Below are 288,358 nucleotides of genomic sequence, written 5' to 3'. Positions count from 1 at the left end.
GACCAGGGGCCTCCGGAACGACCGAAGCTCCCTCGCATCCTCCCGCCCAAGGGCCTGGCGGCGCGGGCACGGCCGCCGGCCGGGACCGGATCCGTGCTCTGGCGAGCACACACGGGCGGGGCGCGGCGTGGGCACCGGCGCTCCTCCTCATCCACCACGGAAGGACGTCGGCAGACTGCGGCGACGGGCAAAGGAGCGGGACCGCGGCGGGCCAGGGGTGCAAGACGTACCAGGACTCGGCCCGGGGATCAATAGACAGGACGGACGAGGCTGACGGGCGGACGGAGAGGGGCACCGACGGGGTGCGGCCACGTTGGCCGACGTTGCCAAGACGTGGCAGCAGCAAAGAACCGGCCGTGGAGGTGGGGTGGCCTCGCGCCATCGCGAGGGTCCCCAGGGCCGTTCGAAAAGACCCGAAAGCAAGTCGGCCGCCGGGGCATGCCGCGGGATCTCACGGCCGGAGGCCTCCAGCACAGGGGCGGTCCCGCGGCACCCAGGACGCCGAATGGCCTCCCGGGCTCCCGCGGGGCCATCCTGGCGGGGCTCACGCCCGCCACCGGTAAAACCCAGAACCACAGCCGGCCTGGGAGAACGCTCTCCCGCCGCGTACCGCGCCCCACGGCTCTCACTCACTACTCCTCCCTGGAGGCCACCCACTTGAGACGAGGCAGGTTCGGCCTCAGACATGCGAAGCGGCGCGGGCAGCCACCCGTCTAGGACCGGGTGGGGGGTGCGGGGTTGGGGGGCGGAGGGAAGGCCAGCAGCGACGGGGAGGGGCTGCAACCACGCAGGGCGAGGGCCCCGGGACAGGGACCAGAAAGACCCAGATGCGAACGGGCCACCAGGAAAACAAGCGCAGCGTTCCACCGCCACACACACAACGGCGGTCCCCTGACGCCTGGGACGCCGGACTGCCCACCCCTCCCCACCGCCCACCCCGACCCCCACCCCCGCCTCCCACAATCCAGCCCCGCCGCCGCCGGGGAGACCCGCGTGCCACAGCTCTAACGCATGCTGCGGGAAGGTCCTGGTCACCCATCTCATCTGTCTGTCTGTTGCAGAAAGGGGGATCCCTTCCAGAGCCCGAAACTGGGCTCTTATCTGACACTGGGACATGAATTGTCTGAGGAGACACATGTGCTGACAAAGCAAGAGATTTTATTGGGAAATGTCGCCGGGGGCGGAGAGTAGTAGGGTAAGAAAACCCAGGAGAACTGCTCTGCCTCGTGGTTCGCAGTCTTGTCTTCTCTAGTGATGGGTTAGTTGCCGGGTTGTCTTTAGCCATTCATTCTAACTCAAGTGTCCTTCCTGGTTGTGCTCACCTCCTTCAGCAAAGATGGATGCCAGTGAGGATTCTGGGAGGTGTTCAGACATGTGGTGTCTCTTTTTAACCTTTTGCGAACTCTTCTGGCTGGTGGTGGCTTATTAGATCCATGTTCCTTACCAGGACCTCCGGTCATAAAACAACTGGTGGAAATGGTTACTATGGAGCCTGGCCAGGGTGGGCGGTTTCAGTCAGTGTGCTTCCCCTAACAACTCCCCTCTGGAGACTTTATACTCAAGAAATTTAAACTCAAGAGTTGAGGGTGATGACAGCCTCTCATTGGATGAATAATTGAAGCAGTTGATTTATTGTAGGAGATCCGTACATTTTTTCCTATGTGACCTATAATGGATCATTCTTTCGTGATGAAGAATCTCTTGCTGTGGTGTGTAAATAAATTGACAATTCCTGTAACTGATAAGGCGAGGACATGGGTTAGAAGTTCTCTGATTAACAAATTGAAGAATAAAAACCACAACATATCAATAGATGTAGGACTGATTTAGAAAAAGATGTAGGACAAGATTTAGAAAAATTTCAGCATCTGGGTTCCCTGCTGGTCCAGTGGTTAAGAGTCCACCTTGCAATATAGGGAACACTGGTTTCATCCATGATCTGGGAAGATCCCACATCCCACAGAACAACTAATAAGCCCATGTGCCAAAAATACTGAGCCTGTGCTTTAGACCCCTTAACAAGAAAACCCACCAAATGAGAAGTCCATGCATGGCAACTAGAGTAGCCCCCACTTCAGCAACTAAAGAAAGCCAAGTGTAGCAACAAAGACCCAGCATAGCCAAAACAACTAAAAACTATTAAAAACATTTTCAACATTCATCTATGATAAAAACCCCCAAAAGTGTGCACTGGAAACATCAATGTAATGATAGCCATACATGACAAACCCACAGCTAATATATGCTCAGTCACTAAGTCGTGTCTGACTCTGACCCCATGGACTGTAGCCCGCCAGGATCCTCTGTCTATGGGATTTCCCAGGCAAGAATATTGAAGTGGGTTGCCATTTTCTTCTCCAGGGGATTTTCTCAACCCAGGGATCAAACTTGAGTCTTCTGCTTTTGCAGGTGATTCTTTACCATTTTGGCACTAGGGTTTCCTTTTACTCCCCTAAAACAAGGCAATTCCAGCCTCATATACACCTTTACCTAAAGACACAGCTTCCAGGCAACGTACATACCAGCTGAGGACCACCTTAACAAAAGGCCTAAGAAAAGAGAAGAAATTACCAAAACTTCCAACTCTATTATTTTTCACAGTGCTGAATCTTAGTTGCTTGTGCATGGGCTTTCTCTAGCTTTGGTGAGCGGCTGCACCACCAGGGAAGTCCCCAAGTTCTGGGGACTTTATAAGACCAGAAGTGTGGCTCCAAAAAAATAAAAATAAAAATAATCCAAAGCCCCCATTCCTTTTACCACTACCAAAACTTCCCCTATTGTTCTGAAGAGGCTTATAAGTATTAAAGAGGAAACAGCCATCCTAGGAAGGATGTTTGAGATGCAAATGTCCTAACTGATCTTCTCCTGAATCCTTATCTTTGCCTTTGTTTTAAAATGAAAGTTGTAAAATGCAAATGAGATAAGAACTTTGGGTGAACATTTAGAAATAATTATGTTTTGAAAAAAAAATTATGTTTTGGAGTCTCTCCAGATATTGAACAACTTGAAACTTAAAATTGTGCTAAAATTAGTGATGAAAATTTTGTGGAAAATACACCCAAATAGTTTTGTACACGATCAGCCAGAATTGAGTAAGTTTAAATAGGTTTAACTGAGTAAAATGAATTTTTAAAAGGAAGCCAGCAAAACCTTAATTTGGCTTTTCTCTTTTAAAGACAAGCCTTCTAAGTATGTTGAACTGCCTTTGGTAACATTTTAAATTTCTTTACCTTTTAATTTTGTGTATTTGCCTTTGAAACTGTTTTTAAAAGATTTATTTATTTTTGGCTCTGCTGGGTTTCTGTTGCTGCACTCAAACTTCTAGTTGTGGCAAGCAGGGGCTACTCTTCCTTGCGGTGTGTAGGCTTCTCACTGGTGTGACTTGTTTTGTCGCAGAGCACTGGTTCTAGGTATGCAGGCTTCAGTAGTTGCGGCTCATGGGCTCAGTAGGTGTGGTGCATGGGCTTAGTTCCACTGTGGCAAGTGGGATCTTCCTGGATCAGGGTTGGAACTCGTGTCCCACGTATTGCAAGGCAGATTCTTAACCACTGGACCAGCAGGGAAGCCCTGCCTTTGAAATCTTATTCTTACTTTGGCTAAGTGAATAACTTCTTTTATGGAGACCTGTGATCCTATTGTGTCTTAAAACCCTTTTGAAATCAAATTATAATGAAGTTTCTTTGACCTCTGGCTAACTTTGGGATACTTCAAAGGGCCCTTGAAACAACTCAGACAGAGATACTAAACTAATAGGTTCATTTGGTATGTTAAATTACATGGGAAGTATTATCAGTTCAGTTCAGTTCAGTTCAGTCGCTCAGTCGTGTCTGACTCTTTGTGACCCCATGAATCGCAGCACGCCAGGCCTCCCTGTCCATCACCAACTCTCGGAGTTCACTCAGACTCATGTCCATCGAGTCAGTGATGCCATCCAGCCATCTCATCCTCTGTCGTCCTCTTCTCCTCCTGCCCCCAATCCCTCCCAGCATCAGAGTCTTTTCCAATGAGTCAACTCTTCGCGTGAGGGGGCCAAAGTACTGGAGTTTCAGCTTTAGCATCATTCCTTCCAAAGAAATCCCAGGGCTGATCTCCTTCAGAATGGACTGGTTGGATCTCCTTGCAGTCCAAGGGACTCTCAAGAGTCTTCTCCAACACCACAGTTCAAAAGCATCAATTCTTCGGCGCTCAGCCTTCTTCACAGTCCAACTCTCACATCCATACATGACCACTGGAAAAACCATAGCCTTGACTAGATGGACCTTTGTTGGTAACGTAATGTCTCTGCTTTTCAATATGCTATCTAGGTTGGTCATAATTTTTCTACCAAGAAGTAAGTGTCTTTTAATTTCATGGCTGCAATCACCATCTGCAGTGATTTTGGAGCCCCCCAAAATAAAGTCTTACACTGTTTCCACTGTTTCCCCATTTATTTCCCATGAAGTGATGGGACCAGATGCCATGATGTTCATTTTCTGAATATTGAGCTTTAAGCCAACTTTTTCACTCTCCTCTTTCACCTTCATCAAGAGGCTTTTTAGTTCCTCTTCACTTTCTGCCATAAGGGTGGTGTCATCTGTATATCTGAGGTTATTGATATTTCTCCCGGCAATCTTGATTCCAGCTTGTGTTTCTTCCAGTCCAGCGTTTCTCATGATGTACTCTGCATAGAAGTTAAATAAGCAGGGTGACAATATACAGCCTTGATGTACTCCTTTTCCTATTTGGAACCAGTCTGTTGTTCCATGTCCAGTTCTAGCTGTTGCTTCCTGACCTGCATATAGGTTTCTCAAGAGGCAGGTCAGGTGGTCTGGTATTCCCATCTCTTTCAGAATTTTCCACAGTTTATTGTGATCCACACAGTCAAAGGCTTTGGCATAGTCAATAAAGCAGAAATAGATGTTTTTCTGGAACTCTCTTGCTTTTTCCATGATCCAGCAGATGTTGGCAATTTGATCTCTGGTTCCTCTGCCTTTTCTAAAACACCTGGAAGTTCACGGTTCGCGTATTGCTGAAGCCTGGCTTGGAGAATTTTGAGCATTACTTTACTAGCGTGTGAGATGAGTGCAAAATATCAGTCATAATTCTAGTTATTATCTGAAAGTATTGTATGTCACAGCAGTAAGAAAGTTACCTTGTCAGTTTTCTTTGTAATCAGATTTAAATGTGCCTTTTTAAGTCTTTTGTCATTATAGATAACTATGGTTTCACTCTGATGACTTTTCAAAAATGTCTCCTTTTCAGGAAGATTTATAAAAAGGACCTTTGGATAAATACAAGTTTCCGATTTCCACACCATACTGTTAAACTAGGTAAGTAATCAAAGAATTCTAATGGTAAACCTGATGGCTTCATAAAGCTGTTAAATGAAGAGGATTAATTATATAGGGCTAAGTGAACTGGGAAATAATTTTATAATTTTTATGACTTCTATCTAAAAAAATTACTGGCTTATATCTGTTACCCAGGGGTAAGGAAAATCTTCCCCTTAACCTAATTATGATTTAGAAATGTAGTAAATTAAACCTTTTTAAGAAGAATTGAAAGATGTACTTATTTATGTCTACCTGGTTGATTGTACCAGTAACATATGCTTGTCTCAAAGATTAAGCTATGCATATCTGGATGTGCACAGCTGGTACAGTGTAACTGTAGATAGCTTATTAAATCATTTGTGGCCCCTTTGGCTGCCTAGTTATTGCAACTGGATTACAACCAGTTATGCTAATCATTGTTTTCATTTAATGTTTATTTTCAAATTGTGCTTTGTGTCTCCTTGTTGCCATATGTCTTTTTCGATGTTACTAGCTACATTACTTATATCTTGGTTAATTTCTAAGATTGTTGTCTCTCTATTTAAAAACAAAAACAAAAACATTTATTTGGCTGCTCTGGGTCTTAGTTGCAGCATGCAGGATCTTTTAGTTGTGGCTTCTGGGATCTATTTTTCCAACCAGGGATTGAACCCAGACCCCTCTGCATTGAGAGCTTGAAGTCTTAGCCACTGGGCTACCTGGGAAGTCCCCATAAGACTTACAGCATTATGTAAGACATAAGTCTCTTAACAGTACCTAGTGCATAGCCAGGTCTCCAACAAAAAACTTACATGGGTAAACATCTTGAGGAAATACAAAATAATTGCAATAGTATGACTCTAGGTATGGGAAGAGGCAACAAGAGAAAAATGTCTCCTGGATCATAGTTAGGCCCATGATCCAGAGAATCTTTAATTATTGATGGGAATCTAATCCAAAATTTTTAACACCTGGAGTGGCACATCAAACGTTTTCAACCGACCTGGGATGAACCTCCCAGGGTAATGGAATAAAATTTGATTATGAAATGTCTCCCAAATATTGGTCAAATTCCTGACCAAGAGCAGAGGATCTGAGAAATGCTGCCATATCAGTCATCAGTGATTGCAGCCCTTCAACACAAGTTGGTGAGCAATGAGGAAATTCGGGATATGGGACACAGGCCTCTAGATCAAGGAAATTATTTCAGTGAGCCCAAACTGTTGCATCTTCCCATACATAGAAAAGTCCTACATACCTTAATTTGAAATTTAGGTTGTCAATATTTCTAAGTCTACAGGTATAAAATAGACACTTTCCAAAGAAGAACAAGGAAGACAAATCTCAACATTTGGAATCCTGGCAATGATGGTAGACACTCCCAGAAGATCCAAGTGAGAAGCAGTTAGAATGATCACCACCCTATTTCCCACAAGATTGTGTAATGGACATTGACTGGGGACACTGACAGTCTGGCATCTTCTCAGTCTGCCAGTTTTCCGAATAAAGTCATATTCCTTGCCTCAACACCTTGTCTCTCGCTTAATTGGTCTGTCATGCAGCGAACAGAGTGAGCTTGGACTGGGTCACAGATCCACTCTCTTAGCAAATTTCAGTTGTACAATACAATGTGAAATATCAGATTGAAACAGGAGGGCAGAGGGGAGGGGCACAATCTTTAAAGAATTGCATAGCCATGAATAGAACCAAGTAGGTCCAAGGTGGTAGAAGATTTGGCTTCTAGTGAAATTTGAGCCTCATTTTATGCTTATTATAATATATTAGCATCTGAATGACACACTCACCAGCACCATGACACTTCCAAGACTGACCATAAAAGGTCAAAAAATTGGGTAATGGCCCATGAAAGAAGAATCAAACGCTTCCACCCCCTGTGAAATTACCCAGCTGATATAAAGTAACCACTGCATATTTCCGGCCTGTTGCCCAAGCCATATGCTCTGAGATTCTTTAGCTTAAGATACCTAATGAGTATCTAAGGGGATGGTGTAGGGATGGGTGGAAAGCTCAGAACTTTCAAGGACCAAAGATGAAAATGAAGCCAGCCTCTTTATGTTTATGAGTCTGTGGACAATTTCTAAAGTCTTTATTGCATTTGTTACAGTATTACTGGGACCTTAGCTCCCTTGCCAGGGATCAAAGCCAGACCCCCTGCAATGGAAGGCCAAATCTTAACCACTGAATGGCCAGGTAAGTCCCCCCAGACATCCTCTTATCTATAATTGTTGATGTTCAGTCACTCAGTTGTATCCAATTCTTTGTGACCCCATGTACTGTGGAATTCCAGCCTTCCCTGCTCTTCATTATCTCCCAGAGTTTGATCAAACTCATGTCCATTGAATTGGTAATGCCATCCAACCATCTTGTCCTCTGTCGCCCCTTTCTCCTCCTGCCCTCAGTCTTTCCTAGCATCACGGTCTCTTCCAGTGAGTCGGTTCTTTGCATCAGATGGCCAAAGTATTGGAGCTTTAGCTTCAGCATCAGTCCTTCCAATGAATAGTCAGGGTTGATTTCCTTTAGAATAGACTGATCTCTTTGTTATACATGATGGCAGAGTAGAAGGATATGTGCTCATTTTCTCCTGTAAGAACTCCAAAATTGCAACTTGGTGTTGAGCAACCATTGACAGGAGAACATTGGATCCCACCAAAAAAAGATACCCCACCTCCAAGGGCAAAGGAGAAGCCCCAACAAGATGGTTGGAGGAGTGAAATTGCACTTAGAATCAAACCCCATACCCACCAGAGACTCTCAGAAGGCTCAAACAAAACCTTGTGTGCACCAGGACTCAAGAGACCCCACAGAGACTGAGCTGGACCTCCTTTTGAGTGTTTTGAGTGTCTCCTGCAGAGGCATGGGTCACTAGTGGCCTGCCGCAGGGACAAGGGCTCTGGCTGCAGCAGACCTGGGACATGTGGTATGTGCATAAGCCCTCTTGGAAGAGGTCACCATTAGCTCCACTATAAAGCTACCAAGCAGATGACCCACAAACTGCAGAACACTGTTAAGAAAGGTCTAGGACTCACAACAGATTTTTCAATCTGGGGATCCAGCAAGGGGACAGAGAACCGCAGGGAATTTGACTTTGGAGGCCAGTGGGATTTGATTACAGAACTTCCATAGGACTGGGGAAACAGACTCTTGGAGGGCACAAGCAAAACCTTGTGCACACCAGGACCCAGGAGAAAGGTGCAGTGTCCCCACAAGAGACTGAGTCAGACTAGCCTGTGAGTGTCTAGGAGTCTTCAGTGGGTGTGTGAGTTGACAGTGGTCTGCCATAGGGCCAGGGGCACTGAATACAAGTGTGGGCATAAGTCCTTTTGAAGGAGTTTGCCATTACTGCCATTACCCCTACCATAGTATGGCCTCAGGCCAAACAACAGGGAGGGAAGACAGCCCCGCCCATCAACAGGTAATTGGATTAAAGATTTACTGAGCATGAAAAGAAAGTGAAGTGACTCAGTCATGTCCGACTCTTTGCAACCCCATGGACTGTAGCCAACTACGCTCCTCCGTCCATGGGATTCTCCAGGCAAGAGTACTGGAGTGGGTTGCCATTTCCTTCTCCAGAAGATCTGCCTGACCCAGGGATTGAACCCAGGTCTCATGCATTGTAGGCAGAACGCTTTACAGTCTGAGCCACCAGGAAAGTCCTACTGAGCATGGACCCACCCATCAGAACAAGACCCAGATTCCCCCATTAGTCAGTCTCCCATTAGGATGCTTCCACAAGCCTCTTATCCTTATCCATCAGAGGGCAGACAGAATGAAAACCACAATCACAGAAAACTAACCAAACTGATCACATGGATCACAGTCTTGTCTAACTCAATGAAACTATGAGCCATGCCACGTAGGGCCACCCAAGACCAACGGGTTATAGTGGAGAGTTCTGACAAAACGTGGTCAACAAAAACAGACTCCAAATTGGGAAACAAGTATATCAAGGCTGTTTATTGTCACCCTGCTTACTTAACTTACATGCAGGGTACATCATGAGAAATGCCAGGCTGGATGAAGCACAAACTGGAATCAAAATTGCTGGGAGAATGATCAATAACCTCAGATATGCAGATGACATCACCCTTATGGTAGAAAGCGAAGAGGAACTAAAGAGCCTCTTGTTGAAAGTGAAAGGAGAGTGAAAAAGCTGGCTTAAAACTCAACATTCAGAAAACTAAGATAATGGCATCTGGTCTCATCACTTTGTGGCAAATAGATGGGGAAACAATAGAAACAGTGACAGACTTTATTTTCTTGGGCTCCAAAATCACTGCAGATGGTGATTCCAGCCATGAAATTAATAGACGCTCCTTGGAAGAAAAGCTACGACCAACCTAGACAGCATATTCAAAAGCACAGACATTACTTTGCCAGAAAGGGTCCATCTAGTCAAAGCTATGGTTTTTTCCAGTGGTCATGTATGGATGTGAGAGTTAGACCAAAAAGAAACCTGAGTGCTGAAGAATTGATGCTTTTGGACTGTGGCGTTGGAGAAGACTCTTGAGCGTCCCTTGGACTGCCAGGAGATCAAACCAGTCTATCCTAAAGGAAATCAGTCCTGAATATTCACTGGAAGGACTGTTGCTGAAGCTGAAACTCCAGTACTTTGGCCACCTGATGAGAAGTGACTCATTGGAAAAGACCCTGATGCTGGGAAAGATCGAAGGTAGGAGAAGGGGACGACAGAGGATGAGATGGTTGGATGGTATCAAGGACTTGATGGACATGAATTTGAGCAAGCTCTGGGAGTTGGTGATAAACAGGGAAGCCTGGCATGCTGGTGTCCATGGGGTTGCAAAGAGCCAGACACGACTGAGCAATTGAATTGAACTGAACTGATCTCCTTGATGTCCAAGGGACTCGCAAGAGTCTTCTCCAGCACCACAGCCTGAAAGCATCAATTTTTGTCCATTTATCTGTCTATGAACATGTAGGTTGTTTCCATTTCCTGCTGGTATATATCGTGCTGCTATGAATATTGGGATGCCTAAGCATTTCTAATCCATGCCTAACATTCCAGAAAACTTTCAGCATGAAAGAGCTGTTTTAAAAGTTTACAATTATGTAGTGCTTACTAAAGATCTTTCTTCAAGTGTAACCTTGAATGCTGGAATTCTACTATTTTGGAAATGAATACTAATATGAGCTAATGCTGTAAGTTGTCATTCAACACTAGTGTGTGTGTGCATGTGTGTGCGTGTGTGTGTGTGTCTGTGCACTCAGTTGCTCAGTTGTATCTGACTCTTTGTGACCCCATGGACTGTAGCCTGCCAGGCTCTTCTGTCCATGGGGTATCCCAGGCAAGAATACAGGAGTGGGTTGCCATTTCCTACTCCAGGAGATCTTCCCTACCCAGGAGTTGAACTCATGTCTCTTTCAGCTTCTGCATTGGCAGGTGGATTCTTTACTGCTGCCACCTGGGAAGCCCTTCAACACTAGTACATAAGGTTTCAGTTCAGTTCAGTTGCTCAGTCATGTCTGACTCCTTGCAATCCCATGGACTGCAGCATGCCAGGCTTCACTGTCCATCACCAGCTCCCAGAATTTACTGAAACTCATATCCATTGCATTGGTGATGCCATCCAACCATCTCATCCTCTGTTGTCCCCTTGTCCTGCTTTCAATCTTTCCCAGCATCAGGGTTTTTTCCAGTGAGTCAGTTCTTTGCATTAGGTGGCCAAAGGATTAGAGTTTCAGCTTCAGTGTCAGTTCTTCCAATGAATATTCAGGGTTGATTTCCTTTAGGATTGACTGGTTTCCTTTAGTATAGATCTCCATGCAGTCCAAGGGACTCTCATAAGTTTCAAAGGTAGTGATTTTTTCCTTTAATCAGATAATGAGTTTTTTATTTTCCCATTTGAAGCCTTTTGGATCCAGGGGTGCATTTAACTGTATTTGTAGTATGCAATTAGATTTAAATGTTTATGATGTTCTATTCATTCTCTGTTTATGGGCCATTGAAAAAATGACAGTTTGGTATTTTATTTAAATATTTATTTCTGTTTATTTGGCTGTGGCACTTGGGATCTTTGATCTTTTTTGGGGGGGTGGGGGCAGTATTTTTGTTGCAGAATGCAAACTGTCAGTTGTGCCATGTGGGATCTAATTCCCTGACCAAGGATAGAATCAGGGGCCTCTGCACTGGGAGCACCAAGTCTTAGCCACTGGATCACCAGGACAGTCTTGGCAGTTTGATATTTGATGGGATTTTCCTAGTAGCCTTGTGTGGTAGTTCCTGGATAGTCATAACCCATTATACATATTGTACCCTTTTCGGTGAGAAAGATACATTTTGTTTGTGTTGCGAATGGGAGCCTTTTAAAATTTTCCATTCTATTAAATACTTGGAATACATTTTATGTTTGACAAGGATATCAGTGTATACTGTTATATAAAGTATGATTTGTCTTTCCTTTTGACTGGTGTTTGTTGAAAAGACTATGAGATAATACAAAATATGTGATAATACAAAAAAAATCTAGAGTTGGAGAGGTCCTGTCTGAAAATAGAAAGATTTTCTAGAATCTATCCCTTTTCCGCTTCCATTTTAGCTTTCACAGATAGCTCACCTGTACATGATTTAAAAGCAAAATGCAAAGAAAACATACATTTCTCAGATTTTAGAGCCCCAACACCATACTTGAGACCACTCTATCTTCTGTAACACAATCTGAGTCCTAATTTTTTAAATTTAACAGGAGGATAATTGCTTTGCAATGTTGTGCTGGTTTCTGTCATACACCAACATGAATCAGCCACAGGTATACAAGTCCCTCTTCAACCTCCTTCCCACTCCCTTGTACCCCAGAATCCAATTTTTTTTTTTTTTTTTTGGCATTACCATGCAGCACGTGGATCTTCCCTGACCAGGGGTAGAACTCATGCCCCTGGTGGCTCAGACAGTAAAGAATCTGCCTGCATTACAGGAGACCCAGGTTCGATTCCTGGGTCAGGATTATCCCCTGGAGTAGAGACTGGCTACCCACTCAAGTATTCTTGCCTGGAGAATTCCATTGACAGAGGAGCCTGGTGGACTACAGTCCATGGGGTCACAAAGAGTCGGACATGAGTGAACGACTTTCACTTTTGTTCTTGCACACTAAACCACCAGGGAAATCTCAGTCTAATCTAATCTAATCCATTTCAAACTTTCATGTTTCCCAGCACTGAGCCTTCCCTCCTCCCTTTCGAGCCCCCACTCATTTGGTACTTAAGGTAAATAATCCCAGAACAGATGGCCCTACTGAGAAGTTTGAACCCTGTAACCCTAGCTGAGTGCAAGGGTTCTGCTCAGTTTAACAACAGGGTGTGAGAAGTTTCATTAAGTTCTCCCATGTACATTTCATATAGGAAGGAAATTTATTTTCAGTCAGTTATTGCTGCAAATCCTACTGAACATTTAAATGTAAATGACTATAGTGTCCATAGGGAGAAGGAAATGGCAACCTACTCCAGTATTCTTGCTTGGAGAATCCTGTGGACAGAGAAGCCTGGAGGGCTGCTGTCCATAGGGTCACACAGAGTCAGACACGACCGAAGCGACTTAGCATGCATGCATGCATAGTGTCCATAAGACAATTGGTTCTTTTTTTTTTTCTGGTAGAAGAAACACATTAACTCTTCTCCCTTCTCCCATCCCCCCTTTTGAGGTATCATTCACTAAAATCTTTCTCCTTCTGTTAGGACCACAATGTCTTAATTAACTTTTCTTAGAAGACAGTTTTGAAATCAAGTTATGTTAGTCTTGCTACTTTATTTTTTTCTTTAAGAATGATTTGTCCATCTGCCTTCCTTGTATTTCCTGATAAATTTATGAAAAAGATTGTGTATTACACTTACTGTTGTGACTGTGAGAGATATTACATTGTCTCTTAGATCATTACGTATAGTAGTGCCGCATCAGCAACATAAGCACCTATCTGTGAAACTGGCATGTTTTCTTATTGGTTTACATGCTTAATTTTTTGAACATGTTTATAGTTTTCTGAGTATTCAGTTTATATTTCTTTTGTTACATATGTTTCTCTTTGTTTTCTTGCATTTATTCTATTGTAAATACATTTCTTAATTTCATTATCAGAATGTTTATTATAAGTGTATAGAAACAATTATTTTTGTCTTGATCTTGTATCTTACAAACCTGTTGAATTCAAATGATCAGTTCCTTTAGGTTTTCTAGTGGGCCCTAGATTTTCTCTATATAAGATACTGGATTGAAAGTAGAGATGGTTTTAAAGCTCCCTAACCAATCTGCATACATTTTATTCCTTTTCTTGCTGAGTGGGTTCTTGGCCTAAATCTCTAATAAACTGTTAAATATAAGGAAGAGATATAGTTTATTAGTTATGGCTTGGGAAAACATTCACTCTTTCACCTTTAAACATAGTATTTGGTGTTTTCCATAGCTGTTCAATATGAGGTTAGAAAATTTCAGTCTGCTTTTGGTATGTTGAGTGTTTTAATCATGCAGGACTATTGGATACTGTTAATTATTTCTTTGAGTCTGTTGCCACTTTTTTATTTTTATTTTTCCTGAATGAAGGCCTTAGAGAACTTTTTTTTCATAGGTTTTTTAGTAATTTATTTATTTTTGGCTGTACTGGGTCTTTGTTGCTGTGCGGGCTTTTCTCTAGTTGCAGTGAGCAGGGGCTACTCTTTGTTACAGCGCATTTCATTGCAGTGGCATCTCTTGTTGCAGAGCACAGGCTCGAGGGCACACAGACTTCAGTAGTTGCAGCACATCCTTACCCACCATGCCTAAAGTGTCTATAAACAAATACACCTGTCCTAGCCAAGGAGTCAAGAAAGCCCACCTCCCCCATTTTATTTTTCACTTTTCCCCCAAACTGTAAACTTTTAATTTTGTATTGGGGTATAGCTGATTCTCCCCCATTTTTTTTTTAAAGGGATCTAGTTCCTTGACCAGGGAATGAACTCAGGCCCCCTGCATTGGGAACATGGAGTCTTAACCCCTGGACAACTAGGGAAGTCCCTCTCCCCAAATTTTTAAAAAACTATTTGCCTGCACCTTGCATGAGGGATCTTAGTTTCCCAATGAGAAATGAAGATCATTCTTTAAAAAAAATTTTTATTGAAATATAGTTGATTTATAATATTGTATTAATTTTGCTGTACAGTGATTCAGTTATGCATTGTATACATACTTTAAAAATATTTTCTCCACTATAATTTATTACACGATATTTAACAGTTTCCTGTGCTATATGGTAGGACCTTATTTACCTGCAATCATTCTTAATGGAATTGGTTTCATCCCAGTAGTTGACTAGAGATGTGATCTTATGGATCACTGGTAAGACAACACTGATAATACCTATGATTTAACTGTTGCAGATAAGAATGAGTAAGAAAATTTTTTTTTTGACAAAAACTGTGACTAAATTTTTAAGAAATTGGTCTAAGGATAATGCAGCTGACATCCTATTTACAGGATATAACTGACTGATATTGTATAATAATTAAATGAAGAAAATTGCATGGATTTCAGAATATTCATAAACAAAATGGGTACTTCATTCTTTGAGGTAGTGAGAAACAAAATGTGTCACCTAACAAATGCTTCAAAAAATAGTTGGTAAAGTATTCAAAATGAGTACAAAAATGACTGCTTCAGAAAAAATTCAATTTTCGTCATAGAAAATAAAATACAATTAAAAAACACATTGAAGGATTATGTTCAACTACAAGTAATCGGAAACAGCCACAGCCTTCCTGACAGAAGGAAGGTGCTTCTCACAAGGAAACACTGGGTCAAGGATGGCACTGCACAATGCACTGGAGAAGCAAATTGATACGCAGGAGAGAAACAAAGACATAATCCAGAGAAGAGTAGTATCAGAGAATATTCCCAACCATAGAGCACTGAAATATTGTCATAGTAGACACAAGAGGCCTTACAGGAATTCAAACTCTGCTGGATCTTTGATGTGGAAGCTGTGAAGACATCAGGGGAAACTATACTTCTTTATGAATGGAAATCAAACATTGGTTGCTGGTGTTGAGGCTACTCTTGACTGCTGTTGCTGCTAAGTCACTTCAGTCATGTCTGACTCTGTGCGACCCCATAGACGGCAGCCCACCAGGCTCCTCTGTCCCTGGGATTCTCCAGGCAAGAGTACTGGAGTGGGTTGCCATTTCCTTCTCCAACGCATGCACGCATGCTATGTCGCTTCAGTCGTGTCCAACTCTATGTGACTCTATGGACAGCAGCCCACCAGGCTCCTCTGGCCACGGGACTCTCTAGGCAAGAGTGCTGGAGGGGGTTACCATTTCCTTCTCCAACTCTTGACTATAAGAACATATAATCTTGATGGAAAATGGTGTCCTTGAAGCTCTTATGTATCTGTCTCTCTCCCAGTGTGGGAGCTCCAATATCTGAAGAATGTCTTCTTTGCATCTGGTTTTAAATCACACACAAGTGAGCTACTGGTGAATACTGATATGGAACCACAAAGGGGATGGATTCTGGAAAGTCCAGGTCCTAATATTACTCAGAGGCAATATATCTCCAACTCTAGATTTTTTTTATTATCACAAGTCCCATAGCCTATTCAACAAATACCAGTCAGAGGTAAACACAAAAGGAAATAGGAAAAATCATAATTTACATAACAGTATACTCTCTGACCAGAGAAGGCAATGGCACCCCACTCCAGTACTCTTGCCTGGAAAATCCATGGACAGAGGAGCTTGGTAGGCTGTAGTCCATGGAGTCGCTAAGAGTCGGACCCGACTGAGCGACTTCACTTTCACTTTTTACTTTCATGCATTGGAGAAGGAAATGGCAACCCACTTCAGTGTTCTTGCCTGGAGAATCCCAGGGACGGGGGAGCCTGGTGGGCTGCCATCTATGGGGTCACACAGAGTCGGACACGACTGAAGTGACTTAGCAGCAGCAGCATACTCTTTGACACCTAGTCATACATAAAATTTATTCCAAGTAATTAATAGAATGGAAAATGACAAAAGGCTCCTATATGCACCACCACCAAAAGGGATCTTTCTCAGAAAAAGCATATATGTAATTATAAATATCTAGGAACTGCCACATATACTACTAGGAAAAGCCCTACAAATATCAAACTGCCATGTTTCAATGGCCCATTAACAGAGAATGAATAGAACATTATGAAAATTTAAGCCTCACTGCATACTAGAAATACATTTAAATTCATCCATGACTCCAACAGGGTTCAAACGTGAGAGAAAAAATCACTAACTGATTAAAGGACAAATTACTACCTTTAAACCTTATGTACTATTGCTGAAAGACAGCTTACAGAATTACCTAACAATAATACTTGTTTCTGAAACCAGTAGGAATCTATAATTTAAAGACATACTTGAAGAAAGATCTTAGGAATCACAATATAGTAATAAAATTTTTACCTCCACTGAGCTGTGTCTTAGTTGCAACACTCACAATTTTCATTGCAGCATACAGGGTTTATTTTTTATTTTTGGCATGTAGTGTCTACTTCCCTGACCAGGTATCAAACTCAGTTTCCCTGTGTTGTGGAGTTTAAACTGCTGGACCACCAGGGAAGCTCCTGTAAACTTCTTTAACATTGACTCCAGAGCACATCAACTCAGTAGCTGTAGCACAGGGGCTGGTTGCCCGGGGACATGTGGCATCTTAGTATCCCAAATAAAGACCAAACCCACGACACCCGCCCCTACCATTAGAAGGTGGATTCTTAACCACAGGCTGCTGCTGCTTCTTGATTGGTCAGTCGTGTCTGATTCTGTGCAACCCAATGGGGTGTAGCCCACCAGTCTCCTCTGTACATAGGAATTCTCCAGGCAAGAATACTGGAGTTGGTTGCCTTGCCCTCCTCCAGGGAATCTTCCTAATCCATGGGTCAAACCTGGGTCTCCTGCATTGTAGGCAAATTCTTTCCCTGAGCCACCAGGGAAGCGCTTAACCACTGCACCACCAGGGAAGTCTCAGTCCCAGTCCCAGTCCCTATAAACTTTAAAAACAACTCAGGACTATCTTTGTTAACCAGTGGTTTAAACTCCAAGCTTCCACTGCAGTAGGCATGGGTTTAATCCCTGCTCAGGGAATTAAGATCCCACATGCCACACAGCATGGCCAATAAATAAATAATTATTATTATAAATAAGAACAAAACTTTTCATGTTGAAGGTTTTCTGCAACATTATGCATGGATTGCTTTCCATCAGGTTTCTCATGTTACTTACATTTCCTCTCCATGGGGGTTTTCACATGTGTTAATGGCCAACTGAATTGCTTCCCTGGCTGTTTACAAAGATTTTCTAGTAAATCCTTTTATGTTTTCATACACTACTAAGATCAGAAAAGCACTTTCCACATTTTTCACACTTTATATGATTTCTGTCTGGTGAGTACTCTGTCTGAATGACAGAGAAAAAGAAAATTTTCCATATTCCTGTCATTCATAGGGTTTCTGTCCGGTATGAATTCTTTCATCTACTTGAACGTAAGTGGAAGGTTTTCCCACATATTTTACATTCTTAAGGTTTTTCTCTACTATGGATTCTTTCATGAATTTTCAAAACATTTGGAGTTCTAAAAGTTTTACCATATTGGTGCTATTCATACGGTTTCTCTACAGTGTGAGTAGTTTCATGTATTTTAAGAGAACTGGGATTAATGATGTTCTCACATTCTTTACATTTATAAGGTCCATCTCTAGTGTGTGTTATCTCTAGTGTGTGTTATATCTAGTGTGTGTTATCTCTAGTGTGTGTTGTATCTAGTGTGTGTTATCTCTAGTATGTGTTATTTCATGTATTTTAAGAGAACTGGGATTAATGATGTTCTCTCACATTCTTTACATTTATAAGGTCCATCTCTAGTGTGTGTTATCATGTGTTGCTGAAGGGTTATATTCACTGTAAAGGATTTCTCACGTTTCTTACATTTATAGAGCTTTTCTCCAGTGTGGATTCTTTTATGGTTTTTAAGAGAACAGGCACTACTCAATACTTTATTATTTTTTATATAAAATACATTACTCAATACTTTAGAACATGTTTTACATACATATTGTGTCTCTCCTGTGTGATGACTTTTGTGGACCTGGAAGTCATTGAAATAATTGAAGGCTTTACCACATCGCTTACATTCATAGCATGTATCAGCTCTGTGAATTGTTTCATGTATTTGGACACTTTTAGGACATTTAAAGGTTTTTCCACATTGTTTACATTGATAGGGCTTCTCTCCATTGTGAATGCTTTCATGCATTCAAAGATGACTGGGATAAAAAAAATGCTTTCTCACATTTCTGACATTTATACGGTAAATCTCCAGAGTGTGTTACCATGTTTTCAAAAACCTAAATTCCACAGGAAGGTTTTCCCACATTTTTTACATTCATACGGTTTCTCTCCAGTGTAACTCCTTTCACATATTCAAAGAAAACTGGGATAAAGGAATGCTTTCTCACATTTCTGACATTTATGAGGTAAATCTCCAGTGTGCGTTACCATGTACTTTTGAAGGTATATGTCAAGTGAAGGTTTTCCCACATTCTTTACATTCATAGGGTTTCTCACCTATGTGCATTCTTTTGTGTTGTTGGAAGGATTTTTGATATCAAAAGACTTTTCCACACTGTTCACATTCATAGGGTTTCTCTCTGGTGTGACTCTTTCATGTATTTTAAGAAAACTGCGATCAATGAAAACTCTCTTACATTCTTTACATTTATAAGGTCCATCTCCAGTGTGTGTTATCATGTGTTGCTTACGGGTTTGTTTCAGTGTGAAGGCTTTCCCACATTCCTACACTTGCAGGGTTTTTCTCCAGTGTGAATTCTTTCATGATCTCTAAGAGACCAGGCATTACTGAATACTTTAGAACATGTTTTACATACATACGCTGTCTCTCCTGTGTGATGTCTTTTCTGTCCCTGGAAGGACCTGAAATGTTTGAAAGCTTTACCACACTGTTTACATTCATAGGGTTTCTCTCCTCTGTGAATTCTTTCGGGTATTTCAACGGTTTCAAGACTTTCAAAGCTTTTTCTATTTTGTTTACATTGATAGGGTTTATGTCCCTTATGAGTGCTTTCATGCATCTGAAGATGACTGGAATAAATGAATACTTTCTCACATTTCTGACATTCATAGGTTTTCTCCCCTGCATGTCTCATTTCATGTGTTTTAAGAGAACTAGGATGAATGAATGCTAACCCACATTCTTGACATTTATATACCTTCTCATGGTACTTTTGATGCTCTCCTGGTCTGTTTGCAGCATGATATTTCATGTGTCTAGTAAGAGATGAATAATACATGAAGACTTTCCCACATGCTCTTCATTCCCATGGTTTCAAATCAAGAGTTGTCTTTACATTGGGAATTAGAATAAGTTTGAAGCTTTCTCCACAGGAATTAATCTTTCTTTTCAGAGACTTTTTTCTATCAAAGGACTTCTGCAAATCAAGAGAAAACATTGTTAATGATTTCTTTATTATTTTCCATTTACTGAATTTATAGGAACAGTGAAATTTTCTATCTTGTGTGAATTGGTTCAAGTTGAATATACTGAATGCTGTACAAAGGAATTTCAACCAACCTTTCAATTAAAAAGTGATATTCAAATATAGGCTTTATGAATATTGATTGCACATGAACTATATTGCAAACAATGAATATTACTATTACTTTTAAGAGAATATTTTTGGTAGATACTTAAAAAAAAACAACGTATATTTGAAAATGGGGCTATTTGTTTTGTTTGCTTCTTTTAAAAATTTCACAGTAGACCACAATTCTTATTTGAGAAATGCTTTTACTTTTGAGCATGGCTCACTTTAATTTACTCCCCTGGTTTCTGGACTGACTTTCAATGTCTTGATGTTCCCATTCTGCTTCTGAAATGCAAACCCAGAATAATGATCCTAAAGTATTAGAAATTACAGAAAAACTATTGAATTTTAGGTCCATGATGAGCTCTGACACAGCCCAATTTCTGTTTCTTTCTTGTTTTTTTTTTATTTTCCTCCATGCCGTGCCATTTGTTGGCTATTAATTCCCTGACCAGGTACTGAAGCTGAGGAATGGCTCTGAAAGCTCCGAGTCCTAACCACTGAACCACCGGAGAGTGCTCTTCCCCCACCCCCACATTCTTAACCAGTGTCCTTCCTTTCCACATTCTACATCTTTGAACAGTACAGACAGGTAAAAAACACTTGTTCTCTAGCTGACAAATGGAGGGAATTTCTTCGTTCTTACCTACTGAGACAATGTTTCTGAAGTTTTCCAACATCACATCTCTGTAGAGTTTCCTCTGTGAGGAATCCAGTGAAACCTACTCCTCCCAGGTGAAGTTCACAGCCACATCCTCAAAGACCAGTGAGTCCTAAAACACCCAAAATGTGTGCACAATAAGATGTCTGAGACTGACAGCACAGGCAAACACATCACTAGTAGGAATATTATATATGATTCTGTTGGCAATTTGGGACCTAATGTGACCAGGTGGCTCACTGGTAAAGAATTTGCCTGCCAATGCAGGAGACAGGGGTTCAATCCCTGGATCAGGAAAATCCCCTGGAGGAAGAAATGGCAATCTACTCCAGTGTTCTTGCCTGAAAAAAATCCCATGGACAGAGGAGTCTGGTGGGGTATAGTCCATGGGGTTGCAAAGAGCAGATACGACTGAGCACACACATTTTATGACTTGATCATGAGAATCTTACTCTCCACACTTCCTCTCTAAGGTAATAGTATCATGAAGAAACAAAAATTATTTATACATAATTTCTGTGGTCACAGTATCACTTATACCACAATCATGGCAGAGCCCCAAGAACCTAGGGAAATAACAAAAATGTTTTACAAACGAAACAAATACCATTTGAGGAAAATTAAGTTCTTGTGAAAAAAGTTCTTTCATCTTCTTCCTTATGATTCACAATTTGCAGTATACTATAAGGCAGAAAATTGAGATTGCATGAGGTTTCAATGAACGGACGCACAGTGAAGAACTGGAAACTTTCTCCTACTGCTATCATCAAACATCAGAGGCCGGGTGACCTGTAGAAATCAAACTTTTAACAAAAACCCAGAGAGCCCCACAGTCCCAAGGTCCTTCAGTCTTCTAGAAGAAATCACATGCAGTTCCCTGAATATACATATTCTTCTTCAAGAGCACTGCCTTTCAGTTGTGTAATAATTACCACAGATTCTGCTTTTTTTTTCCCTCTGCTGCTGCTGCTGCTAAGTCACTTCAGTTGTGTCTGATTCTGTGCGACCCCATAGACGGCAGCCCACCAGTCTCCGCCATCCCTAGGATTCTCCAGGCAAGAACACTGGAGTGGGTTGCCATTTCCTTCTAGGTATATATAATTAGATGCAGTTAGAAAGTTAACTCAAACTTAGACCTTAGACTGAGGAAGAGGCAATGATATCTTAGACCACAAAACTCCTATACTCGGGTGACTCGGGGCTGCTTTCAGCCAAATTTTAGAAGACACTGTACAATTATGTGCCAGACAAGCTCTTTCTCATCACACCCTAACAATACACCCTGGGCCTTACTGCCCTAAGGGACAGGTTAAGAGCACAGTTTACAAGAAAGTTCACCAGCGTCCATAAAACTCTGATGGTGATTCCTCCCAGATTATGAAATAAGTAAGGGTTTCATCACTGGCTTCCTCCAAAAAAACATAAAGTCTCCATCCTGCAATTTCAGGAGTAAGTCTTCCAAGTAACCACTACGGCTACTGACAGGCAAAAACTTAGTCTGTGATTTATGAATCTAGAACTTGTGATTCTTGATCTCACAAGAACAAAAATACTCAAAATAAACAAATTTCCAAAACCATCAGAGCAGAACTTCAAAGGGCAAACTGGTGTCTTAAAACTGGGAAAGAGAAAAGAGAGATGTTTTAAAAACATGCCTGACTAACAAACACATGAAAAGATTCTCAACATCACTCATTATCAGAGAAATGCAAATAAAAAAAGCACAATGGGGTACTATCTCATGCCAGTCAGAAAGGCTGCTATCAAAAAGTCTACAAACAGTATATGCTGGAGAGGGTGCAGAGAAAAAGGATCCCTCTTACACTGTTGGTGGGAATGCAAACTAGTACAGCCACTATGGAGAACAGTGTGGAGATTCCTTAAAAAACTGGAAAAAGAACTGCCATATGACCCAGCAATCCCACTGCTGGGCATACACACTGAGGAAACCAGAATTGAAAGAGACACATGTACCCCAATGTTCATCGCAGCACTGTTTACAGTAGCCAGGACATGGAAGCAACCTAGATGTCCATCAGCAGATGAATGGATAAGAAAGCTGTGGTACATATACACAATGGAATATTACTAAGCTATTAAAAAGAATGCATTTGAATCAGTTCTAATGAGGTGGATGAAACTGGAGCCTATTATACAGAGCAAAGTAAGTCAGAAAGAAAAACACCAATACAGTATATTAATACATATATATGGAATTTAGAAAGATGGTGACAATGACCCTATATGCAAGACAGTAAAAGAGCCACAGATGTAAAGAACAGACCTTTGGACTCTGTAGGAGAAGGCGAGGGTGGGATGAATTGAGAGAATAGCATTGAAACATGTATATTATCATATGTGAAATAGATCGCCAGTCCAGGTTTGATACATGAGACAGGGTGCCCAGGGCTGGTGCACTGGGATGACCCTGAGGGATGGGATGGGGAGGGAGGTAGGAGGGAGGTTCAGGATGGGGAACACATGTACATCCATGGCTGATTCGTGTGAATGTATGGCAAAAACCACCACAATATTGTAAAGTAATTAGCCTCCAATTAAAATAAAAAAAATAAAAACAAGCCTGAAATATGATGTCTTAAGTCCTGTACCAAAAACACTCTGTTTCACCAGAGTCTAACATGACAAAAAGAAATAAAAAAACAGAACAAAATCTGTGAACCCTAGCATGACCTTCTTTAACAGGAAATTTCAAGTATATACAATGAAAATAAATGGCAGAAAACAGAGATAGAAATACCAAATAGTCTAAAATACTTAAAGTTTTGAAATTAAAAAGAAACAACTTTCCTAGAACTTTATTATTAATAGCAAGCATGTGTGCTTAATCGCTCAGTTCTATCCGACTCTTTGCAACCCTATGGACTGTAGCCTGCCAGGCTCCTCTGTCCAAGGGGATTCTCCAGGCAAGAATACTGGAGTGGGTTGCCCTGCCCTCCTCAAGGAGATCTTCCCAACCCAGGGATTGAACCCATGTCTCCTGCATTGCAGGCAAATTCTTTACCATCTGAGCCACCAGGGAAGCCCAAGAATACTGGAGTGTGTAGCCTATTCCTTCTCCAGGGATCTGAGGATTCTTTACCTGCTGAGCTACCAAGGAAGCCCTAATAGCAGGCATATAAATTCCTTCCATTTTTGTCTCAGAATGGCCTTATTTTTTCTTAATTTTTAATAGCAAGTGTAATGATCCTTAAAACTTAAGAAAAAATAAGGTCATTCTGCCATCTATGGGGTCGCACAGAGTCGGACACGACTGAAGCGATGTAGCAGCTGAGACAAAAATGAAAGGAATTTGTCACTAGCATACCAACTTTGAAAGACCCGTTAAAAAATTCACCAGTAAGTAGTGACCTACATGAGAAAAGAACCTAAAGAGAAATGTACATGTATAACTTATTCACTTTACTGCGTACACTTGACACTAACGTAACACTGTAAATCAACTGTACTCCAATTGTTTTTGTTATTTTTGTTGTTCGGTCACCAAGATGTGTCCGGCTCTTTGCAACCCCATGAACTGAAGCACGCCAGACTTCTCTTGACAGTACAGTCTTGACATACTCCTTTCCCAGTTTTGAACCAGTCCGTTGCTCCATGTCTGGTTCTAATTGTGGCTTCTTGTCCTGCATACGGGTTTCTCACAAGATAGGTAAGGCGGTCTGGTATTCCTATCTCTGTAAGAATTTTTCAGTTTGTTATGATCTACACAGTCAAATGCTTTCATGCAGTTAATGAAGTAGATTTTTTTTTAAATTTCCCATGCTTTTTCTATGATCCAATGCATGTTGTCAGTTTGATCTCTGGTTCAAAAATCCTCCTTGTACATCTGGAAGAGTTCTTGGTTCAGGTACTGTTGAAGCCTAGCTTGAAGGATTTGGAGCAAGACCTTGCTAGCGTATGAAATGAGTGAAACTATACAGTAGTTTGAACATTCTTTGGCATTGCTTTTCTTTAGGATTGGAATGAAAACTGACCTTTTCCAGTCCTGTGGCCCCTGCTGAGTTTTCCAAATTTGCAGGCATACTGAGTGCAGCACTTTAACAGCATCATCTTTTAGGATTTGAAATAGTTCAGCTGGAATTCCATTACCTCCACTAGCTTTGTAGGAATGAAAAGTGGTGTGTCCACTTTAGAAAGCAGTGTGAATATTCCCCAACCAACTAGACTTGCCATATGATCCAGCAATCTTACTCCCGGGCATGTACCCAGAGAGAACTCTAATTTGAAATGATACAGACACCCAGTGTTCATAGTAGCGCTGTTTACAAGAGCCAAGACATGGAAACAACCTACACGTCCATCAACAAATGAATGGAAATAGAAGATGTGGTACAGATATACAATAGAATATTACTCAGCCATAAAAATTGAAATAATGCCATTTGCAGCAAAATAGATAGACCTACAACTATTCATACTAAGTGAGGTAAGTTACACTGAGAAAGACAAATACTGTATGGTCACCGGCTTACATGTGGTATCTCAAATATATCACAAATAAACTTATTTTCAAAACAGAAACAGATTCACAGACAAAGATATGAATAAATGACTGGTATTCAAAATAGCCAAGAACTATTAAAACCCAACAGTAGGAAGACAATCCAATTAACAATGGACAAAAGATCTCAAAGAACCATTGACCAAAAACAATATACAGAGGGAAACTGGAAATATGAAAACGTGCTGAATATCAAATGTCAATGGGAAATTGCAAAGAAAACAAAGAGTTAACACACTACACAATTATTTAAAGACTACAAAGCAAAACACTCAGAACACCAAATAGAGGTGAAGGTTATCTTCATTCACTGCTGTTGCTGTTGTTGTTCGGTCACTAGGTCCTGTCTGACTCTTTGCAACACCATGGACTGTAGCCCACCAAGCTATAGTCCCCCAGGTTGGTAGGTGTCCATCCAATATGCTCTTAGGGAAAAGCAGAGAAATAGGCCCAGAAAGAATGAAGAGGCTGGGCCAGAGCAGAAATGATGCTCAACTGTGGATGTATCTGGTGGTAAATGTTAAGTCCGATGCTGTAAAGAACAATGTTGCATGGGAACCTACATTGTTAGGTAAATTGGACAAGGTCAGGTAGGAGATGGCAAGAGTCAACATCAATGTTTTAGGAATGAGCGAACTAAAATGGATGGGAATGGATACATTTAATTCAGATAACCATTATATGTACTACTGTGGGCAAGAATCTCTTAGAAGAAATGGATTGGCCCTTATAGTCAACAAAAGAGTCTGAAATGCAGTACTTGGGTGCAGACCCAAAAATGGCAGAATAATCTCAGTTCGTTTCCAAGGCAAAATGTTCAACATCAGAGTAATTCAAGTCTGTGCTCTAACTACTAACACTGAAGAAGCTGAAGTTGAGCAGTTCTATAAAGACCTACAAGACTTTCTGGAACTAACACCGAAAAAAGATGTCCTTTCATCAGAGAGGACTGGAATATGAAAGTAGGAAGTCAAGAGATACCTGGAGCAAGTTTGGCCTTGGAGTACAAAGTGAAGCAGGGCAAAGGCTAACAGAGTTTTGCCAAGAGAATGCACTGGTCATAGCAAACACCCTCTTCCAACAACGCAAGAGACAACTCTACACATGACATCACTGGGTGATCAATACTGAAATCAGCTTGATTATATTCTTTGCAGCCAAAGATGGAGAAGCTCTATACAGTCAGCAAAAACAAGACCTGGAGCTTACTGTGGCTCAGATCATGAACTCCTCATTGCCAAATTCAGGCTTAAATTCAAGAAAGTAGAGAAAACCACTAGAGTTTATTCCACCATCTAGTGGAGGTGACCAACAGATTCAAGAGATTAGATCTGGTAGACAGAGTGTCTGAAGAACTATGGACAGAGGTTCGTAACACTGTACAGGAGGTGGTGACCAAAAGTAACCCCAGTAAAGAGAAATGCAAGAAGGCAAAATGGTCATCTGAGGAGGCCTTACAAATAGCTAAGAATAGAAAAGTGAAAGGCAAAGGAGAAAAGGAAAGATGTACCCAACTGAATGCAGAGTTTCAGAGAATAGCAAGGAGAGATAAGAAAGCCTTCTTAAGTGAACAATGCAAAGAAATAGAGGAAAACAATAGAATGGGAAAGACTAGAGGTTTCTTCAATGATATTGGAGATACCAAAGAAACATTTTATGCAAAGATGGGCACAATAAAGGACAGAAATGGCATGGACCTAATAGAAGCTGAAGATATTAAGAAGAGGTAGCAATAATACACAGAACTATACAGAAAAGGTCTTAATGACTGGAATAACCACAATGGTGTGGTCACTCACTTAGAGCCAGACACACTGGAGTATAAAGTCAAGTGGACCTTAGGAAGTATCACTACGAACAAAGCTAGTGGAGGTGATGGAATTCCAGTTGAGTTATTTCAAATCCTAAAAGATGATGCTGTTAAAGTGCTGCAATCAAAAGGTCAGCAAATTTGGAAAACTCAGCAGGGACCACAGGACTGGAAAAGGGTTGGTTTTCATTCCAATCCGAAAGAAAGGCAATGCCAAAGGATGTTGAAACTACCATACGATTGCCCTCATTTCATGTGCTAGCAAGTTTATGTTCAAAATCCTTCAAGCTAGGCTTCAGCAGTAGGTGAACCAAGAACTTTCAGATGTTCAAGCTGGATTTAGAAAAAGCAGAGTAACCAAAGATCAAACTGCCAACATCTGTTGGATCATAGAAAAAGCAAGGGAATTCTAGAAAAACATCTACTTCTGCTTCATTGACTATGCTAGAACCTTTGACTGTGTGGATCACAACAAAATGTGGAAAATTCTTCAAGAGATGGGAATACCAGAGCACCTACCAATCTCCTGAGAAACCTGTATGCAGTTCAAAAAGCAACAGTTAGAACTGGATATGGAATAAGGACTGGTTCGAAATTAGGAAAGGAGTACATCAAGGCTGTATATTGTCACCTGCTCATTTAAATCATATGCAGATCATGCAAAAATGTTGGACTGGATGAATTATAAACTGGAATCAAGACTGCTGGGAGAAATATTTTATCAACAACCTCAGATATGCAGATGATACCACACTAATGGCAGAAAGTGAAGAGGAACTAAAGAGCTTCTTGATGAGGCTGAAAGAGGAGGGTGAAAAAGCTGGATTAAAATTCAACATTCAAAAAAATAAGATCATGGTGTCTGGTCCCATCCCTTCAGGGCAAATATAAGGGGAAAAAGTGGAAGCAGTAACAGACTTTATTTTCTTGGACTCCAAAATCACTGCAGATGGTGACTGCAGTCATGAAATTAAAAGATGCTTGCTCCTTGGAAGGAAAGTTATGACAAACCTAGACAGCATACTAAAAAGAAGAGACATTACTTTGCTGACAAAGGTCCATATAGTCAAAGCTGTGGTTTTTCCAGTAGTCATGTTCGGATGTGAGAGCTGGACATAAAGAAGGCTGAGCACCAAAGAATTGATGCTTTCGAATTCTGCTGGAGAAACTCCTGAGAGTCCCTTGGATGGCAAGAAAATCAAACCAGTCAATCCTAAAGGAAATCAACCCTGAATAATCATTGGATGGATTGATGCTAAAGCTGAAGCTCCAGTACTCTGGCCACCTGATGGGAAGATCAGACTCACTGGAAAAGACCCTGATGTTGCGAAACATTGAGGGCAGGAGGAAATGGGGGCAACAGAGGATGAGATGGTTGGATGGCATCACCGACTCAACAGATATGAGTTTGAGACTACTCTGGGAAATAGTAAAGGACAGGGAAGTCTGGCAAGCTGCAATCCAAGGGGTCACAAAGAGTTGAACACGACTTAGCGACTGAATAACAACAACAAATGTATATTAAGACCCAGCAATACCACTCTGTGTTATTTGTCCAAATGAGGGCAACTCTTATAGTCACGCAAAAACTCATACACATACTTGTATGGATTTAATTCACAACTAACATAAGTTAACAGGTAAGCAACAAACCTGACTTAAACAATCAGTGTTAAGTCCATCCATAAGATCAAATACTGTTCACAGTAAAAAGAAATTAAGTATCAAGCTATGAAAACACATGACTGAGAGCATAAAAGTGTACTGCTACCTGAAAGAAACCAATCTGACAAAGCTATAAACCATATGATTTCAAGTACATGAGGGCCTTCAAGTACTTCTCCTCCCTTCCCCTAAGCTCCGAGGCAGCCTTAGCCTGAAGACACTGAAGGTGCTCTCGACCATCACTGAAATTTTAAACACACAAACCCTGTCTGACCAATTCAGGAAAATCACTCCAATCCAGTGTTTCTGTGGAAATGAAAGAAGAAAATTATAAGCCACTTCTACTAGTTTTCCCAGAAAACCCCTCATATCTATTCCTTTCAGAAAAAATGTCAATCATTATTTCCAAGGCAGGTTTATTACTACACAATTAATCATACTCGAATACTTCTTGCCTGCAAGTCTAAATCCTGGAGTACCAAAACAAGTGTCCAAAAGAACTCATCATATTTACTCGGGGAATGAAAAGAGGTGAAACAAAAATTCTTCACAGCGCAAAAATGTAATACTTCATATTTTTTTTTCCTATGAAACTCACTTCTCTTACCTCTTGGCAAATATTGTATACGGTGTTTCAAACTCTAGTAATTAAATACATCTTACAGTGTTGAATAAACTTAAATAAGTGAGTAAATCTTTTGAAGGGGACTAACGTAGGGACGGGTAGGGTAGATCGTCAAGAGAAGTTTAAAAAAAACCTCCACAAAAAGATTTCCTATGGAATATCTGTTCCCAGTAAAATATCAAGTGGAGAGACGATTTCATACAACGTACTTCCAAGGGGTTATTCCCGGCTTTCAGGACAGGTAAGGTATCTACGGTTGCCCATCCCCACCCCCCCACCCCACCCCCGCAACCTGCGCCCCGGAAAAATGCCATCCAGGACTCCGTGCAAATAGGATAAAAAATTAAAATATTGAGTTTCTTTGAAAAGCACCGCAGAGATGAACAGTTGATAGATAATTTGAATCAGAGAGGCGAAATGAGGAGAGTGAGGGCAATGAGGGGAGAAATCTGGAAATTTAATTATTTATGGCCAGTCCTACAAAGGGCTTCTAGGTGGCTAAGCGGTAAAGAATCCGCTTGGCAATGCAGGCGCTGCGGGTTCGATTCCAATCTCGGAATATCCCCTGGTGAAGGAAATGGCATCCCACTCCAGTATACCTGCCTAGGAAACCCCATGGACAGAGGCGCCTGGCGGGCTGTCCATGGGGTCGCAAAGACTCAGACACGACTGAGTGACGAAATAACTGGAGTGGAAACCCCCAACTAGAATACCAACCCTCATTTAGAATAACAACTTTCTGCCTTCTGCCTCTGTTATCTTGCTTAAACAGCTTTTGCTCACCACCTCCACTTCTGTACTTTTGCTTGCTCATGGCATCGGCGGGAATCTAAGTTGCCTGAGGAGGGGGAATCTGAGTTGCTTGAAAGAGAAAGTCCTGAAGACCCGGAGGTCTGTGCTGTATAAAAGATACCCAGAACAAAGTCCGGGCGCTCAGCCTCTGGAGGCGACTCCGCTGAGCCTGCACCGGTGCTGAATAAACCCTGTTGTTCTGCATCTTCCAGTGCCGCTGGTCTCTTTCTGCCGCCACTGTTTCTATAACACAACGACCCACAAAGAGCTACTAATGGGGGCTAAGGTCTTCGATTTGAGATTCCGTTTCCCCAAATCTTTGGAAAAAGAAGAAACCAGGTGCCCACGGCATAGAAAAGACAGCCTGGGACCCCTCAACCGACACCTAATCTCACTGCTGGACCCTCTGGAAGAAGTCTCGATTGTCTACCGAAAACTGGGAACGTGGTCAGGGGACAATCTCGGGGAGAAGAGGGGCTGTGGGCGCAGAGCCGCCGGGAGAGGCTCTGGGGCGGAGGTTCCTGCGCGAAGTGACCAGACCGGACGCCCGGGGTCCCGGCTGCCCGGCCAACGCCCCTGCTGCGAGCCAGCCGGGACTGAGGTCCTAGCAGCGCCGGAGACCCTGGGTTTCCCAGACTCCGGGGATGACCGCAGTGCTGGATCAAAAAGTGGCCGGTTTCCGCTAGTTCCGATCGGTCCCTCTCCGGCGTCCATAACCTGGGTCAGCACATTCACCATTTCGAGTTCCTGCCCAAGAACTCCAACGACCAGTGCAGATCACAGGGCTACTGAACGTGAGAGTAACCAGGCTAAGGAATCCGGAAAGACACTAGACCTGCTCAGTCGGGAAAAAGGAAGTCCAAACCAGGGGTTGTTGCCTCGCCTACATACCTCAGAGGACTCCTGGTTGGACAAATTCCAATGCCCCGCCCCTCGCGCCTGAGTGACAACCTGTGGTAGGTGGGATGGGTCTTGTCCCTGTTTGGCACTTTCGCTTCTGCTGCTGCTAAGTCCCCTTCAGTCGTGTTCGACTCTGCGACGCTGTAGACGGCAGCCCACCAGGCTCCCCCGTCCCTGGGATTCTCCAGGCAAGAACACTGGAGTGGGTTGCCATTTCCTTCTCCAGTGCATGAAAGTGAAAAGTGAAAGTGAAGTCGCTCAGTCGTGTCCGACCCTTAGCGACCCCATGGACTGCAGCCTACCAGGCTCCTCCGCCCATAGGATTTTCCAGGCAAGAGTACTGGAGTGGGGTGCCATCGCCTTCTCTTGGCACTTTTGCAATTGTTTCCTGGCCTGAGATCGACTCTGCAGCTCTGCAGTAGTTTGTTTCTTTACAGCACTGAACTTTACTTCCATCACCAGCCACATCCACGACTGGGCATTGTTTTCGCTTGTTATTTCTCTACTCTTCTCCAGTAGCATACTGGGCACCTACCAACCTGGGGAGTTCATCTTTCAGTGTTGTATCTTTTTGCCTTTTCATACTGTTTATGGGGTTCTCAAGGCAAAAATACTTAAGTGGTTTGCCATTCCCTTCTCCAGTGGACCACGTTTTGCTTATTTAAGTCATATGCAGAGTATATCATGCGAAATACCAGGCTGGATGAAGCACGAGCTGGAATCAAGATAGCCAGTAGACATATCAATAACCTCAGATATGTAGATGACACCACCCTTATGGCAGAAAGTGAAGAAGAACTAAAGAGACTCTTGATGAAAGTGAAAGAGGAGAGTGAAAAAGCTGGCTTAAAACTTAACCTTCATAAAACTAAGATAATGGCATCCAGTCCCATCACTTCATGGCAAATAGATGGGGAAACAATGGAAAAAGTGACAGACTTTATTTTTTGGGGCGCTTAAAACCACTGCAGATGGTGACTGCAGCCATGAAATTAAAACGTGCTTGCTCCTTGGAAGAAAAGCTATACCAACCTAGACAGAATACTAAAAAGCAGAGACATTACTTTGCCAACAAAGTTCCAATCAAAGCTATGGTTTTTCCAGTAATCATGTATGGATGTGAAAGTTGGGCTATAAAGAAAGCTGAGCACCAAATAATTGATGCTTTTGAACTGTGGTGTTGGAGAAGACTCTTGAGGGTCCCTTGGACAGCAAGATCCAACCAGTGCATCCTAAAGGAAATCAGTCCTGAATATTCATTGTAAGGACTGATGCTGAAGCTGAAACTCCAATACTTTGGCCACCTGATGCGAAGAACTGACTCATTAGAAAGACCCTGCTACTGGGAAAAATTGAAGGCAGAAGGGGACAATAGAGGATGAGATGGTTGGATGGCATCACCAACTCGATGGACAATGAGTTTGATGAGCAAGCTCTGGGAGTTGGTGATGGACAGGAAAGTCTGGCATGCTGCAGTCCATGCAGTTGCAAAGAATTGGACAAGATTGAACGACTGAATTGAGTTTGTTTCTTCTAAGGAATTTATGCATTTCCTCTAACTTATCTTTTTAAATATAATTTATTTATTTATATCTGGCTGTGCTGGGTCCTTGTTGCTGCACAGGCTTTTTTCTAGTTGTGGGCAGCAGGGGCAACTCTCTAGTTGTGGTGTGCAGGCTCTCCTTGCGGTGGCTTCTCTCATTGCTGAGCAGGGGCTCTAGGGTACTTGGTCTTGGTAGTTGTGGCCCATGGGCTCAGTTGCTCCAAGGCATGTGGGATTTTTCCCGACCAGGGATTGAACCCGTGTCTCCTGTACTGGCAGGTGACTTCTTTACCACTGAGCCACCAGGTAAGTCCTGTAATCACTTTTTTTTTTAACCCTATAATTCTACTTTTTAAAAACATTTAATTGAAGGATAATTGCTTTACAGAATTTTGTTGTTTTCTGTCAAACCTCAACATGAATCAGCCATAGGTATACATATATCCCTACCCTCTTGAACCTGCCTCTCATCTTCCTCCCCATCCCACCCCTCCAGGCTGATACAGACCTCCTGTCTGAGTTTCCTGAGACATAAAGCAATTCCCACTGTCTATCTATTTTACATATGGTAACCGCACAACTGCACTCACCTCACACACTAGTAAAGTAATGCTCAAAATTCTCCAAGCCAGGCTTCAGCAATACACGAACTGTGAACTTCCAGATGTTCAAGCTGGTTTTAGAAAAGGCAGAGGAACCAGAGATCAAATTGCCAACATCCACTGGATCATCGAAAAAGCAAGAGAGTTGCAGAAAAAAACATCTATTTCTGCTTTGTTGACTATGCCAAAGCCTTTGACTGTGTGGATCACAATAAACTATGGAAAATTCTGAAAGAGATGGGAATACCAGACCACCTGACCTGCCTCTTGAGAAACCTATATGAAGGTCAGGAAGCAACAGCTAGAACTGGACATGGAACAACAGACTGGTTCCAAATAGGAAAAGGAGTATGTCAAGGCTGTATATTGTCACCCTGCTTATTTAACTTCTATGCAGAGTACATCATGAGAAATGCTGGGCTGGGAGAAGCACAAGCTGGAATCAAGACTGCAGAGAGAAATATCAATAACCTCAGATATGCAGAGGACACCACCCTTAGGGCAGAAAGTGAAGAGGAACTAAAAAGCCTCTTGATGAAAGTGAAAGAGGAGAGTGAAAAAGTTGGCTTAAAGCTCAACATTCAGAAAACGAAGATCATGGCATCTGGTCCCATCACTTCATGGGAAATAGATGGGGAAACAGTGGAAACAGTGGCTGACTTTATTTTGGGGGGTTCCAAAATCACTGCAGATGGTGATTGCAGCCATGAAATTAAAAGACCCTTACTCCTTAGAAGGAAAGTTATGACCAACTTAGATAGCATATTCAAAAGCAGAGACATTACTTTGCCAACAAAGGTCCATCTAGTCAAGGCTATGGTTTTTCCAGTGGTCATGTATGGATGTGAGAGTTGGACTGTGAAGAAAGCTGAGCACCAAAGAATTGATGCTTTTGAACTGTGGTGTTGGAGAAGACTCTTGAGAGGCCCTTGGACTGCAAGGAGATCCAAGCAGTCCATTCTAAAGGAGATCAGTCCTGGGTGTTCATTGGAAGGACTGATGCTGAAGCTGAAACTCCAACACTTTGGCCACCTCATGCGAAGAGTTGACTCATTGGAAAAGACTCTGATGCTGGGAGGGATTGGGGGCAGGAGAAGGGGATGAGAGGCTGAGATGGCTGGATGGCATCACCGACTCAATGGACATGAGTTTGAGTGAACTCTGGGAGCTGGTAACGGACAGGGAGGCCTGGCATGCTGCGATTCATGGGGTTGCAGAGAGTCAGACATGACTGAGTGACTGAACTGAACTGAATATAAGTTTCCATGTTACTCTTAGTAGAATTTATTATTAATAGAATTTACTTCATCCTAGAATCTGACTAGAGCTATGATCTTAGAGGTCACTGTCAAGATGGCACTGAAACAATCTTTTTAACTTCTGTAGATAAGAAGAAATGAGGGACTTTCTTGGTGGTCCAGTGGTTGGGAATCTGCCTGCCAATGCAGAGGACACAGGTTCTGTCCCTGGTTGGGTAGGATTCCACATGCCACAGGGCAACTGGGCCCATGTGTCACAAATACGGAAGCCCATGCACCCTAGAGCCTGTGCTCCACAAGAGAAACCACCACAATGAGATGTGCGCACACCACAACTAGAGAGTAGCCCCAGCTCGCCGCAACTAGAGAAAGCCCAGGAGCAACAACAAAGGCCCAGCACAGCCCCCCCAAAAAGAGTAAGAAATTAGTTTCATGACGAAAACTGTAACTAAAAGCAAGAAAATGCCCCAAAGATAAAGCAGCTGACCTTGTACTCACTCACAGGATAAAACTGACAAGACTGTATCAATGATTAAATGAGGAATAACACATGGTTTTTCTGAATGGGTACTTTATTCTCTGAGGACATGAAAAACAAACTTGTTGGCTAATGAACAGTTCAGAATATCGGTAAAATATTTGAAACGACAAAACCGGTTTCACAAAAAATTCAAACAGAAAATACAATAAAAAAAACATTGAAGGTTTATGTTCAGCTACAAGTAACAGGAAACACCCACAGCCTTCCTGACAGAAGGAAGGTGATTCTTCTCACAGGGAAACAATGGATCAAGAATGGCACCGCACAATGCACTAAAGAAGCAAACTGATGTGTAGGACAGAAACAAAAATACAATCCAGAGAAGGGTGGAATCAGAGGACATTCCCAACCAGAAAACTCTGAAATACTTTCCTTGTGGACACAGGAAGCCTAACAGAAAAAATTCAAACTCTGCTGGATCTTTCATGTGGAAGCTATGAAGACATTGGGGGAAACTATACATCTGTAAAAATGGAAATCAAACACTGGTTGCTGGTGTTGATGATACTCTTCACTAAAAGTTCACGGAGTTTGGAAAATAAGCTGGAAGATGCTGCCCTTGAACCTCCTGTGTAACTGTCTGTCTCCCAGGGTGGGGGCTCTAATATCTGAACAATGTCTTTTTTACTTTTGCTTTTAAATCACACACAGGTGAGCTACTGGTGAATGTTAACAAGGAACCACAAAGAGGATGGATTTTAGAAAGTCTAGGTTCTAATATTCGGAGAAGGCAATGGCACCCCACTCCAGTACTCTTACCTGGAAAATCCCATGGATGGAGGAGCCTGGTGGGCTGCAGTCCATGGGGTTGCTAAGAGTCGGATATGACTGAGCGACTTCACTTTCACTTTTCACTTTCATGCATTGGAGAAGGAAATGGCAACCCACTCCAGTGTTCTTGCCTGGAGAATCCCAGGGACGGGGGAGCCTGGTGGGCTGCCGTCTATGCGGTCACACAGAGTCGGACACGACTGAAGTGACTTAGCATAGCATAGCATAGGTTCTAATATTACTCACAGGCAAGGTATCTCTAACTTGACATTTTTAGGATTAAAACAAGTCTCATAGTCTATTCAGGCTTCCCGGGTGGTGCAGTGGTACAGTCCACCTGCCAATGTAGGAGATGCGTGAGACATGGGTTCAGTCTCTGGTTCGGAAAGATCCCCTGGAATAGGAAATAGCAATCCACTCCAGTATTCTTGCCTGGAAAAAGTCCATGGACAGAGGAACCTGGTGGGCTGCAATCCAAAGGGTCACAAAGAGTCAGATATGACTGAGCATCCACACACCCACGCACACAAGCAGTCTGTTCAATTATTAGTTAGAAATAGAAAAAACAAATAGGAAAAATCATAATTTACCTAGTAGTATTACCTCTCACTCTTCACTTTCATGCATTGGAGAAGGAAATGGCAACCCACTCCAGTGTTCTTGCCTGGAGAATTCCAGGGATGGGGGAGCCTGGTGGGCTGCCGTCTATGGGGTCACACAGAGTCAAAACGAGTGAAGTGACTTAGCGACAATACTCTTTGACATCCTAGCCATACATAATATTAATTCCAAGTGATTAATAGAATGGAAATGGAAAAAGGCTCCTATACTCACCACCACCAATTGGAGTGGGTTGCCATGTCCTCCTCCAGGGGATCATCCCAACCCAGGGATCGAACCCAGGTCTCCTGCATTGCAGGTGGATTCTTCACTGTCTGAGCCACCAGGGAAGCCCAAGAATACTGGAGTGGATAGCCTATCCCTTCTCCAGGGGATCTTCCTGACCCAGGAATTGAACAGGGGTCTCCTGCATTGCAGGCAGATTCTTTACAAGTTGAGCTACCAGGGAAGCCCATAAAAAGGGGTACCCCTTTTTGTATATTGTATTTTGTATATTGTATTTTGTATATTGTATTTTGTATATTGTACCCCCATAAAAAGGGGTACAATATATATAATAGGTTATATATCTAGGAACTGCCACACTGATACTGAGCCGGACCCTGTGGGGCTCCTGGGGACAAGGCCTTTCTGTGTCCATCTCTTTGATTACAGGAAACAGCCTTCACTCAGCTTCCATGAGCTTCCCTGAGTTCCAGTGGGCTGAGGCAAGCAGCTGTTAATCAGGGAAGGGAGGGGGTGCAAGACCAGGGATAAAGAGTCAAGAGCAGCCTTGGGGCAAGGTCCTGATTCCCCATCAATGAACACACACAACAGTATCTCTGAGCTATTTTGCAGAAACTGAAACTCCCTCAGGTGGGAGAAGTTAATGATTAAGGAGGGCATGCTGCCCACAAACAGGTAGACCCCAGACCAGTTGGACCTCAGGTTGATGATGCTGATTCCAACTTGCCTCACCACCCACCCGTCAGAAGAATGTCCATGAAGTGAACCTCTTTGAACAATTACTATAAAACTTTCTCAGTCTCTTCCCCAAGTGGGAACACATGGTTTTGAGGGCATTAGCCCGCTGTGGCCCCCTTTGCCTAGCAAAGAAACAAAGTTATCCTTTTCTATTACACCCAAAGAGGAAAAAAAAATCACTATCTGAGTAAAGGAAAAATTACTACCTTTAAACCTTATGTACTGTGGTTGAAAGATAACTTACAGAAATAACTGACATTAATATTCCTTTCTGAAATGAGTAGAAATCCACCATTTAAGGTTAAACTTGAAGAAAGATCTTTAGTAAACACAACACATTTATAAATTTTAAAAACAATTCCTTTGGGACTTCCCCAGCAGTCCAGTGGTTAAGACAACGTGCCTCCACGGCAGGGGCATAGCTTCCAACACTGGTTGGGGAACTAAGATCCTACATGTCCCAAGATGAGGTCAAAAGAAAATACTAATAAATAAAAATAAAACAACTCTTTCATGCTGAAGGTTTTCTGGTACATTAAGCATAGATTACTTTATCAATTTATCTCATGTTATTTACATTTACACATCTTCTCCATGGGAGTTTTTCCATATAATGATATCAGCCAATTTAAGGATTTCTGAGGCTGTTTACAAACAAGGTTTTACCTAGTAAATCCTTTTATGGATCCAGAAACTAAGATCGGGAAAAGCCTTTTCCACATTCTTCACATTTTATGATTTCCATCCAGTGTGTAGTCTCGTGGGTTTTTGAATGACTGAGACACAAATGGGATTTCTGACATTTCCATCAAATTGATAGGTTTCTGTCCAGTGTGAATTCTTTCATGCACATCAACATAAGGGGAACAGAAGGTTTCCCTTTTATTTCCCATTCCCAAACATTCAAAGTGTCCCCTCTGTCAACTATGGGTCCTTCGATGTATTTTTAAAAATGATGGATACCGGTACCATTTACCACACTGGTCACATTGATATGGTTTCTCTCCAGTGTGACTCCTTTCATGTACTTTAAAAGAACTGGGATGAATGAATACTCTCTCACATTCTTTACATTTATAAGGTCCATCCCCAGTATGTGTTATCATGTGTTTCTGAAGGGTTACATTCAATAAGAAGGCTTTGCCACATTCCTTACACTTATATGGTTTTTCTCCAGTGTGGATTCTTTCATGATTTCGAAGCGACCAGGCAGTATTCAATACTTTGGAGCATGTTTTACATACAAACGGTGTCTCTCCTGTGTGATGTCTTTTGTGTGCCTGGAAGGACCTCAAACGTTTGAAAGCTTTACCACACTGCTTACATTCATAAGGTTTTTCTCCCCTGTGAATCCTTTCATGTATTTCAATAGTTTCAGGACTTTCAAAGGTTTTTCCACATTCTGTACATTTATAGGGCTTATGTCCTTTATGAGTGCTTTCATGCATTCGTAGGTGACTGGGATAAATGAATGCTTTCTCACATTTCTGACACTTGTAAGGTAAATCTCCAGTGTGTGTTCCCATGTGTTTTCGAAAAGTTGTGTGCCACGCAAAGGCTTTGCCACATTCCTTACATTCATAGGGTTTCTCCCCCGTGTGACTCCTCTCATGGGTTTTCAGAGCACTAGGAAAAATGAATGCTATTCCACATTCTTTACATTTATATACCTTCTCACGGTACTTTCGGCGATCTCCTGATCTGTTTTCAATGTGACATTTCATGTGTCTAGTAAGGGATGAATGATACATGAAGACTTTCCCACATGCTCTGCATTCCCATGGTTTTATATCACGAGTTCTCTTCACATTGGGAGTTGGAATAAGGTTGAAGCTTTCTTCAGAGGAATTAATGTCTTTCTTTTCAGAGTGTCTCTCTGCCTTGGGATTTCTGTAAATCATGAGAATACTATTAATGATTTTTTTCCTTAATTACATTATATTTATTGTCTTTATTATGATTTATAGGAATAGTGAGGTTTTCTATCTTGTGTGACTTGGTAGAAGTCAAATAAACTGAATGCTGTTAACAGGACTTTCCCTTTTTTATTAAAAAGTAATATTCAAATATAGGCTTTATGAATACTGACTGCACACAAACTATATTTCAAACACAGAACATTTATATCACATTAAAGAAAATTTGAGGCAGACATTCTCTAAAAACAACTAAATTTGAAGATGGAGCTATTTATTTTGTTTGCTTCCTTTTAGGTTTTCATAAGATTCTCACATGAGACATGCTTTGTACTATACATATGGCTCACCGTAATTTTCTCTCCTGGTTTTTGTCCTGATCGTCAATGTCCTGATCTTCCTGTTTTGCTTCTGAAATGCAGACCCAGAAAAAAGATCCCAAAGTATTAGACATTATAGAACGTTATGTCCATAATGAACTCTGACACCGCCCAGTTTCTTTTTTTTCTTTTCACCTTCCTGTACATCTTGTGGGATCTTAGTTTCTTGACCAGGGATTGAACCAGGGCCATGGCAGTGAAAGTGCTGATACTTAACCTCTGGACTCCCAGGGAATTCCTTTTCTTCCCCCTGCTTTCTTTACCAGTGTCCTCTCTTTCCATATTCCATATCTCTGAACAGTACAGACGGATAAGAAACACTTGCTGTCTAATTGACAAAGCGAAGGAATTCTTCATTCTTACCTACTGAGACTACATTCCTGAAGTTTTCCCGCATCACATCTCTGTAGAGTTTCCTCTGTGAGGAATCCAGTAAAACCCACTCATCCAGGGTAAAGTTTACAGCCACATCCTCAAAGGCCAATGAGTCCTAAAACACCCAAAATATGTAACAGTAAGATGCATGAGACAGCACTAGATACCCACACTCCATTTATAGGAGGGTGATGTACTATTTTATTGTTTATAAAGAGTCATTCTATGACTTGATCATGAAAAACTTACTCTCCACATTTCCTCAATAATTTGACAGGATCATCAAGAAATGAAACCATTTACACATCATTTCTGTGGTCACAGTGTCACTCCTATCACGATCATAGCAGAGCCAGAGAATGTAGGGAAACATTAGAAATCCTATGCAGATGGAATAAATACCATTTTAGGAATCATTTAGTTCTTGTGAAAAAATTCTTTCATATTCTTCCTTATGGTCTACAATTTACAGTACCCCATGGGGCAGAGGATCCAGACTGCATGAGTTTCAATGAATAAAAAGGCAGCGAAAAACTGGATGGTGTTTTCTAGTCCTATCACCTAACATCAGTGCCCAGGTGGCCTGCAGAACTCAAAACTTTTAACAAAGCCCAGCTGGCCATACTGTCCCAAGGTCCTCCAAGTATTTAGAAGAAATCACATGCAGTTGCCTGAATGTAAGTACTCTTCTGTAAGTACACTGCCTTTAAGTTGTGTAATAACTATCACAGAGTCTGTTTTTCCTTTTTTTCTATAAAAAAAACTTGATGTAGGTAGGAAGCGATTTCAAACTTAGACCTCAGTTATGGGGAAGAAGCAATAATACATTAGGGACATTCCTGGTTCCTAAATTATATATTTTTAAAAAAGTGATATTCCAGTACACGGTTTATGAATACTGGTGGTTCAGTATTTAGGAATCTGCCTGCCAATGCAGGAGTGCTATTCGCTCAGTCGTGTCTGACTCTTTGCGATCCCTTGGACTGTAGCCCACCACAATCCTCTGTCCATGGAATTCTCCAGGCAAGAATACTGGGGTGGGTTGCCACTTCTGTCTCCGGGGTCCTTCCTGACACAGGGATTGAACCCTCATCTCCTGCATTGCAGGCAGACTCTTTAGTGTCTGAGCCACCAGGGAAGCTCCCAAAACAGGAGACAAAAATTCAATCCTTGGTCAGAGAAGATCTCACATGCCCCGGGGCAACTAAGCCTGTGGGCGACAACTACTGAGCCTGTATTCTAGAGCCCCGTGCTCTCTGCAACAAGAGAACTAACCACCACAAGAAGCCATAGAGAAAATCTGTGCACGGAGCGAAAATCCAGTAAGTTAAAAAAATAAAAAATCTAGACCACAAAATTCCTATACTCAGGTGCCTCAGGGCGGCTTCCAGCCAAATTTTAGAACATATAGGGCAATTATGTGCTGGAAAATCTCTTTTTCATCACACCCTTAACAGTACACCCTGAGCCTTACTGCCCTTAAGTCATAGGTTAAGAGCTACAGTTTATAACAGAGTTCACCAATGTCCATAATATCCTGATGGTGAATTTTCTCATAATTATAAAAGATGTAAGACTTTCATCATTGGCTTCCTTCAAAAGGACATGAAGTCTCCATCCTTCAATTTCAGGAACAAGTGTTTCCCAGGCTGCCACTACAGCCACTGCCAGATGACAATGTAGTCTGGGATTTGTGAATTTGGAAGTCATGATTCTCCATGTCACAAGAGGAGAATAAGAAACTTGAAATGAACAAGTCCCCCCAGAGTCATGAGAACACTGATTCAAAGGGCAAACTGGTGTCCTGAAAATGGAAAAGAGAAAAGAAACGACTTTTTAAAAATGCCCCAAATATTCTGTTCTTAGAGCCTGTTACCAAAAAACTGTTTCACCAGAGTCTCACATAAAGACACACACAAAAAATATATATAGAACACAATATCCATGACCCTCACGTGACCTTCTAACAGAAGACTTAGATACATAGGATGAAAATAACTGAAGGAGAAGAGATACAAGAATAAGTAACAACCGGTAAGATTTTGCTAATACTAATGATGAATTTCAGTTGAACAATAAAAATGAAAACACCTAAAATGGAGATGAAAGTGTATTATAATCAAATAGAGAGAAAAAAAAAAAAGGCAAAGAGACTATACTGTCAGAAGGTATAAATACACTTTTGATATAGAGAAACAAAGACTAGAATCAACTTGGAGTTCTTTTCAGGAAAACAAAAAATATAAGCAAGAACCAAATGGACTGAAGTATTTAAAGACCAACACACACACAGAGATTAGAAGGAACCTGACAAAATGATAAAAAGGTCCATTCTCCAAAAAAGTGTCTTTCACATGTACATACATAGCAACAAAGCGGCAAACTATATATAAGGCAAGACAGGAAAAATGCAGGGAGGACTCCTGGGCAATTATCTGGAGAAAAAACATGATTAGAAAAGATACATGTGCCCCAGTGTTCATTGCAGCACTGTTTAACAATAGCCAAGACATGGAAGCAACCTAAATGTTCATTGACAGAAGAATAGATAAAGAAGATGTGGTACATATATACAATGGAATATTACTCCGCCATTAAAAATAAGGCCATCTGCAGCAACATGGATGGACCTAGAGAGTGTCATCTTGCCTGGAGAATCCCAGGGATGGGGGAGCCTGGTGGGCTGCCGTCTATGCGGTCACACAGAGTCGGACATGGCTGAAGCGACTTAGCAGCAGCAGCAGCAGCAGCAGAGAGTATCATACTGAGTGAAGTCAGACAGAGGAGAAATATCTTATGATACCCCTTACATGCGTAATCTAAAAAGAAATGATACAAATGAACTTACTTATAGAACAGAAACAGACTCTCAGAATGAGTTTATGGTTGAGGGTGAGGGGAGGAGACAGAGAGTCAGGGATGGACATATACACACTGTTATATTTAAAACGGATAACCAACCAAGACCTACTGTATAGCACATAAAACTTTGCTCAATGTTATGTAGCAGCCTGGATGGGAGGGGAGTTTAGAAGAGAATAGGTACATGTATATGTATGACTCAGTCCCTTCCCTGTTCACCTGAAACTATCACAACATTGTTAATTGGCTATATCCCAGCACAAAACAAAAAACTAAAAAAAAAAAATTGAACTGAACAGCACCACGAAACAATTCAGTTTAATTGTAATCTAAGAAATGATCAATGCGACGAAAGCAAAATTGACATTCTTTTCAAACACACATGGAACATTCAACAAGACAGAAAACTTTCTGAAACATAAAATTAACTTAAGGGGCTTCCCTGATGGTCTAGTGGTTGAGAAACCACCTGCCAATGAAGAGGATGCAGGTCTGATCCCTGGTACAGGAAGATCCCACATGATGACGGGGCAACCAAGCCTGTGCGCCACCACAACTACGAAAACTCGCCCACACCCACAGCCTGAGCTCCACAAGAGAAGACACCGCAATGAGAAGCCTGCACGCCGCAACTAGAGAGTAGCCCCTGCTCACCACAAGTAGAGAAAGCCCGTGCTGCAAGGAAGACCCAGCACAGCAATGGCACCCCACTCCAGTACTCTTGCCTGGAAAATCCCATGGATGGAGGAGCCTGGTGGGCTGCAGTCCATGGGGTCGCTAATAGTTGGACACAACTGAGCGACTACACTTTCACTTTTCACTTTCATGCATTGGAGAAGGAAATGGCAACCCACTCCAGTGTTCCTGCCTGGAGAATCCCAGGGACGGGGGAGCCTGGTGGGCTGCCGTCTATGGGGTTGCACAGAGTCGGACACGACTGAAGTGACTTAGCAGCAGCAGCAGCAGCAGCAGCAGCAGTATTAAACAAAAAAAAAAAAAACCTTAAGAAATCTGAAAGAACAAAAATCATATAAACTATGTTCTTAGAACTCAGAAGCATTCCTCTAGCAATCAATACAAGCAAGAGTTGGAAAATCCCCTAACACACAGAGGTTCAACAGCATATCTCTAAACAATAAATGGGATGAAAGAAGTCTCAAGAGAAATTAAAATTTACGTAGAGCTAAACTGTGGGATCGGAGAAGGCAATGGCACCCTACTCCAGTACTCTTGCCTGGAAAATCCCAGGGATGGAGGAGCCTGGTGGGCTGCAGTCCATGGGGTCGCTAAGAGTCAGACACGACTGAGTGACTTCACTTTCACTTTTCACTTTCATGCATTGGAGAAGGAAATGGCAACCCACTCCAGTGTTCTTGCCTTGAGAATCCCAGGGACGGGGGAGCCTGGCGTGCTGCTGTCAATGGGGTCGCACAGAGTCGGACATGACTGAAGTGACTTAGCAGCAGTAGCAGCAAACTGTGGGATGATGCAAAAGCAGTATCTACAGAGAAAATTATGCCATCATCAAATACACTCAGAAAAAACAAAGATCTGTAAACAATAATGCAAGCATTTATCTTAGGAAACAACAAAGAGAAGAGCATAAAACCACAAAGAAAGTGGAATAAATTATAAAAATCAGAAAGGAAATTAATATAATTGAAGGAGAAAAAAATTTAAGCCAGATCTTTGATGAGATTAATAACACCGATAAACATCTAGTCAATAGACTACAAGGGTAGATAGAAATTATTAGTATCAGAAAGGAACAGAGAGGGAAATGAAAATTTAAAAGGATTTTGTAAAATCCAGCACCCACTTATAACCACAAATAAGTAACAGAGGGAATATCTATTCCTGGTGAAAGAAGATATTCATGAATCCTGTAGGTAAAAGCAAATATGTATTCTCTAGGGCATAATTAGGCTTCCCAGGTGGCTCACATGGTAAAAAAATCAGCCAGCCAATGCAGGAGATGTGGGTTCAATCCCGGGTTTGGGAAGATTCCCCTGAAAAAGGAAATAGCTACCCACTCCAATATTCTTGCCTGGGGAATCCCATGGACAAAGGAGCCTGGCGGGCTACAGTCCATGGGGTCCCAAACAGCTGGACACGACTGAGTGACTAACACTTACTTTCTACACTTCACTTATCTCTGTGAAACATCTGAAAGTTTCTCCAACAATAGATAACTGGAGTTGCCGAGACTGAAAGAAAATCAATTGTTCTCCTATAGATCCACAGTGAACTTGGACAACGAAGGAAAGGCAATTCAAACAAAATCTTTTAAACAAACATGGCTGGAAATAATGGATATTCACAAAAACACACACACAAACAAAACAAATGTAGACACAGGATTTATACATCTCACCCAAAAACCCTGAAAACGTATCACAGATCTAAACGTAAAATGCATAAGTGGGACTTCCCTGGTGGTCCAGTGGCTAAGACTTCATGTTCCCAAATGCAGGGGGTTCAAATTCAATTCCTGGTCAGGGAACAAGATTCCACATGTCAAAACTAAGACCTGGCACAGCTAAATAATACGTAAATAAATGAGAAAATGTTTTTTAAGATTCAAAAGTAACAAACTTCTGGAACATATCATAGGATGACATCTAGGTCACCTTAGGTTTGGTGATGAATTTTCAAATATAACAACAAACACAAGGTCTGTAAAAGAAAAAAGAGTAAAATTTCACACCATTAAAATAAAAAAAAAGTCTCTTCTATGGAGGTGATATATGTGTACATATAGCTGATTCATGTTGTTGTACAGCAGAATTGTAACATTGTAAAGCAATTATAAAAGTGAAAGTGTAGTCACTCAAATGAGTCCGACTCTTTGTGACCCCATGGACTGTAGCCCACCAGGCTCCTCTGTCCATGGAATTCTCTAGGCAAGAATACTGGAGTGTACTGACATTTCCTACTCCAAGGGATCTTCCCAACCCAGGGATTGAACCTGGGTCCCCTGCATTGGCAGGTGGGTTCTTTACCACTGAGCCACCAGGGATGCCCTAACATGGGGGGAATGGAATTTGGTACCCTTACCATGGAAGACAGGAGCTTTCTTTCAAAACAAAATATACTCAATATGTAAATTAAGGCCCACAATCACACTGTTATTTGTCCAAATAAGGTTGACTCATATTCACACAGAACCCGCACATAAATACCTGTAGAGCTTTATTCACAACTGTTGTGAGTTGAAAGGTAAGCAAGATATCTTGCAAGAGTCAAATAATCAGCAGTATATCCACATGATGAAATTGTTGTTCAGCTGCTCAGTCGTGTCAGACTCTTGGTGACCCCATGGACTGCAGCACACCAGGCTTCCCTCTCCTTCACCATCTCCTCCTCAGTCATCCCCTTCTCCTCCCGCCTTCAATCTTTGGCAGGTGGATTCTTTACTACTGAGCCACCAGGGAAGAAATCAAGCTATGAAAACACACCAGGAAAGCTCAAAAGTATATTGCTAACTGAAAGAAGTCAATCTGACAAAGCTATAAACGGTATGATTCCAAATATATGAGTACCTTCAAGTACTTCCCCTTGAAGGCTCCAAGGGGGCCTTAGCCTGAAAACACTGACCTCAGGCTCTGCTCTTCATTTAAAGGGCTCTCTACCACCACAGAAATTTTAAATATACAAACCCTGTCTGACTAATTCAGGAAAATCACTCAAATCCAATGTTTATGTGGAAATGAGAGAAGAAAACTACAAGTCACTTTTACTACTCCACCCAGAAAACCCCAAGTATCTATTCCTTTCAGAAAATATATATCAATTAATATTTCCAGGGCAAGTTTATTTTCTACATAATTAATCATACTTGAATACTTTTAGTCTGCAAGTCTAAATCCTATAATGCCATTTGAAATCAACCAACAGCACAGTCCAAAATAAATCACCAGACTCATTCAGGGAATAAAAAATAGTCAAACAAAAATTGTTCACAAGTGGAATGTAATACTAGAATTTATTCCCCCCTGAAATTAACCTCTCTTAGCTCTTACCAGGTTCTATTAATTAAATACATTTTACACTATTGAAAAAAAAAAAAGAAATTCAAATTAAGGACTAAATCTTTTGAACGGGAGTTAACATAGTGACTGACAGGGTAGATCCAGAAAAGTTTTCAAAAAATCCTCTAGGTGGGCTCCCCGGTGGCTCAGAGGTAAAGACAGGAGACATGGGTTCCATTCCTATTCTGGGACGATCCCACATGTGGAGGAGCTACTAAGACAGTGCTCTAGAGACCGGAGCCAACTACCTGGCTCACCTGCCCTGAGACACCTGCTCCGAGGCGGCAGGGGTGACCACTGCAATGAGAAGCTCAAGCAATGCAGCCAAGAAAGGCCCCCACTTTCCGCTACTGGAGAAGGGCCCGCGCAGAGGCAAAGGCCCAGCACAGCCAAAAATGAATAGATGAATTAAAAAAAAAAAAAATCCTCCACGAAAGGACTTCTTCTAGGATATATGTTCTCAATAAAAAAAAAAAAAAAAAAAATCGGGAACGGAAAGGATTTCATACAACCTACTTTCCAGTGGTTATTTTCGCGGCTTGCCACTCAGGTAAAATATCTACAGACCGCCCCCGCCCCGCCCCTTGCAAACATGCCATCCACGACTCCGCAAACAGGATCAACAGTTAGAACATTGCTTGTGTTTAAATGCAACGCAGAGACAAACAGCTGATAAGTAATTTGAATCGGAGAGGCGAAATCGACTTTGAGAATGAAGGGAGCGATCTGGAAATTTAATGATTCATTGCCAGTCCTACAAAGCTGCTCTAGAGGGCTAAGGTGTTCAATTTTAAGAGTCCACTTCCCAAATACTCGGAAAACTCAAAGGAAACCCAGCGCTCCCCCTCTCCTTCCTGCAGAAGAGATGGTCTGGAACCCCTCAGACAACAGCTAATCCCACGACAGAACCCTGGACATGTCCCGATTGTCCCCTGAAGACTGTGCACGTGGTCAGCGCACAATCTAGGGGAGAAGAGGGTCTGCAGGCGCAGAGCCAGCGGGCAGAGGCTTCGGGGCGGAAGTTTCTTCCGGAAGTGACAAGATTGGACGCCCGGGGACCCGGCTGCCGGCCAGCAACCCCGCTGAGAACCCGAGGGGACTGAGATCCGAGCGGAGCCCCAGACAACGCGTATCTGCACACTCCAGGGGTGAACACGAGGGGCCAGGTCAAAATGGCGGGTTTCCGCCGATTCCCACTAGTCCTACCGCGGCGTGCGATGCCCTGGTTAGCACACTCACCATTTCCAGGTCTCCTGGGACTGTCTGAGTCCCTCCCAGAGACAACCACCAGAGCGACAGAAGATGCAGGAGAATGACCAGGGGAGTGAACCAGACAGAACACGAAACCTGCGCAATGCGAAAAAGAAAGGAAGTCCACGTAGCGGGACATCGCCCCGCCCATCTGCCTCAGCGTCCTCCTGGTTGGACAGATCCCAAAGCCCCGCCCCTTGTGCCTAAGTGACAACTTGCGGGAGGTGAGGTGAGGCCAGACCCCCGTGCCTGTCACTTTTGCTGCGTTGTTGTTATTGTTGTTGTGCTTAGTCACTCAGTCGTGTCCGACTGTTTGCGACCCCATGATAGAAGACTTTTTCCTGGATAAGATTGCTTTTAGTGTCTTCTGCAGCTCCTCCTGCACTGGGATTCCTGATTCAGTTTGAAGAAGGAGCAAGTACAGATAAGAGGATGGCCCAGGCCAGACCTGCCAGGAACAAGGTTTTTGAGTCCACCAGGGGTCAAGGGCTTGGTCTAAGGTTGTGTGGCTAGGCATGGAATGTGCTTCCTTTTAAGAAAAGCAGACACTTAAATGTGAACTCTCCTCTGCAGGAAAGGGGTCTGGTGCATTTTCATCTTTGGTCCTTGACTGCTCTGAGCCTTCTACCCATCCCTGCACCACCCCCACTCATTAGGTACTTAAGCTGAAGAATCCTAGAGCACTTGGATCTCTGTTAGGAGGTCCGAATCACTCAACCTTTGCTGGTGCCAATGTTGCAGGAGAAGCCAATTTTGACTCCATGTTAAAACTGTTTCTTTGACTTGCTTTTGTTATTATAGTCATACCTAACGACAAGCCCTTGACCCCTGGAGGACTCAAAAACCTTGTTCCTGACAGGTCTGGCCTGAGCCATCTTCTTATCTGTATTTGCTCTTTCTTCAAATTGATACATAAGCTTCCCTGATGGCTCAGTTGGTGAAGAGTCTGCCTGCAATGTCAGAGACCCAGGTTCGATCCTTGGGTGGGGAGGACCCGCTGGAGAAGGAAATGGCAATCTACTCCAGTATTCTTGCCTGGAGAATTCCATGGACAGAGGAGCCTGGTTGGCTGCAGTCCACTGGGTCACAAAGAGTCGGACACTGAGTGACTAACACTTTCACTTTAAATGGCCTGCCTCAGACAACCCTGCCAAAGGACATTTGTTCAGATCACAGGGAGATAATCTGACTCTGTTGCCTGTGAAAAGAAGAGATTGACGCATTGCTTCCAAAGGCTAGCCATTCCCTGAGATGTTTTGCAAGACTGATGGCCCTTTTTGCTTTACTTCCTCATTGCCTCTCCCTCTCTATTCTGGCCTTTTGTTGTTTTTTAAAATTTTAATTGGAGGATAATTGCTTTACAATATTGTGCTGGTTTCTGCCATACATCAACATGAATCAGCCACAGGTATACATATGTGCCCTCCCTCTTGAACCTTCCTCCCATCTCTCACCCCCATCTCACCCCTCTAGGTTGTCACAGAACACTGGATTGAGCTCCCTGTATCACACAGCAAATTCCCACTGGCTATCTATTTTACATATTGTTGTTGTTCAGTTACTAAGTCGTGTCCCACTCTTTGCAAACCCACTGGTTGCCGCACAGCCAGGCTTCCCTGTCCTTCACTATCTCCAGCAGAGTTTGCTCATACTCATGTTCATTGAGTCAGTGATGCATTCCAACCATCTCATCCTTTGTCAACCCCTTCCCCTCTTGCCCTCACTCTTTCCCAGCATCAGGGTCTTTTCCAATGAGTCTGCGCTTTGCATCGTGACCAAAGTATTGGAGCTTCAGCTTCAGCATCAGTCCTTCCAATGAATATTCAGGGTTGATTTCCTTTAGGATTGACTGGTTTGATCTCTTTGCTGTCCAAAGGACTCTCAAGAGTCTTCTTCAGCCGGCCGGGTTGTGGGCTGTCTTGGGGTGAGAGGATCGTGGGCTGGTGGCCCGGCCTGGGCGCATCCCGGCGGTGGCAGCGGCGGTGCCTGGATGGCCGAGCGCCTGAGCCTTCCTCGCCTGCCGGAGCCTGCCCTTGACCCGCCTCTCCCCTTGTCCCTTCCTTCCCCCGCCCTGTCCCCTTCTCCGCCCCCCGCAACGGAGGGCGGGGCATCCGTGTTCCCGTCCCGCCTCCTGGGTTTGTTCCTCTCCCCCGGACCCGCCGGTGACATTTCGCAAGGGTGCGTGGAGGACGCGCTTGTGACTGGGGAGGGGGCGGCGGCGGGAGGAGGCGCTGGAAGGGGAGAGGGGGCACCCACTTCCTCCTGCTCGCAGGCTCCCTGGCCTGGGACCGCTTCTTGGTGTACTCGCACCCGCCCCCCCGCGCGGCCACCCTCCCTCTCCTCTCCCCAGCACCCCCGCCCGACTCCGCCGGCGCCCGCCCTCGCCCGGCACCGCCGGTCCGCTCGGCCCTCCGGGCCCACTCTCTAGCCGGCACCCCCGCCTCTCCCCCTACCCCGGGGCCAGGCTGGTTTCGGAAACTCCCTTACAGCAGCAGGCTGAAGCTAGGAGAAAGCCGTCAGTACTCTCACGGGGTTTTAAAACCCCCAAGGGCAAAGGAAGAGCTGCACTCCGAAGTCCAGATAGCCCCCAAACTCCAAAATCTCCCTTAGAAAAAACACGGTATGATACATCCCTTGGTCTGCTTACCAAGAAGTTCATTCAACTACTGAGCCAATCACCTGATGGGGGTCTCAGATCTGAACTAGGCAGGAGAGGTGCTGAAGGTGCAAGGGAAGGATTTATGACATCACCAAAGTCCTGGAAGGCATCCACCTCATTAAGAAGTCTGAAAACAAAGTGCAGTGGATGGGCTGCAGTCTATCTGAGGACAGGGGCATACTGGCCCAGTGTCAAGGCCTGTCAAAAGTGACCGAGCTCAGTCAGGAAGAGAAGAAATTAGATGAACTGATCCAAAGCTGCACCCTGGACCTCAAACTGTTAACGGAGGATTCAGAGAATCAAAGGTTAGCTTATGTTACATATCAGGATATTCAAAAAATTAGTGGCCTTAAAGACCAAACTGTTAATAGTTGTGAAAGCCCCTCCAGAAACATGACTTGAAGTGCCTGACCCAATAGAGAACCTATAAATACATTTGGCAAGTACCCAAGGACCCATTGAGGTTTATTTGTGTCCAGAAGAGACTGAAACACACAGTCCAATGAAAGCAAACAACCAGGACCACAAAGGGAATATCCCTAAGCCCACTTCCAAAGACTTGGCTTCAACCAACTCAGGACATAGTGATTGCTTGATTTCTATGACAAACCTTTCTCCTCTGGCCTCCCCTGCCAACCTTTTACAGCAGACTGAGGACCAAATTCCTTCCAATCTAGAAGGACCATTTGTGAACTTACTGTCTCCCTTGCTCCAAGAGGACTATCTCCTAAGCCTCAAGGAGGAAGAAAACATCAACGATCTCTTTGATGCTTACGATTTGAAAAGCGTCTGCTGGTGGAAGACTTTATGTGTAGTTGATTATCCTTTGAGTGAACTCCTTTTATAAACCAATACCTTTTTATTATGAAACCAGAACATGTGTCATGCCGTGTTGTCCCTTCCTCCTTTCTTCTTCCAAGATAGTATCTTGAAGTAAACTACAGATTTCAGAATGAAGCTGACATTTTAATGAATTAAAAAACAAACAAACAACTGCCTATGAATGCACAGTTACAGGCTCCCTTGGGAAAGCCCTGCCTTGCCCCAGGTTCCAAAATCTCCTGGATGAGTCAACAAGTGAGAAAATGTGCAATCAGGTGTCTCTCACCCGTCCTCTGCCTTCCCCTCCTGGATTGGCTTGCTGTGACTGAGGGATGATGGGCTGTAGAATGGGGTCTGGCCACCTGGCCCATTCAAAAGCAGCAATTTTCCTTAATAGCATTTCAAGTCGTGCCTTCCTCGCAGAATGCATGTCTTTGGGGTCTGCTAATTTGGGATGGAAACTGTAGGCACTGTAAACTTGAAGTCATGCAAAAGTATGAAATGGATTTCTTCAGCTCTTCTTAGGAATATTTAAATTACTCTCATACTCAGTTTAAGCCATGGACTGTGTGTACCACTCCGACGCCAAGAGATCTTCCACATCCTTTCAGATGAAGAAACTGTTCTCAAATATTCGTCCAGATACAGAGTTCTGCCCCTCTAAGCTGTTATGGAATTTCCTGTCTCCATAAACCCCTCCCAGTCTCTTGCCCCTGTCCGGGGAGTTTGTTATTTCCTCGGGTCTGTCTTGTTGCAACAAAAATTTGAAGCAACAGAAGGACCAGTGTTACAGCTCCATGTTACAACTCAGTTTTGTTTAGAAAGTAAAGGAAAATACATCCTCCAGTTGTGAGGCATGCCAACCCAAAAGACCCGAAGAGAAGAGAGGCCCCCCGGCCCAATTTTGGCTCCCCTTTTTATATGTTTTTTTCTTCTCCCCCTGAGCCTGCCCTACGTAAATTGGTCTAGCATGGAGGGCTGTTTGTTTTACTTGAGGTTCTCTCTCCCATCTTCCAACCTTCCTCTGTTCTATTTTAGTGGCCTTTTCCCTTCCTTGTCTTTTAGCCACCTCCATTCTGGACTCCTTTTTCCTATTTTGACTACCGAACACCCCCAATGTATTTGTAAGTTTGAAGTTTGTAGCAAGTGCCTACTTAGGAGTTCTTTGTGGATTGTTTTAATTTTTTTTTCTTTTTCTTTTTTTTAGCTGCCATTTAAGCATTCCTGTGGCACCCATCAACCATTTCAATATAATTGTTTACTTGGCAGAGGCTTCTCCTAATTCAAATTGTTTTAAGCAGAGGTAGAGAACCTCTACTGATCAGAGCATTTGTGATTTAAGGCTTAACAGCCTTGGGGAGAATCTTCACCCCATCTCACTTTCTTCCCCAGGAGGGGGTGCTCGGAGCGAGTGGAGCTCGCTGACAGGTGGGCAGCCCATTGGAGAGAACCAGGTCAGATGACGTCACAGCCCCAAGGAGCAGCAGGTGTGGATGGATCCCTTTGTCCCTTGGGCTTCCCAGCCCCCCTGTGACTGGGGAAAGGGCTCTTATACTGCACTCAGGGAGACCACTTCTTAGGATGGGGTCGGATGGAGAGGTCTTTGGGGAGAAGGACATCCCCTGTTGTAAGTAGCATGCTATCAGTGACTCTTAGCTTCAGCCCTTGAGAGGAGGGAGCTCCCACTGTGTTGGGGGCTACAGGAGTCCTGGCCAGAACTCCCTGTTTCCCCTTCCACTGTGAAGGAGCAGGTTGGACCAAGGAAAGCTGGGGCTGTAGAAAAAAATGTAGGGCAGGATGCCAGGGCATCTCCCACTTAACTCTTCAGGAATGGCATCCCAAGTTGGAGGCTTCCTGACAGTGGCAAAATCGTACCAGTTGAGTCCAAGAATGGCTTTCCCATTGGCCAGGGGGGAGATGGCCATCTCCCGTTGGGAATGTGGCAGAGCACCTCACATCCATTCCTTGGATGCTAACGACTGTGGGAATGAGGGAGTCATCTAAAAAATAAATAAATAAACCTCATCACAAAGAACAGTTGAGTTGAATCACTATTGTGCCTGACACAGTGGGAGGCACATGGCAGGCACTCAGTTCAACAGGATGGGGGAAAAAAATATACTGGGTTGGCCAAAATGTTCATTTGGGCTTTTCCATACCATCTTACGGAATATCCCTTACTTATATCCCTTAGAAAAGTACAAAACAAACCCATGAAAGCCCAAGCTGATGACAGGCACTCCCCTCAGTGCCATCAGATCCTGAGTCACAGTAGAGGCTTCAGGGACCTCCGCTCCTGCCTCTGGATTTTCCCGTCAGGCCCTGTACTGTATGCCACTCCAGCCGCAATTATGCCTCCTGACAAAGCTGTGCTGAAAACAGATAGCCCTGAATATAGGACCCCCTCATTCAGATTCCCGTTATGAATTGGAGCCTGTAAGCAGCACTCCAAGAGCTCAGCACAGCTGTGGAGAGCCCCCTGAGACAAGATACAGCTGATTCTGGGACCCCCACCATAACCTACTTGCAGGAGGAGGGGGCCTCCCCTCTCCTAGGTCCCTAGCCAGGTGCCAGGTGATGAAGGAGGTCACCCCTTCCCAGACCCCTAGGTTCCCTGTGGGCTCCTTAGGATTCCCTGAGTGAAGAGCAAGGAGAGTTCATAGACTTCAGAATGATTATCTCCACATTCATACGTGATCCAACTCTTCACGCCTTAGTTGGGATATTCTGCTGAAGGAGGGGACTCAAGGGTTCACAACAGACCCAACGTCAGCCTGTCGTCTTAGCCCTGACCAGCAGTTGGCTTGGACAGCATGTGTGTATAAACCCATGGGCAATCAATCGTCTAAGAGTTGATGATAAAAGAATTCTGGGAATTTCTTCCCTACCAGATACCCACGATGTACATCAAGGTAACACTTGTCTGTATATATACTGAGGCCTCGCCAGGACACTCGTATCCACATCAGAGCCCCAGGTACTGCTGATAGTAACCAAGGCACTCATTTCACTTCTCAGGACATCTGGTGGAACATGGCATTCAGTAGAGTTTTAACCTCTCTTCCAAGTCTCAGGGTTCAGGCCTCATAAGAGCACCATAATGGCTCATTGAAATAAATTTAAAACAGTTGAATGAAAGATAACCTTTTCCAGTTATCAGTCATCATCTGAGATGAATATTAATGCATCTGTCTTTATCTTTTTTTTTTTTCCTAATAGACTTATTTATGGCAGTTTTAAGTTTACAGAAAACTTGATGAGAAATTAAACAGAATTCCCACATAATCCCTGTGCCTCTGGATAGTTTGCCCTATTTTTAGTAATTTGTATGACTGTGGTATGTTTGTTACATTCAATGAGCTAATATTGATGCATTAAAATCTACATGTAAAATTGCTTTGATTCTGTGTGTTATGGGGTTGGCCAAAAAGTTCCTTTGGGTTTTTCCATAAGATGTTATCAAAAATCCAGATGAACTTTTGACCTACCCAATAAATGGTCTGGACTTTGATGTTAGGAAATAACATATCTTTCATTTCTGTATCTTGTACTTTCGCTCCTCTAAAAATCCCTTGTGCTCCACCTCTTATTTTCTCCCTCCCACCCCAAATCATTGGCAACCAAAGACCTTTCACTTTCTCATAGTGTTGTCATTTCCAGAAAGATATAATCACTTAGCAACCTTATTTTAAGGCTTCTCCATGTCTTTTTAGCTTGATACCTCATATCCTTTTATCACTGAACAATATTTCATTGAGTGGATGTTCTCATGATTATTTTCTCTATTGTTTATTGGAGGATATCTTGGTTACTTGTAAGGCTTGGCAATCATGAATAAAACTCTTATAAAAATTCATAATTAGGTCTTTTATGAACCTAAGTTTCAGCTCATTTGGGGAAATAGAAAGGGACATGCTGGAGTGGGTGGAAAGAATGGGTTTAGTTTTAAGGAACTGCCTGTTTTCCAAACTAGGCATCAGTTCAGTTCAGTCACTCAGTCGTGTCCAACTCTTTGCAACCCCATGGACTGCAGCATGCCAGGCCTCCCTGTCCATCCCAACTCCCAGAGTTTACTCAAACTCATGTCCATTGAGTTGGTAATGCCATCCAACCTTCTCATCCTCTGTCATCCCCTTCTCCTCCCACCTTCAATCTTTCCTAATCAGGGTCTTTTCAAATGAGTCAGCTCTTCGAATCAGGTGGCCAAAGTATTGAAGTTTCAGCTTCAACATCAGCCCCTCCAACGAACACCCAGGACTGATCTCCTTTAGGATGGACTGATTGGATCTCCTTGCAGTCCAAGGGACCCTCAAGAGTCTTCTCCAACACCACAGTTCAAAAGCATCAATTCTTCAGTGCTCAGCTTTCTTCACAGTCCAACTCTCACATCCATACATGACCACTGGAAAAACCATAGCCTTGACTAGATGGACATTTGTTGGCAAAGTAATGTCTCTGCTTTTGAATATGCTGTCTAGGTTGGTCATAACTTTTCTTCCAAGGAGTAAGCATCTTTTAATTTCATGGCTGAAACTAGGCATATCATTTTACATTTCCACCAATAGTGAGTGAGGGTTCCTGTTACTGCACATTTTCCCTACTGTTCGGGGTTTGTTCTTGATGATTTGATTTGAGCCATAATAGTAAGTATCTAGTCATATCTCCGGAGAAAGCAATGGCACCCCACTCCAGTACTCTTGCCTGGAAAATCCCATGGATGGAGGAGCCTGGTAGGCTGCAGTCCATGGGGTCGCTAAGAGTCGGACACGACTGAGCGACTTCACTTTCACTTTTCACTTCCATGCATTGGAGAAGGAAATGGCAACCCACTCCAGTGTTCTTGCCTGGAGAATCCCAGGGACGGGGGAGCTTGGTGAGCTGCCGTCTATGGGGTCACACAGAGTCGGACACGACTGAAGCGATTTAGCAGCAGCAGCAGCAGTCATATCTCATTCTTCTTTTATTTGCAGAGACATTACTCGGAATGTCTGAAAGAAAAGGTGTGGCCTTGGGAGTTTTGACACAACCCCAAGGGCCTCGCCAGCAACCTATTGCTTATCTAAGCAGAGAATTAGATGTAATTTCATGCAAGTTGCCCCACTGCCTAAGAGTAATTGGGGCAGCGGCTTTATTAACACCTGAAGCTTTAAAAATAATTAATGGATGAAACCTTACTGTACTGACTTCTCATGATGTGACTGGAATCTTAAATTCTAAGGTTAATATTTGGATGACAGACAGTAGGCATCTTAAATATCAGTCACTGTTGTTAAAAGGACCACTAACTAAGCTTAAAGTTTGTGGAAATTTAAATCCTGCCACTTTCCTTTCTGAGAAGGAAAATGAAACACCTGATCACGATTGTTCCCAATTCCCAACTTTAAACTATGCAGCTCAGAAAGATCTAATGGACACCCCATTAGACAATCCTGACATGGAAATATTTACAGATGGCAGTTCTTTGTTTGGGATGGAGAGCGTAAAGCAGGTTACATCGTGGTGACTGCTGAACAGGTTTTAGAAGCAAAACCTCTCCCCCAGGGAACCAGTGCTCAGTTAGCGGAGCTTGTGGCTCTGACCCGAGCTCTAGAGTTAAGCAAAGGGCAGCGGGTAAATATCTACACAGATTCTAAGTGTGCTTATTTGACTTTACATGCTCATGCTGCAATATGGAAAGAAAGACAGTTTAAAACAGCAACAGGAGAACCTATTAAGCATTTCAGAGAGATTGAGAGACTTTTAACAGCTATATATTGTCCTAAAGAAGTAGCTGTTATGCATTGCAAAGGACACAACAGAGATGGGAGTAAAGTAGCTGAAGGTAATCAGCTGGCTGACTGTCAAGCCAGAAAAGCAGCACTTTACGAAACCCCTTCACTGCAGATGCTTTTGATCTGGACAGGTCCTGTGGAACAGGAAAAACCACAATATACTGAGGAAGAATTAGAAAGGTATGAGAAAAGAGGAGCAAAGATTACTGATAAAGGATGGTTACAGTCCGAGGATGGATGATTAATAATTCCTGAAAATGCTCAATGGAAAATTCTTAAGGGTTTACACCAGAGTTTTCATTTGGGTGCAGAGAGTACTTACCAGATGGCTTCTCGTTTGTTTGAAGGTAAAAATGTAATGAAAACTTTAAAGAACATTATCAAAAGGTGTGAGGTTTGTCAGAAAAATAACCCAAAGACTGAAAAGCTAGCAAAGTCTGGATTACAACGAAGTGGGAAGTATCCTGGAGAGGACTGGGAAATTGATTTTAATCATATGCCAAAAGCTAATGGATATTCTTGCTTACAAGTTTGGGTGGACACTCTTACTGGATGGATTGAGGCTTTTCCCTGTAGTAGTGAACAGGCTAAGGGGGTTATAAAGATTTTAATCCATGAAATTATCCCCAGGTTTGGGCTGCCATGGAGCCTTCAGAGTGACAATGGCTCCGCCTTTAAAGCTGCTGTAACTCAGGGGGTGTCTAAGGCTCTAGGAATAGAATATCACTTACACTGTTCCTGGAGACCCCAATCCTCAGGGAAGGTTGAAAAAGCTAATGACATTATCAAAAGACATCTGCTCAAATTAACCCAAGAGACGCAGGACAACTGGATTATAGTCCTACCCATAGCTTTGATGAGGGCTCGAACTGCCCCCCAAAAGGAGGGACTGTCCCCCTTTGAATGTATTTATGGAAGGCTTTTCTTATGCACAGACATTGTTATAGACCCTGAAGGCTTGGAATTAACTAGTTATGTAATTTAGCTCTCAGCTTTTCAACAGACGTTAACAGAACTCTGGGAGACGACTCCTGACCCAGCCTCTGAGTCAAGCAAGCCCCTATTTGAGCCAGGAACCAAGGTCCTCATAAATACATTGGGGTCTGGGGGCCCATCCCTTGAGCCCCTCTGGGAAGGCCCTTACTAGGTTATTCTTTCTTTTCCCACAGCTGTCAAAGTGCCAGGAATTGATTCGTGGGTACATCACACTCGAGTTAAGAGGTGGCACCCTGACCAGAACTAAGTGACTTTGTTTTATGTCTTTACTTTCTATGCTCTGACTTTATACTTTTCAGATGGGCCTGATAATCTGTGTGAGCCTACTTCTGCTGACTCCAAAAATCCTGAGTCTGCCATTTGATCCTCAAGACAATGCCTTCCTGTCCTGGGCTCACTCCTATGCTGCATTCCACAGTCAGTCTAACTGCTGGGTCTGTGGAGCGCTCCCCTCATCATCAGTGGAAGGCTTCCTGTGGTGGACATCTCCACTTCAAGAAAAAGACTTTCTCCAAGTCTGCGAATACCTTCAACGACAATCGCATGTGATGCCTCTTCTTAAACTGATGACATCTAACAATCCTAAGATGGACTGATCTAACTATGGACATGACTTTTAATTTTGATTTTAACTTGTTTTAATGACTATTTTGCCTTGCACCTGTAACTGTGTAATTGGATTTGTTTCTAGTTGCATAAAGGCTTTTAAGTTACAAATGGTTGTCCAAGCTCCTATGAGTGCCAGAGCCTCTTCCAAATATTACTTGGGGCCCCTGGGTCAGAGACCCTCAATATGAGGGTTAGGAGAATATGTTGCCTCGCCCATTTAGGGACAATGCCCCTTATCAGCTTGGAAGCAGTTATGGAAAGAAAACGACACCCCTTTCCCCTAGCAACATAATTCTCCCAAAAGAAAAGGGGGGAATGAGAGAGTAATTTCCTAGGCAGGTTGATAAGAAGTCTAGGGGTCCCCAAGGAGAGAGGGGTCTGGAATTCTCAAGGAGGAAGAAAAGACAAACTTTTTTTCCCTCTACATTCCTTAGGATTATATAATAATAATGCATCCTGCTTGAAGACAGTCTCTGGAAAAAAACCTTCTGGCTAATCCTGTTATCTTAAGGTGTAAATTATGGGAGTAGGTCTAGTGAGGTCTTTACAACCTCTAGACATTCTTTTGATTCACTGTAATGACTAATTAGAGAGTATATAACTCCATGGCTAACATTAGCAAGGGGGTACTGTTTCTGCCCCCTTCTGATGCCTATGTCAGAAGCTTTCTCTATCTTCTTTATACTTTAATAAAACTTTATTACACAAAAGCTCTGAGTGATCAAGCCTCGTCTCTGGCCCTGGATTGAATTCTTCTCCTCCGGAGGCCAAGAATCCCAGCGTCTTTGCGTGGTTCAACAACAACTTTTCACAGTAGTAAAGAATCCACCTGCCAATGCAGGAGATTCGGGTTCGATCCCTGGCTGGAAATACCCCCTGGAGGAGGAAACCCACTGCAATATTCTTGCCTGGGAAATCCTATGGACAGAGCCTGGCAGGCTATACACGTCATGCAGAGTGTCAGACACAACTGAGCAACGGAGTACGCATCATAAAACATATTGTTCTCCTGGGAAAAGATCAAAATTCAAACTTCAAAGTATGATTTCTATTTAATTCATATTGCTTTCATACCATTGTAAAGTTGAAAAATTATAAGTTAAAGCATCATAAGTTGGGGGCAGTTGATAGATAGCCTTTTTTTGTTTGTTTGTTTCCCCCTTGTTGTTTTTGTTAGAAAGGAATTTGTAAAATTTTTTATGGTCTGTGGTTTTATATCTGTTAAATATTTAAAGGATTAAATCTTGAAGTGATTTCCTATGTAGAAAAGTAATTTCAAAAAGCAAAAACTAGGGACTTCCTTAGTAATCCAGGGGCTAAGACTTTGAGTTTCCAATGTAGGGGGCCTGGGTTCGAGCCCAGGTCAGGGAACTAGATCACACATGCATAACTAAGACACAGTGCAGCCAAATAAATAAATATTAAAAAAATTAAAATAAAAAGCAAAAGCTAATTAAAAATAATGATTAATCATAAGAAAATACAGCACATGTAAATTTCTTTTCTTATTTTCACTAAGTAATGCATGGGAAGGTTGAATCAAAAAACAATTTTTTAAAAAATTCCCAATATAGGAAACTTGTGGTGTTGGAGAAGACTCTTGATGATCCCTTGGGCTGCAAGGAGATTCAACCAGTCCATCCTAGAGGAAATCAGTCCTGAATATTCATTGGAAGGACTGATACTGAAACTGAAACTCCAGTACTTTGGCTACCTGATGCGAAGAACTGACTCATTTGAAAAGAGCCTGATGCTGGGAAAGATTGAAGGCGGGAGGAGAAGAGGATGACAGAGGATGATATGGTTGGATGGCATCACCGACTCAATGCACATAAGTAAACTCCAGGAGTTGGTGATGGACAGGGAGGCCTGGTGTGCTGCAGTCCATGGGGATGCAAAGAGTCAGACACGACTCAGTGACTGAACTGAAGATAGGAAACTAACCTACATATCCTGCTCTATTTTGCTCTTATTTCAGCCACCCTAGAGTAGGAAATGGCAACCCACTCCCAGTATTCTTGCCTGGAGAATTCCATGGACAGAGGATCCTGGTGGGCTACAGTCCACGGGGTCGCAAAGAGTTGGAGACAACTGAGTGAATAACCCTTTGAAATAAGCAGTTTGATTACTTCCCGATTTCATTTTGTTAGTGTTTCCTTGTATAAAAACAAACCAATGCAAATGCTTACTGGGTTTGTTCTCATAATGAGCTGTCAGGGGTTCACATATTTGATGTTTGCCTAGTATTCTTGCCTGGAAAATCAAATGGATGGAGGAGCCTGGTAGGCTACAGTCCATGGGGTTGCAAAGAGTCGGACACGACTGAGTGACTTCACTTTCTTTCTTTCTAGTACTAAAAGTTAAGCCTCACCCCTCCCTTTTATCCTAGTGCTTCTTACCCGGACAGGCTGATAAGAAAGCCTGGAGGCTCTTGCTTTGTGAGCTGCTGTTTGCTGGGGAGCTTTTCCTATGCCCTGTGCTGGCTGCCCCTGTATAGCATGGTTGACCCCACCAAGCCTGAGTTCTACATACAGAGGACACCGAGTTGGAAGTTTTGGTAATTCCTTATCTTTTTTGAGTAGGAGTATGGGAATTAGGTCTTTGTTAAAATAGTGCTCAGTCGATGTGTTGGCTGGAACCTGCCTGTGTCTTTAAGTAAAAATGTAATTGAGGCTGGGATTGCCTGCTCTTAGGAGAGGAAAAGCCTGATTACACCCTGTGAAGGAGGTGAGCCCTTCAGATGGTCACTGCTTAAAGAACAGTTATTTCAGAGAAAAAGCATTTGGAAAAGGTGGCCACTAGGTGGCAGGCTGAGGCCACGCCTAATAGCAGAGGGCTCAGTCAGTCAAGTCAGGCACAGTCACTGTCCTGTCTGATTCTTTGTGACCTTATGGACTGTAGCCCGTTAGGCTCCTCTGTCCATGAGATTCTCCAGACAAGAATACTGGAGTGGGTTGCCATTTCCTCCTCCAGGGAATCTTCCTGAGCCAGGAATCGTACCTGCATCTCCCATGTCTCCTGCTTTGCAGGCAGATTCTTTACCTGTGAGCCACTGGGAAAGCCCTTCACTAGGACCTTTAGGTATCTCTGCTGCTGCCCCGGCCTCTACTGCAACAAAGCTCCTGACCCTCTGAGTTAGGGGGACAAAACACATATCCGGCAAAGGGATTAGTTCAAACCAGTTTAAGCCTGGGGTGCTTAAACTCTATAAAATAACCAGTCATCATGGAGGAGGTCTCTGATCCCAATGACACTAGTTTGCACCTCTAACATTTATGAATGCCAGGGGAGAGAGGACACACTCTTTTCTAAGTATATCTTGGGACTTAACACATTATTGGGGCTTCCCTGGTACCTCAGCTGGTAAAGAATCTGCCTGCAATGCGGGAGACCTGGGTTTGATCCCTGGGTTGGGAAGATCCCCTGGAGGAGGGCATGGGAACCCACTCTAGTATTCTTGCTTGGAGAATCCCCATGGACAGGGGAGCCCAGCAGGCTGTAGTCCATTGGGTCGCAAAGTGTCAGACACGACTGAGCAACTAAGTACAGCACACACACAGCACAACACATTATTGACCAGGGTATTCTTGCAGAAACTAACACGTGTGGCATTAATACTTCTCGAGTCAATAGTGTGTTAAATTTTAATCTAGGGAAGAACAGGAGAGAAGGAACAAAAGGAAAAAGATACTGGAAAAGGTCCACAATTTTCCAGTTGGAAATACAAAACGCACTAAAAGAAGTTACAGGAGTTTCCCTGGTGGCACAGTGGTTAAGACTGCGCTCCCAATATGTGTGTGTGTGTGTGTGTGTGTGTGTTTGTGTGTGTGTATGTGTGTATTGGGGAGGGTAGGCTGGGTTAGACCCCTGGTCAGAGAACTAGATCCTGCATGCCACAACTAAGACCCTGCATAGCCAAACAGATTTCTTTTTTTAAAAATAAGAATTTACATAGCTTTTAGAAAGGACAGTCCTTACCTTTTGGATCTCAGGATGTAGGTTTTTTTGTTTGTTTGTTTGTTTCCTTTGTTTGGTTTTATTATGTTTTTTAGCTGCAGCCTGCAGGATCTTAGTTCCCCAACCAGGGATCAAACCCATACCCCTGCATTGGGATCGCAGTCTTAACCACTGGACCACCAGGCAAGTCCCTAACAACTTAGGTTTGGAATCGGTGTTACTGTCTCCTATAATGAAAGAATTTACAAACCTTCCTACAGTTACTCACTGCAAAGTCTTGTATTTGTTCTACTTAAATTTATACTGCATGATCTTAGAGGAATTGCTGAATATAATATAGAGGACATATTGGTATACTTTAGAACTCTGCCTGTCCTTATGATCACAGTGCCCATTGTTGTAAAATATCCAGTAGTGAGCAGGAAAGCTCTGAACCAGTAAATCATACAAATTAAGTTCTTGCTACTTCCAAATTGCCTTCACAAAATGAAATTCCATGGTCCTTATGCCTTAGTTAAATTAGTGGTATGGTCCAGTACAAGTTAAAAAGGGCCTTTGAGGATTGAAAACTGTTGTGAGAAACCTTTAATTTCGGGATTATATAAATTTGCAATTATCCCCAGTGCTTCTACTTTGAACAGCCTCATTTGACCTGTTCTTAAGCCTAGAAAGAGTTACAGACACCTCACAGCGGAATGCCACGGTCTTGAGGCTGTTGTCCTACCAAGTAAACCCCTTATTCCCAGTCTCCAACGTTGTGGAAATGACTGACTCCATCCACTCAGCAGCTGCTGAACATTCTGCTTTCACAGGTTTGGCTAAGTCTGTTCTGTTCAGTGTCTATTTCAGCAGCCCTCATCTGCATTTGGCCTTCTCCTCTGAAGGGACATGGATAGCTTTACCTGGTTACCCTGGGGGAACCTCAGCACCGTTGCCACTGCACGCAGCCTCAGCGGGCAGGGTCTGTGCTGCATCCACTTTGTGCCATGAGCAGAGGGGTGCCGTGCCATTAATGACATCTCTTCTGAGGAAGTTCATTTGACATTTAGGACATATGATATTGAAAAAGGAGGGTTTTTAAAAAGTGGATGGGCATTGCTTTGAACATATGAGGCCTTTCCTCAAGGAACTTCACTTATATTGATATTTTTTATTTTCTTATAACCAGCAGTGCCAGATAATCAGACAGGTTTCTGACCATAGGTAATATTTATGGGCTCCTTCCTCCAGAAAAACAAACGAACAAACAGACAAACATATGAGGCCTGCTGCTGCTGCTAAGTCGCTTCAGTCATGTCTGACTCTGTGTGACCCCATAGACGGCAGCCCACCAGGCTCCCCTGTCCCTGGGATTCTCCAGGCGAGAACACTGGAGTGGGTTGCCATTTCCTTCTCCAATGCATGAAAGTGAAAAGTGAAAGTGAAGTTGCTCAGTCGTGTCTGACCCTCAACAACCCCATGGACTGCAGCCTACCAGGCTCCTCCATCCATGGGATTTTCCAGGCCAGAGGACTGGAGTGGGGTGCCATTGGACATCCTTTAATGGATGCATTAAAAAAAATAAATAAACAGAAGGCCTTCCCCTTCCTGATACCATGAAGAAATAGCAGTAGTCCCTCTCAGCACACACAACACTGTCTAGATTTCTTCAGTGTTTTGGAGGCAACAAATCCCTTGTTTACAAGTTTATTGGAGTGCATATGCTGTTACTTGCAAATTGGGCCACCTTGAACCGAAATCCCCTACTACAGAAGGCTCTAGACTGTTTAATTTGCCTTACAAAAGGTACACCACAGGGCCTTCAGTACCTACCTCATATACCTCCTGGTTACCCATGATGCCTTACATTATAATTTCTGTCTCTCTTTTTTAAATTTTATGTATTTATTTTTGGCTGCACTGGGTCTTCATTGCTGCATAAGTGGTTGTGGCAAATGGGGGTTACTCTCTAGCTGCAGTGGTCAGGCTTCTCACTGCAGTGCCTTCTCTTGTTGTGGAGCACAGGCTCTAGGGTGCGTAGGCTTCAGAAATTGTGGTGCAGGGGCTTAGTTACTCTGTGGCATGTGGAATCTTCACAGACCAGGGATCAAACCTGTGTCCCTTGCATTGGCAGGCAGATTCTTAACCTACTGGACCACCTGAGAAGTCCTCTCTCTTATCTTAGTAATGATCACAAGATATTTATCAGTTTCATTAATCATGCCAGAGAACTGGAGAACCAACTCTCTAATTGCAGTGCACAGGCTTCTCACTGTGGTGGCTTCTCTCGTTGCGGAGCATGGGATCTAGGTGCATGGGCTTCGGTAGTTGTGGCTCACGGGCTTAGTTACTCCATAGTATGTGGAGATTCCTGTTTTGGAGGAGTAAACCTTTTCATAGTCTATTGGGAGCATGTGATATCATCAGCTGAGGAATTCCTGTGCTTGGGGATTTAGCTGCTGTGTTGCATTTAGTCGCTCAGTTGTGTCCAACTCTTTGTGACCCGGTGGACTGTAGCCTGCCAGGCTCCTCTGTCCATGGGATTTCCAGGCAAGAATACTGGAGTGGGTTGCCATTTCCTTCTCCAGGGGATGTTCCTGACCCAGGGTTTGAATCCAAGTCTCCTATGTCTCCTGCATTGCAGGTGGATTCTTTACCACTGAGCCATCAGGGAAGCCCAGGGATTGAGCTGTCATGCTTCTTTACTCCCTAGGGGAGTTTGGATGTAACTGTATGTAGGAGGGTAGCCTCTAGAGTGGCTACTCAGGAAACAACTTCCTCCTGAATGAAAAATGATTTTTTGTTCTTTTGGAGGAAAGTACTGCTGACACCTTTATATGATGTATCATGGACAAATCCACCATCTGACCATTATGGACTAGAAGAAGCTCCCTTGCAATCTTCAGCTTAACTTAAAAAAAATTTGACTGTATCGGGCCTCAGATGCAGCATGAGAGGCCCTCGTTGAGTCATGTGGTACACTTCGTTGCCATGAATGGGCTCTCTTGTGGTGTTTGGGCTCCAGAGTACACAGGCTCAGTAGTCACGGTGTGAGCCCAGTTGCTTTGCAGCATGTGGGATCCTAGTTCCCTGACCAGGGATTGAACCTGCATCCCTTGCATTGGAAGACAGACTTTCAACCACTGGACCACCAGGGGAGTCTCATTAACTTTTGAAAAAGTGTCAGCAGGCCCCAGGAGAGATTGTTGTGGTTCTGTAGGAAAACACTTTTTTGGTATGTTGTTATCTCTGTGTGTGTACCAAAAATTGGCTGCAAACATTCTTGATGTACACAAACATAGGGAGTTTATAATCTTAAGTTTTTATGCCTTCTTCCTCATGTCTGAGCTTGAAGTTACAAATAACTTTCTAACCTGTCAACTTGAACAGAGAGAAAAAGAAAGATCTGGGTTTGTGATAAATATTACACAAAGTAGAAGCTGTGCTTTTCTGCAAGAATATTTTCATTTTAAGTTGGCAGCATCTGATTACTTCTAAGGGCTTGGAATACTTTAGGACAAAATGGCCAGCTGGATCTTGTTAAAAGTTGGATGCCACAGGCCTCCTGAACTCTCATATTTGGAGATGGGAATAGAACGCTATGTTTTTATTCATTTGTTGATAATATTTATTTCATTTGTATAGCATTTCTGCCATTTCTCAACATACTGTGGACCCTGCCACTAGATAGCAATAGATTTGTAATGCGGGGCTTCCCTGGTGGCTCAGCGGTAAAGAATCCGGCTGCCAAAGCAGGAGACACAAGTTTGATCTCTGATGCGGGAAGATCCCACATGCCTCCGAGCAGCTAAGCCCATGTGCCACCACTGCTGAGCCCATGTGCAGCAACTACTGAAGCCCACGGCCCTAGAACTGGTGCTCCACAAGAGAAGCCACTGTGGTAAGAAGCCCGAGCACTGCAGCTAGAGAGCAGCCCCCACTTGCCACAGCTAGAGAAAAGCCCACACAGCAACGAAGACTTAGTGTAGGCAAAAATAAATAAAACAGACTTGTAATGCGATCACAGTAAAACTATGTAAGTAGTTTTCACATGTTTATGATGCTGTTAAACTTATGAAGAAGCAAGCGTGGACAGAGAGTTTCTGATGAACAAGTCAAAAAATAAATGGGAAATAACAGAGTCATAAGTAACCCTCCTGTAAGTGGAGTATGGATGTACAGGGCTGTCAGTCTCACTCATCCTACTGTACACATATTTGGGATGTTTTAGGACTCAGTGGTCTTTGAGGATGTGACTGTGAACTTCACCCTGGAAGAGAGGGCTTTACTGGATTTTTCACAGAAGAAACTCTACAGAGATGTGATGGGGGAAACCTTTAGGAACCTGGCCTCAGTAGGTAAGGATGACAACTGACCTTCACCTTGTCAAAGGACAAGTTTTTCTGCCCATCAGTATTTTTCTAAGAGGTGGAACGTGTAAAGGGAGGACATTGGTAAATAAACAAATTAGGTATTGTCACAGTTCATTGTAGAACTAGAGTATACTGATTTTTCTATAACTTCTAATACTTTGGAATAATTTTTATGTGTGTTTTAGGAACAACATGGGAAGATCATGACATTGAAGATCGGTACAGAAATCAGGGGAGAAAACTAAGGTGAGTGGCATTCACAGTAGAAAGCAGTATTTCACATGAGAATTATGTTATTGTACCAGATTTTAAAAAGAAACAAGGTAACCCATGCTTCAAATGTATTGCTCCGAAAAATTTTCACCAAATTACTTTCTTATATATGATATAATGTTCAGTGTTTGCAAAATAGTTCACTTGGAAACAGTATTAATAAGCCCTATATATAAATATCACCATTTTGGTGAGTCCTCTTGTAGAGTACTCGGTATATTCAATTTTGAACAATTCACACGTGATAGAAAAAAAACCTATGCTTTTGCTATAAATTGTAAAAGTGTAGCTGAAGCATTTTTAATAAATATGAAATCATTAACAAAGAGATAATTATTACTTCCTTCTTGTTTTTTTTTGCAGAAGTCAGAAGGCAGAGAGAATCTGTGAAGGTAAAGAGGATATAGTCCCTGTGGAGAAAATGTCAACCCTATTCCAAATCGCAATCCGAACAAGAAAACTCATATCAGAGTAAGACCACGGGGACACAAAGTATGTGGAAAAGACCTCATGCATCATTCCTCCCATAACAGGTCCACCAGAAGTCACATTGGACACAAGCCATATGAGTATCAGGAAAATGGAGAGAATAAATGCAATGTATGTGGGAAAGCCTTTAGTTACCTGCAGTGTTTTGAAAAACATAAAATAAGTTACAGTGGAGAAAAAAACCTATAAATGTAACAAATGTAGGAAAGTCTATGGCTCAGAACTTTGCAAAGACACATGGTAACACATAGTAGGGGTGCCTCTTATAAGTGTAAAGGCTGTGGGAAAACTTATAGTTCTTCAGCTTCACTTCAGATACATGAAAGAACCCACACTGGGGAGAAATCTTATGAATGTAAACATTGTGGAAAAGCCTATAGATATTATCAACCTTTCCGAACACAAAAGAGGACTCACACAGGAGAAAAATCCTATGAATGTAGAAAATGCAGTAAAGCATTCAGTTGTCTCAGTTCACTCTGAATACATGAAAAGACTCATACCAGAAAGAAACCTTATAACTGTGAACAATGTGGTAGAACCTTCAGATATTACCCCTCCTTCAAAACACTAAAGAGTTCACACAGGAGAGAAATCCTATGAATGTAAGTCATGTGGTAAGACTCAGTTCTAACATAGGTTTCCAAATACATAAAAGAAATCACAATGGAGAAAAGCCCTACCAATGCAAAACATGTGGTAATGCCTTCAGTTGTCCCAGTTCTTTTCGGAAACATCAAAGAATTCGTACTGGGGAAAAACCTTATGAAAGTAAGGAATGTGGAAAAGCCTTTAGAGCTCTTGCAAGCCTTCATGTGCACTTGATCACTCATACTGGAGTTGGACCTTATAAGTGTAAGCCGTGTGGGAAAGCGTTAATGAGAGGGTAACAGGCAGGAAGGCCAGGGGTCTCCAAAGGGAGGAAATAGCCTGCAAGTGTCAGACATTTTTATCTCTCTTAAGTGGCAGGAGGAAACAAACTAGCGATATTTTTTTCCTTTTCTATACACATTTAAAAGGAGGTTTCTCTTAAAATACTGTGTTGCCATAATGACACCTGGTTTCACCTGAAGTTAACTATTCTCAAACCTTGAGATAACCAATGCATTTTTTATGGAAATGTTTGTCTTAAGCTATGCTAATGTACTATGCATTTACCCCAAACTCTTGCCTTCAAGTCGATCCTGCCTAATGGGTCAGAACCTACTTGACAAACCAGTATGTTATACTCAGATATTGTTGCCCTAATCTATGTAAATGAAACTATTTGTATGGTAATCTGTCCTTCTACAAGATTCAAGTTAATCATTTTATGGCCCAGGATGAACCATTTGGTGCCAAGATTATCCCCAAATGCATCTTATGGGTGAGGGGCCTGGTGCCATTCTGAGTTTTAAGACATTCCTTTCTTTCATTAACAGACTGCTGCTGCTGTTGCTGCTGCTAAGTCGCTTCAGTCATGTTCGACTCTGTGCGACCCCATAGACAGCAGCCCACCAGGCTCCCCCATCCCTGGGATTCTCCAGGCAAGAACACTGGAGTGGGTTGCCATTTCCTTCTCCAGTGTATGAAAGTGAAAAGTGAAAGTGAAGTCGCTCAGTTGTGTCTGACTCTTAGCAACCCCATGGACTGCAGCCTACCAGGCTCCTCCATCCATGGGATTTTCCAGGCAAGAGTACTGGAGTGGGGTGCATTGCCTTCTCCGAACAGACTGCTAGTGACTATATAACATCCAGCTGAAGACTAACAGGGGGGTACTCCCCTTCTGATGCGTATGTCAGAAGCTTTCTCTATCTCCTTTATACTTTAATAAAACTTTATTACACAAAGCTCTGAATGATCAAGCCTCGTCTCTGGCCCCGGATTAAATTCTTCTCTGGGGGCCAAAAATCCCGGTGTCTTTTTTTGTTCAACAACAGCCTTTCATCTATTTCCCCCAGTTACTTTCAAATACACCAAAGGAGTCACACTGGAGAGAGACCTATGAATGTAAACAGTGTGGCAAAACCTTCAAGTATTACCCCTCCTTTCAAAAACATGAAAACCCACACTGGAGAGAAACCCTATGAATATAGGGAGTGTGGAGGAGCTTTTAGCTGTTCAACCTCACTTTGAATACATGAAAGAACACACACTGGAGAGAAACTCTGTGAATGTAACCAGTGTGGAAAAACCTGCAGAGGTTATACTTCCTTAGAAACACACAGAAGAATTCATATTCTACGAATGTAAACAATGGAAAAGCCCTCGGATGTTGTCAAAGTTTTCAAAGACATGAGAGCAATCACACTGGAGAAAAACCCTACGAATATAAAAAATGTCATAAAGTGTTCAGGTGTCCCAGTTATCTTTGAACATGTGAAAGAACTCACACTAGAGAAAAACCCTATGGATGTAAACAATGAGGTAAAGCCTACAGAGGATACAGTTCCTTACAAAACCATGAAAGGACTCACACAGGAGAGAAACCCTATGCATGTACAGAATGTGGAAAAACTTTCAGGTGGTATCAGAGTTTTTGAAGACATGAGAGAACTCACACTGGAGAGAAACCCTATGAATGCAAAGAATGCGGGAAAACCTTCAATCATCCCACTTCCTTCTGAAGGCATGAAAGAACTCACCTCATGGGGTAAAACCTTTTGACTGTAAAGAGTGTGGGAAAGACTTTAGTTGGTCTTCATAGTTAAATGTTAAAACTCCCACCAGAAATAATTACAAATGTGAGTAACATGAGAACTCATAGCTTGATGAAAATTAATCTGGGTATAATGTTCCAGAGTGCCAAAGAATTGATGCTTTTGAACTGTGATGTTGGAGAAGACTCTCAGGAGTCCCTTGGACTGCAAGGAGATCCAACCAGTCCATCCTAAAGGAGATCAGTCCTGGGTGTTCATTGGAAGGACTGATGTTGAAACTGAAACTCCAATACTTTGGCCACCTGATGTGAAGAGCTGACTCATTGGAAAAGACCCTGATGCTGGGAAAGATTGAGGGCAGGAGGAGAAGGGGACGACAGGGGAAGAGATGGTTGGATGGCATCACTGACTCAATGGACATGGATTTGGGTGAACTCCAGGAGTTGGTGATGGACAGGGAGGCCTGGCGTGCTGCGGTTCATGGGGTCGCAGAGTCGGACACTACTGAGCAACTGAATTGAACTGAACTGAATGTTCCAGAAAACTTTCAACCACGAAAGACTTGTTTTTAACAGCTTGTAAATATATTGGGTTTATCAAGCCTCTTTCTTAAACTACATCACTGGAGTGTGAGTTTCTACTAGTTAGTTTTACACATGAGTATTGGGGTGACATTATTCTGCAAGTCATCTTTCAACAGTAGTTGTTCAGTTCCTCATTCATGTCCAATTCTTTGCGACTGTAGCCCACTAGCCTCTTCTGTCCTTGGAATTCCTAGGCAAGAATACTGGAGTGTGTTGCTCCAGGGGATCTCTTCCCGACCCAGCAATCAAACCTGTGTCTCCTGTGTCTCCTGCATTGGCAGGTGCATTCTTTACCACTGGGCCTCCCTGGAAGCCAGCCAACAGTAGTACATGAGATTAAAAGGTAGTGCTTTTCCTTTGAATCAGTTAATATTTTCTCTCTCCATTTGAAAGTCTACTGGATCCATGGGTGAATTGAGATGCATATCTGATGTGTGTGTAGTCAGGTTTCATTTTTTATAATTTTACTCTGTATTAAGAAGCAATTGGAAAATGTGGTCACTTGTTGGGATTTTTCTACAGGATATCTGGATTCTGGACAATTCCTGGATGTCTTTATAGTCTGTTTTCTGTGTGTTATCTTTAACAACAAAGCTCCTTTTTTGAGACTTTCATGTGAATAATTTTTTTATATTTGGACCTTTGTTTGTTGTCCTTCCTCTGACTGGTATTTGGTGAATAGATTTTGAGAAGAGAGACCTGTGATGGGACAGATATCTGATTCTCCGTGTAATGTTAGAAACAAAATTTTCTAGCATCCATCCTATATTTATGGTTCTATGTTAGAATTCACTGATAGCCTTACTTGCCTGGGATTTGGAAAGCAGAAGCAAACAAAGCATTAGTCAGAGTTTGGAGGCACCATAGGTGGAGAGAGACGCCCATATACAGGTTTCCCTTGTGGCTCAGCCGATAAAGAGTCCACCCGCAATGTGGGAGACCTGGGTTCAATCCCTGGGTTGGGAAGATCCCCTAGAGAAGGGAACAGCTACCCACTCCAGTATTCTGGCCTGGAGAATTCCATGGACTTTATAGTCCATGGGGTCACAAAGAGTCGGACACAACTGAGTGACTTGCACTTAAGGATACTATCTTTAGCCCATCATTTTGGATTCTTTGACCTTCCAATCAAGAGTACCTCAAAACCACCACCAGTGTTTGGTTTCCATTTTTGTAGAGCTGTAGGTTTCCATGATGTCTTCCCGAGATCCACATCAAAGATCCATCGGAGTTGGGATTTTTCTGTCAGGCCTCTTGTGTCCACCAACAAGCTACACTGGATTTTACTGTTTTGGAGTATTGTCTGATTCCCCTTTTCTCTAGATTATATCCATTTAAAGTCTAACGTGTTTAACAAACACCTTATGCTGTTAATGGTGCTAGTGAGTGTGTTTTCCTGACTCCCCACGACATCTACAGTGGCGCAGTAAAAAAACAAGGGAGTTTGTTTCTTTCCTGCATTGTACTGGCTGCCTTCACCTGATCTTTTATTTATTTCTGAAAATAAACTCCTTCCTTGTGTTGGTGTGTCCTGTTCCTGTAGTTGACTATATATCATCTCTCAATATGTTTTAAATTACGTTTGTATGTAAGAAGTATGTGAGTTTTTTTGCCACAGGAATGCTTTGGTAGTTGTTTCATAGAAACATTTTATTAACTGTTCTCTAAACCATCACATGCTAACAAACACTGTGTTTTTAATTTCTTGAGAGGATATATGAAAATGACCCATTATAATTATCAATTTTCAGGTAAACTTTGTAATTTTCTTCCTTTGTTCATTATATTTTATGAGTCAAGATTATGTATGTATGAATCCAGGTGTTTTTTTCTGCCAGGAAATTTTTCTTTTTATTTTCAGTTTTAATTTTGGTCATGTAGCTAATTTCTTAATTGTTCTTAATACCCAGAGGTTAAATCATGTGGGGTTTTTTTTGTTTGTTTTTTGGCTGTGCTATATAGCATGCAGGATCTTAGTTCCTGGACCAGGGATTGAACCTGGGCCTTCTGCACTGAGAGCATGTAGTCCTAGTCACTGGACCACCATGCAAGTCTGGGATTTACAGTTTCTGAGAGTGAGATATTAAACAGTAACAGAGCATCTACAGTATTAGCATCATGCCTGGGATGCTTTGAGCTGCGTGTTGGGGAGTCTCTGCTTTAACCGTTCAGTTAGATTCAGTGCAGAAAAAAATGAAAAAAGGGACTGTCTTTATTTTTTCTCTCAGATCTTTCCCCTGAGTTTTATTCATCTTTAAATTCGAAGTAGACTCTATCTCTCTAGAGTTTGCTGCCACTCTGGGATTCAGTCTTCCCAGATACCAAGTCCCAGGGCTGACTGCAGAATCATGGCTGACCCACTCATTCCTCTTAGTCTATTTCTTACCTTGGAGGACCTGTGATGAAGGAGAGGAGTCAGTGAACATCCTGGGGAATCTGAACATCAGAGAATCAAGTAGTTCACACGGAACTTGAGACTGCCAGGGCTTCGGGGAAGGGGGTGCAGAACATGGAGGAATAGAGATGGGGTGATGGCTGCCCAGGAGTCAAGGAGAGAGGTGTTCAGGGGGTGACTAGGAAGGTGAACCTCACTTAAGTGGGATGTCAATTTTGTTCTTTAGCCACGTCTGTGCCTATTTCACCAATCCTGGTGTCCCTGAGGGTGTGAACCCATCAGACAGAAGTTGCAGTTGTCTTCAGCGCAATGAAGGGGAGACCCTTTCTCTCAGTCCACTGTGAACCAGGTGGGGGCCAAGCCAAGAAAGGCCTGGAGGTTGTGTCCGACCAACGTGGTTTACTTCTGTTCCAGCCAACCTCCTCTGGAACCTGTCTGGGAAAAGGGGACCTCCGCAGGTCTCACTGCAGCTTCCTCAGGTCCGGGTGTGGCAGGTAATAGCCCATGCTATTGGGCTGTAGCTGCTGAACCTCATAGTCTGCCTCCTTCTTCCGCTGATGAACTCTGACCTGCGAGGGTGAACAGAGGGCTCAGAATGGACCAGTCATCTAGCCAACTGTGGGAGGCTACAGGTGAAGGACATGGCCGCAACCACAGACACCTGCTATTGCTGTGTGTCTCTCTCCTCGTTTTCTCTTAATTTTCTCTCAGCCTCTCCTTTTCCCCTCTTTCACCTCTTTTTCTTCGTTCTTCCCTTGAACTCTCCATTTTTTTCCTACCATTTTCTCTCTGATAGCCCCTTCATTTTTTTATCTTTTAAAAAAATTTGGTTTTTTGTTTCTTTTTTCTGATATCCCCTTCATATCTTGTCTCCTTCCCCTAACCCCAGCTTAACTGATATACAGTAAACTGCACATATTTTTAAAAAATGTTTAAAGTTTATTAGAATTAGACATCTTTCAAAGAATGAGAGTATGTAGTGGTTTTTTTTTTTTTTTTTGCTATTTACTTGAAATGTGATCAGTAGTGTGCATGGTGGGTTCATTAGCTTTCAGCATCTGCTTGTAAACTTGGAATCAAATAACAGAAGGAATATATATTCCAAGTTATATATATATATTTTAAATTATTGGATCATGTTGGTCTAGCTGCTAAGTTGTGTCCAACTCTTGCGACCCCATGGACTGTAGCCTGCCAGACTGCTCAGTCCGTGGTATTCTCCAGGCAAGAATACTGGAGTGGGTTGCCATTTCCTTCTCCAGGGGACCTTCCTGACCCAGGGATCGAACCTCAGTCTCCTGCATTGCGGGCAGATTCTTTACTGACTGAGCTACAAGGGAAGCCCCTATTGGACCATAATTATTAACAAATACTGGTTGTCTATATATTAGTTATTTTATCAATCAGTTTTAGTAATATTAATACTGTCTTTAAAAATTTCCTGTACCTTTTTTCATACTCTGATCATTTAGTAATATGTGACAGTACTTTGAAAAATTATTTATTTATGGCTGTGCTTTGTTACTGTGGTCTTTGTTACTGTGCATGGGATTTCTCTAGTTGCGGTGAGTGGGAGTTAGGGCTGCTCTCTAATTGCAGTGCATGGGCTTCTCATTGCGGTGGCTTCTCGTTGAAGCTCTTGAGCTCTAGAGCGCAGACTGAGTAGTTGTGGTACATGGGCTTAGTTGCTCTGCGGCATGTGGGATCTTCCCTGACCAGGGGTTGGACCCATGTCCCCTGCATTGGCAGGCGGATTCTTAACCACTGGACCACCAGGAAAAGTCCCGCAGCATTACTTTTTTAATCAACTCACTTTACTAAAGAAAATAAAAATGCTGAATATTTTAGCTTTTGAACAAAATCATGTAAGCTTTTACATTATTATGAAAAATTGTATTATCCAATATTGTCTATTATTGTAAAGACTATATAGACTCCAGCTTCTAGTAATACATCATTGAGTAATTTGGACTAAATTTCTTATAAAGATAGGTAGAAAACTTAGATAGAATGAAAAAATGCCTATTTGAAACCTTTGGAGAACAAATAATGTTACTAGACTGGGATATATAAGACAATGGAGGCCCTGAGAAAGATCCTATTTGTAGGTAAACTGCATACATTTAAAGTGAATGATTTGATAAGTTTGGATTATAAACTTATTGAACCATCCCCTGTAATCAAAATAAGGAATGCTCATTATTCCCCCATTTTCCCTCATGTTCTTTTGTAATTCTTCCTCCCCTGCTGTTTACAAACACATTCTTATTCCCAGACAACCACTGATCTGATTTCTATCCTCAGAGATTAATTAGTATTCTTCAGAGTTTGTTTATAAATGGAATCCTACAATAAGTATTCTTTTTCATCTAACTTCTTTCATTCAGCATATTCAAATTCAAATTATTTTGAGATTTATCATTGTATATGTTAATAATCCAGTATTATTGCTAAATAGTATTGAATTGTGTGAATATACCACACTTTGTTTACCCATTCACCTACTGATGGACTTTTTGGTTTGTTTTTTAGTTTTTGGCTAGCACCCCACTCCAGTACTCTTGCCTGGAAAATCGCATGGACGGAGGAGCCTGGTAGGCTGCAGTCCATGGGGCCGCTAAGAGTCGGACACAACTGAGCGACTTCACTTTCACTTTTCACTTTCATGCACTGGAGAAGGAAATAGCAACCCACTCCAGTGTTCTTGCCTGGAGAATCCCAGGGACGGGGCAGCCTGGTGGGCTGCCGTCTATGGGGTCACACAGAGTTGGACACGACTGAAGTGACTTAGCAGCAGCAGCAGTGCAAATATTATTATGAACATTTGTGTACAAGTTTTTGTATAGATATGCATTTTAATTTCTCTTAGACAAATTCCTAGGAGGGAATGGTTGCACAGATATATGCAACTTTGAAAATTTATTTTTAATTGAAGTATAGTTGATTTACAATGTTGTGTTTGTTTCTGCTGTAGCAAAGTGACTTAGTTATACACATATATATGTACTTTAAAAATATTCTTTTTTATATTATGGTTTATCCCAGGATCCTGGATATAGTTCCTTGTGTTAAACAGTAGGATTTTGTTGTTTATCCATTCTATATGTAATACTGTGTGACTACTAACCCCAATGTGACATTTACTTATTTTTATTGTAATTGCTCTACAGTGCTATGTTACTTTCAGGCATGAGCAAAGTGAATCAACTACATGTATACATATATCCACTCTTTTTAGATTTCTTTCCCATTTAGTGGAGAAGGGAATGGCAACCCACTCCAGTATTCTTGCCTGGAGAATTCCATGGACAGAGGAGCTTGGCGGGGCTACAGTCCATGGGGTCACAAAGAGTGGGACACGACTGAAGCAACTAACACTTTCACTTTCCCATTTAGGTCACCACAGAGCACCCAATGTAACTTTTAAAGATGCAGCCAAGCTATTTTCCACCAGCACTATAGGAGAGTTCCAGTTGCTTCATATCTTCACCGACAACTTGTTAATGTCATTTTGATTTTAACCCTTCTCATGCACAATGGTATCTCATTATAACTTTCATTTGCATTTCCCCAATGACAAATGTTGTTAAGAAAAGGAAAAGGTAAACCCCTCACAGACTAAGAGAAAATATCTGCAAAACACATCCCTGCAGAGGACATATCCTTATAATATATAAAAAGCTCTTACAACCTGATAGTAAGAGAACAACACCTCCTTGCTTACCAGGAAAAAGCTGATCAGGCCCATGATGAGCACCAGGAGTCCTGCCAGGCAGATGAGGATGATGGCCCAGAAGGGGAGGTCTGGGGAGACAAGTCCTGGTGTGAGACACCATCTATCATTCCTCCAGGGCCCCTGCTTCCTCCTGCTGCCTACCGACCCTGACTGTGCCTCAGAAATCCCAGTCTTGGGTTGACCAACTTTCATCATCATCCAATACCCTGGGTATGTGACTCTTTGCAATGAGGCAGAGAACCAGAATATTCCCTCTCCACCCTGGGCTAGAGCATCTTTGAGGCTTACCAGAATTCTCAGTCACAACATCATTTCTGTTGGGAGAATACCCTGAAAGTGAATGAAATGGAGAATACATGTGAGTGTGTTTTGCTTTTTTAAATAAAACCTTTCAAATATACAGACAAATAGAAACCACGTCATAAACATCCATCATCTAGAAGTAACAATATTTATTTCACCCAGTTAAAACAACATTATTTGTTGTTTAGTCACTAAGTCGTGTCTGACTCTTTGTGACACCATGGACTGTAGCCCGCCAGGCTCCTATGGACAGAGAAGCCTGGTGGACTACAGTCTGTGGGATTTTCTAGGCAAGAATACTGGAGTGGGTTGCCATTTCCTTCTCCAGGGGATCTTCCCCACCCAGGGATTGAACCTAAGTCTCTTCCATTGGCAGACAGATTCTTTACCACTAAGCTACCAAACAATATCATACCTAGCGTATAACTATTTGGCTTCCCAGTGACGCTAGTGTAAAGAACCTGCCTGCCAATGCAGGAGATGGAGAGGGGTATGACAACCCACTCCAGTATTCTTGGCTGGAGAATCCCACTGACAGAGGAGCCTGGTGGGCTATAATCCACAGAGTCACAGAGTCGGACATGACTGACATGACTTAATAAGCACGCACGTATGTATAACTTATTAACACTTGCCACACTTGTTTCATCCCATAATTTCATTGAAATATTAAAGTCATGTAGACATAATGTTTCACCCCATTTTAGTTTGCATCACTGGAAAATGAGGATACTTTACTACATAATAACAAAGCCACAATCACACTACAAGAGTGTGATATTTCAAATCATACCTCTGGGAATGGATGGATGACTGGTGATGGACTGAACTATCTTATGCTAGTGGAGGGGAGAATGGGTCATAGGAGTTGACAAGATCATGGGCTCTCTCTAAATTTATAAATTCCTGCTCAAAAGCCCTCTGCCTATGAACACATTCACTCCCTTTTCCCTTTACTGAGTTTTTTTTCATACTTATTTTCCAGGATTCACCTAGACTGTAATTTCTTCCAGGAAGCCTTCTGATTACCACTCCTAAGTGTGGATTGGTTCACATCAAATAATTCATTGTTTTCAACTGCCTATTCTTATTATTTTCAACTGTAACATAAACTATATGAGAAAGGATTGGCACAGACTGGGGGAGGGTTGTAGGCCCCCCTTGCTGTACAACCTCTCCCTAGCCAAAATCTTTTTTATTTTTAATTTTATTTATTTCTGATTTTAATTGAAGTATTCTTTTTAACTGGAGTAAAATTGCTTTACAATGTTGTATCAGTTTCTGCTTCACAATGAAATGAATCAACCATAAATATATGTATATGGCCCCCTCCCTCTTGGACCTTCCTTCCCATCTCTCCACCCCAGGCAAATTCTTAAAATGTGCTATGTGATAGAAGCAGCGACAAGTGCCATTTTAATTTAAAATTAATTTTAATGAAGTAAAGTTTAAAAAAATCTGGTACTCTGTACTATTAAAATTCAGTAACCATAAAAGCCAGGCACAATAAGTGAAAGTGAAAGTCGCTCAGTTGTGTCTGACTCTGTGACTCCATGGCCTATACAGTCCATGGAATTCTCCAGGGCAGAATACGGGAGTGGGTAGCCTTTTCCTTCTCCAAGGGATCTTCCCAACCCAGGGATTGAACCCAGGTCTCCTGAATTGTGGGTGGATTCTTTACCAGCTGAGCCACCAGGGAAGTTCAAGAATACTGGAGTAGGTAGTCTACCCTACCCCTTCTCCAGCAGATCTTCCCGACCCGGGAATCAAACCAGGGCCTTGCAGATTCTTTACCAACTGAGCTATCAGGGAAGTCCTCAGTCACAATAATCATACTTCAAATATACTCAGGAGTCGTATGTGATATATGCTCTGGGCAGCACAGATATAGGACATTTCCATCATTAAGAAACTTCTACTGCGTTATGCTGTCTAGGAGAGATGGCAAGTGTCTCCTGCGTCCCACTGGGTATCATTTCTTCTCCCTCAGTGATGGGTAAAGTCTGGAAGACTGTGCCACCTCTGCCAGCCTGGGAAAGTTCAATGCTGACTCATCCTCAGGTCTCCAGACTCCCAGGAAAGCCCCCATGTGAGGAAGTTGGAAGCCCTCACTCCTGCCCCAGTGATCAGGGAGTCTTACCATCCACAAGGAGACTGTTCCTGTCCAGGGTGAAATTCTGCAGCTGAGTACCATTCTTGGTCAGACGCAGGAATTCCTCATAGATGACAACTTGGTATGGACTCCGAGCCAAAAATGCGAAGTTACACTGAGCGTTTACCCCAGTGTGGTTGCTTGGAGGGACAGACCTGGAAGGACATAGTATATGGAGTTCTATCCTGATTCTAGGTTCTCTGCTGGCCTTGTCTAAGACAACTTTCTGCAATGATGTAAATAAACATTTGTGTCTGCAGTATCCAGTGCAGTCATTATCTGCCCCTTGTTACCGAGCACTTAAAATATGGCTACTGTGGGACTTCCCTGGTGGTCCAGTGGCTAAGACTCTGTGCTCCCAATGCAGGGGGCCTGAGTTCAATCCCGGGTCAGGGAATCAGATCCCATATGCCACAACTCAGAGTCTGCATGCCACAACTAAAACAGATTCCGCATGCTGCAATTAAGACACGGCAGTGGCTCAGACGGTAAAGAATCTGCCTGCAATGTGGGAGACCCAGGTTCAGCCCCTGGGTCAGGAAGATCCCCTGAAGAAGGGAATGGCAACCCACTCCAGTATTCTTGCCCAGAGAATTCCATGGACAGTCAAATAATAAATATTAAAAAAAAAAAAAAGGGTGAATCTGCACATTATGAAAGCAAACCAGAAAGAAAGAAATCAAATTTGCCTCAAAAAGAAACATGACTAATGTTAAGTGAGAAACTAAATGTCTCATTTTATTTAATTGGATTAATTTATAAATAAATAAGCACAACAAGAACATTTTGAAATGCTGGAGTAAGGATTTCCGAAAATCTGTAAAAACAATGAGAACACTGGTAAACATGGCCAAAATCAACTTTTTCAGAAGTCTAGAAATTTACCAAAGGCTGGCAACAAGCCAAGCAGCATTCAGGTAAGAAAAAAATGTTTGTATCTTGATAAATGGAGTCAATGTTATGGCATTATAGCTTGCACAGTTCTCATTCCACTCTCACAAGGGACTCAGGAACTGTGAAAACCGGAAGGTTAGAACCAGTTGACTCATTAGCATGGATCTTCCTCATTCTTCCCTCACCCCCATCCCCTAGCAAACAATTTCCTTTCTCCCTCTGGGGATTTACTCTTCCGGACAATAGGCATTCCATTTATATGAAGTGTATGTAAATAGAATCACACACTGTGAGGTCTTTTGTGACTGATCTCTTTCTTTAGAATAGTGCTCTTAAGAGGGAGGTGAATATAGGTATAATTATGACTGATTTGCATTGTTATACGGCAGAAAACTGAAAGCATTAGTCACTCAGTCGTGTCCAACTCTGCAACACCTTGGACTGTAGCCCGCCAGGCTCCTCTGCCCATGGGATTTCCCAGGCAAGAATACTGGAGTGGGTTGTCATTTCCTCCTCCAGAGATCGAACGGGTGTCTCCTACAGCTCCTGCATTGCTAGGCAGATTCTTGACCACTGAGCCACCAGGGAAGCCCCAGTGTTTAGGTATCAGCTCTATATTCCTAGGGCTCTCTTCCATAACAGCTAGGAACTGAAAGACTGCAGCAGTGAGGACACTTCTAAAGGACAGTGCGAGTCTCCAAAGTGATCGGGTCCTGAGCTGGAACTCACCTGAATGCTGAGACTTCACAGTCAGAAAAATGAGTCTTGATGCTGCTGTTTCGGAAGAGCTGGTTGAGCTGAAAGATAGGGCAAAATTTCCTAGGTCAGAATCCATGACTCTGGCACTGGAGAATGCCAATTAGTCAATGAGTACACTGCCCCATTTATTTATTTTTCTGTTGGTCAAATGGTAAAGAATCTCCGCTCCCACTGCAGAGGGCATGGGTTCAATCCCTGGTCAGGGAACAGAGATCCTGCATGAGGCACAGTGCAACCAAGAAAACAAAAAATAAAAGAAAAACCAGCCCAGGTATGTACACCAAAGCATGTTCTGTTCCAGGATATTACTTGGGCTAGTAACTGAACTCTTCTATGGCTGTCTCTTCATTTGTCAAATGCGAATAAGAACCTATCTTTATGAACTATTAAAAAAAGAAGTCACCTTCTGGATAACCAACAAGGATCTACTGCACAGCACAGAGAACTACACATAATATTTTATAATAACCTACAATTGAAGATAATCTGAAGAAGGATATATAAATAAATATATATATATATGAATTGCTATGCTGTATATCTGGAACTAACCCAATATTGTAAATCAACTATACTTCAATTAAAAAAAATGTCCAGGGGACTTCCCCTGGTGGTCCAGTGGTTAAGAACTGCCTTCCAATGCAGGGGATACAGTTTGATCCCTGGATGGGGAACTAAGATCCCATATGCTGCAGGGCAACAAAGCCCACAGGCTGCAAGCGCTGAGCCCATGCACTCTGGAGCCCATGTACCACAACTACAGACGTCTGTGTGCTACAACGAAGACCCAGCACCACCAAAATAAAATAATAAAGAATAAATAAAATTTAGAAACGTCTAGACGCTAAACTGAAAAAAAAAAAGGTAAATGTGCACGCTAAAATAAAAGGTCACCCTCTGAGTCCTCAGTGTCCATAGGTCAGTCTCTGCAGAGGAACAGAGTGGGCACAGAAGCCCATTCTTACCGCATCCTCAATATTTCTCTTGTTTCTCTGGTATTTGGGAGTGTCTGGCTGCTTCATGTCTTGAGAATAGAATAGGTTGGTGACAGTGAAATGTAGCTGGACTTTCCGGAAACTGGGAGTGATCGTTGGTTGGTCTGTGGGTAGGTGAATTGATGGCTCTGCTTCTAGAATAAAAGGAAAGTGAAAGTTCCCATCAGGGGAAGTTTTCAACAAAGAAGTCATTAGAGTCAGTCTACTTATTCCTGTGGACTGAGCTGGGTTTTTAAAAGTGAGTTACAGGAACTTCTCTGGTCCCCCAGTGGTTAAAGATCTGCCTTGCAATGCAGGGGACGGGGATTTGACCCCTGGTCTGGGAACTAAGATCTCACATACCGTGGGCAACTGAGCCCACCTGATGCAAAAGAGAAGCCAGTATGCTGCAACTAGAGAAAGCCTGAGTGTGCAGTGAAGACGACCCAGGGCAGCTCTGCCCCCGCTGCCAAAAAGAGTAGGCTACAATAAAAAAGAATGAAATAATACTATTTGCAGCAACATGGATGGCATAGAGATGATCATACTAAGTGAAGTAAGTCAAAAAAAGAAAGACAAATGCCATATGATATTACTTATATGTGGAATCTAAAATATGATATAACTCAACATATCTATTAAACAAAACCAGACTCACAGACATAGAAAACAGACTAGTAACTGCCAAGGGGGGAAGGAGATAGAGGAGGGAGGGAATGGGAGTTTGGGATTAGCAGAGGCAAGGTATTATATATAAAATGAATAAACCGCAGGTCCTACTGTATAACAGGGAACTATTAATATATTCAATTGTCTGTGACAGACTCTAATGGAAAAGAATATGAAAAAGGAAAATACATATGTGTGCATGTTCTTGTTGCTTAATCACTATGTCATGTCTGATTCGTTTGCGACACCATGGACTGCAGCCTTTCCAGGCTCCTCTGTCCATGGGATATCCCAGGCAGGATACTGGAGTGGGTTTTCATTTTCTTCTCCAGGGTCTTCCTAACCTGGGGATCAAACCCATGTCTCCTGCATTGGCAGGCAGATTCTTTATCACTGAGCCACCTGGAAAGCCCATATATAACTGAATCGTTTTACTGTATTGAAGAGGGTAACACAGCATTGTAAATCAACTGCACTTCAGGGAAATTTTTTTAAAAATTGGCTACTGAAGACCATCTGTCCACCTTGAATCCATTCATCTGTCTGCCTGTCCAGCTGTCCACTAAGCATTGTGAGAGTTCACAAGGTTGGGGGGAAGAGGAGATTTCTCTGGAGTAGTTGGCAGGTGCTGACCATTCCAGTGGGCATCCATCATCTTTGCTGATCTAGGTCCCTAATATGTCTTTCTCCCCCTCCCCAGTCATTGTCCTGGTAGAGGACAATTACCAGAGGACGAGCTTTCTAAAGTAGAACTCTGAGTGTGCCATGTTCCTCCCCAAACCATTCCAGTGCCCAGGAAAGTCTCTGCCCACATCTTTAGCCACAGTTGCCACCCATCTTATGTCAAGGTGTATGCTCCAGCCACACCAAACTCCTTATAGCCTCCTTCAATGACATGCTCTATCTTCTAGGTTACAGACACATGTGGCTCAACTCCCTATCTCTTCCCTTCAGCTAAGTCCTATTCTCCTTCAGATCTGTTTCTTCATCACTTCCTCTAGAAAACTCTCCGAGAGAGAGCGGTGTAATCCTTCCTTGGATCCCACAGACTTTCAAAATTCCTCTGTCATAGCAGCAATCACAAGGTATCATCAGTGCCTATTTATTTTCATGGCATATACATTTAATGAATAAATGAATGAATCAACCAATGTATGACTCATAACTGCAGCCTAACAAGGAAACCCAGGATCTTTCCCATTTTGGGTTAGAAAAACTGACATGTAAAATAATCATTCTGTTGGTTGCAATTGCTGGATTTTCTCTTCCTGTCTCCTGTTGGATGACATTGCCATGAATCATCAGCATGGGCTTCCAGAAAGCCTCTCCTTTTTCCTCTGTAGCCTCTATCCATGTCGCTCATACCCAGAAGCCCTATCCTTCTTTATAAAACCATCTTTTGGACTTCCCTTATGGTCCAGTGGGTAAGATTCAGCCTGCCAATGCAGGGACCCCTTGGTCTGGGAAGATCCCACATGCCATGGGGCAACTAAGCCCACGCACACATCACAACTACTGAGCCCATGCTCTGGAGCCTGACAGCTACAACTACTGAAGTCCAGGTGCCTAGAGCATGTGCTTCATAACAAGAGAAGCCTCCACAATGAAAAGCCTGCACATTTCCACTAGAGAGTAGGCCCGCTCACTGCAACTAGAGAAAACCCACTCAGCAATGAAGACCCAGTACAGCCAAAAATAAATAAAAATTTTAAAAAGACTAAGAATATACAGTAGTCATGTACAGATGGAAGAACTGGACCATAAAGAATGCTGAGCACCAAAGAATTGATGCTTTCGAACTGTGGTGCTGGAGAAGACTCTTGAGAGTCCTCTGGACAGCAAGGAAATCAAACCAGTCAACCCTACAGGAAATCAACCCTGAATATTCATTGGAAGAACTGATGCTGAAGCTGAAGCTCCAATACTTTGGCCACCTGATGCGAAGAGCCGACTCATTGGAAGAGATCCTGATGGTGGGAAAGATTGAGGGCAAGAGGAGAAGGGGGCAACAGAGGATGAGATGGTTGGATGGCATCACTGACTCAATGGACATGAGTTTGAGCAAACTCTGGGAGATGGTGAAGGATAGGGAAGACTGGGGTCATAAACAATCAGTTGGACATGATTTAGCGACTGAACAACAACAAAAGAATTTTTAAAAACACCTTTTCCAGCCACGACATATCCCCCACTCTATGTCCCACCTGTCACGTGCACATCTGTCAGCTGGTAGGTGGCACTCAGCCAGTGGGATGAGGCGTTCAGGGTCTTGTCTAGAAATACTTGCTTCACCATGCTGGAGTCCACTATGGAGGAGAACTGGGCCTTGATGGTGACCGATATGGGATCCAACCTGGGAACAGAGACCATGGGATCTCAGCCAGCACCCAACACCAGCAGTGTGTCCTGAGTTCCTGCTTTGTAGACTAAAAGACCTAAGGGTAAGCACCGCAGTATCTGACTGCCTTCTTGCTCCAGGCAAGGGAAGAGACCCTGACCAAAGAGGGAAACGCTTCTAGGAGTTAGGAAGAGAAGCAATAACAGTAACAATAATGAATGTCTATTGTGGACCTCTAAGAAGTGACTTCCACAGTCCTTCCCTGTCACTCTGGTAGAAGCTATAATTACAATCTGTTGTTTAGTCCTGTCCAACTCTTTGTGACCCCATGAACTGCAGCCCAGTAGGCTCCTCTGTGGGATATTCCAAGCAAGAATACTGGAGTGGGTTGCCATGTCCTTCTCCAGGGGCTCTTCCTGACCCAGAGATTGAACCCAAGTCTCCTGCATTGGCAGGTGGATTCTTTACCACTGAGCCCCCAGGGAAGCCTATTTTTATCATTATCCCCATGTTAAAGACAAAGGAACTGAAATTACTAACTTTCAAAGTCAGCAGCATGTCCCATGATCCTCCCTCTCTCTAGTATAGATGTCCTAGGCCTCTTCTCATCCTTCAGAGATGTGGGTTCAAACCCAACTTCTGTGCCTCAGTTTTCCCATGAGAACATGGGGGATGCACATATTGCATCTCTCATGCGAGAATGTTAAGAAAATGAAATGAGATGATCATGCATGAAAGTACTCAACAGGAAGCCTGGCTATGGTAAATATTATTAGATTACTATTAGCTGAAAGTTGAAGGAGGTGGGTGCAGGGAGATGGTGGGTCCATGAGGGTAAGCCTTTTCCTGTACCCCAAAGACCTATGGAAGGAGATGGAAGGAGATGGTAAGCTGTCAGGGATGTGGAGAAGAATGGGCACCATGTCAATGACTTCCAGTCCAAGGATGTGCCAGCCAGTGCTCAGAGCCTTGAGCTGCCATCTCAGCCAATGCTTCCAGCCTCCTCAACTTACGTCAAGTTGGTGACCAGGCAGGAGAGGAATACGTCTTGTAGCTGGCTGCTTCTGTAGAGTTTGGTGACCTAGAATAAAGGGGAGGGAGGCTGGATGAGATGGAGGTCTCTTGGGGCTGGAGGGGGCCACTGGAGCTAGAGAGGAACAAACACAGGTCTTGAAGCAAGGGAGACCTGAGTTCTGATCCTGGTTCTGCCCTTAACTCCATTGTGTGCCCTTACACACAATGTTCCCTTTTCTGAGCCTCAATTTTCCCATCTGAAAAGCGGGGAGGCAGCTAGGGTACCAACTCTGGAATCTGAAATAACCTAGAACATGTAGGTAAAGGGAAGAGTTGAAACAATCACTTAATAGATGCAGGGCAGGACTTCTCTGGTGGTACAGTGGATAAGAATTCACCTGCCAATGCAAGGGATATGGATTTGATCCCCAGTTAGGGAAGATTCCACATGCTGCAGAGCAGCTAAGACTACACCACAACTACTGAACCCGTGCTCTGGAGCCCAGGAGCCACAACTACCGAAGCCTGTACACCAAGAGCCTGTGCTCCACAACAAGAGAAGCCACCGCAATGAAAAGCCCGTGCACCATGACAAGGAGTAACCCCCGCCTGCCGCAACTAGAGAAAGCCCGAGTGCAGCAATGAAGACCTAGCACAATGAAAAATAAAATATAATAATAATAAAAATGGAAGGGGAAAAGCTTAGAAAAATAGATGCATGTCAGACTGAGGAATGAGAGGGGCACTCAGGGTAAGGAGAGATGGGAGGGGCGAGAAAGACCCCCACCTTGTCACTGATGTCCCACAGCAGGGCGATGTACTCTGATGATGTGGGGTCTGGGTTGCTGAGATTCCAGTTGATGATGTGGAAATTTAGCTGGTATTCCCTCTGGATAGATAAACTCTGGGGTGCATAGCCTGGAGCCACAGAGAGGGAGAAAAGACAGACAAAGACTCAGGTTTTAGCATAGAGACATGTTGGCCCAGGGGACACCCTACCTACCATCATAATCAAAATCAGGTCCATGTGTTGGAGACTGTAGGGGTTCTTGAATGGAAAGTCACCCGATAGAGGAGGAAGCTTTTCTGCTTGAGCTTATGCAGTTCCTGCTTCCTGGAATGCTCTTCCACCCTCCTCTTTTCCAGGAAAACTCCTATTCCTACTTCAGGAGCCCATTGAGATGGAGCTCAATAAGAGCAGGCACTCATCTGTCTTGTTCTTGTCATGTCCAGTGCCTAGTATAGTTTCAGGCACATAATATCCTCCTCCAGGAAGCACTCCTTGACTTGCCCTGCCTCTGCACTCCCATGGCACCCTGTTAATAATAGTGTCTCTGCCTTTTCTGTGTCCCCAAGTAGTATTTTAAGTTTATTTTATTGAAGTGTAGTTGATTTAAAATAGTGTTAACTTCTACTGTGCATGCGTGCGTGCTCAGTCGCCTCAGTTGTGTCTGACTTTTTGCGACCCTGTGAACTGTAGCCCACCAGGCTCCTCTGGCCATGGGATTCTCCAGGCAAGAATACTGGGTTGCCATGCCCTCCTCCAGAGGATCTTCCTGACCCAGGCATTAAACCCAGGTCTCCCTCATTGCAGGCAGATTCTTTACTGCTGAGCCACCAGGGAAGCCCAGTTTCTACTGTACAGCACAGTAATTCAGTTATATATATATATCTTTCACATTCTTTTCCATTATGGTTTGTCCCAGGATATTGAATATAGTTCCCTGTGGTATAAACTAGGACCTTGTCGTTTACCCATTCTATATATGATAGTTTGCATCTGCGAACCAAACTCCCACTGGATCTCTCCCCCATTCCCCTCCCCTTAGCAACCATAAGTCTGTTCTCTGCGAGTCGGTTTCTGTTTCATACATAGTTTCATTTGTGTCCTATTTTAGATTTCACATATAAGTTATATCATATGGTATTTGCCTTTGTCTTTCTGACTTACCTTACTTGTGTCCCTAAGTAATCTTTAATTCCCTTGATTATAACTTTTTCAGGATTAGAACTTGTGTATTCTATCTCCATGCCCAGAATATGGCTTGGTACAGAATGGTCACGCATATGAGTTTGTTGAATGAATGAATGTGAATTGCAATGGATCCCCAAATATTAGGACTGAGATACTCAACTTGCATTTGTTCACTCATTCATTGGGTATTACAAGGTACCAACATATTAAGAACAGGATCCAGTGCCATGTTAAACAAACACTAATTCTGTAGAGTTTGAACCATTAAATAATTGCTGCGAAGTGTGATAAGTGTTGGGCTTCCCAGGTGGTGCTAGTCAAAGAACCCGCCTGCCAATGCATAAGAGCCCTGGGTTCAATCCCTGAAATGGGAAGATCCCCTGGAGGAGGGCATGGCAACCCACTCCAGTATTCTTGCCAGGAGAATCCCATGGACAGAAGAGCCTGGCGGGCTGCAGTCTATGGGGTCACAAGGAGTCAGACATGACTGAAGCAACTGAGCACACATGCATGTGATAAGTGTTGGTCTGGTGCTCAGCTAGGAACAATGGGACCATGTCCAGCAGGGTTTCTCATCCTCAGAACCACTGAAATTTGAGGCTATATAATTCTTGGTGGTGAGGGTCTTCTGTGCATTGAAGCATATTGGTTACATTCTTGGCCTTTATCCACTAGATGCCAGGAGCACCCTCCCCTACTGTGGTAATCAAAAATGTCTCCAGACACTGCTGAGTATCTCTCATTGGGGCAGAAATCACCCCCAGGTACGAACCACTGCCATGGAAGAACCTTGCATTGAACTTCAGTCCCAAGAGATCCCATGGGTTAGACATTTTGGTTTTGAATGAAAATTCATTGACATTCATTTGGTTAAAGAATTTCATGCTATTTTCCTGAATTGACAAGGAAGACCAATCCCATGGAGGTTTGGAAGGTGCTCCCCAGATAGAACTTGGGCTGACTTGTTCAAGAGGAAATAAAATAGAACAGGGACAAGTAGTGATCGCTGTTAATCCAAGTTCAGCATAAACACTCACCATTGATGAAGAGGCTGTCCTTGACCAAAGTGTAGAAGAAGCCCAGCTGGGTGACACCATGGGTCAGTTGGCTCAGCTCCCAGTAAAGCTGCTCTATGTCCAGCCTGTGGCCCATGGGGTCAGGGTGGTAGGTGCAGATGACATACACGCTGGTGGCCGCACTATCCTTCTCAGGTCTAGGGAGAGGGAGGTGGGAACTCAAGAGAGAAGTCTTGAAATCTCTGGGTGTGGGGCCCAGAAGAGGGAGAAGCAAATGAGAGGTCAGTGGGAAGACTGAGAGAGGGGTGGACACCAAAAGTGGTCTTTACTGGCAAATACTCAGGAAAAGGAATTACTTGAGGGAGATCAGTCTGCAACTTGAGTAGAAGGGGCCCAGGCTGCTCTTCTGGAACAAGGATCCAAGCTGGGGAGATAGGAGAAAGATGATGAGCAGAAAGGACAGGCACTGGGGCAGAGGATACATGGGAGTGATCCCACCAGTGGTTGCTGGGACCAGCATCTCACCAGGCGATGCAGGATCATCTTGGTGGAGTTGAACATGGTGGAGCCATTGCTCATGTCTGATGAGTATGGAAGGTTGGTGATGGTGAAATTAAGTGTGAGGGTCTTCAGGTTGTATCCCATAGCTGCAATAAGAGAGGGGGATAGATGGTTATCACTGAGAGCTGACCTGGAACCACATCAGAGTTCCATATTCATTGTAATTGGTTGTCTTCCAGTAGCACTACCACCCACTGAGTCAAAACCAGTGTTATCTGTTCAGCTCCTCCTCCCTCATCTCCAGTTAATACCAGTTGTACTTGCAGAACAGTTCCTGCAAACATCCCCTCTCTCCATCCCTGTCGCAGCTCAGGTCTTATCTTCTCTGACCTGAACTGACACCCCAGCAGCCTCACTGGATACCCTTACTAAAGGATGTTGTCTACACTGAACACTAGAAGAAATTTTCTTAAATAAAAACCTGACTATTGTCACCACTGTTCTAGGACCACTTGTGGCTCCCTATGGCCTTCAGCACTAAGTTCAACTTTTTTGACCTGGCACTCAAAGTCCTTCTTAATCTGGTTCTTGCCAACCTTTTAGCTTAATGTGTCCATTTACTTCATCTATACCAGGGCTTCCCTGGTGGCTCAGACAGTAAAGAATCTGCCTGAAATGCAGGAAACCCAGGTTCAGTCCTTGAGTCTGGAATAACCCCTGGAGAAGGGATAGCTACCCACTCCAGTATTCTTGCCTGGAGAATTCCATGGACAGAGGAGCCTGGTGGGCTACAGTCCATGGGGTCACAAAGAGTCAGACATGACTGAGCAACTAAAGGATCCATCTACTCCAGCTTAAGCTTTAAACTTTATGCAAACCAAATTCCTCTCAGTTCTCCCCATACGCTATGCTGTTTTTGACCACTGACATTTTTGCTCATGGAATCCCACCAGCCAGGAAAACTTCTCATTCCCTATTTGCCTGGATGGCTCTTACTTTTACTTAAAGACTTGGGTCATATGAAAGTTTCTCCAGAAAGCCTTTCCCTTCTAAATGGTGCCAGGGGCCTTTCCCCAAGACATACATTATAATAGTCTGTTAGTCACAAGAGTGGGGGCTCCATGAGGGCCAGCATCAGACTGAATTGTTGGTATAATCTTTGAGATAAAAGCATGATTGCCCTAAAGCCAGAACTGCACACCCTGGCCTCCCAGCTCCTATGTTACAATTGGCCGGTGGATATGTGGGGCTGGAGAGCTTCTCTTGGGAAGGAAAAGGGGCCTCCGATACCTGTGGTGGATTCTGGTTGCACAGGTGATGGTGAAGTAGGAAGGAACATGGTAGCTGGTGCGGGAGCTGTGGAAAGGGGAGGTATTAGGGAGGAACAGAGCCCACCCCCAGACTTGGAGAAGCCCCCCAGGCTCACCTGGGCTGTATAAGTGGTTGTCCAAGCACAACCATTCATAGGTTTACCATTAATGAGTGAGAGCAAAGGAATCATTGGGTAAGTAGAGGGATGAACAAACCTGTGAATGAAATGAACCCCAGAGAGTGGGTAAACAAGAGAGAGACTGAACAAAGAGGACAGACAGATGGAAGGGCAGAAATATGGACAGATGGATGGGATACCTGGATGGATCAGAAGAAGAATGGACAAAAGGAGGATCAAAGAGAAGGAAGGAAGGATAAACGCAAGGAAGAAAAGTTGAGAGATAGATGGAAGTGCAGAAGGAAAGAAGGAAAAACAGGGGTATAGGCAGAAGGATGTTTGGATGGATGAATGGATAGATGGATGGATGGATGGAAGGAAGAAAGGGAGGGAAGGGGGAAGGGAGGAAGAGGTCTGAGAGCAGGTATAACTGGGAGGATGGAAGAAAGGATTGGTGAAAAGATAGGTAAAGTGATCACTACAAGCGTGAATGGACCGATATGGCCAAACCACTGAGTAGCAACTAGAGCTTGCACCTTGACACTATGACCCCTTCTGCCTCTCCTATAAAAGATTTTGTTATTAGGAGGCAGAGACTACAAGGTCATTATATGACTTCAACCTTTATTACTGTAGGGAATGCTCGTTCAATTTCTTCCTCCAACCCAGAAGGGTGTGGAAAATTCAGAAAGCCAATACCATGGCTGTGGGTCCCAAAAAGAGACCAAGGACTCATCATCCTTTCTCCCACTGACACTTTGTCCGCACTCAGGAGATGCAACCTGAGTTTGAGGCAAGCGCCCTTTGTCAGTGAGAAGAAAAGTTAGGCTCAAGACCACTGGAGGCTGAAATGGACAGTGGATGAAAAGATACCTACTTGTAGGAGGCTCATCTGGACCACGTTCATTATAACCTGGAAGCAAAAAAGCCACACGTTAAGGGGAGGTGGAGGAACAAGCCCAGGTATCCCTGCCTTTGTCCACGTGGGGTTCCTTACTGGATGCCATTCCTTCTGTACCAGCTGAGTATCTATGCATCTTCTAGGATCAGACTGAAATGTCATCTCCACGATTAAGGCTTTCCTGACCTTTGGATTAGAAATTAATTGTGGGACTTCCCTGGTGGTCCAATGATTAAGACTCCATGCTTCCAATGCAGGGGGTGCTGGTTTGATTCCTGGTTGGGGAACCAAGATTCCACATATTGCACAGTATGGCCAAAAAGAAAAGAATAAAATGAGCATCATAAAGGACCAGGATGTCTCCCTGCCTACCTGATGGGGCAATGGTGAAAAGAAAGTGTGAGTTGTCAAACTCTATTCCCAGGCCAGGGACAGACAGGGGAACCAGAGTATAATTTCAGTCAACTTCATCACAGCTGTGCACTGACCATCAGGGACCCCTTAAGGGTCACCCTTTCAAATGCTGTTTCTTTCTGGATTTGAGGCTCATTCCCAGTGTGTCTGAAGCTTGGACCTCCTAGATGTTCAGAGTTCCTGCCTTCCTTCCTGGCTAGAGGCCCCATCCAAGAGAGAGGCCCATCTTGGTCAAAAGTGAGGAGTGGGACACAGGAAACTCTACTCAATACTCTGGAATGGTCTATATGGGAAAATAATTTTTTAAAAAGTGGACATATGTATATATATATAAATAAGCAAAATTTTTAATCATTCCAGTTGCATGTTTAAATAAAATGATGGTGTTTTAAATCACTAAATAAAAGGAAGAAATAAAGGAGGTCAATGACTTAAAAAAAATTACCCCAAACTGATGTAGAATTTAGAATTAGATGCTATGTCATTTGTGAGTAGTGATTGTTTTGCTTCTTCCTTGCTGGTTTGTGTGTCTTTTGTTTCTTTTTCTTGTCTGATTGCTATGGCCAGGAATTCCAAAGCTATGTTGGGTACAGGTGGTGAGAGTGGGCATCCTTGCATTGTTTCTGGTATTGGGGGAAGGGCTTTCATATTTTCACCATTGAGTGTGATGTTGGCTATAGGTTAGTCATAGATGGGTTTGTTGTATTGGGATGTGTTCCCTCTGTACCCTTTGATGGGGGGGCTTCAGTTGTGAATGGGCATTGAATTTTGTTGAGTGCCTTCTTTGCATTTATGATCATGAATTGATCATGTGATTTTTATCCTTCCTTTGTTGGTATGTTATATTACATTGATTGACTTGTATATGTTGGACCATCTTTGTATTCCTGGAATTGACCTTATTTAAGCATGGTGTATTAAAAAAGAGAGAAGTGGGGAAAGGAGACAGATATGAGCTATTCTTTCTCTAAGTCTCCCCTAGAAAGATTTTTTTTTGTGGCCATGCCCCTCAGCATGTAGGATCTTAGTTCCCTGACCAGGGAAGGAACCCATGACCCCTGCATTGGAAGCATGGAGCCTTAACCACTGGACCACCAGGGAAGTCCCTAGAAGGATTCTTCTATGAGTTAAATGCATAGAATGGAGCACAATTTTGGATCCTGAAAATAGTCTTGTACCCTGACTCTGCCACTCTCAAGCCACACCCACTTGGAAATTACATAATCTTTCAGAACCTCAGTTTCTTTGTCTCTAAAATGAGTTTGATCAAGGACCAGGTTTGCAGGGTGGCTGTGTGAGTTCAGTGTGGAGTCAAGATTCACACCAGAGTCTGTCTCAAGGTTTCCCCTGGAGAACTGACTAGCTAATAGAGACTCTTCTGGAGTTAGGGTGTGGACCCAGTGAAGTGGGCTGAGAACCACTCACCATTGAGGTAGAGACTGTCCTTGTCCAGAGAATAGGGACCCAGCCGGGTGATGCCGTGGGTCTGTCTGCTCAGCTCATGGAACACCTGCTTGGCCAGCAGACCGGGGCTGCTGGGGGACTGCCGGTAGGTGCAGAGGATGTTCACACCTGTCTTGGCACCATTCTTCACAGACCTGTGGAAGGAGAGGTTGACCTTTGGGAGATGTAGTCCACTTGGCACTTCTTTACCTGTGGTCACCACATATACCTCACTTCCTGTGTTCCAGCCTTATTGAACCATTCTTAGTTTCTTCACCTAGTCATACTCTGTCACCCTAGGATCTTTGCACATGCAGTCCCTTCTGCCTATAAGTTTCTCCCCTTTATTTTTTACTTATGTAATTTCCTGATCATCCTTCAGGTCGCCACTTACATACTTCATCCTCCTCCAAGAAGTCTCCCAGTCTGGGTCAGCTTCCATTCAGGTTCCCACAATATCCCATGCTTGTCAAATCACAACCCTGGTTATCTTCTATGTGAGCATATGTTATTTGTCCCTATTCCCTCCAGATGGTGACCTCCATGAGGTCAGGGAATAGGACAGTCTAGTTCACTGTTGTCATGTGGAACGCCCCCATACCCAGCACACTGCCTGCTCTGTGTGAAAACCCAAGTCCTGCGAACGGATTTTAAAGTATGGTTCATCCATACAGTGGGATGTTATTTGGCCTTAAAAAAGAAGGAAATTATGGCAAAGGCTGAAGCACAGATGGACCTTGAGAACATTATGTTAATTGAATTAAGCCAGTCACACACACAAAAATACTGTATAATGTACACTTCTATGAGGTACCCAGAGTCGTCAAGTTCATAGAGACAAAATAGAATGGTGGTTGTCAACATTTCGGGGTAGATGGAAATGAAGAGCTGTTGTTTAATGTTTAATGGGGATAATTTCAGTTTTGTGAGTTCTGGAGCCTGTTTGCACAGCAATATGAATGTATGTAACACCACTGAGCTATATGGGCTTCCCTGGTGGCTGAGGAGTTAAGAATCCACCTGCCAATGCAGGAGATGCAGGTTCAACCCCTGGTTTGGGAAGATCCCCTGGAGAAGAAAATGGCAACCTACTCCAGTATTCTTGCCTAGGAAATCCCATGGGCAAAGGAACCTGGTAGGCTGCAGTCCATGGGGTCGCAAAAGAGTCGGACATGACTTATCAACTAAACAACAACGACTGAACTATACACTTAAAAATGGTTCAGATGTAAGTTTCATGTGATGTGTATTTTACAATTAAAAGAAATCAATTTGACATATGGTATCCCAGGGACAGGGGAGCCTGGTGGACTGCCGTCTATGGGGTCACACAGAGTTGGACATGACTGAAGTGACTTAGTAGTAGTAGTAGATATTCATTTAATAGGAACTTGGAGAAGGAAATGGCAACCCACTCCAGTGTTCTTGCCTGGAGAATCCCAGGGATGGGGGAGGCCTGGTGGGCTGCTGTCTATGGGGTCGCACAGAGTCGGGCACGACTGAAGCGACTTAGCAGCAACAGCTATGGTAGGGAGAGATTAGAAGGGTTTAGAGTTGTTTAGCCCCTGAATCCCTTGATCCTTGATGAGACCATTCCTACAAAATGTGATACAATAGACCCTAAAAAAGGTTCTTGCAAAACCAGCACTTCAAAAATGCATGCATGTATATGTGGAATCGAGAGAGATGGTACTGATGAACCTACTTGCAGGGCAGCAATGGAGATGCAGACATAGACAACAGACTGGTGGACATAGGGTGGGAAGGAGAGGGTGGGATGACTGGAAAGAGTAGCGTGGAAACATACACATTACAATATGCAAAACAGATAGCCAGTGGAAATTTGCTGCATGACTCAGGGAGCTCAAACCAGTGCTCTGTGACTACCTAGAAGGGACATATGTATACCTATATACATATGTATACCTATACCTATGCATGTAGACATATGTATACCTATACCTATGTACATATACATAGGTATATGTATACCTATGTATGGCTGATTCATGTTGATGTATGGCAGAAACCAATGCAATATTGTAAAGCAATTACCCTTCAATTAAAAACCAACTTTTTAAAAAAAATGTATGCCTGCAGTGGCATTTACACCTCATAAATGCTGAGAACTAGGTGTCTAGTGCTAAAGAAAGACATGCTAAAAAAATGTTCTTGTGACAAGAAAAAAAATGTAATTATGTCTTGATGGGTGTTAACTAAATGTATTGTGGTAATAATTATTTTACAGTATACAAATAAATCATTATATTGTACACTTTAAACTATTAATAATACAATGCTATATATCAATTACAACTCAATAAAGCTAGAAAAGATGAAAATAAAATGACACACAATAGGAAAAAAGGAAAGAAAACATTCATCTTCCTTAAAAGGACAGTATAAATTCATGTGTGTGTGTGTGCTAAGTCGCTTTAGTCATGTCCGACTCTTTGAGACCCTATGGATCGCAGCCTGCCAGACTCCTCTGTCCATGGGATTTTCCAGGCAAGAATATTGGAGTGGGTTACCATTTCCTGCTCCAGGGGATCTTCCCAACCCAGGGATTGAGCCTGTGTCTCCTGCTTGGCAGGAGGACTCTTTACCACTGAGCCACCTGGAAAACTGCTCTCCCATTTCTCTTTCTTTATGCTCTCACTGCCTTTGAAATCACTTTACTTAGATATTTATTCTGCTACTAGGTATCAGTTTTATTGACTAGATGTGGGCAGGTCTACTGCCTGCCACCCAGAGTACCACTTGCCTCAGAGGCTGTACCATCAATGTCAGTTGAATGAAAATATGAATGAAAAGTGCTTCACCCACACCAACAGGTCACAGACCGACCAGGAGAAGTGAGATTAACTGCTCAGTGGACACGGAGCTTCTGCTCAGGGTGATGAGAAGTTTTGGGCGTAGACAGGATGATGTTAGCACACCATTGTGCATGTAATCAGTATCACTGAATTGTACACTTAAAGATGGCTAAAAGGCTAATTTTACATCTGTACTACTTATGTTATTGGGCTTCCCTGGTGGCTCAGTGGCTAAGAACCTGCCTGCCAAAGCACGAGACATGGGTTCCATCCCTGGGTTGGGAGGATCCCCTGGAGACGGAAATGGCAACCCACTCTAGTAGTCTTGCCTGGAGAATCCCATGGACAAAGGAGCCTGGAGGGCTATGGTCCATGAGGTCACAAAAGAGTTGGACATGACTTAGGGACTAAAACAATGATAACAACAACAAACAAAATTGTTATCACAATTTTTAAAAATTAATAATGTAATGTGAAAAAAATGGATGTAGAATAGGACCCTCCAAGGATAGCCTGCTGCCTCTGGGGGCAGCTCCCACAGCCAGGAATCTACATCCTTAGGTGGCGTGCCAGTGGTGGGGGTGGTGGGGGTGTTCTCACCTTAGGGAGATGACTCTGCAGCCCGCATACCGGGCACCCAGGCTGCTGCTCTGGAACAACGGGCTGAGCTGGAGAGAAAGGAGAGAGCCATTGGTGGTCACATGTGGGCATCGGTCCACAGGAGGGGCACGATGGGGTGAATGGGAAAGCAGGCATCTCACCAGGTGCTGCATGAGGGTGTCTGTGATGTTGAACTTGTGGGAGCCTGGGTGACCCATGTCTGCAGAGTAGCGCAGGTTGTCGATGGTGAAGTTCAGCGTGAAGGGCTCCTCACTGACCTCCCCAGCTACAGTAGGTAGAGAGAGAGTCCAGGCTCACTAGGAGCTTGGGTCCCAGTGTCCACCCAGGTGGGGCTTCCAAGGGCCCTGTATTTTCTTCCCGATCAACCTGAAGGTCACTTGCTGATGTGACGGCTCCAGCAACCAGTGAGGGTTGGCTTAATGATTTGGGGACTCATTTTTTGCGCCCTGATGTAGGCGTGGAGGGCTCTGTGAAAACACTGGTGGCCTTGTCCTTTCCCAGCAGAAAAGGGCACTGATGATCCCAGACATCTGTCGTAGTCTCTCTGCTCTCCAGCTCTCTGTCTCTGTCTCTCTCTATGCACATATATTTATATTTAAATATAAATTTATAAGTGAATGTATACTATGTAAACATGTAGTTAATATATTATGTATTATGTAATATATAAATAAATATACATATCTTCCCATATATATATGTGTGTGTTTGTGTGTGTGTGTGTATATATATTTCTTTCTCTTTCTCCTCCCCTTTCAGTCAGGTGTGCCAATCTTTTATGCATTGGTTAAAAAAACCCAACAGTCTAGCAGCTATAACCAACCTTTCAGCAGCTCAGTGGACTGATGTGTAAGATAATATAATAATGACTCCTGCTTTAAAGGTTGTTATGAAGTTTCAACAAGTTAATTTTTTAAGACATTTAAGCACAGTGCCTGGAACAGATGGATCAATAGTTGGGGTGACTTGTCTAGACCCCAAGAGAAGTCGAATAAATGAATGTATGATGCAAGTGAGACCAGAGACCCCTTGACTTGACTCTAGACTAGATAAGCACAGCAGGAGCTAAGTGATTAAGCGAAAACTTTTCTCTGGGATAAAAGTTTACTTCTCTCTCCTCCTTTCCCTCCACTCCTTTCTATGTATCACTACTTCCAGCTTTCCTTCTGCTCACCTTTCCCTTCCATATTTCTTCCCAAACATTTGTCCTTTCTTCTTCTATCCTTTCTTCCTTTTTTCCACCCACCTATCCATACATCTGTCCTTTTATCCTTTCTTTCTTCTATCCATCCACTTATCCATCCATCCACTCATCCATCCTTCTTTCCTAGCTCACTCTTTCCCTTCCTTCTTCCCCTTCTTCTCTCCTTCTATGATCCTTCTGTCCCTCTTTCCTTCATTCCCTGCTTTCTTCCATCCATCTTTCCTTGCTCCCTCCCTCCTTCCATCATGTCCTTTCTTCCATCCATCCATCTTCCTTTCATTCCATTCATTCCTATTTCCCTCCTCACATCTGTTAATACATCCTCCCTCCTTCCCTTTACTTTCCCTTCTTCCATTCATCTTTCTGTGTCTCATCAGCTCATCCATCTTCTCTCTCTCTCTCCTTCCACCCATCACTTCTTTGGTCAGTGACGGACCCAAGGATAGTTTCAGAGTGTTGAGATAATACACTCCTAAGGCAAGGGTGAGTTTCCCTGATGTGTTAATGGTAAAGAATCTGCCTGCCATGCAGGAGATGCAGGATACACGGATTTGATCCCTGGCTTGGGAAGATCCCCTGGAGGAGAAAATGACAATCCCCTCTGGTATTCTTGCCTGGAAAGTCTCATGGACAGAGGAGGCTGGCAGGCTACAGTCCATGGGGCACAAAAAGTTGGACATGACTTAGTGACTGAGAAAGACAAGGATGGTAGATTCTTGAAAACCTACAAGGTTCTCATTACAGGATTTGCTGGGAATGCATTTTGGTGAACACCTATTATGTCTGGTCCATGAACTAGAACATAATAGGTGTGCACCAAAAATCAGCATGTCTTTTGAGATAAACTCAGTATAAATAGCAAGAAGTGACAACATGAGTTTTGGAATTGCATGAACTCTTGGTTTTCTTATTTATCTGCTGTGTAGCTTGGTATTCTGAGTCTGAGTTTCCTCAACTGTAAAATGGAGCAAAATCACATGACTGTATGGAGAATTAAGGTATAGAGTGTATATACTTTAATGAATTGTCCCCCCATTCATATGTTGAAGCCGCAGTCTAGTTCCTCAGAAGGTGACTGGAGACCTCCCTGGTGGTCCCGTGGCTAAGATTCCCAACGCATGGGACCTGGGTTCGAGCCCTTGTTAGGGAACTAAGATCTCACATGCCGAAACTAGGAGTCTGCATACCGCAACTAAAAAACGATCCTGTATATGCAACTTAAAAAAAGGTCCTGAATGCCACAACTAAAGATCCTGCATGCCATAACCAGCACCCGAAGCAGTCAAATAAATAAATAAAATATTAAAAAAAGAGTACTAAGGAGATGGTTTTAGGAGAATTAAAATGCAAGCCATATGAAGGTCAGAATATAGTGGGATAACGTTGTTGTTGTTTTTCAGTCACTTAATCATGTCTGACTCTTAGTGATCCCATGGACTGTAACCCACCAGGCTCCTCTGTCCACGGAATTCTCCAGGAAAGAACACTGGAGTGGGTTGCCATTTCCTTCTCCTGGGGATATTTCTGACCCAGGGATTGACTTCACGAGTCCTGCATTGTGGGCAGATTCTTTGTTGCTGAGCCGCCAGGGAAGCCGGGTGGGAGAACATAAATGTGTCTAAAACCTCCCAGGAGGGAACTTCCCACCAGGATCCAGGAGAGAGAGAAGGGATAAGGTAGGGACCTTCCAGAAGCTTCCCTCATGTAGGACAGAGGGTGAAGGAGAAAAACTGCTTTCCAACCCCAAAGTGGAGGGGGCCAGGAAATCCAGGCCAGGCATACTCACTGGTGGTAGTGGGGGCCAGGGCTGCATAGGTGTAACCTGCACAGAGAAGATGAGAGAAGCTGAATCAGCATTGGGGTGAACATAAAAGATTAAGGGATGTACAGTATTTGTTCTTCTCTTTCAGACTGTCATACAGAATTAAGTAAGTCAAAAAGAGAAAACAAATATTGTATATAAACGCATATATGGGGAGTCTAGCAAATGGCCCTGATAAACCTATTTGCAGGGCAGGAATAGAGACAGAGACATAGAGAAAGGACACGTGGGCACAGCGGGGAAGGACAGGGTGGGGTGAATTGGGAGATTAGCATCGATGTCTATACACTGTGTGTGTGTACTGAGTTGCTTCAGTCACATCTGACTCTGTGTGAGCCTATGGACTGTAGCTTGCCAGGTTCCTCTGCCCATGGGATTCTCCAGCCAAGAATATTGGAGTGGGATGCCATGCCCTCCTCCAGGAGATCTTCCTGACTCAGGGATCGAACCCACATCTCATGTCTTCTGCATTGGCAGGCAGGTTCTTTACCACTAGTGCCACCTGAGAAGCCCTTATATACTCTGCTATGTGTGAAATAGTTAGCTAGCAAGCTCCGAGAGTTGGTGATGGATAGGGAAGCCTGGAATGCTGCAGTCCACGGGGTTGCAAAGAGTCGGACACGACTGAGCAACTGAATCGAACTGGGAAGCTACTGTATAGCACAGGGAGTTCAACTCAGTGCTCTGTGATGACCTAGATGGGTGGGATGGGGGGAAGGCTCAGGAAGGAGGAGGGGTATGTATACTTATAGCTGATTCACATTGTTGTACAGCAGAAACTAACACAGCATTGTAAAGCAATTATGTGCACGCATGCTCAGTTAAGTCTGACTCTTTGTGACCCCACGGACTGTAGCCTGCCAGGCTCCTTCAGGATTTTACAGCCTTCCAGGCCCCTCTGGGATTTGCCAGGTCTCTATGGGATTTTACAGGCGAGAATACTGAAGTCGGTTGCCATTCCCTTCTCCAGGGAATCTTCCTGACCCAGGGATCGAACCCTCTCTCCTGTATCTCCTGCATTGGCAGGCAGATTCTTTATCACTGAACCACCAGGGAAACCCCAATTTAAAAAAAAAATGAAGGAAGTTATTTCAAGGAAAAATTGAAAACATGTTATTGAGAATTTGAAGCATTTTAATGGATTAATGTCATTATTGCTATTAGAACAATAAAATTAAGCAAAAGTCGTGGCTCAGATGGTAAAGAATCTGCCTGCAATGCAGGAGATCTGGGTTCGGTCCCTAGGTTGGGAAGATCCCCTGAAGAAGAGAATGGCAACCCACTCCAGTATTCTTGCTTGGAGAATTCCATGGACAGAGGAGCCTGGCAGGCTACAGTCCATGGAGTTGCAAAGAATCAGACATGACTGAATGATAGACACTTTCACTTTCATACAAAAAATAAAATAAAAAATATTATACATTAAAAAAAAAGATTAAAGAAGAGGGTGGATTTAGGGACCTATGTGGGGAAAGCAGAGAAGAAGAGGTGGTGGAGGGATGTTCAAGAAGAAGCAAGCAGGCAACAAGATTGGGCAGAACCAAGTTATTACTTCATCATAATGAAGACAACCCAGACCAGAAGGAGAAAAAGACAGATCAGAGCTCCCTTTAGAAGAATGAAAACAATGGCAATTCAAGTCCCCCTCCTCTTGATAGACCATGGCTATAACATAGTCCCTCACCATTTACGTAGAGGCTATTTCTGTCCAAACTGAAGGAGCCCAGTTGGGTGATGCCATCTGTCTCACGGCTCAGTTCCCAGTACAGCTGCTGTTTGTTCAGCGCGGGTCTTGCGGGGTCAGAGTGGAGGCTGCAGACTACATTCACTCCAGTGGCTGCTCCCCTCTTTTCAGGCCTAGAGAAGAAAAGATGTAGGAACGTGGAGTACTACGGAGGAGGCCGTCTAGGTGTGAAAGGGAGGAGGCTAAGGGAAATGCTGAAGGCATTAGCTTGGTAGGCTGCAGGGTCTTTCATCTGAGACCAGCCCCTAGCAACTCAGGACAGAAAACGTTTTAATTAGAAATTTGCAGGGGTGTTCCCTGGTGGTCCAGGGTTAGGACTTGGTGCTTTCACTGCCCTGCTTGGGTTCAATTCCTGGTGGAGGAACTAAAATTATGCATGCGATGTGACCAAAAAAAAAAAAAAAAAAAAAAAAAAAAGAGGGACTTCTCTGGTGATCCAGTGGTTAAGAATCTGCCTGCCAGTGCAGGGGACATGGGTTTGATCCATGGTCTCGGAAGATCTCACATGCTGCAGAGCAACAAAGCCTGTGTGCCACAACTGCTGAAGCCAGCGCACCCTAGAGCCCGAGTTCCACAGCCAGAGAAGCCACCACAGAGAGAAGCCCATGCACCACAACTAGAGAGTAGCTAGCCACAACGAGAGAAAGCCCGCGCAGCAACAAAGACCCAGCACCACCAAAAATCAATGAAAGCATAAATAAATAAATCGATTTCTTTAAAAAAAGGAATTTGCAGATAGGAATTTGCACTGATTATCCCACTTCTTCGCAGAGGAGAGCTTTCATTTGAAACAAAATATCATATAGATTCTGTAAATAACAATGATGCCTTGTTTCCAAGCATGGAGCATAGCACCATCTGGGCATGAAGAAGGCATGAGGGGTTATGGTGGGCACTGGAGCTCAGTACTTCCAGGGACATGCCTAGCCACTGAGTCCAGCGCCCAGTGCAAGAGGGTCCACTGACCGGATGAATCACTCCATCTGAGGGAGTCTCACCTGAGCAACTCCAGCCTGCAGCCAGCATAGAGGGGGCCGACACTGGTCTTATTGAGCAAGACCCTGAGCTGGTGGGGAAAGAGAGGGAGGTGAGCCGAAGGGACGAGAGGATACACAGGGGCAAGGTGGACCTAACAGAGGCTGTCCAAGGGCTCTCACTCGGTGCTGTAAGATCCTTTCCGTGGTGTTGAACTTCAGAGAAGATGGGCGCCCCATGTCCTCCGAGTAGTGCATGTTGGTGATGGTGAAGTTCAGGGTGAAGGACACCAGGTGAAGGTCAGTGGCTGCAGTGTGGGAGGAAGAGAAGGATGTCCAGTTGGGGCCACAGTCATGGCCAAGGTTTCCTGGGAGACTGGGACTGACATATACACGATGTGTGTGCTAAGTTGCTTCAGTCGTATCTAATTCTTTGAGACCCTATGGGCCGCAGCCCACCAGAATCCTCTGTTCATGGGATTCTCCACGTAAGAATACTGGAGTGGGTTGCCATGCCCTCCTCCAGGAGTTCTTCCTGACGCAGGGATCAAACCCACACGTCTCACATCTCCCTCATTGGCAGGCGGGTTCTTTACCACTAGTGCCACCTGGGAAGCCCATATATACACAACTGCGTATAAAATAGATAATTAACGAGAACCAACTGTACAGCAGAGGGAACTCTACTCAAGGCACCAGAAGCAGATTAAGGAAAGCTGTGGGCTTCTCAAGCTGAAGGAGAGAACATTCTGGAATTGCCAAGACATCAGGAACCTTCGTTCATTCCTTCTGTGAGCACTTATTGAATACCCAGTGTGTGTGAGGTTCTGTGTTGGACTCTGCACGCCCAAAGATGAATAGGGCATGGGACTTCCCTAGTGGTCTAGTCGTTGAGATTCCACACTACCGATGCAGGGGGACCGGGTTCAATCCCTGGTCAGGAAACTAGATCTGGTGTGCCACAACTGGGAGTTCACATGCTACAACTAAGACTTGATGCAGCCAAATAAATAAAATATTAAAAAAAAAGATGAGTAGGGCAAAGTCTCTCAACATGGCCAGTGGAGTGAGCAGGTCATTATGCTGCAGGGGAAGCTGGGGGTGGGGAATGGTGTGCAATTCCAGGATGGTCACCCAGCCAATGACTGGGAAAGATTCTTAGAGGAAAGATTCTTAGAGGAAGCATTATTTTAAGCGTAACCAAACCTATGAGTAAGAGTTAGGTGAATAGGAACGGAGCAAATGTTAAGCAGAGGGAGCAGCATGGCTATAGTCCTGGCAGGAAGGTAGAACAATTACACTCAGAATGAAGTGCATTGGCCATGGGGGAGTGTAGGTGTGAGACTGGAGGGATCCTCTGAGCCCAGAAAACTGAGGCAGTGGCTATGCAGGACAAGGGTCTGGACTTGACCAGTTGGGGTCATCCAAAGATTGTCCACTAGAGAGGAATTAGGGCTCCCCTGGTGGTCCAGTGGTTAAAAGTCTGCCTGCCAATGCAGGGGACAGGAGTTTGATCCCTTGCCCAGGAAGACTCCACATGCCACAGAGCAAATAAGCCCATGCGCCTCCATACTGAGCCTGTGTGCGGCAACTACGGAAGCCCGAGCACCTGAAGTCCGTGTTCCACAGCCACGGAAGCCACTACAATGAGAAGCCTGTGCACCGCAACTAGAGAAGAGCCCCTGCTCGCTGCAACTAGATCCAGCCTGCAAGTGGCAGGGAAGGCCCAGCACAGCCAAAAAAAGTAAATAAAAGAGAGGAATTATATGGACAGAGGCTCATTGGGAGGGACACTGCAGCTGCTGCGGGGAAAACTGTAGGAAGCCAGTGTGGAAACGACTGCAGTATCCAAATGCTGGTGGCCCAAAGAAAGATTAAGCAATGCAGATGCAGGGAAAGGAAAGACTCAAGACATTCCGAAAGGAGATGATTTTGTGATGGACAGATGTGGGTGGTGAGCAAGACAGAGGGTCTAAGCTGGCACTCATGTCCCTGCCTTTGGTGATGGGGAGAAGGAAAAAGTGTGGGAGAGGATGATGATGTTAAGGGTCAGAGACCAAGAGGCTGTGTGATGTCTGGCAGCCGGGCGGACCCAGGGTCAGGAGCTGCTGTGTGGTTGGGGCTGGACTCAGGGTTTAGATTCTGAACAACTGGACCCTAAGCAGCCAGATGGCCCTTAAGATCCATGGAAATGGATGTGTTCACTCAGGGAAGGTGAGTAAGCAATGAAGGAAGAAGTGATCTTGTGGGAATGATTTTGTAAAAATGGCTTGGGTACCAGTAAGAGCCTTTCTACCTGTAGGCTTGGAGGATGGAGCCAGAGAAGACACTGGGAAGAATGTGGAGGTCCAAGCAGAGGAAAAAGACACCAGAAATGAAACTGAGAGTGGTACATCTGTAAAGAAATAGTGGCAGTGGTGGTGATTCTAGTTATTAAAATGTGCTTCTTTTCAGTTCAGTTCAGTTGCTCAGTCGTGTCCGACTCTTTGTGACCCCATGAACCGCAGCACGCCAGGCCTCCCTGTCCATCACCAACTCCCGGAGTCCATCCAAACCCATGTCCATTGAGTCAGTGATGCCATCCAACCATCTCATCCTCTGTTGTCCCCTTCTCCTCCTGCCCTCAATCTTTCCCAGCATCGGGGTCTTTTCAAATGAGTCAGCTCTTTGCATCAGGTGGCCAAAGTATTGGAGTTTCAGCTTCAACATAAGTCCTTCCAATGAACACCCAGGACTGATCTCCTTTAGGATGGACTGGTTGGATCTCCTTGCAGTCCAAGGGACTCTCAAGAGTCTTCTCCAACACCACAGTTCAAAAGCATCAATTCTTTGGTGCTCAGCCTTTTTCACAGTCCACTCTCACATCCATACATGACCACTGGAAAAACCATAGCCTTGACTAGATGGACCTTTGTTGACAAAGTAATGTCTCTGCTTTTCAATATGCTGTCTAGGTTGGTCATAACTTTCCTTCCTCTTTTAGCAGTGGATAAAGAAGATGTGTGTACACACACACACACACACACAGGAATATTACTCATCCATGAAAAAGAATGAAACAATGCCATTTGCAGTAATATGGATGGACATAGAGATTGTCATACAGAATGAAGTAAGTCAGACAGAGGAGAAATATCATGACATTGATTACACAAAGAATCTAAAAAGACATGATACAAAGGAACTAACTTACAAAACAGAAAAAGACTCACAGACTTAGAGGACAAACTTAATGGTTGCAGGGATGAGGGGGAAGGATGGGGGAAGGGATAGTCAGGGAGTTTGGGATGGACATGTACACTCTGCTATATTTAAAATGGATAACCAACAGGGACCTACTTATATAGCACAGGGAACTCTGCTCAATGTTATGGGGCAGCCTGGATGGGAAGGGAGTTTGGGAGAGAATGTATATATGTGTATGTATGGCTGAGTCCCTTTGCTGTCCACCTGAAACTATCACAACATTGTTAATTGGCTATACTACAATATAAAATAAAAAGTTAAAAAAATAAAAACAAAGAAACAAAAAATGTGTCCTTCTCTGCCCCGTTTAGCCTGCAGTCAGGACACCATCCTCAGTTGTGTGTATCGGGGAGGGGAGGAGAGGTGACTCTTGCCACCTGCAATTCAGTCCACATTTGCTATGCATGTCCTCTGGGCCCCTACCATCCAGAGGGGTGTAACAGGAGGGAAGGGTTGGCTGGTTAAACAACTCCTGTTTTTCAGGGGAAGGGAGGTGGTTATAGGCACATAGAAATACTCACTGTTGGCAGTGGTGGCTGAGGTCCGATGGGAGTAACCTGTAAAGAGGGGGTGAGACGGTGAGGAAGGGGATGGAGAGATGTTTAATGAAGAGACAGCTTGGCCGTTGGAGAGATAGCAGCTGGACCGATATGGCTCTGAGTCGTTAAAAGGAAGACCGAGTGCTCACCGGGAAGGGATCAAAGTCTACTACTGCTTTCGGTCTCCAGAGAGACAAAGGTGTGCTCTGCTGTTGTTTAGTCAGTAAGTCATGTTGGATTCTTTGTGATCCTACAGACTGTAGCCACCAGGCTCCTCTGTCTGTAGGATTTCCCAGTCAAGAATACTGGAGAGGGTTGCCATTTCCTCCTCCAGGGGGCCTTCCTGACCCAGGGATTGAAACCAAGTCTCCTGAATTGCAGATGGATTCTTTACCACTGAGCCACCTGGGAAGACCAAGGTGAGCCCTAAGCACTTTGAAATATGAGTCCGCAGTGGAAGTGCAGAACCCTTCTGCAGCAGAGCCCACCCAGTGGGGATGAAGAGACCCACCCCCAACACAGCCCCTCACCACGGATGGAGGCACTGTCATTACAGAAGCTGGGAGAAAACATCCCAAGTGCTTGGGTTGGGGACCTCATCATCTTGGGGAATCCAGGAAGGAAGGGGCTACGCCTGGGACTTTGGTGGGTATTGGTCTCTGTTTTCCCAGGGTTGGAGGGAAATGGGGGTAGGGAGAGGAGGAAATGGGCTCCTGGACTCTTCTGTTCCCAAGGGCTGGGATTCAGACAGAGGGTTATAGAGACTTCTGAGGTCTCTTCATACTCACTGCTAGGGGTGGTGGGCTGAGTTTGGTGGTTGTATCCTACACATGTAAGGGGAAGAAGGGAGAAGAGGGGGAAGATGAGTCAAAGTGAAGAAAGGATAGGGAGAATGTGGGGCCTCATGAAATGCAAACATTAGAAAAATGATGGTGGTCTTCCCTGGTGGTCCAGTGGTTAAGAATTTGCCTGCCAATGCAGGGGTCATGGGTTCAATCCCTGGTCCAGGAAAATTCCACATGCTGAGGAGCAACTAAGTCCACGCACCACAACTACTGAAATCCACGTGCTCTAGAACCCATGCTCCGCAAAAAGAGAAGCCGGCACAATGAGAAGCCTACACCCCACAACTAGAGAGTAGCCCCCCTCACTGCAACTAGAGATTGCACGGCAACAAAACCCAGCAGAAACAAAATAAATAAAAAGGATGGCCGACCCTCACCATTGACGTAGAGACTGTCCTGGTCCAGGGTGTAGGGGCCCAGCTGGGTGACACCGTGTGTCAGCTGACTCAGCTCCCAATACAGCTGCTCTCTGTCCAGCCCAGGGCCCACTGGATCAGGGCGGTGGGTGCAGACAGCATCCACTCCAGTGGCCGCTCCATTCTTTTCAGGCCTGGGAAGAGCAGCAGGAGAGGAGGATGACAATAAATGGAAACTCTAGGGGTAAGGGAGGGTATCGAGATCTCTGGGGATAGGACAGGAAGGGGCCAGGGGAAATGGGAAGGCTGGTAGAGAGGTGAGAAGTCAGACTTAGATTTTCTGAGAGCACAGATTTCCAGCCAACCTGGGACTGTGAGCAGAGTTGGTGGTGGGGGGAGGAAGTATTTCAATTAAATGGCAAATCTGAAGCCTGCTTCTTTCTGGAATGGGGACAAGAGAGCTCACCCTGGAGACAGATGAAGTGCTGGATAGGGGAACAGCTGGAATTTGGGATTAAAGCAGGTGAAGAAGGCATGCTTCTCTTGAGAGAAATCATCAGGATAGAATTGAAAACCTAAAGGAAATGCCCTCATTGGTCAAGGGGAGGGGAGCGGAGGGAATTCAGAAGGATGACCAGGCTAGGGGCTCAATCCTGCTGATAGTCTGTCGAATCTGGGGACTGTTGGGGGAAGTCCTTGGTCTTTAAGTCGGTGACTCCTGAATACCACCTCAGCTGAGGATACAGGGAAGACAGGAAGGAGGAAGGTCAAAATCCTTGGGTCTGGGAGCACTTGAGGCAGCTCTGGCCGCAGACGCCAAGGTCTTACCTGAGCGATGTCAGTTGGCAGCCTGAGTACAGGTGGCCCACACGGGTGTTCTTGAACAAGAGTCTGAGCTATAGAGGAGGGAGAGGGAGAATAGGAAGTGTGAGGGTTGGGAGAAGGGCAGATGTGATATGGGTGTGGCTGGCATCCTGGGAGCAAGGGTGAGGTAGGTGGGGCTTGTGTTTGGTGGGCAGGGCAGAAGTGAAGTGGGCGGGGCTCTCACCAGATCCTGCAGGATTCTCTCTGTATTGTTGAACTTCCAGGAACCAGGGCGATGCATGTCCTCCACATAGTGCAAGTTATTGATGGTGAAGTTGAGGGTGAATGGCACCAGGGCAGGGCTGGCTACTGTAGTAGGAGTTTGTGAGAGATATCCACGGAGTTTACCCTATGCTCAATAAGCTGGGGCATAGGTCATCCCACCTGCATGTCCTCAAAATTGGGGAGGGTCTTCCTCCAGCATGGGTAGTTTCCATAGGGAGGAGATCCCAGACATTACCCTCACTGGAAGCATTGGGGATAGTTATGAAAAAGTGCACTAAAGAGTAAATATTGGGTTGGCCCAAAAGTTCCTTCGGGTCTGTCCATGTGCTATAACAGAAGAACCCAAACAATTTTTGGGCCAACTCAATATATCCACAGGCAGGAGGCAAGCATATCTGACTCTTCAGTTAGCTAAAATTCCAGATAGATATCCTGTTTTTTTTTTTTTTTTTTGAGATTTAAAAAAAAAACAACAATTATTTTTCTGAGATTCATCTACTTATTGTTTTTAAAATTTTGTTTGAAGAAATGCTTGCATTGCGTTTTTATGGGTAAGACTCTGTTGTAAGTACCTTCCTTCCATTTTAACTCATTTACTTCTTGAGGCAAAACCTTTGGAGGGAGATAGTATTCTTATCCCCATTTTACAGATGTAAAAACTCAAGGGAGGTTAAGTAATTTGCCCCAAGCCATTTAATCTATAAATGGCAGAGCATAGAATGAATCCAGGTGTGTGGTCCAGGAGTCTGTGCTCCTAACCCCTCCACTTAGGACCACTGGCAAGTCCCACCTGCAGTGACCACTCACTCTGGCCTGAGTGGTCAGTGGTGAGAACTCCTTCGGAGGCCCTAGCTGATGAGTATCTAGAGATTTAAGCAAGCCAGAGATAATGATATCTCAGACTCTCAGTCGAGTCAATGGGTGGTATTGAAATCTACTCTGGGCCAGTTGGAGGCCAGGAATGGGAAGCTGGCCTCTGATCGAGCCAGTCTGCCTAAGTCCCTGGCCAGGACCTGTGAGACAGCTATATTTGTAGCTCATGCCATTCCTTTCTTTTCTGGAAATAAAAACTAAATTCCCTGAAAGAACCAACTCTTCTCACCACCAAATCTCACCTGTGATAATGCTAATTATAATTCAATATTTACTTGCACATTCACATCTTTAGTCTCTGTCTTTCATGTTGGAAGCCCATCTAAGACTAGCCCTTTCTATTCTCTTTGCTGCTGTATCACCGGGGCCTTTTACATAGTAAGTGCTAAATAAATACTTATCAAATGAATGAATGAATGAATGAGTATGATGATCTCCAATGACCAAGTGGCCAAGATCTTTGCAGGGAAAAAGTGCAGAGAGGAAGCTCCTACCTGTAGAGACTGAGACGGGGGCCATAGAAGTCGCTGGGAAGATGGTAGAGGTCGTGGCAACTGAGAAGAAAACACAGCAAGGCAAATATAGCAGAAGAGAGGGCTTCTCTAATCAAGGAGGGCCCATCATGGAACCTTAAGATCCTTTTCCTGTTCAGCCTAAGGGCTGTGCCAGGCTTGTCTTTTCCCAGCTGGAGAGTGAAAGTAGGGAAAATCCAGAGATTTCCTGGTTCCTTCCACCTCTGGGTACATGGACTAAGGATAACAGGGAGGAAGGATGGGCCCCAAAGCAATAGGACAGTAGGGCCCACAAATTACTACTCACTGCTGGGGGTGGAGTTCGGGGCCTGATGGGTATAGCCTGTAGAAAGAGAAGGAGACAAAAGGTGAAGGTATAAAGATGGGGGGTGGGAGTGGCAAGAATCTGGGGCAAGAATTTGAGTTTCTATGAATCTATTTATTTAATAGATTTAATTTATTTAATACCCACTGGTAAAGAATCTGCCTGCCAAGCAGGAGACACAGGTTCAATCCCTGGGTCAGGAGGATCCCCTGGAGAAGAAAATGGCAACCCATTCCAGTATTCTTGCTTGGGAAATCCCATGGACAGAGGAGCCTGGAAGGCTACAGTCCATGGGGTTGCAAAAAAAGGTGGACATGACTTAGTGACCGAGTCACTATAATAGCGATTTATTTAAGCAGTGTTCATGGTGCACCCTCAAAGTGCAGACCGTATAGACAAACCTTAGAGAATGCAATGAAAACAGAGAGATTTTTTAATAGATTTTTTTTAATGTGGACCACTTTTAAAGTCTTTTATTGAATTTGTTACAATATTGTTTCTGTCTTATGTTTTGGCTTTTTGGCCACAAGGCATGCAGGATCTTAGCTCCCTGACCAGGGGCCGAACCCTCACCCCCTGCATTAGAAGCTGAAGTCTTAACCATTGGAACAGCAGGACAGTCCCAGGGAGGACTCTCTGAATCAGGTCATCTGTTGTCTATCCCTCTGCCATCTCTCCCCCTCACCCTCTCTGAGTGTCTGATCCCTCAATGTATCTCCAGAAATGCTGTGAATGAGGGAACAAACCAAAGGTGCAGGCTAGTTTGAGACAAGCTCAAACCCTCCCCATACTGGATAGGAGGACAGGTGATCCGAAATGTATGTCACGAGCCCAGGGCACATGATCTGCAGTGAGCCCTGCGAGGAATCAGGAGGAGGTCCTGAGTGTAGCTCATGGTATAGTGAAACATGGGGAGGGGCAGTTAGTGCATCAGGGTTAAGGGAGATGTGGGGACCCAATATGAGTCAAGGATACTCTGGTGCAATAAAAGGGGTTTCAGGGGGTAGAGGCCATCAAGGATTCCCCATCAGCATCCTCTCATCAGGATAGAAGGCCTTGAGGGTGGATTCAAGATTAAAAAAACCATGAGGGGCTTCCCTGGTGTCTCAGTGATACAGAATCCACCTGCCAGTGCAGGGGACATGGGTTCGACCCCTGGTCCGGGAAGATCCCACATGTTTTGGAGAAACTAAACCTGTGCACCACAGCTATTGAGCATGTGCTCTAAAGCCTGGGAGCCACAACTATTGAGCCTAAGTGCCGCAACTACTGAAGCCCGTGTGCCCTAGAGCCTGTTCTCTACAACAAGAGAAGCCACTGCAATGAGAAGCCTCAACTAGAGAGTAGCCCCGGCTCGGCTCAACTCGAGAAAGCCCACACAGCAAAGACCCAGCATAGGCAATAGATAAATATATTTTCTTTTTAAAAAAGAAGAAACCATGAAGCCAAGATCTGAATCAACACACCCAGAGCACACAGCCAAGCCTCTAAGGGCAAGACAGGGAGCATGATCTCAAGTCTGAGGGGCTCACCATTGACGTAGAGACTGTCCCTGTCCAGGGTGTAGGGGCCCAGCAGGGTGACGCCATGGGTCAGGTGGCTCAACTCCCAGTACAGCTGCTCTCTGTCCAATCCAGGGCCTTTGGGGTCAGGGCGATGCATGCAGATGGCGTCCACTCTGGTGGCTGTGCCATTCTTCTGAGGCCTGTGTAAAAACCTCCATATGGTTGGTCCAACTAGCTCTCCATCTGTCCATCCTGCCCTCCCTCTCTTTGCCACTCCTAAGGCAGAAACCTCAGAAGCCTGAATTAACAAGAAAGCTGCTGGGATCATCCTCTGTGTTTTTTCAGTCTTCTAATTTTATTGAGACTTTCAATGGCTAAGTCAAAGATCTCTCTTGGTAAATGTCACATTGCACTTGAAAATATTTGGGTTATTTTCAAATATCTTTGGATATTGATTTCTAACATAATTCCACAGTGATAAGAGAACAGACTGTATGATTTCAATACCTTTAGGCTATGAAATTTTTGCACCTTGTTTTATGTCCCTGGATATGTTCCAGTGTCTCCCAGTATATAGTCTATGGGAATTTGAATAGAATTTGTATCCTACTGTTGTGTGAAAACTGTATAAATCTTAATATCACATTCCTATAGGTAATTATTTCCTGGAGAAGGGCATGTCAACCCACTCCAGTATTCTTGCCTGGAGAATCCCATGGACAGAGGAGCCTGGTGGGCTACAGTCTATGGGGTTGCAAAGAGTCAGATACAACTGAAGTGACTTAGCACATACGCACGCACATGTAATTACTATACCCACACCATATATAATATAATATATACTGGGCTTCTCAGGTGGCACTAGTGATAAAGAAGGTTCTTTATTATGTCTCCTGCCAGTGCAGTAGACATAAGAGGTGCAGGTTCAATCCCTGGGTGGGGAAGATCCCCTGGAGTAGAAAGTGGCAACCCTTCCAATATTCTTGCCTGAAAAATCCCATGGACAGAGAGCCTGGCAGGCTATAGTCCATGGGGTCGCAGAGGGTCAGACACGACTGAGGGACCGAGCACACACCTTGCAAGGCAGGCAATGGAGGCAGTGCTGTTTAAGGGCTGGGAGCTTGGCTCTAGAACCTGAAATGCTGGGGTTGTTCTGTGTGACCTTCACAAATTACTTAATCCCTCTGAGCCTCAGTTTCTCCTTTTGTTCTTGCTTCCTGAGTCTGTGGAGAAGACTGATGATTAAATATAAAGTAACGGCACACTGCCTTGGGTCTTAGCACTTGTTAGTTGCTGGTGTTGTTGTTGTTAATACTTAGTATCCATGAACAGTAGTCATTCTAAGCGTGAGTGAAGTCAGGGAGCTGGTAGATTATGGTCCCATTAACCTGTTGGCTGTGTTGTTGGGGAGGGTCTTACCTGAGCAAGGCTAGTCTGCAGCCTGAATAGAGGGATCCCAGACTGCTGCTATTCTTGAAGATGTGTTTGAGCTATTAAAAAGGAGAGGGGAGTTGAGAAGGAACCACTGAGAGGGGCCAGGAGGAGCTGGGACATAGGTGGACTAATAGGTCAGGTGGGTGGGGCTGGCACTAGTGGGTGGAGCTGGGGCAAAGTGGGTGGGACTAGTGTTAGTGGGTGAGGCTGGCATTGATGGGCAGGGCTCTCACCAGACCCTGCAGGATCAACTCGGTGGCATTGAATTTCCAGGAGCCAGGGCTCTGCATGTCCTCCTCGAAGGTTAGGTTGGTGATGGTGAAGTTGAGGGTGAAAGGCATCAGAAGAGGGACTCCTGCTGCAGCAGGGGAAGGAAAAAGACCACTCCTGAGTCAGACCTGGGCTGAGCTCTAAGATAACTTCCAGGGACAGAAATGGAGGGCCCAGATCTGAGGAAGCAAAGATTCCTAGCTGGCAGGCCACCGTAGGACCAGAGACAGAAGGCTAAATAAGGGGCAAAGCAAAATGCTGTTACATGCAGTAGGGTGCACATTCCTTAGGATGGCTATTATTTTTTTAAAAAAGAAAGAAAAAGAAGTTTTGGGGATTCCCTGGCAGTCCAGTGGTTAGGACTCCACCTAGTCTTTCACTGCTGAGGGCCCAGGTTCAATTCCTGGTTAGGGAACTAAGATTCGGCAAGCCATGCCATGTTAAAAGATACTGTTGGTGAGGATATGGAGAAATTGAATCCTCATGCATTGTTGGTGAAAACGCTGGTGGAGTTGCTATAGAGAACAGTTTGGTGGTTCCTCATAAAGTTAATTCACTCCTAGGTATGTACACCCAAAGAACTGAAAACAGGGACTTGGAGACTTGAAAACAAATGTTCACAGCAGCAGCATTTACAGTAGCCAAAAAGTGGAAGAAACCTAAGTATCCATTAACAGATGAATGGATAAAGAAAACGTGGTATATACAATGGAATAGTATTCAGCTATAAAAGGAATTTAGGATGTCAAGAGATATCTGGAGTAACAGGCAAATTTGGCCTTGAAGTACAAAACGAAGCAGGGCAAAGGCTAACAGAGCTTTGTCAAGAGAACGCACTGGTCATAGCAAACACCCTCTTCCAACAACACAAGAGAAGACTCTACACATGGACATCACTAGATGGTCAATACCGAAATCAGATTGATTATATCCTTTGCAGCCAAAGATGGAGAAGCTCTATATAGTCAGCAAAAACAAGATCAGGAGCTGACATGGCTCAGACCATGAACTCTTTATTGTCAAATTCAGACTTAAATTTAAGAAAATAGGGAAAAACCACTAGACCATTCAAGTATAACCTAAATCAAATCCCTTACAATTATACAGTGGGAGTGACAAATAGATTCAAGGGATTAGATCTGATAGACAGAGTTCCGGAAGAACTATGGATGGAGGTTCATGACATTGTACAAGAGGCAGTGATCAAGACCATCCCCAAGAAAAAGAAATGCAAAAAGGCAAAATGGTTGTCTGAGGAGGCCTTACAAATAGCTGAGGAAAGAAGAGAAGCCAAAGGCAAAGGAGAAAAGGAAAGATATACCCATTTGAATGCAAAGTTCCAAAGAATAGCACAGAGAGATAAGAAAGCCTTTCTCAGTGATCAATGCAAAGAGATAGAGGGAAACAATAGAATGGGAAACGAGATCTCTTCAAGAAATTTAGAGATACCAAGGGAACATTTCATGCAAAGATGGGCACAATAAAGGACAGAAATGGTATGGACCTAAAAGAAGCAGAAGATATTAAGAAAAGGTGGCAAGAATACATAGAAGAACTATACAAAAAATATCATCATGACCCAGATAACTACGATGGTGTGATCACTCACCTAGAGCCAGACATCCTGGAATGTGAAGGCAAGTGGGCCTTAGGAAGAATCATTATGACCAAAGCTAGTGGAAGTGATGGAATTCCAGTTGAGCTATTTCAAATCCTAAAAGATGACGCTGTTACAGTACTGCACTCAATATGCCAGCAAATTTGGGAAACTCAGCAGTGGTCACAGGAATGGAAAAGGTCAGTTTTCATTCCAATCCCAAAGAAAGGCAATGCCAAAGAATGCTCAAACTACCGCACAATTACACTCATCTCACACACTAGTAAAGTAATGCTCAAAATTCTCCAAGCCAGGCTTCAGCAGTATGTGAACCGTGAACTTCCAGATATTCAAGCTGGATTTAGAAAAGACAGAGGAAGCAAAGATCAAATTGCCAACATCTGTTGGATTGTTGAAAAGGCAAGAGAGTTTCAGAAAAACATCCACTTCTCCTTTATTGACTATGCCAAAGCCTTTGACTGTGTGGATCACAACAAACTGTGGAAAATTCTTAAAGAGATGGGAGTACCAGACCACCTTACCTGCCTTCTGAGAAATCTGTATGCAGGTCAAGAAGCAACAGTTAGAACAGGACATGGAATAACAGATTGGTTCCAAATAGGAAAAGGAGTACGTCAAGGCTGTATATCGTCACCCTGCTTATTTAACTTATATGCAGAATTTATCATGTGAAATGCTGGGCTGGATGAAGCACAAGCTGGAATCAAGACTGCTGGGAGAAATATCAATAACCTCAGATATGCAGATGACACCACCCTTATGGAAGAAAGCTAAGAACTAAAGAGCCTCTTGATGAAAGTGAAAGAAGAGAATGAAAAAGCTGGTTTCAAACTCAACATTTAGATAACTAAGATCATGGCATCCAGTCCCATCACTTCATGGCAAATAAATGGGGAAACAATGGAAACAGTGACAGACTTGATTGTTTTGGGCTCCAAAATTACTGCAGATGGTGACTGCAGCCATGAAATTAAAAGACGCTTGCTCCTTGGAAGGAAAGCTATGACCAACCTAGATAGCATATTAAAAAGCAGAGACATTATTTTGCCAACAAAGGTCTGTCTAGTCAAAGCTATAGTTTTTCCTGTGGTCATGTATGGATGTGAGAGTTGGGCTATAAAGAAAGCTGAGCACCAAAGAATTGATGTCTTTGAGCTGTGGTGTTGGAGAAAACTCTTGTGAGTTCCTTGGACTGAAAGGAGATCCAATCAGCCCATCCTAAAGGAAATCAGTCCTGAATATTCATTGGAAGGACTGATACTGAAGCTGAAGCTCCAATACTTTGGCCATCTGATACAAAGAACTGACTCATTGGAAAAGACCCTGATGCTGGGAAAGATTGAAGGTGGGAGGAGAAGGGGATGACAGAGGATGAGATGGCTGGATGGCATCACCGACTCGATGGACGAGTTTGAATAAGATCTGGGAGTTGGTGATAGACAGGGGGGGCCTGGCATGCCGCAGTCCATGGAGCTGCAAAGAGTCAGACATGATGGAGTGACTGAACTGAACTGAACTGATAAAAGGAATGAACTTGTTATACTTCTACAACATGGATGAATCTTAAAAACATTATGCTAAGTGAAATAAATCACACATGAAAAGACAAATACTGTATGATTCCCCTCACATAAAGTTACCTAGATTAAGTAAATTCACAGAGGCAGAAGAGAGAATAGAGGTTACCAGGGCTGGGCATGGGGGTTAAGAGGATTTAATGTTTAATGGGCTTGGAGTTTCTGTTTGGGATGCTGCAAATTTTCTGGAAATGGATGGTGGTGATGACTGTACAATATTGTGAATAAACACTTAAAAATGGTAAATTAAAAACATTTTAAATAGTAAATTCTATTGGTTCTATAGTAAATTCCCTCAGCCCCTCACCAGTCATGTGACCAGGGGCACGTTACTTAACTTGTCTGCCTATCTCCATTTCTTTATCTGTAAAATGGGGAGAATTATGCATTGCAGAGAAAGTATGAAGGTTAAGTGACTGTTAAAAAGTCAGCACATTTCAAGGATATTATGCTGAATGAAAGGAGCCAATCCTCAAAGGTTCCATGTACTTATATAACATTCTTGAAATGACAGAATTATAGAGATGGAAAACAGATTAGTAGTTGCCAAGGGTTCGAGTGGGAAAGATTGTTGTTTGTTGGGTCTGACAGTTTGAGACCCCAAGGACTGTAGTCCTCCAGGCTACTCTGTCCTTGGGATTCTCCAGGCAAGAATACTAGAGCGGGTGGCCATTTCCTTCTCCAGGGGAGCCTCCTGACCCCAGCATCAAACCCAGGTTTCCTGAATTGCAGGCAGATTCTTTACCGTCACAAGGGAAGCCCTTAGTGGAGGGGGTGGGGGACTAAAATCTTAGTCCCTCTGCCTAGCTAGCACAGAACACATATCCAATAAATATCTGTCACACTAAATCCTTGGTACTCCCTGTGGTAGGTGTTTTATGCACATTTTCTTTCTTTTTACATTAAATTTTTAATTGGCATATAGTTGATTTACTCACATTTTTATTTCACTTTCACAACGACTACCAAGTATTATTATTCATACTTGGCGGGTGAGGAAACTGAGGCACTGAGAGGATAAGTAAATTACGCATGGTCATCAGAGCTGGATGGATGAAGAATTCATATTCCATGCCCTTGAGGAATTTAGAGCAGTGCAGGGGCAGCCCATGGTAGTTCTCATTGTTTCACGGCAGCTTGTCTCTGAAACCCATGGGTCCTAGCTTTGAGGCTTCCTAGAAGGATCTGGGGGCTTTCCTGGTGGCTCACACAGTAAAGAATTCACCTGCAGTGCAGGAGACCTGGGTTCGATCCCTGGGGTGGGAAAATCCCTGGAGGAAGGCATGGTCACCCACTCCATTCTTGCCTGGAGAATCCCATGGACAGAGGAGCCTGGTGGGCTACAGTCCGTGGGGTCGCAAACAGTCGGACATGACTGAGTGACTAAGCACACACAGCAACAGAAAGATCTGGAGAAAGAAGTCACCTACCTGTGGAGCTAGGGAAGTGGGTTGGCACCATGGAGGTCCCTGGGAAGGGTGGGGAGGTCCCAGCAGCTGAGGAGAAATGGTCTGGAGTGAGAATAGGGATTTCAAGTTGGGCATGGATGCCACCACATGCATCTTTCCGGTCCAATTGGAGCCACTGTACGTAGCGGGCATTGGATGAGACACCCAGGTCCTCCCATATCTCTACTCCCTGAGGCTCTGGACGGAGGGGATCAGTGTTTGTCCACCAGGGGCCTGGAGCACAGGGTTATCAAGGTCTTGAGTACTCACCACTGGTGGTAGAGGCTGAGGTCCATTGGGTGTAACCTGCAATGAGAAACGGAGACAGGATTGGGATGCAAGCAGGAAAGAGATGGCCAAGATAGAGCTCAAGGACCAACACCCCCCACCCTCGACTGAGACTTCAAGTTGCAAAGCAACAGTTATGATGGAGGAACAACTGTATCTTGTTCTTAAAAGGCTTGTGACCCCATGGACTATAGACCACCAGGCTGAGAAATCAAAGATCCAATATATGTCTTCATGGGTTCACAATTTACTGTTGTTTTTTAGTCACTAAGTCATGTCCAACTCTTTGCAACCCCGTGGACTGTAGTCCACCAAGCTCCTCTGTCCATGGGATTTCCCAGGCTAGAATATGAGAGTGAGTTGCCATTTCCTGCTCCAAGGGCTCTTCCTGATAGAGATGAAACCTGTGTCTCCTGCCTTGGCAGGTGGATTCTTTACCACTCAGCCACAAGGGGAGCCCTTGCAATTTATTTGGGAAGATAAATACACTGACATTTCTAGAACATGGGCTCTAAATTCATGCTTTTCTAGAGGAGATTTTGAGATATTGCCAGGGGGAAGATGAATGGCCAGACTCTTGGGTCCCCATTGGCTACAGGCAGATTGATAGTATCTTTCATCTTCTTTTTTTAAAATTTATTTATTTGGTTACACCAGGTCTTAGTTGTAGCATGTGGGATGAAGTTCCCTGTTAGGAGCAGAGTTAGTTGCTCTGTTGTGTCCAACTATTTGCAATTCCCATGGACTGTAGTCAGCCAGGCTCTGCTGTCCATGGGATTCTCCAAGCAAGAATACTGGTTGCCATTTCCTTCTCCAGGGGGATCTTCCCAATCCAGAGATGGAAGCTGGGTCTCCTGCATTGCAGGCAGTTTCTTTAGCATCTGAGCCACCAGGAAAGTTTCCTGACCAGGGATCAAACCTGGGACCCTTGCATTGGGAATGGAAGTTCTAAGTCTCTTTCATCTTCTGGAGAAAGGCTCTGTGCCTCAGAGAAGTTTATAAATCAAAGTCCTGGAATGCAGGAATAGCCCATGGGCTTTCTTGAGTCATCAAGAGAGATTGCTCAAGTGGGAAATGATACACAGGATGGGTCCTATGGCAAACTGGAGAATCCCATCCCTTCTGGGAGGGCAGAATATCAGCTTCAACATGTGGTTACAAAAAGGACACTCAGATTTTGCCCATCTCTGACAGTGAAAGTATTTGATGAATGTCTGTCCTCTATTATGTCTAAGATGGAGAAAATGATTCTTTCTAGAGTTTTGATCATTAAATGGCAGGACTCATGGCATACAGTTAGAATGCAAAGGCAATCCATAAGTGATCTATGTGTATGTATAATGCATTTTAAAATTTTTATTTTATATTGGTGTGAAAATGTGAAGTCACTCAGTCATGTCTGACTCTTTGTGACCCCTATACAGTCCATGAAATTCTCCAGGCCAGAATACTGGAGTGGATAGCCTTTCCCTTCTCCAGGGGATCTTCCCAACCCAGGAATCGAACCCAGGTCTCCCACATTGCAGGCGGATTCTTTACCAACTGAGCCACCAGGGAAACCCATATGAGTGTAGTTGATTTGCAATGTTGTGTTGGTTTTGGGTGTGCAGTGGGGGTGATTCAGTTACACACACACACACACACACACACACATATATATATATATCTCCACTCTTTTTTAGATTCTTTTCCCATGTGGGTCATTACAGAGTATTGAGTGGAGTTCACTGGGCTGTACAGTGGGTCCTTGTTGACTTTCTATTTTTTATATAGTAGTATGTGTATGTTAACTCCAGACTTCTAATTTATCTATCATCCCCCTTTTTTTGCATAAGTGTTTAACTGGAAATTTTCTGTGTGCAAAATTTAATCCCTCTATATGAAACTTTTATATCAATTTTACTGACAAAGAAACTGAGGCTTAGAGGGATTAAATAAATTATCCTAAGTCACAAGACTGATTTTATCCCAAATCTGTGGAGTTCCAGTCCTTCTTTCACACCATCCTTTACCTTAGAACTACTCAGTCGTGTCCGACTCTTTTCAACCCCATGGACTATATAGTCAATGGAACTCTCCAGGCCAGAATACTGGAAGGGGTAGCCTTTTGCTTCTCCAGGGGATCTTCCCAACCCAGGGATCGAACCCAGGTCTCCCACATTGCAGACGGATTCTTTACCAGCTGAACCACCAGGGAACCCCAAGAATACTGGAGTGGGTCCTCTCCAGTTGATCTTCCCGACCCAGGAATTGAACCAGGGTCTCCTGCATTGCAGGAAGATTCTTTACCAGCTGAGCTACCAGGGAAACTCACTTACAACTATTCATAAAAACCTAAGTAGGGCTTCCCAGGTGACTCAGTGGTAAAGAATCCTCCTGCCAATGCAGGAGATGAGGGTTTGATCCCTGGGTTGGGAAGATTCCTGGAGAAGGAAATGGAAACCCACTCCAATATTCTTGCCTGGGAAATCCTATGGATAGAGGAGCCTGGCAGGCTACATATAGTCCATGGGGTTGCAAAGAGTCTGACACAACTTAGCAACTAAAATAGCAATAATGACCTAAGAAAGATAACACTGTTGGAAATAGCTGATATGCATTAAAACAAAAAACATTTAAAATATGTTAACATTATTTAGATGGAATATTACATTGGTTTGTCTTCTGAACAACAACAACAACAAAAAGATGCTCACCATTGACATAGAGGCTGTCCTTGTCCAAAGTGAAGGATCCCAGCTGGGTGACACCATGAGTCTCATGGCTCAGTTCCCGGTACAGCCTCTCTCGGTCTAGTTTAAGGCCCATGGGGTTAGGTCGGTGAGTACAGACAGCATCAACTCCAGTGGCTCTTCTGTTTTTTTCAGGCCTGGTTAGGGTAGGACACAGGCATAGGGAGGTGGGAATTCCAGAAAAGGGCTCTGGAAAGCCTCACTGAGGGAAGGAACTGAGAAGGGAAAACTGGAATGGTTTTGGTGTTGAGGGAGAATTGGAAATGACTATGCCAGCCAAGGTCCCTGAACACAGAGGATGTAGCATCTAGAAATGCTGATATTTGTGCTAAGCTGGCACTCATAACAAGGCATCACACACCGTAACAACAAAAGCAGGACAGAGGGGTTGGAAGGAAGGAATCTGAGGGTTCAACAAGGTTAAAAAAGGCGATGTCAAATTCCTTAAATTCCAGCCTTGCCACTGAACTGCTGAATGACTCTGGCTAAGTCTCTCAACCTCTCTGTGGCTCAATTTTTTTCATTCATTAAATGAGGTAATAGTATAGACCTCACAGTACTTAGCACTCAGCTCAATAAAGGCAGCCAAGTTTACTACATATTAATAGGGCCAGTGTTCTTGGTGAATGGACCCTGTGATGAGAGAGACTGAGTTTTTTGAAAGAAACAGTGAGGTCAAGCTGCCAGTCTAGGGTGGACGTGGGATGGGGGATGGTATCGCAGAGCCAAGAATATCTCAGTGGATCAATGGAATCAGTGGAAATGGGAAGACCTAGAATCATGTCTGGAGGGCAAGAGTGACTATCTTCGGAGCTGGGGGCATTGCATTCTCTGACAAAAGGTCAGTGACCAGGAGATGTCACCCAAGGGAGTAGGGTACCCTGAGTATACATATGGGGTTTTCCACATGCTGAATTTACTCTCAGTACTTGAATATATAAAACATTGTAGGGCTTCCCTGGTGGCTCAGGGGTAAGGCATCCGCCTGCTAATGCAGGAGACAAGGTTCGTTTGATCCCTGATACAGTAAGAGTCCACATGCCGTGAAGCATCTAAGTCCGTGTTCCACAACTACTGAGGCTGTGCTCCAGAGAGTAGCCCCCACTTGCCACAACCAGAGAAAGCCCTTACACAGCAACAAAGATCCAGCATAGCCAAAAATAAATAAATATGATTATTAAAAAAGATTGTGAATAATTTATTGCATGCATAGATATAATGACGCACCCTCTACAGCAAGCTTTCTTAACCTCGGCACCATGAGCTTTTCAGGTCAGGTAATTCTTTGCCTTCGGAGACTGTCCTCTGCATTGTAGGATATTTAGCAGCATCCCTGGCCTCATTCACTAGATGCCCTCACTAGTAACCTCCACTCTTGAATTGTGACAACCAAAAAAATTTATGTCTTGGATTTCCCTGGTGGTGCAGTGGATAGGAATCTGCCTGCCAATACAGGGGATATGAGTTTGATCCCTGGTTTGGAAAGATTTCACCTATTGCAGGGCACCTAAACCTGTGGATTACAACTGCTGAGCCCATGCTCTAGAGCCCAAGAGCCATTAACTACTGAGCCTGAGTGCTGCAACTGCTGAAGCCCTTGCACGTAGAGCCTGTGCTCCACAACAAGAGGAGCCACTTCAATGAGATGCCTTTGCACCACCATTAGCGAGTAGCCCCCACTCACCGCAACTAGAGAAAAGCCTGCACAGAACAACGAAGACCCAGCACAGCCAAAAAGAAATAAATAAGTAAAATGATTTTTAAAATGTCTCTAGATATTGCCAGATATCCCCTGGGAGTGAAATCACTCTTGGTTGAAAACTACTGCTCTCTAGTGGTGAAGCTGACGTGATTATTTGGTTCCTTGATGAGTTCCAGAAGAAAGGTCTTTCTGAAAATTTCTACCTTCTCTTTCTGGGAAGGAGAATATAAGGACTTTGCATTTTCTGGTCAGAAACACAGTGTGAGGCAGGGTGAGAGCTGGTGGTCTGCTGTCCCTGGGATAGTGGGTATAAGTTGTGAGGGTCTAGGTCTTGGTCATCACCCCACCCTCTTCCCCACATTACCCAGGTGTCTACTCCGGCGTTCTCACCTGAGCAAGGTCAGTCGGCAGCCAGAATACAGGAGTTCAATACTGCTATTCCAGAACAAGGGTTTGAGCTGGGGATGAAAGAAAGGGAAGTGAGCATATGATGCTCAAGGGTCTGGTCAGGACGCGGGTAGGCACTGGAGGGGTTCTCACCAGGCGATTCAAGATCCTTTCCATGGTGTTGAATAGCTCAGATCCTGGGGGACTCATGTCGTCTGTGTAGTTTAGGTTGGTGATGGTGAAGTTGAGGGTGAAAGGCACCAGAGAAGGGCTCATGCCTGCCGTGGGAAGGGAGAGAGAGGTTCATTATGACCTCTGGCTGGGATGGCTGTAAACGGTGGGTCCAGAGTTGCCACCTTAGCCTCAGCGTCCAGTGAGTAAGGCTTGAGATATCCAACCCGTGTCACCCTTGCCTCCAGCCAGACTTAGAGAAGGCGCGGGGCCTCCATACCGGAAGGACAATTTTAGCTGGAAAAAGAACCTCAACTCTTTTCAGCCTGATATGTTTAAAGATAAACAGCTATTAGATATTTCTGTGGGAGGAAGAGAAGCAAAGTCACTCGATCACCCCCAGCGGCAGAGACCTCCCATAGTCTCTGACTTCATCAGGAGAGACTGTGCAGCTACTGAGTGGTCAAGACTGTCCCCCTGATGAAAGTGACCCCTCCTTCTTTGTCAATAACCGTTGTTGAAGAGTGCATTTTATTTTATTTTTTAGTAAACAGTTTCAAGCTGAAGTATAGTTATTTACAATGTTGTGTGAATTTCTGCTGTACAGCAAAGTGAAAAAGTTGAAGCCATGGTGGCTGAAACTTTCTCAAACTTCTTTAAAACATGCATTTTCAGATTCAGGAAATTTTATAAAATCCCAAAGAGGAGAAACTCAAAGAAAACCATGCTCAGATTCATCATGATCAAACTGTTGAACACCAAAGATGAAGAACAAATTGTGGATACATCTAGAGACAAATGACAGCTTCAGTCACGGAGTGCCTTGATTTATAGCACATGTCACATTTTAGACATGTTATATAAACAGTTAAGTTGATCAGGGTGGAGCAGTGAGGAAGCAGAAAGCATGCATCCTGCCTATAACGTGTAAAAAGTTTGCAGTGTCTTGACTTGCAAAACACAGCATTCCTGAAGGCAGAATTCAAATTATGAACCATAGTCTGTATCTCATAACTCTGGATTCACATGGTAGGATTAAGGTTCAAGGATGCTTACCCTCCACCATGACCTGTATAGTCAAAGCTATGGTTTTGTCATGTATAGATGTGAGAGTTGGACCATAAAGAAGGCTGAGCACCAAAGAATTGATATTTTCAAACTGTGGTGCTAGATAAAACTCTTGAGTCCCTTGGACAGCAAGGAGATGCTTGCGAAAACTCAAAACAGTCAATACTAAAGGAAATCAGTCCTGAATATTCATTGGAAGGACTGATACTGAAACTGAAGCTCCAGTACTTTGGCCACCTGATGAGAAGTGCTGACTCTTTGGAAAAGACCTTGATGCTGGGAAAGATCGAAGGCAGGAGGAGAAGCGGGCAACAGACGATGAGGTGGTTGGATGGCATTACTGATTCAATGGACATGAGTTTGAGTAAACTCTGCGAGATGGTAAAAGACAGGGAAGCCAGGCGTGCTGCAATCCATGGGGTTGCAAAGAGTCAGATGCCACTTAGCGACTGAACAGCAATGCTCACTCTGGGCATGATAAAGACCCAAAGACTCAAATAAAAAAAAAAAATCTTGGGCCTTTCCTGGTTTAAGAATCCACCTGTCAGTGTAGGGGACACAGGTTGGATCCCTGGTCTGCGAAGATTCCACATGCCTTGGAGCAACTAAGCCTGTGGGCCACAACTACTGAGCCCATGCACCTAGAGCTTTTACTTTGCAACAAGAGAAGCCACTGCAATGAGAAGCCATTCCACTGCAACACAAGAAAGCCCACGTGCAGCAACGAAGATCCAGGGCAGTGAAAAAAAAAACAAAACCAAAAACTTAAGGGCTGGGGTAAGACAGGTTTTATGGTATAAACCAAGTCCCTGTACCAGGTACCTGGAGATTCAGGAGCCCTCAGACGAGAAAATGGAGCAAGAATCAACTCAAGACTAAGATCCTATTTTCTGGATGTTCAAAATACAATCCACAAATTCTAACCTATACTGAGATTGTTACATTCATCCAATCAATAAATATAAGGTGAATGCTGATCAGGTGTTAAGCTTCAGGGTGATAAATACACAAAGACTGAATAAAGCAAACTGGAGTAAATTCCATGCAAGAAATACTCAAGGTGATATGATAGAGAAAAACCTGTGAGCCAGGTATGGATTCAGGAGAAATGCTGTATCATTTAAGTGATTTTGGAAGGTCTTTCAGTGAAGGTGGTGATCAAGCTGAAATGTGAAAGTTAAATAAGTTGCTAGGCATACCTCATCTCCAGAAAGGGCTACTAAAAAGGCAAGACAGAGGTTAGGACAGTAGAAGAACAGACAAGCCTCTGATGTGGCCAAAGCTTAGAAAGTGTGAGAGAAAATGTGGGACAGGATGAGGCTGGGTGGCCAATAGGGACCAGACAGTGCAGAGTTGAAGTTTCCTAGGTCCCAGAGAGCAGGTCCTACCTGTAGAGCTGAGGATGGGGGACAGAGATGTGGAGGATTCCAGAGAGAATGTAGAAGTCACTGGAGCTGAGGAAAAAAAATGGGGAAAATGATTGAGTTCCATCTGGAAGAGATTGTAGAAGCAGAAATTTTTCATTGGAATTTGTATTTCTATCTTAATTTTTTTTTTTTTTTGATGTGGACCATTTTTGAAGTCTTTATTGAATTTGTTATAATATTGCTTCTGCTTTAGTATTTTGGTCATGAGGCATATGGAATCTTCTACAGGTGGCTCAGTGATAAAGAATCCACTTGCTAGTGCTGGAAACGCAGGAGATGCAGGTTCAGTCCTTGGGTTGGGAAGATCCTCCAGAGAAGGGCATGGCAACCTGCTCCAGTATCCCTGCCTGGAGAATCCCATGGACAGAGGTGTCTGTTGGGCTGTAGTCCATGGGGTCACAAAGAGTTGGACACAACTGAGCAAGCATGCAGGCTCCCCGACCAGGGATCAAACCCACACCCTCTGCACTGGAGGCGAAGTCTTAACCACTGGACCAAGAGGGAAGTCCCTGTGTTTCTATCTCGACTCAGAACAAGAACTTGGGTAGGTTAGGAGCTGCTCTGAGGGTACGGCTGGGCATTTAGGGAGGAGGCATTGGGAATTTCTCTCTTGAAAGATGTGCTCTGGGGAATAAGGGTCCAGCGGGCATTGAAGAGGCACAGTTTGAAATACTCACTGCTCGTGGTGGGCATCCAGTACTGATGGTTATAACCTGCAGAAATGGAGAAAAGAGTACAGAAGGACTGTTATGATGTTAAGGAGTTGGATGGCAGACCTAGAAATGAAATTAACAAATTTTATGAGATCCACGTGAATAATGGTTACATCTTATTCTGTGCTCTTGTGTGCCTTGTCCTTTGAAAATAACAACGAACATCATCACCATTTTTATTGCTAAAGTGTTTTAAATTAATTTTTTTATCAGAATATAGTCACTTTACAATGTTGTGTTAGCTTCGACTGCATACAGATACAGAAAACAAACGTATAGATGTTGTTGTTCAGTCACTAAGTTGTGTCTGACTCTCTGCAGCAGCATGGACTGGAGCACATTAGGCTTTCCTGTCCTTCACTATCTCCCAGAGTTTGCTCAGACACATGTCCATTAAGTCAGTAATGCCATCCAACCAATGTATGAACACCAAGGGGGAAAAGCAAAATGGGAGGAATTGGGAGATAGGGGATTGACCTGTATACACTATTGATACTATGTATAAAATAGATAACTAATAAGAACCTACTTTATAGCACAGAGAACTCTACTCAAGGTGCTTTCGTGACTTGAATGGGAAGGAAGTCCAAAAAGGAGGGGATATATGAATATGTATGGCTGATTCATTTAGCAGTACAGTAGAAATTATTGCCAAAATTAAAATTCATTAATAATATCTGGCTCTATTTATTGGGAATGCATCAGAAATAATGCTAAACACTATAAAGATAATGGGGCAAATTTATGAATGAGTGTGTGTTCCAAGCCTTTGCTCTCTCAATCTCTAAAGACAATTTTGTCCTTGCTCTTTCACCTTCTCTGCCACCACAAAATTTTTATGATAGTGTTGTCTTTTCTGGCTTAGTTTCTGGTTTTTTCTTTGAGTGTATGTGTGTGTGTGTGATGTAGAATTGACAAAATTATGGCAGGTGGGGAGAGTGGTATGTGGAGTTAAAGGTACAATAAGATGGAAGAAAGGGGATGCATGCGGTTCAAAATTGAGAAAATTTGGATCTGGGGTTGGGTAGTGAGAAAGAGGGAGAAGGCAATGGCATCCCACTGCAGTACTCTTGCCTGGAAAATCCCAGGGACAGAGGAGCCTGGTAGGCTGCAGTCCATGGGGTCGCTAAGAGTTGGACACGACTGAGTGACTTCACTTTCACTTTTCACTTTCATGCATTGGAGAAGGAAATAGCAATCCACTCCAGTGTTCTTGCCTGGAGAATCCCAGGGATGGGGGAGCCTGGTGGGCTGCCGTCTATGGGGTCGCACAGAGTCGGATACGACTGAAGCGACTTAGCAGCAGCAGAGGCAGCAGTGAGAAAGAGAATAGACTCAAAAGTCAGATGAATGGTAAAAAAATTGGAGCCTGAAATAAACTGGGGAAAAGAATTTCTTTTTTTTTTTTCAATGATGATGCATTTTATTTTTTTAACTTTTTATTTTGTATTGGTGTATATTGGATTAACAATGTTATGATAGTTTCAGACAAACAGTGAAGGGACTCAGCCATACATATACATGTATCCATTCTCCCCCCAACCCCCTCCCATCTAGCCTGCTACATAACATTGAGCAGAGTTCCCTGTGCTATACAGTAGGTCCCTGTTGGTTATCCATTTTAAATACAGCAGTGTGTACATGTCCATCCCAAACTCCCTAGCTGTCCCTTTCACCCATCCTCTGACCCCACCCAGGCAACCATAAGTTCATTCTCTAAGTCTGTGAGTCGAGAAGAGAATTTTTTTTATGATGTTCCCTCCATCATGGAATGCACGTCTTTGATACTCTCTGGGAGATGGGAATGAAGGCTGGACTAAAGGGAGCTCCGTGATTTACTTGGATTGTTGCTAGATCATCTCATTTGATTGTCAGGACAATCCTGTGTGGTATGTGTGTTTAGTCCATTGTATAGATGGGGCCTTAGAGCCTGGAGAGGTCACATGGCTTGTCCAGCATCACATAAAACAGAGGTCTGTCACTCATCAATCTCCATGCTATTAATATGCTTTCAGTTAGTCCCAATCCTGGAGTTAAACCTTCTATAGACACCACGCAGGATGTGCTATTGTCAATTCAGTAAAATATATATTCCAAACCATATAGAAAGGACATTTCCAAGCTGACATAGAAGGGAAATAACTAATCAAGCATCAGGTTGGATTGCTGGCTAGAGATCATCAAAGCCTCTCTTCCTGTGCTGACAGGCTTGCACCGGATGGTCTACAGTGTTGCCTTGTGGTTCAGAACTTGGAATTTAGACTTAACTTTCCATTTGAGTCTTGACTCTCCCTTGCATTATGGATGGGTTATCTGGGGCAAATGATTTCCTGCCTGAATGCATGATGGCTGTCTGTAAAAATGAGTGGAATAAGTCACAGAGTTTGGGATAAAATTAATATGAGATCGCAGAAATAAAGTCCTTATCATAATTCCTGGCACGGAAGAAACTTTTGGTACGAATTAGCTACGGTGGCAGGTATTAGTCTTGGGGCACCGTGGCCACTGCTGCTGTGGTGTGTTGTGTGCGTGCATCCATCATGTTCTACTCTTTGCGATCCCATGGACTGTAGCCCACCAGGCTCCTCTGTCCATGGAATTTTCCAGGCAAGAATACTGGAATGGGTTGTCATTTCCTCCTCCAGGGGACCTTCCCAACCCAGGAATCAAACTCGAATCTCCTGCATTGGCAGGCAGCGTCTTTACCACTGAGCTACCTGGGAAGCTCAGGTATATATTTCATTACATATCACAATGAATAAAGTGTGCAATAAGTGTAATGTGCTTGAATCAAACCATCCCCCCTCCACCTCCACTCTGGTTCGTGGGAAAATTTTCTTCCACAAAACCAGTCCCAGGTGTCAAAAAGGCTGAGGACCACTGGTCTAGAGAGTTCTTCATGGTGGGGAGGCTGCCTTTTGCATTGTGGGATGTTTAGTAAGACCCTGATGCTGGGAAAGATTGAAGGCAGAAGGAGAAGAGGGCGACAGAGAATGAGATGGTTGGATGGCATCATCGATTCAATGGACATGAACTTGGGCAAACTCCAGAAGATGGTGGCAGACAGGAAAGCCTGGCCTGCGGCAGTCCATGGGGTCGCGAAGAGTCAGAGACGACTTGGCGACTGAACAAGAAATGTTTAGTAGCACTTCTGGCCTCTAACCACTAGATGTCACTAGCACCCCTCCAGTGATGACTTGAAAAATGTCTCCAGACTTGGTCAAATATCCCCTGGGATGCAGAATCTTCCCAGGTTGCGAACTATTGGTATAGAGAGACATGGGACTGTAGGAAACCCTGGCTGCAACACGGACACTCACCATTGACATAGAGGCTGTTACTGTCCAGAGTGTAGTTGCCTATCCTGGTGACACCATGAGTCAGCTGACTCAGCTCCTGGTACAACTTTTCTCTGTCCAGCCCAGGACGTGTGGGGTCAGGATAGTAGGTGCAGATGGCATCCACTCCCGTTGCTGCTCCATCCTTTTCAGTCCTAGGATGGCAGGAACAGAGGAATAGGGACATTCAGAGATGTGGGTGAGTTACATACTTTGTTCATCTTGAAATAGGCTGGGACCTGGGATGTAAGACTCTTTGATGCAGGGCTTCCACTTGGACAAATGTCTCCTCCAGCAATAAAATATGAAGAAAATATAATGGGCTAAAAATAACTGAGTGTATGTGTGCCTGTGCTCAGTTGCTCAGTTGTGTCTTTTTGTGACCCCGTGGATTGTAGCCTACCAGGCACCTCTGTCCATGGGATTTCCCAGGCAAGAATACTGGAGTGGGTTGTCATTTCCTTCTTCAGGGGATCTTCTCCACCCAGGGATTGAACCCATGTTTCCTGCATCTCTTACATTGGCAGGCAGATTCTTTACCACTGCCCCAGCTGTTGGGGCAAATTATGGACAACAAAATACAAAGAGAACAAACAAAAAAAAACCCAACCCAACTGCCACTTAACAAAAACAGGGGTTTGGGAGCAAAAATAGGATACTACGCACGCACCTTGCACACAGCACCACCAAATCGGTGGGCAGACCACCCAAGTCACCGCTCTGACCCCCTGGAAGCACCCCTATCCTCAGCTCATATAAGGGACCAGTTTGCTCCACCCCTCGGGGAGCAAAAAAACAAAAGAACTGTTGCTTGCTCTCACCCCCCCACCCCGCCACTGCTTCAGCGGGAACTCCAATAAAGCCTTGCCTGAATTTCCTGTCTGGCATCTGATCAATTTCTATTAAGAAGGACAAGAACCCTGGTTGGTAACAGTCTCTCTCTTAATGAATCCTCCTGCCAATGCAGGAGACAGAGGAGGTGCAGATGCAATCCCTTGGTTGGGAAAATCCCCTGGAGGAGGAAATGGCAACCCGTTTCAGTATTCTTGCCTGGAGACTCCCATGGACAGAGGGGCCTGGCGGGTTACTGTCCATGGGGTCTCAAAGAGTCGGATACGACTGAGCGACTAAACAACAGCTGCCCCACCACATCGTAAACCACAGGTCTTCCCCTCCAGGTGAGCTGGCCTGTAACAGTGCAGCCCTCAGGTTGCGTGTGTGTGTGGAGATGGGGGAGCCTTGCCTTACCTGAGCAGGGTCAGTCTGCAGTTAGAGTAGAGTGGGCCGACACTGGAGTTCTTGAGCAGAGGACCAAGCTGAGGGGGAGGTGAGAGGGAGATAAGTGGGAGGAGCCAAGGTGCCAGGTGGGGTGAGGATGAGGCAGGCTAGCTCAGGACTGAAGGGCTCTTACCAGGTGATTCAGAACCCTCTCAGTGAAGTTGAACTTCTCGGATCCTTGGTGCCCCATGTCTGGGGTATAGAACAGGTTGGTGATGGTGAAATTAAGGGTGAACGGCACCAGGGCTGGGCCCGTGTCTGCAACTGGAGGGAGAAAGAGAGAGAGGAGACCTGTCAGTCTTAGGTCCGAGCTGTTCAGGGCAGGGGCGTGGGAGGGACCAGTGGCATCTCTCTGGGCATCACTGTTCAGTAGGTGAATCAGACTGAGATGGCCCACTGGGATAAACACCCCCCCCCCCCTCAGTCAGCTAGAGGAGGAGAAGGGACCTTTGTCTTAGTTAGAAGTGTGACATCAACTTGAAAGGGAACCTCAACTCTCTTATCTCAGAGTGTCCAAAAGGTTGACATGTTGTGGGTTATTTTGTAGGAAGGAACAGGAGGTACCAAGACCTTTTGAGCTCAAGCTTTAGGCCACAAATACTTGAAAAAAGTCAAGAAATCAAAATAGCAGTAACTTTTTAAAATGTGCATTTTATATATTCTATTAATCCTAACTTATGGTTACCAGAGGGGGAAGGAGGGAGGGAAGAATAAACTGGAAGATTGAAATTGACATATAAGATTGAGTGGGCATCAGGGTCCAGACCATGCTAAGTTGCTTCAGTCATGTCCAACTCTGTGCGACCCCATAGACAGAAGCCCACCAGGCTCCTCTGTCCCTGGGATTCTCCAGGCAAGGACACTGGAGTGGGTTGCCATCTCCTTATTCAATATATACACTACTATATATAAAATAGATCACTAATAAGGACCTACTGTATATCACAGGGAACTCAACACTCTGTAATGACCTATATGGGTCATTATATGGTCTACATGGGAAAAGAATCTAAAAAAAGAGTGGATATAGATATATGTAGAACTTTGTTGTACACCTGAAACTAATACAACATATCCTAATAAAAATGGAAAAAAAAGTGCATCTTATATATTTCATGGACAAGTCTACATTTATTAAAATTTTTTTGAATGATTTGAAAAATTTTACACAGTTTTAAATTTGCAACTATTTCCATTTACAGGTATTACAAAATATTGGCTACATTCCCTGTGCTGTACATCCTTGACTCTATCTTACACCCAATAGTTTGTATCTCCCCCTCCCCACCTCTGTATCGCCCTTCCCCAATTCCTACTGATAACCACTACTTTCTTCTCTATACCTGTGAGTCAGCTTCTTTTTTGTTATATTAACTAGTTTGTTGTATTTTTTTTAGATTCCACATATAAGTGATATCATACAGTACTTGTCTTTCTCTGTCTGATTTATTTTACTAAGCATAATGCCCTTCAAGTCCATCCAGGTTGCTCACAAATGGCAAAATTTCATTCTTGTTTAAGAGGAGTAGTATTCCATGCTGTGTGTGTGTGTGAGATCTTTATTGATTCATCTGTTGATGGACACTTAGGTTGCCTTCATAACTTGACAATTACAAACAGTGCTGTTCTGAACATTGGGAGTACAGTGTCTTTTCGAATCAGTGTTTTTGTTTTCTTTGGCTATATATATACCCGAGTTAAACTGCTGGATCATATAGTGCTTCTACTTCTAGTTTTTTGAGAAACCTCTGTACTGTTTTGCTCAGTGGCTACATCAATTTAGATCCCCACTAACAGTGTACAAGGGTTCCCTTTCCTCCACATTCCTGGTAACAGAATAGCAGTAATATCTAGGAAGGAACTGTTCATAGAAATAGAATAGAGATCAGCTAGGGAAAAGCTATTTTCTAGGAGGTGGTGTCTGAGCAAGAACATGCTGAGATGAGATCTGGAGAACAAGGAAGAACCAAGCACAGCTGAGTTCCTAGAACAGTAAGGATGGACGGATGTTTGGGCCCTGCAGGAACAGAAATGAGGCTGGACTAGGGAGCAGGGTAGACAGTGGGATGGGCTGAGGCTGTGTGGGCATCATGCTCCAGACCATGCCAGAATCCATCAGCCATTGAATGGAAGTTGAAGTTTCATGAGATCCAAAGATTAGATTCTTACCTGTAGAGCTAGGGATGAAAGTTGGAGATGCTGGAGGTCCTGGAGAGAAGGTGGAGGTCACTGGAGCTGAAAGAATAAAACTGTTGGGGCCTTTCATAAAGCTATGAGAGGTAACAGTGGTTGATGGAAACTTACATCTGTTCCTTGGCTTAACATGAGACTTCTGCTGGTCTGAGGCTATTGTGGGGCTGAGGATTTGGGGAATGGGGCATGTGTTCCTCCCTGGGAGCAGGTTTAGGGTGGAAGGGTCCCAGGGTCATGGAAACATTTGAGCCCTCATTACTCACTGCTGGTGGTGGGGATCCAGTACCGATGGTTGTAACCTGCAAGGAGAGGCAGAAAGAAAGCATAAAATGATGGGAGAACATTAAGAAAGGAGTGAAGTGTAGAACTAGAAACACAAACTTACAGACCTTCCTGAGTATTTTCTTTGAGATTCACCAATAAATAATGATGGTTCTTCATTTTTTAAAATTTGTTGGCCACACAGTGCAGCATGTGGGATCTTAGGTCCCTGACTAGAGATCGAACCTGTGCCCCCTGCATTGGGAGGGCAGAGTCTTAATCACTTGACCACTGGGGAGGTCCTGATGGTTACTCTTTGTGAGTGAACTGCCTCTTACTCTGGTCCTTCTGATTAATTTCATCCTCATAACCATTAACCTCAAAGAAGACAATGATCAAACCACTCTCAGTTTTTTTTTGGGAATTTACCAGCTGCCTGGAATATTATCAACCTCACCAAATGAATGTGTTAGTCTCTCAGTCATGTCCAACTCTTTGCAACCCCATGGACCTGTCTATGGAATTTTCTAGGCAAGAATATTGGAGTGGGTTGCCATTCCCTTCTCCAAGAGATCTTCCCAACCTAGGGATTGAACCCATGTCTCCTGCATAGGTAGATGGGTTCTTTACCACTGAACCACCCAAGAGGACCCTATCCATGATCCAGAACCATACTTATTCAAATCCTCTTTCCCCCCATTTTCTCTTATTCTCCAACTTTATGCTCTCTGGCTGACCCCCAAGTCTCTCTTTCTCTCCCTTTCCATCACTATCTCAGTGGAGTGGGTTGCCATTCCCTTCTCCAGGGGGTCTTCCTGACCCAGGGGCTGAATCCGGGTCTCCCACATTGCAGGCATCTTCTTTACCATCTGAGCCACTGGGGCTTTATCAAATGAACAAGGACAACAATTTCTTGTGAGTGTTTTCAGCCTTATTTGTGTTTCTTCATCCATGATATATAATTTTGTCCTTGCTCTTTGAGTTTCTCCCACTCCCCAACTCTCCAAAGACAAAGCTTGAGCTTTGACAGCATAGTTCTTGGACTTCTGTGATGTTGGGATTGAGATAGTGAGAGAGAGGAAGAGAGAGAGAGAGAGAGACTTGGGGGTCAGCCAGAGAGTATAAAGTTGGAGAATAAGAGAAAATGAGGGAAAGAGGGTTTGAATAAGCATGGTTCTGGATCATGGCTAGGATCCTCTTTGGTGACTCAATGGTTAAGAACCTGTCTACCTATGCAGGAGACATGGGTTTGATCCCTGGGTAGGAAAGATCCCCAGGAGAAGGAAATGGCAATCCACTCCAGTATTCTTGCCTGGGAAATCCCATGGACAGAGGAACCTGGTAGGCTACAGTCCATGAAGTTGCAAATGAGTCGGAAATGACTTAGAGAATAAATAATAACAACAAAGAAATGTAACTGAAATTTATTTTGTATTTGATGGTTCGAATGGGTTTATTGAAATAAAACTCCTCTCTGAGACTGGGCCACATGGTGCCCAGTTAACTTGAATTATTCAGGTTTATCTCATTTGACCCTCACACTAATCTTAGATGACTTTAAAAAAGAACTTCACTCTAAAAAATGGACAAAAGTCTAGAGAGGTCATGACTTGCCCAGGGCCACAGAGTAAGTAAAAGGCAGGACCAGGGCTTAACTGAAGCAAGACCTGTAATTCACCAAAACCCACAGTAGTTAATTACTGCTTTTAGGTAATTCTTAAGGACTACCGAAATACAAAACAGATTTTAATCCAAGAAGAAAGACATTGTCCAAGTTGATATAATGAGGACATAATTAATTAGTTTAAATTGTCATATTAGAGGTCCTTTATTTTTTGAATATTTGTTTCTATTTACTTGTTTATTTGGCTGTGTTGGGGCTTAGTTGTGTCACATGGGGTCTTTACTTGCGGCATGTGAACTCTTAACTGCAGCATGTGGGATACAGTTTCCTGACCAGGGATCGAACCTGGGTCCCCTGCATTGGGAGTGTGGAGTCTTAGCCACTGGATCACCAGGGAAGTCCCTAGAAGTCCTTTAATATTCTTTTCCATCCCAATATTTGAGCTTGGTATTTAGCTGGGTTAGTCTGGGGTGTAGCCTAGTAATTAGGCGGGCTTAGATTTTAGAGTCAATTTAGGTTTGAGTCCCAAGTCTACCAATTGTATTAGTTTGTCTGGTCTTGGAAAAATGGATTTCTCTTCCTGAGCCTTGTTTGTTCCTCTGTAAAATATACATAAAACTCCAAAAATATACATAAAACTCCAAAATATACATAAAAGTCCAATTATACATAAAACTCCATGTTGGGCAGGATTACCAAGGCATAATACATATAACGCTCTAGAACATGGGTCCTTCAATATAAACTAGCCTTTAGTACAGGTGTTATTGTAGGTATTGTTGCTAAGACCATTATTGCAAAGGAATTTGTTGCTAAAAAACATTACTAACAGCTTTGTTGTTTATTTCTTGGGTGGGGTTTAGCTCCAGCAGGGCCTTGGAGAGTGAGTAAAGGACCACAAGCTGTTATTGGGGAAATAAAGACGTGAGGATTAGTCAGTGCATTGCAAACCCATTGTTTCTTGGGGAAGAGTTAATCCCAGTGACTGCCGTGGGCTTGCTTTCTTCCTAGATGTCTGCATGTTTCATTTGGGCTTCTGTGAAAGGTCATTGGAATGAAGAAGACTTTGGAGGGAATCTTTATTTCCAGATCTGAAAAGTTCCTTTTAAGTTGTTCTGAGGGGAGAGAACTGAGTCCCTATGGAAATTCTAGGTTGTTCCAGAACTATGAAAGTGGGTACAGAGAAATCACACTGCAAGGAGACCCCATCTGGGGAGAGGGAGGAGACCCCAGCTAGCATAGAGCTACTCACCATTGACATAGAGACTGTTCCTCTCCAGGGTGTAGTGGTCCAGCCGAGTAACACCCTGGGTCTGCTGGCTTAGTTCCCAATACAGACGTTCTGTGTCCAGCCTGAAGCCCGTGGGATCTGAGCGGTAGGTGCACACCGCATCCATCCTGGTGCTTGTTTCATCCTTATCAGCCCTGGGGAAGAAGGGACACAGAAACAGGAACATGAAGGATGCTTAAAGGTTGGATGCTCTTGACATTGCTTCCCCTTCAATTGCACTCTTTGGTTTTATTTTTTAAAAATTCTTTTTGGAGGATAGTTGACTTACAATTTTGTGTTAGTTTCTGCTGTACAGCAAAGTGAATTAGTTAGACATGTATCCACTCCTTTTAAGATTCTTTTCCCATATAGACCTAGGCCATTAAAGAGTATTGAGCAGAGTTCCATGTGGTATAGAGTAGGTCCTTGCTAAGTTGCTAAGTCGCTTCAGTCGTGTCCTACTCTGTGTGACCCCCACAGACGGCAGCCCACCAGGCTCCCCCATCCCTGGGATTCTCCAGGCAAGAACACTGGAGTGGGTTGCTATTTCCTTCTCCAATGCATGAAAGTGAAAAGTGAAAAGTGAAAGTGAAGTCGCTTCAATAGTGTCCGACTCCTAGCGACCCCATGGACTGCAGCCTTCCAGGCTCCTCCGTCCATGGGATTTTCCAGGCAAGAGTACTGGAGTGGGGTGCCATTCCTTTCTCTGAGAGTAGGTCCTTAGTTGTTTATAAAAATGAGTTATCTGTTTTGTATAGAGTAGTGTGTATATATCAATCCTTATCTTCCAATTTATCCCTCCCTACACCTTACTTGCTGGTAACCATAAGTTTGTTCTCTACATCTGTAACTCTATTTGCATTTTGTAGATGTTTATTTTTACCCTTTTTAAGATCACTTCCCTGTTTTTTAAAAAAAATATTTATTTGTTTTATTTTATTGTTTTGGCTGTGCCAGGTCTTCATTGCGACATGTGTGGGCTTCTAGTTCCCTGACCAGGGATGGAACCCAGCCCCCCTTCATTGGGAGTGTGGAGTCTTAGCCACTGGACCACCAGAAAAGTCCCTAGGTCAGCACTCTTCCCTGGATTTCACCTGCTTTTTCAAACACATCTTTTTCCATCTTACCTGGGGCTCCAGATCCCTCCAGCTCCTAAGTGCAATACTCTGCAGGGCTACTCCTTAGCTCAATTTCTTCTTTTCATCCCCATTCTTTTTTTTAAGTTTTAATTTTTTTAAATTAATTTTTATTGGAGTATAGCTGCTTTACAATGTTTGTTAGTTTCTACCATAGAGAAAAGTGAATTAGCCATATGTTTACATATGCACCCTCCCTTTTGGACTTCCATCTCATTCAGGTCACCAGAGCGCATTAAGTAGAGCTCCCTGTGCTATACAGCATGTTCCCATCAGTTGTCTATTTATATATAGTAGATCAGTAGTGTACATAAGTCAATCATAATCTTCCAATTCCTTCCATCCCCCCTTCTGTCTTGGTATCCATTTATTTGTTCTTTACATCTGTGTCTCTATTTCTGTTTTGCCAATAAAATCATCTATACCATTTTTCTAGATTATACATGTGTTAATTTATGATATTTGCTTTTCTGACTTATTCACTCTGTATGATGCTCTCAAGGTCCATCCACATGTCTGCAAATGACCCAATTTTGTCCCTTTTTATGGCTCAGTAATATTATCCTCATTCTTTTTATTAATTGATTCAAGCTCATTGTTTCACCTACCAGCCCTTAGTACACTCCCTGTCTACTCATGAAGGTAAATACAGATAGTGACCACTCCAGTAACCAGAGTCCTGCTTGGGCTCTGGGGTTGGGGATGTAAAAATCTTAGGGAGGACAACAGAGATTTCTAGGATAGGGAGCGTGTGGAATTGTGGTGCTGAAAAAAACTCCTGAGAGTCCCTTGAACTTCAAGGTGATCAAACCAGTTAATTCTAAAGGAAATCAACCCTGAATATTCATTGGAAGGACAGATACCAAAGTTCCAATACTTTGGCCACCTCATGTGAAGAACAGACTCTTTGGAAAAAGACCCTGATGCTGGGAAAGTTGAAGGCAGGAGGAGAAGGGGGCAGCAGAGTATGAGATGGTTAGATAGCATCACTGACTCAATGGACATAAATTTGAGCAAACTCCAGGAGATACTGAAGGACAGAGGAGCCTGGCATACTGCAGTCCATGGGGTCCCAAAGAGTTGGACATGACTTAGCAACTGAACAGCAACAGCATGTGGAAGGGAAACCCAAGAGCTTCATAGACCTTGGAAACTGTGAATGAATCACCCCATGGCTGGCTGTGACATGGTGTAACAACCTTCATGGAGCCTGAAAGGGGGGGATTTTATTTTAACATGGGCAAATCCAAAGGCTGAGGTCAACTCTTTGGGAACACATGTTGGGCGGGCAACCAAGTTTGGAGAAAAACAGAAAATGAGTTAAGAAGAAATAAAGGGAAAGATGGTTCAAAAAATCTTTGTCTTGTGGAAGCAACCTAGATGTCCATCGACAGATGAATGGATAATGAAGATGTGGTACATACAAACAATGAAATATTACTCAGCCATAAAAAGGAACAAAATTGGATCATTTGTAGTCATGTGGATGGACCTAGAGTCTGTCATACAGAGTGAAGTAAGTCAGAAAGAGAAAAACAAATTATATTAATGCATATATATGGAATCTAGAAAAATGGCACAGATGAACCTATTTGCAGGGGAGGAATAGAGATGAAGATGTAGAGAAAGGACATGCGGACACAGGGGAGAAAGAGGACGGTAGGATGAATGGAGAGCATAGCACTGGCGTGTATACACTACCATGTGTGAAACAGATAGCTAGTGGGAAGCTACTGCATACCACAGGGAGCTCAGCTTGGTGTTCTTTGACAACCTAGAGGGGTGGGATGGGGGTTGGGGTGGGAGGGAGGCTCTAGAGGGAAGGGATAGATGTATACATATAGCTGATTCACTTTGTTGTACAGCAGAAACTAACACAATATTGTAAAGCAATTGTGTGTTGAGTTGCTCGTGCATGTGTGTGTGCTAAATCGTTTCAGTTGTGTCTGACTCTTTGAGAACCTGCCAGGCCCCTCTGTCCATGGAATTTTCTAGGCAAGAATACTGGAGTGGGTTGCCATTTCCTACTCCAAAAGCAATTATACTCCAATTTAAAAATGTTATATAAAAAAATGTTATATATAAAAAGAACTAGTTCCATGAAAACATATTTTAAATAAATAAATAAAGGAAAAAAAATCTTTGTCTTGAATTTGAGCTGACCCTACAGTGATTCACCCAAAGCAGTGGCTTTTTCAGGAAGGAAGACAGATCCCATTCCTCTCTTGTCTGGGAATTCTGCTTGGTATTATTCATGCACTTCAAAGTATTCCCATAACATGTCCCTATAGCATAGTACAGCAGTTCTCAAAGTGCAGCCCAGACACCCCTAGAGTTCCTCAACCTTACAGGGCATCCACCAAGTGAAAAATATTTTCATAGTTATACTAAGATATTATTTTCACTTTTACTCTTTCAAGAGTATACAATGATTTTTTTCTCCAGAGGCCACAAGGTGAAATATTGTAAATATGGAATGCAGAAGCATATAGTCTGCTGTGTCTTCCACTAAAGCCAGATGATAATATTGTGAAAAAATAGAAACCATGACCCCCTTCCTCATTATGCTTTTCTTTTGGCGGGGGGCGGGGGTAGGTGAAATACGGCTATTATTCACTCATTCTTCTTCTTTTTTAATCTTTTGGCCATGCCACGAAGCATGTGAGATCTTAGTTCCCTGGGAGACGTCTCACCTGAGCAAGGTCAGTCTACAGCCGGCGTACCGGGAACCAATGCTGCTGTTTCTGAACAAAGGCCTGAGCTGGAAAGAATGAGAGGGAGATGAGTGAGAGGGACAAGACAGCAGGCTGTTGGGAGGTCGAGGCAAGGTGGGCGTTGGTGTGGGTCTCTCACCTGCAGCTGCAGGTCTCTCTCAGTGTCTTTGAATATCTTAGAGTCCGAGTGTCCCAGGTCTTCTGTGTAGTGCAGGTTGGTGATGGTGAAGTTGACAGTAAAAGGCATCAAGAAAGGAATTGCAGCTGAAATGGCTGGGAAAGTAAAATGAGGCCAGTCCTGAGTCAAGCCTGGGCTGAGGGCGGGAGCTAAGGCTCTAAGGGCACATCTTTACCCCACTGCCCACATCGGGGTCTGGCATAGGCTGTCCCACCTGGGACACCCCATGCAGCAGTCCTTGTCCAAGCTCCTCCCATATCAGCTGACTAGCCATCCCAGTTTGCTTGGGATTACATGGATTCTTAGGGCATCCCTGGTGGCTCAGTGGCAAAGAACCTGCCTGCCAATGCAGGAGACACAGGTTCAAATCCTGGGGTGGGAAGATTCCCTGGAGGAGGATATGGCAACCCACTCCAGTATTCTTGCTTGGGAAATCTCATGGACAGAGGAGACTGGTGGGCTATAGTCCATGGGGTTGCGAAGAGTCAGACATGACTTAGTGACTACAAAAACAACAACAATATGTAGGTTCTTAGGATGCAGAATCAATCACCTTGTTCCCACTTCCCCTTTGCTCTTACCATTTCAGCACATACCAGCTCCTGCATGTCTTTGTCTTAGGGGACTTAGGCCCAGGGAGCATCCCTGTAGCAGTGATTCCTGGGAGTTGGTGGATAAATATCCTAGCTCCCTCCCCACCCAAGATAGGTTAATTCCACAGTTCATGTTCTGTGCATTCTCCCAGGGTCCCCCTCCAGCCTCCAGAACTGTGAGACAATAAATTTCTGTTGCTTAAGCCACTTAGTTTGTTGCACTTTGTGAAGGCAGCCCTAACAAGTAATTCACCAAATGACTTAACAATTTCTATTCTAGGTATATACCCAAAGGGAATGGGGAGAGGGACTCAGAGAGATCAGTGCACACCCAAGTTCATAGCAGCATTATTCATCATAGCCAGAAGATGGACACAGCTTGAGTGTCCACCAGGTGACCGGACAAAATGTGGTCCATCTATACAAATGGAATATTATTCATCTGGTGGCTCAGTGGTAAAGAATCTGCCTGCCACTGCAGAAGATGCGAGTTCAATCCTTGGGTCAAGAAGATCCCTGGAGAAGGAAATGGCAACCCACTCCAGTATTCTTGCCTGGAAAATCCCATGGACAGAGGAGCCTGGAGTGCTACAGTCCATGGGGTCTCAAAAGAATCTGACACGACTTAGTGACTAAATAGCAACAATCAACAGGTATGAAGTTCTGATAAACACTACAACATGGATGAACCTCCTTGAAGATACCATGCTAAACAAAATAAGCCAGACACAAAAGGAAACATACATTGTATGATCCCTCTTATATGAAATACCTATAATAGGCAAATTCATATAGACCATGAATAGATTAGATGTTACCATGGGCTGGAAGGAGTGGGAAAGGGGGAATTTTTGCCTAATGAGTTCACAGACCCTGTTCAGGGTGATAAAAAATTTTGGAAACAGGTAGTGGAGATGTTTGCACAACAGTAAATCATGCTGCTGAACTACCCATTTACATATGATTGGTAAATGTATATACTATTTCATATATGCCCAGTTGCTTAGTCGTGTCCAACTCTTTGTAACTCTATGGACTATAGTCTGCCAGGCTCCTCTGCCTATGGGATTTTCCAGGCAAGAATACTGGAGTGGGCAATAATACTCCAATTATTTTATATATATATATATTTTATCACAATAAAAACATTATTCTTACTTGTTCCTGAAGTCACAATCACAGAGGCCAAGGTGGATGTTCCAGGTGTGGTCACATGGGCAAAAGGACTTCCAGCCAGTGTGTTGAAGGTGGTTGTGGTCTCGGCCACAGTGGGGCCTGAACCTGTGGCAGCTAAATGAGTGGTCTCAACAGTGGCGGTTTTCAGGATAGTGGTTGTACTTAATCCTTCCACATGACTGGTTTTAGGTTGCATTGTGGTCTCTGATGGTCTCAAGGTCACAGTGTCCCCTGTCACATTTTTGGGAAATTCTGAGAGCTCAACTGAGGTTGCAGGTGGTGAGGTTTCTGTGTTCCCAGAAGTTATAGTATAAAGCTCAACGGTTGTTGCAGGGGTCCTGGAAGGCCCAAGACCACCAGGGGAAAGAGTCAGAGCAGGGAGGCTTGTACTGGCCTTGGCTTCAGGACTGGTGGCCAGTAAACCTGTGGTCTCTGGTAAACCATGGGAAACAGCTGACATTCCAATAGCTGTGCTGAGTTCTGTCTCCTCAGTGGAGACTGAGGCTGTTTCTGCAGGAACACCAAGTGAAACAGTTGGATTTAGATCAACTCTGGCTGTCATGGTCACAGGTATGGTGAAGAGAGAGAATGTTTCTGGTGGACTGAGGGAAACAGTCTGAGATGGAAGAGCTGTACTGGTCTCCAACTCAGGCCAGATGGATGGTGAGGCTGTGGTTTCTGGTAAATGAGGAAAAACAGTTGAAGCAGGAGAATTTGTGCTTGTCTCTGCACTGGAAGAGGTGACTAATAAGGCTGTGGTTGCTGGTTCACCAGGAGAAAGAGTCAGAGGTAGAATAGCCATGGTGGTGTCTGTCTCAGAGTTCACTGTATATGGTAAACTAGGGGAGACAGTTGTAGCTGGGACAGCTGAACTGGTTTCTGTCCCAGGTCTGGTGGCCGTTGAGGGTGCGGTGTCAGATTCACTCTGGGAAACTTTGGAGGTTGTCCTGGGAACAGTTGAACTAGTCTCTTCAGGATGGGTGACAAGTGAGACTGTTGTATCTGGCTTTCCAGGAGAAGCAATCAGAATTGGAACAGCTGAACTTGTTTCAGTCTGGGTGACCCCTGAGGCTGTAGTCTCTGGTTTCAGTGTGGAATTAGTCTGAGTTGGAGAAGTTGTACTGATCTGTGTTATGGAATTGGTAACCAGAGAAGTCACCAGCCCTGATACACCAGGCGAGACAGTTGTAGCTGGGAGAGCTGAACTTGTTTCTGTCCCAGGACTGGTGGCTGTTGAAGTTGTGGTGTCTGATTCACTCTGGGAAACTTTGGAGGTTGTCCTGGGGACAGTTGAACTGGTCTCTTCAGGATGGGTGACAAGTGAGACTGTTGTATCTGGCCTTCCAGGAGAAGCAATCAGAATTGGAACAGCTGAACTTGTTTCAGTCTGGGTGACCCCTGAGGCTGTAGTCTCTGGTTTCAGTGTGGAATTAGTCTGAGTTGGAAAAGTTGTACTGATCTGTGACATGGAATTGGTAACCAGAGAAGTCACCAGCCCTGATACACCAGGTGAGACAGTTGTAGCTGGGAGAGCTGAACTTGTTTCTGTCCCAGGACTGGTGGCTGTTGAAGTTGTGGTGTCTGATTCACTCTGGGAAACTTTGGAGGTTGTCCTGGGAACAGTTGGACTGGTCTCTTCATGATGAATAACCAGTGAGACTGTTGTATCTGGCTTCCCATGGGAAACAGCCATAGTTGGAACAGCTGAACTGGTTTCTGCCTCAGGACTAGTGTTTGTTGAGGGTGTTGTGTTTGATTCACTATGGGAAACACTGAGGGTTGTCTTGGGAACAGTTGGGCTAGTCTCTTCAGGATGGGTGACAAGTGAGACTGTTGTATCTGGCCTTCCAGGAGAAGCAATCAGAATTGGAACAGCTGAACTTGTTTCAATCTGGGTGAGCCCTGAGGCTGTAGTCTCTGGTTTCAGTGTGGAATTAGTCTGAGTTGCAGAAGTTGTACTGATCTGTGTTATGGAATTGGTAACCAGAGAAGTCACCAGCCCTGATACACCAGGCGAGACAGTTGTAGCTGGGAGAGCTGAACTTGTTTCTGTCCCAGGACTGGTGGCTGTTGAAGTTGTGGTGTCTGATTCACTCTGGGAAACTTTGGAGGTTGTCCTGGGGACAGTTGGACTGGTCTCTTCAGGATGGGTGACAAGTGAGACTGTTGTATCTGGCTTTCCAGGAGAAACAATCAGAATTGGAACAGCTGAACTTGTTTCAGTCTGGGTGACCCCTGAGGCTGTAGTCTCTGGTTTCAGTGTGGAATTAGTCTGAGTTGAAGAAGTTGTACTGATCTGTGTTATGGAATTGGTAACCAGAGAAGTCACCAGCCCTGATACACCAGGCGAGACAGTTGTAGCTGGGAGAGCTGAACTTGTTTCTGCCCCAGGACTGGTGGCTGTTGAAGTTGTGGTGTCTGATTCACTCTGGGAAACTTTGGAGGTTGTCCTGGGGACAGTTGAACTGGTCTCTTCAGGATGAATAACCAGTGAGACTGTTGTGTCTGGCTTCCCAGCGGAAACAGTCATAGTTGAAATAGCTGAGCTTGTTTCTTTCCCAGAATGGGTGACCTCTGAGGCTGTTGTCTCTGGTTTGTGAGTAGAATCAGTCAGAGTTGGAAAAGTTGGAACAGCTGAACTGGCTTTTGTCTCAGAATGGGTGATCCATGAGGTTGTGGTCTTTGATTCATATAAGGAATCAGTCAGAGTTGGAAAAGTGGTACTGGTCTCTGCCTCAGAAATGGTAACCAGTGAGGTCACCATTCCTGGTATACTGGGTGAGACAGTCATAGCTGGGACAGCTGAACTGACTTCTGCTGCAGGACTGGTAGTCATTGAGGGTGTGGTGTCCGATAAACCCTGGGAAACATTGGAGGTTGTCCTTGGAACAGTGTGGCTGGTATCTTTGGAATGGGTGACCAGTGAGACTGTTGTTTCTGGCTTCTCAGGGGAAACAGTCATAGTTAGAATAGCTGAATTTGTTTTTGTCCCAGAGTGGGTGACTGCTAAGGCTGTTGCCTCTGGTTTGTGTGTAGAATCAGTCATAGTTCTAAAAGTTGTACTGATCTCTGCTCTAGAACTAGTGATCAGAGAAATCATAACATCTGGTACACTAGGGGAGATAGTTGTAGTTGGAATGGCTGAACTGGCTTCTGCCTCAGAACTTGTAGCCATTGAGGGTGTGATGTCTGATTTACTATGAGGAAAACTTGGAGTTGTTCTAGAAATAGGAGTATTGGTCTCCATAGAATGCATGACCCATGAGGCTGCTGTCTCTGGTTTATGTGAAGAATCAGTTGGAATTGTAAAAGCTGTACTTGTCTCTGTCCCAGAACTTGTGAAAAGTGAGGTCACCAACCTTGGCATAGTAGAGAAGACAACTGAAGTAGCTGAACTGGCCTGCATCTCAGGATGAGTGACCAATGAGGCTGTGGTCTTTGGCTCAAAGGGAGAAAGTGTCAGAGCTGGAATAACCATACTAGTTTTTGTCTCAGAACTGGTGGCTTGTGGGTTCACTATATGTGATACACTAGTGGAAACAGTTGGAGTTGGAATAGCTGGACTGGCTTTTGGCTCAGAATGAGTCACCCATGAGGCTGTGGTTTCCATTTGACCTGGAGAAGCAGTCAGTGTTGGAAGAGTGGTACTAATTTCTTCCCCAGAACTAGTAACCAGAGAGGTCACCAACTTGGATACACTAGGTGAGACAGTTGTAGCTGGGACTGCTGAACTAGATTCTGTCCAAGGACTGGTGGCTGTTGAGAATGTGGTGTCTGTTTCAGTATGGGAAACATTGGGGGTTGTCCTGGGTAAAGTTGGACTTGTCTCTTCAGGATGGGTGGCCACTGAGACTGTTGTATTTGGCTTCCCAGGTGAAACAGTCATAGTTGGAACAGCTGGACTTGTTTCAGTCCCAGAGTGGATGATCCCTGAGGCTGTTGTCTCTGGTTTGTGTGTGGAATCAGTCAGAGTTGGAATAGTTGTACTAGCCTCTGCAACAGAACTGGTAATCAGTGAGGTCATCATCTCTGGTACACGAAGTGAGATAGTCATCGCTGGGACAGCTGAACTGCCTTCTGCCCCAGGACTAGTGGCTATTGAAGGTGTGGTATCAAATTCACTCTGGGAAACATTGGGGGTTGTCCTGGGAATACTTCGGCTGGTCTCTTCAAGATGGGTAACCAGTGAGACTGTTGTATCTGGCTTCCCTGGGAGAATAGTCATAGTTGGAATTGCTGAACTTGCATCTTTCTCAGTATGGGTGACCCCTGGTGCTGTTGTCTCTGATTTGTACATGGAATCAGTCACAGTTGGAAAAGTTGTACTGGTCTGTGCCACAGAACTGGTAACCTGTGAGGTCACTATCCCTGATACAGCAGGTGAGACAGTTGTAGCTGGGACAGCTGAACTGAATTCTTCCCCAGGACTTGTAGCCACTAAGAATGTGGTGTTTGATTTACTATGGGAAACACTGGAGGTTTTCCTGGGAACAGTTGAGCTGGTCTCTTCAGGGTGGGTAACCAAAGAGACTGTTGTATCTGACTTCTCAGAGAAAACAGTCATAGTTGGAACAGTTGAACTGACTTTTGTCTCAGAATGAGTGACCCATGAGGCTGTGGTCTTTGGTTCATGTAGGGAACCAGTCAGAGTTGGAGAAGTTGAACTAGTCTCTGCTGTGGAACTGGTAACCGGTGAGGTCATCATTCCTGATACGCCAGGTGAGACAGTTGTAGTTGGGACAGAACTGACTTTTGCTCCAAGACTGGTGACCACTGAGAGCATGGTATCTGATTCATTATGGGAAATAGGCATTGTCTTAGGAACAGTTGGGTCAGACTCTGGAGGCTGGGTGACCAAGGACACTGTTGACTCTAATTCATGCAGGAACCCAGTTGAAGTTGGTTTGCTAGGTGAGATAGTCATCACTGGAGTGGCTGAACTGGCTTCTGCCCCTGGACTGGTGGGTGCTGAAGATGTGGTGTCTAATTCTCTAGGGGAAAAATTCAGAGTTGTTTTGGAATCAGGTGTGCTGGCCTCTGTGGAATGGAGCCATGAGGCTGTTGTATCTTGTTCATCAGGGGAGACAGTCAAAGTTGAAAAAATGGAAATGGCTTCTGTCCCATGATTGGTGACCAATGAGGCTGTTGTCTCTTGTTCATGTGGGAAAACAGTTGTAGTTGAAAAAGTTGTGCTGGTCTCTGCCCCAGAACTGGTGGTTGGTGAGATTTCCACCCTTGATACATCAGGGGAGACAGTTGGGGTTGGAACACTTAAATTGGTCTGTGTCCCAGGATGGGTAATCAAGGAGACTGTTGTTTCTGGCTTACCAGGGGAAACAGCCAGAGTTTGATCAGCTGAGCTGGTCTCTGTCCCAGGACTAGAAACCAGTGAGGTCACCATCCCCAGTACTTCAGGGGAGATAGTTGGAGTTGGAACAGCTGTACTGACTTCTTTCCCAGAACTTGTAGTTGTTGGGGGTGTGCTGTCTGATTCACTAGGAGAAACATTCAAGATTGCCCTGGAAACAGCTGGACTGGTCTCTGCAGGATGGGTGACCCATGAGGTTGTGGTCTCTGGTTCATCTGAGGAAACAGTCAGAGTTGGAACAGCTGCACTGGTTTCTGCCCCAGAACTAGGGACCAGTGAGGTTGCAGTCTCTGGTCCTCTACTGAAAATAGATGAGGTTGTCATGGGAACCACAGTGCTGGTCTCTGCCCCAGAACTAGGGACCAGTGAGGTTGCAGTCTCTGGTCCTCTACTGAAAATAGATGAAGTTGTCATGGGAACTACAGTGCTGGTCTGTGCCCCAGAACTAGGGACCAGTGAGGGTGTAGTCTCTGGTCCTCTACTGAAAATAGATGAGGTTGTCATGGGAACCACAGTGCTGGTCTCTGCCCCAGAACTAGGGACCAGTGAGGTTGCAGTCTCTGGTCCTCTACTGAAAATAGATGAAGTTGTCATGGGAACTACAGTGCTGGTCTCTGCCCCAGAACTATGGACCAGTGAGGTTGCAGTCTCTGGTCCTCCACTGAAAATAGATGAGGTTGTCATGGGAACTACAGTGCTGGTCTCTGCCCCAGAACTAGGGACCAGTGAGGGTGTAGTCTCTGGTCCTCCACTGAAAATAGATGAGGTTGTCATGGGAACTACAGTGCTGGTCTCTGCCCCAGAACTATGGACCAGTGAGGTTGCAGTCTCTGGTCCTCCACTGAAAATAGATGAGGTTGTCATGGGAACTACAGTGCTGGTCTCTGCCCCAGAACTAGGGACCAGTGAGGTTGCAGTCTCTGGTCCTCTACTGAAAATAGATGAAGTTGTCATGTGAACTACAGTGCTGGTCTCTGCCCCAGAACTAGGGACCAGTGAGGGTGTAGTCTCTGGTCCTCCACTGAAAATAGATGAGGTTGTCATGGGAACTACAGTGCTGGTCTCTACCCCAGAACTAGGGACCAGTGAGGGTGTAGTCTCTGGTACTCTACTGAAAATAGATGGGGTTGTCATAGGAACTGCGGTGCTGGTCTCATCTCCGGATCTGGTGGTCAAAGAGGCTGTCATCTTTGGACTATCTGGGGTTGTGATGATCGTTCCTATTGTGCTTGTGCTGGCCTTCTTATCTGATGTCCTGAGGAGAGGCAGCATTCCTGAAGTGGGAGTAGACACTCTGGTAGTCACTGTGGTCTTCAGAGCTGTGGCAGTGGTCTCTGTCCTCTCTGTCCCTCTTGTTGATAATCCTGTGAAGTGTAGGATGGACACAAAATTGGGACAACATGATTACTCTTTACTGGGTTGGCAATTGCTTATTTGGTCTCCATGTCAGGAAAGGGAGAGAAATGTCTCTGCCTGGTATGTGCTGAGATCCTTCTGGAATGGGAAAATGCCCTCACCTTACCTGGGGTTTCCCAGGTGGTGCTAGTGGTAAAGAACCTGGCTGCCAATGCAGGAGATGTAAGAGATGCAGGTTTGATTCCTGGGTCCAGAAGATCCCCTGGAGGACAGCATGGCAACCCACTCCAGTATTCTTGCCTGGAGAATCCCTTGGACAGATGACCCTGGTGGGCTTCAGTCCATGGGGTCACAGAGTTGGTCATGACTGAGTCGACTTAGCATGCATGTTCCTTGCCTGACTCACCTTGGGCTGCACCTCCTCCATGAATTCTTTTTTTGTTGTTGTGGGTTTGTTTGAAAGTATTTATTTAAAATAGGAACAGAATTTTTAAAAATCAGTTTCTGAGTTAATTATAAATATTAAGGGTATGAAAATAAAAAAGAGAACAATGAAAAATTGAAAATGGAAACCAACAAAAGTTTTTTTTTTTCCCCACTCAGGTAGGAATCAGAAAAATAACAGAAACAAAATTTAAAAACATAATGAAGCAAAACTCTCCTTAACAAAGAACCATGCACATAAAATGAAAGAGCTCTCTGTAAGCCAAATAAATCAAATTGCTCTTTTTATTAAATATAGACAGAGGTGGCAGCTATGTTGCCCAAATTCCAGAGAGTATAAATAACTCAGGACCATATTGGAATAATCTCTAATTTAAAATGAGTGAAAGTAGAAAAAGGAAGAGAGGAAAGGTATGAAAATTAGATCACTGTTTTTTTCTTTTTTTGACTGGGCCCTGTAGCTGTGGTTAAGATGCTGCACTTCCAATGCTGGGGATGCAGGTTTGATCATTGGTTGGGAACTAAGATCCCACATGCTACATTGCACAGCCAAAATACTCCTAATGAGGACTTATTGTATAGCAGAGGGCACTCTAGTCAGTACTATATAATTGCCTTATGGAAAAAGAATCTGAAAAAGAGTGGATAGGGACTTCCCTGGTGGTCCAATGGTAAGATTCCATGCTCCCAATGCAGAGGACCTGGGTTTGATCCCTAGTCAGGAACTAGATCCCACATGCCACAACTAAGAGTTAGCATGCTGCAACTAAGACCCAACACAGATAAATAAATAGTTTTTTAAAGAGTGGATATATGTATATGATACATGAAACATTCACTTTGCTGTATGAAGCTAACACAACATTGTAAACCAACTATTCTCCAATAAAAGTTGTAAAAAGTTACATCATCATTATTTTGTTCCTTTGCTGTCTCCTCTCCTGGACTGAGAGAGCTCCACAGATGCAATGGCAAAGTGTTTTCATCTATGTATCCTTAGTTTATGTCACAGTCTCTAACACACAGTAAATTAATAATAAGCATTTTTAGAATTAAGTGAATATGTGAAGCTGACAAATTCAACCTTGAACTAAACTCACTCAGCCATGTTAGGAGGGAAGGAAAAGTAACACCTACCTGGTAACTACTTGACAAAGATCCAGCTGGGACAGGGAAGCCTATTACAACTCCATATAATTCTTTGTCCAAAGAAACAGGGCTTCCCTGGTGGCCCAGTGGTGAAGAGTCCACCTGTCAGTGCAGGAGACACAAGTTCCATCCCTGATCTGGGAAGATCCCACATGCTGTGGAGCAACGAAGCCTTTGTGCCACAACACTGAGCCTGTGCTCTAGAGCCCGGGAACCACAACTACTGAGCCTCTATGCCCCAACTACTGAAGCCTGCATGCCCTAAAGCCAGTACTCCATTATGAGAAGCCACTGCGATGAGAAGCCTGAGAACCACAACTAGAGAGTATCCCCTGCTCTCTGCAACTAGAGAAAAGCGTGCGCAGTAACAAAGACCCAACACAGCCAAAAATAAATGAATTAAAGAAAGAAAGAAAAAATTTTAATTTTTTAAAAAAGAAACATTTCATCCTTCTCAAGCAAGAAATAAAAGCATAAGTCAGATTATTGGGAAATAAAATGTTGAACCTACCTGTTAGACTAGCAGATGCAGATGCCTGGGGAATATGGATGGTGGTGCCTCCATGGGCTGCTTTATTGGGTATCTTTGTGATATGCTTCACAATGTCATCAGTCCCTGTAGGAGAAGGTAGGGGAGAAACCTAAGGTAACTCATCTCTTCCAGAAGGAGAACATGATCTAAATGGATCCACTTAATTTGACTACACAACTCAATTCTTCTCAACCATCTGTATGGACTGGAACCAGGGCTATATGTCTTGAGTGGCCACACCCATTCATAGATCCATCCATTCACCCAGAGATTCATCCATCCATTTACCCCTATATCTACCCATTTATTCTTTCATCCATTCATCCTTTTATCCTTTCCTCCTACCATGCATCTTTCTTTTCATATTTCTCTTTTCTTTCTTTGCAACTTTTCATCCCTATTTCTTCAATCTTTATTTCCTTTGATCCTTCCTTCCATCCATCTTCCTTATTTTCATCCTTCCCACTATTCATCCTTCCTTCTATACACCCATCTTTTCTTCAGTTGTCTCTCTCTTCATTCTCCCTTTCTTCCTTCCTCCCACCCAACCATAGTTCTACCTTTTTACCATTCTATTCATCACTTGCTTTCTGAACACCCATCACTCAACTACCAGGTAATGTTTTAAGGATGCATCAATCACATTCAATGTGTTTAACTTGGTTGTGAACTGTTAAAGCTAGTTTGAGAAATAAATCACCCTCCTGTACATATTGCCTAGTGAACAATTGCTGGAGTAGTTGGAGGGCCTCACTGGATTTGTGTCCAGAACAAAATCTGTGGTTGAACTCAACTTAACCATGGAATGAAATCCCCCTAAGTTCCCTCCCTCATCTGCTGCTCTTTTGAATGTGGTATTTCTCCTCCTAGGTCTTAAGGTCCTCCCATATCCACAGATACTTTTCCCCTCAGTTTTCATTCACTCCTTTTTCTTTCCCTTGCTGATTCTGTTGTCAATATAGAAACAGGCTCAGTTTAAAGAGGGAATCTTTCCTTTTATTTATGTATTATTTTACCTGTCATTTCAGTCCTCTAAAACTCAGCGATGCTCCTAGAATCTTTGAGGACCACATGTTGTCAAAGAACTCACTTTATTTCAACTTTGCTCTTCTGCAGCATTTGACAGAACTAAACATTACTTCTTAAAACTCTCCCTTCTGGCTTCTAGAAATCTCCTGCTTCTTCTACCTCTGACCATTCCCACCTAACTGAATGGTTAAGAGCATGGTTCCTAGTGCCATGCTTTTGCTTATATAGTCTGAATTCTTACTACTTACCAGCTTTAATGATTTTGAACAAATTACTCAACCTCTCTCTATATCTCTATAACTCATTTGTAAACCGAGTTTATAATAATTCCTTCTCAAACGGTGTTCCAATGGGAATTAAACAACTTACTAGAATAGCATTTGACACAGAAGAAGTGCTCTATAAACATTTGTTGCTGTTATTATTATTGCCGTCATTAGAATTAGCAGTAATGTTAGAACATCCATCATGGTACTCTTTACTCAACTGCTTGCTTACTTAGTTTTGTTTCCCCAATCCCCATCTCAGTGCCTGGAAATGAAAATAGATCAACATATAGCTTTTCTAAAGGAATTTCTGGTGCAGAAATTTCTAGGGCTTCCCTGGTGGCTCAATGGTAAAGAATCCGCCTGCCAATGCAGGAGGCATGGGTTCAATCCCTGGGTCGGGAAGATCCCTTGGAAAAGAAAATGGCAACCCACTTGAGTATTCTTGCCTGGGAAATCCCATGGACAGAGGAGCCTAGTGGGCTACAGTCCATGGGGTCACAAAAAAGTCAGACATGATTTAGCAACTAAACATCAACAAACAATCAGACTCCTAATTAATGCCATTTCCTTCTCCAGGGGATCTTCCTGACCAAGGAGTCGTACCTGGGTCTCCCACATTGCAGGCAGATTCCTTACCATCTGAGCCACCAGGGAAGCCCAACTCCTTTTTTACCTCTCAGGAAAGAAGCCAAGCCCCAAATAATGAGTGTAGGAGCTGTGGGTCCTTACTTGTTGACTGTGTTGAGTGTGGAATAACTCGAAAAGAACTTGTTACTGTTCCCAAACCAACACTCCCTGTCATTCTAGTGTCCACAGTGGGTGGCAAAGATGTCCTGTATGGCTGGGTCCAAGTCTGCAGAGTACTGGTTGTAACCAAGGGTAATTCACTCGTCCTTCTGCTCTCTGTGTCAAGGTTGGTGTCTACTGTGCTTGGGGTGGCTGCGGAGGAAGTAATCCAATGAGAAAGGGAGCTCATTGAATGATCAGTGGTATGTAAGGTTGAAGAGGGGAATGGTGTTGAAGCTGAAGAAGATAGACCGTTTGCAGTGGTAGACCTGATATCCTCCTTGGGGTCTGATTCTGTCCTAGAAAATGGACCATCTGAGGAGGTAGCTGAGATGGTACCTGGAACTCCAGATATGGCAAAGGAAGCCATGGCCTCTGACGTGGGAGATGTCAGTGTGTTAGTAAGAATGGTCTCAGCTGAAGACCGCATATCTGTGTGTAGGTGATGGTTACTTGTTGATACAGGCATAGAAAGACTGGATTCTGGGAGAGTTACGCCAGCAGATCCTATTACAGAGGGAGAAGCATAAAAGTGTGTGACTGTTTTCATTGGAACGTCAGTATCCTGTGTAGACAGAGACTGAACTGGGGCTGATGATGTCACAGAAGAGGTAACATCCATCTTGGGACTCTTCAAATCATGAGTGGACAGAGCCGATGCAGGTGTGTTCGTGAGTGTGCTGGAGCTGAAATGCAGGGTCACGCTTGTTTCCTTCAGTCCAGGCGTCAGATGGGAAAGTATCTTGGTCTCAAATGTTGTGGTCTCAAAGGAGGAAGGCTTTGATGTGGAAAGAGTGATTCCATCCATGGAGGAAGCAGGATATGTGATCCTCGAGGACTCAGAGAAATTTGAGCCAGAGGAACTAAGTTCATGGCCAGAACTGTTGGAACCCTCTGTGGTCATTGTGGTGTGCATGGAAGGAAGAATTTTCACTGTATCTGTGGAGAATTCAGAAGTGGAAAGTGTCTCCATGTTAGGACTACTCAAAGGTGGAGGTGAAGTGGTCACTGGTTTGAATATGGCATCCAATTTCTCTGTGGTATTCATGAGACCACTGGTGAGAAGTGAGGTTGCAGGGGTGGGAGAGGAGGGGCTCTTCCCTGGTACTATGGGGAACTGAGGCGAGGGTGACATCATGGCAGATGAATGCACTGAGGAAGATGGAGAGCTGGTTGATGTGTCCAAGGTAAGTGTGCCCTGTGATGTAGCCTCAGGGAGACCTGTCTGGCTGGTGATGGTCATTTCTGCAGATTCTGTGGTCATAGGGGATGCGGAGAGGTTGGTGATGATGCCTGCAGGGGTGTCTGGGGACACTGTGGATGGAGTGGGGCCAGGGATGAACGTGCTGCTGGAGGAGACGGGTTGTGTCTTAGAGAGCTCAGTAGTTGTATCAGTGGGAACTTTGGAAAGAAGAGTGATTTCCTCTGTGGTTGAACTGTTCTGCTGGATGGTGCTGGTTTCTCTAAGTTCAGGGCTCAGAGAGGATGTAGAGTCTGTCTCGATTGTCGTAGTTTCAGTAGAGTGGGGCATTGCTGTGGAAACAGCAGTCTCTCTAGAGGTGGAAACAGAAATGAATGGAGATGTGACATCGGATGGCTCTGAGTCAGCTGGGGTAGAGGAATGAACTTCAGGTCCAAAACTTGTGTTGACCCCATGGGTCCTGGCTGTGCTTTTGGAAGGCTGAATCGCCTCTGTACTTGTGGAGACTCCAGAAGTGGACAGTATCTCAATGGTGGAGCTGATGTTAATGGAAGGTGAACTGGTCACAGGTCCCAAGCCAGTGCCCAATGTGTCTGTGGTCTTCACCAGACCATGGGTAAGAAGTGAAGTCACAGGGGGAGGAGAGGAGGAGCTCCTCCCTGGTAATGTGGGAGACTCAGGGGAGGGTGATGTCACGGCAGATAAAGTCACTGGGGAAGATGGAGAGCTGGTTTCTTCCACAGAGGCAGGGCTTGTCCAAGACACATCCTGGGGACCCCTGCTCATGAGAGTATTCATCTCTGAATGTGTAAATCTCTGAGTCACAGCTGGGTGAGTCCCTGCCCCAGAGGCTTCGGTCACTGTGTTCAAGGTAAGTGTGCCCTGTGATGTAGCCTCAGGGAGACCTGTCTGGCTGGTGATGGTCATTTCTGCAGATTCTGTGGTCATAGGGGATGTGGAGAGGCTGGTGAGGATGCCTTTAGGAGTGTCTGGGGACACTGTGGATTGAATGGTGCCAGGGCTGGAGATGCTGGTGGAGGAGATGGGTTGTGTCTTAGAGAGCTCAGTAGTCATATCAGTGGGCACTTTGGAAAGAAGAGTGATTTTCTCTGTGGTCGAAATGTTCTGCTGGATGGTGCTGGTCTCTCTAAGTTCAGGGCTCAGAGAGGATGTGGAGTCTGTCTCAATCATCGTAGTTTCAGTAGAGCGAGGCACTGGTGTGGAAACAGGGTTCTCTCTAGAGCTGGAAGGAGTAACAATTTGAGATGTGACATCGGATGGCTCTGAGTCAGCTGGGGTAGAGGAATGAGCTTCAGGTCCAGAACTTGTGTTGACCCCATGGGTCTCAGCTGTGTTTTCTGAAGGCTGAATCATCTCTGTACTTGTGGAGATTCCAGAAGTGGACAGTGTCTCAGTGGTGGAACTGATCTCAATCGAAGGTGAACTGGTCACAGATGCCAAGCCAGTGCCCAATATATCTGTGGCTTTCACCAGACCATGGGTGAAAAGTGAAGTCACAGGGGAAGGAGAGGAGGGGCTCCTCCCTGGTAATGTGGGAGACTCAGGGGAGGGTGATGTCACGGCAGATAAAGTCACTGGGGAATATGGAGAGCTGGTTTCTTCCACAGAGGCAGGGCTTGTCCAAGACACATCCTGGGGACCCCTGCTCATGAGAGTGCTCATCTCTGAATGTGTAAAGCTCTGAGTCACAGCTGGGTGAGTCCCTGCCCCAGAGGCTTCGGTCACTGTGTTCAAGGTAAGTGTGCCCTGTGATGTAGCCTCAGAGGGACCTGTCTGGGTGGTGATGATCATCTCTGCAGATTCTGTGGTCACGGGGGAGGTAGAGAGGCTGGTGAGGATGCCTTTAGGAGTGTCTGGTGACAGGTTGGACTGAGTGGGGCCAGGGCTGGACGTGCTGGTGGAGGAAATGGGTTGTGTCTTAGAGATCTCAGTAGTTGTATCAGTGGGCACTTTGGAAAGAAGAATGATTTTCTCTGTGGTTGAACTGTTCTGTGGGATGGCACTTGTCTCTCTAAGTTCAGGGCTCAGAGAGGATGTGGAGTCTGTCTCAATCATCGTTGTTTCAGTTGAGTGAGTAACCGATGTGGAAACAGTGGTCTCTCTAGAGGTGGAAAGAGTAACAACTGGAGATGTGACATCGGATGGCTGTGAGTCAGCTGGGGTAGAGGAATGAGCTTCATGTCCAGAACTTGTGTTGGCTCCATGGGTCTCAGCTGTGTTTTTGGAAGGCTGAATCACTTCTGTAGTTGTGGAGACTCCAGAGGTGGACAGTATCTCAGTGGTGGAGCTGATCTCAATTGAAGGTGAACTGGTCACAGGTCCCAAGCCAGTACCCAATATGTCTGTGGTCTTCGCCACACCATGGGTGAAACGTGAAGTCACAGGGGGAGGGGAGGAGGGGCTCCTTCCTGGTAATGTGGGAGACTCAGGGGAGGGTGATGTCACGGCAGATAAAGTCACTGGGGAAGATGGAGAGCTGGTTTCTTCCACAGAGGCAGGGCTTGTCCAAGACATCTTTTCAGCACCTGTGCTGTCTTCCATCTTTGTCACCTCAGTAACAGAACTAGTGTTCATATCAGGGAGGATAGTAGTTTTCTCTGTGAATGAGCTTGTTTCCTTGGAGGTGCTGGTTTCCCTCATTTCAAATATCAAGGAGGAACTTGTCTCAGCTTCAGTTCTTGGAGTCTCAGAGAAGCTAGACATTGGGATGGAAACAGTGGTCTTCCCTATGGTGATGGCTGTATTCATTGGGAGTACAGTTTTGGATGGTTCTGAGTCAGCTGAGACAAAGGAACGTGATTTGTGTTCATCATTGGTGGTCCTCATATTGGTTACTGCTGTGTTTTTGGAAGGATCTCTACTTAAGCTTTCCTCCTGATGGGTGCTGGTATCCCTCAGTCCAGCAGTCAAGGAGGATGTTGGCTCTGTCTCAATCTGTGCAGTTTTGGAAGAGTCTGGAGTTGATGTGGAGACATTGGTATCTCTTATGGTAGAAGAGATAACCACTGCAGATGTGGCTTCAGGTGGCTCTGTGTTGGCTGAACTAGTGATCCCCATATCAGTTACTGCTGTGATTCTTGAAGAATGAGTTGTTTCTGTATCGCTGGTGGCTTCTGAAGAGGTTAGTATCTCCTGTGAGATGTTGTTCACACTTTCAGATGTACTGGTCACAGGTTCCAAGCTTGTGCCCAAAACTTCTGTGGTTTTTCCCAAGTCAGAGGTAAGAACTGAGGTTGTGGGCACAGGAGAGAAGGTACTGTTCCCTTCTGGTATAGACAAATGTCCTGGATCTGTAGCAGCGGTGGTGGAAAGCTGGGTAGAACTCTTCTCTGCTTCCTTGCTAGTAAGATCTGGCTTCCTCGATAAAGTGACTTTAGGGCTACTTACTATTGTAGCAAGAGTGATCCTACTTGTAATGTCCCCCGTGGAGGTTTCTGGCTGAGAGGTAGTTGTGCTGATCATGTTCTCCAAAGGGCGTTTGGAAGGAGTTGTGACCCCTTGATGAGCTGAGGTAGTGGTTATGGCTGATGACATGGAACTCCTGGTGACCCAGTCATGAGTGGACAGAGAATCAGGCAGAGGAGTGGATGGGAGGACCTTGGGGCTAATCTTTGTATCTGGATGGTCCATGGAAGCCACTGAGACATGCATGGCTTCCGTTTGTCTTCTACTGGGAGTCCAACTGGTGCTTAAAGTGCCAGCAAATGAGGTGCTCATCCTCTCAACAACAGAAGTTGAGATGGGCACAGATGCAGTCTCCTCTGAAGGACTCGATGTTCTTACACTTGTGCTGGCCTCTGTCTTTTCAGCTGAATAGGAGGAGGGAATGGTTAGGCTGGTCCTGAAGGCAGCCACAAGGTCATGGGGGGTAGCCTCAGAGCCTGACTCAGTGCTTGATGCTAAGGATGAAGTTGTACCCATTGCAGAAATTGCTGTAGGAGAACCTGTGGCTTCCAAGCTTGAAGTCATGTTTGGAATGGTCCAGGGACCAAACGTTGGGGCTGGTGAAGCTGTGGATGGCCACATGAGTGGGTGCTCAAGAGCAGATGTGCTGGTCTCTGTGGCCAGGGTGCTGTCCATGGTGCTCACACTCTCCTCTGGCTTGGGCTTGGTAGTCAAGACTGAGTTGGTTTCCATGGTGGTGATACTTGGAGTGAGGACTGTGGTTACCTCCGTGGTGCTCACTGCTGCAGGAGATGAGGTCTGTGATAGTTGCCCAAGATTAGAGGCCACATCACTGGTCACTATACTTGTAATGGCCGCCAGCATCTTAGACCCCATTGAGGGGAATGTGACAGGTGGTGAAGAGGTTGTTTTTCCTTCTGAGGCATTAGTGAGGCTGGTCATGGCTTGGCTTTCAGAGGTCAGAGTTGCTAATATGGTTGGTTCTATGGAGGTTTTAGGCAATATGTCTGTGGTCCCAGGAGATCCACCAAGAGTCAGGTCCCTCCCAGCTGTCTGCTCTGACCTCATTCCAGTTGTCCTTGGAATCTGAGTTGGGCTGCTTTGTGGACTAGTCCCTATGGTGACTTTAGGAGCTGAGCCTAGGGGGATAGAGGACACTGTGCCCGGTGACTTGTTGGTCCCTTCTGGAGTCCCAAGGTGAGTGTTGGTCCAGTCCTCAGATGGGGAGCCTGAGACCCATTCTGTAGTTGTTCCTCTTGCTGGTGACTTGGCTGCTGTCATGAATCCTGAGGGTGAGTGCGGGAGGCTGATGCGGCCACTCCCTGTGGCCATGGACTGAAGGGTGCCTGGTTCCACAGTGGTCACCATAGGGACAGCTGCTGTTGAAGTCTTCTGAGAATTTTCCAGAGTATACCTGATCTCTGGGCTGATGCTGGGCTCCTGGGAGCTTATAATTTTCAAGGCTGTAGCCATTTCTGGGCTTCTTGTGGACATACCTGTGATTAGAAAGCGAGTTGGTAGGCGATATGCAAGCAATACAGAAAGGGTGTCCTCCTGGTTGACAATATAATTTGTTCCTGTGATTTCAATTCAAAATATTTCCTTCTTCTCCAGAAAAGAAAATATTTACCCTTTCCTACCATACTTCCAGAGTCTGGACACCAGGGAACATACTGATCATCCCAAAGTTGGATCAAAGTGGGTTGGGATTAGGGTGAGTGGGGGGAGGGCTTTGACTCATGTTGTTTGCTCAGAAGAAATTGCTACCTGGAACCCAGTGTATTGCATACCCTAAAAAGAAAGACTCTACAAGGAAGGGCATGATGAATCTGGACTCTACCCATGCTAGAGACTTTCCTTACTCTGTTTTTACTTTCCTCCTTGGTGCCTGCTCTTGTTGAACCAGTTTCAACCTACAACTTGCAGCCTCCTCTAGATGTCCTAAATCTTAGTTCACTGAAAGGCCATGTAAGGATTTCTATTTGAGAAGCAAGAGACTAGAAGGGCGACAGAATTCTTTTTCTTTGCCTTCAACCTCTTTCAAATTCATCTGTCTCCCTGAACCCTTTTCCCATCCTTGAGGAGAAGGACATGTAACTGCCACAGGGGTGAGAAGCTCAACCTTCTAAGAGCACTCTTTCTGGGGACTACTTTTTTAGATTATTCTCACTATGGTGGCATGGCCAAGGACCATGATCCCTTCTTCTACTGCAACAAAAGAAACCTATATTACCTTAAGTCTGTCTGTGTCCTCCCTATCAACACAAGATTCCAGGGATGATCTCTGATTTAGAAACAAAGTGGGCAGAGAACTGGCCTTGTGACATTTTCTGTTGCTGAATTGATTGGCTATTATTAAGAACAATACAAATAACTAGGGTGAAGCAATAAACGTGTTCCATGAATACAATCTCTAGGAAAAAAACAATCAACATCCTCAGAGGGGCAAAAAGCCAAAGAAATCAATTTCAAACCTTGTCATTTTACTTCCTTAAACAATCCAACTTTTGACCCCAGAGATGAGGGGAAAGGACCGACATGGGATAGCCTTGAAGGAAATAGAGATGATGGGCTTCCCTGGTGGCTCAGTGGATAAGAATCCATCTGCCAGTGCCAGAGACATGGGTTCAATCCCTGGTCTGGGAAGATCCCACACTCCTTGGAGTAACTAAGCCTGTGAGCCACAACTACTGAAGCCCTCACACTCCAGAGCCCATGCTCTGCAACAGGAGAAGCCACCTCAGTGAGAAGCCCACGTATCGCAAGTAGAGAGTAGCTCCTGCTCGCCACAACTCCAGAAAAGCCCATGTATCAACAAAGACCCAGCACATCCAAAAATAAATAAATAAAATTATAAAGAAGAGAGGTAGAGATGGTGCTCCTACTTACCCACACTGATCGTAGTCATAAGAGATGCAGGATTACTGGTTGGCTGAGCGGCACCTCCACGTTCTCCTTGACTTGGCTCCCTGGCGATAGTGGCCACAGACTCATTTGGCCCTGAAGTAGAAGACAGAGGTGTTACCTTTGATTGCCTAAGAATATGGATCTAGTGAGAGAATATGGATCTAGTCAGTCCTTCTCCTGGACTGACTAGACACTGGATTCTCACTAGACACTGGATTAGCAATGCCTTCATTTATCTCTCAGAAGGGATTTAAAGAATAACTGTCTCTTTTACATTAAATCTTATATTAAATCAAACCCTCAAGATGGTCATAAGGGATGAAAGGCTTTGTGTTAATTGTGGGGACTTCTCACCTGATTGGTTTCAATAAAATAATTTTCTGACAAAAAAAGAACATAATTTTTTCCTTTTTTAAAAAAAATTATTGACGTATGTTCGATTTACAATGTTGTATTAATTTCTATTATACAGCAAAGTTATACAGTTGTACATATTATGTATTCCTTTTCATATTCTTTTCCATTATGCTTTATCACAGGGTATTGAATATCGTTTCCTGTGCTGTACAGTAGGACCGTGTTGTTTATCCATCCTATATATAGTAGTTTGTATCTGCTAATCCCAAACTCTCAATCCTTCCCTCCCCACCCCTGGCCCGCTTGGCAACCATAGTCTGTTCTCTATGTCTTTAAGTCTGTTTCATAGGTATGCTCATTTGTGTTGTATTTTAGATTCCACATATAAGTTATATTATATGGTATTTGATAGCAAGTCTATGCACCGAAATGAAAAATCCCGCATGCCTCAGTGAAGATCCCACATGCTGCTACTAAGACCCAACACAGCTAAATACATAAATATTTTTTTAAGGTAGATTCTGCCTAGGAGGTATTAAAGCAGATCCCTGGCAGCCATCTTCTCCCATTCAGTCACATCCACAAAAGCTTAGAATTCCAATGCAAAGGAATTGAGGGTTCTTACTTGTAAATGGGGTAAAATTGTCAAGGACTGGAGCAGATCTGAACTCTGAACCAGAGGACCTCTCCTTGGTAAGTGTAGTCTCAGCTATGCCAGATATGGGGACCTTTGGTGGTTCATCCTTAGCCACTGAAGTGGTGATGTCCACAGTGGTCATCCCAGGGGTCCTGTCCTCTCCTGTAGCAGTGCTCAGGGCCCAGCAGGAATCTTTTGGGGATCCAGTACCTGGGAAAGTGTTGGTTTTCTGAGACTGAATGTTTGTGGATAATGTGACTGGTGTCAGTTCTGAAGCAGGAGGAAGTGACATGAGGACTGTGGGTTTCCGTGCTTCAGAGGAACTGGAGGAAGGTAAGATGAAGCTGGGAAAAGAGACTGGGGAAAAGAGGAATTTGGTTTCTTCTTTAGAGAAAAAGCTTCTCCATGATAGTGTCCCTGGACCTCTGCTCACAGGAGCAGTCATCTTAGTCATATCCAAGGGTATCCCTTCCCAGAAATCTGTGATTTTTTTGTCCAGAACAACTGCATCCCCAGGCTTCATCCTAGTGGGACCTGTTGATGTTGTAAAGGTAATATGTAAAGATTCCATTGTAAAACTGTTGGAAGAGGAGGTAGAACTGTTGGCATTGGTTCCTTTGAAGATATTGGATATCCCCAAGGACTGAGCAGGGCCTGGGCTACATATTCTGTCCTGAGATGTGAACTCAGTCCTGGTGACATCAGTAGCAGCAGCACCATCCACCTGAGAAGGGATCGTGCTTCTCTCTATGGCTGAGCAGGTCTCCCTTGGCCCAGAGGTTTCAGTGGAAACAGGTTCTTCCTGAGTCCCGGTAGATACAGGATAAGTGGAAAAAGTCTGAGACAGGTTGGTGGTCTCCACAGTGGATGTACTAACCACTGAAGAAATGGTCCTGTGAGACCCTGAGTGTGCAAGGGCAGAGGAACATGGCTCAGAACCAGAACTGATAGCCTGATGAGTTGTCACTGCTGCTTCTGTCAAATGATTCATCTCTGTGTCTGGGGTGGTCTTGGAGATGGCCAGTCTATCAGGTGAACTACTTATCAAAATTGGAGATTTCTTGATCCCAGATTCCATGCTTGTGCCCACAAGCTCTGTGGTCTTCAGTGGTCCAGCAAAGTGAGAGAACTCCTTGATTGTCTCCAGGGAGACGGAAGAGACTGATGCTATTTCTGTGGTCAGTTGTGTGGTCAAAATTGTCTGTACTTCACTTCGAGAGATGGATGGATCTGTCATCTCCAATATAGGAGCCCCTCGGCTCTGTCCCTGGGCACTTGAATTGAGGGTTAGGGTTCTCACTGGAGATGTGATCTCTCCAGGAAGAGTCATTGAAACTGTGGACTTCTGTCTCGAAGATATAGAAGTCATGATGGGCGAAAGCACGGAGCTCTGCTCTGGCTCTCCACTGGTGAGCACAAGCTCTCTGGTGATGGACACTTTGGTGCTACTGACTGTCTGAGGCAATGTGACCCCATCTGTCATGGTCCTTGGAGGGAATGGCAGCAATGAGATAGATGAGTTATCACTGGACCCTGAGGTGACTCCTTGAGATCTTGTGGTTCCAACATGAACGGAACATATTATAGACGTTGAAAACACAGATCTTCTAGGGGCCAAATCCAAAGTGGAGACATCAGGCATAAAGGCTGGAGGGGAGCCATTATGTCAGTCTGTGTGCTTGGCAGCTCAAGAGAAGTAATGAAAACAGGGAAGGCTGTTATTTCAGATCCTTGAGGAGTCGAGTTTGTACCTGAAATCTCAGAGCGCTCACTTCCTAGTCATCAGGAAAAATTGCAGTGGGAGCAGATGTGCTTATGTTCCTTGGACTTAAGGCCTCTAGTCTTGTGCTGAAGTCAGTGATTTTTATCTGAACAAGGGGACTATAGAGCTCCCAGAATCATTCCAGTGAAAATTGAAGAATGATGGGTAGATCCTGTTGCTGTGGCCGTTGCTAAGGACGATGATGTTCTTTCTGTATTATTGACCTCAGGAAAATCATATAAGTGGCCAGCTGTGCCTGTGGAAGTCCATGGAGAAGTCCCTGGTGCTTGGGTGCTGGGTGGGGTTTTGAGGCTTCCTCTGTAGGGTAGGCATTAAAGGTGAAACTGACCTCGCTCCCTTGGGGCTGGAGGTGATGACCTCCGGAGTGAGGTCCCCACCCTCAATTGTTAGCTCTGCAGGAAATGATGTCACAGAAAGGGCCCCAGGTGGAGATGTAGTTTCAGTGGTCTCCTGTCCTGTGATGGACTCAGACTTTGGCCCCATTGAAGAGAAGGTAGCCTGCAGTCTCTTGCAATACTGATAAGGCTGATAGTGGTTGAGTCTTATGGTCTACCAGAAGTCCAAGGCTGAAATAATGTAGGCTCTGGAGGTGGTAATAGCTATGTCTGTATCTACAGAGGAGACACTCAGTGTCAGGTCACTTCCAGCTGTCTGCTCTGACCTTGGGCTAGCAGAGGAATAAGCATCACCCACAGGTCTATGTATTATAGCTGCTATTTAGCTGTCATTGTCTTTTTACTCGGGGCAATGGAAGGAATGACTATGGAGCTGACCCATATCATGGTTCTGAGTTCAAATTTATCTGTCACTGAACCTTTGGTTACTTTTTTTTTTTTGGCCACACTGCTCAACGTGTGGGATCTTAATTTCCTGACCAGGAATCAAACCCATGACCCTTGCAGTGGAAGCGTGGAGTCTTAACCACTGGACTGCCAGGGAAGGCCCAATCTGGGGTTACTTTGGTGATCATAACAAAGCTGGTTGCAGAGTCTTGAAGGCTGGTGGGGCATGTGCTCAAAAGGGCATACATGTTCGTTATGGTCCTTCCTATGGAGCCAAGCCATGTGGATAAGTCATTTCAATTGTCTTAAGAATCAGAATTGAGCTGACTCACTGAATATTCCCTATGAAACAAGGGAGGATATTGATCGTCTTTTTTAAACTTTTATTTCCTTCCTTATACTTTGAGTTTATTCTGTTCTTTTTCTTTATTTAAATATTTTTTGGCTACAGTGGGTCTTCATTGCTGCGTGTAAGCATCCTCTAGTTGCAGCAAGCAGGGCCTGCTCTCTAGTTATGGTGCCTGGGAATCTCATTGCAGTGACTTCTCTTGTGGAACATGAGCTCTAGGGTGTGTGGGCTTCAGCAGTTGTGATGCACAGGCTTAATTGCCCCACAGTGTTTGAAATTTTCCCGGACCAGGGATTGAACTTGTGTCCCCTGCCTTAGCAGGTTGATTCCTAACCACTGTGTCCCCAAGAAGTCCCCTTCTTCCTATATATTTTTATATGCTTTCACTTCTCTCATCAAAAAAGAACAGAAACCTTTTATCTTCTAGCACAGAGGGACATGTCAAATTATTGTCATATATTTATACTTTTATTAGAATTCCTCAGAACTGTAAACAATTAGATAACATATCAGGAAAAAAACATGGACCATCAACATCCTTTAAACTTGTACCACTTATATATTTACACATAAAGTTACTGTATATATAAAAAATATTTTCAAAGACTCATGGGCTTGGGGATATTTAAAAGACACTATTGCCACATTTGAATATTTACTAAAAAAAATTCCACAAAATAATTTCAAACATTAAGCTACTGCAAAGAAGCAGCAGATGTAAAAAAAATGATAAAAGTATAAACTTTCAAGAATGTCCCAGACAAACTCGCAGTGAAGTTTTGCATCATTCTAAGCATTTAAAGTGAATACTTCCTCTCAACTACAAGCCATCGAAAGCTGTAACAGTGGACAAGAATTCTTTCACCTTCTGTTATAATCATCTTAGCAATGAATTGTCCTATAAAATAAACCTATGGCATCTCACTTTTATGTTTCCTGCTCATGGCAACCGCTGATCTATCTTAAGTGCCTGTTTTAGGAAAGCCCTTCATACTTGTCCGCTGACTTGTAGAGTCACTATATTTATTCCTAAGTGGATGCAGTTGGCTCTCGCAGATATAAATTACCAAACAGAAGCAATTCATGTTAGAAGTCAGATTAGAAATCTCCCAAAAAATGAGTATCAATGGCCTCTGAGCACAAAAGTAGAAAGTTGTGATTATCTACTAGAATCTGGAACACAGACAATCAATTATCTTACTTTAAAGTGAAACTGTTAGTCACTCAGTCACTTCTGACTCTTTGCGACCCCATGGACTGTAGCCCACTAAGCTCCTCTGTCCATGGAATTCTCTAGGCAAGAATACTGGAGTGGGTTGCCATTTCCTACTCCAGAGGATCTTCCTGACTGAGGGATCAAACCTGCATCTCCTACATTGGCAGGCAGATTCTTTACTGCTCAGCCACCAGGGAAGCTTCTTACTCCAAAGACCAGGAGAAAAGACTCAAGCATTATGTACCAAAATATGATCATACATACCCAGACTGATGGTCTTCAGAGATGTGAAGCTACCCTTTAGCTGCGTGGTGCCTACAGGTTCCTTCAGATCCATGGTGGTGGTTGCCACTGACCCTGAGGGAGAAGGGGACAGAAGTGTCAGTCTCCCATCCCCTTAAGATGCACATCCACAGGAAATGCTCTTGCTAGATCCTGGCTCAGTATCTGAGCCTCATCTGTCTCTGAGAAGGCACTCTGGAAGGAATAATTCTCTTATTGGCATGAAATCAAACCCACAACATGACCTGTGTCTTAATTGTGGAAAATAGTGGGATTGCTGAATGTATTGGCCTCAAGCAAAGACATTTGGTGATAGTATGTCTCCATCACTTAAAAAATATATATTGAGGGCTTCCCTGGTGGTGCAGTGGTTAAGAGTCTGCAATGCAATGCAGGGGGACACAAGTTTGATCCCTGGTCTGGGAATTTCCCACATGTCATGGAGTGATTAAGTCCATGCATCACAACTACAGAGCCTGTGCTCTAAAGCCTGGGAGCTGCAGCTACTGAAGCCTGCGTGCCTAGAGCCTGTGCTTCACAACAGGAGAAGCCACCACAATGAGAAGCCCATACACCGCCACTAGAGAGTAACCCCCACTTGCTGCAACTAGAGAAAGCCAGTACACAGCAAGGAAGACCCAGCACAGCCAAAAGTAAACAACTGAATAAGTAAAATAAAAACACTGGATTCTCCTTTATTTATTTATTTATGGCCACACATGTGGGATCCTAGTTTGCCAACCAGAGATTGAACCTGCACCCTTGGCTCAACTACTGGACAATCAGGGAAGTCCCTGCATCACTTATAATGTGTGAACTCACCATTGTTTAATTTTTCACTTCTATGGTTTGGACTCCACATAAGTAAAATCAGAATAATACCTGGAGTTATAATATCTGGTTAGTTAACATATACAATTATTTCTTGATTACTCATTTTGTCATTTTCTATCATTCTTTTATAATTATTATCACACACACTCTACCGCTGGGAAGGGAAAAGTTGGGCTCTGGCTGGAAGGACCTGAATCTGGGCTCAAGAATGTTAAAAGCGTCACTAGTTGCATACAGATAGTAGAATGACCCGATGAGATAAGTGGAAACTGAAAGGGGAGGTGAAGGATACTGCAGAGACTTTGTAAGTGAGAGCAGAAGGAGATGAGGGCAAAACATGGAGCTGGTTGCTTCTAGCAGAGCCGGGCGCAGGAGGTGAGGTGGTGGTTCTGGCATTCTCAGAACTGGTATGTGAAGGCTGAAGCTGGATGTGTTAGTTGATTAAAGGTGAGGTTCTGGGGGTGGGGATTTCTCTGGTGGTCCAGTGGCTAAGACTTAGAGCTCCCAATGCAGGGGTGCCTGGGTTTGATCCCTGCTCAGGGAACTAGATCCCACATGCTGCAACTAAGAGTTTGGATGCCATAACCAGGAGTTCGCATGCTGCAACTAAGACAGAGCTCAGCCAAAGTAATAAATAAATAAAATAAAAATAAGGTAGATGCTAGGGGCAGAGACTCTCCCTTCTGACAACTCCATTGAGGGAATGAGGTGGAATACCCAGGGGGACCAGAGGTGTGCTTCCATAAACCAACACTTGTGGCAATATGCCTTGGTGATAAGGAAGTCATAAAAGGTAACTTGAGCTGTTCGCATTTACTAGTTTCAGTTTTATCCCTTAACATGCTACTGAAAAATGTGGCCACTGTGACTTTGTAAATGAGAGCAGAAGGAGATGAGGACAAAACATGGAACTGGTTGCTTCTAGCAAAGCCAGGTGCGGGAGATGCTGCTGCTTCTGCTAAGTTGCTTCAGTCGTGTCTGACTCTGTGCGACCCCAGAGATGGCAGCCCACCAGGCTCCACCGTCCCTGGGATTCTCCAGGCAAGAACACTGGAGTGGGTTGCCATTTCCTTTTCCAGTGCGTGAAAGGGAAAAGTGAAAGTGAAGTCGCTCAGTCGTGTCTGACTTAGCGACCCGGTGGACTGTAGCCTACCGGGCTCTTCTGTCCATGGGATTTTCCAGGCAAGAGTACTGGTGGGGTGCCATTGCCTTCTCCGACAAGAGATGAGTGAATTGCAATTGTTTGTGGAGTCAGAGGTGGGCTGGTTTCAGCCCCAGAAAGTGTAATCCCACCAGGGGTCAAATGATAGAGTGCATCAGAAAATGTACCAACTGGGAATTCCCTGGTGGTCCAGTGGTTAGGATTCTCACTTTCACTGCCAGGGATTGGAGGCTGGATCCTTGGTTGGGGAACTAAGATCCTACAAGCCGGACCCATGGCGAAAAAAGGAAAGAAAGAAAAGAAAGAAAAAGATGGTGCATATATACAATGGAATATTACTCAGTCATTAAAAATAATTAAATAATGTCATTTGAAATATCACATGACATCCCTTATATGTGAAATCTAAAAAGAAATGATTCAAATAAACTTACAAAACAGAAAGAGACTCACAGACTTAGGAAATGAACTTATGGTTGCCAGGGGGAAGGGATAGTTAAGGACATTGGGAAAGTCATGTACACACTGCTATATTTAAAATGGATAACCAACAAAGAGCTATGGTACAGCATATGGAACTCTGCTCAACGTTATGTGGCAGCCTGGACGGGAGGGGAGTTTGGGGGAGAATGGATGCATGTATGTGTGTGGCTGAGTCCCTTTGCTGTTCACCTGAAACTATCACAACATTGTTTGTTAATCCAGCTATATCCCAATACAAAATGTTTTTGGTGTTAAAAAAATAAAAATTAAAAAATAAGTTAACAAAATGGATAACTAACAAGGACCTACTGTACAGCACAGAGAACTCTGCTCAGTGTTACATGGCAGCCAGGAGGGGAGGGGAGTTTAGGAGAGAATGGACACACGTATATGTATGGCTGAGTCCCTTCACTGTTCACCTGAAGCTATCACATTTTAGTTGGCTATATACCAATACAAAATGGGCTTCCCTGGTAACTCAGCTGGTAAAGAATCTGCCTGCAATGCGGGCCACCTGGGTTCGATCCCTGGGTTGGGAAGATTCCCTGGAGAAAGAAATGGCTACCCAGTCCAGTATTCTGGCATGGAGAATTCCACGGACTATTCCATGGGGTCACAAAGAGTCGGACATGACTGAGTGACTTTCACTTTCAATACAAAATAAAAAGTTCAAAAAATAAGTAAAATTAAAAAAAAAAAAGAAAATGTGCCAACCAATTGGCTTGAGGGCTGGAGCTAGAAGCACCCACTGACTGAAACGGAGACATTGAGTTTGGGACACTGCTCTTGGCCAAGAAAAATCTGTAGATGTCTCAGAGGAAGATGTGGTTCCAATGGGCCAGTGGGCTTGTTCCCATCTTTCTTTCACACTCAGAGCCCCTTGTAGATTTTACACTGGTGGGAGCTAGAGAATGAATAGTGACTGGGCCACTTGGGTCTCTGCTGTGAGTGTGGCTACGGGTGCTTCCCTAAGAGAAGTCCTTTCCATGGAGGTCGCTGTTGGAGAAATAAGTCTAGGGACCACCATGGAAGCAAGGAGAGAAAAGGCAGAGGCTGAAATAGTGGTTGGTGCAAAACATCATCTCGAAAGTGTTGAAATGAAATTGTTGAAATGAAATGGTTAGTCTCTCAGTCATATCTGACTCTTTGCAACACCATGGACTATAGCCTGCTAGAGTCCTCTGTCCATGGAATTCTCTGGGCAAGAATACTGGAGTGGGTTGCCATGCTCTTCTCCAGTGGATCATCCCAACTCAGGGATCGAACCTGCAAATCCTGAGCCAGATACTGCAACCCACACACACTAGAGCCTGTGCTCCAAAGAGAGAAGCCACAGCAATGAGACGCGCAGGCACTGCTACTAGAGAGTAGTGTCTGCTCTCCACAACCAGAGGAGTGCCCTTGCAGCAACGAAGACCCAGCACAGTGAAAAATACATACATAAATAAGAGTATTAAATGAAAAACTAAACTGGTCTCTGGGCAGATTCTGTTTAGACATACAGTGAAATAAATAAAAGTGCCATTGTTGGGTATCACTACTGCAGAAGCAAAGCAGAAGTCCTAGATGGTGAGAAGGGCTGTCCTGGTGGAGTTTGTGACTGAGGCGCTGCTTGCGTCTCTGAGCTAACTCCCTAGGTGGGATGAAGAAAACTGAGTGAATGTGTGCTGTGTGTTTCCATGGTGAGGAAGCTGTGGGTAGGGGGCAGAGGTGATGACCTAGGTGGTCATTAAACTGAAAGTAGAGGTCTCAGGTCGAGACATGGATAGATTCAAAATTTCCCTTGGTTTCCTCTCCAGTAGGTGCGGCTTCCCAGGTGGCCCAGTGGTAAAGAATCCTCTTGCTATTGTAGGACACACAGGTTCGATCCCTGGGTCAGAAAGATCATCTGAAGAAGGAACTGGCAACCCATTCCAGTATTCTTTCCTGGAGAATCCCATGGACAGAGGAGCCTGGTGGGTACAGTCCATGGGATCACAAAAGAGTCAGACATGACTCAGCGACTCAACAGTGTTAACAATAAATAGGTGGCTGTTGGTCTTTGCTGAGGAGGAAGGGGTGAAGAGAGAAAAGTGGATTTCTTTCGAGAGATATTGACAAGGTTGAGGGGATGAAGATCAGCTGACCCCTCTGAAGCCAAGGGGGTGAGTGTGGGGAGGGTGGGTGAACCTGTGATATCAAGAGAGATGCCAAGCCCGAGGACACATTTGTCCCTTTGCCTGATAGAGATGACACAAACAGAGTGAAGTCATACCTCTGACTCTTTCGGTACTTGTTTCTGCATTACTGAGTGTACTGGAGAGAGGGGAGGCCGAGCTGGGCTCTGTCTTTGCTGTGGTCTCAGAGGTCTCTGTGTGCACAGAGGAGGTGAACGTAAGATCTGAGGATGTGCCGAGCCCTGATGCTGTACCATCAGGAATTGAAGTGGACATCAGCAGAGGAGGGCTGGTGCTTTTCATGATGTCTCCTGCAGGGCCGGTTTCAGGAGAGAAAAAATGATGTCTGGAGGTTGATGGAGTCAGACCCCAGCTGCTTGGCTCTCCAGAACCAGGATTCCCTGTAGATAAGACTTCTGGAATTGCAGAAGAAACCTTGCTTGGTGTTGGGGTTGTCCCTGCTGGAGCACTTGAGCCAGGAGCCGCTGTGATCACCGCTGTAGCCATGGACACTGGGGCACTGCTGACGGCCGGGGTCAAGTGTGTAGTAGTTTCAGAGGAAGCTGTGTCTCTGGTAGTTGGGTAGGTCATATCCTGGCTGGTCCTTGTGTTGCTGTCACCTGTCTGAGAGATCTCAGTGGGAGACATAAACTCCTCCGTGGTTTGTCTGGTTGCGGCTTCTAGGGTGGGTGTGTCTGAAGATGTTTCTCCAGGTGATGCTGTTTCAGTGAAGCTTGTGCTTGGCTCAGTGGACTCAGACTCCACCCAGGTATCATAGGAGGTGTTGATACGGCCTGTCTCACTGGTCACTGTTTCCTCTCCAGAACTTGTCTCTGTCCCCCAGGTGGACTGGGGTTCAGTTGAGGGTTCACTTGTACCTGCATTGGTCCATGATGCTTCTCCTGGGGTGCTGGAATCAAGTGTCCTGGAGATGTCTGAGCTCTCAGGGGCAGTTGTGCTGGGGCTGTGTCTTTCAGAAGTGGTGTGTGGTGTTCTGAGCTCCCATCCTGGATGGGATTTTGAGACCTGAATTGAGCTTGTCCCCCTGCCGTCTGCAGAACTGAAGCCTGGGGAGGGGGCAGAAGTGGTGGCTGAATTATTCTCCCTTCCAGGAGCAGAGGTCACAGATGGGGCTACAGGTGCAGTCAAAGGTTCTCTGGTATGTTTCTCAATCATAGATGGATGAGTACTGGTCTCCTCTGAGACGGAGGTGGTGGAAGGGGATGCAGTTTTCACTCCTGGAACCTGGGTGATGCTGAGGGTGGCCAGACCAGCTGAAACTTCCAAAACCAAGGTGCTGGCTGTTGTGATGGGAGGTGAGTCTGTGGCATCAGGGGATGTACTAGGCATGAGGACAGTCCTTGCTGTCCCTTCCCCTGAGGGAGATGGGTGGTCCAGAGGGAAAGTCGTACCTCTGACTCTTTCAGCACTGGTTTCTGTATGACTTGATGTTCTGGAAAGAAGAAAAGCTGAGTTTGGCTCTGTCCTTTCTGTGCTCCCAGGAGTCTCTGTGTCCTTGGAGGAGGTGACCATGTGGTCTGAAGATGAGCTGGACTGTGATCCTGTAGGATCAGTAATGGAGGTGGACAAGAGCAGAGGAACGCTGGTGGGGGTCATGAGGTCTCCTGGTGGGCTGGTGTCAGGAGAGGAGAAGTGATGCTCAGCGTTGGATAGAGTCAGAACCTGGCTGGTTCCCTCCTTAGAATCTGGCTTCCCAGGCGTTTTGGAAGAAGTCTTGCTTGGTGTTGGGGTTGTCCCTCCTGGAGCACTGGAGCCAGGATCCAGCATGATCACTGCTGTCCGCATGGACACAGGGGCAGAACCGAAGGCCGGAGTCAAACCTACAGCTGTTTCAGATGGAGCTGTGGCTCCTGTAGGTAGGGGTGTTGTATCCTGACTGATACTTGTGTCACTGTCACCTGTCCGTGTGATCTCAGTGGAAGGTGTAATCTCCTCAGCGGTTGGGCCAGCGGTGGCTTCTAGGGTGGATGTGTCTGAAGATGTTTCTCCAGGTGATGCTGTTTCAGTGAAGCTTGTGCTTGGCTCAGTGGACTCAGAAACCACCGTGTGGATAGGGCCTGTGTCAGTGGTCACTGTTTCCTCTGTAGGACTTGTCTCTGTCCCCCAGGTGGACTGGAGTTCATTTGAGGGTTCACTTGTACCTGTGCCGGCCCACATTTCTTCGGATGAGGTGCTGGAATCTAGGGTCCTGGAGACGGCAGAGCTCCCGGGGGCAGTTGTGCTGGGGCTATACCCATCAGCAGTGGTGTCAGGACTTCTGAGCTCCCCTGCTGTGTGTGATGGAGAGACCTGAGTAGACCTTTCTTGCTGGCTGTCAACAGTGCTCAAATCTGAGGTGTTAGAGCTGGTACCCCAACTGTGTCTTCTTTCAGTAACAGAGGTCTCAGGTGGAGATATAGAGGCACTCAAAGTTCCCTTGGTCTCATTTTCAGCCATTGTTGAATGGCTGATGGTGTTCTCTGGGACAAAGATGGTAGAAGGAGAGGTAGTTGTCACTCCTGAAACGCTGGAAAGGTTGATGTTCTCAGGACTCCTTTGTTCTCCAGAAGTTAAAGTACTGGTTTTGCTGATGCTGGTTGAATCTGTGGTCCCTGTGGGTCTAGAATTCTCCAGTGTGATGTGGGTGTTGCTGTGTGGTCTTGTCAAGGACTGGGTAGATGCCGTTGATGCAGTGGGGCCTGTGGATTCAATTAGGGATGGGTCATTGTTATCTCTTGGTGTTCAAGTTTAAGACTAGTCCTCTGGAACTTCCCTGGTGGCTCAGTGGTAAAGAATCCACCTGCCAATGCAGGGGACACGAATTCGATCCTTGGTTCTGGGAAGATCCCACATGCCGAGGGGCAACTAAGCCTGTGTACTACAACTACTGAGCCTGTGCTCTAGAACCCGTGTTCCACAGTGAGAAGCCCAAGCACAGCAAAGAAGGGTAGCCTCACTTTCTCAACTAGAGGAAGCCCTCGGACAGCAACAAAGATCCAAATAAATTTTATTTATTTATTTATAAAATAAATAAATAAAATTTTAAAAGAAAAAAAAAAGTAGTCCTCTGAATGGAGTTGGCTGCTACAAACCTACTTTGCTTTGCATGCGTGCTCAGTCATATGAGACTCTTTGTAACTCCATGGACTGTAGCACTCCAGGCTCCTCTATCCATGGGACCTTCCAGGCAAGAATACTGGAATGAGTTGCCATTTCCTCCTCCAAGGAATCTTCCCGACCCAGGGATGGAACCCAGGTCTCCCACACTGCAGGTGGATTCTTTACCACTGTGCCATCTGGGAAGCCTACTACTGAGCTCCTGCAGTTTTATTTTCTGGTGTGAGAGTTAGGTAGAATCTCTGGGCTCTGTTGGACAAAGCTGGGTCTGTATGAACTGTTATACAGTGGGGGCTGGAGGAAACGTGGGCAACTCTTCTGATCAAGAATACATAAATTTGGGTGGAATGAACTGGGAGGTTGAGATTGATATATACACTGCTGCTGCTGCTAAGTCACCTCAGTCGTGTCCGACTCTGTGTGACCCCATAGTCGGCAGCCCACCAGGCTGCCCCGTCCCTGGGATTCTCCAGGCAAGAACACTGGAGTGGGTTGCCATTTCCTTCTCCAGTGCCTCAAAGTGAAAAGTGAAAGTGAAGTCGCTCAGTCGTGTCCGACTCTTAGAGGCCCCATGGACTGCAGCCTACCAGGCTCCTCTGTCCATGCGATTTTCCAGGCAAGAGTACTGGAGTGGGGTGCCATTGCCTTCTCCGGATATATACACTACTATGTATATATCTCTACTATGTATATACACTACTATGTATAAAACATGACTAAAAAGAACCTACATATAGGCCAGGGAACCCTACTCAGTGCTGTGTAGTGACCTAAATGGGAAAGAAATCCAAAAAAGAGGGGCTATATACATGAATTGTAGCCTCCAATCTGTTCTGGACTATCTTAGATTGGTTTGTGTGCTGTTATGTGAAAAATAGCTGATGATATGGTTAGATCTGGGCTTCCCTGTTGATGCAGTGGTAAAGAACCCACCTGCCAATGCAGGAAACACAGGTTTGATTCCTGGGTCAGAAGGATCCCCCCCAGAGGAGGAAATGGCAACCCACTCCAGTATTCTTGGCCTGGGAGAATCCCCATGGACAGAGGAGCCTGGCAGGCTACACAGTCCATGGGGTCTTGAAAAGGTTGGACACGACTGAGCGACTAAACAACAAATATATGTATGTATATGCATAGCTGATGCACTTTGCTGTAGAGAAGAAACTAACATAAATTGTAATGCAGCTATACTGCAATAAAAAAATGTTAAAGAAAAGTAAATATGGGCAGGAGAAACAGGAGGGTGTTGCAACCACAGAAATTTCTTGAAGATGAAAAGCTAACCATTTCTCAGTTCCCCTTCTGAAATCTTTCAATGGATCCTCACTGTCTACAGGATAGAGTTCCTTAGTGTGTTATGGTCCTTAATGATCCATCCCCTTGTGTCTCTAAAATGGTGCTTCTCAACCCGTTGTGATTGTTCTTCCAGAGAACAGGTATTATTTATGCACTTTTAATTGTCACAGCTAGTGATCTTCTACTTCCATCTAGTGGTCAGAAGCTAGGGATGCTCCTAACAACTATAATGCATAGCTCCTCCTGCAAAGAATTACCTGGTCTTAATCTCAATAGTGGGTCCCTGGTGGCTTAGAGGTAAAGAATCCTCCTGCCAATGCAGGAGATGCAGGAGACATGGATTCAAGCCCTGGGTCATTAAGATACTCTGGACAATGGCTTGGCAATCCATTCCAGTATTCGTGCCTGGAAAATCCCATGGACAGAGGAGCCTGGTGGGCTACAGTCCATGGGGGTCACAGAGTTGGACACAACTGAGTGACTAAACTCAACAACATCAATAGCGCTGAGGGTGAGACTCTCTGCTCTGTCCTTATATCCCACAGAGTCCATCCTCTCATCTTCTTTAAACCACAGCCACGTTCTCACAGTTCCCCAGCCCAACAGCATAATCCTTCACTCATCTTTCCAATGATCACCATGCCCTTTACACAAATGAACACCTATTCATTAATTCAGCTTCTGTTATTGTATTCACTCTCCTGTCTTTACTGAATTGTCTTTTTTCTTTCTTTTTTAAATTGGCCTCACCTGCAGCTTGTGGGATCTCAGTTCCCCAACTAGGAATGGAACCCATGACCCCTGCATGGAGAGGAGTTGGAAGTGTGGAGTCTTAACCACTATTATTGTTGTGTTTTGACCCTTTTGCAACCCTATGGACTGTAGCCCATGAGGCTCCTCTGTCCATGGGATTTCCCAGACAAGAGTACTATAACTGATTTAACTTTTATGCAGATTACATCATGCAAAATGCTGGGCTGGATGACTCACGAGGTAGAATCAAGATTCCTGGGAGAAACATCAACAACCTCAGATATGCAGATGATACCACTCTAATGGAAGAAAACTAAGAGGAACTAAAGAGCCTCTTGATGAGGATGAAAGAGGAGAGTGAAAAGCTGGCTTAAAACTCAACGTTCAAAAAACTAAGATTATGGCATCTGGTCCCATCACTTCATGGCAAAGAGATGGGGAAAAAATGGAAACAGTGACAGACTTTATTTTCTTGGGCTCCAAAATCACTGTGGATGGTGACTGCAGCCAAGAAATTAAAATATGCTTATTCCTTGGAAGAAAAGCTATGATAAACCTAGATAGCAAAGAGATCAAACCAGTGAATTCTAAAGGAAAAGCAGCCCTGAATATTCACATCAGGTGGCCAAAGTATTGGAGTTTCAGTTTCAGCATCGGTCCTTCCGATGAGTATTCAGGACTTATTCCCTTTAGGATGGATTGATTTGGATATCCTTGCGGTCCAAGGGACTCTCAAGAGTCTTCTCCAACACCACAGTTCAAAAGCATCTATTCTTCACCGCTCAGCTTTCTTTATAGTCCAACTCACATCCATACACGACTACTGGAAAAACCATAGCTCTGACTAAACGGACTTTTGTTGGCAAAAGGACTGATGCTGAAGCTGAAGTTCCAATACCACCTGGCCACCTGATGGGAAGAGTGGACTCATTGGAAAAGACCTTGATACTGGGAAAGATAGAGGGCAAAAGGAGAAGGGGGCAACAGGGGATGAGATGTTTGGATAGTATCACCGACTCAACAGACATGAGTTTGAGTAAACTTGGGGAGATGGTGATGGACAGGGAAGCTGGGTTTGCAAATGGACACAACTTTGTGACTGAACAACAAATAACTGATTCATGTTGCTGTACACCTGAAACTAATACAACATTGTACAGGGATGGCCAAAAAGTTCATCTGGTTTTTCTGTAACATCTCATGGAAAAATCTTAACAAACTTTGAGGGCAACCCAATAAATCAACTACGTGTGTGCTTAGTCACTCAGTTGTGTCCGACTCTTTTTGACCCCGTGGACTGGAGCCCGCCAGGTTCCTCTGTCCATGGGCTTTTCCAAGGAAGAATACTGGAGTGGGTTGCCATGCATCAACTATACTCCAATAATTTTTTTTTTTTTAAAGAAACAGTTCTTTGTCTCTGAAGCATCTTCCAAAGTTCATGTCCCAGATGAGCTATGCTTTCAGAGACACAACTGTGAAGAAAACAGGGACTCAAAAAAATAGGTTGAACATTGTCCCCAAGGATGTCCCCAAAGCAGGACTCATGACAGGACTGTAGACTGAACCCTGGGTGAAGAAGAGGTATCTGTGGGTACCATTTGACACAAACCCAGATGCTTCTTCAGAAGGTCCTGCGGCAATAGAGAAAGGGGTGCAGAGGGAGAGGTGGCAAGCTGAAAGCTTCTGTAAGAGCCTGGGGAGAGCTCAGCACTGAGCTAGTCCTGGGGCTCTCAGAGGAGCCGCAACTGTCGGAGATGTTTTGCTTGTCTTCCTGTCTGTGCTGCAGCACCTGAGCTTGGGTTCTGCTTTGGACAGAGCAGACGAACTAGCATCCCCTTAGGCTATCAGGACAGCTCTCATGACTAGGGAATGAGGGTGCAGACCAGTAAGTCTCATCAAGTGAGATTTTTTGCCTTTATTATTCATGCAACAAATATTTCCTGCATACCTACTATTTCCAGGTACTATGACAGGCTGCATTTGGCAATGTCTGGAGACACTTTGGGGATTCCCAGGTGGCTTCCCAGAGCAACTCAGCAGTACAGAATCTGCCTGCCAGTACAGGAGACACAGGAGACTTGGCTTTCATCTCTGGGTTGGGAAGAGCCCTGGGAGAAAGTAATGGCAACCCACTCCAGTATTTTTGCCTGGGAAATCCAATGGGCAGAGGAGCCTGGTGGGCTACAGTCGCAAAGTATCAGACCTGACTGAGCACGTACTCAAGGAGCATTTTTGGTTGTCATGATTCGAGGGTCAGTTGCTATTGGTATCTTGTGGGTAGAGACCAGGGATGCTGCTTAATATCTTCCAATGCACAGGACAGTGCTCCCACAACAAGGAATGATCCAGACCCAGATATACTGGCCTCTGTGCCCTCTGTGTGCGATTGGTCTAAGCCTATAGCTGTTCCATAGAAAAAGCAGATAGGAACCCAATTTAGTGGGTTGTCAACAGCACCAAAAATGTAAGAGGATAACAGAATAAGGCATCAGGGTACACTGGGTGCAGCAGGGGTAAATGATTTTACAAAAGTATTTTTAGATACACACACACCTAAGCACAGAGCTGGTCACAATGTAAAATGTATTTCTTTTTCATTCCCTCATAGCTCAGCTGGTAAAGAATCTGCCTGCAATGCAGGAGTTAAAGTGAGTCTCTCAGTCATGTCCAACTCTGTGATCCCGTGGACTATACAGTCCATGGAATTCTCCAGGCCAGAACACTGGAGTGGGTAGTTGTTCCCTTCTCCAGAGGATCTTCCCAACCTAGGGATCCAACCCAGGTCTCCCGCATTGCAGGTGGATTCTTTACCAGCTGAGCCACAAGGGAAGCAATGCAGGTGACCCTGGTTTGATCCCTGGGTTGGGAAGATCCGCTGGAGAAGGGAAAGGCTACCCACTCTAGTATTCTGGCCTGGAGGATTCCATGGGCAGAGGAGCCTAGTGGGTTATAGTCCATATATTCGCAAAGAGTCGGACACACAGAGCAACACACACACACACACACACACACACCCTCTCCCTCTTAGACTTCCCTCCCATCCCACCTCCCATCCACCTTTCTAGATCATCCCAGAGCACCGAGCTGAACCTCCTGTGCTATACAGCAGCTTTCTACTATCTAGCTATTTACACATGGTAGTATATATGTGGGTGCAGGCGTGCATGCTAAGTTGTTTCAGTAGTGTCTGACTCTTTGTGACCCCATGGACTGTAGCCTGCCAAGCTTCTCTGTCCATGGGGATTCTCCGGGCAAAACTACTGGAGTGGGTTGCCATGCCCTCCTCCAGAAGATCTTCCTGACCCAGGGATCAAACCCAGGTCTCGTCTTCTGCATGGGCAGGCAGGTTCTTTACCACTAGCGCCACCTGAGAAGCCCTAGTGTATATATGTCAGTTCTAATCTCTCAATTCATGCCCCCTTCCCTTCCCTCCAAAATGTCCATATGTCTCATCTCTATTTCTGCTTCTCTATTCCTGCCCTGCAAATAGATTCCTCACATTTTTTTTTTAAGATTCCACATATATGCATTAATATACAATATTTGTTTTTCTCTCTCTGACAGTTCACTCTGTCCTGCTGACTCTAGGTCCATCCACATCACTACAGATGTATTTCTTATTATGGATCCCAGTCAAAAAATCTGCCAGATGCTCCTGCATCAGCTCAACCTCTGCCATCTAGCTTCGCCTGGCTTCCTTCCCCATCCCATCTCTTCTCTCACACTGGTGTCACTGGGAAGGGAGCTGGTGTCAGCATCAGTGGGCATTTACAGAGCCAGCCTGCCTGGAGGAGAGCTCCAGCTCTCCCACGGACCAGTGGCATGACCTTGGGCAAGTCACATAAACTAACAGCGCCTCCATTTCAGTTTCCTTATCTGCAATGTGGAAGTGATAAGAGTGCTTCATCAGGCCACTAAGAGGATTAAATGAATTAATCTATGTAAAATAGTGTCTGGGACTTCCCTGGTGGTCCAGTGGTTAAGACTCTGCCTGCCAATGCCTGGGACGCGGGTTCGATCCCTGGTTGGGGAAGATTCCATATGCCGTTGGGCAACTAAACCCATGTGCCAGACCACTGAGCCCACACATCCTAGAGCTCGTGCTCCACAACAAGAGAGGCCACTGCAATGAAGCCCAGGCACCACAACTAGAGAGTAGCCCCCGCTTGCCGCAACCAGAGAAAGACTGTGCCCAGCTTTAAATAAATGCATTTATTAAATAAATAAAATAAAAAAATCCCATTGTCTGGCATATATTGCTTTTGATTGTTGTATGAATATAATTTGTCAAAATTCACCAAAGACAGTGGACTGGATGTCAATTAAAATTTAAAAACATAAAATAAAATAGAATAATAAAAATAATTGAAAAATATTATTATTACCTTGGCTCATTTTAGCATAGCACTGAATGCTGTTATTATTATTATTATTAGTTAGAAGGAGGATGTAAATGGGATCAGAGTACTGTTAGGGAGTACTTCTAATTCCCAGAGAAGTGGAAATCAGAATAAGAATCAATGATGGGGGGCTTCCCTGGTTGTCTGGTGATTAGGAATCCACCTGCCAATGCAGGGGACACAGGCGAGGAAGTTCCCACAGGCCTCAGAGCAACTAAGCCCGTGTGTCACAACTACTGAAGCCCACACATCTAGAGCCCATACTCTGCAACAAGAGAAGACACCGCAGTGAGAAGCCCGAGCACCTCAACTAGAGAAAGCCCTTGAGCAGCGACAAAGACCCAGTGCAGCCAAAAATAAATAAATAAAATTTAAAAAAAGAATCAGTGATGGGGAGCAGGGATCAGATTCACTGTATCTTGTTGCTTAGTTGCTAAGTCATGTCTGACTCTGGGACCCCATGGATTGCAGCACGCCAGGCTTCCCTGTCCTTCACCATCTCCTGGAGCTTGCTCACACTTATGTCCATTGAGTCAGTGATGCCATCCAACCATCTCATCCTCTGTCGCCCTCTTTTCCTCCTGCCCTCAATCTTTCCCAGCATCAGGGTCTTTTCCAATGAAATGGCTCTTCGCATCAGATGGCCAAAGCATTGGAACTTCAGCTTCAGCACCAGTCTTTCCAATGAATATTTAGTACTGATATCCTCTAGGATGGACTGGTTTGATCTCCTTGCTGTCCAAGGGACTCTCAAGAGTCTTCTCCGGCACCACGTTTCAAAAGCATGCATTCTTTGGCGCTCAGCCTTCTTTATGGCCCAGCTCTCCTGGGGAGTCCCAAAACTGGGTGCCCAAAGGACAGCTGTCCCAGAACAGACATTGCAAGTGGCTGGCTGGTCCAATGGAGATGAATGAGACTGGTCAGGATGGGTAGGGGACAGCCAGGCAGGATGCCCTCCTCAACTTCAGTGTCTGTTCCCTTGACTGTTGAGAGGTCTGGCTCCACGCATGTATGGGGCTGCACCAGCCAGGGCAGCTCCTGGGATGTCTCCTTCCAGGCAAGGACCCAAGGTGGGGGCACAAGGTGGTGAAGCCCAGCCCGGACAGCAGAGGAAATGCCAAGCCCAGCTCTACCCTCAGGAGGGGTCTCAGGTAGTGGACTGAGTCCCTTGGTCTTACCCTGCCTTGCTGGCCTACCCTGCACCCCCCAAGGGACTGCTGGTTGGGTAGGGGTCCTTTGGGGGTTTCAGCACCAACCGAAGTCCTACCTTCCCTGGGAGGAGAGATCTAAGGGCTCCTCTCCCTCCCTGAGAAAAGTGAGGACATGCTGTCGAAGAGAAAGAAGAGGACCCATCAGGGCTTTCACGGTGGCTCAGTGGTAAAGAATCCACTTGCCAATGTCAGGGACACAGGTTCAATCCCTGGTCTGGGAAGATCCCCAGGCCGGGGAGCAGCTAAGTCTGGGTAGCACAACCACTGAGCCTGTGCTCTAGAGCCCAGGAGCCATAACTACTAAAGCCCATGCTCCCTACAGCTTGTGCTCCACAACAAGAGAAGGCACTGCAATGAGAAGTCTGCACACCACAACCAGAGAAGAGCTCTCGCAGCAACAAAGACCCAGCATAGGCAAAAATAAAGAAATAATTTTTTTTTTTAAAAGGAGAGTACCCCTCATAAGAAAAAAGAGCTTGTTCTTCTCTCTCCCTGTTTCACACACACTGTCTCACATACATATGCACACTTACACAAGTGCACACACACAGCCAGAACTCAAGTCCTGGTGTCCCGGATTTCAAGCTGGTCCTGCCCCACTCACTCTATGGAGCCTCAGTTTCCCCATTTTAAAGCACAAATAACATCAGAGCCCACCTGCCTCTGGGTTGCACATGGTTTTACTGGGATGCATTAATTCATTGACCCACAGGAGGCTTCCCTCACCCTGCCTTGCTGATGAGAGCAATCCACCCCAACACACTCCAGCACCCCAGATTCTCTGTCCAAAATCTCTTCTCTTTATCACCATTTTAGTACTTATATGTGCCTAATTGCTCAGTCATGTCCAACTCTTTGCCACTCTTTGGACGGTAGGCTTCCAGGCTCTTCAGTCCATGGGATTCTCCAGGTAAGAATACTGGGGTGGGTTGCCATTTCCTTCTCCAGGGGATCTTCCTGACCCAGGAATCAAATCCTTATTTCCTGTGTGTCCTGCATAGCAGGTGGATTCTTTACTCACTGAGCCATCAGGGAAGCCCCTCTTAATACTTAAATGCATAATTTATTTACTGTTGATATGGGTTTTGATCTGTCTCCCCTGCCAGAATGTCAGCTCAGCAGGGATCTTTGTGTTGCTCACAGCTGTATCCCCATCGCCAGAACAGTGCCTGGCACACAGTAGGTGCTCAAGAAATTGTCACTGAACAAATGAATGAATGAATGAATCACTGTGTAATAGTGTTGAGTAAAGAGGTGAGGACTTCCCCAATAGACTGAAGATGCACAGGGACCCTTAATGTGAGGGGAAGGGGGACCCCTCCGACTGAGGAGAATGAAGACCCCCCTCTCCGGGGGAGACTGAGGACACCCCTAGAAACCAGACATGAAAGAGAAGGGTGAAAACTCCATCCAGGTGGGCTGGTGGGATGCAAAGTTGTTGCTTTTTAGTCACTAAGTTGTGTCTGACTCTTTGTGACCCCATGGACTGTAGCCCACTAGGCTCCTCTGTCCATGGGATTTCTCAAGCAAGAATATTGGAGTGGGTTGCCATGCCCTCCTCCAGGGGAACTTCCCGACCTAGGTATTGGACCCACATCTGTTGCATCTCCTGCATTGGCAGGTGGATTCTCTACCATCGTGCCACCAGGGAAGCCAGGATATTGGCCCCTAGACAGCTGAGGTGCATATGAAAGGAACAATTTCAGTGAATCCAGACTCTTTCATCTTCCCGTACTTAGAAAGGCACTAAATTCCTTAACTTGGGCTATCTGGTTTTCCTCCTGTATTTCTTTCTTTTTTTTTGGCTGTCCCTTGCAGCATGTGGGATCCTACTTCCCTGACCAGGGATGGATGGAACCCATACCCCCTGCACTGGGAGTGTGGGGTCTCAACCACTGGACCACCAGAGACCCTGGTTTTCTTTAATTAACATCATCTTTTGATGTTCAGACTACCTGCCCTTTGTTGCAAAACTTTTATATAACCTGGCTCCTCCCCTCGCCTCCTCGGAGCAGTTCTCTCAGGGTTACTTGAGATGCTGCCTCCTGGGCTTGAAGTCCTAAAAATTTCCACCAAATAAAACATAACTCTCAACTTTTAAGTTGTGAGTATTTTTTACATTGACAGAGGGGTGATGAAGGGCAGTTGCTGTCTACCCTGGGGGATGGGGGTACCCAAGGGCCAGGAAACAGCCAAGAGAGGAGAAACACTCCTCAACCCTCAGTCTTTTCCAGGCAGAGGGTGAAGTACAGGGCTTAGGAATCATCCAGAAATGGAGGTTCGGATCCCTTCCCTCACTTGTTAAAAAAATTTTTTTAACCTGATGCAAAGAGCCAACTTATTGGAAAGGCCCTGATGCTGGAAAATATTGAGGGTAATAGGAGAAGGGAGTGGCAGGGAACAGATGGTTGGATAGCATCATCGACTCAGTGAACATGAAATTGAGCAAACTCTGGAAGACTGAAGGACAGGAAAGCCTGGTGTGCTGCAGTCCACGGGGCCACAAAGAGTTGGGCACGACTTAGTGACAGAACAACAAAATAGTTGTTTTACCACACCATGCTAGTTACCTATGAGTCAGCTATACATATTCATATGTGTGCATGCATGCTAAGTTGCTTCCGTTGTGTCTGACTTTTAGCAACCCCATGGACTGTGGACTGCCAGGCTCCTCTGTCTAGGGGATTTTCCAGGAAGAATACTGGAGTGGGTTGCCATTCCCTTCTCCAGGGGATCTTCCGGACCCAGGGATCAAACCCAGGTCTCCTGGGTTTCCTGCATTGGCAGGCAGGTTCTTTACCACCAGCGCCACCTGGGAATCCCATACATATACATATATCTCCTCTTTTTTTGGATTTCCTTCCCATTTAGGTCACCACAGAGCCCTGAGTGCTTGCGGTGTGACTTTAAACAAAGGGCTCAATCTCTTTGAGCCTGTTTTCTCTTCGGTAAAATGGGAGGCAATGTACCCTTACTCTCACCCATGCAAGCTTAATCCAGGGGTGAAAGCTCTGGCACATAGTAGGTCCACAATAGGAAATGATGATTACTGTGGTCCTCTGGGCTCTTGTCAGGTTTCAGCCACACAGTCAGGGAGGGGAAAAGTACAGGACGCAGATGTAGAAGAAGATTCACCAGATGGGGTCTAGGGTGGAGGGAGAGGTGAGAGGGGAATGGATCTCCACCAGCTCTGGAATTTTAAAAATTACCCTTTAGTGAGATAGAAACTCAGAGAGGTTAGGCATCAGGCCCAAGGACACACAGCCCGTCAGTGCCGGATTTACATTTCTTTTAGTCTCTGACCAGGAATCGAGGAAGTCTTTTCCAGAAATAAAGTGAAGAGTCCAGAAAGGTGTCTGAATTGACCTGCCAGGGGAACCCTCCCTGACAGGCTTCCAGTCTATTGTGGAATTGATGGGCAATTGGGGAGGGATGTCAACCCTTAGTCCAGGCAACCAGCCCTCCTTGGGGCGGGAGCAAGAGCCCGCTCCGTTTACACGGCCCTGGGCATCTGACTCTGAGGAAGCCTCGGGGTCAAAAGCAGTTAAACAGCCTCTGTTTGTGGTGACGTGCTTTGGGGACAGCTCAGGGGGACACGCCCCATCAGAGGTGGTGGAATTGTCTGGTACAAACCCGCCCACCATTCAGGCCATTGTGTGGGTGCCTTTCAGTGGCGTCCAACCGCAAAGCTTTTCCGGGGCCCAGAGCTGTCCTGGGTGACTCAGGGCTGGGGGCTGGGGCACCCTCTCCACCTGTTCCAGGAGCTGCAGAGAGTGAGGCTTGAGTTGGGGAGGGACTAGGAGGTGGCCCACCCACCCTGGGTGGCTTCCAGCCTGCCAGTGTCCGTGGCCTGAGCCCCTGAGAATGGGGGAAAAAGAATGCCCTCACCCTCACTCCCCTTCAGGCTCTAGAAGCTTCTGTTTTGCAGCCAAGCATTAAGGACAGTCCTTTCTCCTGGGAGGAGTAAATTAACAGATATTTAAGCACCTGGCACAGTGCAGGAGACGTGGGTTTGATTCCTGGGTTGGGAAGATCCCCTGAAGAAGGAAATGGCAAACCACTCTGGTATTCTTGTCTGGTAAATCCCATGGACAGTGGGGCCTGGTGGGCTATAGTCCATGGGGTCACAAAAGAATCAGACACGACTTAGTGATTAACAAACAACAACAGTGTAGATGGCAGTTTTCAGGTTATTTTGCACACCAGAGGACTTCCCTGGTGGCTCAGACAATAAAGAATCTGCCTACAATGCAGGAGACCTGGGTTCAATCCCTGGGTTGGGAAGATCCCCTGGAGAAGGGAATGGCAACCACTCCAGTATCCTTGCCTGAAGAATTTGGACACCAGAGTGGTTTGGCTGGAGAGCCTTAATTTCCTACCCAAGGGGTAAAACTGTGCGGGGGGGTCTAGAAGCCCTAGAGCGACACATGGAGAGTCTTGGACCTTCTTTTGGTAGAGAAGAGAGCCTGGTTCCTCTCCCCAGCACCAAGCTGGAGTCCCACCTCTTCCTGAGGCTGGTGGGCTTTCTTTGGTTAGCCAGGCCCAAGCTGACCCCCCAAATGACTAACAGGCCTGTGAGGTCCTCTTTGGGGTCCAAGAACACACCTTCCTTAACCCTCACAAGCTGCCTTTCTGCTTCCACCCGTCCCCTCAGCATCCTCTGATTGTGCAGCCCAAATTCACTCACATCACATCAAAGGACCCAAATACACCTTGCAGCTTCCTGTCTCCTGGCCTTTGCCCCCTCGGTTCTCCCTGCCAGGAGTGTCCTTTTCCTTCTTCCACTGACCTCGTCTATAGAAATTCCAGCCAATCCAATACTGCCCTGTAGTTTTGGGGAAACTGCCCCCTCTCTGCACCCCTAAGGTGGCAAAGCTCTTGCTCAACTTTGTACCAAGAGAGACTGGGCACCCCTCTGTCTTGCCCACCAGCCTGGAGCTCCTGCAAGCCTGGGGCTGTGACTTGCTCATTTCCTATCTGAGAGCTGAGCACAGATACTGAAATCAGAGGTGTCAATAAAACAACAAAAAAACAAAAAAAATGGAACTTCCCTGGCTGCCCAGTGCTTAAGACTCCAGGTTCCCAATGCAGGGGGCATGGGTTCGATCCCTGATTGGGGAACTAAGATTCCCAAACACTATGTGGCTCTGTCAGAAAATATAAAATAAAATAAAACTCATCATAAAAAAGAAACCAAAACCCAGATGGATAACCAATAAGGACCTACTGTACAGCACATGGAACTCTACTCTATATTCTGTGATAACCTTTATGACAAAAATCTAAAAAAAGAAGGAATATATGTACATAAATTACTGAATCAGTTTGCTATACACCTGACACTAACACAACATTGCAAATCAACTATCTGCTTAGTCATTCAGTCATGTCTGACTTTTTGGGACCCCATGGACTGCAGCCAACCAGGCTCCTCTGTCCATGGGGATTCTCCAGGCAAGAATACTGAAGTGGGTTGCCATGCCCTCCTCCAGGGGATCTTCCCAATCCAGGGACTGATCCCAGGTCTCCCACATTGCAGGCAGATTCTTCACAATCTGAGCCACCAGGGAAGCCTGTAAATCAACTATACTCCAATTAAAAAAAAAAAAAAAGGCCTAGGAAATGAACATGTCAGTGAGCCAGTGAAGGGAGGAATCCTTGGCCATCTCTAGTCCCGCAATATTTTATTCCCACTGTAGCCATTCTGTGATGTCTCCTCCAGTCAGCGTGGAAAACCAGCCCCACCTGGCTGACTGTGATGGAGGCCTTTGCCAAAGAAAGCAGAAGCCCTCCGGACTGCCCCCGAGGGGGCTCGGGAAGCCTGAGGCACCTGTCACATCTGTCCCTCTCTCCTCCAGGTATGTATCTGCCTCCTCCACTGACCCCTACCCAGCCCAGCTTACCTGGCCAGCAGGTGAGGAAGAGGCTCATGGTCAGAGCCACCAGGTGCCCTCGCCGATGGCGCCCCGGGCGTGCAGGGTCTTTCCTGCCCATGTTCCTGCCCACCCTCCTGCCCACCTGCCTGGGCAGTGCTCCTCACACCCCGAACGAGCCCCAGTGACTGAGCCCAGCCCAGCCCGGCTGGGCTTCTGGGAGGGTGGTGAGGACACGCCTTGCTGAACTTCCCAAGAGGGGCAGGGCTTGCCCTAGGGGGAAGCACTGGTTCTGTGGCTGGTAAAGGTCAGCTGGCTTTATTCAGCGCCCTCGTGATGACTAACGCCTGCAGACTGATACTGATACTGTGCAGGGCCCTGTGGGGCTCCTGGGCGCAAGCCCTTTCTGTGTCCCACACCTCCATTTCTTTGATTATAGGAAACAAACCTTCATTCAGCCTTTAAGACCTTCCCTGAGTTCCAAGGGGCAGATTCAAGCAGTTGTTAATTAGGAAAGGGATGGGGTATAAGACCAGGGAGAAACTAACAGTCAAGAGCAGCCTTGGGGCAAGGTCCTGATTCCCCATCAATGGATACACACAACATCTTTGAGCTCTTTTGCAGAAACTGAAAGCCTCTTCAGGTGGGAGAAGTTAATGATTAATAATGGTATGCTGCCCACAAGCATGTAGACCCCAGACCCGTTGAACTTGAAGGTTGATGATGCTGAGTCCTACTTACCTCACCACTGACCCCTCAGAAGAATATCCACACGCTGATCATGCCCTCTTTGAACAATTACTATAAACCTCTCCCTCCTGGTGGCTCAGCAATAAAGAATCCACCAGCCAGTGCTGGAGATGCAGGCTCCATCTCTGGGTCATGAAGATTCCCTCGAGAAGGGCATGGCAACCCACTTCAGTATTCTTGCCTGGAGAATTCCATGGACAGAGGAGTCTGGTTGGCTATAGTCCATTGGGTTGCAAAACGTCAGACACAACTGACTAACACAGCACAATCTTTCCCAAGAGAAAACACATGGTTTTGAGGGCATGTGCCCGCCATGTCCCCCTTTGCTTGGCAAAGCAATAAAAATCTCCTTTTCTACTTCACCTGGAATTCGTCTCTGATATTTGATTCAGCACTGGTGTACAGAGAAACTGAGATTTTGGTATCAATATCCTCTGTGAAGAGGGGCACATGGGACCTCCACACACCAGATGAAACCTGGCTCCTGAAAAGCCTGCTGCCAGACCAAGAGATGCCCTGAAGTGGCCATCTGGCTGGGCTTAAAGGCAAACAGAGGTCTGGGCATAGATCTGTCCTAATCTTTCAAGCCCCCTGGTTTTACCTGGCTGACAACTTCCTGCTCAGGAGCTGGCACTACCAGACTGAGCCGGGTGGACCCTCCCCGGGGGAGGCACAGCTGGCTCAAATGGTTTTGGAATGTGCGGGAGTGGACGGGAGATTGCATTCCCATGTGAGAACTCTCTGGCTGCTGGGGGAGTGGAGGGCTGGACTTGGTGTACCCTTGGGGAGCCCTGCAGAACTGCCCTCTGCCACCCCTGGAGCCCTCTAGGACTCACATGGCCAGCATGGAGGATGTAGCTAAGCCATTCAGCAGCCCCCAGGGGCAGAGAAGGCCAGGAGGGGCTGGCCTTGAGGGTTACTTATCACCCCAAGCCTGGATTGTTATAACAGCTGCCCCTTAAAAACTGCCTCTCCCCCACCATCTGCCAAACACAGACTCTGCCAGGGTGATCCTCTGTAGGTACATGATCCTCAGTGGCCCCCATGTGCCTGCCTCATCCAGAGGCTCAGGAGATCCCCATCCTCCTTCCTGGTCCACCCCTCAAGCCTCTCACAGCCAGACAGGTGGGTTTATCTTCTCATCCAGGGGATGACACAGGAAGGCACCTAGTGTGAAGGTGACAGGCAGGGGCTACCCCACAAAACCTCACATCTCTCCTGCATCTGGTTGCTGTTGTTATTTAGATGCCCTGGTACCCAGAGCCAAACTCCATGGATCTGTAGCCAAGGCGAGCTTATCAGAACACTCCCACACCCAGCTCCTTCATGCTCAATGCAACTTCCTGCTAACCTGTTCTCCTCCCTTCTTGCCCTGATGATCTCAGTTCACCCATTCTCAGCTCAGACACACTCTGAGCCCTGAATACCCTTCAGGCATGCAGCCTGGCCAAGATGCACAAGTGATCAAGATGGGCTGACAGAAGCACTGTAGTGGCCCAGTGGCTAAGATTCCGAGCTTCCAATGCAGGGGGCCCAAGTTAGAGATATCCGGTCAAGGAACTAGATCCCACATGCCGCAACTAAGACCTGACACAGTCAAATAAATAAATAACTGAGAAGTCAGTTGGAGATATCAGTCCCAGACTGGGAAGGGGCAGAGGATCAAGGAAGGCTTCCTGGAGGAGGTGCCACGTACACCAAGTCCTCAAGCTGGAGCCAGCTGGGCCAGGGTAGTTGGGGAGTGGAGAAAGGAGTGTTCTGGGGAGAAGACACAGCAATAGCAAAGACTGGAGGCAGCAGGAAGCCGGAAGTGAAGTCTGGTTTTTGTCCAAATCCTCTCCCTTGGTTGTCTGCCTGGGCACCCCCTCCCTTCCTTAAGAAAACAATCACAGAGAAACAGAGGCCAAGCCAGAGAGTCCAGTGGGAGATTACAGGGTTCGGTTCCCCCTGCCTCACAGAGGGGAAAATTGGGTACCAGAAAAACACCAGGACCAACAAGATCTGTGACAGAGGGGGACCAGACTCCAGACCCTGAGATTCTTCAAACTCTTCCTGATTTAGCAATTTGTTTATTTTCTTATTTATTTATTTTTGGCTGTGCTGGGTCTTCATTGCTCTGTGCCAGCCTTCTCTCGTTGCGGCAAGTGGGGTCTTCTCTTCGTTGCAGCCTGCAAGCTTCTCATTGCTGTGGCTTTTCTTGTTGTGGAGCAGTGGCTCTAGACACTCGGGTTTCAGTATTTGTGGTGCCTGGGCTTCGTTGCTGTGAGGCATGTGGACTCTTCCTGGACCAGGAATCAAACCCACGTCCCGTGCACTAGCAGGTGGATTCTCATCCACGGCACCAGCAGGGAAGTCCTGTTTAAACGATTTAAATCTTCTGTCTCTCCAGAACAGGACAACAAGCACTTCCGAGCACCATGTGGGAGTCCTCAGGGTCCTGGAGCTGCCCTGCTCTTCAAGGGGTGCACAAGGGTTTATAGGTTTAGGTTCACGGTGGGTAATCACAACTTTACTGTTTACTGAACACCTACTACATGCTGGGCGTGGCTTCCAGTCGTCATCGAGACCCTGAAGCTAGGTGTCACTCCCACAGCAGATCCCGAAAGTGGTTGCTACTCATTTGCCCCATTGCAGAGATGAGAATGCTGAGGCTTAGGGATTTGCCCCCAAATCATGCATCTAGCACACCACAAAGCTAGAGCTTGAACTCTGTTTTGATGAATAACAGTGCTTCTCACCTAAGGGCTATTCCCCTCCCCCCCACTCTCCACTCCCTCCACCTCCTCCCCGCCCCTCCCCACTTTCAAGGTAGCTCAGTGGTAAAGAAACTGCCTGCCAATGCAGGAGACGCGGATTCGATCCTTGGGTCAGGAAGATCCCCTGGAGAAGAAAATGACAACGCACTCCAGGATTCTTGCTTGGGAAATCCTATGGACAGAGGAGCCTGTCGGGCTACAGTCAAAGGGGTCGCAAAGAGACCAACATGACTGAGTGACTGAACAACAACAATAAATAGTCGTTTTTGGTTGTCATGAGGAAAAGAGGAGCTGCTACTGGTATCTAGTGGATGGAAAATACAAATGTTGGTTAATAGCCTATAGTGTGCACTGGACAATAAATTATCCAACCCCAAATGTCAACAGTCACACTGATTAAAAAACAACAACAGAACCAAAGCAGAAAGCAAAAAAGCTGATCTAAAGTCACACTGTTGTCCAGTGGAACTTTCTGGATAATGTTCATTTTCTATTTGTTGGACAACAGAGTCATTCACCAGGAGCCACACGTGGCCACCGAGCACTTGAAATGTGGCTAATGTGACTGAGGAACTGAGTTTTTAATTTTGTTCAATCTGAATTAAAAGCAATAATTCTCAGTTCAGTTGTCAGAAAATTTATGACTAGGTTGGAACAGTACAAATGTGTGCATTTTTCTTTTTTAAAATTTATTTTATTGAAATATAGTTGATGTACAATGTCTTCTTAATGTACTGTACAGCAAAGTGATTCAGATATATAGATAGTTAGATACACATATGTATACATAGAGAGCAGTATACACATATATAGAGAGGTATACATGGACTATATGGGTATGGTCCATGGAATTCTCTAGGTCAGAATACTGGAGTGGGTAGCCATTCCCTTCTTCAGGGGATCTTCCCAACCCAGGGATCAAACCGAAGTCTCCCACATTGCAGGATTCTTTACCAAGCTGAGCCACAAGGGAAGCCCAGGTATACATATACATATATATGTGTATATTCAGATATACATTCTTTTTAATGTTCCTTTCCATTATGGTTTATCCCAAGATACTGAATATAGTTCCCGATGCCATACAGCAGGAATTTGTTGTTTATCCATTCTATATACAATATAACAGTTTGCATCTGCTAATCCCAATCTCCCAATCCACCCCTCCCCCACCCCTTCCCCTTGACAACTTCAAGTCTGTTTTCTAGGTCTGTGTGTCTGTTTCTGTTTTGTAGATAAATTCATTTGTGTCATATTTTAGATTCCACATATAAGTGGTACATAGTATTTGTCTTTCTTTTTGATTTACTTCACTTAGTATGGTAATCTCTAGGTCTATCCATGTAGCTGCAAATTGCATTATTTCATCCTTTTTATGGGTGAGTAGTATTCCGTTGTATATGTGTACCACACCTTGGTCCAGTCAGCTGTTGATGGACCACTAAACTGTCTCCCCTAAGTTAGTGGTCCCTGCGCTTGTGACAGGATGGAGTGGGATCCATATTCCCCTCTCTGGCCCTGGTGATGTTTAACTATGTCAGCAGGACCACTTGGGAAAGGGGAAAGATGACGGCAGGTCTCTGGATGCTCTTCTCTCAGAGGTCTGCCTGCCCCTCTGTGGGCACGCACTGCAACGTGGAGCCCAGTGCTCTGGAGTCCATGTGCCATAAGTAGAACTGGTGCATCACAACAAAAGATCTCACACGATGCCACAAAGATCCTGTGTGCCGCAACTAAGATTCAACACAGCCAAATAAATAAATATTTTTTTAAAGTTCTATAACTCACACAAGACTGTGCAGTGATGCACTTTGAGTTTCCATTCATAATATGTTTAAGAACACGCAAGGCTAACAGATGGGGATGGAAGTCAACGATGTTCTGAGGATGGAGACACTGTTTGGAAAAGGAGCATGAAGGAAACTTCTAGAGCAGCAGTTCTTAATCTAGGGCAATTATGCCCCCCAGGGGACATTTGGCACCATCTGGGGTACATTCTGGGCTGTCCAAACTAAGACGCATTCTCAAAGAAGACATACAGATGGTCAACAGGTACATAAAGGTGCTGAACATCACTAATTATCAGGAAAGTGCAAATCAAAACCATAAGGAGATGTCACCTCAACCTCTTATGATGGCTGTTATTGAAAAGACAAGAGATAGTTCATAGTAACACTGTTCACAATAGCCAAGGCATGGAAGCAACCTAAACATCCATTGACAGAAGGATGGATAGAGAAGATGTGGTTCATGAATACAGTGGAATACTACTGAGCCATAAAAAAGAATGAGATAATGCCATTTGCAACAACATGGATAGACCTAGAGATTTATACTAAGTGAAGTAAGCTAGACAAAGACAAATATTATATGATATCCTTTTTATGTGGAATCTAAAAAAAATTACAAATGCACTTACATACAAAACAGAGACTCACAGAAAACAAACTTATGGCTATCATAGTGGAAAGGAAGAGGGGCAGGGATAAATTAGGAGGTTGGTATTAATGTATACACACTACTATATATAACACAGATAACTAACAAAGATCTACTGTTTAGCTCTGGGAACTATACTCAGCATTTTGTAATAACCTATAAGGGAAATAACCTACAAGGAAAAAATAGTTTCCCTGATAGCTCAGACTGTAAAGAATCTATCTCTGAGGCAGGAGACCTGGGTTCGATCCCTGGATGGGGAAGATCCCCTGGAGAAGGAAATGGCAACCCATTCCAGTATTCTTGCCTGGAAAATCCCCTGGACAGAGGAGCTGGCAGGCTACAGTCTATGGGGTCACAAAGAGTCAGATACGACTGAGCAACTTTCATAAGGGAAAATAATCTGAAAAAGAATACAAATATATATATATGAATCACTGTTCTGTATAACTGAAACTAACATGATATTGTAAAATGATTATATTTTGATAAAAAATAAAGTTTAGCACCTTAAGATAATCATATATGTAATATATATATACATGCATACACACACATATATATGTATATATCAGATCAGATTAGATCAGTCACTCAGTCGTGTCCGACTCTTTGCGACCCAATGAATCGCAGCACACCTGCTATAAAAAAGAAAAGAGATAAAAAATGCTAGTGTGAATGTGGAGAAAATGGAATCCTCATGCACTGTCAGTGAGAATGTAAATTGGTGCATTAAAATATTTAATTTAAAATATTAAAAATATTAAAAATACTTAATTTGAAATATTTAAAATAGAACTACCATAGAATCCAGCAATCTCACTTATGGGTATTTATCCAAAGGAAACAAAATCACTATCTCAGAGAAATATCTACACCTCCACTTTCATTGCACCATTATTCACAATAGCCAAGACATGGAAACAACTTAAGTGTCCATCAATGGATGGATGGATTTAAAAAAGCATCACACACACAGTGGAGTATCATTCAGTCATAAACAGGGCAAATCTTGTCATTTGTGATACCATGGGTGCACCTGAAGGGTATCATGTTAAATGAAATGTCAGGCAGAGAGAGACAAGCACTGTGTGATCTCACATGAAATCTAAGCAAACCATATTCAATAATACAGAGACCAGGACTTCCCTTGTGGTCCAGTGGTTAAGACTCTGCCCTTCCACTGCAGGGCACGTGGGTTCCATCCCTGGTCGGGGAAGTTCTACATGCTGTGTGGTGTGGTCAAAAACAACAACGACAAACAACTGCAACAAAACCAAGCAAAAAAAAATAGAGAATAGATTGGTAGTTGTAAGAGATGGGGAATGTGGTGTGAAGGAAATGGGTGAACACAGCCAAAATGTGCAAACATCCAAGAAACAAAGGACAAGTGAGAGGCGATGTGTGGGTGGTGGCTGGGGTCAAGGTTAACACCCTGCAATGCACAAGAGAGCCCCTCCCAACAAAGAAACATCCCGCTCCAAATGTCAGTGCAGTAGAGACTGAGAAACCATGTCCTTGCAGAAAGGAATGTTCTATACCTTGTGCGGGGCGAAGGTTACACGTAAGTAAAAACTCATTGAGTCATGCACTTATGACCAGGGCATTGTGCACTTTACAGGGTAGCTGTTATACCTCAACAAAAAGTCTTTTTTAGGGACTTCCCTGGTGGTTCAGTGGTTGACACTTAGCTTTCTTATTCAGGGGGTGTGGGTTTGATACCTGGTAGGGGAGCGAAGATCCCACATGCCTCGAGGTGAAAAAAAAAACAAAATATTAAGAAAAAGACAAATAATGTTGTAACAAATTCAATAAAGACTTTTAAAAAAGCTTTTTTAACTTTAAAATTTAACTTTTATTTTCTATTGGAGTACAGTTGATCTGGGCTTCCCAGGTGGCACTAGTGGTAAGAACCCACCTGCCAATGCAGGAGATGTAAGAGACCTGGGTTCAATCCCTGGGCTGGGAAGATCCCCTGGAGGAGGGCATGGCAATCCACTCCAGTATTCTTGCCTGGAAAATCCCGGGATCAGAGGAGCCTGGTGGGCTACAGTCCATAGGGTTGCAAAGATTTGGACAGGACTGAAGGAATTTAGCACACATGTGCAATTGATTTACAATGTTGTGTTAGTTTCACGTGTACAGCAAAGTGATTCAGTTATACATATACATATACCTATTTTTTCAGGATTTGAAACAGCTTAACTGGAATTCCATCACTTCCACTAGCTTTGTTCATAGTGATGCTTTCTAAGGCCCACTTGACTTCACATTCCAGGATGTCTGGCTCTAGGTCAGTGATCACACCATTGTGATTATCTTGGTCGTGAAGCTTTTTTTGTGTACAGTTCTTCTGTGTATTCTTGCCACTTCTTAATATCTTCTGCTTCTGTTAGGTCCATACCATTTCTGTCCTTTATCGAGCCCATCTTTGCATGAAATGTTCCCTTCGTATCTCTAATTTTCTTGAAGAGATCTCTAGTCTTTCCCATTCTGTTGTTTTCCTCTATTTCTTTGCACTGATCGCTGAGGAAGGCTTTCATATCTCTTCTTGCTATTCTTTGGAACTCTGCATTCAGATGCTTATATCTTTCTTTTTCTCCTTTGCTTTTTGCTTCTCTTCTTTACACAGCTATTTGTAAGGCCTCCCCAGACAGCCATTTTGCTTTTTTGCATTTCTTTTCCATGGGGATGGTCTTGATCCCTGTCTCCTGTACAATGTCATGAACCTCAGTTCATCAGGCACTCTATCAGATCTAGTCCCTTAAATCTATTTCTCACTTCCACTGTATAATCATAAGGGATTTGATTTAGGTCAATGATGCTGTAAAAGTGCTGCACTCAATATGCCAGCAAATTTGGAAAACTCAGCAGTGGCCACAGGACTGGAAAAGGTCAGTTTTCATTCCAATCCCAAAGAAAGGCAATTGCCAAAGAATGCTCAAACTACTGCACAATTGCACTCATCTCACACGCTAGTAAAATAATGCTCAAAATTTTCCAAGCCAGGCTTCAGCAATATGTGAACTGTGAACTTCCAGATGTTCAAGCTGGTTTTAGAAAAGGCAGAGGGACCAGAGATCAAATTGCCAACATCCGCTGGATCATGGAAAAAGCAAGAGAGTTCCAGAAAAACATCTATTTCTGCTTTATTGACTATGCCAAAGCCTTTGACTGTGTGGATCACAATAAACTGTGGAAAATTCTGAAAGAGATGGGAATACCAGATCACCTGACCTGCCTCTTGAGAAACCTATATGCAGGTCAGGAAGCAAGAGTTAGAACTGGACATAGAACAACAGACTGGTTCCAAATAGGAAAAGGAGTACGTCAAGGCTGTATATTGTCACCCTGCTTATTTAACTTATATGCAGAGTACATCATGAGAAATGCTGGGCTGGAAGAAGCACAAGCTGGAATCAAGATTGCTGGTAGAAATATCAATAACCTCAAATATGCAGATGACACCACCCTTATGGCAGAAAGTGAAGAGGAACTCAAAAGCCTCTTGATGAAGGTGAAAGAGGAGAGTCAAAAAGTTGGCTTAAAGCTCAACATTCAGAAAACAAAGATCATGGCATCTGGTCCCATCATTTCATAGCAAATAGATGGGGAAACAGTGGAAACAATGGCAGAGTTTATTTTTTGGGCTCCAAAATCACTGCAGATGGTGATTGCAGCCATGAAATTAAAAGACGCTTACTCCTTGGAAGGAAAGTTATGACCAACCTAGACAGCATATTGAAAAGCAGAGGCATTACTTTGCCAACAAAGGTCCATCTAGTCAAGGCTATGGTTTTTCCAGTGGTCATGTATGGATGTGAGAGTTGGACTGTGAAGAAAGCTGAGTACCAAAGTATTGATGCTTTTGAACTGTGGTGTTGGAGAAGACTCTTGAGAGTCCCTTGGACTGCAAGGAGATCCAACCAGTCTATTCTAAAGGAGATCAGTCCTGGGTGTTCTTTGGAAGGAATGATGCTAAAGCTGAAACTCCAGTACTTTGGCCACCTCATGTGAAGAGAGTTGACTCACTGGAAAAGACTCTGATGCTGGGAGGGATTGGAGGCAGGAGGAGAAGGGGACGACAGAGGATGAGATGGCTGGATGGTATCACCGACTCGATGGACATGTGTTTGATTGAACTCCGGTAGTTGGTGATGGACAGGGAGGCCTGGCGTGCTGCAATTCGTGAGGTAGCAAAGAGTCAGACATGACTGAGGGACTGAACTGAACTGAGGATACCTATTCTTTTTTCAGATTCTTTTCCGTTATATGGTTATTATAGAATATAGTGGAGTTCCCTGTTCTATACAGTAGGGTCTTGTTGATAATCTATTTTAAGTATAGTAGCCTGTATACATTAATCCCAAATTTCTAATTTATTCCTCCCCACTTTTCCCCTCTGGTTTTTGAAATCTGTTTTGTTTTTGAAATCTGTTTCCGCTTAGCAAATAAGTTCATTTGTATCATTATTTTTTAGATTCCCCATATAAGTGATATCACATAATATTTAAAATATTTTATATGCAATTGGCAGAGGGCAATGTTGAACCAAAGCCTGTCTGAATAATATTGGGTTGGCCAAAACGCTAGTTCTGGTTTTTCCATTAATACCTGAACGAACTTTTTGGCCAACCCACAGTTTTTCACCTGAACAGCAGTGACACGTTGCTCATCGACTCCCTGCTTGCCTTCCTGCTCTACTCCAAATCATTCTCTATGGCACCTCTGTTCAAACTCTCCAGTGTCTTCCATGTACCACACTTGGAGCAGTCTCAATTCCTCATCAAGACCTCCACAGCCCTCAGGTCTGACTTCAGCCATCTCTTAAGTCTTTTTCTGCCCCCCTCTTCTCTCCACCCTCTCTCTCTCTCTGATCTACCACACTGGTTTCTTTGCTGGGAATTGCACATGTGAAAGCTATGCAACCTCAGGGCCTTTGCACATGCTCTTTCACCTGCCTGACTCTCTACATAACTGGCACCTGCCCATCCCTTTAGCCTCCACTGAGATATCACCTCCCCAGAGAGGTTTACTAGTCACCGTCCCCACCCCCCACACCCAACTGTTCTGCCTTATCCATCACTTGCCATCTCATCCTCCTCTTTTTTCTCCCCGCCCCATTCCAGGGATTCCCTGATGGCTCAGACAGTAAAGAATCGGCCTGCAATGTAGGAGACCTGGGTTCAATTCCTGGGTCGGGAAGATCCCCTGGAGGAGGAAATGGCTACCCATTCTGGTATTCTTGCCTGGAGTATTTCATGGACAGAAGAGCCTGGCAGGCTACAGTCCATGGGGTCGCAAAGAGTGGGACAGGCTGAAGAACTATCACATCACCCCCACTCCAATTTTATAAATTATATTATCCATTTGTTTGCTTGTCTATTGTCTCCATTTGCTCCTGGTGGGCAGGGCTGAGTCTACCTTAGATATGGCTGTATCCACCCCGCTAAACCCTGGGTGGGACAAAATAGGCCCTCAAATATTTGTTGAATAAAAAAATAAAGTCCTAGGATTTCCTCAGTGGATTTGAGAAGGAAACTCTGTTCTATTTACTGTATGAGGGCCTAGTAGCCTAGAAATCAGCCTTCTAGGGATGCCCCATGTGAAACCCAGTTCTGGACCACCCTTCACTTCCATCCTCAGAATATTCTATGTTATTCTTTTTTTACTATTATTATTTTTTAATTTTTTTGGGCCGTGCTGCCACAGCATGCAAGGGCTCTTAGTTCAGTTCCCCAGCAAGGGATCGAACCTACACTCCTCGCAGTGGAAGCGCAGAGTCTTAATCACTGGACCGCCCCTTCTACCTCATTCTTGCCTCTCTGCCCCCAGCCCCACCTGAGTTCAAGCCTTCGTCATCTCTGACTTTTTGAGATTTGGCCTCTTTACTCACGCTCTTCCTCCAGCTCCACTCACCCTGTTCCCCTCCACCCAGCCGACAGAATGACTTTCCAAAAATGCAAAATGGCCCATGCCCCACCCCTGGGCTGAATTCTTCAGTGGCTTCTCATTGCCCTCAAGTCCAAACTCTCCAGCCTGGCCCTTAAGGCTACTTCTGATCTGGGGCCAGCCCCCCACACCTGCCACCCCGTTCCCCTCCCTCCGCCCGTCTGCATCCGCTTGAGCACTGTTTCCCCATGAAGCAGCGCTTTAGTCACGCTCAGAGCATCCACCCCCCCACTACCCCAGCGTTTGGCCTGATCGCTCCCCTTCAAGCCTCTGCCCTGACTATTCCCTCTGCCTAGGACTCCCCTCCCCGCTTTTACCTGATACATTCCTTCAAAGGCTTTGTTTTTAGGTCCTGTGATTCATGAAGGGCTCCTCCCACCTCTCCCCCACCTCCGCCTCTCCTCAATGTTTAGCTCCCCTCCTGGTTATCAGAGATTCCTCCCTGAAAGAGCTTGACTCCATGAGCACACATCTGTGTTTGCATCTCTGACAGTCCCAAGATCAGTGAATACTACAGAGGGTATCTGACACACAAAAAGTGTGCAAAAAAATAAAAATAAAATAAAGGAATTTGCTGACTGATTCATTCATTTACTTACCTATCACCAGGCACCAAGCGCTGGACATAAATAAAGAGATGAATGAAACAGACCCACTGCACCTCCTCTGTGTTTTCTGTACCTCTCTGGTGCTTCATTCCCCTCCCCCCACCCTTTTAAAGACATTTATTATTATTATTATTTTTTGGCATTAGGGATCTTAGTTACCCAACCAGGGATTGAATAGGCACCCCCCTACAGTGGAAGGGAGGAATCAACCACGGGGCCACCACCCACTTGCCTGCTGAATTGCTTAGTCATGTCCCACTCTTTGCGAACCCATGGACTGTAGCCCACCAGGCTCCTCTGTACATGGGATTCTCCAGGCAAGAACACTGGAGAGGGTTGCCCTCCTCCAGGGGATCTTCCCAACCCAGGGATCGAACCGAAGTCTCTTACATCTCCTGAATTGGCAGGCTGTTTCTTTACCACTAGGTCCACTTGGGAAGCCCATTGATGTTTAGAATCAGATAATCCTTTGCTGTGGCAGGGGGGCTGTCCTGTGGGGGTGTTTATAGGGTGTTTGTAGGTTTGTAGGGTGTTTAGCAGCATCCTTGATCCTTACCTACAAAATGCCAGCAGCCCCTCCCCAGTACTGACAATCAAAATGGCTCCAGATATCACCAACTGTCCCCTAGGGGCAAAGTGAAAGTGAAAGTTGCTCAGTCGTGTCTAACTCTTTGTGACCCCATGGATTATAGAGTCTGTGAAATTCTCCAGGCCAGAATACTGGAGTGGGTAGCCTTTCCCTTCTCCAGGGGATCTTCCCAATCCAGGGATCGAACCCAGGTCTCCCATATTGCAGGCAGATTCTTTACCAGTTGAGCCACCATGAAAGCCCTAGGGGGTAAAATCACTCCTAATGGAGAACCTAATTGATTTATAGTAATATCAAAGAATCCAGCCCGAAGACAAAATCCAGTTATGAGGAAGAAAAGTAATTCCAAGTCCAGCCCAGTGGTTAAAGCTTAGAGTCCACATAAAAATTCACTGAGTGATACACTTAGGATTTGTGGATTTTACTGAGCATAAATTATACTTCCATAAAAAGCATAACGGAGAAGGCAATGGCAACCCACTCCAGTACTCTTGCCTGGAAAATCCCATGGACGGAGGAGCCTGGAAGGCTGCAGTCCATGGGGTCACTAAGAGTCCAACATGACTGAGCATCTTCACTTTCACTTTTCACTTTCATGTATTGGAGAAGGAAATGGCAACCCACTCCAGTGTTCTTGCCTGGAGAATCCCGGGGCAGGGGAGCCTGGTGGGCTGCCATCTATGGGGTCGCACAGAGTTGGACACGATTGAAGCGACTTAGCAGCAGCAGCAGCAAGAAGAATAAAAGGGAGGATAATGTGCTGTATCTCTGGGATGAGGCTGGTGATATTTTATAGCTCAATAGAAATTTGGGTTATACCAATGTATGTATTTGTTCAAAGTTAGCAAATTACACCTGAAGAAGGTGAAAGTGAAGTCGCTCAGTCGTGTCTGACTCTTTGTGACCCTGTGGACTGTGCCCATGGGATTTTCCAGGCAAGAGTACTGGAGTGGGGTGCCATTTCCTTCTCCAGGGGATCTTCCTGATCCAGGGATCGAACCCCGGTCTCCCACATTGTAGGCAGATGCTTTACCATCTGAGCCACCACACCTGAGATCTATGCATTTCACTAAATGTAAATTAGATCTCAAAAGATAAAAATCTACACACAAATACCGAGCTCTAGTTAATGCTCCACATGATGAACTACTTGGAGGGTACTGATAATTCAACTTCTTTGGGATGTATCAAAATTAAGATGGTTAGATAAGATGGATAGAGGGATGAAGGAATGAATGGATGGATGGATGGATGCTGGATAGATGGATGGATGGATAGATGGACAGATAGACAGATGTGTGATAAAGCAAGTATGCCAAAACGTGAAAGTAGAAACCAGTTGGTAGGTATATGAGAGTTCAAAGCAGGATTCTTTCAACTTTACTGTATGCTTGAAGTTTTCCAAAATAAGCTGTTGGAAAACAGTGCCTTGAGCTATGTATGTTTTTGTGCATAAGTTTTCATTCCTTAAATAAGGAAAATATAATAGCCTCTATGGCTGTAGGTTCAGATCCACCTCTGACCAACCTGTGCCCTTTCTTCCTCTGAACCTGCTTTCTCTCCCATCAACTAGGGGTCGTGATTTACTGAGGCAGGGTTACAGGCACAAGCCCTGGAGTCAGACACACGGGGTTCACATCAGGACTTTACCACATCAAAAATAAGTAGCCTTGGACAACGATCTCACACTCTGTGCATCTCAAACTGGACAATGGCGTTTGCAGCAACATGAATGGACTTAGAGGTTGTCATACTAAGTGAAGTAAGCCAGAGAAAGACAAATAAATGGTCTTTCTTATATGGGGAATCTAAAAAGAAGGATTCAAATTAGCTTATTTCCAAAACAGGAAGAGACTCACAGACATAGGAAACAAACTTACGGAGAGTAGCACTGACATATATACGCTACCATGTGTAAAGCAGACAGTGGGAAGCTGCTGCATAGCGCAGCAGGCTCAGCTTAGTGCTCTGTGACGACCCAACGGGGTGGGATCGAAGGGTGGGAGGGAGGCTCAAGAAGGAGGGGATATATGTATACATACGGCTTTTTCACAATGTTGTACAACAGAAATTAACACAACCTTGCAAAGCAACTATACTCCAGTAATAAAATTAAAAAAAAAAGAAAACAAGTTATGGTTAGGAAAGGGGGTAGGGGTAAAATAGGAGGTTGGGATTAACATATACACGTTACTATATATAAAATGGGCTTCCTAGGCGGTGCAGTGGTAAAGAATCTGCCTGCAAATGCAAGAGATGTAAGAGACTCAAGTTCGATTCCTGGGTCGGGCAGATTCCTGGAAGGAGTAAATGGCAACCCATTCCAGTATTCTGGCCTGGAGAATCCCCATGGACAGAGGAGCCTGGCGGGCTACAGTCCATGGGGCAGCAAAGAGTTGGACACGACTGAGCTACTGAGCATGAACACATATGTAAAATAGATAACCAACAAGGACCTACTGTATAGCATAGGGAACTACAGTCAATATAGTAACCGATATTATATTTGAAATCACCTATAAGTGATGGACAGGGAGGCCTGGCGTGCTGCGATTCATGGGGTCGCCAAGAGTCAGACACACTGAGCGACTGAATTGAACTGACAAGGGAAAAATGTAAAAAAGAATTATATAACTGAATCACTGTGATGTACATCTGAAACCAACACAACATTGTAAAAAAACTATAAGTCAATTAAAAAAAATGAATCAAGGGGTGAGGGAAAACGCTGGGCAATAGCCGTACCTCCCTATTTTGCAACACTGCCAATGCAGCTGAGACGAGACACCTGGTACGTGTGTAGCAGAACTAGCGGTGACAAGAGGTGGCAGGGAGCACACTAACCCGGGAGTGCGGGTGAGACGCCTCACTGCCATCCACCTGGGGGAGACCTTGAGAGACCTTAGAAAAGTAGAAGAGGATGGCAGGGAAGGGCATAGCCAAAAAACAACAACAACAACAAAAAAAAAAAAACAAAAAAAAGGAAGGGCAAAGCCAAGAGAATATTTTCTTGTAATTATTTGCAATAAATAAATAATAAAATCTATTCATTCTCCTTCCCACTGGTGATGCAGCCTGAGAAATAGAGATTCCAAGGCACATTTGCTCTTCTTCACTTGCAGATCTTGAAAGCAGGATTAAGATGCCTTCCAGGGACTTCCCTGGTGGCCCAGTGGTTACGACTCCATGCTTCCATTGCAGGGGGCATGAGTTCCATCCCTGGTCAGGGAACTAAGATCCCGAATGTCATGGAATAAGGTTAAAAAAAAAAGACACCTTCTAGGACTTGCCATGGAGTCTCCAGCCCTCAGCTTAAGGGTTTATTTTACTAAGTCCCTCTACCCATATTTCCTGAATTATGTGAAAGTGGAGGCAAAGATGATTGAGGTTTCAAGTGTGGGTGACTCTGCGGGCAGAAGCCTCATGTTTATGGGTTAAATTGTGTCCTCCCCCCACAAAAGATATTAAAGTCCTCACCCCCCAGTGCCTGTGCATGGAACCTTATTTGGAATACGATCTTTCCGGATGATCAAGTTAAAATGAGATCATAAGGGTGGTCTCTAATCCAATATGACTGTGTCCTTATAAAAGGGGGAAACTTGGATACAGATAGACATGCACAGGGAGAAGGCACGTGAAGATGAAGGCAGAGGTCAGGGTGATGTATCTGTAAGACAAACAATGCCATAAATTACCAGCAGGGACTTCTCTGGTGGTCAAGGGGTTAAGAATCCACCTGTTAATGCAGGAGATACAGGCTCCATCCCTGGTCTGGGAATATCCCACGTGCCGTGGGGCAACTAAGCCCGTGTGCCACAACTACTGAGCCCACGTGCTGCAAGTACTGAAGCCTGCAAGTAGAGCCCGTGCTCTGCAACGAGAGAAGCCACCGCAGTGAGAAGCCGGCGTACCACAACCAGAGAGTCACAGCTAGAGAAAACCCCAGGCAGCAGGGAAGACCCAGTGTAGGCAAAAAAAATAAAATAAAATAATACATAGATAAATAAATTTAAAAACAAGATTTCCAGCAAACCACCATGATCTAGGAGAGAGGAATGGCCCAAACTCTGCCCTAAAGCCATCAAATGAAGCCAACCCTGACAACACGGTGATCATGGACTTTCATTCTCCAGAACTCAGAGGTAATCCATTTCTGTTGTTGAAGCCACTCAGCTTGTGATGTTCTGTTACAGCAGCCCTAGGAAACAGATACACCTGTATCCAGTAACAAGGAAGCCAGCCCTGGCTTGAGTCAGGGGGCAATGAGTCAGATCAAGCTGACTAGGTGTTTCCAGGGGCCGCTGCATGACAAGTACTGTGCCAGGTATGAGGATGTAGCCGTGTGCAAGGGTCACAGCCTCTGCCTGGAGGGAGCTTTAGAGTGAACCAAAGGTTGGGAAGATATTCTAGAGGAGGAAACGCCAACCCACTCCAGTATTCTTGTCTGGAAAATTCCATGGACAGCGGAGCCTGGTGGGCTACAGTCCATGCGGTTGCAAAAGAATCAGACACGACTGAGTGCACACACACACACACACACACACACACACGGAGCCAAGCAGTAAGGAATAGTCCACAGCCACTGTGACTGCAGGTGATTTACAAGGTGGGGATTTAATCTAATCTGGGAAGTTGGGGAAATGGGGTTGGGGAGGGTGGTATGGAGACATGAAGTGTGAGTAATACCAGAGGAGCATTTAGACAGATGGGACAGCATGCCCCAAATCCAGAGACTAGAGTGAGCTGGGGCAGAAATTTGAGGAATGATAACCAGAGAGAACCTGGAGAGACAGGTGGTGGGACCAGAAGACAGTGGACACAGATGTGGCTGGCAAAATCATGCCCTCCCAAAGATGTCCATGCTCTCATCCCCAGCATGTGCAAATGGGACTTTCCATGGCAAAAGGAGGGTACCCTGATGCTGGGAAAGATTGAGGGCAGGAGGAGAAGGGGCCAGTAGAGGATGAGATGGTTGGAGGGCATCAGCAACTCAATGGACATGAATTTGAGCAAACTCTGGGAGATAGTGAAGGACAGGAAAGCCTGGCGTGCTGCAGTCCATGGGACTGCAGAGTTAGACATGACTTAGCAACTGAACAACAATGACAAAAGGGACTTTGTAAATGTGTTTAAGGATCTCCAGATGGAGAGATGATCTTGGATTACCCAGGTGGCTCACAAGGGTCCTTATAAAAGGGAAGCAGAGGATTCCCTGGTGGCTCAGTGGCAAAGAATCCACTTGCCAATGCAGGAGACAAAGGTTCGATCCCCGGTCCAGAAAGATCTCACATACTGTGGAGCAATTAAGCCTGTGTGCCACAACTACTGAGCCTGTGTTCTAGAGCCTGGGAGCTGCAACTACTAAAGCCCGCATGCCCTAGAGCCTGTGCTCCTCAACAAGAGAAGTCACTGAAATGAGAAGCCTGCACACGGTACCTAGAGAGTAGTCCGGCTTCCACAACCAGAGAAAGGTCCTTGCAGCAACAAAAACCCAGCACAACCAAAAATAAATAAACGAAATAAAACTTCTTTAAAAAAAAAATGAGAGAGAGAGAGAGAGGCAGGAGGATCAAAGTCAGAGAAGGAGATGTGAGGAGGCAAGCAGATGTTGGCAAGTCAGAGAGAGATTTGAAGATGCTGCGCTGCTGTTTTTTTGTTTTTGTTTTTGTTTTTTTTTTTCTTTTTTGCTGTTCTGTGAGGCATGTGGGATCTTACTTCCCCCAACCAGGGATCAAACTCGTGCCCCCTGCAGTGGATGCTCGGAGTCTTAACCACTGGACCTCCAGAGAAGCCCCACACTGCTGGTTTTGGAGACAGAGGTAGGAGCCATTAGCCAAGGAATGTGGACAATGTTCTTGAAACTGGAAAAAGCAAGGAAGAGATTCTCGCTGAGAGCCTCCAAAAGAAATGCTACCCTGCTATCTTTTTAAAAAAATGTATTTATTTATTTAATTGGAGGATAATTACTTTACAATATTGTGATGGTTTTTGCCATACATCAGTATGAATCCACTATAGGTATACATGTGTCCCCCACATCCTGAACCCCCCTCCCACCTCCCTCCCCACCCCATCTCTCCAGGTAGCCTTCATCACACACCAAACTCCCACTGGCTGTTTTACATATGGTGATGTATCTGTTTCACTGCTATTCTCTCAAATCATCCCACCCTCTCCTTCTCCCACTGAGTCCAAAAGTCTGTTCTTTGTGTCTATGTCTCCTTTGCTGACCTGCATGTAGGATCGTCAGTACCATCTTTCTAGACTCCATATATACGCGTTTAATATATGATATTTGCCTTTCTCTATCGGACTTACTTCACTCTGTTATAATAGACTACAGGTTCATCCACCTCATTAGAACTAACTCAAATGCATTCCTTTTTATAGATGAGTGATATTCCATCGTATATGTGTACCACAACTTCCTTATCCATTCATCTGCTGATAGACATCTAGGTTGCTTCCATGTTCTAGCTATCGTAAACAGTGCTGCAATGAACATTGGGGTACATGTGTCCTTTTCAATTCTGGTTTTCTCAGAGTATATACCCAGTATACGCTGGATATACCCCCAGTTTATACAGTTTTATTCCTAGTTTTTAAAGCAATCTCCATACTGTTCTCCGCAGTGGTTGTGTCAGTTCCCATTCCCACCAACAGTGTAAGAGGGTTCCCTTTCCTCCACACTCTCTCCAGCATTTATTGTTTGCAAACTCTTTGATGATGGCCATTCTGACCAGTGGGAGATAATACCTCATTGTGGTTTTGATTTGCATTTCTCTAATAATGAGTTTGATAATATTTTGATGTTAACACAATGAGACCCATTTTCAGACCTTTGACCTCAGAACTCTAAGATAGCAAACTGGTTTTGTTTGAAGGCATTACTGTTTGTGGTGATTTGGGACAGCAGCCTTAGGAAACTAATACACCAAGGGACCAATCAGGAGGGACTTCACTGGGGAGGTTCAGAGAAGTAAGGCTGGTTCCCCTCAGGCAGCACGGGGGGATGTCAACACCCAGGCTCCAAGAAATGGTTGCCAAATGACCATGTGAATAGGTGAATCAACAAACAATTTGGCATTCCTCATCACTACCATCACCACTTACTCTTTTTCTTGAGCGCTTACAGTATATGTAGGCGCTTCCCGGCAGGATCTTGTTTTATTTCTTTAACCCCCACAACAAACTTAACAGTTATGCAATATTTCCCCCTTTGTACAGAGGTGGAAACTATGGCTCTGAGGAATCGCCTCACTCGATCAATCATCAATGGAGGAGAGACAAAAGCAGGGTTTGAACTCAGGCAGGTCGGAGTCCGCAGCCTGCACGTGTGTACTTCAGTGTGCATTGTTTCCAAGTCGTTTTGTTTTAGCTTTTTATTGGAGTCTAGCCGATGACCAATGTTGTGGTAGTTTCAGGTGAACAGCGAAGGGACTCAACCATACATATACCCGTGTCCATTATCCCCCCAAACTCCCTTTCCATCTAGGCTGCCACATAACATTGAGCAGAGTTCCCTGGGCTGTACAGTAGGTCCTTGTTGCTGATCTATTTTAAATAGAGCAGTGTGTGATAGATGAATATACTCACAAAACCATTCACAGCCCTGCAGCTGAGATGTCCTTCTCTTGGGACACCTCCTCAAGGAGGTGATGGCACTGACATCTCTGGGAAGAAATCTTTGGGGAGTTCTTGGGCCCTGCAGGCAGGAATGGGGGGCAAAGGATCCACTCTGGAGAGGCTGGGACCTCTCGTAAGATCACTGAGGGATTCAGGAAAATTTAGTTTTAAAAGAACTTCCCAAGAGGGGTCTTTACAATGGTGCCACAGCCACAGATTTTTAATTACATGCTTGGGTCTTGACCAGCCTATAAGGACCTGATGTAACATTCCCCAGGCAGAGTCTTTCAGCCTTCATTTGCATGCCTCTAGTGATGGGGAGCTCACTACCTTACTCAACTCTTATGATTAATCATATTAACATATCAAAACTCTCATGATTAATCATGATGGCATACCTCTATTGGTCCAAATTCTGACCTCTAGAGCTCCAACATCTTCTTCTTTCTTCCAGTGTGAGATCCTTTGGGTTCTTGTCAGAGGCAGACTGGCAAAATAATATATGTAAATGCCTACTTAGCTCTCTGCATTCATAATCACATTCAACATCACATGATGATTGAGCTAGTTGCAGTAGGCAACTTTCAAAGTTGGTCCTCCATAGAGAACAGAGGTTGTCAAGGAGGAGGGTGTTGGGAGAGGAATGGAGTGGGAGGTTGGGGTTAGCAAATGTAAGCTTTTATATATAGAATGGATAAATGACAAGGTCCTAGTGTACAACACAGGGAACTACATGCAATATCCTGTGACAATGGAAAAGAATATAAAAAAGAATGGGGCTTCCCAGATGGCACTAGTGGTAAAGAACCTGTCTGCCAGTGCAGGAGATGAAAGGGACGTGGGTTCGATCCCTGTGTCAGGACGATCCCCTGGAGGAGGGTATGGCAAACCACTCCATTATTCTTGCCTGGAGAATCCCATGAACCGAGGAGCCTGGTGGGCTATAGTCCATGGGGTCACAAAGAGTCAGACATGACTGAAGTGACTTAGCACACACGCATGCATGCATATATATGTATAACTGAACCACTCTGCTGTACAGCAGAAATTGACACTACATTGTAAATCAATTATATGTCAATAAGAAAAATAAAAAGCAAAGGTGGTCCTCAATGTTCCCTACTTTCCAACAATCACACCCTTGTGGAATCCCCTCATGTGTGAGCTGGACTTAATGAATCAGCTCAAATGAATAGAATATGGCAAAAGTGATGGTATGTCACTTCATGAGATGTTACAAAAGACTGATGCTGTCATCTTGTCAGAGGTCTGTTGCCTTCCGGGCTTGCATGCATTGAAGAAGCAAATAGCCACGTGGGAGAGGATCATGTGGCAAAGAATTGAGGGTGGTCTCTGGTCAAGAGCCAGCAAGAGGGATTTCCCTGGCAGTCCAGTGGTTAAGGCCTAGTCTCCAATGCAGGGGTTATGGGTTCGATCCCTGGTGGAGGAGCTAAGATCCCACATGCTTCTTGGCCAAAAACCCAAAATATGAGATAGAAAGAATATCATTACAAATTCAATAAAGACTTTAAAAATGGTCCACATCAAAAAAAGAAAAAAAAAAGAAAGAAAGAAACTCAGAAGAAACTGGGGGTCCTTAATCCAACAGCCTCTGGGAATTGAATCCTGCCAACAGTGCTCTTGGAAGGCAAGTTCTTCCCCAGCGGAGCTTTGAGATGACTGAAGCCACAAATGTCACCTGGACTGCAGCTTGAGAGAACTTGAGGCAAATGACCCAGTTAAGCCCACCCAGATGCCTCCCCACAGAAAGTGTGACATAGCAAATGTTGTTTTAAATTTTTACATTTTGGGGGGTAATTTGTTACACAGCAACAGATGACTAATACAAATGCCCCACCTAAGCTGGTGCCTGCCCACCCTCTTGACTTCATCTCCCAGAACTCTCTTCTTATTCACAATACTCCAGGCACTCCAGCCCTCTTAAAGCCCCCCAGTCCCTTGAGACACATTCTTTCCTTAGCGCATTCACAAAGGCTGCTCCATCTGCCTGAAATGCCTTTCTCTTTGCAGGATCTCTCTTACCACTGAAACTTGGCTCAAATGTCACCTCTTCAGAGAGGCTTTCCCTGATCACTTTGTCTGAGGTCACCACCAATGCCTTGTTCACCCAGTTCTATGTTCACTTTTTTTTTTTTTACACCCTTCTGGATTTTTTGCCTCCATGAGAGCAAGGGCCTTAATTGCTTTGCTTGCTGTGCATAGCTTCTGCTCGGCACCAGCTTAGCCACAAGGCTGGTGTGTTGGGCTATGCTCAGTCACGTCTGACTCTTTGTGACCCTAAGGACTGTAGCCCACGACACTCTTCTGTCCATGGGATTTCCAGGCAGGAATATCAGAGTGGGTTGCTATTTCCTCCTCCAGGGATCTTTCCAACCCAGGGATCAAACCCGCGTCTCCCGTGTCTCCTGCATTGGCAGGAAGATATTTTACCACTGAGCCACCTGGGAAGCCCATGAGAGCAGAGGCCTTGAGCATTTTGCTTTCTGTGCATCCCTTGTGCTCAGCACCAGCATGGCCACAAAGCAGGCGCTCAATCAATATTTGCCAAACCAGTGAGTGAATGAAGCATGCCAATGAGACACGTTGGCTTGATGCTCTGAGCTAGAAAACAAAGCAGGGGAAGGAACTGGTGCCGAATTCATCCCCAGATGTCCAGCACTACCTTGTGCCCAGCTCTTGCCGGCTGGCCATGCAGGGGTCAGCCTGCACTTCCTCCATCATTAGCAGAGGCTGTGTGGCATTTCCCAGCTGTCAAGAGGACTCGCTTTGGTTGCAAAATTGGTCTAGTGACCGTCACGCCCTACTGACCTCTGTGGTCTCCTGGCCACACCTGCGGGTGTCAGTCAGCTCAGGTAGAACCATGACGGTTGCTAACCACAAGTGTCCACAAAAGCAGCTGGGCGGGGCTGTAAGGAAGGGTTCAGTGGGGCCAGACCAGGAGACCCCTGGCTAAAGTGCGCTGGCTGTCCTGAAATATACAAAGAACACATTCAGTCCCAGGGAGTTGGTGACTTAGAGGGTCCCTGGCCAATGGATTTAAGGAGCTCTCCTTTTGCAGTTGATTTCCATGAGCCAGACACTGTGCTAAGCCTTTGTCATATGTTATTACATGTTTTCAGACACCCAGAGGAGAGGCGTTGCTCTTACACCCACATTAATAGATGAAGATGTTGAGGGTCAGTGGGTTAAGAAATGTGTCCAGGGCTTCCCTAGTGGCTCAGTGGTAACAAAATCCACCTGCCAATGCAGGAGGCTTGGGTTTGATCCCTAGTCCTATAAGATCCCACGTGCCATGGGGCAGTTAAGGTCATGCGCCACAACTACTGATCCTCTGCGCTAGAGCCTGGAAGCTGCAACTACTGAGCCCGTCTCCATAACAAGAGAAGCCACTGCATTGAGAAGCCTTCACACCGCAACTAGGGATTAGCCCTGGATCGCCTCAAATAGAGAAAGTTTGAGAACAGCAACGAAGACTCAACACAAATAAATAAATAAATGAAATATTAAAAAAAAAGAAGCAGGTGGAAATAAAATGAATAATATATTCCAGAGCTTGGCAAACTTTGTAAAGGGATCGAGTAAGTATTTTAGCTTTCATAAGCTGTGCTCTTGTGGGCTCTGTTGCATGTTCCTATTTGTTCTGAATTTTGGCAGTGAGAGGAGGGAGTAGGTTAGGATTGTTTTGTTTGTTTTGTCCCAGCCCTTTAAGCATGCAGAAACCATTCTGAGCTTGAGGTCTGCACAAAGGAAGAGCCATAGGGTCTTTGTCCATGACCTGAAGGACTCAAGAAGTAAATGGTAATCAGTTTTGAAATAATCAAAGGAGGAAGAAGAGGGGGAAAGAGGAGAAGGCAACTGAGGTGAGCAGAGAAGGAGTAGGTGGAAAGGGGAAGAAAGAAAGAGACTGGGGCTTCCCTGGTAGTTCAGGTGTTAGGAATCTACCTGCCAATGCAGGGGACATGGGTTCTATCCTGGTCTGGGAAGATCACACATGCCGCAGAGCAACTAAACCCATACTCCACAGCTACTGAGCCTATGCTTTAGAGCCCGCGAGCTGTAGCTGCTGAAGCCCACATACCCTAAAGCCCATGCTCTGCAACAAGAGAAGCCATAGAAATGAGAAGCCCTTGTACTGCAACTAGAGAGTAGCTTCTGCTCACCACAACTAGAGAAAAGCCTGAGCAGCAGCGAAGACCAAGCACAGCCAAAGATAAAAAATAAAGAAGAAGAAAGGAAGAGACTGTTAGGGGAAGCACAGTGACTGAAACCGCCCACTCTGCCCAGGCACCATAATAACCATCTGCATGAGTTGTTTTAAGACAAGAGGTCCTGGTAAGGAACATGGAACTAATAAGCCAGCACGAACTGGAAGAGCTCGGGAAAGGTCAAAAGGAGACACCACGTGTCCTAGCACCTCCCAGTATCCTCCTTGCTGGCATCCATCTTGGCTGAACAAGGCATGCGCCACCAGGAAGGACTCTGAGTCAGAATCATGGGCCAAAGACAACCCAGAAACTAATCCCATTACCAGAAAACCCGAGGCTGCGAGCAGTTCTCCTGGGTTCCCTTATCCTACTGCTCTCTGCCTGGGCGCCCCTTGCCAATAAAGTCTCTTGCTTTGTCAGCACATGTGTCTCCTCAGACAACTCATTTCTGAGTGTTAGACAAGAACCTACTTTCGGGCCCTGGAAGGGGTCCCCCTTCCTGCAATAAGACTAGGAGGAAGGAGAAGAGACATCAGTTAGATCTTTTTGTCTTTCCCTCTCCTCCCCATCTCTCACCTTGCGGGTGAGCCCCTTCTCCTCCAGGTTCAATTTCAGTGCCTGATGAAAGGAACCCAGATTCTCTAACCCAGGTTAGACCCCCTTGCCAGGATCCCAGGTCCTTCTCCTCACCTCCAGCACATCACACTCTATTCAGTTCAGTTGCTCAGTCGTGTCCGACTCTTTGCAATCCCATGGAGTACAGCATGCCAGGCTTCCCTGTTCTTCACCAACTCCTGGAGCTCATCACACTCTATTGGGACAACTTATTTGAAGTCTACCTTCACTGCTTGCCTCTGAGCTGTGTGATGCCTGGAAGGATCTGGCTGCAGTGACCTTGACCCTTGACATTAGGCACAACCTCAACATCTGTCAAACCAATGAACACAGGGACTTCCCTAGGGGTCCAGTGGCTAAGACTCTGAGCTCCCAATGCAGGGGTCCCAGGTTCGATCCCTGGTCAGAGAACTAGATCCCACATGCCGCAACTGAGAGTCCACATGCCGCGACTGAAAAAATGATCCTGCCTGCCGCAATGAAGATTGATGATCCTGAGTGCTACAACTAAGACCTGGCACAGCCAAATAAATGTATTTTTTTTTTAAAGAAAACAATGAATACAGAACCAAAGATGGTAAAACATTTGAATGACCAATGTCAACTTGGAAGATTAAAACAGCAAAAAGACTTACCATCTCTGATCTGTGAGTGGGAGGCTGGCAGGTGCTTCTGCTCTGAGTGAGGAGGGTGTGGCTGTTCAGGGGACCCTAGATTCACTGGGACCTTGGAGCCTCCCGGATCCCATCCTTGGTTTCTGGCGCCTGGCCGCTGGGAACTCAGAGAACCCAAGGAGACTAGGCTGGATGCTTCCCTTCTGATCAGCTTTCTCTCGTTCGTTTGTCTCTTGTCATTGGCGGAAGAATCACTCATGTTTGTGACTCTGGACAGTGAGCGTGTCCCTGGAGGTCTCCCAGGGGAGACAGGCACATCTGGGCACTGTCCCTCTGCAGAAGGCTGAGATGTGGGCACATGGTGATCACCTAGAATCCCTGTGGTTGCCTCTGGGCTAGGCGGTGCTCTGGTGCCCAGGTGAGTAATTCCTCCTGGAGAGAAGAGAGAGATGAAAAAGGACAAGTGTTACCTCTTGGGTAGTTTAGAAAATCCTGAACTGCAAATGCACTTTAAAAGAGGCATTTCTTGGGGGTGTGGAGAAAAGGGAACCCTCTTACACCATTGGTGGAAATGTAACTTGGTGCATCCACTATGGAGAAAAGTATGGAGGGTCATCAGAAAACTAAAAATAGAGTTGCCATGTGATTCAGTAATCCCACTCCTGGACATATACCGGCACAAAATATAATTCAAAAAGATGCATGCACCTTTATGCTCATACCAAGAGTATTCACAATAGTCAAGACAGAAACAACTTAGATGTCCATTGACAGAAAGATGAATAAAGAAGCTGTGGTACATAAATACAATGGGATACTACTTAGCCATTAAAAAATCCCAGAATGATGCCATTTGCAGCATTATTATGATGGACCTAGAGATTATCATAGTGAGTGAAGTAAGTCAGAAAGAGAAAGACAATTACCATATGATATCACTCACATGTGGAGTCTAAAATATGACACGAAATCTGTCTACAAAACAGAAACAGACTCACAGACAAAGAGAAGAGACTTGTGGTTGCTAAGAGGGAGGCCAGTGCGGAGGGAAGGACTGGGAGTTTGACGCTAGTAGATGCGAACTCTTATATGTAAAATGAATCAACAGCAAGATCCTACTGTACAGCACAGGGAACTGTATCCAATCTCCTGGGATAAACCATAATGGAAAAGAGTACAAAAAAAAAAAAAAAAAAGAATGTATATGGGTGAATAACCGAGTCCCTTTGCTGTACAGAAGAAATTAGCACAATATTGTTAATCAACTATACCTCAATTTAAAAAAAAATGTAAAAAAGAGGCATTCTGGGCTTCCCTGGTGGCTCAGTGGTATAGAATCTGCCTGCCAGTGCAGAGACATGGGTTTGATCCCTGGTCCGGGAAGATCCCACATGCCAAGAAGCAACTAGGCCTGTGCACCATAACTAAGATGTGCTCTAGAGCCTGAGCGCCACAACTACTGAGCCCATGTGCCCTAGAGGCCGTGCTCTGCAGCAGAGATGCCACCACAGCGAGAAGCCTGTGCACTCCAATTAGAGTAGCCCCTGCTCACCAAAACTAGAGTAAAGCCTGTGCAGCAACAAAGACCCAGCACAGCCAAAATATAAATATAAATTAAATAAATAGATAAAACATTTAAAATATATAATGTTACAATTATAATTATTATATTAATAATAATTATATTATTCTATATAAAATAATATAAATAAATATAAATTATTTTAAGGAAGAAATGCATTTTTTAAAAAGAGGCATTCCTCTATAGACATGCCCTGGATACCAAATACCCATCATTACCAATGAATTTTGCAAATAGCTACCCCAGAAGCAGCCAGAATTGCAGCCCAATTCTGGAAGCTGTAATAAGACAAATTTTTAAAATGGCAGCACTTTCTCAGTCTCCTCTTTGAAATTTAATCCACTTAGAAATCACATGTTTAGATGCAGATTCTGATACAGTAGGTCCTGCTGAGATTCTTCATGTCTAACAAGCCCCCACATGCTGCTGTTGCTTCTCAGTCCTTACAGAGATTTAAAACATGACTATTTGGGCAAAACTGATATTCAGTGACTTTGCTGGATGAATGAATGGATGAATGCCAAGGCAATCATTAGCTCTAAACAACTGCCAAGTCTCCTTTTTCTCTGTATCTGCTTTGCCCTCTACAACGCATCCTCCTTACAGGTATTTCTTAACTTTCCATTTTCAGGAATAGATCAAAATCTTGCCACAGTCAGCCAGGCTATATGATCTGGCTGCCTTCTATCTGGCACCCCACTCCAGTACTCTTGCCTGGAAAATCCCATGGACGGAGGAGCCTGGTAGGCTGCAGTCCATGGGATCGCGAAGAGTTGGACATGACTGAGCGACTTCACTTTCACTTTTCACTTTCATGCATTGGAGAAGGAAATGGCAACCCACTCCAGTGTTCTTGCCTGGAGAATCCCAGGGACGGGGGAGCCCGGTGGGCTGCCGTCTATGGGGTCGCACAGAGTCGAACACGACTGAAGTGACTTAGCAGCAGCAGCAGCAGCAGCCTTCTATCTGCTTAGTTTTTATACTGCTTACCTTCTCACTCTCAAGGCTCCCACAACTCTGGTAGCCAATGAGTCTTTCAAACTGCAGTGTTCCTTCTTACCCATGGACCTTTGCAAAGACCCTTCTCTCTGTGCCCAAGTAACTCTTTCTCTCTTAATTATACATTATGTAGCTCATTTAGTGTCTGTCTTCCTACTGGAGTGAAAGCTTCAAGATGGGGTCTGTATCCATTTTACTTACTGCTTGTCCCCAGAGCCCAAACAGTGGCTGGCAACAGACAGGCAAGCAGTAAATACTTTTTGATTGAACAAATACCTCGTATCTAAAAATTACAGTCATACTTCTGTCTGTTTCTTATACTTTAACCTTTGTATTCCATTGCTTTTGCTCTGAGTTAAGAATGCTGCCTATAGCCTGAAATATGTAGGATATACCATTCTCAAGGCTGTGACCATCAAGGGTAAAACACTTTCACATTCATATAGAGATAAAAAGTTTCAGAACAGAGAATAGCATTTGTCTTGTGGGTTTACCGGAACATCATGACCTGATCTATGAGGACAGCTGCAAAAACAAAGGATTCCTATGCCAAGAAGTTTGCGGCAACCAATCCTGCTCCTCCCTCACCTTGCCTTTAAAAATGCTTTGCTGAAACCCTTCCGGGAGTCTGGGAGATTTTCAGAACATGAGTTCCCTGACCAGCCCCACGCCCCAATCCAGTTCTCGTTGCTCAGCCCTGCAATAAACCTTTCTCTATTTCAAACTCAGACCTTCCACATTCAAGAGCCCAAGCTTAGGCTGATGCTGATTTTGAAAGAAATTTCTTAGATGGATCATTGCAGTTGGGTCAAATGGGGTGCTGAGTGATGCCCAACGGATCGTGTGCCCACAAAGACATTGGTACTATAAAAGCAACGTTGACTTCCAAGCTATTAATTCCTGTAACACCCCTGGCTACAAGCCAGGACTCAGGTTTCAACAGACGATGTCATTTAAGCTGGGTTTCTCAACCTTGCACCATGGATATTTTGAACATACTGAATAATTCCTTGTTGTGAGGGGTTGTCCTGTGCATTGTAAGATGATCAGCAGCATCTCTGGCTTCTCCCTATGAGATGCCATGGCATCCGCCCCTCTCCCCAGGTGTGTCAACCAGAAATGTCTCCAGCCGTTACCCAGTTTTCCCTGAGTCAGAATCACCCCAGCTTGACCCCAGTGGATTAAAGCTTGCTGATGGATGGTGGGCCTCTCCAATGAGAGATACAAGCTCCTTTCTTGTGGTCTGGCTTGATCCAGGAATTACATTTATACTACCCACAGCAGAGGGCTTCCCTGGTGGCTCAGTGGTAAAGAAACTGCCTGCCAGGAGACTCAGGTTTGACTCCTGGGTCAGGAAAATCCTCTAGAGAAGGAAATGGCAACCCTTTCCAGTATTCTTGCCTGGGGAATCCCATGGACAGAGGAGCCTGGAGGGCTTTAGTCCTTGGGGCTGCAGAGTTGGACTCACCTTAGCAACTAAGAACGCACACACAACAGAGGTGTATAATATTTGAGGGCTCATGAATCCATTTGAGAACCTGACGAAATCTATTATGCACAGATGCTCAAGCCCACTTCCTAAATATTCAGGAAGATTACTGAACATCTGAAGTCTACTAACGCCCTACTCAGGAGTTTATGGACTTCAGTCTAAAAAACCCTCATTAAAAAAAATTGGATAGCCAATGTATCTTTCAGGTATTTTTTCGTTCATATAGTATTTATGCATGAAGGGACCTTCTCTGGTGGCTCAGTCGGTTAAGAAATCGTCTGCAATGTGGGAGACCCAGGTTCGATCCCTGGGTCGGGAAGATCCCCTGGAGGAGAGCATGGCAACCTGCTCTAGGATTCTTGCCTGGAGAATCCCAAGAACTGAGGAGCCTGGCAGGTATGGTCCATAGGGTCACAAAGAGTCAGACAGGACTGAAGTGACTGAGTATTAACTATGCATTAGACTCCTCCACATTCCATGAAGAAAGAAATATAAAGCTACACACAGCAAATTAAGTTTTAAGTGAGGAGATCGGAGGGAAAGGAAAAATGAAGCAATGTCTAAAATCTTTGGTGCCTGTTTTTTAAATTAATAAAGTGCCTTATATTAAGTCAACACTGGGTATATAACTGACTCTGATTGGATGTAAAGGGAAAAACGTAACCAGATCACATGTTCCATTGTCGTAAGGGAATGCCCCAAGAGAGGGTCAATATTTTCCCTCTATTTTTTTTCTCTCTTCCTTTCTCTTTTTCTTCAGTAATGTCCTCAGAATACAAATAGGCTCACTAAGGACCCTGTGATTGAGCCCATAGAGAATTTGTTGAAATGGTTTTGTTACTGACTCTCTAACCAATAGAAACTGATGAGGCAAGTCAAGAAATTCAGGCAAGACTTCTCTGGTAGTCCAGTGGCTAAGACTCTGAGCTCCCAATGCAGGGGAACCACGTTCAACCCCTGGTCAGGGAACTAGATACAGCTAAGAGTTCAAATGCTGAAACTAAAGGCCCCGCATGCCACAGTGAAGATCAAAGACCTTGCGTGCTGTAACTAAGACCCAGTGCAAATAGACCCAAATAAATAAATAAAAATTAAAATTAAATATTAAAAAGCAGAGACATTACTTTGCTGACAAAAGTCCGTCTAGTCAAAGCTGTGGTTTTTCCAGTAGTCAAGTATGGATGTGAGAGTTGGACTACAAGGAAAGCTGAGAACCAAAGAATCTATGGTTTTGAACTGTGTTGTTGGAGAAGACTCTCAAGAGTCCCGTGGACTGCAAGAGATCCAACCAGTCCATCCTAAAGGAAATCAGTCCTGAATATTCATTGAAAGGACTGATGCTGAAGCTGAAACTCCAACCCAATCCAGGATTCTTGCTGGGAGAATCCCAAGAACTGAGGAGCCTGCCAGGCTATGGTCCATAGGGTCAAAGTCAAGAAATTCTTAACTGGTAAATATCCACCTGGTAAACAATTTCTTGACTGGCTCAGTTGGTAAAGGATCCGTCTGAATACTGGGCTTCCCTTGTGGTTCAGCTGGTAAAGAATCCATCTGCAATGCAGGAAACCTGGGTTCGATCCCTGGGTTGGGAAGATCCTGTGAAGAAAGGAAAGACTACCCACTCCAGTATTCTGGCCTGGAGAATTCCATGGACTGTGTAGTCCATGGGTTCACAAAGAGTCAGACACCACTGAGCAACTTTCACTTTCCAGGAAGATTCCACATGTGAAGAGGCAACTAAGCCCTCAGGCCCTAGAGTCCATGCTGTGCAACAAGCCACTACAGTGAGAAACCTGCTCAAAGCACAACTAGAGAGTGGCGGCCCCCACTTGCTGCAACTAGAGAAAGACTGCACACAGCTAGAGAAAGCCCACACACAGCAACAAAGACCCACCGCAATAAAAAATATAAATAAATGAAAATTAAAATACCTGTTTTAAAACAAACAAAAAATTAAAAAAAGAAATTCAGGCAAGACTTTACTGGGACTTATGCTACAGGTTGAGGGACAGGTTTCCTTGCTCAATCCTTGATGGGGGAGAGAGCTGGTCCCTTATATGGAGTGATGGTAGGGAGTGGGTCCAGAGATTGGGCCAGAGGGGTGGCTTGGGTGATCTGCCCACACTGCTGATGGTGTTGAATGCAGGGGGCATGCACAGGACCCTGCTTTTGCTCCCAGCTCCTCAGGAATGGCAGTTAGATTTTTTGGTCTTTTTGCATTTTGTTCATAACTTGCCCCAGCTGATCATGGGTGCAATTATTTCTAGTCCCTTATAGTCTGGGATTCCCTGGTGGCTCAGTGGTAAAGAATCCACCTGCAATGCAGGAGACTCTCTGTGTTTGATCCCTGGGTCAAGAAGATCCCCTGGAGAAGGAAATGGCAACCCTGTCCAGTATTCTTGCCTGGGAAATCCCATGGACAGAGGAACCTGGCAGCCTCAGTCCATGGGGTCACAGAAGAGTTGGTCACGACTTAGTGACTAAAACACCACCACCAGTTTCTTTGTATTCCATTGCTGGAGGACGCCTTTGTCCAGGCCCAAGCACTGTAGCAAAGGGTCCCAGGTTCCAAGTTTCAGGTCCCGCCCTGTCTCAGTTTCAGCCTAGTCAAAAAAGTTTTTTTTTTTTTTTTTTTTTTAGTACAGGAATTTCTAAAAGCTAGTTAGTAAATGCCAGCATGGATTTGAAAAGCTTTTTTGCCTGTTGCCTGCTACATAGCAGGATCTGTCTAAAGATCATTCTTATTATTTTATTATTATAATCGTCACAGCCATTTAGTAAGGTGGGTGTTCCCCTAAGACACCTTGTCATTGTTTAGTTGCTCAGTTGTGTCTGACTCTTTTCGACTCCATGGACTGTAGCCCACCAGGCTCCTCTGTCCATGGAATTCTCCAGGCAAGAATAATATAGTAGGTTGCCATTTCCTTCTCCAGGGGATCTAACCCAGGGATTGAATTCACATCTCCTGCATTAGCAGGAGCCTTCTTTACCGCTGAGGCATCAGGGAAGCCCCTTACAGGTAGGAAAACTGAGGCTCAAGGAGAAGTTGTGCTGGGGGCGGTGTTCACAGAGCTGGCAAATGTCAGGGTGCTGTTTGTAACATAGTAATATTCTCAGGCCACCTGATGTGAAGAACTGACTCATTTGAAAAGAATCTGATGCTGGAAAAGATTGAAGGCAGGAGGAGAAAGGGATGGCAGAGGATGAGATGGTTGGATGGCATCACCAACTCAACGGACATGAGTTTGAGCAGGCTCTGAAAGTTGGTGATGGACTGGGAAGCCTGGTGTGCTGCAGTCCATGGGGTCGCAAAGAGTTGGACACACCGATCAACTGAACTGAACTGAACTGAATATTCTCAGGAAAGTATGGTCATTGCAGATCAGTCTGGTACATTCCAGGAAACAAGACGACTCCAAACTGATGATACGTGAATATATGAAGAATAGATACAGTGTCCATCTCTCAGAGTTAGCTCGACTCATTTCCCTGCCACCAGAAGAAAATGTTTTTTTTTTAGACACGTAATCATAGACCTCACAAAGTTCTGGCATGACACCCAAGGGGGAGGAAACAACAGGTGTGAGAGCCGGAATAAAAGAACTTATTCTAGGACAAAGCATCTTGAGAGGGCTTGGCCCCTCTTGACGTGGGGCTGACTCACCACTTTTGTCTTCAGATGCGTGACCGGGGTCATGCACACATACCTGGGGAGGGGGGGGTAGTGGGCTCAGCAGACACGGAGAAGCCTGATGTGAAATGGAAAGCTTTGAAAAAGTTAAACATTGGAAGTACATTTCCAGGAAGACCATGCCCCCCACACACAGCCCCAGGTGCTTGAAAAAGTCATAGGGATGGGCCAGCTAATGTTCCCTGAAGGATAAGATCTGAAGTGAGCATCCTTGCCAATACTTGGGATCTCTGAGATCAGCCATTCTCAAGTGCGAAAGCGGAGGACTTTCCTGGTGGTCCAATGGTTAAGACTCCGTGCTTCCATTGCAGGGGGTACAGGTTCGATTTGTGGTAGGGAACTAAGGTCCCGAATGCTGTGAAGCCATAAATAAATAAAAATGAAAGTAAGTTTATTTAAAAATAACAAAATGTGAAGGGATATCTCGCTGTGTTTTTTTTTAATATGGCTGTTCCGGGTCTTAGTTGCAGCATATGGGATCTAGTTGGGATCTAGTTCCCCAACCAGGGATGGATCCCAGGCTCCCTGCATTGGAGCACGGAGTCCTAGCCACTAGACCACCAGGGAAATCCCTCACTTTGGCTTTGATTTGCATTTTCCCAATGATTAATGATGTCCAGCACCTGTCAGTCATTCATTTGTCTTCTTTGGGTAATGTCTATTCAGTTCCTCTTTTTTTTTTTTTTGGCTAGAGTTGAATCATTTTGGCTGAATGTTTTCAACACACACACACAAAGAAATTGTAATTATAAGATGTGATGGAGGTGTTAGCTAAACTCTGAGGGTGATCATTTTGCAATATATCAGTGTATCAAATCACTACATTGTACACCTTAAATGTACGCAGTGTTATATGTCCACTGTAACTCAAGAAGCTAGAGGGAAAAAAAGAAAGAAAAAGAAAAGAAAAAATCTCAGGTGTGCAACTGAGAAATGGGAAACTCCTGGGGGGTGGGGGTGGGGTGTATTTTTCTCTAGAGCAAACTGAGACATACAGCGTTGATCAAGTCTTTCTCCGGGGGCAGCTTGCAAGCCCCAGGCTGGGGTTACAGGTGACAGTGAGTGAAATCCCTCGAGTTATCTAGGAGGCCCTCAGAATGGTCCCTTCTGTAGAAGAAAATCTGCCTTTTTCTTCCTAGAAGCTGTGGGCAGATAGGCCATGGAGACAGGCAAATTTGGGCTTTAAAATCAGTCAAATCTGGGCTGAAATCCTGGTCTCTCTCCTCGCCGAAATTCTATAGTTTTTATCAGGTCACCTAAAATCTAAGACTCCGTTTCCTTATCTTTATTTTTTTTTAATTTTTTTTTTTTTTACTCCTTTCTCTTCATTGAAGGAAATGGCCTACCCTCAGTCAGTTCAGTTCAGTTCAGTCGCTCAGTTGTGTCCGACTCTTTGCGACCCCATGAATCGCAGCACATCAGGGCTCCCTGTCCATCACCAACTCCCGAAGTTCACCCAGACTTACGTCCATCGAGTCAGTGATGCCATCCAGCCATCTCATCCTCTGTTGTCCCCTTCTCCTCCTGCCCCCAATCCCTCCCAGCATCAGAGTCTTTTCCAGTGAGTCAGCTCTTCGCATGAGGTGGCCAAAGTACTGGAGTTTCAGCTTTAGCATCATTCCTTCCAAAGAAATCCCATACTGACAAACACTTTGGTTCAGTCCTCACTTTCTATCTTCTACTCTTTTTCTTTCCTTATCTTTAAAAAGAGGGGGACTTCCCTAGAAGTCCAGGGGTTAAGACTCTACGCTTCCAATGTAGGGGGCACAAATTCCACCCCTGGTCAGGGAACTAAGATCCCACATGCTGTGGGTCATGGCCAAAAATAAATAAATAAATAAAATTACCTATTCCCAAGCTCTCTTAAAAATATAAAAAGAATTAAAAACAGATAAAATGAGGATAGTAAAAAGTGGAAACATTAAATTGCCATTCTTGTGGTTGAAAACCAATATTGACATTTTCCTGTGATTTGAGGTGTCTGTGGGGATTGACAGAGATCATTCACAAGGTGTCTAGTCACTGCTCAATACAGCAAAATATTAGAATAGTTAGTTAATTACTTTTCAATGTTTTATTTATTGTATTTAAATGTAATTAAAAATATACATAGTGAATTTGCTATCTTAACCTTTTTTAAGTGTACAGTTTATTGGTATTAAGCATATCCATATTATTGCACAACCATATCCACCATCCATCTCCAGAACTCTCTTCATTTTGCAAAACTGAAACTGTCCCCATTAAACACGAACTCCCCATGCCCCCTGTACCCCTCATGCTACTTAGAAAAAAAAAATCTTTTCCCCATCTCCAGTTTCTGGTAACCACCCATCTATTCTCTGTTGCTATGAGTTCAGCTTTTGTTTTGCTTTTTAAAGATTATACAACTCAGGGAATTCCTGGTGGCCTGTGGTCAGGACTTCACACTTTTTTTTTTTTAGTTCTGGTCAGGGAACTAAGATCCTGAAAGCTGTACATTGAGTGAAACAGCCAAAAAAAAAAAAAAAAAATCCACAACTCAACGGTAAGAAAACCAAACATTTCAATTGAAAAAATGGGAAGAGGAACTGAATAGATGTTTTTAAAAAGAAGATATACAAATGGCCAACAAGTATATTTAATGGTGCTCAGGATCAGTAATCACCAGGGAAGTGCCAATCAAAACCAAAGCTGAGTTATGACTTCAAGCCTGGTAGATGGCTATTCTCAAACAGGCAAGCGATAACAAGTGTTAACGAAAATGTGGAGAAAAGGGAACCCTCTTGCACTGTTGGTGGGAATGTCAATTGATGCAGCCACTATGGAAAACAGTGTGGCAGTTCCTCAAAAATTAAGAACTATAACTACCATAAGATCCAACAATCCCACATTTTGGATACATAGCCAAAGGAAATAAAATCAGTATTTGCTCAATTATTCCAGCTCATGATAGATTGAATTTGCCTTCATTCAGGAGGAACTGGATGATCAGCAATCAGAGTAATTGAAGACTCACTGTCATTTATTTGGGGGGAGCAGGGAAAAAGGTCAAAGCTGCTAATTATTTTTTTTGCTAATTAATATTTTAATTGAAGTAGCTGTTTTACAATATTGTGTTAATTTCTACTGTACAGCAGAGAGATTCAGCTGTACAAATGTATAGTTTTTTAATATTCTTTTCCATTATGGTTTATCATAGATATTGAATATAGCTTCCTGTGCTATACAGTAAGACCTTGTTTTTTATTCTATGTACAATAATTTGCATCTGCTAACTTCAAATTCCTGCTCCATCCTCCCCTCACCTTCCCTTCCCATTGGCAACCATGGCTGTTTAATTTTTAGTTGGAAAGAACTAAAATTTACCTTACATCTCTGATGAGAAATTTGAAAAGTTGTGTCATGTAAATGGAAAATGTAAATGCAAGTGTCAATGTAAACAGAAAAAACACAAAATGATTTCTATCATAGGATCACAAGCATGTAAATGTTTTTGTAAAAAAAAATTGTAAAGATAAGACACTCTCAAATACCCAAAAGATATAAATTCCCACAAAAGAATAATATCAATAGGGAAGAACAGTCAATTGCATTTTTACGATGTGGTTATAATTTTTTTTCCTTTCTTTCAGCTTTTATTTATTTATTTTTTAATTTATTTTTTTCTTTTAGCTTTTAAATTTTCAGTTCCATAAACTCCTTGAAGGTGAGGATACCCTAGGTATAGATCAGAGTCTGGTGCTGTTTGCTAAATGAATAAATGAATCAGTTCACTCAGTATTCAATACCTGTTTGCTGAGTGAATAATTGAAAATACTTTTAGTGTTGTATAGTTGAACATAGACATATATTCTAGAGGTGAAGAAAAATAGTCCAGATGAGCCTGTGTGATTGACCCAGAAAACTTTTCTTCCTCTTCTGAATTATATCGGCCATTTGTATGGAGTGAAAAAGCTCCTTATCTGAGAGTCCTGGGTCTTCTAACCTGTGTGACTTTAGAGAAGTGAAGATATTGTAAAATAATAAGAAAGTGATGAGTTTTGAGTATTGATTACTTTTAATATAACAACTATAATGATTTTAAATAATGGCTGTTTATCAACTTGCTTCCAAGGTTATGGAGAATTTCACAACAGTCTCTTGCTATCTGGTACCAACACTGGAAGAATTTTAATCTCATCTTTTCTGAGTGAGGTAGAAGATAGACGGGCCTCTGGACTGAGCAGCTGGGGTTTGTCAAGTGGAGTAAATTGGAGCTTCCTTTTCCCTAGACACTCCAAGGACAAAGTTAATGGCATAAGCTGAGTTCTGCTAGGGTAAAGAGATAAGAAGACCACTTCTACCAATGCTGAGGTCAAAGAAAATTTCCCGACTGCAAATGGCAGGAAGGCTTCTTGGGGATCAAAAAGGTAGGGGTTGTCATCCCATAATAGGTGTTGTCAAACTTCCTGTTAGCCTCTGCACTGGAATTCATCATGGCAAAAAGATTGTGCACACAAATTGGGGACAGCCCTAGGACAGATCAGGTATAGGAAAAGAAGCAAGATAATTTGCCAGAGGAAAACAAAGACCTAGTAGAATTCCCCTATATAAATAATTTAACTGCCTCTTTACTGTGTTCTTCCTCATACGGGAGGACACCACACCCTTGCCTTGCTTCTGTCTTAAATAAATCAACTCCTTCTCTGTGTGTTGTGCTGGGATAATAATAATAACCAACTTTGTACCTGTTTTAACAGTCTTTGCCTCCTGGAAACATTCTTGCTTTCAAACCAGACAAGAGCCTGGGCAACTTTGCTTCTAGCCTCTGGCCCCTGGTGGATTAGCTGCCGAGATTCCTGGTTTTCATCCATCAGGGAACTAAGGTCTCTCTTCAAGCCTGCTCACTGCTGTGTCTCTGAGATGAAGATCATGTCACATCAGACACTCTCCCAGGGCTCATGGGATGCCCTCAATCACCACTCATTCACTCAGCATCCTCACATTCTAATGCCCATCCCGCTACCGCTGTTTAGTTGCTGAGTCGTGTCTGACTCTTTTGTGACCCCATGGACTGTAGCCCACTCAGCTCCTCTGTCCATGGGATTTTCCAGGCAAGAACCTACTGGAGTAGGTTGCCATTTCCCCCTCAAGCGGATCTTCCCAACCCAGAGATTGGACCTGGGTCTCCTGCATTGGCAGGTGGATTCTTTACCACTGCGCCACCAGGATGGATCTATGTATATGTATAACTGATTCACTTTGCTGCACAGCACCAACTAACAGAACATTGCAAATGAACTATACTCAGGTAGCGCTAGTGGTAAAGCATTGGCCTGCCAATGCAGAAGACATAAAAGATGCGGGTTCGATCCCTGGGTGGGGAAGATCCCCTGGAGGAGGGCACAGCAATCCACTCTAGTATTCTCACTGGGAGAATTCCATGGACAGAGAAGCTTGGCGGGCTACAGTCCACATGGTCGCAAAGAGTCGGACACAACTGAAGTAACTTAGCGCACACACACCAATAAAAATTAAAAAGAAAAAGGAAAGAACAGTTGGTTCCAAAGCCAGTGCACTTAGACACTCTCATGGCCCTCAAATTCCTCAGACATCAGTAGGGGGAAATCTATGGGAAAGGGGAGGGGATATCTGAGGCTCAGAGAACCCTAACCCCACCCACCCTAGGAGGGAGGCCTTGCACTAAGATTGTCTGAACTGGAGAAAGCCAAGAGTTGAACAACACGTTTGAACTTGTCTTTTCTCCCCGACAGATTGATGGCTAGGGCGGATCTTCTGCTTCCTCATGTGGAGTCCTGTCACATAGCAAGAGGGAAATATTTGCCAACAAGTAGAAGAAAAAGTGAGGTGTGGAACAATTGTGTTTCTGGATGATTGTAAATGAAACTCTCTCTCTCTCTGAGTGCAGTTGGCCCCAAAGACAGAGCTGAGGCCACCACCCTGCTTCTAATGGGTGACTAATAGACCCACCACCCACCACTACAGGGACACTTGTATCAGCGGAAGTGTCTACAGCTGGTTAGGCTGAAGAGACCTTCCCTGGGACTTCAGGGCTCAGCCCGTCAGGAAAATGAGAGAAGAGGAATGTCAGCTCTTTACCTGGGGAGTCTCCCTATTTAAAGTCACCCTCACCTTTCACTAAAGCCAAACTGACCTGCGATCAGAGATAGTCACACCCAGATTCACTCACCCCAAATCTGCACTACTTGCCCAGATACAGCTGCTCACAGGTCCTCACCCCCCAGTGGCATGCTACATTAGGGACACGTAGATATAGAAACATCCTTCCATGAGCTTTTCACTACGGGGATGGGTTTTCATCCCCTTAGAAACATATTAACTGTTATTTGTCTCTACTACTGCCTCTTTTCAAAGAAGCACATAACCAGAAAGGGTTCCCAGGTGGCTCAATGGTAAAGAATCCACCTGCCAAGGCAGGAGATATGGGTTCGATCCCTGGGTCAGGGAGATCTCTGGAGAAGGGGATGGCAACCCACTCCAGTACTCTTGCCTGGGAAATCCCATGGACAGAGGAGCCATGACTACAGTCCATGGGGTTGCAAAAGAGTCAGACATGACTTAGCAAATAAACAACACAACCAGAAACAGACCTGCAGGGCTCCTCTACAATTTTAAAATCTACCCTGCCAGACCACAAGATGTCTGCACCCCATGTTAATCATAGTATTATTTACAATAGCCAAAATGTGGAAGAAACCTAGGTGTCCATTGATGGATGATGGATCGAGTAAAAATATATGTACACAATGGAATATTATGTGGGTTAGTTGCTTGGTAGTGTCCAATTCTTTGCAACACCATAGACTGTAGCTCGCCAGGTTTCTCTGTCCATGGAATTCTCCAGGCAAGAATACTGGAGTGGGTAGCCATTCCCTTCACCAGGGGATCTTTCTGATCCAGGGATCAACCCCGGGTCTCCCACATTTTAGGAAGACTTTACTGTCTCAGCCACCAGGGAAGAAATGGAATATTATTCAGCCATAAGAAGAATAAAATCTTGCCATTTGCAACAACATGGATGGATTTTGAGGGCATTAGACTAAGTGCAATAAGTCGGACAAAGACAAATATCATATGATCTCACTTATACGTGGAACTTAAAAACAAAAAACAATAACTCAGAGATATAGAGAACAAACTGATAATTGCCAGAGGCAGGGGGTAGGAGATGGGCAAAATGGGTGAAAGGGATCAAAAGGTACAATCTTCCAGTTATAAAAAGTCCTGTGAATGTAATGTACAGCACAGCGACTGTAGTTAATAACACTAGATTGTATTTTGAAAGTTGTTAAGAGACTAGATCCTAGAACTTCTCATCACAAGAAAAAAATTGTAATTATGTGTAGTTATGGGTGTTAACTGGGCTTCCCTAGTGGCTCAGACCATAAAGAGTCTGCCTGCAATGCAGGAGATCTGGGTTGGGAAGATTCCCTGGAGGAGGACATGGCAACCCAGTCCAGTATTCTTGCCTGGAGAATCCCATGGACAGAGAAGACTGGTGGGCTACAGTTCATAGGGTCGCAAAGAGTCGGACACGACTGAGTGACTAAGCACAACACATGAGTGTTAACTATGCGTTAACTTCTCATGGTGATCCTTTGCAATATATGCAAATATTGAGCCATTATGTTGTACACCTGAAACAAAGATAATGTTATATGTCAACTAAGTTGCAATTAAAACTTTTTTTTAGAATGAGCAAGTTCTTATTCTCAAATATATTTACAGACATTCAGTCCCCTCAGCCAAACACACTTTTCTAACAGATTCTCCACACAGGCACCTAGAGCTCCCTGAATGTACACCCACAAATATGCAACACCAGGAGCTGACCCCCAGATGTTGAAAGACATTCAGCCAAACAGTAGAATCACTCACCAACTCAGCACACTTTAACCACAAAGGAAACAGAGGGGTGTATATTGACACATACCAGCTCAAGGACATACCCACACACACCCTTAACTCCCTACAGATACATCTAGAGGTTAGGGAGGAGACAAATATACATGAGACCAGGGCATTGACAGACGAGCAGGGAGTGTTCTGATACCTCTGAAGCCCTAGCAGTAACACTTAATTCATTTATTCATTCAACAAACATATATTGAGTGCTTACTGTGCGAAAGGCACTGTTTTAAGCATTTAGGAAAGGTCAATGAACAAAACAGATTTTACACTGTTTTAAACCTTTAGGAAAGATCAATGAACAAAGCAAATATTCCTGTTTGGGAAGGTGTCAAAATTAAAAAGTCCCGGGATATCTTGTACCAGAAAGTAAGCAAGGGTTCCAAGATTAATGGGGATAGGGACTTCCCCAGCTGCCCAGTGGTCAAGACTCCATGCTTGCAATGCAAGGGGCACGGGTTCAATCTCTTGTCAGGGAACTAAGAGGCCCCATGTCATGTGGCTTAACCAAGAAAAAAAAATTAATGGGGACATATTGATAAGACAAAGGAGGCAGCCTAGAAGAGCTCCCATTGGCCAAAGCTGAGATCATTTGAGCATCAGCAGAAGTGATGATAGTAAGCAATGATACTCCATTGAATGCAATAAGATCAAGAGTTTATGCCAACATAAATTAATAATGAATAATACCTAAATGAGGGAAAAGAGAAAGTTTCCTCATAGTAGAATGGCAACCAGCAAATGTAGAAGTGCAGAGCTAGAAAACCAACATTTTGCAACCATCGTAGGAATAACTGATTCAGCCAGAATCAAAAATGGAATCTGTGACAGTTAAGCACATGGGTCACTTTGACTTAAATCCAGGAATGCCCACACATTTGGCCAACTTTATTTGGATATTTGGATAGTATATTGAGTATTTCTGGATATTTCAGTGAGGGTGGGTTTTTTTTTTTTTTTTGATGATATCAAGACTTGAAATGGGCTTTCCAGATGTCTCAGTGGTAAAGAATCCACCTTCCAGTGCAGGAGACACAGTTCAATCCTTGGGTCAGGAAGATCCCCTGGAGGAGGAAATGGCAACTCACTCCAATATTCTTGTCTGGGAAATCCCATGGACAGAGGAGCCTGGCTGGCTACAGTCGCATCTCTTGCATTGCAGGTGGATTCTTTATTGCTGAACCACCTAGGAAGCCCTAAAATTCCTATATTGAGGCTCTAACACTCAGTGTGATGGTATTTTGAGATGAGACCATTGGGATCCAGTTAGGATTAGATTAGGTCATGAGAGTGGGGTCCTCATCCTGGGATTAAGGGCCTTAAAGGCAGAGATTCTCTCTTCTCTATGAAGGCACAGAGGAAAGGCCTTATGACACCTCAGTGAGAGGCCAGCCAAGAAGACAGTCACCTACAACCCAAGGAAAAGGCACCAAACCACCAGCACCTTGGTTTTGGACTTCAACCTCCAGGAGTACTGTTAATTGCTCAGTTGTGTCCGACTCTTTGTGACCCCATGGGCTGTAACCCACCAGGCTCCTCTGTCCATGGAATTCTCCAGGCGAGAATACTGGAGTGGGTTGCCATGGCCTGCTCCAGGGGATCTTCCAGACCCAGGGATCAAACCCAGGTCTCCCACATTACCGGCAGATTCTTTACTGTCTGAGACACCTGGGAAGCCCAACCTCCTGAGTTATGAGAAAATAAATTATAATTGTTTAAGCCACCCAGTCCATTTTGTTCTGGCAGTCTGAGAAAACGAAGGCATTCAGAGTCTCTATTGCCACTGAAAATTTCCTCTCCTCTCAGCCCCAAAGTCACAATTTTCTCCTGAGCACATGAAGCTATGCTGGGATACAGCCAAGTGCTTCTTCCAAGGAGTGGTGAAATCCCAGATCTCAGCGTAAAGCCTGGCAGATAGAAGGTCTTTTAGCATTCTGAGACTCATTTCCAGAGTGGTGGGGCTATGGGGTGGTGTACCCTCACTCCAAGAAGAGATTCTCAGGCACCAGGTTTCAACTTGGTTCAGCTCAGTTCTGACACTATCTCCGCAGAGGTAGCATCAGGTTGCTCGGGTTAAGAGTTCAGTCTTACAAGACTGCCCCACACTCACTCCACAAACACAGCTGTTTTCTGTGCTTCTGACCAACAGGCTATAAATCAGAGGTTCCCACAATTTTCTTTTGGTATTTGATTAATTTGGAAGAAATGACTCACAGAGATCAAAGAAACTATACTTATCGGATTACTGTTGTTGTTTAGTTATTAAGTCATGTCTGATTCTTTTGTGACCCTGTGGATTGTAGCCTACCAGGCTCCTCTGTCCCTGAGATTTCCCAGGCAAGAAAACTGGAGTGGGTTGCCATTTCCTTCTCCAGGGGATCTTCACAACCCAGGGATTGAACCCCTATCTCCTGCGTTGGTAGATACTTTATCATAGAGTCACCTGGGAAGCCCAACCAGATTATGAGTTTATTATAAAAAGATAAAATTCAGGGACAGCCAGATGGAAGAGATAGAGGGCAAGGCATTGGGAAAGGATCGAACCTTCATGCCCTCTCCAAACTTCTCATTCTTTCCAAATTTGCATTGACCTGGAAGCTCTCCAAACCCTGTCCTTTTGGGTTTTTATGGAGACTTCATTATATAGGCATGGTTGATTAAATCATTGACCATTGGAGATTGATTCAACCTCCAGCCTCTTTTCCTTCCCCTTCTAATGACAGGATTGGTTGGGTCTCCTAGCAACCAGCCCCCATCCTTAGATGAGGTCCAAAATTCACCTCATTAACGTAACAAAAGACAACTTGATCATTCTTGACATTCAGAAAATTCCAAGGGTTTTAGGAGCTCTGTGCCAGAAACTGGGCGAAGACCAAATATATACTTATTATAAATTATATATCACAGAAGGCTAGAGGGGTGATTGGCTGGTGACCAAGATTCTTTGCTTGATCAAACTTTATTTTTACTTTTCTAAAAAAATTTTTGGCCACCCCAACTGACTTTTGGGGATCTTAGTTTCCTGAGTAGGAATTGAATCTGTGCCCTTGGCTTTAAAGCACAGAGTTCTAACCACTTGGTCACTAGGGAATTCCCAAGCTAGACCAAACTCTAGTCAGATTTCAGAAACTTCTCCTAGCTGCATCTGTGCACTTCCTGGTAAAGTTAAACTTTAACAAGAACACTCCCGTACCCTGATCACTCTCAGTAACTCATATTTAATATAGTAATAAATAATATCAACTATCCAGTTGGGCTTCTTGGGTGGTGCAGCAGTAAAGACTCTGCCTGCCAATGCAAGAAATTCAAGAGACATTGCAGTGGGCAATAGATGGGCTCCAGGTTGGACATTTACAATCAGCCAGCCTCCTCTTTGCATTTCCTGAGGCAAGAGATAGGTGGGCTCCAGTTGAGGAATTTACAACCAGCCCCCTGTTTGGTCTCAGAAATGGAAGTAACAGCAGAAACAGGGTAAATAGCCAGGCTTTGTCTCTTCTAAACATCTCCAGTCAAATCCTAAAGGAAATCAATCCTGAATATTTATTGGAAGGACTGATGCTGAAGCTAAAGCTCTAATACTTTGGCCACCTGATGCGAAGAACCAACTCATTAGAAAAGACCCTGATGCTGGGAAAGATTGAAGGCAGGAGGAGAAGGGGATGACAGAGGACAAGATGGTTGGATGGCATCACCAACTCAATGGACATGAGTTTGAGCAAGCTCCGGGAGAAGCTGAAGGACAGGGAAGCCTGGGGTGCTGCAGTACATGGGGTTGCAAAGAGTCAGACAGGACTGAGTGACTGAAAAACAACAACAACAAACATCTCTACGGAATAATCATGGCAAGACAAAGAGAGGCAAAAACCCTGTCTGAGTAAAGGGTAAGGGAGATACTACACATGTGCACAAGGGCTCCTTGGAGTCAAAAGTCAGGGGATAATTCCAGGCCATAATGAGTCTTGCTCCTCCCAGAAGCCTTCACTTCAAGGTCCATCTTGGCTGAGGGGTACATGCACACCCCAGGGGAGGGTCCCAGGGTAGGTCAGGTGTGGAAAAAGAAACCAGATAATTGATCTGAAGGAAGATGGCCCAGAAGAACTGACCTATGTCAATGACTTATCTGCCTCTTTACTGTGCTCCTCCTCATGAGGGGGGATGCCCACACCTTTTCTCTGTGGGTGTGCATCTCTGCCTTGCTTCTGTCTCAACTAAAGAAACTGTTTCTCTATGTGCTGGCCCACTTGTTATTGTGCTATTTCTCTAATAATAAACTTTGTATCTCCATTTACTGTTTCTGCCTCCCTGATAAATGCGTTTTTCAGTGGGGGCAAAAATCCAGGGAAAATTGGCTAGGGTTCCTGGTTCTCATCCAGGCTATGCATGTTCAATTCCTGGGCAGGAAATTAAGATCTCACTTCATGCCACTGCTCACTGCTGCCTCACTGAGATCAACACGGGTTTGATCTCAGGGTTAGGAAGATCCCCTGGAGGAGAAAACGGCAACCTGCTCTAGTATTCTTGCCTGGGAAATCTCATGGACAGAGGAACCAGGTGGGCTACAGTTCATGGGGTCTCAAAGAGCCGGACATGGCTGAGCACCACCTCCCCCCTCCCTACCCGCCCCCACATTATCTAGTTGCTGCTGCTGCTGCTAAGTCGCTGCAGTCGTGTCCGACTCTGTGCGACCCCATAGATGGCAGCCCACCAGGCTGCCCCGTCCCTGGGATTCTCCAGGCAAGAACACTGGAGTGGGTTGCCATTTCCTTCTCCACTGCATGAAAGTGAAAAGTGAAAGTGAAGTCGCTCAGTCATGTCTGACTCTTAGCGACCCCATGGACTGCAGCCTACCAGGCTCCTCTGTCCTTGGGATTTTCCAGGCAAGAGTACTGGAGTAGGGTGCCATTGCCTTCTCCAATATAAGCTCGATTATCTAGTTAGTTTCACCAAAATCCTCCTTATCTTTGATACTTCTTAGTAATTTCTCATTCATTGATTCTCACCCTCCCAATCCTGCTTTTTAGCTATAGATTCCCACTTGCCCATGTTGTTTATGGAATTGATATCAAGCAGGACCCTGTGGGCCCCCTGGGCACAAGGCCTTTCTGTCCCCCATTTCTCTGATTAGAGGAACAGCCTTCACTCAGCCTCCGTGAGTTTCCCTGAGTTCCAAGGGGGCAGATTCAAGCTGTTGTTAATTAGGGAAGGGAGGGGATGCGAGACAGTCAAGAGCAGCCTTGGAACAAGGTCCTATTTCCCCATCAACAGATACACACAATATCTTTGAGCTATTTAAAAATACTGAAACCTCCTCCAGGTGGGAGAAGTTAATGATTAATGATGGTCTGTTGCCCACAAGCATGCAGATCTCAGATCTGTCGGATCTCAAGTTGATGATGCTGACTCCTGTTGCAATGAAAAGGAAAAAAGAAGAATGGGTTTTTCTCTTTCCCTTTCCTGAGAACAAAGAATTATAAAGAGAACAGTGAGCAGGCCTGAACATTCCTAGTTTTTTCTACTTTTAACTGCTCCTAACTCTGAATGTCTATAACTAAGTTTCCTTCTCTGCCCCTAACTCTGTGCTGCTGCTGCTGCTAAGTCGCGTCAGTCGTGTCCGACTCTGTGCGACCCCATAGACGGCAGCCCACCAGGTTCCTCTGCCCATGGGATTCTCTAGGCCAGAGTACTGGAGTGGGTTGCCATTGCCTTCTCTGGCCCTAACTCTGTGGGAGCTAACTATTTCCCTTTGACTTTATGCTAAATACATCCCCCTATCAGCTGTTTATAATTATAACACCCTTCTCCTTGTAGTTACATATCAGAAGGAAGGCTACAGAGCCACGGAACTGCCAGACTCAATTACTGGGTTACTGATGCCAGTTTATGACTGTCTTTGAAGCAATACAAGAGGAAGAAATCAAGGTCTTATCACTTTTGTTCCTCATCACCTACTCCTGACTGCAAGGCCTTGCCTTATATAAGCCCCTGCTACTGCTGCTGCTAAGTCGCTTCAGTCGTGTCCGACTCTGTGCGACCCCATAGACAGCAGCCCACCAGGCTCTGCCGTCCCTGGGATTCTCCAGGCAAGAACACTGGAGTGGGTTTCCATTTCCTTCTCCAATGCATGAAAGTGAAAAGTGAAACTGAAGTCACTCAGTCGTGTCCAACTCTTCGCAACCCCTTAGACTGCAGCCTACCAGGCTCCTCCATCCATGGGGTTTTCCAGGCAAGAGTACTGTAGTGGGGTGCCATTGCCTTCTCCAATATAAGCCCCTAGGCCCTCACAGATGGGGGTCACAGTTCTTGAGGCACGAGCCTACTGTGTTTCACTCTCCGCGGGCTGAGAATAAAAGCCACATTTCGATTTCCTCTGAGTTCGGTCTCCGTGTTTTTCATTCACCTTTGGTGGGTAGAGGCCAAGATTTCAGCTGGCAACACTCCCATTTACCTCACCACCAACCCACCAGAAGAATGTTCAAGAACTGGTCATGCCCTCTTTGAACAATTATTATAAAACTTCTCTTCCTCAAGGGGAGGACACACGGTTTTGAGGGCATGAGGCCATTGTGGCCCCTTTTCTGGGGAAGCTTTTCTACTTCACCTTAAGCTCTGTCTCCAAGATTTGATTTGGTACTGGTGTACAAAGAAGCTAAGCTTTTGGCATCAAAATTAAGCCCAATCTGTCTTCTCCAGTTGAGAATTCCATCACACTGATCCCTATACCTGATATTTCACCTTGAATAAAGTCTTTCTTACCATGTTTTAATAATGTCATTAAGCATTTTTTAAAACACTGGCAGAATAAATGAAGGGAGGAACAAATGAATGAATGAGTAACCTTTCAAAAACAGGTGTGCCAGCCATTGCCATTACCAAGGGATGCTAAGCAGACTGGAGAGGTATACTGATGAAAGGAAAGGAGAAACTAAAGCTCATAGTCAGCAATGAAAGTAGGTCTGGGAAAATCTGCCTGAGGGTAGGAGGGGAAGATACTGTGCCACCTTCAAGGCAGTGCTGTTCTCTAGAAATATGAGCCACAAATGCGAGCCACAATGATAATTTAAAATCTCCTACTGTTAAGAGAAAAAATATTCTGCTGCTAAGTCACTTCAGTCGTGTCCGACTCTGCACGACCCCATAGACGGCAGCCCACCAGGATCCGCCCTCCCTGGGATTCTCCAGGCAAGAACACTGGAGTGGGTTGCCATTTCCTTCTCCAATGCATGAAAGTGAAAGTGAAGTCACTCAGTCGTGTCCGACTCTATGCGATCCCATGGACTGCAGCCCACCAGGCTCCTCTGTCCATGGGATTTTCCAGGCAAAAGTACTGGAGTGGGTTGCCATTGCCTTCTCCGGAAAAAAAAAAAAAAAAAAAAAAATATATATATATATATATATATATATTCTAACAATTGTTAAAATGGTGAAGTGTGAGACTTCCCTGGTGGTCTAGTGGTTAAGAGTCCATCTTGCAATGCAGGGGATGAGGATTCGATCCCTGGTCGGGGAACTAGGATCCCACAGTCTGTGGAGCAATTAAGTTTGTGTGCTGTCTTGACTAAAAAATATAGTCACAACCTGAAAGTAGAGAATTATTTCATTTGGTGGGAATGTTTAGGACTCTGAGCCTGCGAGACAGCATCTCTGTAGCTCTGAGAAAATTGCTCCAAGGAAGGAGGCGGGAAAGTCAGGCTAGTTTGCAACAAAGGGAGAAGACAGTCTGATCCTCAAAGATCCGGTATCAAGTGAAGGAATTTAGCATTTTATGTATGGGAAGATGTAAGCCTCAGCTCACTGAATTCATTCCTTTCATATGCACCTCAGCTATCTGGGGCCCATCCTGTTCAGCTTGCTTCTTGCATTCTCCCAGCTCCTCAGCAATCACCGTTGGGTGCTGGCAGCATCTGCTGGATCACAGTTTTGGGAGCCCTCATTCACTTTTGGAGGCCAGAAATCACTGATGGCTGTGACATTAATTGATTAATATGTGGATTAATATGGCAGGAGATATTTTAATTTCACAGGTGCAACTGCGGAGCCTGTGTGCTCCGAGCCCTTGCGACACAACTACAAAGTCTGTGCACCGCAGCAAAAGATCCCGCATGGCACAGTGAAGATCTTGTGTGTTACAACTAAGACAGGAGGCAGCCGAATAAGCAAATAAGTATTTCTTTAAAAAAGAAAAAGAAATTGTGAGAGTAGATTTTTTTTTTAATGATGAGGACTACTTTATTTAAAACTGTTGCCATGGAAGAATTACAATAGAGGTGAGAGATCAGAGATCAAGATGAGATAGTTAGATGGCATCATCAGCTCCATGAACAGGAATCTGAGCAAACTCCAAGAGAGAGTGGAGGACAGAGCAGCCTGGCATGCTGCAGTCCATGGGGTCTCAAAGAGTCGGACATGACATAGAGACTGAACAACAACAACAAAAAGAGAGATCAGTGTTAACTCAGAATACAATTAGGACAGCCAGTCAGTCAGTTCAGTCGCTCAGTCATGTCCGACTCTTTGTGTCCCCATGAACCGCAGCATGCCAGGCCTCCCTGTCCATCATCAACTCCCGGAGTCCACCCAAACCCATGTCCATTGAGTCAGTGATGCCATCCAGCCATCTCATCCTCTGTCGTCCCCTTCTCCTCCTGCCCTCAATCTTTCCCAGCATCAGGGTCTTTTCAAATGAGTCAGTTCTTCGCATCAGGTGGCCAAAGTATTGGAGTTTCAGCTTCAACATCAGGAACACCCAGGACTGATCTCCTTTAGGATGGGCTGGTTGGATCTCCTTGCAGTCCAAGGGACTCTCAAGAGTTTTCTCCAACACCACAGTTCAAAAGCATCAACTCTTCGCTGCTCAGCTTTCTTTATAGTCCAACTCTCACATCCATACATGACCACTGGGAAAACCATAGCCTTGACTAGACGGACCTTTGTTGGCAAAGTAATGTCTCTGCTTTTTAATATGCTATCTAGGTTGTTCATTACTTTCCTTCCAAGGAGCAAGCGTCTTTTAATTTCATGGCTGCAATCACCATCCGCAGTGATTTCGGAGCCCAGAAAAATAAAGTCTGACAGTGTTTCCACTGTTTCCCCATCTATTTGCCATGAAGTGATGGGACTGGATGCCATTGTCAGGCGAGTGTATGCTCCTCTGTTCTGTCTCATCACAACAAAGATTTGGAGTGACGGACCTTAAAGCCCTCAGCGTGTCACAGCTCTCAGGTCTCGAATGGACCGTGTTATAGCTTTTAGACAAATCAGTGTTACAGCTCTATTTTATTTAGATAATAGCAGGAAAATCCATCCTCAAGACTTGAGGGCATGTCAACCCAAAGACGCAAAGAGAAGAGCACCCCAGCATCTGGGAGAGAGAGAGAAAGACCCCCAGCCCTTTGGCTCCTCTTTTTTATGTTTTTTCTCCCCCTGGGCCTGCACTATGTAAATTGGGCTAGCCAGGAGTGTTGTTTGTTCTATCTGAGGTCCTCACTCCGGTCCTCGGACCTTTCTTTGTTCTATTTTTGTGGCCCTTTCCCTTCCTTGTCTTTTAGCCACCGCCATTCTGGATTCCTGTTTCCTATTCTAACTACCTAACACCATGACCTTAGTTTTCTGAATGTTGGGCTTTAAGCCAACTTTTCACTCTCCTCTTTCACTTTCATCAAGAGGATTTTTAGTTCTTCTTTACTTTCTGCCATAAGGGTGGTGTCATCTGCGTATCTGAGGTTATTGATATTTCTCCTGCCAATCTTGATTTCAGCTTGTGCTTCATCCAGCCCAGCGTTTCTCATGATGTACTCTGCATATAAGTTAAATAAGCAGGGTGACGATATACAGCCTTGATGTACTCCTTTTCCTATTTGGAACCAGTCTATTGTCCCATGTCCAGTTCTAACTGTTGCTTCCTGACCTGCCTACAGGTTTCTTAAGAGTCAGGTCAGGTGGTCTGGTATTCCCATCTCTTTCAAGTGGGGATTTATACCCAAGGAGACGGGTGAGGGGGGTCCATGCATGAAAAATCACTGAGGAGACGTCAAAGGTCGGGGGTTTCTTGTTTAACTGACTTACCAGGATTCTTGCTAAAGGTAGGTCAAAGATTCGGAGAAGGCAATGGCATCCCACTCCAGTACTCTTGCCTGGAAAATCCCATGGACGGAGGAGCCTGGTAGGCTGCAGTCCATGAGGTCGCTAAGAGTCGGACACGACTGAGCGACTTCACTTTCACTTTTCACTTTCATGCATTGGAGAAGGAAATGGCAACCCACTCCAGTGTTCTTGCCTGGAGAATCCCAGGGATGGGGCAGCCTGATGGGTTGCCATCTATGGGGTTGCACAGGGTCAGACATGACTGAAGCAACTTAACAGCAGTAGCAGCAGCAGGTCAAAGATTTGTACAACAAAAGTGAGGGATCAGGAAGTTGACCAGATATTCAGGAATGATCAGTTATAATGGATGAGTGGATTCTTGATAAATCACCTTGGTCAGAGTTTTGCCAAGACTGGGCTAGGCAGCCTTGACAAGGATAGAATGGAAACAGAAAGCCAAGTTCAAGGTCTACTAAATAAGAAGATTCAGATAAGAATCCCCCTGCCAATGCAGGGGACAGAGGTTTGATTCCTGGCCTGGGAAGATCCCACTTGCTGGAGGGCAACTAGCACAGATGTGCCTCAACTATTGAGCCTGTGCTCTACAGCCCAGGAGCCACAACTACTGAGCCCACGTGCCATAAGAACTGAAGCCCCTGCATCTTAGAGCTTGTTCTCTGCAACAAGAGAAGTTACCACAATGAGATGCCCATGTATCTCAGCTAGGGTGTAGGCCCTGCTCTCCACAACTAGAGAAAGCCCAGGCACAGCAATGAAGACTCAGCACAACCAAAAATAAAATAAATAAATTATTAAAAAAAAAAAAAAAGATGACTTAGGGACTTCCCTAATGGTCCAGTAGATAACACTCCCCACTCCCAATGCAGGAGACTGAAGTTCAAGCCCTCGTCAGGGAACTAGATCCCACACACCACAGCTAAGAGTTTGAAGGCTGAAACTAAAGATCCCACATGTTGCAAATAAGACCTGGAGCAGTCAAATAAATTAATTAATTAAAAAGACTCAAAAGAGCCTGACTAAAGTTTGCTTAAGGAGAGAACCTTTATCACTATCATCTATGCTTTAAAATAAAAGTAAAAATGGGGACTTCCCTGATGGTCCAGTGGCTAAGACTCTGTACTCCCAGTGCAGGGGGCCCAGGTTCCATACCCCGTCAGGGAGCTAGATACCACACGCCACAACTAAAAGTTCCTCCATGCCATAACTAAGACTCAGAGAAGCCAAAAAAATGAACAAATAAATAGTTTTAAAGGAGAAACAGATGATATTAGTTCTAACTATGTGTTTTATTGAACCCAGCATTTTTGACTTATAATCAATGTTGAAAAACAGTAATGAGAAATCTTGCATTCTCTTATTCTATTTTATTGTTAAACTAAGCCTTCATCTTATGTTCATTTTGGACCAACTACATATCAAGTGCTCAGTAGCCATGGGAAACTAGCGGCTACCTTAGAGGACTGCACCGCTGTGGCAAATAGATCCACGTTGCTGATACAGCCGCTAAAAACCAGAAGATCCATCAGAGAGGAGCCCGGGGGTGCCAGGCAAGCTGTCGAGAGAGAGAGAGAGAGAGAGAGAGAGAGAGAGAGAGAGAGAGAGAGAGAGAAAGCTGCTCCCATCAAGCTGAGAAGTTGGTTCAGGACTGGAAAGAAAGGATGTTTCAATTTCAGAGACCTCAATCAAGGTACCCAGGTGGAAAACAGCCTTCACTCTAAGGACTAGATCTGTCATTTCCTCCCTCCAGGAGCTTGAACCCACCAACGGAAGACTTTAAGACAAGAGATACCAGAAATCCAGTGACTCTGTGATTCTATTTCCAACCCATCCGCTTCAAATACATTCCCGGCTGGTTTCATTCCACTTTTTTCCTGTTACTCAGATAAAAAGTTCTACCTGATATTCTATATTTTGCATCTTTTAAAAATATTTATTTATTTGGCTGTGCCAGGTCTTCGTCGTGGCCCGTGTGATCTTTAGTTGCAGCGTGTGAACTCTCAGTTATGGCATGCGGGATCTAGTTCCCTGACCAAGGATCGAACACCGGCCCCATGCACTGGGGGCACAGGAGTCTTAGCTACTGGACCACCAGGGAAGCCCTTGCATCTTTGTTTAATGTCCGTACCTGCTTCCAGAATTTCAGCTCCAGGAACAAGAAGATCCTGCCTGTTTCGTTGAACCAGAAAGAGGCTGTTAACTTGGATACATTTCTTATGTGCTCGGACTCAGTTAACTCATCTGGAAAATGCAGGTAAGCATGGCTACCACACTGTTGGGCTAGAGAGGGCATTACATGCATTAATATCTTCCTGTGCACAGCCCAACCATAATGAGCACTCAGTAAAGGGGAGCTGCAGTTATCTTTCTCACTTTCCAGACTCACTTCTGCCTCAGGGCCCTTGCACTTGTTGTTTCCACTGCCTGGAACATCATTTATTTTTTTGCCAAATATCCACATTGTGGAGACCTATATCAAGGTCTTGGGCTTCCCAGGTGGTGCTAGTGGTAAAGAAACTGGCTGCCAATGCAAGTTAGATGTAAGAGATGAGGGTTTGATCCCTGGGTCTGGAAGAACCCCTGGAGGAGGGCACAGCCACCCACTCTAGTAATCTTGCCTGGAGAATCCCATGGACACAGGAGCCTGGTGAGCTATAGTCCATAAGGTCACATAGACGCAGCTGAAGTGACTTGGTACACACGCACGCACGTACACATGCACACCAAGGTCACAGGTGGAGCCCTGTATCAAGGTCATCTTCAGAACTGATGGAGTCCCGTAGCAACCAATGCCATGAACCCCCCAACCTAAACCAGCCAGCTCCCTGACTCCATATATATTAACCACTATATAATGGGCTTCCCAGATGGCACTAATGGTAAAGAATCCACCTGCCATTGTAGGAGACACAAGAGATGTGGATTAGATCCCTGGGTCGGGAAAATTCCCTGGAAAAGGAAATGGCAACCCACTCCAGTATTCTTGCCTGGAAAATTCCATAGGCAGAGGAGCCTGATGGGCTACAGTCCATGGGATTGCAATCAGATAGAACTGAACACACACACACACACACACGACTCTACAACATCCTAACCAATCACCTAATGCCACCGTCCCAGCAGGAATTTTGTCTTAAGGCTATAAAAATTGGCTATTGGCCCACAAAAGAGGTAGACTCTCCCTGAGCTGGCCTGCTGTTCTAACATCATCTCCTGTTCTAACAAACTCTGTCCTCTTCTCGTTCTGTCTCATGCCTGGAAATTCTTTTCCATCCCACACACAGACCACGACATGTATGACTCCATTCTCAGCCCTGTGAGTCCTCCTCTCAGATGTCACCTCTTCAAGACCCACCCCTACCCCGCAATGCCTATCACCTACCATCTCTTGTCTTTCTTCTCACAGCATTAGTACCACAAGATGTGATACATTTCCTTGCTTCTTTGTCCCGGCCCTTTCTCAGCTCTAGGACAGCCCCTGCAAGGTCCATTTTGCTCATCACTGTATTTCCAGAGCGGTGCCTATCACACAGTAGGTGCTCAGTGAATGTAGGTGACATGAATAAGTGATGGGAAAAACCTTCTTCTCAAATCCTTCTCTCCTGTCCTCTCTCTCCCCCTCATCTCAGACATATATTTCCCTTCCTTTTCTTCTTGTTGTATAGTTGCTAAGTCATGTCTGATTCTTTTGCCACTTCATGGACTGAAGCCCACCAGGCTCCTCTGTCCATGGGGTTTTCTAGGCAAGAATACTGGATTGGGTTGTCACTTCCTTCTCCATGGGAGTCTTCCTGATCCAGGGATCAAACCCGTGTCTACTGCATTGGCAGGCGGATTCTTTACCACTGAGTCACCTGCGAAGCCCTTCCTCTCCTCTTAGCCATCCCCCAATGTCCTCCCTTATCTTTCATCTCCTGCAGAAGAGGGATGTGGATCTGGAACCCCTGCCTCACCACCCCAGGACCTTCAGACCCTACCTTTGTCACCTTGGCAAAAGGTGTCTCTTGGCAAGTTGTGTCTCTTGGCAAGTTGTTTAATCCTTCTGAGCCTCGGTTACCTCAACTACCAAACCCACACAGGTAGAAATTCTGCTATCATATGGCTGTTGAGAGTATTAAGTGAGATTATTAATGTAAAGCTCTCAACACAATGAGTCACACTGTAAATATCAAGCAAATGGGGAAATGATCTATTGCAATAATAATTCTTATCTAAATACAATTAATAGTGACTTCCCTGGTGGTCCAGTTGCTCAGAATCTACGCTCCCAATGCAGGAAGTCTGGGTTCTATTCCTGGTCAGGTAACTAGATCCTACATGCCATAACTAAAGATTTTCCACATATTGCAGCAAATAGTGAAGATCCTGCATGTTGCAACTAAGACCTGGTGCAGCCAAATAAATAAAAATAAATATGGCTAATAATTATAAAGATGTATATAATCAATAATCATAACAGCTATGCCATCTCAATTCTACCACCAGTCAGCTGTATGGGCTTCTCTGAGCCAGTTTCTTCATCTGTAAAGTGGCAATGACGATAATAAAATCTTCCTCAAAATATTCTCATAAGGACTTTGTGAGAAAGACCATGGGCGATGGTTCCAGCACATGGTTTTTGCTACATAGCTGTGGGCTGCTATTTTGATTAGCATGGGGGCTTCTCAGCTGGCACAGTGGTAAAGAATCTGTCTGCTAATACAAGAGATGAGGGTTTCATCCCTGGGTTGGGAAGATTCCCTGGAGAGGTGAAGGGTTAACTGCTCCAGTATTCTTGCCTGAAGAAGCCCTTGGACAGTGGAGTGAGGCAGGCTACAGTCCATGGGGTCGCAGAGTACAATGTGACTGAGCACACACACACATATTTTGACTGGTTTAAGCTAAAGGGCAGGCTGTCTCAAATTAGATGCTTTTTAAAGAACTACATTGCCCTCTAAAGGAAGCCTCCAAATCCTCAGGCTGGTGCTTATTGCAATTGAACAGTCTTGGACTGTATCCCAGTTTATACCTGTGAATGTTGTTGACCTGAGCAAATGTTGAATGAGCAAATGACAAAACCTCTCTGAGCTTCAGTTTCTTCATATGTAGTACAGAGTGGATAACATGTACTTTACAAATGAGGTACTTTATGAATGAAGAGTAAAAAGAGATGGGAAGCTTGTCTGGATTAGGGAGGTCTGCTGCTAAGTCGCTTCAGTCGTGTCCGACTCTGTGCGACCCCATAGACGGCGGCCCACTAGGCTCCCCGGTCCCTGGGATTCTCCAGGCAAGAACACTGGAGTGGATTGCCATTTCCTTCTCCAATGCATGAAAGGGAAAAGTGAAAGTGAAGTCGCTCAGTCGTGTCCGACTCTTCGCGACCCCATGGTCTGCAGCCTACCAGGCTCCTCCGTCCATGGGATTTTCCAGGCAAGAGTACTGGAGTGGGGTGCCATTGCCTTCTCCAATAGGGAGGCCTAGTAACAATTATTATAGTAAAATAAATAATAATATTTATGTTAATAATAGATGCTAATATTATAATATATGTATATAATAGATTATGTAATTATTATTATACAGAGTATATTAAAAATAATATATAACAATACATAATTGTTACAGTACAATAAATAAAATGGTAATGGTATATGATAGATTATGTAATTATAATTATACAGAATATATTAAAATAATATATAACAATACATAATTGTTACAGTACAATAAATAAAATGTTAATGTTTAAAAGATGTTAATTAATGTTATGTTATCATATAATTATAATAATAAATTTGTAATATAATTCTATATAGTAATACATAATTGTATAATATGGGACTTTGCCTTCCAATGCAGGGAGTGCCGGTTCGATCCCTGATCAGGTAGCTAAGATCCCACATGTTTTGAGGCTGAAAAACCAAAACATAAAACAGAAACAATATTGTAACAAATTCGATAAAAACTTTAAAAATGATCCACATTAAAAAAAATCTTGAAAAATAAAAGTGGCCACTATGGCTTAGGCACTTAACTGTTATTTTTATCTGAAATGAAAAGTGAAAGTCCCTCGGTCATGTCCGACTCTTTGCGACCCCATGGACTATACAGTCCATGGAATTCTCCAGGCCAGAATATTGGAGTGGGTAGCCTTTCCCTTCTCTAGGGGATCTTCCCAACCCAGGGATCGAACCCAGGTCTCCTGCATTGCAGGCGGATTCTTTGCCAGCTGAGCCACAAGGGAAGCCCAAGAATACTGGCGTGGGTAGCCTATCCCTTCTTCAGAGGATCTTCCCAACCCAGGAATTGAACCGGGTCTCCTGAATTGCAGGCAGATTCTTTACCAACCGAACTATCAGGAAAACCCTAAACAGAACTTCCAAAATCTGAGATTTTTGTTAAATCAAATAAAAACATTGACGTGTGACTAGAAGCTATCATATTGAGAAGTACACTTTGGGACACTTTCCTCAACTACCACACTTCACCTCCTGACATAGTGTCTGTGATTGAACAAACTGGCTGTAAGAAGAGCATACTATTTTTTTTTTTGGCTATGCTGCTCAGTTTACAGGGAATCTTAGTTCCCTGATCAGGGATTGAACTTGGGCCCCGGCAGTGAAAGCACCAAATCCTAACCACTGGGCCTCCAGGGAACTCCCAAAAGCAGGGATCCCCAACCTCCAGACCACAGACTGGTACTTCCAGTTACACCAGTGGCAGCGTTAGATTAGAAATAAAGTACACAACAAATGTAATGAGCTTGAATCATCCTGAAACCATCTTCCCCATGCTCCCTGGCCCATGGAAAAATTGTCTTCCATAAAATCAGTCCCTGGTGCTGAAAAGGTTGGGAACAGCTGCCCCCAAACATTCTTTATATAACAAATGCAGAGGAATAATCTTGACTTCTGTAAAGAAATACTTCTTCCTGTATTCCTGGGAATATGAGACCCTCACTTCCCACTTGATTTGGAGATGCTAACTCTTAGATTAATATATCACCTTCTGGTAAATTTTATTCTAAGAACCAGAAGTGCAACTGTGAAAAGGAGAATTGGGTCCCTCAACTCAGCATCTTGGAAGCAACAGCAAGTGGTAGTGGTTGTTGTCCAGTCACTCAGTCGTGTCTGACTCTTTGCGACCTCATGGACTGCAGCATGCCAGGCTTCCCTGTCCTTCACCATCTCCCAAACTCATGTCCATTGAGTCGATGATGCCATCCAACCATCTCAGCCTCTGTTGTCCCCTTCTCCTCCTGCAAGTGGTGGGGACTCTGGCAAATTGAAAACCTCCTCCTGCTCCATTTAAAGGAACAGATGTTGCTCTGCTTCTGCTGGGAGGTACCCCTATGATGGCTGAAACTTCAAACTTTAAAAAAGAAAGTTGGAAACCTGGAAACTTTATGAACTACTGGATTTTGAAACATCAAGGAATGAAAATATTTTTGAGACACTTTGCAGCAAAACAAACATGTCATCCTTGGGCTTGAGTCAAGCCCTAGGCCATCATTTCAAAACTTTTGGTTTTAATTCCCTGGTGGTTCAGTGGTTAGGACTCCCTGCTCTCACTGCTGAGAGTCCGGGTTCAATCCCACAAGCAGTGGGGCTTTTTATTTCAATCGATTGTTCTCCATCTTTGCCATTCATTAAAATCTCCTGTGAAAGCTTGTTTTTTTTTTTTTTTTTAAACAGTGTGAAAATTATCCTTAAAAAAAAAGGGAGTATAATTGCTTTACAATGCTGTGTTAGTTTCTGCTGTACAAAGTGAATCAACTATATGTATACATATATTCCCTCCCTCTTGAGCCTCCCTCCTACCTCCACCCCCCTCCCCCCAACTGGGTCTTCACAGAGCACAGGGCTGAGTCCTGTGAAAGCTTTTTTTTTTTTTTTTTTTAAAGAAAAATACCAATCTGGGGTGGAGTGGTGACGTAGAATTGTTTTGACAGTTTCCAGGCATTCAGTATGCTTGAGCACCCTCAATTTGAATGCCTCATTTCAAATGCCGATTTGATCCTTCATGCAATAAACATTTGTTGCATGTCCAAGTGCCCTGTTTTGTGATGAAGAGGAAGAGTTAAACTTTTACATAACTTCCTGCTCCTTCTGCCTCTGTAACTCAGCTTGCCCTTTGCAAAGTCTGGGTCACGTAGGTCATGTAGTCTCAGAAAGTGGGGAACTGGAGCTTATCTCACTTGCCCTTGTCCTGCACTTTGCAATTGCCCAGCCCCTGCAAACCTGCTTAATCACGCCTGTCCATGTAAAGGTCAGGCATCTCCTTCCCCATCCTGACTGCGCAGGAAACCCCTGGGTTTAAACCAGCCTATTAACAGTCGGTGTTGCCCACTATAGTCTGTCTATAAAAACTCGGTAACCCCTTTGCTCTGGGCTCAGAGCTTGGAGTGTTAACTCCTCTGGCTGCCGGTGTAATAAACCTGAGTTCTGCAACTCTCCGAGTGTGGTGCTTGCTTTCTCAAGTACTGGTTTCTGTAACAGGGACAGTGACAAGCAGGCACTCGATAGATGGGACAGAAATGTAACAGCAGGCCGGGAGCTAGGGATGGGCAGAGAAATGGCGGTAGGGGCCAGGTGGCAGGAAATCCCACGTCTTGGAAACAGTGGGGTCCACAGGCAGACAAAGGAAAGCAGGAGCCTCCAGACTGACCGGAAACCACACATTTTGGGTGATTAGCATTTCCGCTCTGGAAGCGGACAAAGACCGGTGCGGAAAGGCAGGAATCTCCTGCATCTGAAAGTAACCTCTTCATTATGCTCTCATTACAATAAAATTGTGTGGGCTTCCCTGGTGGCTCAGAGGTAAAGAATCCGCCTGCCAATGCAGGAGAAGCGGGTTTGAAGATCCCCTAGAGAAGAGAATAGTAACCCACTCCAGTCTTCTTGCCGGAGAAATCCCATGGACAGAGAAGCCTGGTGGGCTATGGTCCATGTGGTCACAAAGAGTCGGACACAACTTAGTGACTAAAACAAAAATAAAATTAGCCTTGCAGACCAACAAGCATGAGACGGCACGACACCTCTGATCTAAGCCAAGTAAGGACAAAAATCTCTCCTCCCGGTGGGAAAATGGAGCTGGGATGAAAACCAGGGAAGACGACCCCCACACTCTTCCTTCCCCTTTATTTGTATGCTCCTCATACCTGCCTCTCCGCCAAGAAAACCAGGGCAGCAACTCCTCACCTGTCTGCCCGCTCTCCCTCTGAACCGATACTTGCTTAAATACTTTATTTTCTTAACCTCCTTGCTTTTCCCCAAATTCTTTCAACAAAGAAACAAACTTAAGTCCGCTGTGAACAGAAATGCAGAAAAACAGGCACCTAACTTTCTCTCTGTCTCCCCACCTCCTGCCTGCCATCTCTCTTTCTCGCTCCATCTCTCCTCTTAAATCTTCCACGCCTCACATGTGTCACCCAGAGTGGAAGGTAGGAAGGGGAAGAGCATAACCTCTCATTTATGCCCTTCTGTTCTCTCTTCATTTTCACTGACATTTGAGCTCTGAAACCGCTGGGAGGCCTGGAATCTATGAATGACTTCCTGGCAAGCCTTGGGGAGACTTGAGCAGAGCAGTTCTGACATTCTTTAATCCTCACCAAACAGGATCAGTCAGGAGGCTTACAGCACAGAAGGAAACCTCCAGATAACTTCCTTCTGTGAGAACACAAAAGCAACCCCGGGGGAAGAAACAATAAAGCAATATAGATGGGGTGGGTGGGAGGTGTCCTCTGCTTTGCACTTTTATTTTTCTTTTAAAGATTGCAGAGAACAACAACAACAAAAAAAGAGTTGGAACAAATAGAAACTTGAAGATAGAAATGTTCTGGCTTTGAGCCAAGGGCTGTGCTCTCTCCTGGGGCTGCTTGGAACTGAGTTAAAAAGAAACTTGGGGGACTTCACTGTGGCTCAGATGGTAAAGAATCTGCCTTCAATGCAGAAGTCCCAGGTGTGGTCCCTGGATTGGGAAGATCCTCTGGAGAAGGGAATGGGACCTGGTGGGCTACAATCCATTAGATCAAAAATAGTCAGGCAAAGAGACATGACTAAGTGACTACTTGAGGGATTTCCTGGTGGTCCAGTGGTTAAGATTCCATGCTTCCAATGCAGGGGGCACGGGTTCCATTCCTGGTCTGGAAACAAAATCCCACATACCACAACTAGCCAAATAAATAAAAAAAATATTTTTAAAAATTAAAATGAAACTTGGTTTTAAGGATTCCACTTCCTCAAAGACAGGCATGACCACGTTTACTTATCTCATTTCTCTCCCATTTGTTTTATCTGACATTTGGGCTCCGAAAGGGGCTTCCCCAGTGGCACTAGTGGTAAAGAACCCACCTGCCAATCAGGAGATACAAGAGATGTGGGTGCGATCCCTGGGTTGGGAAGATCCCCTGAAGGAGGGCATGGTAACCCACTCCAGTATTCTTGCCTGGAAAATCCCATGGCCAGAGGAACCTGGCAGGTAGAGTCCATGGGGATCCAGAGAGGCAGACACTGTTGAGCAGACATGCACGCAATGAGCTCTGAAGTAGGGAGCTTAGAGGCTGGCGAACTATGCTACCAGCCCCCAGCCAGGCTCTCTGTTTTGTTATAAGCCACATCTAGAGCTCAGAAAAGGCTTGTCACTTTTCTTCTCTGCTCAAAACCCTGCAGCCCATCTGTGTATCCATCCAATAAATATGTACTGTGTCTAGTGTAGGCTAAATTCTATGCTAGAACCTAAGGATTAAATTATTATTGCTATAATAACACCAAAACCTGCAAACACTTGTACATATAGTCTCTATTCAGTGTCCCCTTCATGTTCTAAGAGTTATTTATTTAATCCTTATTAGAACTCTGCTATGTTCCCCTTCTTATGGAGGAAGAAACAGAGGTTCCGAGAGTCACCATGGCACACATCTGAGCTGGAATTCCAATCTAGGCTGTGGGGCTCCATATGGGTGCCACTGTCATGAAACATATAGTCTAGGCAGGGAAACATAATTATTCAGCAAAGTATTTTCAGGAATTTCAATGCGCTGGGGATTCTAAAACAGAGTATTTCCTGATTTCTTTTTCTAAGAGGAGCTGGTCACACCGTGAATGATGAAAAGGAGTCAGCCTTGGGGACAGCAACAAAGAGAACACTTGGGCAGAACAAATAGCAAGTGCAAAGGCCCTGGGGGCCCAACTTCTTCAGAAACAGCAGAGGCCAGTGTAGCTGGAGGAAGGGGCTAAGAGGCAGGAGGCAGAAAGCAGTGGTTTTAGGCCATATGGGGAGTAAGGATTTTACCCTGAGGAGAGGAGTCTGGGAGCATAAGCAAGGGAATGGGAGATGGGCTTTCAGTCCCTCTTGGTCTTTATTCATGCCTCAATCGCCCTCACCACAGGCCCTTATCATTCTTGTTCCTATTAACACCCAGTTCTTGGACTTCCCTGGTGGTGCAACGGATGAGAATCTGCCTGTCAATGCAGGGGAAGGCACATAGAATCTTGCGGGTCCGGGAAGATTCTACATGACTCGGAGCCACTTAGCCCATGTGCCACAGCTACTGAAGCCCATGTGTTCTGGAGTCTGTACTCTGCAACAAGAGAAGCCGCTGCGATGAGAAGCCTACACATGGCAACTAGTAAGTAGCTCTGCTCGCCACAATTAGAGAAAGCCCACGTGCAGCAACGAGAACTGGCTCCTCTGCCCTTGGAATTCTCCAGGCAAGAATACTGGAGTGAGTAGCCATTCCTTTCTCCAGGGGATCTTCCTGACCCAGGGATTGAACCCCGGTGTCCTTCACTGCAGGCAAATTCTTTATGGTCTGAGCCACCAGGAAAGCCCAAAGACAAAACTAAATAATCAAGCAAATAAAGATCCAGTTCTTGTGAATTCTTTGTAATCCTCTCAATAACAAAAAAACCCACCCCAACCTCTTCTCTCTGCTCCCTTTGACTCTACATCCAGGGCTTGTCTGTGAAAGGACAAATAAAAATGAAAAATTAGACTTAAGTTTCCCAATCTCCCAGTTTCTGTGGGAGGGCAGGAGGCTAACTTTAGCCAGGGCCTTGCTCTAGGTTGCAAAACTACCTCCATCACAGAGAGATGAGAAATTTGGTTTTGTTGTGAACAAAGCCAATTAGCCAACAGCAATGGTCACTCCAGTTCCCAGGGTGAATCTCAGATGACCTGGCTATGATAAATGGTGCTGTCAAGTCCTCTGATTTGAGGATGAATTATCCTTTATCTTGTAAATATGTGTGTAATAGGTTGTAGCAGCTCCGCTGTGGAAAAGGGTAAACTTTCTTTCCGTCTGGCAATCTCTCAGCAAATTGCCTGTGAAGAGCACCATGTTAATGCTTGTGGTTTCATGGTTTTTAATTATATTTCCCCAACATGTGCATGTCACGTCCTACTTTTTTTTCTAATTTACATAGCCAGTCTAAGAGTTCCAGGAAGTCTGAGATGGTTTAGTTTATTGTTATAATTTTATAGTGACATAGCAAACTCTTCTGGGCTTCCCCACTGGCTCAGCAGTTCAAGAATCCACCTGTAGTGTAGGAGACACAGGTTCAATCCCTGGGTTGGGAAGATCCCCTGGAGGAGGAAATGGCAACCCATTTCAGTATTCTCGCCTGGAGAATTCCAAGGACAGAGGAGCCTGGGCGGCTACAGTCTTTGGGGTTGCGCAGAGTTGGACAGGACTGAAGTGACTGAGTGCATACACACAGGAGACTATGCTATCAATTCTGGGTGTGAATCTTGTGTGGCCTGGACAAAGCATTCAACATCTGTGTGTCTGAGTTTCCCTTTTGGTAAATTAGAGCTACGAATAACACCACTTATTTCAGAGGGTTGTTACCAGGACTTATGGGGCAAAGGCTTAGCACAAATCCCAGCACAAAGCAAGTGATTTTAGTCTATAATAATCATCAGGACTTCTCTGATGGCTCAGATGGTAAAGAATCCGCCTGCGATGCAGGAGACCCAGGTTCAGTCCCTGGGTTGGGAAAACCCCCTGAAGAAGGGAATGGCTACCCACTCCAGTGTTCTTGGCTGGAGAATCTCATGGACAAGGGAGCCTGGTGGGCTGCAGTTCTTGGGGTCGCAAAGAATTGGACATGACTGAGCAACTAACACACACACATAATCACCAGCATGCTTTCAGGATGGCTCATCCTCATTGGGTCAGCACCATGTCAAACCCAGGTGCTAATAACAAATGGTGTCCACATTCTCAATAAAAGCTAATATTTTGTCTTGTCTGGGGCGCAGGCACTGGGTTTATTCCTTTTTATTTATTTATTTTTAAATTGTGGTAAAATCCATACAACATGAAATTTGCTGTCGATCTTTTTTAGGTACACAGTTCATGGCATTAAGTACATTCATGTAGCTACGCAACCATTACCACCGTCCATCTCCAGGTGCATGCCATCTCCCCAAACTGAAACTCTGTCCCCATTAAACAGTAACTTTCCATCCTCCTCCCCTAGCCCCTGGAACCCAGCATCCTACTTTTTAATCTCTGTGAATTTGACTCTTCTACGAACCTCCTATAATTTGAATTATATAATATTTGTCCTTTCATGTCTGAATTATTTCACTCAGCATAATGTCCTCATGCTGTAGCCTGTGTGATAATTTTCTTCCTTTTACAGGACTAATATTCCATTCTGTATTTTGTACATTTTATTTTTAATTAATTTTTTAATTGAAGGATAATTGCTTTGCAGAATTTTGTGGTTTTCTGTCAAGCATCAACAAGAATCAGCCAGAGGTACACCCATGTCCCCTTCCTCCCGAACCTCCCTCCCATCTCCCTTCCCATCTCATCCCTCTGGATTGTTACAGAGCCCCTGTTTGAGTTCCCTGAGTGATACAGCAAATTCCCATTGGCTACCTATTTTATATGGTGTTGTAAGTTTCTCTCTCTGTACATCTCATGTTACTCTCTCCATACATCTCACCCTCTCCCTCCTCTCCTCCCCCCGTGTCCATAAGTCTGTTCTCTATGTCTATTTCTCCATTGCTGCCCTGCTAATATTTCACTCTGTATTTTATGCATTTTATACACATCCATTCATCTCATCTGTTAACAGACAGATGAGTTGGTTCCACCTTTTGAGTTGGTTCCACCTTTTGGATATTACGAATCATGTGCCATGGATTCCACCATCCAAGTCCTGAGCTTGACCTGTCCCTCCAACACAGACTGCTTTTTACTCTTAGTCAATTTTGTCCAATAGTTTCCCAGAGCTGTAACTTTTTTTTTGGCTGTTCTGCAGGGCCTGTGGGATCCCAGTTCCCCGACCAGGGATTGAACTCATGTCCCTGCATTGGAGGCAGTGAATCCCAACCACTGGACCACCAGAGAAGTCTCAGGTTGCATCTTCTGATCCTGCTCGATCCTTAGAATCCCCAGGTGATGTTTCCATTATTAAATTCACAGAGTACCAGGCATTGTTCTGCCAGCCTTTCAGAGCCCGTTGTTGGCATGCATACATACTCAGTCATGTCTGACTCTTTGCAACCCCATGGGCTGTATCCTGCTGGGCTCCTCTATCCATGAGGTTTTTCAGGCAAGAATACTGGAGTGGATAGCCATTCCCTTCTCCAGGGGGTCATCCCAATCCAGGGATCAAACCCAAGTCTCCTGCATTGGCAGACGGAGTCTTTACCATCTGAGACACCAGGGAAGTATTTTATATACAGTATTGTGTACATGTCAGCCCAAACTCCAAGTTTATCCCTCCCTTCTTCCCTGGAAATTTGAGTTCAGTAAGTGGGAACCAAGAATCTAGATTTCAACACCTCTTTCCTACTCTTTACCCCTTCACACACAGGTATGATTCTTATGTGGGCAAGACCCTTGGAATCCTCAGGGGGTGCTTTCATTATAAAACTCAGAGAATACCAGGCATTCTTCTGCCAGTGCCATGTCTCAGAGGAAGGCCTCTATGGGCTTTCTGGCTGGAATAGATTCATTGAGGTATTGGTTTTCATTTTCTGTTTTGTTTGCCGAGTTAAGATTGCTTCTGTTTATAAAGCAGACATTGACCCAGGCTGTAAAACAGTGAACCTCAAAATGTGGTTTCCTGGACTAATTTGACCAGTTGTATCAGCACCACCCCTTTGTACCCATGTATTTGTTCTCTACGTCTTGTGTCTCTATTTTTGCTTTGCAAATGACATGGATGGACTTACAGAAAATTAAAAAAATATATATATTTATTTATTTACTCTATTTTTGGCTGTGCTGGGTCTTATTTGCTGCACATTGGCTTTCTCTAGTTCTGGTATCGGAGAAGGTAATGGCATCCCACTCCAGTACTCTTGCCTGGAAAATCCCATGGACGGAGGAGCCTGGTAGGCTGCAGTCCATGGGGTCGCTGAGGGTCGGACACGACTGAGCGACTTCACTTTCACTTTTCCCTTTCATGCATTGGAGAAGGAAATGGCAACCCACTCCAGTGTTCTTGCCTGGAGAATCCCAGGGGCGGGGGAGCCTGGTGGGCTGCCGTCTATGGGGTCACACAGAGTCGGACACCACTGAAGTGACTTAGCAGCAGCAGCAGTAGTAGTTCTGGTAGGAGGGCTTTTCATTGTGGTGGCTGCCCTTGTTGTGGAGCACAGGCTCTAGGGAGCACAGGCTCTAGGGAGCACGGGCCTTAGTAGTTGTGGCATGTGGGCTCCATAGTTGCAGCATGCAGTCTCAGTCATTCCTGGGTGCATGGGATCTTCTTGGATCAGGGGTTGAACTGGTGTCCCTTGCATTCCAAGGTGGATCCTTAACCACTGGACTGCCAGAGAAGCCCCATAAAATGTGTTTTAATAAGCCCTGTAGGTGATGTTGAGGTATCCTCCATCTGAGAACCACTGGAGTAAAGGTTCCTTCTTTATCTCACTTCACATCCCTCTGCAATGTGGGTATGGGGTTCATGAGTAGGCAGACTCCAACCTCACTCAGACATCCTTTGGCTTAAACCTCACCACCTGGGGCTGGGGTTCCTACCCCTTGACTCAGGTCAGGTCAATGCAAGACCCTCTCTGACAACGGGGATCATCTGTAACCCTACCTTTTTGGAGAAAGTTCCCTTCCCACGCCACACCCTCAGCTCAGCTACCTTTATTTCCCGACTCTTCTGTTATAAGGTGAATTGTCTCTCTTTGACATGTGTCAAATTCCTATGGTGAAGTCCTAACCCTTAGTATACATCACATGGTGACATTATTTGGAAATAAGGGTGGTGCTGATGTAATTAGTTAAGTCACGATGAGGTCATGGGTTTTCCAGGTGGTGCTAGTGGTAAAGAACCCACCTGCCAATGCAGGAGATGTAAGAGATGTGGGTTCGATCCCTGGGTCGGGAAGATCCCCTGCAGGAGGGCATGGCAACCTACTCCAGTATTTTTGCCTGGAGAATCCCATGGATAGAGGAGCCTGGCAGGCTACAGTCCATGGGGTCAGAAAGAGTTGGACATAACTGAAGTGACTTGGCATGCATGCATGAAGTCATACTGTGGTAGGGTGGGTGTAACCAAGCAGAAACCTGTGAGGCCTTTTCAGAATAGACCCCTACCCATGTCCTCTGCTTGTCTTTTATCTGCAGAAAAACTTCAGTCAAAGAGTAAATTTAACCGGAGAAGTGAGAAAATGCAGAAGGAAAGGAAAACAGTCAGGCAAGACAAAATAATAATGCTTTAGCCACTGAACAAAGTCAAGGACCTTAAGTTCTTCCTCATAGACTATAGGCATTATTCTGAACTATGTCCTCTGAGCTGTTTTGCAGATACTGAAAGCCCCACAGGGTGGAAAGTTAACTGTCTGCTGCCCATGTGAATGTAGACCCCAGATCGGTTGGAACCAGAAGGCTGATGGTGCTGACCCCCAATTGTCTCATCACCAACCAATTAGAAGAATGTCTATGAACTGATCACATCCTGCTCCTTTAAGATTCCTCACTACTCCCTCCAGGATGGGACACAGTCCTGAGGGTATTAGCCTGCTGTGGCCCCTTCGCCTGGCAAAGCAATAAAACTATTCTCTTCTGTGTGCTCAGATGCCCAGTCATGTTTGACTAATGTTGTGACCCCGTGGACTGTAGCCCACCAGGCTCCTCTGTCCATGGGGTTCTCCCGGTGAGAATACCGAAGTGGGTAGCCATTCCCTTCTCCAAGGGATCTTCCTGACCCAGGGATCAAACCCACATCTCTTACATTTCCTGAATTAGCAGACAGATTATCTTCCACTTCACCCAAAACTCTTTCTCCGAGATTTAATCCAATATCAGTGTACAGAAGCTGAATTTTGGCAACGTGGGTCTCTAATCCAATGTGACTGGCGTCCTTATAGAAAGGAGAAACTTAGACACAGGCAGACACACACAGAACACCATGTGAAGATGAAGGCAGAGATCGCATTGAGGCTACCAGAAGCCAGGGAATGCCAAAGTTGCCAGCAAATCCCCAGAAGCTAGGAGAGAGGCATGGAAAAGATTCCCTGGGACTTCCCTGGTGGTCCAGTGGTTAACAATCTGCCTTGCAATGCTGGGGACATGGGTTAGTTCCCTGGTCAAGGAACTAAGATCCCATATGAAGTAAAAAGTGAAAGTGTTAGTTGCTCAGTTGTGTCCAATTCTTTGCAACCTCATGGACTATAGTCTGCCAGGCTCCTCTGTCCTTGGGATTCTCCAGGGAAGAATACTGGAGTGGGTAGCTGTTCCCTTCTCCAGGGGATCTCCCTGACCCAGGGATCAAACCCAGGTCTCCTGTATTGCAGGCAGATTCTTTACCATCTGAGCCACCAGGGAAGCTCCAAGATCCTATATGCTATGGGTCAACTGAACCCTAGAGCCACAGCCAGAGAATCCATGAGTTGCAATGACGATCCTGTGTGCCACAAGTAAGACCTGATGCAGCCAAGTAAAAAAAATAAAATATTTTCTAAAAAAGATTCCCTTTCACAGCACTCAGAAGGAACGAACCCTGCAGACACCTTGCTCTCAGACTTCCAGCCTCCAGAACTCTGAGACTGTACATTTCTGTTGCTTAAGCCTCCAGTCAGTGGTACTTTGCCATTCGCCCCAGGAAATGAGTGCAAACCCCTCATCTCTCCCTACTGTGCTTCTACTTTCCCTGTGAGTGCTATGGCCCTGATGCATCGTCAGAGCCTGCAGGGATACGTGGCAGGGACTCAACACATAAACTCCCTTTGAGTGACTGAGTGATCTTTCCAGGGGAGGCAGAAAGAATGTAGGACCGAGTTAAGAGAGAGGAGTCTGGGAGTAATATTCCATTGTGTATATGTATTGGAACTGGATCCGCCTCTCCTGCTGTATGGCCCTGGGAAAACCCTGACCCTCGCTGAACCTCAGTTTTCTCCTCAATACAATGGAGTCTACAAGCAACTCACGCAGCTCAATATAAAAAAAACAAATAACCCACTTTAAAAATGGGCGGAAGATCCAAACAGAGATTTCTCCAAGAAGATTTAGCGATGGCCGAAGACCACATGAAAAGATGCTCAACATCACTAATTATTAGAGAAATGCAAATCAAGCATATAATGAAATATCACTTTACTCTGGTCAGAATTGCCATCATCAAAAAAGATCTATAAACAATAAATGCTGAAAAGAGTATGGAGAAAAGGACCCCTCCTACACTGTTCGTGGAAATGTAAATTGGTACAGCCACTATGGAGAACAGTATGGAGGTTCCTTAAAAAACTAAAAATAGAACTACCATATGACCCAGCAATTTCACTCCTAGGCAAATATCTGGAGAAAACCATAATTCAAAGATACATGAACCCCAGTGTTCATTGCAGCATTGTTTACAATAGTCAAGGCTTGGAAGCAATCTAAATGTCTATCAATAGAAGACTAGATAAAGAAGATGTGGTACATATATACAATGGAATATTACTCAGCCATAAAAGAATGAAATAATGCCATGTGCAGCAACATAGATGGACCTAGAGATTGTCACGCTGACTAAAGTAAGTCAGACAAAGAAAGATGTACATGATATCGCTTATATGTGGAATCTAAAGAAAGTGTACAGATAAACTTTTTTTGCAAAACAGAAGTAGAGTCACAGATGTAGAAAACAAACTCATGGTTACCAGGGGATAAGGGAGAGTAGGGATAAATTGAGCTTCCCTGGTGGATCAGATAGTAACGAATACACCTGCAAAGCAGGAGACCTGGGTTGGATCCCTAGATTGGGAGATCCCTTAGAGGAGGGCATGGCAACCCACATCAGCATTCTTGCCTGGAGAATCCCCATGGACAGAGGAGCCTGGCGGGCTACAGTCCACGGGGTCACAGAGAGTCAGACACGACTGAGCGACTAAGCACAGGACAGCACAGGGTAAAATGAGGGATTGGAGTTGACATATACACACTAGTATAAATAGAGCACAGGGACCTCTACTCAATGCTCTGAAATGGCCTATATAGGAAAAGAATCTAAAAAAAATGTAGCTATATGTATATGTACAACTGATTCATTTTGCTATACAGCAGAAACTAACACAACATTGTAAATCAACTATATGCCAATAAAAATTAAAACAAAAATGGGGCCATCAGATAAGCCAGTATCTCTAAGCTCCTGGTTATCATAAATCCTGCTTGCTGCCTCCCCTCAAGCCTGCATAGAAAATGTGGTTTCTTCTGGGTGCCAGGCAGAGAAGGTCCCGTCCACGCCCCTCTGCCCACCTGTGTGTGTGCTCCCCACTTCATAACAGTAATGGTCAGTGCTTACTGACCTTTTAAGCATGCTGGCCATTGTCTCCATGACCCCATCAAATCCTCCCAATACGCCCTGCAAGCTAAGTGCTGTTCTCATCATTGTGTCCATTTTGCATATAGGTAAAACTGAGCCTCAGAAGGCCAAGTCAAGTGGCTTCAGGAGTCACAGCCAGTGACTGGGGAAGGTGGGATTCAACCTCTAAACTCAGGCCTTCAGTGGCTGTGCTTCCCACCCCCAGCCAGACTGGACCCAGATTACAAGATAACTATTCAGAAGGCCTACAGGGGGCTTGGCATGGCCAAGGACAAATCTGTCAATAGTTCAAAGCATTTCACTGTCCTCAAGGGGCTCATGAGCTAGAGGGGGAGATAGACAAAAAATTGAATCAATAACAGTGGAAAGTGAAGTCAGGTGGAGTGAAGGAAAATAAAGAGGAGAAGGGGAGGAAGAGTGGTCTCTGTGGGTGAGATGTTTAGAAACGTGGAAGAAGTGATAGTTGGGTGGTGACCAAGTTGGAAAGGCAGATCCAGTGCAGCTGACCCTCAAAGCCATCCAGGAAGGAGCCTAGGCTCTCGAGCACCCATATCCCCTCCTCCACCAGGAGGCAAAGGCCCTTACCTGTGGGCAGCAGGTATCTCAGAGCCAGCAGCACCAGGAGCCACTGCCGGCCTCCAGGGGTGCCCTGCCATGGGCCGGCCATTCAAGGCATCAGGAAGATGTTGGGGGCCACTCCTTGGCCTTGGTGCAGCCTCTGAGTCGAGCTCACAAATGTGTCTGGCACCTCCTCTCCAGGGCCAGGAGGCCAGGTGGCTGAGATCTGGCAGGTATCAAATATACCCAGTTGGTCTAATCCTGTGAGGCTGGGCAGGGCTGGGAAAGGCCCCCTCGCCTGTTCCCAGGCCCCGATTGGCTCCCTGGGCCCTTGGTTCAGCCCTCCTGATTCTCAAGAAGACAGGGATCCATGAGCGTGGAGAAGTCACCTGCCAGCCTTGGCCATGAGTTTCAGGGAAAGACTCTACTAGACAGTACCTCCCTGGCATGTTCCCCAGACCCAGGGCCACATCACAAGTTTCATGAGCCAAAGGCACTTTTGCTCCTTTATTGCAAAAGACCCTGATGCTGGGGAAGATTGATGGCAGGAAGAGAAAGGGGCGACAGAGGATGAGATGGTTGGATGGCATCACCGACTCAATCGACTTGAATTTGAGCATTCCAGAAAATAGTAAGGGACAGGCAAATGGCGTGCTGCAGTCCAAGGGGTTGCAAAGATTCGGACGCGGCTTAGCAACTGAACAACAGCAACAACGAGAGCATGGCCTCTTCTTAAGAGTCTCAGAGCATACATTAACAGCTCACAAAGGAACAGACCCCTTAAATCCAGCACTTGCCAAACCTGTTTGGGCAAAGACTGGTTTTAAGAACAGAGAGGTTGAGTAAGTTACCTAAGTCACACAGCCAATTTGAACATAGGTCTGTCAGGTGCCACAGACCATGTATTTCATCACTGTCCTGTGTTGCTACTTTCCTTTTGGAACAGAGCCAGAGTGTGGACATCCTGTATGATCTCAGGCATCTTAAATTTTTTTTTTCCTTTTTTGACCACACTGCACAACTTGTGGGATTTTTAGTTCCCTGACCAGGGATTGAACCTCAGCCCTTGGCAGTGAAAGTGAATAGTCTTAACCACTGGACTGCCAGAGAATTCACAGGCATCTTAAAATTTTTAAACCTCCGTTTCCTCACCCAGTTAAATGGGGCTAATAATAGTACCTACGTTTTAGAGCTCCTGTGAGGCTCTTTCTAAAACTTTTAGAATAACTCAGGCTGCTCTAATAAGCACTAAGGCAAAGTACTTTTTAAACCCTGAGATGAGGATTTCCCTGCTGGTCCAGTGGTTAAGAATCTGCTTGTCAATGCAGGGGACACGAGTTTAATCCCTGGTCTGGGAAGATCGCACATGTTGCAGGGCAACTAAGTCTGCATGCCAGAGCTACTGAGCCAGCACTCTAGAGCCCGCAGGCCACAACTACTGAAGCCCGAGTGCCTAGAGTCTGTGCTCTGCAACAAGAGAAGCCACCACAATGAGAAACCCCTGATCACCATAACTGGAAAAAGCCTGAGTGCAGCAATGAATATCCGGTGCAGCAAAAAAAAAAAAAAAAAAAAAAAAAAAAAAAATATATATATATATATATATAAATTAAAACAATAACAACAACAGCAAAACACAGATGAATAGTTCAGAAATACGTGTGGAGAAATATGAAGTGTTGGCTATGTGCTGGACTCAAGGCAAATTCTTTTGTATGATGTTCCTCCTTCAAGCCTTATCAGACCACGTCATGATGTTCCTCCTTCAAGCCCTATCAGACCACGTCATGTAGATCAGTGCTTCTCACATTTTTTTGTGCACAAGAGTCACGTGGGGACCAGATTTCACTTGTTGTTGTTTTTGTTCAGTTGCTCAGTCGTGTCCGACTCTTTGCGATCCCATGGGTGGCAACACACCAGGCTTCCCTGTCCTTCACCATCTCCTGGAGTTTGGTGAAACTCATTTTCATTGAGTCAGTGATGTCATCCAGCCATCTCATCCTCTGCCGTGCCCTTCTCCTCCTGCCTTCAATCTTTATCAGCATCAGGGTCTTTCTAATGAGTAGGCTCTTTGCATCAGGTGGCCAAAGTATTGGAGCTTCAGCATCAGTCCTTCCAAAGAATCTGCATTTCTGACAAGTTCTCTAGTGATACTGATGCCGCTGGACCAAGGATGACACTTGAATTAGCCAGGAGTTATTCCCATTTTTCCTGAGAAGGCAATGGCACCCCACTCCAGTACTCTTGCCTGGAAAATCCCATGGACGGAGGAGCCTGGTAGGCTGCAGTCCATGGGGTCGCTAAGAGTCGGACACGACTGACTTCCCTTTCACTTTTCCCTTTCATGCATTGGAGAAGGAAATGGCAACCCACTCCAGTGTTCTTGCCTGGAGAATCCCAGGGACGGGGGAGCCTGGTGGGCATCTGTCAATGGGGTCTCACAGAGTCGGACATGACTGAAGCGACTTAGCAGAAGCAGCATTCCCATTTTTCAGAGGAGGCAAACTGAGGCATAGAGAGATTAAGTGGCTTGCCATAGCTCACAGAACCAGTGAGGGTCAGGGCTTTTATGGACACCAGGATCTGATTGCAGGGTCTCTTGACAGCTGCAGTCTGCAGGCTTCCTGCCTGGAGTCTAATCAGGAAGGACCACAGAGCAAGCAGAAGAATTGCACCTTGTTTTGAAGGTTCCTTCTGAGGGAAGAAACCTCAGGGTGAGGATGAGATTCTAGAAAAAGCCCCTGATGGTCTTGATTTGGAAGGAGAGGTCCTGGGGGCAAAAGGGGACAAATGAGGGGCTGCTGACATGAGTCAGGGAAACATAATTTGATTCATAGTGATGGGACCAGAACAGACACTAGGTGGGTGGAACAGAGTAGGCTAGGAGAGTGATGGATGAGAGTGATAGTTGAGAGAGTAGAACAGGGGTCTAGGAGGGGAGTTCTGTGGTCCCCTGCTTCTCCTGGATCCATGCCCACACAACCCTGGATGTGGTCACTTTGCCCAAGTTAAAAACTCTTAATGGTTTCTCATGACCCCAGGACAGAGTCTACTTCTTTAACTGGCAAATAAGACTGTGAAGGCAGGGGTGGCATGATTTAATGCTCTGCTATCACTGTCTTATAATTCTTCATCATTTTCAAACAAGCAATCCCTCTTTTCATTTTGCACTGGGTCCTGAATATTATCCTTTCTATATATAATAGTTTGCACCTGCTAATCCCCAATTCCCAATCCTTCCCTCCCCCACTGCCCTTTCATCTCGGCAACCACAAGTCTGTTCTCTATGTCTGTGAGTCTGTTTCTGTTTCATAGATAGGTTGATTTGTGTCATATTTCAGATTTCACATGTAAGTGACATCATATGGCGTTTGTCTTTCCCTTTCTAATTTATGTCACTCAGTATGATAATCTCTAGTTACATCCATGTTGCTGCAACTGACATCATTTTGTTCTTTTTAATGGTCGAGTAATATTCCATTGTATATATGTACCACATCTTCTTTATCCATTTATCTGTTCATGGACATTTAGGTTGTTTCCATGTCTTAGCTATTGCAGCACCTATTTGGGCTTCCCTGGTGGCTCAGGTGGTAAATAATTCTGCCTGCAGTGCAGGAGACCTGGGTTCGATCCCTGAGTTGGGAAGACCCCAAGGAGAAGGAAATGGAAACTCACTCCAGTATTTTTACCTGGGAAATCCCATAGACCGAAAGGCCTGGTGGGCGGCAGTCCCTGGCACAAAGAGTCAGACATGACTGAGCGGCTAATACTTTTTACTTTTGTCTATATGGTTGCTGAATGAATAAATATATGAAAGAATGAATGGATAGATGGAAGAATGAAAAGATGAATGGATGAAAATATTTGCTAATAATGGAGTTGACATGAGTGGGGCAAATCAGAGAGGGCCACCCAGAGGAGGCACTTGATTCCTTTGGGTTACAAATAGCCCCAGAGGGTCCTCTTTTCAAATACAGCATTAGGGGCAGGAGCGATCAGTGTTCTTTAACATGGATGCTTTTTTTTTTTTTTTTTTTTTGGCTAAAGCAGACCCAGAGGGCAGAGAGTCTGAGTCCTTTTAGCACACCAGGAAACTGTACTCCTCCCTGTGGGGAATGCAGAAACCCTGCCCAGAAATGGAATTAGTAATTGAGCTGTTCCATTGTCTCCTCCCATGTGACTAAGGAAAATGTGGAGGATGAGAGAGGGGCCTGACACTGCTCAGCTCCTCAAGATATAAACACAGGGTCTGAGTCTGGGTCCAACAGAACCAGGACTCCAGGGACAGGCTAAGACAGAATGGATTTCTGGAATCTGGGTCTGCATCCCCCGGTTTAGGTGTATTTGCCACACACATCAACCCCCAAATAAGCACAGTGGTTAAGTGTGAGGACTCTGGAGCCTGATGCCAAAGTTCAAATTTTGACCTGTCTCCCTCCTAGCCGTATGACTTTGGGCAAGTTATTCAACCTCTCTGGGCCTCCTGTCTCTTCACTTGTCAATGGATATGTCAGGCGAGTGTATGCTCCTCGGTTCTGTCTCATCACAAAAAAGATTTGGAGTGACGGACATTAAAGCCCTTGACATGTCACAGCTCTCAGGTCCTGGACAGACCGTATTATAGCTCTTAGAAAATCAGTGTTACAGCTCCGTGTTACAGCTCTATTTTATTTAGATAATAACAGGAAAATCCATCCTGGAGGCATGAGGGCATGTCGACCCAAAGATGCAAAGAGAAGAGCTCCCCAGCGCGCGGGAAAGAGAGAGAGAGAAAGTTTTGGCTCCTCTTTTTATGTTTATCTCTCCCTGGGCCTGTCCTATGTAAAGTGGGCCAGCCAGGACTGTTGTTTGTTTTACCTGAGGTCCTCACTCCGGTCCTTGGACCTTCCTTTGTTCTATTTCCGTGGGCTTTTCTCTTCCTTATCTTTTAGCCACCGCCATTCTGGACTCCCTTTCCTTATTCTAACTACCTAACATATATAAAGAAACCATATCACAGAGGAACTGTGCAAAACGGTTAAGACTGCCTGATGCACAGTAGGCCCTCTCTGTGAGTTTTTCTTTTTGAAATATTTTATTTGAGACTTCCCTGGTGGTCCAGTGGTTAAGAATCTGCCTTGCAAGGCAGGGCACATGGATTTGCCTCTGGTGGGGGAACTAAAATCCCACATGCTGCAGAGCAACTAAGCTGTGCCCTGCAATAAAGGACCCCGAATGATGCAACTAAGATCTGAGACAGCCAAATAAATAAATGCTTTTGAACTGTGGTGTTGGAGAAGACTCTTGAGAGTCCCTTGGACTGCAAGGAGATCCAACCAGTCCATTCTAAAGGAGATCAGCCCTGGGTGTTCTTTGGAAGGAATGATGCTAAAGCTGAAACTCCAGTACTTTGGCCACCTCATGCGAAGAGTTGACTCATTGGAAAAGATTCTGATGCTGGGAGGGATTGGGGGCAGGAGGAGAAGGGGACGACAGAGATGAGATGGCTGGGTGGCATCACCGACTCGATGGACGTGAGTTTGAGTGAACTCTGGGAGATGGTGATGGACAGGGAGGCCTGGCGTGCTGCGATTCATGGGGTCACAAAGAGTCGGACACGACTGAGTGACTGAACTGAACTGATATATAATTTTTTATTATTACCTTTTTTTTTCTTTGACCATGCCATCAGGCATGTAGAATCTTAGTTCCCTGACCAAGGATTGAACTGGAAGGAGACACCGCGTGTCCATCCACTTCCCAGAATCCCGCTCGGTAGCATCCATCTTGGCTGAGTGATGTGTGCACCACCAGGAAAGACTCTGAATTAGAATGATTGGCCAATGACCACCCGGAAACTAATCCCATCACCATAAAACCCGAGACTGAGAGCCACGGGGCAGAGCAGTTCTCCTGGGTTCCCTTACCCTACTGCTCTCCACCCAGGTGCCCTTTCCCAATAAAATCTCTTGCTTTGTCAGCACATGTGTCTCCTCGGACAATTCATTTCTGAGTGTTAGACAAGAGCCCAGTTTCGGGCCCTGGAAGGGGTCTACCTTCCTGCAACATTGTGAGTGAGTTTTAATAAATGCAAGAAGTCAAGTGGGAAACTTGAACCTGCCCTTTCTACCCTTATTCCTGGGACTACAATTTGATTCTCATCATGTTGTAGCCACTTGTTCCGGGAAGCAAACTCACTCAGTAGGACAATGCAGATAGTGGAGTGCAGTTTATTATACTGGTGGACCCAAGGCAGTCTCCTCTTAGCCAAGGACCCTGACCGACTTTTGTGAAAACCTTATATACCTTAAGTGTACTGCTCAAGCCCACATCCCCAAATTCCTTAAACCTAGCCTGGAAAATGTTAAAGGGAGATACAATCAGGTTATAGCCATGATTCATAATCAGAAGGGTCAGCTGATTATACACTGTAGCCTACACCAATGGGTGCCATAAAGATGACAAAAGTGATTGACTACATAGGGGATTATTACATTCTTTTTGGAGATGGGAAATCTTGATATGGAATCTGATGTTTATCATTCCGGGAGGCCAGTTCAGCTGTAGGTTTGTTATCCCCAGGCACATAGTCCAAAGCTCACTGAGAGTGCAAGATGGAGTTTCCTTCTTTTTCAAGGTGGAGTCAGCTTGGCCTGTTCCTTTCTTCCCTCAATCACACCCAAAGGAATTCAGAGCCTAGTGAAAGCTCATTTTGCACATAAGAAAACTAATGCTCAGAGCTCATGGGCACAAGATTGTGAGTGCTGGTGTCTCCTGTCAACTTAAAAAGTATTCACAACCTAAAAGTTGAGAGTCATGTTTCATTTAGTGGGATTTTTTAGGACTTCAAGCCCAAGATACAGCATTTCAAGTAACCCTGAGGAAACTGCTCCAAGGATGTGAGGAGAGGAGTGAGATTGCAACAAAGTGCAGGTAGTCTGAACAAGAAAAGGTTAAAATTAATTAAGGAAAACTGGATCACAAAGAAGGTTGAGCACCAAAGAATCAATGCTTTCAGGTTGTGGTGACTCTTGAGAGTCCCTTGGACTGCAAGGATTTAGAACCAGTCAATTCTAAAGGAAATCAACTCTAGATATTCATTGGAAGGACTGATGCTGAGATGAAACTCCAATACTTTTCCCACCTGATGGGAAAAGCTGATTCATTGGAAAAGATCCTGATGCTGGGAAAGACTGAAGGGAAAAAGAGAAGGGGGCGGCAGAGAATGAGATGAGTATCACCAACTCAATGGACTTGAATCTGAGCAAACTCCAGGAGATAGTGGAGAACAGAGAAGCCTGGCGTGCTGCAATCCATGGGGTCCCAAAGAATCAGACACGACTGAGCAACTGAACAACAACAACAAAACAACTCAGGAAATGTGCATCAGATACTGTTGTCTAGGTTCTTTAGAGAGAAGCTAAAGCAGACTTCCCTGGTGGTTCAGACGGTAAAGCGTCTGTCTATAATGCGGCAGACCCGGGTTCGATCCCTGGGTTAGGAAGATTCCCTGGAGAAGGAAATGGCAACCCACTCCAGTACTATTGCCTGGAAAATCCCATGGACACAGGAGCCTGGTAGGCTACAGTCCATGGGGTTCCAAAGAGTCGGACACTACTGAGTGACTTCACTTTTTCATTTTCAAAGCAGAGTATATAGGGGAAGGGCCTGTCCGCGGAAAACCCCATAGGGTCCTGCCTGTTTACACTCTCTCTATCCTAAAGGGAAATGCTTCTTCTCTTTCCCCTCACTCTGTTTTGGGTTTTCCCTGGAGAACAGTCCTTAGATTTGCTAAAGCCTGATAGTTCAGACTTATTCCTTGGACACTTTGGAGGACACCCTAGCCCCTTCACTGAACCCAAGGCCCTGAATAGAAAGCCTGTCCATAGGGAACGCTCACTGTTCCCTAGGTTTTCTGGGCACTGGAAACAAAGAGATGAGCGGAACTCGGATTTCCCTGGCAGTATAGTGGTTAAGACCCTGCACTTCCAATGAAGGGGGCACGAATTGATTCCTAGTTGGGGAACTAAGATCCCACTTGATGTGTGCTTTTTCCAAACCTCCCCACCTCAAACCCCTCTGTGATAGTTACACAACTCTGTAAATATACCAAAAATCATTGAATTGTGCAAGTAAAGCAAGTGAATTGTATGGTATACAAAATGTAACTCAATAATAATAATAATAAAAGCAGGCACAGATCTGTATATTAGACTGCTACTGCTGCTAAGTCACTTCAGTCGTGTCCGACTCTGTGTGACCCCATAGACGGCAGCCCACCAGGCTCCCCCGTCCCTGGGATTCTCCAGGCAAGAACACTGGAGTGGGTTGCCATTTCCTTCTCCAATGCATGAAAGTGAAAAGTGAAAGGGAAGTCGCTCAGTCGTGTCCGAGTCTCAGCGACCCCATGGATTGCAGCCTACCAGGCTCCTCCATCCATGGGATTTTCCAGGCCGGAGTACTGGAGTGGGGTGCCATTGCCTTCTTAGGAGGTCAGTTTAAAAAAAAAGAAATGAGCCAGACAGACTGTGAGGTTCATCCCTCAAGGACATTGGGCCTAGCAGGGAAATCTGACAGCTTTCACTGAATTCTCAAGTGGTTGATTAATGACGCCCAAGACTTGCCTGCTGCAGGAGGGGGCCGGGGCAGGGGTTGAGGGGGGAGGGTGGGGGTGGGACATCATCAGGGAAGCAGCCTTGTCAGCTCAGGCCTGCTGCTGCTGCTGCTGCTGCTGCTGGAGACTTTGAGGAGGAGGGTGGGTGGGTCACAGGGAGTCCCAGGCCTTTGGGGCATCAGTGTCAGCTACTAAAGTCCATGTCTGCCCCTTTGGCTGATATGGGCCCACCTGGCTGGCTCTGACCCCAGGGCAACATCTCCATCCTTTGGCCATTCACACTCCTGTGCTGGTGACTCATGCCTTCCCCACCTCCATACCTTTCTATTGTTCTTTATCTCTCTGCTCCCCATACTCTCCCATACACTTTTTTTCTGGGAAGTGCTCCAACTGTCGTGTGTGTGTGTGTGTGTGTGTGTGTGTGTGTGTGTTAGTTGCTCAATCATGTCTGACCTTTTGCCACCCTGTAGACTGTAGCTGACTAGGCTTCTCTGTCCATGGGGTTCTCCAGGCAAGAATACTGGAGTGGGTTGCAGACTGTTTACCGTCTGAGCCACCAGGGACAAATTGCCTTACCTTTAAAAACCTGCTCCTTGGGACTTCCCTGGAGGTCCTGTGGTTAAGACTCTGCCCTTCCTTCCACTGAAGGGAACGTGGGTTCAATCTCTGGTTGGGGAACCAAGATCCCACATGCTGCACGTTGTGGCCAACAAAAGAAAACAAAACTGCTAGTTATTTATTCTTAGAGTGATTCCTTGTACATGCCAGGGTGCTCTCTCACCTCAGGGCTTTTGCACTGGTTGGCCTCTGTGTCTGGCCATAGGGTTCCCTACTTCATTTTTTTTTTTTTTTTACAGCTCAATCAGACATATCTTTTACTAAACAGACAGCAGATAGCACACCTCCAAGATGTGGCAGTGGGCCAGTCCCAAAGGAGTGGCCCTTCCTTCAGCTTTTTAAAAAAATTTAATCTTTAAATAAAATGTTATTGAAGCTTCTCTCGCAGCTCAGTGGGTAAAAAATCTGCCCGCAGTGCAAGAGACCTGGGTTTGATTCCTGAGTCCAGAAGATTCCCTGGAGAAGGAAATGACAACCCACTCCAGTGTTCTTGCCTTGACAATCCCGTGGGCAGAGGAGCCTGGCAGGCTACGTCCATGGGGTCACGAATAGTTAGACACTTAGCAAATAACCACAATAGTTGATTTACAATGCTCTGTGAGTTTCTGCTGTACAGCAAAGTGAATCAGTTATGCATATACATATATCCACTCTTTTTAAGATTCCTTCCCCATATAGGTTTTTACAGAGTATTGAGCAAAGTTCCTTGTTCTATACAGTAGGTCCTTATTAGTTCTCTGTTTTATGTAGGAATGGATAAAGAAGATGTGGTACTTTTATACAGTGAAATTTTACTCAGCCATAAAAGAGCAAAATATTGTCATTTGCGGCAGCATGGATGGACCTACAGATTTCATTTTAAGATGAAGTAAGTCAGAGAAAAGTAGATATCATATAATATTGCTTACATATGGAATCTTAGAGAAATGGTGCAACTGAACTTATTTACCAAATAGAAATAGAGTTGTTAGGTAGTTAGAATAGGAAAAAGGAGCCCAGAATGGCGGTGGTTAAAAGATAAGAAGAGAAAAGCCCTCGAAAATAGAACAAAGGAAGGTCCGAGGACCGGAGTGAGGACCTCAGGTAAAACAAACAACACTCTTGGCTGGCCCAATTTACACAGGACAAGTCCAGGGAGAGATAAACATATAAAAAGAGGAGCCAAAGCTCTCTCTTTCTCTCTCTCTTGAGCGCGCATGTGCTGGGGTGCTCTTCTCTTCGCGTCTTTGGGTCAACATGCCCTCACACCTGGAAGATGGACTTTCCTGTTATTATCTAAATAAAATAGAGCTGTAACATGGAGCTGTAACACTGATTTGTCTAAGAGCTATAACATGATCTATTTGAGACCTGAGAGCTATAACACGGTCTGTCCAAGACCCGAGAGCTGGGACACTCCGAGGGCTTTAATGTCCGTCACTCCAAATCTTTGTTGTGGACAAGACAGAACTGAGGAGCATACACTTGCATGACAGAGTCATAGCTGTAAAAACAAATTTATAGTTACTAGGCAGGAAAGGTAGGGGGAGAGATAAATTAGAAGATTGGGATTTGACACTTAAAAGATAATAATTTATTAATTAATTTTTGGCTGTTCTTGGTCTTCCTAGGTGCACAGGCAGGCTTTCTCTAGTTGTGGTGAGCAGGGGTTACTCTCTAGTTGCCATGCATGGGCTTTTCTTGTTGCGGAGTGGGGGCTCTAGGCCAATGGGGTTCAGTAATTGTGGTGCTGGGGCTTAGTTGCCCCAAGGCATGTGGGATCTTCCTGAATTTGTGTTCCCTGCATTGGCAGGGGGACTCTCAACCACTGGCCCACCAGGGAAGTCCCCTTCCTTCACTTTTTAAGGTCCTTAAACCAAATGCCACCTTCTCAGAGAGAGCTTTCCTAACTTCAATTTAAAACTGCCATCCTATGTATAATAGCATGTTAGTTAATCATATAGAATTGACTGTAGTTCAGTTCAGTTCAGTCACTCAGTCGTGTCTGACTCTTTGCGACCCCATGGACTGCAGCACGCCAGGCCTCCTTGTCCATTACCAACCCACAGAGCCTACTCAAACTTATGTCCATTGAGTCAGTGATGCCTTCCAACCACCTCATCCTCTGTCATCCCCTTCTCCTCCCACCTTCAATCTTTCCCAGCATCAGAGTTTTTTTCCAATGAGTCAGTTCTTCACATCAGGTGGCCAAAGTACTGGAGTTTCAGCTTCAGCATTAGTCCTTCCAATGAATTTTCAGAACTGATTTCTTTTAGGATTGACTGGTTGGATCTTCTTGCAGTCCAAGGGACTCAACAGTCTTCTCCAACACCACAGTTCAAAAGCATCAATTTTTTGGTGCTCAGCTTTCTTTATAGTCCAGCTCTCACATCCATACATGACTACTGGAAAAACCATAGCTTTGACTAGATGGACCTTTGTTGGCAAAGTAATGTCTCTGCTTTTGAATATGCTATCTAGGTTGGTCATAGTTTTTCTTCCAAGGAGCAAGTGTCTTTTAATTTCATGGCTGCAGTCACCATCTGCAGTGATTTTGGAGCCCCTCAAAATAAAGTCTGTCACTGTTTCCATTATTTCCCCATCTATTTGCCATGAAGTGATGGAACCAGATGCCATGATCTTAGTTTTCTCAGTGTTGAGTTTTAAGCCAACTTTTTCACTCTCCTCTTTCACTTTCATCAAGAGGCTCTTTAGTTCTTCCCTTTCTGACATAAGTGTGGTGTCATCTGCGTATCTGAAGTTATTGATATTTCTCCTGGCAATCTCCTGCTTCATCCAGTTCAGCATTTCGCATGATGTACTCTGCAGGTAAGTTAAATAAACAGGGTGACAATATAAGCCTTGACATAATCCTTTTCCTATTTGGAATCAGTCTGTAGTTCCATGTCCAGTTCTAACTGTTGCTTCTTGAACTGCATACAGATTTCTCAAGAGGCAGGTCAGGTGGTTTGGTATTCCCATCTCTTTAAGAATTTCCCACAGTTTGTTGTGATCCACACAGTCAAAGTTAATACAGTATGAATACAGTATTGCATATTTGAAAGTTGCTTAGAAGTTCTCATCATAAGAAAAATAAATTCGTAACTATGTATGGTGACAGAAGTGAACTAGACTTATTTCGATCTTTTTGCAATATATACAAATGGTGAATCATCATGTTGTATCCTTGAAACTGATAAGTCAATTATACCTCTATAAAGGTAATAATAATGAAAAATTAATCTTGTTTGTACAAAACTTCTATGTGAATGTTCACGATGGTATTATGCACAACAGGCAAAATGTGGAAACAACTCAGATGCCCATGAACTGATGAACGGATATACAAAATGTGGTCTCTTAAAACGTATACCCCCCCAATTTTTTTTTGTGTGTGTGTGGTTTAGTTGCTCAGCCGTGTCTGAGTCTTTGCAATCCCATGGACTGTAGCTGGCCAGGCTCCTCTGTCTATAGGATTTCCCAGGCAAGAATACTGGGGTGGGTTGCCATTTCCTCCTCCAGGGGATATTCCTTGTCCAAGGATCCAAATGGTGTCTTCTACATTGGAAGGCAGATTCTTTACCGCTGAGCCACCAGGGGAAGTGTCCCCATAATCCACTGCTGTGTCAGTCTTGTCTCTTCACCTTCACTTTCTTCTTCAAATTCTGTCTTGTTCCCCACCCCTCAGATGAAGTGGACCCTACATCCTGTCTTGTTCCAGGGTCTCCTCTGGACTTATACATACTCATTTTTGTTTTATTATTCATTGTATCTTCCCTTATCTCTCTCCCACTGCCTCTCTCTCTGACTCTCTTCTTTCTCCCTCCCTAATTCCTTCCTCTCTCCCTTCCTGCCTCCCTCTCCCTCTCCCTGCCTGGGAAAGAACTGGGCCCTGTGGATCCTCCCTATTTGGACCCCAGACAGTGCTGGCCTGGGGTGTGGTTGGAAGAGAGGGCACAGATTCCTTGAATCCTGACAGTGGGTGGAATGGATGAGAAATTCAGAACGCTTAAGGCTACTTTCCTAAAGTGCCCCAACTTGGGGAGCCTTTGGGGAAGCTGTGAGTTTGTGGCTCCCCTGTGGTGAAGTACCTGAGGCGGGGGTGGTGTAAGGACCCAGGATTTGCTAGCCTGTGCCTGGTACCAAAAAGGCATTACATGGAAACTTGGAAACTTTGGTTTCAAGGACTTGAGGGGAGAGAGACGTCTTAGGTATGTGCTTCTGCTGCCCCCGTGTGTCTCAATGTGGAACTGCATGAATTGAGTGTCTAGACCAGCACCGAAGTCCAGCTTTGGAGAACAGCCATCCTCAACCTCCCATTACATTGTGGGTCAATTAGTCTGAAAAAAACGCCTCTAGGAGGATGTCAAGGCATCAGGCAGCCTCTAAGGTGGCTATGATCCCCAAATCCCTGTCCCCTGGTATTTACTCCGTGTATAATTCTCTTGCCTTGAATATGGGCTGGACATATGACTTGCTTCAGACAAATGGAATACAGCAAAGATGATAAAAACTCATTCTGATATTGGATTATAAAGATTGTCTGGTTGTACCCGCCTCCTCCTCATCTTCACTCATCCCTTCCCCCACCCCCTCCTTCCTTTTTCCCTCCCTCTCTCACTCTCTTTCTGTCTCTCTGTGTGTCTCTGTCTCTCTCCCTCTTTCTCTCTCTGCACTATGAAAAGGTCTATATGTCCAGGCACTCTTACCAATCAGCAGAGAACTGAGATCTGCTCAGTGTAAGACTGGAAAACAGACCCTCTATCCTCAGTCAAGGTATGAGATGACCAGTCTTTGCTAGCATCATTTTTGTTGTTGTTGTTTTGGCCACACTGTGTGGTTAGTTCCCTGGCCAGGGATTGAACCCACAACTTTCAGAGTAAAAGTGGGAGTCCTAACCACTGGACCACTAGGGAATTCCCCTTTCTAGCGTCTTGACTGCAACCTTATGAAAGACCCAGAACCAGTCACCCAGCTAAGCCACGCCCAGTTTTCTGACCTAACAAGACCATAAGATAATGACTGTTGGTTGTTTTAAGCTGAGTTCTATATTGGGTTGATAATACTTGCAGGATTTTATTCCAGGATTAAGAAGTGAAGAAATCTAAATATATATTTAAAAGCATGGGGTCTTCCCTGGTAAAGAATCTGCCTGCCAATGCAGGAGACATGGGTTCAATCCTTGGTCCAGGAAGATTCTGCATGCGACGGAGCAACTAAGCTGCAACTATTGAGCCTTCATTCTAGAGCCTGGAAACTGCAACTATTGAGCCCATGTGTTGCAATTACTGAAGCCCCAGTGCCCTAGAGCCCATGCTCCTCAACAAGAGAAGCCAGAGCACTACAACTAGAGCGTAGGCCCCGCTCACGACTAGAGAAAAGCCTGCACAGCAATGAAGACCCAGCACAAAGATAAATAAGTAAATAATTACATTAAAAAAAAAAACATGGACAGCTCCTTACAACTTATTTAAATGCTGGCTTATGTCTGACTTTGCACATGCAGTTCCCTTCTTTTGGCACACTGTTCCCATTTCCTTCACAGGAATACTTCCCTCTTGCCTGATTCAGCAGGACTCAGTTCAGAAGTCACCTTATAATAGAGACCGATTGCTCTCAGAAGTCCCCAGATTAAAATACCATCCCCATTTGTCTCTGTCTCGTACCCTTCCTTGTGCCTTTGAAGTCCTTCTCACCATTGGTAATTATCTGGCACAGAGATCATCTCTTTATTTATTGTTGTTTTCCCTGATGAATGGGGAATGGTTGCTTTGCTCTCTATTGTTTAATTTCTTTTTAAAATTAATCTCAGTGAAATTAACTTTTTTTCTGTTGTGCCATCCTTGGTATGTTATCCTATGTATAGATGTGTGGGATTTGGGAAGTAGAGAACCACTTACATTTTTTAGCACTTTCAGAGTCACTGCTCTGATATCAAGATGCAGAAGAGTTCCATCACCACTCCCCTCCCCCACCACAAAACTCCTTGTACTAAACCTCTGTAGTTATAGGAAAGGGCTTTGTTTTCTCTTTCTTGCTTGCTGCTTTACAGTCAGAGCTCATTTGCTGAATGACTGAATAAAACATATATCAATGCCAACAAATGTGGGAAGTTGATATTGTGAGGGCTGTCAGGATGACTCTCCTGGAGTTGTGGTCTTAATTTCTTTTCTCTCTCTCTCTTCTTAAGCAGGCTTCTCAGTGTGGTGGCTTCTCTCATTGTGGAGTACAGGCTTTAGATGAGAACGCTCAGTAGTTGGAGCCCACGGGCTTAGTTGCTTCATGGTGTGTACGATCCTCCTGAACCGGGGATCCAACTGTGTCCCCTGCATTAGCAGGTGGACTGCTAATCACTGGACAACCAGGGAAGCCCTATATACATTATTAAAATCTGGACCACTTCTAAAGTCTGTATTGAATTTGTTGCAATATTGCTTCTGTTTTATGTTTTGTTTTTTGGCTGTGAGGCATGTGGGGTCTGAGCTCCCCAACCAGGGGTAGAACCTGCACCGCCTGCATTGGAAGGCGAAGACTTAACAGTTGGACCATGAGGAAAGTCCCCCATCTACATGTTTAATTGGAGTGTAGTTGATTCACAAAGTTGCATGAGTTTCAGGTGTACACCACAGTGATTCAGTTACACATATACATGTATTCTTTTTCAGATTCTTTTCTCTTACAGGTTATTACAGACTATTGAATAGTGTTCCCTGTAGTATACAAGGGATTGTAACCTTGTTGGTATAATGGTGTGTATATGTTAATCCCAAACTCCTTATTTATCTTCCCTGCACTTTCCCTTTTGGTTAGTTTGTTTTCTATGGCTGTGGGTCTATTGCTGTTTTGTAAATAAATTCATTTGTGTGTGTGTGTGTGTGTGTGTGTGTGTGTATATATATTAGATTTGTGCTCTTAACTTCTTTTTTGTCATAGCTTTCTAAAAATAATTTTATTTATTTTTGGCTGGGCCAGGTCTTCGTTGCTTTGCAAGACTTCTCTAGTTGCAGCGAGCAGGGGCTACTTTTCGTTGCGGTTTACGGGCTTCTCACGGTGGTGGCTTCTCTTGTTGTAAAGCACAGGCTCAAGTGAGTGGCTTCAGTAGGTGGGGCCTGCAGGCTCTAGAGCATGGGCTCAGTAGTTGTGGTGCACTGGCTTAGTTGCTCTGGGCATGGCATGCAGAATCTTCCTGGACTAGGGATTGAACCCGTGTCCCCTGCGTTGGCAGGTGGACTCCCATCCACTGCGCCTCAAAGAAAGTCTGCTCTTAACTTCTTAACAAAAAACAAGACAGAGATAGTTTGGCTGACAGAATCTTAAGACATTTTTATTGAGGCGTTAATGAGGTATTCCTCACTGCACAGGAGAGGGAGGGAGGTAAGCAAGTGCTTTAACTCAAACAGGATACAAAGGGAAAGGTTTGCAGGAAATTCTATGAGCCCCTGAGTTCTAATACTTTCCCTTCTCTGGTCATTTCAGTCCTCTCCCAACCAGCATTGTAACGATTTGCAGTTATATGGCAGGACGACAAAGGGAAAATTCGAGGAGCGCTGTGGACCAACTTTCACTTGATTTTTGGTTTTTCCAAAAAAGGACCAGACTGATGGGTTCCACCTCCTTCTCTAAATTCCAATATTCTTAAATTCTGGATTTTATTTACCAGAAAATGGAGGATTTCACTGTCTTTCCAGTCTACCACAAGGCCAGGTCTGTTGTTTCAACTGAAAAAGTTTAATACTCTTGAAAAGAAAACAATAGTAATGATCTTTAAAGATTATTTATGGTGATACTCAGTCCTTATAACAGTGAGGTCATGTCCCCAGGAATAATAATACTTGCGCATTCAATCTATCTGCCTTCTTTAAACAAAAAAATAAGTCCATCAAGTGACCTATATAAGCAATCCAGCTTTGAATGAGGTTGTGTCAAACTAATATGCCTTTCTCAAATGGTAATTTATTTAAAAAATTAAGATATTGGAATGGATAAAGAAATGTGGTACATATATACAGTGGAATATTACTCAGCCATAAGAGGAATGAAACTGGGTCATTTGCAGAGAGGTGGATGGACCTAGAAACTGTGGTACAGAATGAAGTAAATCAGAAAGAGAAAAACAAATATATCTTAATGCATATTTGTGGAATCTAGAAAAATAGTATAGATTAATTTATTGGCACAGCAGAAATAGAGACACGGATGTGCAGAACAAATGTGTGGACACCAAGGGGGAAAAGGGGGTGGTGGAATGAGAGATTAGGAATGACCCACATACACAATTGATACTATGTATAAAATAGACAGCTAATGAGAACAGACCGCATGGCATAGGGAGCAGTCTGTTCCCTCAATGCTCTGTGATGACCTAAATGGAAAGGAAGTCCAAGGAAGAGGGGATGTATGTATACATAGCTGATTCATTTGCTGTGCAGCAAAAACTAACACAACATTGTAAAGCAACTATACTCCAATAAAAAGTTAAAACATTAAGTTGTTGAATACGAGAGTGGGAGAAGGAGATAAAATTGTAGATGAGGTAGGATTGGCCAGAGGTTGATAGTTATGTGGCTGAGGAAAGAGGTGTATTGGGAGTTCATTAAACAATTATGCCAGTATTGTGTGTGTTAAAATTTTCTATTAGAAAAGGTTTAATTAAATAATTGAGAGATTGTAAAAAAAAAAGAAAGGAAAGCTACAAAAGCAAATTAGATGTATGATTATGCAAAACCATTCTGCTTAAGATGGTGTCAGCTGCTTAGCACCATTTGAAAATTTCTGGCCCCATTCAAAGTCACCACTCTTTCCATTTTAGTTGTAAATCTCCATATGAGAGGTGCAGTGCTAAAGAATCTGTCTGCCAATGTAGGAGACACACGAGACATGAGTTCAACCCCTGGGCCAGGAAGATCTTCTGGAGTGGAAACGGCAGTCCACTCCAGTATTCTTGCCTGGAAAATCCGATGGACAGAGGAGCCTGGTGGGTTACAGTCCATGGGGTCACAAAGGGTTGAACACGACTGAGCACACATACACACATGCACATACACTCCAAATGAGTATTAAGACTACTCCACGATAGACATAAATGTAATGTATCGCCCTTTTAGGAACTTTAGAACGATGAAAAGAGCTCAGAGAAGCATGGTAAGATGGCAGCAATGTGCAATGAATAGCTCTCATTTCTGGTATCAGCTGTGTTACTACTTGTGGCAATGCATGGAATACATAATGCAATACACGCATAGGTATGTATTGAGAAGGAGACATACCACAGCTTTCTTCTGATTTAGAGGTTCATCATCGAATTGACTAATATTCTCCTCTTTGTCTATGAAGATAAATGCCACAAGTGACGGTCCTTCACTTTCTCGGTGTATGGTCTGAATCTCTTTCTCCCTTGGGCCTTGCGCAACTTTTATCTAACACAAGCCATCTTGCTCCCCAAGAAGATAAGTAAGTGACAGGAAGGGTGGACAGCTCATTCAAAGTTGCTCCTTGATGTTGGTCCCTGCAAGTCAAATTAACTCTCTGGTTCTTGGGAGAAAGGCCATACTCTTGGCTTGGTCCTAAAGCCCTCAGGACCTCGCATTCCCCAAGTCGTTCACCATAACTGGACTTCTCACTTCACAAATGCATGTTTTTCTCTCTTTCACTTGCTCTGTCACCTTTTCACATGCTGTTGGTTTTCTGAGGCACTCGTTCTCTAGTTTGGCCTGAATGATACCATCTTATACTTTGGGTTTCTGGCTCACCTCTCCCAGGAGAACTTCCTTGATTCTCCCTTCCAGACTCTGTTGGATATTCCTACTATATCTTTCCTCTTATGTTTATATTCCATTTTACTATAACTATCAAAGAACTTCTCCAACTGTCAGCTATAAACTTCAAACTATAAGGATTTTTGTTGCTCCTGTTCATGACTCTATGTTCAGCATCTAACATCAAACCCAGGATACATACTCAATAAATATTTGTTGAGTGCTCACTGGTGGCTCAGTTAGTAAAGAACCCACCTGCAATGCAGGAGACACAGATTCAATCCCTGAATCTGGAAGATCCCCTGGAGAAGGAAATGGCAATCCATTCCAGTATTCTTGCCTGGGAAACCCCATTGACAGAGAACCCTATCAGGCTACAGTTCATGGAGTCATGAGAGACTTGGACATTACTGAGCAACAACACACCAAAGTAGATTCTGAACCAGAATGAATCCAATCTGCTAGAACTAGACTGATCCTTGTAGAAATACAGCATGAGACATGCCCCCAAAGGACACTCGGTGGTCCCAATAATTGAGAAAATAGTTACAGGGTTATCTTGAGCTTCTGCAATTCAAAATTTAAAGTGGTACTCTCCCAACCCATGCAATTCCAGATTTTTGCCCAAGGACCCAGCTGTTTACATCATAACTCCGTGGAAGCTTCCAGGTGTCCTGGTGGTCAGGAGGATGAGGTGATTTTTCTGTTGACCAGCTTCATCAGGGCCCCCTTCAGGTCTCTGTTCCTCAGGCTGTAGATAAAGGGGTTCAGCATGGGGGTGACGGCAGTGTACATCACAGCAGAGGCTTTCTCCTTCACAGCTGTGCGGACAGATAAAGGACACAGATAGACCCCAATGGTGGTCCCGTAGAAGAGTACAACCACGGAGAGGTGGGAACTGCAGGTGGAAAAGGTTTTCTTCCTGCCTCCTGCAGAGGGCACCTTCATGATGGCCACAATGATGCGAGCATAGGAGGCCAGAATGCAGATGAAAGGCATGGCTATGACCATCCCTGCCACAATGAGTACAAAGATCTTGTTCACAGAGGTGTCAGTGCACGAAAGTCTGAGGAGTGGGGTGAGGTCACAGAAGTAGTGAGGCAACTCAGTATTGCCACAGAAAACTAGACGGGCCATCAGGAGGATGTGGGTGAGGGAGATGAAGCCAGAAAACACCCACGGGCCTCCAACCAGCAGGCCACAGAGGCGTGGGCTCATGATAGTGGTATAGTGTAAGGGGTGACATATAGCCACGAACCTATCATAAGCCATCACGGCTATTAAGACACTGTCCATGATGCCAAAGAAATGGAAGAAGTACATTTGTGTCAGGCAGCAGGAATAAGAGATGGACTTGCTCTTGATTTGGATGCTCACCAGCATCTTGGGGACAGTGTCAGTGGCCAGGCAGAAATCAACCAAGGAGAGATTGGCCAAGAAGAAGTACATGGGAGTGTGGAGGTGGGAGTCTGTGCTGATGGCCAGGATGATCAACAGGTTCCCCACTACGGTGACCACATACATGCAGAGAAACAGAGCAAAGAGGAGAGTCTCCTGTTCTGGCTTTTCTGAAAGTCCCAGGAGGATAAACTCAGAGGAGCTGGTTTGGTTGTCTGTTTCCATGGATATGATTCCTCTGGAACTATTGAAAGGGTGAAGTTACATGAATGCTATTGAGATGATTCTGAAAGATTCGAAGAGATTACCTTCAATTTACGTGCGTGTGTGTGTTCAGTCATGTACGACTCTTTGCAAGCCTTGCCAGGTTCCTCTGTCCATGAGATTTCCCAGGCAAGAATACTGGAGTGGGTTGCCATTTCCTCCTCCAGGGGATCCACCCTAAATTTCCAATCTGGACTAATTATGATGTCAACATATATATGTGTTCCATCTTGAACCACTGATGTAGTGTTTACATCTCTTATGTCAAGCTTTGGCTCAAGGTTGCTCCCTTGAATATCCCTGACTCATACAAAGACTGACAGTAAACCATGTGTGAACTCTGGCTGGTGAAACTACTAAAGGGTTTATTTCATGACACAGCAAACTGAATCCAGAAAAAAGCATTATCTGAGAAGCAATGATCAGCCAAGAAATTGGTAGTAATGTAGAAAAAATCTGAACAAAGCATTGTTTTAAAATAGTAATAATACAGGCTTCCCTGGTAGCTCAGCTGGTAAAGAATCCATCTGCAATACATGAGACCCCAGTGCAATTCCTGGATGGGGAGGATACCCTGGAGAAGGGATAGGCTACCCACTCCAGCATTCATAGGCTTCCCTGGTGGCTCAGATGGTAAAGAATCCTCCGGCGATGCTGGAGACCTGGGTTCGATCCCTGGGTTAGGAAGATCCCCTGGAGGAGGGAGTGGCAACCCACTCCAGTATTCTTGCCTGGAGAATCCCCATAAATAAAGGAGACTGGCTGGCTACAGTCCATGGAGTCGCAAAGAATAGGACACGACTGAGAGACTGAGCACACACACAGCTTGTACTTGTGCTGTGCTCAGTTGTGTCCAACTCTTTCAGACCCTGTGGACTGTAGCCAGCCAGGCTCCTCTGTCCATGGATTTCCCAGGCAAGAACACCGCAGTGGGTTGGCATTTTCTCCTCCAGGGGATCCTTCCAACCTAGGGGTTGAACTTGCATATCTTGCATCTCCTGCATTGCAGGTGGATTCTTTACCAGCTGAGTCATTGGAAAAGCCCATGCATGTAAATAATGGGGATCAAAATACTATGAGACCTGGGATTTATTATATGGGATAAAATAATACGAGACAAAATGGGGAATTAAAATTGTTGTAATGTTTTTGTGTTGAGTTGCAGGAAAATAGAAACAGTGAACATTTTGGACTTTCTACAAAAATACACATGATTAAAGTTTAGGTGTAACTACTTAAATAATGGGTATAGAATATATAACTTTAAAATTACAGTAGGGGTATGACAGGCTTGCCTGGTGGCTGAGCAATAAAGAATCCACCTGCCAATGCAGAAGATGAGGGTTGGATCCTTGCGTGGGATCCCAACTCTGAAAAGACAAAAAATAACCTTCTTGGTAGAAGTCTCATGGTTTTCAGAATTGATTTCCAGACTTAAAACTCCAGACTCCTAACTCCCAGACTTGAATTTCTGCCTGCCAACTCAATTTTTCTACCAGGATAATCTGCACGAATGTAGTGTTTCTCAGAAGGTAAAGAATCTGCCTACAAAGCAGAAGACCTGGGTTCCATCCCTGGGTGGGGAAGATCCCCTGGAGAAGGAAATGGCAACCCACTCCAATATTCTTGCCTGGGAAAATCCCATGGACAGAGGAACCTGGCTGGCTACAGTCCATGGGGTCACAAAGAGTTGGACACCACTGAGCAACTAACACTCACTCAGTGTAGAAAGATGGAAGCACTGAGATAATTGGATTCAGACAGACCAGGATTCAAATTCTGGTTCCATTACTTAGTGACTATTAACCTCTCTTGGTGGCTCAGTGGTAAAGAATCCACCTGCCAGTTCAGGAGACACAGGTTCAAAGCCTGGGTTGGGAAGATCCCCTAGAGAAGGAAATGGCAACCCACTCCAGTATGCTTGCCTGGGAAATCCCATAGGGTTGCAAAGAGTCAAACGGGACTGAGCCACTAATGCTAACCCCCGCCCCCCCAGCCCCTCTAAACTTCATTTTCAGTATCTTTATCCTTGATAATACCCACCTGGATTTTCTTAGAAGATGAAGTGATGTAGCCCATGGAAGGTGACTGAAACAGTGCCCAACAATATAGTATGATCTCAGCCAACAATTGGCAGCATCATCTCAGGTTTAAGGAAGAGCTGTGAAAAGAGAAATACCTGGGTGTGATTCATGGGCTCACCACTTTCTAGCTAGGTGATCTTTATTTATTTTTATTTTTAAAAATCGGAGCATAATTGCTTTACAGTGTTGTGCTAGATTCTGCTGTACAACCATGTAAATCAGCTATAAGTATACATATATCCCCTCCCTCTTGAGTCTCCCTCCTACCCCCATCCCTCCCACCCCTCTAGGTCTTCACAGAGCACTAAACCCAGCTCCCTGTTCTATACAGCAGCTTCCCACTTGGCTAGGTGATCTTAAGTGAGCTACCTAACCACTAAAATCTCACTTTCTTGGTCAAAAGGGGATGAGAATAATGGTGTATAGATAATAGGCTTGCTTTGAGGATTAAAAGAGATGTTGGTATAAAATTTTCTACACAGTATCTGACAGAGAATAATGTAATTATAAAAGCGGTGGTTTTCCTTTCTCTTTCTTCCTGGCAGACCAAGTTTATCATATAAATAACAAAGTCTGTTTCTTTTCTGGTGACCTTATTTCCGTGAATAAAATCATCATCACTTCAGACACCTGTGATTGAAACTTTGACTATTCCTCCCTTGCTACTTCCACTGCCAAAGCCAATCTGTCAATGAGTTGCTACGTCTTCTACAAGCTGAACTGTCTATTCTTACTGTCATTTTTCCATCTACCTCCTCCCACCACTGACTTGCATCAATGCTCTTAGTTCTGGTTGTCGAGTATTAGTCTTGAATTAGTCCTCATGCATCCCTTCTGTCTCCTCCAAACCATCATGAAATCACTGATGGAATAATCTTCCTGATAAGTCAGAAAAAAAGAAACAAATATCATATATTAACGCATACATGTTGCATCTGGAAAAATGGTTTACAGATGAATCTATTTGCAAAGCAGAAATAGAGACACAGGTATAGAGAGAAAATATATAGATACCAAGGGGGAAAAGGGGAGGGTGGAATGAATTGGGAGATCGGGATTGACATCCACAAGCTACTACGTATAGCATAGATAACTAACGAGAACCTACTGTATGGCACAGGGAACTCTACTCAATGCTCTGTGGTGACAGAGGGGATATATGTACACACAAAGCTGAATCATTTTGCTGTGCAGCAGAAACTAGCACACCATTGTAAAGGAACTAAACTCCAATTATAAAAAAGAATAATTCTGATCATATCACTTTTATTAACTTATGTATGCACTCACTGTCTTTTTTTCCCCCATAAACAAATATTGGTGGCTGCATTATGCCAGGATTTGAGGTGAGTAGACACAAATAGACACAAACCCCGTCCTCCAGACACTCTAAAGCAGGAACTGTGTGCCTTTGTTCATTTTTTAAAAATTTATTTTTAATTGGAGGATAATTGATTTACAATGTTATATTGATTTCTGCCATATGACAGCCTGAATCAGCCATTAAGTGTATATCTTTTCCTTCCCTCTTTACCTCCCTCCCACTCCCCACACCATCCCAGCCCTCTAGGTCATCACAGAGCACGCTCCCTGTGCTATACAGCGGCTTCCCACTAACTATTTTACATATGGTAATGTATGTGTTTCAACACTATGCTGTCAATTTGTCCCACCCTCTCCTTCCCCTGCTGTGTCCACAGATCTGTTCTCTATGCCTGTGTCTCTATTCCTGCTCTGTAAATAGACTTCTTTGTTCATTTTTGTAGCCAAGGTCTTAACTGGATATAAAAGATATATACCCCATCTTCAATAAATGCATAAATAAATAATGATCCTCTTTTTTTTTATCATCTCCTACAGTACCAGGCACTGTTCTACATTCTTTGTCAATTAGCTACTCGGAACAACCCAATGTTGGTGGGTCTGTTTCACACATAAGGAAATGGAGATGCAAGGAGATTAATAAAATCAAGTGGGGTTCCACAGAAAGTGGGTGGCAGAAGTAAGCCATGCAGTCTGAATATGGAGCCTGTACTCTTTTAAAAAATTTATTTATTCGGCTGCCTCAAGCCTTAATTGCAGTACTTGGAATTTTTGTTGCATCATATGGGATCTTTTGCTGAGGTGCGTGGACTCTCTAGTTGCCTCTCAGACTTAGTTGCTCCAAGGCATGTGGGATCTTACTGACCAGGAATCAAGGGATCAACCAGGGATCAAACCCAAGCTTCCAGCATTGCAAGGCAGATTCTTGCAATGGACCATCAGGGACGTCTCTAGAGCCTGTACTCTTAATCCCTTTAATTTAAAAAATCAAGAGTGAATTAATGAATTTACAGTTGAATGAAGGAAACAGACTCAAGAGGCATTTATCAACTTTTGCTGAAATGGGCATAATAGCAAATTATCCTGAGAATTGCAAGACTGCTTAGTATATGCAACTCCAAGGGCTTCAGAGACTCAGTGATGGAAAGAACTCAAACCTTCACCTACAAAAGTTTGGTGGGAACTCCTTTGTTCTTTGAGATACTCAAGCAAGCTTTGGAAATATCTGGTGCAGGTACTAAGAACTGTACTGAAAGTCATGGGCTTTGGAAAGGGCTTGGTGGCATCACATTTGGTCTAAGTTGAACTAGGTAGCTAAGTGTGGTTATTGGATTCTGGGCTGGAAACTGTGTGTTGAATTGAGCCAAGTAGACTCTCCCAGTTCTCTGAGAACATAGCAGCTCTAATACCTGCTGGCATTCTCTCCAAGTTCTCTCTCTCTTTCTCCTCCTCCCTCCGTCTTTTCTTGTCCCCAGATCCACTTACAAGGCTATCTTTCCTCTTCTTGACCTTATCACAGGGGCATGAGGCAAACACGGTTCCATTCCCTCCCTGCTGATGGACAATAAAGATGTTGGCTCTGCTTCCAGGAAAGGACAAAATGATGAAGTTAGATCAGAACAGAAAGATGTTCATAAAGGCAAAGGTATGCAGCCTCCTGGCCCAAAGAAGGAAAGCTGGAGTGGAGGATAAATTGTAGGAAAGGAGGGAATATTTATGATTTCTGGGCCAATAATAAGTCAATTCCCAAGGCTCCTTGTTAGATAAATTGTTCAAATTCACCTCTGTTCCCTGAATAGTTTGACTTCCTTGGGGGGCTGGAACAAGACAGTAAAAAGGTTGTAATGAGTATATTAGGTCTTCAGGAGGCAACTTGGAGCAAGTTGTGTTTCCCAACTTGCTCTGCACCCTGTCCTCAGGGAACAAACTTTCCTAGTCTCCTAGACTCTGTCTCCCCAAGGCCCAGGGCTTCTCATAGAGGAAGTTTCCATTTTTCTTTGAAGTCAGTCTTCCTCATCACTCTAAGAATCAAAAACAGGGCTTTCCTGGTGGCTCAGTGGTAAAGAATCCACCTGCCAATGCAGGAGACACCGGTCTTCCTGGTCTGGAAAGATCCCACAGGCCGCGGAGCAACTAAGCCTGTGAGCCACAACTATTGAGCTTGTGCTCTAGAGCCCAGGAGCCGCAGCTGCTGAAGCCTGCATGCCCTAGAGCTCGTGTTCCACAGTAAGAGAAGCAATGAGAAGCCTGCACACCACAACTAAAGAGTAGCCCCTGCTTGCCATAACTAGACAAAAGCCTGCACAGCAATGAAGACTCAGCACAGCCAAAAATGAAAATAGCTCACTAAATAAAGGAGTTTCCCTGTAGCTCAGTCAGTAAAGAATCTGTCTGCAATGCAGGAGACCTGGGTTCGATGCCTGGGTCAGGAAGATTCCCTGGAGAAGGAAATGGCAACGCACTCCAGTATTCCTGCTGGGGAGTCCCATGGACAGAGGAGCCTGGCAGGCTACAGTTCATGGGGTTGCAAAGAGTCAGACACTACTGAATGACTAAACATAAATAAAAATTTTAAAAAATCTTAAAAACATTTTATTTAAAACAATCAAGCAAAATGTCTCTCTACATCCACGCAGTGATGTAATACACAGATACAAGGCTGCTTCCAACACCACTTAACCTCAAGAGGGAAACTCTGTAAAGACACCATTTCAGGTTCGATGCACGATACTGGATGCTTGCGGCTGGTGCACTGGGACAACCCAGAGGGATGGTAGGGGGAGGGAGAAGGGAGGAGGGTTCAGGATGGGGAACACATGTATACCTGTGGCGGATTCATTTTGATATATGGCAAAACCAATACATTATTGTTAAGTTAAAAATAAATAAATAAAATAAAATAAATAAAATGAAAAAAAAAAAAGACACCATTTCTCCTTTCCAGTTCTGCCAATGGAGGAAGCAGAATTTAACTTGATGGGCACACATAGAAAGGGGTTGGCTGAATGGGTCTGCAGAAAGATCTCCGATCTGAATATTGGTGCCAAGATAGTATCAGTGGGTGTTTCTCCCTTTGCATTTTTAGGAATTCAGATTCATGAAATCTTTGTCAGATTTTTGGGTCTTGTGTCCACTTAATAAACATCCATAAAACTGACTGGTACATTAAGTGCCAGTTTTAAAAAGCCTTTTGTTATAGAAATAACCAATTGCAGACAAAAGAAGATTCAGTTCAGTTCAGTTCAGTTGCTCAGTCGTGTCCGACTCTTTGCAAGCATAGCACTAAAAGATGATGATGTGAAAGTGCTGCACTCAATATGTCAGCAAATATGGAAAACTCAGCAGTGGCCACAGGACTGGAAAAGATCAGTTTTCATTTCAATCTCAAAGAAAGTCAATGCCAAAGAATGCTCAAACTACCACACAATTGCACTCATCTCACACGCTGGTAAAGTAATGCTCAAAATTCTCCAAGCCAGGCTTCAGCAGTACGTGAACCATGAACTTTCAGATGTTCAAGCTGGATTTAGAAAAAGCAGCGGAACCAGAGATCAAATTGCCAACATCCGTTGGATCATGGAAAAAGCAAGAGAGTTCCAGAAAAACATCTATTTCTGCTTTATTGACTATTCTAAAGCCTTTGACTGTGTGGATCACAATAAACTGTGGAAAATTCTGAAGGACCTGGGAATACCAGACCACCTGACCTGCCTCTTGAGAAACCTGTATGTAAGTCAGGAAGCAACAGTTAGAACTGGACATGGAACAACAGACTGGTTCC

At 44.6% G+C, this 288,358-nt stretch overlaps 4 protein-coding genes and 2 pseudogenes across 10 annotated transcripts; 3 read left to right on the top strand and 3 right to left on the bottom strand.

Moving 5' to 3' along the window:
• Positions 1 to 18,296: 18,296 nt before the first annotated feature.
• LOC102409228 (zinc finger protein 564) lies at positions 18,297 to 48,151 on the bottom strand. Its single transcript, XM_006069352.4, has 6 exons — positions 47,994 to 48,151; positions 39,850 to 39,976; positions 39,457 to 39,517; positions 38,861 to 39,080; positions 20,565 to 20,691; positions 18,297 to 19,762 (listed from the first exon to the last, which is right to left on the bottom strand). Exons 1-5 carry the CDS (start codon positions 47,994 to 47,996, stop codon positions 20,641 to 20,643), a joined length of 462 nt encoding a protein of 153 aa, XP_006069414.1. The 5' UTR covers positions 47,997 to 48,151; the 3' UTR covers positions 18,297 to 19,762; positions 20,565 to 20,640.
• A 1,844-nt stretch (positions 48,152 to 49,995) lies between these two features.
• Positions 49,996 to 51,483, top strand: LOC102412537 (annotated as a pseudogene).
• Positions 51,484 to 67,834: 16,351 nt separating this feature from the next.
• LOC102411893 (zinc finger protein 709) lies at positions 67,835 to 68,848 on the top strand. The gene is given in 2 exon segments (XM_045161879.1): positions 67,835 to 68,510; positions 68,573 to 68,848. Coding segments are annotated over 2 exon segments (591 nt in total). The 5' UTR covers positions 67,835 to 68,170; the 3' UTR covers positions 68,824 to 68,848.
• A 233-nt stretch (positions 68,849 to 69,081) lies between these two features.
• On the top strand, positions 69,082 to 70,539 carry LOC123335283 (annotated as a pseudogene).
• Positions 70,540 to 72,978: 2,439 nt separating this feature from the next.
• LOC102408909 (mucin-16) lies at positions 72,979 to 188,524 on the bottom strand. 7 transcript variants are annotated; one of them, XM_025293602.3, is made up of 52 exons: positions 188,325 to 188,519; positions 171,743 to 174,343; positions 166,992 to 167,084; positions 161,586 to 161,696; positions 154,013 to 160,192; positions 151,965 to 152,069; positions 143,119 to 149,868; positions 141,329 to 141,462; positions 141,169 to 141,236; positions 137,322 to 137,494; positions 134,448 to 134,483; positions 134,161 to 134,226; positions 132,125 to 132,255; positions 131,962 to 132,029; positions 130,696 to 130,868; positions 127,340 to 127,375; positions 126,624 to 126,689; positions 124,150 to 124,274; positions 124,000 to 124,067; positions 121,872 to 122,044; positions 119,158 to 119,193; positions 118,870 to 118,935; positions 114,208 to 114,332; positions 113,960 to 114,030; positions 112,568 to 112,740; positions 111,018 to 111,053; positions 110,693 to 110,752; positions 109,285 to 109,409; positions 109,065 to 109,132; positions 108,258 to 108,430; positions 107,018 to 107,053; positions 103,434 to 103,558; positions 103,275 to 103,342; positions 102,217 to 102,389; positions 100,497 to 100,532; positions 97,647 to 97,771; positions 97,486 to 97,553; positions 94,052 to 94,224; positions 92,189 to 92,224; positions 91,173 to 91,238; positions 89,907 to 90,028; positions 89,738 to 89,805; positions 89,403 to 89,578; positions 87,178 to 87,308; positions 86,390 to 86,457; positions 85,243 to 85,391; positions 82,361 to 82,524; positions 81,366 to 81,433; positions 79,731 to 79,897; positions 77,576 to 77,617; positions 77,276 to 77,355; positions 72,979 to 74,120 (listed from the first exon to the last, which is right to left on the bottom strand). In XM_025293602.3, exons 1-52 carry the CDS (start codon positions 188,413 to 188,415, stop codon positions 74,013 to 74,015), a joined length of 20,430 nt encoding a protein of 6,809 aa, XP_025149387.3. In that variant the 5' UTR covers positions 188,416 to 188,519; the 3' UTR covers positions 72,979 to 74,012. The 7 variants fall into 7 exon arrangements, with proteins under 7 accessions (XP_025149387.3, XP_044804104.2, XP_044804102.2 ...); XM_044948169.2 differs by lacking the exon at positions 91,173 to 91,238; XM_044948167.2 differs by lacking the exon at positions 110,693 to 110,752 and having other exon boundaries at positions 97,486 to 97,771.
• Positions 188,525 to 280,189: 91,665 nt separating this feature from the next.
• Positions 280,190 to 281,131, bottom strand: LOC102400865 (olfactory receptor 24). Its single transcript, XM_006057437.2, has one exon. It carries the CDS (start codon positions 281,129 to 281,131, stop codon positions 280,190 to 280,192), a length of 942 nt encoding a protein of 313 aa, XP_006057499.2.
• Positions 281,132 to 288,358: the final 7,227 nt, after the last annotated feature.

Source organism: Bubalus bubalis, chromosome 9 (assembly GCF_019923935.1).
Source record: "Bubalus bubalis isolate 160015118507 breed Murrah chromosome 9, NDDB_SH_1, whole genome shotgun sequence".
In the NCBI taxonomy this organism is placed as follows: domain Eukaryota; kingdom Metazoa; phylum Chordata; class Mammalia; order Artiodactyla; family Bovidae; genus Bubalus; species Bubalus bubalis.
This window is presented reverse-complemented; position numbering and strand designations above follow the sequence as displayed.

Bases quoted from the DNA above. Each gene is read 5' to 3' on its own strand.
- LOC102409228 (XM_006069352.4), bottom strand. The intron at 39,518-39,849 runs GTAAGAATGAAG...TCTGCATTTCAG, and splicing joins CAGGAATGTAGTCTCAGTAG to AAGCAAAACAGGAAGATCAG. The intron at 39,081-39,456 runs GTGAGCCATATG...CATGATTTACAG, and splicing joins AACCAGGAGAGAAAATTACG to AAATCCCAAGGCAGAGAGAC.
- LOC102408909 (XM_044948167.2), bottom strand. From the start codon at position 188,415: ATGGGCAGGAAAGACCCTGCACGCCCGGGGCGCCATCGGCGAGGGCAC. The intron at 132,256-134,160 runs GTAAGAATCTAA...TTCTCCCTCCAG, and splicing joins TTTCATCCCTAGCTCTACAG to TTGCAGACACGGGCCCAGCC. The intron at 122,045-123,999 runs GTGAGAACGCCG...TACCCTAACCAG, and splicing joins TGCCGACTGACCTTGCTCAG to GCCTGAAAAAAACAGAAGAG.
- LOC102400865 (XM_006057437.2), bottom strand. From the start codon at position 281,131: ATGGAAACAGACAACCAAACCAGCTCCTCTGAGTTTATCCTCCTGGGA.